The 288358-nt window shown below is 45.9% G+C and overlaps 5 protein-coding genes and 2 long non-coding RNA genes across 15 annotated transcripts; 4 read left to right on the top strand and 3 right to left on the bottom strand.

Moving 5' to 3' along the window:
• Window positions 1-47081: 47081 nt before the first annotated feature.
• Window positions 47082-93189, bottom strand: SLC38A6 (solute carrier family 38 member 6). 3 transcript variants are annotated; one of them, XM_075426807.1, is made up of 16 exons: window positions 93012-93189; window positions 92611-92732; window positions 91800-91873; window positions 87509-87561; window positions 84387-84426; window positions 72842-72920; window positions 68337-68419; window positions 67808-67866; window positions 62945-63010; window positions 62699-62752; window positions 61067-61146; window positions 60285-60385; window positions 55413-55537; window positions 54430-54574; window positions 54195-54289; window positions 47082-53038 (listed from the first exon to the last, which is right to left on the bottom strand). In XM_075426807.1, the coding sequence occupies exons 1-16, from the start codon at window positions 93144-93146 to the stop codon at window positions 52958-52960; spliced, it is 1392 nt and encodes a 463-aa protein (XP_075282922.1). In that variant the 5' UTR covers window positions 93147-93189; the 3' UTR covers window positions 47082-52957. The 3 variants fall into 3 exon arrangements, with proteins under 3 accessions (XP_075282922.1, XP_075282923.1, XP_075282924.1); XM_075426808.1 differs by having other exon boundaries at window positions 93018-93189; XM_075426809.1 differs by lacking the exon at window positions 54430-54574.
• A 63-nt stretch (window positions 93190-93252) lies between these two features.
• On the top strand, window positions 93253-99786 carry TRMT5 (tRNA methyltransferase 5). Of its 6 annotated transcripts, none has more exons than XM_075426948.1 (5): window positions 93253-93327; window positions 95233-95882; window positions 96269-96393; window positions 97922-98576; window positions 99509-99786. In XM_075426948.1, exons 1-5 carry the CDS (start codon window positions 93323-93325, stop codon window positions 99571-99573), a joined length of 1500 nt encoding a protein of 499 aa, XP_075283063.1. In that variant the 5' UTR covers window positions 93253-93322; the 3' UTR covers window positions 99574-99786. The 6 variants fall into 6 exon arrangements, with proteins under 6 accessions (XP_075283063.1, XP_075283066.1, XP_075283067.1 ...); XM_075426951.1 differs by lacking the exons at window positions 93253-93327; window positions 99509-99786 and adding an exon at window positions 93433-94258 and having other exon boundaries at window positions 97922-98218; window positions 98332-98519; XM_075426952.1 differs by lacking the exon at window positions 93253-93327 and adding an exon at window positions 93435-94227 and having other exon boundaries at window positions 95230-95882.
• Window positions 99787-103291: 3505 nt separating this feature from the next.
• Window positions 103292-230301, bottom strand: MNAT1 (MNAT1 component of CDK activating kinase). 2 transcript variants are annotated; one of them, XM_075426798.1, is made up of 9 exons: window positions 230190-230264; window positions 223612-223720; window positions 191839-191991; window positions 190123-190196; window positions 181323-181426; window positions 176937-177077; window positions 171185-171310; window positions 141518-141639; window positions 103292-103784 (listed from the first exon to the last, which is right to left on the bottom strand). In XM_075426798.1, exons 2-9 carry the CDS (start codon window positions 223671-223673, stop codon window positions 103664-103666), a joined length of 903 nt encoding a protein of 300 aa, XP_075282913.1. In that variant the 5' UTR covers window positions 223674-223720; window positions 230190-230264; the 3' UTR covers window positions 103292-103663. The 2 variants fall into 2 exon arrangements, with proteins under 2 accessions (XP_075282913.1, XP_075282912.1); XM_075426797.1 differs by lacking the exon at window positions 223612-223720 and having other exon boundaries at window positions 230190-230301.
• LOC142362094 (uncharacterized) lies at window positions 105981-110319 on the top strand. Its single transcript, XR_012764653.1, has 3 exons — window positions 105981-106110; window positions 106205-106734; window positions 109557-110319. It is a non-coding gene; the product is annotated as an uncharacterized LOC142362094 (long non-coding RNA).
• An 870-nt stretch (window positions 230302-231171) lies between the features above and the next one.
• LOC104331470 (homeobox protein SIX4) lies at window positions 231172-238233 on the top strand. Its single transcript, XM_009936777.2, is given in 4 exon segments — window positions 231172-231351; window positions 231353-232066; window positions 233493-234181; window positions 236673-238233. Coding segments are annotated over 4 exon segments (2346 nt in total). The 5' UTR covers window positions 231172-231205; the 3' UTR covers window positions 237470-238233.
• A 22886-nt stretch (window positions 238234-261119) lies between these two features.
• On the bottom strand, window positions 261120-263218 carry LOC142362001 (uncharacterized). The gene is made up of 2 exons (XR_012764582.1): window positions 263106-263218; window positions 261120-262495 (listed from the first exon to the last, which is right to left on the bottom strand). It is a non-coding gene; the product is annotated as an uncharacterized LOC142362001 (long non-coding RNA).
• Window positions 263219-263584: 366 nt separating this feature from the next.
• Window positions 263585-266555, top strand: SIX1 (SIX homeobox 1). Its single transcript, XM_075425847.1, has 2 exons — window positions 263585-264269; window positions 265278-266555. Exons 1-2 carry the CDS (start codon window positions 263710-263712, stop codon window positions 265564-265566), a joined length of 849 nt encoding a protein of 282 aa, XP_075281962.1. The 5' UTR covers window positions 263585-263709; the 3' UTR covers window positions 265567-266555.
• Window positions 266556-288358: the final 21803 nt, after the last annotated feature.

Raw genomic sequence — 288358 nt, 5'->3', positions numbered from 1 at the left:
CCTCTCTTTTCACTCTTACTTTCCCATGTCTGCCAAAATTCCCTGTCTTTCTTACAACATCTGGTGGAGTTTTTTTATGCATCTATATCTGAGGGCTGAATTAGACACATGACTTTTAAATTGCGTAAAATATTTTGACATATTCCAACCTACTCCTAAATCCTACAGATGGGTCAAATTATCTGCTCTGATCTGCTCAGTGGGTCTCACTCTAGTGTTTTCTTGTCCCTAAATGTGCAAAACAATTACGTGAAAAGGAGTTCCTCCTATCTCAGCTGAAATTTATGGTGCTGAGCTGAGGAGATAAGTTTAGCTGAACATTTTGTCAGCATGTAGCAAACCAAATCTGAATAAGGAATTGATATTCTCCGTACATCTTCTCGGTGTTCTCATATGCATTTATACTTGTGCATCTCAAGAGCCAACATTATAGCAACTCAGATTTTGGGCGTGTACTGAGTATGTGCACACCCTAATATTGATACATTTATAATGGTCTTCATTGGAAAATTCTAGCAAGTACAAATGATTCACTAAGATTTTGTTTAGGTATTCATGTCTGAACCAGAAACTCTCCAGAGGGCCATTTGCTTGTTTGATAAATCAGAAAAGAACACATTTTTATACAAGTATTTTAATACAGGAAATAAGAGTCTAGTCAGTATCTTTCCAAATACATGTGTCTGAGTGGTTTTTGATGTGAAATGCCGCTTAATGTCTTTTAAAATACTATTTAAACAACTTCACATGAGCAACTACCAATCAATATGTCTCCCATTTTCTAACACTAAAAGCCCAATGCTAAATAAATGCTTTTTAAAATCACACATAATGAACAAAACAGAAAGAAAGTAGAAGAGGAGGAAAAGAAAACAGCAACAAGGCTTTATTTAGAATATGTATTACCCCCAAAATATAAATTGTCACCCCTAGTTTGGCTCTCTAATGGAAAAGAAATAACACGAGACTGGGCAGTTACAGACCTTTTGCTGAGGTATGACTCAGCCGGCTGCATTTTGTGAGGGCTGGCAGGAATGGCACTGAGAGGACTGAGCAGCATCCAGGCAGGCCAACAGCGACTGATTTATGACATAAAGAAGGGTGTAGCCAGAGAATGACTCCTACTTCTAACAAATGCATCTGAAAATGAGCCATAAAGAAATGATGGATTGATAGCAAAGAGCAGGCCCCCAGGAAATACTGGGGTTTGAAAGATCCCATTTAACTCTGCTTTAATTCTGTTTTGAGTGGAACCAGCAGAGGGAGAGGAGGCTTTTCCCAGAAACTGTATTTTTATATTGTTAAGTGTAGAGCAGTTCAGACAGAGTCCCAAGCATCTCAACAGAGGAAATGGAAGATGAAGCTGCTTGCCAAACATGCACTAGCTATGTTTGCAGAGCTTTCCTTTCAGAAAAATAAAATCTAAGCCTTTTGGTAGTATGGCTTATCAGAAGGATTTTTGAACAAGGGTCCAATGTGTCTTACATGGGGTGGGAAGCGTGGTCTGTGATACAGTAAGCCACATGAATGGGAGCAGTCACTCAATATTTTGGATGTTGAGGTTTTGTGCACCAAAAATGCTGATCAAGGGCTGGAGAAAATGACGGGTAGACACTTCAACAGCTCGGACTCTTTCACTGATCGGAAGCAAAGAGAAGACTGGCTGACTTAACGACAGGATATAGGTCTCTCCGTCAAAATGCCAAGGACTGAAGCCTCTCTAACGCCAAAAGGAACGGTGTTACAAATACCCATAGATGGAAGAAAGAGTTTTAACTCTTGGAAGGAAATATTGAACAGTTAGAGTAGCTAGCTGCAGGGACTCACTACCAAGGAAAGCGAGAGGCTTTCTGTCTCTTTCCGTGGTCAGATCTGGACACAATGCCTTTCTGGAAGAGAAGTTTCAGCCAAACCAGATTCAGTCATGTGCCAAACTCAAATTACTGGTCTAAAAAGTGAGTTGCCCTTAATAACTGGATTACTCTTTGCTGAACTAGACTAGATAATCTAATGGTCCACTCTGACCCCCTAAATTATCTCAGTCTTTAAGTCTTTATCTGCTCACTTCAATGAGTGTGGATACAAACGGTAATGTTAAATTAACATGCCTATTGAGATTTGTATTAGCGTATGATTTCTGGGTTGGAAAAGCCTCAGTCCTGTTTAAGCGCATATATTAAAGTTCCACTGAATCCACCAGGACCCAATCTCATGCCCTAATGTGCATTCCTGAAGCACGCTGTACAAAATAAAGATAGGCATGTAATGTGAAATACATGATGCTTGGTAACATAGCATCCACATTTTCCACTTTACCAGTATTTTTAGTCCATATACTTGTTATTTTAAAACTTCTTTCTTCCCAAGTACAGGTAGTCCCAAAATAAGAAAAAATTTGCATGATGTTGATGTTAATTGTGGTACATGTGGGACCAATCACACCACCTTTTATTATAATTGCTTAGCATTTGCCATTGTAATGTCCTGATTTTGATTGCTTATAATTTGTGAAAATGCAATTACATACACTGAGATTTCTCATATATTCCAGAAGCATCAAGTTTAACATTTGGGACTTTTTAAAAGATGCATTTATTCAAAAACAAAGGAATTGTCTCTTTCAAGAAAATAGGGTTGGGAGAAACATACCGTTTTATCTATGTTACAACAATCCTAGTGCCTGTTCTGTGAACAGCTGTTGTGCTTCCTGCCTGCTGAGTAAAGAACTCGAGAGCTGGTAAGTTGTTGGAAGGTGACTTTTTCCGTGCCTATGAAAATCTCCCCATACAGTACAAGCAAGAATCTTCTGAAAAACTCACAGTTCCCACATTCTCAGAAAACACTTTTTATATGTCTGCTAAAAAAATATATCTATCTCCCCCCAAAGCCCAAAAAACACAAAACCCACTTTTACTGAGCATATTCAACTGCCTTACAGCTCCCAGTGCTGCTCAGACCGGACTGGGACCTCCCCACAGAGCAGCTATGGATGCCTATGGGTGTTCAGAAGGACTGTCTCTGTAATTATTGCTCTGTCATTTGGGTATGAGGACATGGGCACGGAGAAGAGGTCCTTGTCTCTGCTGTGGCTTCTCCCCTGGTGTTCAACCAGCACAAAGTAGAGAGCAGCCTTATACAAATGTAGAGGGGACGAAAGCTGCCCTGGGCAAGGGCAGAGGAGACAAGATGTGTGGGTTAAGTTTGTGAAAAGGATATACTTGAGTAATTAGACTGTAAAGAACAATAGCACTGAATAAAGAGTGCATAGGCAACCCTGGTTTGGGTAGTTTCTGTGTTTTGTGGACCCCGTTTTGCATCTATGATGTTGTCCCTCCGCTTTATTTTTCTATGAGATGTGCAACACCTCAGCGTGACCAGGATGCAGCAGTGAACTGTCCCGAAGCGGTTTCATTCTGCTGTCCCCAGCGTATAGCGCTCTCTCTTTGGCAGACAAACAGCAGACCGACCTTCCCTGAGTATTTGTCCCCTCTTATTTTACTTTACTTTTTTTTTTCTCTCCAGCAGTTTCCAGTTCTGGTGGTCCTCATTCCCACCTGTATGTATCTTTGTGGCTTTTTCCCCCTTTTGATAGAATTACAGAATTCTTTGCGTCTGTCTCCCTGTACCTTCCACGTGTATTTTGCAGCGCTTCTTACACAGCTTGCCAGTGCGACAGTGAACAGCTGATCCCTGCTCAACCTTTCCTTACCGTTTGCAGTGCTGCAGACCTTTGTCATACTCTCACTCTCAATCTGTCTCTTTTCCAGATTCAATCATTTCTCATATGGAAGTCATTCCAAACCTTTGATCATCCTTTTTGGAACCTTTTCCAGTTTACTATATCCTTTTTTTCAGATGAGGGGACAGAACAACACACATTATTTGAGGTGTGGATGAACCATGGCTGCAGAGAGTGATGAGGTGACTTTTGTTTTGCTTTCAATTCCTTTCCTAATCATCCCTAACATTCAATTTGCTTTTTTTCTGGTGGCTTCTGAGCACTGAGATGATATTTCAAGGTTCACTTCTTAGTGGTAATAGCCAGCTCAGAGTCCATCATCTTATAATGAATCCAGGATTGTTTTCCCCCACATGCATCACTTTATGTTTATATACACTGAATTTCATCTGTCATTTTATTGCCCAGTCACTCAGCCACATAAGAACCTTCTGCAATTCTTCACCCTTCACAGTCCCCACTGTTAAAAACCAACAGGAAGCCTGTGGCTCCTTGTTCTCGGGGAAGGTTAGCGGGGTCCGAGCAATGCAGAGAGACTCATCTTTGTGCAAAGTCATCTGCATGAGCTGCTGTTATGCTTTTCTCAGGACAAACCTGGGCACTCTCCGGGAGGCTGGGCAAGAGCCTGCAGGCAAACAAGAAGACCACCTGGCACACCTCCGTGAACGTGCTGCAGTCTTCGCCTAAACAGGGCCAGAAAGCATGGGTATATAAGCATGGGAAGGAGCAAGGCAGGCTTGCCCTGTGCAGCTGCACATGTTGCTTGGGAGTTAGACTGGCTATGGTACAGCCACACGTCTGCTAATGTCAGCTCATAAAAGAAAAAAAAAAAAAATCGCCTTTGGTTTAAAGTTTGCCCCCTCTGTGCCCCCCTTTTTTTTTCCCCTCTCTGCTTCAAAAGAAAGACAGGTTTGACTCTGACTCTGAAGCACCCTCTGCTACAGTATGTGCCATTTACTTTAGTAAGGCTGATTAAGTCATGCATTTACAAGTAGACCTTCCATCCGAGCTAATTTAAAGCAGATGTTCTGGGTTCCACAGCCAGGGAGGCATCAATCTGAGAATTGCAAGGGTCTCTGTAAGAGCACTGTTTTTACTGCACTTTATAGTGCACTGGGAGGAGGTTAATTGGTGTAAAAGTTTAATTTCAAATAAGGATCCCCTTTTAAAGTTGCATATATGCATATACTTTTTATGGAGCGTTATATTACAAAGTCAAAGCGGGGGAGAAAAATCATCCAAAAACATTTCAGGATCAAAGACACCTAACTTGTCAAATGCTAAGATATTTTTATGAGGAAATAGGACTCACATTTTCTCCAGAAGACGCAGAGAGAAGTAAGGAGTGGAAAAATATTTAACTAGATTCCATGGTATATTAGGAGAAGGAGAAAAAAAACACCCATGCCAATATGTTGGTTTCAGAACCTTCTGGCTTGGCTTCCGCTGCTGAAAATATTGGCAAGAAAATGCTCTGTGCTGGGATTATTTATTAGAAAAGCAACAGATTTGTACAGTTTAACAATAGAGGGAGGATTCAGAAGAGTCCATTTGCTCTGTGTTCTAACTTTCAACTACTTTTGTTTTTCATTTGTGAGCCAGAATAACTATACTTATCCCTTGAAATAATCATCAGCACCAGCTTAACATCATTTTATTATTTAATTAATTGTATTGCCTATGGAGGGGTTATGGCCTGTTTGTTACACTGAAAACTGCACAGGTTAATCCAATGGGAGACCAGTTTTCTTATGAATCTTAGGTCTTATAGATTTACGTTTTATATTTATCAGAATTTATCGGATTTTTGCCTCTAGTAAAGACAGCAGTAAAAGAAACTCTATTTATCTTGAACTTCAGTCTAGTTTTGCAGGTAATACAGACTATGGCAGTATTCCACTCTAGAAAGGCTCTCCCTCCCTCCCTCCCTCTTGAGGGAGAACCTCTTTAAATTTTGCTGCTCTTCCTACCTTGTATTACAAGAGCACCTATGGGCCTTGGCCAAACTTGCTTAGCACTTTCCAAACCATGGCCTTGACAAAGTACCTTGAAGTCTACCAGGGTAAGACAGATAAAGACAGGCCTACAAGCCCTTTCTGCAAATGAGGAATGGGTGCCCTACTCAAGACTGTAGGAAAACTGTGCCTGGAGACCTTATATACACTGTTTACATCCCAGCCTAGAGTCCCAGTCACAGCAGGTTCAGGTTCTCTTCCTGGTGAAGACTTCTCATCAATCAGCAGCAAAGCATGACAGCACAGCTCTCATCTGTTACTTCTCCCTTCCCACCTGTTCAATGCACAGAGTCATTTCAGACTCACGTGACTGAGGGAGATGTTTGCGGAGTTCAGCGTAGAGGATCATTTCAGACTTTCTGGGCTGAGGGCAATTTCTGTAATCTACAGATTGAGCTCAGTCTAGTCTTGTGCCCTGAGTGTAAGACACACACCCCTGGCCCTATCTCATGCTCTTCTTCTCCCCCTTGGCAAGGAATATTTCAGACATCTGTAGTGTTGTGCTGCAGCAAGACCTCCGTGGTGATGTTCAGATTAACTTTTGAATCTGCTACATGGGATCCACATCACATTAGCCAAAGTTCCCATTGAGTTCTTCACCTCTGTCCACCTGTCCATAAGTGGCACTGTCAGCTGCTATGGGGAGGGCACTTTCTGACCAATATGGCGCTCAGGAACAAGGCGTGTGCGGCACCTGGGGAGGGGAAGGGAGGAGTTTACTTTGGAGAATTCCCAACAGGAGCTGAACAATGGGCAAGCTGGAGATGCAGACATGCAGGACATTTCCCAGACAGCAGAACAGTACAGGTGTTGTAACTACACCAGCTGAATGGGCACTTTTATCATGGGCAATGTGGTGAAGCAATTGGCAGGTTTTCATTGTTTTTTAAAAGCTATTTTCCGAAAATTAAGGCTAGCTATGTAGAAGGACTCAATCCTCAGAGCTTTCGTGACTGGGTAGGCCACATCAAACCCATCACTAATGTGTTCTTTCAAAGGGAAACTCTAAAAGGAATTGACATGGTCAGTGAAGTTCCTGTGCAGGGTTTGCACCTATTCTTTATAGTCTAGTTCAGCGGTACACAGAGACCAGAGTGGGCTTTGTGCTTAAGGAAGAATACTATGCTTCAGGAAATATGGAACTAACAATCTCATCATGTATTGGAGTCAAAATAGGCAGAGCACGCTGGGCCAAAGACATCCTGACTGGAAATCCTGTGATTTCAGAAGGCTACAACACAGATGAATTTGACCCAATGCACTCTGAATATAGAATAGATGCCAAGTGGTAACCATTCCATGTGAAAATAGCTAACATATCTCTTGGAAACTGACATGTTCCAACAAAGAGCATGAACTTAAGGATTTTTTTTTTTTTCTTTCCAGGTGAATAGTGCAAGAATAAATTAAAAGCAGGAAATCCTGAGAAGTGCTACAAGGATGTCCATGCTACAAAATCATCAATCCCCATCTTCTGTCTCCCTTTTTCAACGCCTTCTTCTTCTTTAATCTCACTTCTAAAGTTCTGAAACAAGTTGCTGCCAAGCCTGATATCTGGGGCCAGGCCAAGTTTTTATACTACAGCCATTTGGAATATGTATCACAGCTTTGTTAAAATACAGGGAGACTGCCCTAAAAGCAATTACTACTGGGTAGTAGTTAGTTATACAAGTTATACAAGACAACAGTTATACAACAGTGGGCTTCAGATTCTTTACTGTTGTCTTGTCTTTGAAAAATTCACCTCTGAAAAGCTTGCTTCCAAATGCCATGCAGTAATTTTCATCCTCAAAAACACAAAGTGTGAGGTCTTCCAGGTAGCAAATACCAAAATCTGGAGTCAGCTTTTCCAAAAGGTTTTCTGGAGCACAGTAGAGTCCTTCTGACTTTATTAGGGCCTTTTGTTTTAGCCTTTATTGGCATCAGTATATTCCTAGTAACTTGGGATCTCTTTGCCTTTTAAGCCCTGAACTTGCAGTTCTCCAAATATCTCTTTTTCCCAGATAAAATATGAATGTTTACCAAGACTTTTGAGAGATGTGGCAGTTGCATCTAAATCCAAACTTGAGATCCACCAACTGTTCATAAACTTGACACTCTGCAATTGCCTAGGATCCGTAAGTGCCCACCAGCAAGTTCCCTGGACGCCTAAATTCATGCCTCAGATTAGGTACTGCCTCCTCCTTCCAGATGGTGTTAGACATGACCAACATCACCAAAGGAACACAATTTGAACTGGGAACAGTAGACAAAGGAAGGTGCTTCTCTGAAACCAGGCTTAGGGGCTTAATTATCAAATCATATGAGAGATTACTGCTGCAACCTCATCTCAGGTTCTCCTGTTGACCAGTCTACACAATTTCCAGCTTGATAATCTCTGTGCTTTCTGCATGCCATTTGTGGGTTGCCTCGTGAGTTGTCAAGGGAAAGTGGTTAGTAACTAACTATGCTCTGTGGCTTTTTCCATGTACTTTAAAGCCTTGTAACATCAACCTAAGCTTTACTGCCTCCCTGAAATGGAGGAGAAAAACTGACAAATGTTGTTCCATCTTTTAAATATTAATATCATTTTGATAAAGGCCAAAGACAATATTTCCTCTGTTAGATACCTTTGATACGGAATTATTCTGCAGAGGGTATAGATGAGGGTGAGCTAGTACTGTGACTTTCCCAAAAGCACGGAAAAGCGAAGATGGGTGTAAGCCAGATGTTCTCATCTTTATGCTGCAGTGAAGGCTCCACGTTGCCAAGAGTGGGGCAAATCTGCCCAGCTGGAAGATGTCTCCACTAGGGGTGAAAGATGATGTCCTCAGACATGGCTTTCATCCGTGACATTCACTGCTCATTAGGGACAACTTGTGTTTTATCCTAACTTTCAGCTGCTCAAATGTCCATGTGGGACTGAAAACATCTGAACTGGTTGTGTCTAAGCCAAATCTTTAAGATTGGAACGCAAGAGTGGGGCTGACCCTGGAGGTCTAACATCATCGTTTCAGCTTCATCATTTGCCTTTCCTCGTGTACCTGTTACTCTTCTCTAACATTGGAGGGGAACCGCTTGCCTAGAAACACCAGCATGGGCAGCACTTCACAGAGAGCTGGATAATTCCTAAACCACTCAACTTTTATAGTAAGACACGCTGAATAATCAGAAATGCTACCATGCTACAGATGTATGTTTTCATCATTATTTTTTCCTTCCTCTATTCCTAAATACACCGATCATTTTGATGTCCATAAAAACAGGACACAAAATGCAAGACTCTGTCCCTGGATACATATCCATGGATCCTGGCGTCTGGCTGCTGGTGCCAAATGGACTCTGTGCACAGCACCCCATTCAACTCTGCCAACACATTTCTTGCTCCCCGCTAACTTATGATGTCACTTGGAGAAAAACTCATCTCAATATCTTACTTTTATTACGGTAACTGTGTTGCAAATTTGAAAATAAAAGCAGCGGTACCCTGGCTTCTCAGCTGGTATAAAAAGGAGAGCTGCATCGGTTTATGCCAGCTGAGGATGTGATTCAAGCTGTTTGGGGAGTTTGGGTTTGGGGTTTTTTTCCCTGCAAGCTATTTGCTGTAATCTCAAGGACATTAGAAAAATGTTAACATCAGCCAGTCGGGGGCAGGAACGAAAAAAACCTGAAAATTTAATATAGTTGCAGAGCACTTTTTGTTTTTTCCATTAGCTGATATTCTCAGGTTACCAGAAAGGAATTCATTGTACTTCTCCACATTCATTGCTAGTGAAACAAGAGATTGAAAGATTTTAGAATAAATGGCCAGGATGAAAACTAGCGGTGCTGGGGTTTGGGTTAGGGCCTTTACAAATTCAAGGCTGATTAGGCATCTATTTCACAGTCCTCGGCAAGAAGACTAGGAAGTGCAAGAAATTTGTTGTCTTCAGCTTGCCACTGCTGGCTTGCTTCAATAGCTATACATCACACAAAGGGCTGACAAGCTCAAAACGTCCATGTCAATCTGCAGCTGCCTTTAATCATATACAGATTTATGAGACACCCCCCCCCCCCCCCATGCCCCCTGTGGAGATCTCGAAACTGTGCTTTGTTTTGACTTGACATACATTTTTCCATTTAAGCTAAAGAAGTATGAGCCCTATTAGGCTGCACTGCAGCTAGGAAGCAGAAGGGGTAAAGCTCTGTCTGAAATGGAGGAAATGATGATGTAATTTTGAACCCTTAAGGACCAAAAGGATTAAAAGATTTGGAATAGGATTTGGAAAGTCTCTGGTGTTGCGTACAGTAGGGCTATATTGCCTGCCTCACCACCTGGACAGAGAAGGCCTTTTTTCTATTTACCGGTTTGGGGGTTGTTGTTATAGCTGTGCAGATCACGAGCACCACTGCACTTAATACTCCATCATCATTTCCATTATAAACCCTTTTTTCCCTTGAGGGACTACACCGTCAGAGTAAATATTTGCTGCAGGGTAACGTTTGCCACTGAGGTCTTGTCTCAGGCCTAAGAGCAGCAGGGGCATGAGGCAGGATCAGGCTTGGAAGCTTTCCACCTTATAGCAACATTACACTTACCTCATTTTCTAAAATGAACATTTCTAGCCATTATCAACAACCATGGACCAAAGGCTGATGTTCCTTTTCCATGGGTTTGCATGGTTTTCCTTGGTTTCCTGGGATGCATTAGGAGAAGTGTGAGCAGTAGGTCGAGGGAGGTTCTCCTTCCCCTCTACACTGCCCTAGTGAGGCCCCATCTGGAGTACTCTGTCCAATTCTGGTCTCGCCACTTCAAGAAAGATAAGGAGCTACTGGAGAGAGTCCAGCAAAGGGCTACGAGGATGGTGAGGGGACTGGAACATCTCTGCTATGAGGAAAGGCTGAGGGAGCTGGGCTTGTTTAGCCTGAAGAAGAGAAGGCTGAGAGGGGACCTAATATATGCTTATAAATATCTGAAGGGTGGGTGTCAGGAGGATGGGGCCAAGCTCTTTTCAGTGGTGCCCAGTGACAGGACAAGGGGCAATGGGCACAAACTGAAGCACAGGAAGTTCCGTCTGAACATGAGGAAGAGTTTCTTCCCTCTGAGGGTGACGGAGCCCTGGAACAGGTTTCCCAGGGAGGGTTGTGGAGTCTGCTTCTCTGGAGATATTCAAGACCTGTGCGCAGCCTGCTGTAGGAGACCCTGCTTCAGCAGGGGGGTTGGACTAGATGACCCATAGAGGTCCCTTCCAACCCCGAACATTCTGTGATTCTGTGGTTTGGACAGGTTGCTCTCCAGTCCGCACAGGGATTTACAACCTGACCAGTCTGGTGGTAGGACATGTGCCCTGGGTGATCCTGGCCAGCCACATCTCACATGAAGGGGCATGTAAAACCTCGTCAGGCTCAGCAGTGCTGGTGACTCCCTGCAGCTGGCCTCTTCATTCACTTTTGTGCTTTCGGATGCACCAAGCTGGAGCTGTATGAAGAGGGAAGTGGCTGTTTTTCCTCAGCCTCACCTTGGCCATTCTGCTCTTACAGAAGAGGTCCAAGAGAACAGTGATGAAGCCATTGGGTGCTATAGAAATTGCACTGTTGTTCTGAAGTCCTATAGCTGGTCCTTGTAGTGATATCTTCCAGCAGTTCAATAGGATTTGGGATCTCACTAGATGCTTCCATTAAGAGAAGTTCACTTTCTTTTTTTTTTTTAACTTCATAATCAAAACCTCTTTATGAACTCAGATCCTCTTTATTAACCAAATCTAGTTTCTCTGAACAGAGCAGGAATCAAATGAGGTGCTGGGCAACACCTGGTCCTATCGCAAATAACGGCTCACCCATATTCTCTCTCCCTTTCTGTGTTATTTTCTCAAGGTCTGGCTCTAAGCGCACGCCCAGCTGCAGCTCAGGTCCCTTGCTACCTTTTCTGTTTGCGCCCTTGCCCACTCTGCTGCTCCTCTCATGTACAGATACAATCACAGAGCTGTACACTGTCCTGCTTGTATTGTCACAAATGCTTTTGTCAAGTTTTTAATGGAAATTTGAATTTTCCACTTACAGATATGTCCATATGAAGTACTTGACATGGATATCAGGCTAAGAATAAGTTAACAAATGGCAAGGCAATAAATTATTTCTTAGTCTCTAAGAGCAGAAGTGATATTTTGACAAGTGTTCTTGCCAGGCTTTAAAGGATGAACACCACCATCAATACTCTAAACACATGGAAAGTAAGTATGCATGCAAAAAAGTGGGCATATCGCTTAGTAACAATCTGTGTGAGAAACTGCATTGAAAATATATTTTCAAAGCCTGTACTGTAATTACTCTGCTATACGGAAACACAGCATGAATTTGTGGTCTGCTCCTATTGGTTTTAATGACAAAGCAAGCAAATAAAATCAGCCATTTAGACATGCTGAAATAACTTTAAGGGCCTGATAAATTTTCAAGAGCAGTCGCAGTTGCAAATCAGAAGTTATTTAAAAATCAAAGTGCATCAGTCGAATTCAAGAGGCTTCCAAAGACCTGCTCTCTTATCTGCCTCAAAAGTCAGAAAAAATTGAGTGTAATATTCTCTGATAACAACTTTCACAAGTTCCTTATCTGAATAGAAATAGCACAGGGACTGTCTCACTAAGCTGACTGTAAATCAAAAATTAAATAGCAGTTTTAGTGGAGCCTCTGGGATTGATATCAGCTGAAGACCAGGCCATACCATTATAGCATACAAGCTGGCCATAAAGACAGTTAAACGAATCTTAAAAGCTTTAGAAGAGATCCGATTTGCTCTCAGAAATGGTCAGTAATTTACAGGATTCATATGTCTGCATTATTTTTATTATTATCATATTACATAGTTCATCCAGGGTCAACTGAGACTCCAGAGCTCTCCAAACCTGAGCTGTGCCTGTTGCAGTGGCTAATAGAAGACCTCATACTGAGGAAGGGAAGTCACTTCTATCTGTCCCATACCTGGGCATACATTTATGCTGAGCAGTGGGGAGCTGCTTGGTAAGGGAGGAGGGTATAGCACTGTGCTGCAGGCAGACAGGTCTGGGGATAGCTTCTGTAGAGCACAGCAACCTTCATGGGTGCCAACAGGAGCACTGGGATTTCCCAGACAGAACTGTTTGCAGCAGCATAAAACAGTCATAGCAGGTACATCCTGCTTGGTTCCAAGATACTACTCTGTCATAGCAGAAAATCATGCTTTGTAAGCTAGAGGTCAGCTTGTGGATGTCCACACTTCTCCTTGGGTTCATATGAATCTGGTGATCCTCTGCATTAAAAAGAAGGACTGGGTGACACAAGTACACACATGGATATAGTGTTCTTATTTGGAAAGGCCATATAATCATAGTTCCCCAGAAGAAAAATATTAGGCCATATCCAGAAGTCCTCTGTGCTCAAAAATATTCCACAAAGACAAAGAGAGCGTCTGTCGAGGGGTCACAAGCCATATCCCTTAGCAAAGCTGAAATAATATGGCAAAGTAGTTTTATAGGCTGTCCTACTGTATGAAGTTAGGGAATAAACATACATGACTAAAACCAACCTTGCTTGCCAGTGGCTTAGAACCAGAGAAGATACAGTTTTGATTCATTTTTTCTTCTCTTTCTCTCTCTGTACCATCTTCAGAGCAATTACAGATAGCCATCCAGCAGAAGATTTCAATGCTCTGACTGAGTTCTGCAACCTTTTTGCAGATCTTTTGTGCTCATTACAGGTACCAGTAAGAATGGTGGAAAAGTGTCTCAAGATACTTCTGATACTTCGAAAAGTATCTCAAGATACCTTGTAATAAATGATGCTTTCACAATTATAAGCAGTAGTTGACTGGTAGGCTGAAACCAACAACCTATTTTACCCAAATAAAGTTTTTGACACATCCTTGTCACCTGGGTAGCTATACTCCACCATCAGTTAGTCCTTACACCTGGAAAGAGTTTGGTCCCTCCTTCCCTAAGCCCTGCCGGGCAGGTGGAATTTAGCCATCAACCTGGGGGGCAGCTCCCCTTCCATTCCAGGTGCATGAAATTAAATCTGTAAGTTCTGGTCAGTATTGCCATTGCTGGCTTCCACAGGGTTGTTTAAAAGGGCTTTTTCCCATTGTTTTTCCAAGGACCTGCCCAAAACTGTTTCCATCCAAACCACCATCACGCAAGACTCCAGCAGAGGAGCTAAGAACAATAGCACACAAGGTTCCAAGTTCAATAGCAATTTCAATGATTTCAGCTGTCACAGTTAATTAGTGGCAGTTTCTCTCAGGCCTCCTTTGCTTAACCCATAAAGCACAAGGCCTGGAGAACTGCTCATTCAGAGGGCAAAAGAGGTCAAAAGACCAGTTTTGTGGCAGCCAGGAATTGTTAAGAAAGCACAACTGAAAAATGGAATGTGTTGGGAAGTGAAAATTTCAGACAAAAATGAGATTCAACTGCTATTTCCACTTTTGCTAAAGAAAGAGGCTTGAGCCCGAAGGGTGGGGTCCAGAGCCTGGATTTTGGGCAGGGTTATTTTAGAAAGCTGAACACAGTCCAACTGTTGTTCTAGGGCAAGCACTTCCCAAGTTTAGGGTATTTAAAAAAAAAAAATCTGAATCCTGATCTGATATCTGTGGCTTGGGCTTGTTTCTAAACAGTTCTTTTTCTTGCAGAGAAGAAAAGGCATCATATGAAAGCCACTGTAGAAAAATACTGGAGCTCTTCTTGCTTACAGGAAGCTACCTTGGCATGCCTTCCCTAACAGAAGGTGTGGTGTGTTTGCTACATACAAGACTGAAAACCAGAAAAATTGGGAAATGCGATGTTCCTGAACACTGATGCACAAGCCACTTCTAAATGAGACACCGGAACCATACCTGACTCCTGTGTGCAGACCCCTGACATCCTGAGCAAGTACCTCCGCGCAGACCCTGTCAGAGGATGCCGTCCGGGTGCAGCCTCTTCCCTCACAGTGCAGGGAGCCAGTTCTTCCCCAGCAGCTACCAGCCTGCACCATGAGGACTGTTGGCCTCTTATGGTCACCATCACCAAAATAATAAGGCCCAGTGATAAAAATAATAAGACCCTTGCCCCAGTCCATGGCAGGTATTATGACAAGGGGCAATCCCCATCGTGTGGGCTGACACAGGGCAAAACATCACCTGAGCCAGCCCAGGTCTCATCATGAGAGGACCATGGCCCCTCAGTTGGATCAGGTGGTTGGGGGGTTGCCTCTTATTTCAGGTTTTATCACACAGTGCACATGTCAGGATTAAAACTTGTCCCCTTGCTGCAGCCAGGGGATTGTGAGAGCTCCCCAGGCCAGAGATAGAGGGGTCAATGGAGGAAAACACGGCCCAGGGATCTCAACCTGGACTAGGAGAGGGCCCAGATTTTATGGGAGGTTCACAGCCCCGCCGGCCATTGCTTGCTATATGCAGCCCTCTGAGCCAGTTTGTTACTCCTGCAGCAGAGAGATGGGTTAAGCCTGTGGACGGAGTGTGTGAGCAAGTGGCACACAGCGAGACTTGGTGCCTCTGCCTCTCCCAACGCCGAACACAGCCTCTTGCATCATTCAGTCTCCAGACATGCTGCTACCCCTGCCTATGGGCTTGTCCAGCCTCTGCATCTACCAGCAGGACCTGTCCCGCAGCAGCCTCCTCCATGGCTGCCCCCTTTTTTCCCCTACGCTCACACACAGCTCTTGGGCAGAAGCAGCAGCTCAGCTCTGCACAGGGGATCCGCACAATTCTCTGGCACAGCAGGGTTGAAGTCCTGTGTCCTGCTTTGTCCCCAGTCCCCTACCAGGGTGGGATCAGGTGAGTCCCTCTGCCTGAGCAGTGAAACGGGGCACCCTGCCGCTGTCTCACTCTGCTGCTGGTGCAGAGGCAGGACTCCACCGATCCACAGACAGCGCTGTCTCTCCAAGAAGTAGGCTCTTAGCTCACTTTTATCCTGAACACACATAAGGGCAGGGACTGTCCCTTACAACGTGCTTCTGCCATGCTTTCCTGCACCTCACTGGGGACTCAGAACCAGCATTGCCCAGTCTTTGCTGACCCCCCACAACACAGTACTTTGCTCCCTCTGTCCCCTTTTTAATGCATTCATGTCCTGTGAGCAAGAGTGGTGTCACAGATAGGAAGACCGAAATGAGGGGTCATCCTGAAGGACACAGCAAAGGTGGCTCAGTAGAAATCAAGGGCTATTCAGAATAGATACGCTTTGGTGTTACCTGAGATGCAGCATTTGTAGCTGCTGGTGGTATTCCTAAGCCTTCTGTCCATTTTGCAAACAGGAAGAGCTGAAGCTTGGGTAAATGCTCCAGTACACCTCCAGAGAGAACAAGAGGCCCTCACATTCAAGGACAATGCTTGTCACAGTCTCTCTGAGACAGCTCAACGTTTGATATGAATGAAAGGGGGAAGCTGATAGCAGGTGGAGATCTTCAGGCTAATTACCTTGAATAATTTGCCTGCAGATGCTGTGCAGGTGGTCTGAGCCCTTAGGCAACTGACCTAGGAAAAGCGATGGGAATCCTGCATCACCACTGCTCCTGTCTGAGCTGCAGGCCTGAGATGCTGAAAAAATCCAGGTTCCACATTTTAATCCACAGTTAACAGTTTAGGGTTGTTCCCCCAAACTGAAGGGGAGAAAAAGGAGGAGAAAAAGGTTTGATCCTGTGCAAAAGTTTCCTCCGTTCACTTCAGTAGCTTGCTACATGTCAGCTTTAAAATAACCCCAAAGTGGAAGACTTGCTTGCAGATTAGCAGAGCATTCAGCAGCTAAACCTGGCAGGCATTTAAAAAACAAATCAAAACACGCATTCTTTCCTGAGGCTGGCAAGGCAGCTAGTGGGAGTCACACCCTCTTGAGCAACTGCCCTCTGATGTTTGAAGATATTCTGGGGATTTAGTTAGTTAGTGACAAACACTCCGCTTCCTCTTGAGATGTGCTCTAATTCTTCTCCAGAACGCTGATTTGAGGACTACTGCAACTGCATTAAGTTTTATAGCTATTTAACAGCTCTTTATTTTAACCCATTTTCTCAGGGCCTATGAACCTTGAGAGTCACAGTGGTTTCTAAGGTGAAGTAGTAATTTATACCAGTGAGAGCTAAACTCTGGGATTATCAGCAAAATCTTTTTTCTGGAAACAAATAAAAAAGCTGCACCAGTATTCTGTGCTTTGATATACAGCAGTGTGTTATGAAATAACGTTATTAGTTTATGCTACATGCTCTACTGGTTTCTAAAATCAGATACATCATGCATTTTTTGATGTTGCATGTGCAATGCTTGGGTTTTATCTCAAGAAGCAATTAGAAGATTTTCCACGCCCAGGGAACACGTTGGTCAAGACTTAGTGTAGGCTGATCCCAAATTTAACAAGAAACTGAGGGCTTTGCTCACATGCTCAGGGCTGAACTTCTGGGTAGGGGTAGACAAATACTTCCTGGGGAATTCTCATTCAGATTGCAGAAGGTTCCCTTAAACCCAGCATGGACTGGGGATGTGAATGTCCACCCTCGAATTTTAGGGTGGAGAAATTCAAAGTATTCAGAGCCTACTGTGAAATTCACTGTTTTCACAAAAGTTGTCCTCTTGTATCAAAAACTGAAATGCAACAAGGAGGTACAGAACAAGCTCAAAAGAGAGAACTGTTCAAAGAAGGAAAGAGCAGGAGTTCGGCCTATTCCAGGCTTTTCGGCATACCTGGAATTCATGTTCCTCCTTTACAACTGGGAACCTGCACTACCAGAAAATAAACCATTATTTTAGCACCCTCTTTGTGATATAAAGAGGCACCTTGTGCACACAGAGGGCTAAGATTAGACCCAAGAGGCGATGGATTTTTAAATTCTTTGGAGAGGAGCTGAAAGCAAATGGGTTTTGCTTTTGGTGTAGTTACAGGACAATTCTGTAGCATCTGGCTTTTTTAAGAATAAATACTTGGAGACCTGTAACTGCTAGTGTACGTACACGTGGGTGTCTTGTCACCTCCCTTGCCCTGGATGCTTTCAGAGTGTTTCCACGAGGAGAATACATCTGCTGAGATGTAGGCAGATGCCAATCCACTGCCGTTCTGTTTATTTTTAGGAAATGCAAGCTGATCCCCGTGTGCCAGGACATGGTGGGATCAAACAGCAGGAGGCCATTTCTTTGCTCACCCTTTAGGCCTTGTGCTCACCACCACCCTGCCCCAAAGCTTTTGTTCTTTGTTCTTTTTCAGGATGTGCTTTATCCCTTGCTGTTCTTGCCCTCTCTGCTCTATTAAACAGCATCAGCCCCTTTATTATAGGAAACAGAAACGTCCCGGGAATGCCTTGATAGCCCTCTCGCCTCACAGCTCTGTTTTTAACCATTTGCCCTACGTTCTACTCTATTTTTTTTTTCAGCTGCCACTAAGCAAAGGAGCAGTTTCACAGGAGAAGGGAACGCAGAAATTACGCCACCACCACTACCCTGAGACCAAACACACCCTTTGGGAGACTGTTTTCCCAGCGAGCAGCATGCTCTGCCCATCTTCTCCTGCCTCTTGCTGGGTCCACACCAAGCAGAGAAAAGAACTTTGTTCAGATTAGAAATGGCGCAAGCATAATCAGGCAGCCACTAGTTTTTGTCATGATGTTTTCATACCACAAGCTCAGTCTGAGCTCTCTCCTATGCAAACCTCCTGGGGGATTTTTAATCTTCCTGCTTGTTTTTGTTCCATTTGTCTTTTCAGAGAGTCCCTGAAGAATATTTATTCTTTCTCTGGAATCTGCTGTCTCTTTCATAAACTCTTTCTCACTTCTCCTATAAAAACATACCCAGGACAGAACTCCTTCCAGTTTCCAATTTAATTTTATTTCTGGGCAGTTTATACCCAGTTGTTTCCATGCTGCGGTTGTGCCTTGAGTAGCTCTTTTCCATCTCTGGTGTTCTCCTCCACAATGTGTGAAAAGCTAATTATTTCTTTTCAGGACACCTCACATTTCTTCTGGTTTCAGATGGGCTGCCTTGAGCTTATCACAGCCTACTTATAAACAGCTGATGAGTTCCCCTTGAAAGACTGCAGCATGCGTCAGGGTATCGGCTAGATACAACACACTGGACAGAAGGCAGGTACCACACAGCAGCCTCCTAATTAGGAGGTGCATTTTCAGACTGAAAGCCATCTCTTTGAATGAGTACAAGCCTTATCCTGCACTAAGGGCAGGGCTTTTCTTTTCCTGTCTTTTGTATCCACCACTATTTTTCCAGATGCAATAAGGAAAGCCCGGCTGAATCTGCTACAGCATTCTGAGCACCATTCCTTCATGCAAGAAATAGACACCTTTTAAAATCATTGAACTTAACTTGCCAAGGTTCACTCAGAAATTGGTGCTGCCATCTTATTTCACAGTAAGAACTGGATGAGGGCTTGACTGCAGTTTTAATTATGCTTAGTTAACCCATTTTTTGGTAATGTATAAAGTTTTTTCTCTTTGCTTACTAGTAAGTGTTGGAGTGATTGCTTAATGAGCCTGCTTCTGCCAGTCCTGGACCAGTTTTAATACCTATACCTCTGTGAGATCTGGAAAGTGAATCCTAATGCCTTTTCAAAAAGTGGCTTAGACTGTCAGTTTTCCTCATTGGGAGGTACAGCCTTGTGCCGGCACAAGTCCAAGGACAATTGTGAGAATTTGCTTGCACTCCAACTTCCTCTTCAGCCCTTTGCCCCTCCATACACACATCTTTGATAGCCACATTTTGCAGTCATTCTTCATTTTATAATATTCTGCTCTTTAGTAGAGTTGCTCAGTAGGCAAGCAGGAATCCATCGCACTCCACAAAAGCCCAGATTCCCCGAACCTCTGTGCAGATTTCAACCATGCGGCACTTATTCCTCTCTTGGAAACCTGTGACAGGAGGAAGTTGCTGCGATTGTTTCTGTCCCCGGGGACAAAAGGAGTTCTGCACGGCAAAAGAGGTGCATGTGCCTGCCCTCCCAACCCTGAACCACATGCTAAAAAGGGAATTTCCAACAAATTGCTGTGAAGACCTTTCATCACCTGACCTAATGAAATTCAGAGTGGTCAGTAACTCCTGTGTTACCTTGGCTAATCAATCTTTGGGCTCAAACTTCAGAGATTCAGTTTTTAATCCCTGTTTAAGCCCTTTTTGGACATATTCCTCCATCACTTGACACCAATCAGAGACTCAGTTTTGGATCCCTTGTTCTCTGCCTGTTTTCACATGCCTACATCCACTGCCTGTGTGTGCTCCCAACGGTAACGTTCAGTTGCCAGCGCACCTCCTCTCCTGCCATTTGACTGCCATGAGCTAAACATCCACGAGCTGACTCTGCAGCTTTGTGTCACCTCCTTCTCTAGCCCATGTTGGGGGAGCAGCTTGTATTGTGCACTTCTGAAATTCTGTTCTGGATTATTTTGTATGGTTAAAGGCTTTTTCTGCAGCCAGGATTTTTTTTTCTTTAATTGCGCAGTGAAAGACTGTAACAGAACTCCTTTTTATACCAGTGCAATTTTTCTTGCTTCACAGAGACTGAACAATGTTTCAAGTCACGAGCCACCAAGTATCCCCTCTCAGCAGCACCACATTCAGAATGATCTACTTGCATATTCCTCTGTAAAAGTTGCTGCTGCCTCTAATGAATAGCTGCAAAGACCAAGTCATGTTCTGTAAACCATTTCCACAGCCTCTTGGAGTGGCTTTTTCACTTTTGCAGATACTGAATGTCAAAGCCCACTTGTGATTTTATAAATAGATCCATTGCCAATTCATCCTGGGAGACCTCCCTGTGCCAGGAACACACGTTTCCTCTGCTTCTCTACCCTTTCAAGTAGGGCATCTCCTTTCCCTCCACTTCAAGTTTGTGACTCTTCCCAGGCCAGTTTAGATTAGTGGCTGGTGCCAAACTGTATACCAAGGACTTATACAAAGTCTAGGTAATTCAGCTTTTTTTTTTTTTTTCTTCCAATCTGGCAGTAAATCTTGCAGCAGCATCAAAGCTGGGCTACTCAGGTTCATGCTTACAAACCCATCTGTGTTCATCCTTCCCAGTCAGCCTTTTAGTCCATAATGTTGAGCTAAGCTGAAAAACCTTTGAGCAGTCTTCCCCTTCCAGTGCAATTCTGCATTATTTGAGAAAATAAAACCTCCTTTATTCACACTTCTCAGAGTTACTGAGGAGCACAGAAAAGTCCTACAAATGTCTTGTTTTAGCCAAATCCTTTAGCTGGCCCAGCTCCCATGCTGCGAAGGCTGACTTTCACTGTCCTCTCTGACCCTTCTGTCACCTTAGTCAGGCAATTTTTCAGCTCCCAAAAAGCAATTGCAGAATCAGGAATTAATTTGCTGCATCAACATCTTCTGCATCATCAAGCACTATATAACTGGAGGAATATAAGAAAATACATCAGTCTTTTTTTTAGACTATATTTTTAGGCTTTTTCAGGTTACATCAATCTATTTTTAGACTAAATGACTATAACCTCTTCACTCACCGTCTGCTGATTAGTCCTGACAGGAGGAGGATTGCTGAGAGAGATGTATGTAGTCTATGTTGAGAAAGGAGTGTTCAGGGCAGCCTCTTGTTCTCTGTTCCAGCTGCCAGTACTCTTTATGCCAAAGCTGGGCATGGGGAAAGAGCATAAAGGAAAAAAAGTGTATCTGGCTGTAGCAAAGGGAGGAGAGGACCAGCAACCCCCACATTTCCTTCCGCATAAAGTTGAAGTCAGAAATATAGCAGATAGGTGAGTTTCAATGTGTGCTGCTGTTCACTTGTCAAGAAGGCCCACAGTGATTCATCAGAAATGGTAGCTCCCATAATGCGGCATGATCTGAGATGAGACAGAGTTTTGGTTCAAATTTCAAGTCTGGATTTTGGAGAGAAAAAAAACCCACAACACTCTAAAGAAGTCAGTGATCCAGCTTTGTTGTATGATCTAGAATGCCTGAGCAGATGAAGCGATGGCATATTAAATTGTACTTTAACATAGAAAAGCCGTAGTGAGCAGCAGGGACTAGACATGCAAGCTCAGCAAACCCACATGAGCAATTCTGCACACATGTTTAAGTGGGGGTCCTTAATCATTGGAGCAATCCCTGGTAGGGGACAGTTATGTGTTAGGCAAATACAATATAAGATTTATTCAAATGTAAGCTATTTGATTCAGAAAAGAGGTATGTGGATGAAATTTATTATCAAAGACATCAGAGCAGCTGTTAAAGTCCCTCTGGACTTCAGCCTCCCTGAGTCCTTTCTTCATATATAGTCCAGGATTTTACTGGGTTACAGCCAGTTTTTCCAGTGGAGCACCTTGCTTGAAAAACCTTTTGGGTCTTTTATTCCTTTGGGACACAACCCAAACACTGCTTATCTGAACTTGTCCACTTTGTGCTTTTCTTTTTGAGAGCCTGGCAAAGAACATGTCACCCTGTAAAAACATTGAAGGGTTTGGGGGCTCTCCCATTCATGTCACAGATAGCTTATTACATACCACCAAAAAAAAATATCAGTGAAAAGGAGATGAGCACTTTATAATTAAGACCCCTTAAATAGTTTTCCTGGCTCCATTTTACAAAATCTGAGTCACTCTGGATGAAGCTGGGAGGAATCAGTGTTCAAACCTGCAGTGATATTATCTGCCTTTGAAATACTTAAGAAAACTCTCAGCCTCATTTGGAAAAGTGAAATGTGCCAAGATAACCAAGGCCTTGATCTTCCCAGAGGTGAGAGGGGTCCTAAGCACCTTTGCCCTCCAGATTAACTCCTGCTCTGTCTGTGGGGCACCCTGTGGGGCTGCTGGCACTGCAGACATCTCATACCTTTTCCAGAGCACCCCACAACATCCCAGGTGACCTCCCCAAGGGCTAAAGCCCTCTTTCCCCCATTAATGCAAGACCATGGAACACATGGTCCCACATCAGTGATATATGCACAGATGCGCAGCCCTTCTCCCACGCCTCCCCTCCGGGATGCAGGCCACAGTGCTGGGTTCAGGCTGTGGGAGGGAGAGCGGGAACACGGATATTACCCTTTCCAGCCATAGGGTATCACTACCCTATAGCCAGCATTCTCCAATGTCTCCAGCACAGGGGACAGGATGAGAGCTGGACTGGCAGGTCACACGCAGGCACAAAGGACACTTTGGGTCTGCTAGCAGGGACAGGGCTGGAGTAGGGGAGTGTAGCTTCTCCTGGGACACCTTTGACCATAGGTGTTTTGTTGGTGGTAAGACCTCATGCTCCCTAGCAGCACAGTGCCACCACCCTGATCTTTGCTGGGGACGCCAATCACCAGTGGTCCCCCCCCAGCATGAGGTGTCAGCATGATTATAGTGCTGGGCTCATGGGGCAGAACAGACCCCATGGTGCTGTGCTGTGGCAGCAGGAAAGCCACCCAGGGCAGCCGGGGCTGGGAGAGGGGAGCTGGCTGCTCTCGCAAGGGCTGGCGGGCTGTGTGTAATGGTTCTGCACCCAGGAGACCAGCAACATATCACTTACATTTACATAGTCACCAGTAACACAAGACCTGGCAGCTCCTCAAAGACGAGCAGAGGTTTGGAAATCAAAGATAGTTTTCATTCCCAAGCATTTCCATCATACCCACTGGGTGTCTTTGATTGTATTCTGCAAACAGAATAAGGCAACCAGAAGTGTGTAAAAATGGTGGAAAAAACCGCCCTCCTCAATATGATACAAATTTTTTACCATTTACTAGAGGATGGCTACACCTCCCTCAAAATGTGATTTTCCTTCGTTATAGAAAATACTTTTTTTTTCCTTTTAAAAGCCAGTGGAATGTGGACAATGAACAATTTCACATTTAGAAGCCAACTTTTCATCAGGGCTTATCCATTTGATTTGGAAACTGGCTCGTTTAAGCTGGAAAATTCTGTGAATGTTGCAATAAAAGAGGCTCTATTTTTGCATTAGCTAAAATATGCACACACAGAAACCCAAGTGATACAAAAGCAAGCAAACAAAGAAGTGCCCGGCCCGTAAGCTCCAAATTTCTTAAAATTTCTTGTTTGAAGTACAAATGTCACATAGATCCTTGCCATCTCTAATAATAATACAAGCTGCCACCCAACAACAGCAAAACATTTCCACTAGGCAGTGTATTTTTTCCCCTGCAAAACAGAACTTAGTGAATGTGGTGGCTTCAGCTGCCTAAATGCCATCAAAGTCTGTTGCAATCTGCTGTAAACTTTCAAGACACTGGTCATATGTCGTAAACTCACAACAGTTTCTGGATTTGCTTAAGGTCTAAAATGTTCTTTGGCAAAACCAGTTCACTAAGGAAGAAATCCTGTCCTCTGTTTTTTTTCCTGATTCCCTAGAAGTAGCTTCTCACTGGTTTTTTTTCCCTCTTCCTTGCCTACTTCTGTGCATGTCATTTGACTTTATAAATCAGATGCATCCCAGTTCCAGTGGTCACAAATGGGAGTATCTTTCTTTTCTGTTCTGCGAAGTAGAGCAGTAATTGCACATACTGTTAGAGGGAACAAAAAAAACAGGAGAATCCAAATCCAGGATAGGCTTCTGGCCAATGCAGCTCAGATTTTCCATCTCATCTGTAACTGAGACATGAAAAGCACAGGTTAGGACTGGGCTCAGCCTCCAACAGCAGAAGCCCTATTTCAGGCAATCTTCTTTCCCAAGTTTGTGTCTGTGACTGAAGTTACGGCTTTCAGACTAAATACAATAAAACTAGGTACGAGGATATATTCAGACACTGAATCAAAGTTTGAGGGAAGGATAGGTTTCTTTACATTCATATGAAGCTCAGATATACTTGCTGGCAGATATTTATAGAGCATGACTGTATGAACTCTGATCTACAGTCAAGAAGTGGGATAAGTTACATGAATTCAGTGCTGCCAGTTCAACATAATTTCCTTTCAACACCAGGACCAAATTGCCTTGATTTTCGCACCTTTAAAATAGGGATAATACTTATCCCTTTTACAGGGTATAATGTGATAATCATTAGTTAAGTTATTTGGAGAAGCACCGACTTGGTACTGTAAAATAACTTGATCTGTACTGTGTGGTATTAGACAGGAGGAACTGAAATCTAAACCAGGAAAGTGAGGGAGAAAGGAAGCATAATTTCCTGCCAGTATGACGTGCTCTGCAAGTGCGACTAAGAATAAAAAACCAAGGGACCTTACACGACAAGGTTTTTTCAGGCTGCTTCCTCCTTTTCACCATGTTGTGCTCATGCAGTGCCACAGTCCTCGGTAAAGGCATTCCTCATTTACCCAGGGTGTGAGGAGAACCCAGTCCTTTCACCTAAAATCCATTTTCCTGAGATTCCAGAGCAGCTATGGAGCTATGTGCCAGTGACTCTCTCCTGCCTCGCATGCCCGTGCTGTGCGAAGTTGTCCCTCCAGTTGCAGAACAAATTAGAGGAGCCACCACGGTGTGGCTGGGAAAGCAATGGAAAAGGCAGCCGGCCAGGAAGCTTTTTCTTCTTGATTTCTGTGAAGTTCTCCACGTTTGGCAAGCTTTGTAAACTCAGTAGTGGGAACTGAAAAGGAAAAACTGTCACGTACAATTTTTCTGTGGCTTGCAAAAGTGAAATAAATCAAGAGATAAAACAGCAAGGCATCTGTGATACGAGATTTGGTTTGTGAATGTTTAAAGCATTAAATCTCTGTCCCTCTGGCTTCCAGTCCTGGTTGTTGGTACTTTTTTACCTATTTTGTAAGGTAAAATTACTTATATCTCAAGAATTTTCTGGCTGTTTTCCATGTTCCACTTTGCATGACTTGGATAACACTGTCCATCTGTCCCTCTTCTCTGCCGTCTGATTTATCATCTGAAAATTTTCCACGTGACAGCAGCAAAGTCCCCGCTGTCACCAGTGGGGCCAGCCATGTCTCCTTGTTATTTCCACCCCTTTGCTGCCTGGTCTGAGCTAGGCCAGGTGTCACCATCTGACCCACAGCCCCTCTGCAGCCCCCTATCCCCCCATCCAAGGGGCAGGCACGAGGCAAGCTTACCGCTGCCACCACGGTCCCATCCATCCACCCACCCTGCTGCAGCACATCCCCTTTCCCAGCTCTTCACCCGGAGTGATGACGAGTAGCGTCGCTTAGGTTGGCATGGGAGACCTGGGGAGCCACCACAATGCTGGCATGAAGCGGAGACTTTACCAACAGCCCCTGGCCCTGGTAGTGCACACAAAAGAGACAAGCAAAGGGGGAAAGAGGGGTTGGCAAGCAGCCCAGCGTGTATTTGTGAATTGGTGGAAGACCTAAAAATAGACCCTGCTGCCTCACCTTATTCACTCCCACATGGACTCCTCTTCATCCCCAAATTCTAGTTATCCCAGGGGTTGTACAGGGACCCTGCTCCCAGTAGGTCTCTGTCACGCCTGTTGTTAGATCTTAGTTACAGCTGCTTAATTCTCATTAAATAGCCAAGTTTCTTTTAATCTTCTTCTAAAACAAGGAATGTAAGCCTTACAGTATCATGTCCTAGGAACTTTCAGCTCTGCTTTGGGGAGATACTTATTTATATTGAAGGGAGAATTTCTAATAACTCTGTTCTGCTGCCAGGCACCGAGACCAGAGGCAGTGCTGTACGGATCCCTATCATTTCCCAAAGGACTCACACATCCCAGGCTGTGCCCTCTACCTTTAGCTTCCTGTTCCCGTTCCAGCCTGTCTGGCTGAATTCATTCAAAGGTGTAAGAAAAAAAACCTCTTGGGACAGTCTGTCCCACACTGCACCCACTGCCGTAAAACTTTGGCTGCCGTACTACTGGTTCTTATCAGCCATCACACCTTAAAGTATAGAAGGTGTGTCTAATATTAGCCAGGAAACGTCATGGTGAAGACCTGGACTTTTTCAGCTAATCGGTATTAATAACTTCCTATGTTTGAAGACAGCCCATAGGAAATGCGGCCTGACTCATCTACCCTGTAATTAGATGAACTCCTCGAAAAAGTGCAGGTGGCTGCACCACAAAGGCGCATTAGCCAAGGTGCAGAATACGCTTCTGACCAAAGGGCAGATAATAGCAGCAATAATTTCCTTCCATTGATATCATACAAAAAAAAAAGTAGTATTTCTGACAGATCTGGCATCTGGCTGAGGCTGGAAACTCAAGCAATCATATTCTTACTCTCTCTTATCTCACTCAAGGGAAATCTGTAATATGCACAAAGCCTTGATTTATTTTTCACACTCTCCCAAAATTATTCAGTGAAATTTCATTACAAACAGAAGATACTCAGGCATATTTTCTACATAGGTTATACCCAGACTATGATTCTTACCAAAGCTATTTGTTTCCTGTGTTCTTTTTTCCTGCCAAGTTCAGCCATATATCACTTTTATGTATCTGAAGGCCACGGTGTAATGCAATATGAAGCTATGAATGGGATAAAGTTACATATTCTCCATCGATTTTCTATCGTGTCCATTATCTTCAATGCGGGAATGCAGGTTAGTGCGAGGGCCGGAAGCCTCCGCACCTCCACGCTGACTGCTGCCTTATGAAAACCGTCCTCGGGGGGCAGATAAAATCAGCTGCAAGTTGCAGAGAGAAGACAGGAGCCCCCTAAAGTGTCTGGCTTAATGGGGGAAGTGGGTGGCTCGCCCGTCTGTAGGGAAGAGAGAGGGAGAAGGTAGACTCAGGGAGGAGGACATGAGAGGGGCTGGGAGGAAACCAGAGAAGGGCTGGAAGCGAAGACAGGGGAAGGAGAAGAGAGGGGGAGAGGAAGGGCACTTAACAGATGGGCCTCAAGGCTTCTTGGCAGTGTAAGAAAGGAGGAAAAGAGATTTGTGGCCCATGATGCTGCTGTGATGCCGTTGTTCCCCACTGCAAAGTTCCCCAGGCACCACCAGCATCCCTGGGAGAGCAGCAGGGTGCTCAAAAGCCATTGCCCCCCAATCCCGGGTCTTGTGGAAAGCGAGCTGAGGGCTCACTGCCGTTGCTGCTCAGCCCCATGGGTCAGGATGAGCAAGGAGGGTGTTTTCAGGCAGGGCGGGAGCCGGCCACCATAGCAGCTCAGGCCAAAGGCTGAGCATCAGCGCTCGGGAGCGAGGAAGGTGAGTGGGACGGGAGGATGCAACTGCGTGGGGAAAGCAGGACGCCGGGAGGCTTGCTGCCCAGATGGGCCCAATTGCGCTGGGACTAGATGTTAACACTAGCTCTCCAACAAACTTCTCAAATCGCATTCTTTAAGGCTATGTGTTAACACAAAACAACTGTTCAAATTTAGCAAGTTCCAGCACCACTTTCACCCCTGTTATGTCTGAGCCGCAGGAGTAAGAAACACCACTGCCACTTCATTTTTCATTCCTCTTGCAAAGGGTTAGAGTGGTTAGTCATGCAAGTGGTTGCCTTGGATGATCCCATGCAAGAAATCCCACCAGGATTTCTCTGTGTGTGACTAACTGCTCCTCCCGGGAGGCCGGAGCTTCCCATCAGGAAGGCAAAGGATTCCCCATTTTAGTGGCAGAGCTGTCTGTAAGCTTAACTCCGCAGTCACCACTGCTGCCCCTGTATTGTATTTAAGATCAAAATTCTGCAGGACAAGCGATCTGTTTGTCTTCGTCTGGCCTTTACTGCTCTGGCTACTCATGTTGACATCTGTGACTAATCCGCGATCTATGAAACCAAGCTGTGACCAATACAAAATTAAAACCCTGCCAGGTTGATCGGCAGGCGTTTCTCAGGAAGGCGGCTCAAGAAGAGTCGGCTCCGAGCAACTCCCCGCGACGACATTTCTGGAACGAGCATCTCATCCCAGCGTACCCTGAAGCACAGCAGCTTGCAGCTCTGGATGAGCTGCCTTGCTTCACCTGTAACCCTGGGGACAGAGCTTAGGGACCATTGTGCAAATTTTCCCTCACTGACTGGGCCTGGTAGAGAAGAGGGTCAAGCCAACACAGAGCAAAACCTTTCCAGCTAGCACAAGAAAAATCTGGTACCTTGTTTTGCTATTTTAGCAGGGGGAGAGCGCGAGCCAGGCTCCGTCCCACCTACCCCCCTCCCTATATGTGTGTGTACGTGCATGTGCTGCGCAGCAGGACCCCTTTTCTCATTTAAACAGCCAATTAAAGCCTATTTTGGCACTTAGCACATGACATCAACTCGTAGTACTTAAGCTGCCTAGCACAGTGTGAATTTAATTTGATAAAGGGGCAGCTAATAAAGATCTTGGAAGGCTGGTTAAAGTTCATTAAGCTTTTCCTTTCAAGGTACACTTCACTCCGGTGCAAAAGCTTATGCCTTTTTTTTTTTTTTTAAAGCTGTGTTATATCCTGCCACCAGAAAAAGGTGCCCGTGTCACATCCCAACAGGGTATATTTAAAGTCTCACTGTCAAAGTCATGTCAGGTCTTGGTTCTTTGCCCAGACTGTGCAGAAAGAAAAATAAAAACCCCTTTCCCTGAGCGTGGGGCGAGGAGTGCAACACACGTTGGTGCAGGCAGGCTCCTGAGAGGGGAACTGGGCTTCTGTCACACTGAGCTGCATTCATCCTCCTCCTCTTGAGCCATCCGTAATGCCAGATGGCTTTCATAAACAGATGAGGAGGCTCCTCTGAGTTCACTGGTTTAATGAAGCCCGTATGGCTGACTCATGTAATAAGTATTTAATCATGCTGATGAAAATAATTTTTAAAACTTCCACCACACACAGTGCTGTTCCCTGCGCAGCCGTGGAGCTGACAGCACAACATCACAGCCAAGGATCCTCTGTTTTACAGAGCCTCTCCAGGTGCCTGCCTTGACTTTCATCAGGGGGCCATAAACATGCACAAGCTTTTGTGCATTGCCACCCTCTAACAAGGACCCGCTCATCTTTGAAAATACTCATCAAATCACCTACAGAAGTGCCACAAAATGAATTTTTTTTTATGCTTCACATTCCCCATGCAGCTGTTTCAGAGGTCACATAAGGGTTAACAGTTCAGTGTTTATATCTTCTGATTAGTTTCTGTTTGTGTCTCAAATGCCCATGCCTTAAAAATTTGCAGAACTTAAGTGGTCTCCATCTGTAAACAGAGAAATGACACGATACCTTTCAAATATTGAGTCATCTTAGGTGGAAATTGTTCCTCTTGTCAGCAGAAGTTATCGTCAATGTCATGAAGGACATGGACCTTCATCATTTCCAGAGCATGGACCTAAACGAACACATGTAAGTCCATCACGTGGCAACTGGTAGTCCATATAATTTCAATACATTTTAAGCTAGCTCCAAAAAGTCAGTCCACCTCCTCTTCTCCAGAGAATACCCAGAGCTTATGGTCCCTTCAGACCAGGCTGCGTGCAGAGCAGGGTGACCCTCCCTGGGGCACGGCTGGGTGCCTTAGACCTGTTCTCATGTACTGTTGTCACACAAACTGTCCTATGTGGGCTGGAAGACTCAGTGTCACGACTTGAACTTCTTCCTGGGGGGACAAAGTCCATAAATCACTACCTTGGAGGGTCGGGAAGAGCTGGAAAAGTCATTGAGGTCTCAGAATAAGAGAGGCCATCTTGCATGGGCTGTGGCACTGAGAAAGTTCAATGTGCTCTGCCAGCTACTGAGTTTGTTTCCATGAAAGGCTGAAACAAGAAACATTAACTCTAGGGCTGGATTCATGTTGTTGTGTTTGTCCTTACCTTTTCAGCTGGCTCATCATGGTTCAGCAGGTCCAGTCATTGCTTCTGAGAGCTCTGGGAAAAGGAAGACAATGAATCCCACACTGTTCTGCACAGGCTCCTGGCCACAGGCAGACAGAGGTACCCCTGGTTTTATCTACATGGAATTTTGTGGATCTGTCAAAATTTTTCATGGGCAGATATTTTTTATCATCAGCTGAATTAGATTTAATTTTAAGTGGTGGGGGCAAGGCCATTTGAAGAGCTTTGATTTGGAAGATTACCTTTTCCAAATTCTAGAAATGTGGAAAACTGAAGGTGTGTTTGCAGTATGTTGTCAGTTACAAGACTGCTTACATCCTGATGGGGAAAAGGCTTATTTTCTGACATGGGACCGAAAAAAAATCTCCACTTTGTGTCATTAACAGTTACTTCCCTTTCATAAGCAACTTATTCAAATCACTGAAATGTAGCACAGTGTTCATGGCTAAAATAAACCCACTTTCTAAAATTTCCCTCACTTGGTTTTACAATAGACATTTTTTCACTTCTAAACATTCACATCTGTTGAAAAGATACCAGTACAGGCTGAACAGAAAGACGACTGTGATCCTGTCTCATCCACTTATAAACAGAGTGCCCAGGAATTACCCCATGCTTTCTGATTGACCAAGGTGCCCTTTGCGCATAGTAGGTGCTACTATAAATAGTTGTTCCTTGGTGGTTAGTGTTGAAGTCTTCAAGACTGGGAAGTCTTCAAGATTGGGAAGTCTTCTGGTTAACTTCGAATCATATGGCTGTAGCACCTAGATATATGCAGCTCCAAATAACTGGAGTATTATGGTCTTTCAACGTCTTTCAAACAGGCAAAAATGTCCTAACAATGAGCTTGATAATGAATATCTTAATAACAACGAGCTTGATAACAAAATTCAGAATTCATTTCATACAAGTGCTTCATCCTCCCATTCATGAGCTTATGAACTTTGGAGCTGCGGGATCATACTCTGCAAGTGCAGGAGTTCTGCACCTCTGCCTGTATCTCACTTCAGAGCACCTGATTAAGATGTCATTGTGACTTTTCAAAAGATCACCTTGAATAGAAAAACACTGGAACAGTGGAGAGGTCTCAATTTCCTTGGTTATGACTTTAAACTCTGGAGCTAAAGGACACCAAAAAGAGAGCTTTATGCTTATAAATCTTGCAGTGTGTACTGATTCATGACTCAGACAAAGTGCCCAAGCCCCTAAGAGTCAGGAGAACAACCCTTTAAAATACCTTTCCCTACTATCGCTGGAAACTTTAACCCGCTGGCTTCACACTCAGAAGGTTTAAGCTGCAAATGGCAGGAAAGGATTTATGTGTTCCTCTGAATAAAATACGTCAGGGTAGGAAAACTTGACCTGACAGTTTTGAGACATGCCTGCCATAAATAACCAATTGATTGGCTGACTCGCAAAGCCATTAGCAGGCGTGAGGTGCCTGCTGAGATTCAGACACCGCATAAAATGCTGGAGGTGCCAGCAAAATGGACACAGCAATTGGCTATGCAGTCATCTTCCAGCAGACCGCTCAGGAGGGCTCGTGAAAAATGGAGCGGCTTGTGGCTCGCTCGTTTGATGCTCGTTTGACACCGCAACTCTGAAAGGAGATTGTGCGTGGGATCCAGTCTGTCATGGGCAAAGGGGGAAGAAAGGGGAGATAAAATGACCACCTTGTGCTTGAGCAGTAAATCATCTGGAAGAGTAAAAGTATTTCAAATGAAGCTGCAGATCCTGCCTTGACAGTTGCAGATGATGAGTCTTTTCTGCTGTAAATCACCACAGCTGCCAAGTGGCACTGGTAAGTCTGAGCTAATGGGGCTTTCCACCCCCTGGAAAGTGGCAGCAGCAGTTGTAGGAGGAGGGAATTTGATGACTCGGATCACAGGCTGCCAGGTGAGATGAGCAGAGATTATGTTTTAGTACCTGAGAACAGGTCATTTTTATCTTTTCCCTCCAACCCTTTTCCCTCCAAAAGAATGCAGGTGATGCACCCATCTTCACTCTCACTGCTGCAGCCACCCTTTCGGGACTTGGGTTGATCTTTTTGAACTGTCCCACCCTGATGGCAAGCCAAAGGGTGAGAGCAGTGGAAGGCCCCTGGAGCTCTGCCTACCAAGCCTTTCATTCTGGAGAAAGGCAGGCGGTAGGAAGCAGAGCAGACATGATGCTGGTCTACTCCAGACACTCATTTCTACCAATCTGAGACATATGCATCATGCAATTGAGTAGGAATCTGGGTGTAAATGGCTACACAAATGGCAGTGTAATGATGAACCAGAGCCAGGTCCTCAGGGAGGCTGCAGCTTCAGACATTAGCCTCGGACAAGCAAAGACGGGGCCTTGTTCCAGTATCAAACATGAGATGAGAAGTGATGTCTGGGAGATAAAAGGCGAGTAGGAAAAACATGGGTGTGTGAAATTAGATTCAATCTGATCCTGGTCAGAGTCTCAAGTTCTTTCCAGGCTGTTCCTGCTCACGAAGATAATGGGCCAGCTCACAAGGACCTGCTCCATTGGCGGGTATCTCCTCCTGTGTTAGCCAGACTGCATCTTGTACTGGCTTTTAGAGGAGTGAGAAAGTCCTCAGTCCTGGCGTTGCCACCACTCAAACGCATTGGCTCTTTCAGAACCAGAGGATTCCTCCACTACGTAGGACTTGGTTCCCCCAGATAGTTTTTCATTTTATGGATTTATTCAACAGTTTGTTTTGTTTTTTTTTCCTCTCCAGGGAGCAAAGGCTCACAAGGGTAGAATTGGTTCCAAATAATTGCATTTACACAGTATGCAAATATGCACTGGCTGAGTATTGACATGTTGCTGCCCGGGTGGTTTCCTGGTGGTTCCTAAAACATCAGAAATGGTGAGCACCAGCAGAGGATCCATCTGCTTACAGGAATGTGGCCCTGTTCCCATGAACTGCAAGACTGTGCAAGCACGACTGTGCCTAAAGCCTCGCTAGCTAATTTCAGGTTTTATTATAGTACCCTGCTATCCTGGCAACGTCTTTCAAAGAGGCAAAAATATCTTGATCTCCCCACCCAGCTCTAGTCCCCCCATTGTAATGTCACCAAAATACATACTTGCATGCACTGCTGTCAGAAGAAGCATCCACTCGAGAAAACCTTCCAGCAGAGCAATCTGCAGGACAATGAACATCGCTGGAGACCTCATCCATGCTCAGAGCAGGGTCCCCAGGACTCATGGCATCGCTTTAGTCAACATGCTCAAAACACTGAAGGCTGGCATTGCTGGACACTAGTATTCGTGACTCCTTTTCACACTGGTTTCATCTGTGGTCTCCAAAAGTGGAAGCAGAAGGTACAGGTATAGGGAAAAAAGAAATCAGCTAAATATTTCCCATCTCTGGAATATGGAAAGATGAGGGGTTCCCAGGTCGGATGGGGTGTCTCTGCTATCAGGAAGAAAAGGGAAGAGAAGGTCAAGGGAGAGGAACTTTGTGTCTGGAAAACACAGAGGAAACTGCTGCTAAATACTTTGAATTTATTCTCCTTTTTTGTTGTTGTTGTTCTTTTTTTTGAATTGAAATCAGCCTTAGGCAAGGGACTGGAGGCAAGAAGCTGTTGGGATCTTCCTTCTGTTCCGCAGGCAGTAGTTCCTTTGAATTCATGGGCTTTTCATATAAATTAGGGAGACAAGAATGATCATATCTAGTAAGAACAGGAGCTCAGCATCTCACCTCTGACAGTAGTCAGTAATAAACGCTTTGGAAACAAGTATCGGAAAGAGAAGAGCGGTTGTCCTACACCTAGCCAGCTTCCAGCCCACAGTAGTTCAGGGTCTTCTGAAGCCAGATGTTTCATCCGTACAGCTTCTGCAGTGAACGGGCACTGTTTGTGCTGTTTTCCATGAGAGTGTTTAACCCTATCCTTTGAAAGCTTTAGCCAGCAGAACATCACTAGCAAGGCGTTCTGCAGTGCCATGAAGCCTGTTAGAAAAATAGGTCCTTTGGCTTCCTTTAACCTTGCTGTTGCACAATTTCTTTAGGCACCATCTAGTCGTGGTTTGATGGGATAAAGCAAATAACGGCTCCATGTTCACCTCATAAGTACGGAGGGCTCAATCCACGTCCCCTCTGTGCTAGCTTCCTTCCAAGAAGTATCTTACTCTCTTTGAACTGCCCATTTTTTGGAAACAGAACACTATATTTGGTACAAATATTTTGCTACAGGAGAGAAAGTACTTGATTTTGGAAGTGTCTTTTTAATACACACAGTGCAAATGTTTATAAATACATACCTGCACGCAGACACGGCGCTTGTCAAAACACATTCAAAGGATACCTAGGTTCTTTCATGTATTACATACTCGGAGTGAAAATAACCAGCTATATTTAACCAAGGTCCAAGCCCAGACTAAATTATTTTAAAGGTCAATTAAAGAACAGAAAATCGCACTAGCTAAGAGATAAAAAGCTCCCATTCATGTACAATTCCAAGAGCTTTAACAGAACCAAAGCACAGAATGAGAAATTGTAATTAAGGACAATTTCATATAAAAATCATTGACAACTCCAAGTTTCTATACCTGCCAAGACCTGAATTCAGATGACTGCATTTGGCCTACAGCAGTTGATGGAAACTCCATCACTCACTGCGCTGATGTAGTTGTTTGGAAACCAACGGCTCTTGGCAGAGAAAACACATTTCAGCTTCTGTTGAATGACTGCACATATGATGAGCAGAAGAGCAGACAGACCAATAGCCGGTGCTCAAATTTGGATTATGTTTTGGCTGGTGCTTAAAGTTCAGGTCCGAGGCCAAGTGAAGGATAGAGTTTAGCCTGCAATGTAATCCTGCAATCACGTGGACTCTTCTCCTGAGGTATTGGACTCAGGAGCAGAGACCTGGGGGTACTTTCTCCCTCGCGACTGCGAGTCCGGCAGTTTGGCAGGCGCCGCCGTGCTTGCTGCATTCCTGTTCTTTGGCCCTATGTGAGTCAGTTCTGGAAAACTCTTATTTGACCACAACTGGAAAAGAAAGAGAGAGAAAATCCCAAGCCAAAACGCACAGATCAAAATTGTAGGACAGGTTTGAGCCACAGAGTCCAGTTTTCTACCCCGACAGCCTGCATGACCTCAGCTCACAGATGCCGGCGCAGTCACCGCAGCAGCCGCAAGCAGCCGAAGGAAGCTGAGACCCTGTTGCAATCACCCAGCCTGAGCCGGGCAGGCAATAGCAGTCCAGCCAGGAGAGCAAGGAACACAGCGAGCCAAATCCTTGAAGAAACACCGGGATTTTCTCTCTCTGGCTGCTTGGAAAATCTATTTCCAGAACTTAACACCTTCCTTCAGCCTCAGAACACCTCCTTGGGTAAACATAATCACCCTCCAGGTTTGGGCCTTACACAGAAAGAGATCAGTCGACATAGGAATGATATTTAGCACAGGTCACAGTTTAAAATACCATCAAAAATATCTGGAAGGATGTTGATGTTTCAGCTTTGCCATCGGCGCTGAGGTGGGGACACCTCGGTGCGTCTGCTCAGGCTGTGGATTTGTGATATGCACCAGAACATTTGTGCAATAAGCAGAAACGACGGCCCAGCTCCATTTCTTGTGTAGTCTGAGATTTCTTAATGCATCCAGCACACTGGGAACCCATTTGAAAAGCAGTGATGGAAAACTTGGAAAGCAAATGGAAGTGAAGAAAAGCCCTTGGTGTAATTTTACAGCGTGTGAAAGACTTAAAGCACGAAACACAACCAGATGCCACAAAGAAACTACTTTCAATTAGTTCTGCTTTGTGTTACACCTACTGATGAAAAATAAAAACAAATTCATTCTGTCAACAGTTCTATCTATAGCATAATCCTTAAATGAACTCATCTGTCAAACTGGTCTCCTTTGGAAAAACACATTACAATCCCTGTTTCTCAGCTGTGTGAATCAATCATCGGTTTCCCAAACCCATTGGTCAACATCTTAGGAACCCAATATATTTTTATTGTGCTAAACAAGCCAGTTGCAGGGCACCAACTTCACCACACCACCTATGTCCAAAGTGTTCATCTATTGGCAAACTCTGTGATGTCAGGGGAGATATTCCCCCACTGAGGTTACATGGTAAATGCGCCTGACCTGGAATAAAAGCAAACCTCAACCTTCCTGCCCCAGCAGCGTACGTGGGATGTGCTGCTGCTCACAGCTGGACAAAGCAAGACCATCAAAGAACAAACCAGACTGGTTCCTAGGTGGACAATTCAGAAAGGGATTTTTGGAAGGATAGAGACATTTTAGAAGACATAGAGGGATATATATGTGTTTCTAAGACAAAGCCAATGGTCCACATTGAGGCTGCAGCAGCATAACCCCACCAAACAGCACAGACATGGCTGGCAGCATTCGGCAGCATTTGCGATATTTCTCAGGGATGTATGTTCCCCATCCTCGATGCAGGAGGACCTTGAAGAGAAGCGTCCCTTCCCAGGGCTCCGAAGGCTGCTGCAGCCCAAGAGCACACCCTTCTTCAAGCAAAGGGATCCTTTGAGAGGGGGACCTGCTCTCATTCCCATGGACGGGAATATGCAGGCACAGCCATACTCCATCCTGGATGTACAAAGGGATGTAGGTGTGGGGGTTTCCAAGGGTTTCAGTGCCTGAACTCCCATGCCAGGCGAAGAGGCAGAACTGGCCGGGCTGAGGTGGCCTGTGCTGTGCTCTGCATGAGCCACGTCAGGGTGAAGTTGTCAGAGAACACAGTCACCAAGAGCTGAAACGTGCCTCAACAACATCCTCAGAATCCTGTTTCCCAGCAAGACTCACTCGTGCCATGAGTGGACACTCATGCAGTTGGTGCTTCTGGCTTCAGAGAGTGCCTGACAGAAAAAAGAATCTACTAAAAGTGTAATGCAAACCTGGGTGTTTCTTGCAGATGTATTAGCTTAGCCACGCAAACCACAGCAGCAGTTTTACTTGAGGCCACCTCATGAAAGCTTATTACTTAGTTGTATTTAAACCATTAAAATGGCAACTTTTATGAATTTACTGAGAATCCCTCAAAATAATTTATGACACAGATACCAGCACAGACATCTAAGGGATTTTAAGCAAAGCAGATGTGTCAAGGACACCCTGGCCTTACTGTCCCAGCAATGGTACCAGCTATCTTTGGCATTACAGGAGCAGCAATATCCAACCAATTTTTTGCTGGGTCAAGATAAACTTCCACCATCTTCCATGGATTTCAGTTAGCCAGGATGTTTGGGAAATTTTGCTTCTGGGTTTGAAATTTTTTGATGTAAGTCTGTACAAAAAGCCATACCTTGCAGAATGATCTAGGTAACGTTGCCTCGAATCCTGGAGTGCAAGCAGAGCAGCAGAGGACTCTCCCCACCAGCAAGGAGATCTTACAGAGGTCTGTTATGGGTCAGCTTGGATCAACATGAAAAGTCCCCAGAGAAGTACCTCTAAATACACTGCAGGAATACACTATAAGGCTTAAAAAAAAAAAAAAAAAAAAAAGAACACTTCAGCCACATTTTGAACAACAGCAGCAGGTTGGAGAAAAGCAAGATACGCCCACAGCGTGGCAACCTGCCTCTCCCGGGATGGAGCCTGACCACGGCCAAACTCAAGGGATCTGTGTGCCCGCTTCAGCAGGTGCTGAGGCTTTGCTGCAGGGCAACACTGAGGTGGCCCATTGGTGTGTATAGATATCCATAAATTTATCTGCAGAAGGCAGCAAAGGCAACAGGACTCGTAGTTTGGTGTGGATTTTGGCAGCTCAGGCATGCTCTGCCCAGGGCTTCCAGACCCGGGTGGTCTCACAGAATCACAGAATAGTAGGGGTTGGAAGGGACCTCTGTGGGTCATCTAGTCCAACCCCCTGCTGAAGCAGGGTCACCTACAGCAGGCTGCACAGGACCTTGTCCAGGCGGGTCTTGAACATCCCCAGAGAAGGAGAATCCACAACCTCTCTGGGCAAAAGAGACTAGGCACTAGGCCTGGCAGCCCAAGGAGGAGGAGGACGGGAGGAATTCATCTGAGCTGAAACCAAAGTCAGACTTCCCCGAGGAACAAAGCCGCAGCTCCCGGACAGGCGTTCGCCGGGGCAATCTCGGGGCAGACAGGTGCCTGGCCTGCGTCTGCGCACGGGGAATTCTGTCAGTTAAATGTCTCCAGCACCGATACCCTTGGGAGGAATGAAAAGTTGCCAGCAGGGCTGGCTGAAAAACAAAGCAAACAAGGCATGTATGGCTGGAGAGTCAAATAATCCCTGTGGGGTGGACAAAGTCAAGTTTGAGGAATGAAACCTCACTGCTCGCAGGCAGTGGCTGCCGAGGGCATGCGTGCTGCAGAACCAGCCTCTGGAAAGGAAAGTTGGCTGCTATTCATCTTCCCTAAACCCCAAAATAACCACCCCAAATCCCCTGGCATCCCCATGGAGAAGCAGCCTCAGTATCCTTCCTCTGTCAGAGGAGCCACACACACACCGAACGCGCCCGCACGAGCAGCAGAAGGGATGCGCTTGGCTCTGCCCAGAAGCTCGCTCCCCCCTGTCCTGAAGGACCTGCTGCAATTCCCTGCCCTGCACCGCGGGCTGAGGCTGTCTGCCCCTCCCTGGCTCTTCCTTCCCAAGCTTACCCATAAACGAAGCTGAAAGACCTGCTGGAAGAGGGCATCGCCAAACCCCACCATTGAAGCTCCTGGGTCAGCCCCTTGCCCTGCTCATGAGCTGGCGTTGAACACCATGAGGTTTTTGATGATGACACATTGAGCGTGCCTTCAACGTGCTTTCCTTGCCTCAGATCTGCTCTACAGTCGCAAAGATTAAAAGGATTTTTCTTTTCAACGATGAAATGCTGTCTACTGGCACGACCTCTGAGCATAAAGGCTCTGTACAAGTACCAGGTATTGCTAATTCACACCAAAGTGGCAAAAATTCTGCAGTTCTGCTGCTTACCCTGGGACGCCGGAGTCAGATTTTGGTGCAGACATGGGATCATTTGGAAAAAACAAAAAAAACACATCAGTGCCATTAACGAATTATCAAGCAGCTACTTGAACTCTGATGGAGATAAACATAACCTGTTCAAGGAAAGGTGAAAAATACTCCTAATGTTCATAGCATTTTCAGAAAGAAAAAATACTTATTTAGACGAGACAGACACAAGAACTACGATCAAATCCGGTCCCTGTTGGTCACTTCCCAGAATCTCCAGGGGAAGGCAGCGGGTGTCTCGGGGCAGACGTGGGCCTGGCTGTGGGGCTGGGGCTGCTTTGGGATTTTTCCACTGTGAGGGTGCTGGGTGCAAAGGGCAACATTTTCCTACCTCAAAACCACCTTTGTTTTGCTGAGGTTTTTTGGCATAATCAAAGCATCATGAACCAAGGCAGGCGGTGCAATCCTCAAAAAGAGGTCAGATAAAGCAGAGGGCGGCTGCTCGGTGCAGAGCTGTGCTCCTAGCCAGGAGCAGAGCTCCCCGGGGTGCCCAGGGCATGGCAAGCCCAGCCTGAGCCAGATCTAAAAAGCAGAGTCCGATGGACGTTGCCTGTGAAAACAGGTGAGGTTCTGTTGGTCATCTGGCGAATTTAGAAGCTCTCTGTTGTCCCGTGCCAGCCCGGGGGCTTGGAGTGGGGACACAGGGCTTGAGCAGGTGACATGGACGCCCGAGGGTCCGTCCCCTTTTCTGGTGTCATCCTGCTGCTGGAGATGCATTTAGGAGCCCAAATGCTGGAGGCTTTCAGTGAAGCCTGAATCTCCAGGATCCAGCCCCTAAAGAGGGGCTCGGGGCTGCCTTTACTGGGCTCTGGCACAGCTGGGCTGGTCCTGGAGTGGCCGCAGGACCGCTGGAGGTTGCTCCAGCTGCAGAGGGGCCAAGGCTGAAGATCACCAAGGCAAAGAGATTCCCCGGCCCTGCTGTCCCCCTGGGGCAGGAGGAAAGTGGCCAAGAGCCGAGGGGAGGAGGGAGCAAGGGGAGAGGACGGATTTGTTGGGTTGTCTCTTGAAACCACCTTGTTCTGCTGACCCGGAGGCGTGTGGCACTATCCCTGCTGCACAGGGGGTCTGCGGGGCTGGGATGGGGACATCAGCCCCGCTGCTCTGTCAGCCTCCATGCCCCAGCTGCCTGCATCTCCCTGGGATGGTCGCCTGGGCTGCCCTTGCCCCCCACCATGGTCCTATTGTGGTGACCATCTTGTAGCCTCATCCTCCGCCTTCAAGGAAACCGGAGGCGAGCCCGAGGTCAGCGCCTGTCACTCAGCCCCTCCTGAGCTGCCCATAAACACGCTCGCCTGTCCCTGAGGGTCTAAAAAAGCCACAGGGGTGGCTCAGCGGGTGGGAGACGCTCCCGGCGCCAGCGTGGCACCTCCCAGGCTGCTCCATGACCCTCAGCGTTAGCGCTGGGATTATTTAACCACTGTCACTTCTCTGGGGACCAGGCAAAGTTGGCCACCGCAGTGACGGGTGCATTGCGTGGGCGCAGCAGCCATGAGGTTTGTCGCTGCGTCCCAGCAGCTCCAGCCAGTTTGCTCTCAGCTGAGCTTCGCTGAGCCAAAGCTTCAGCGAGTGGCGGTGGGAGCTGCCTCCCGCCCAGCCTTGGCCCTGGGACATCCGCGGGGCTCGGGTGCCGAGAGCACGAGGGACTGGGGCCGGTGCCCAGGACGGCTCTGCAGGCTCTCTGAGGGCGAGAGGTCTTGGAGCAAAGCAAACCATATTTATAACTTTCTTTACTGTGTGGTTAACGTTAGTTGCTGCCGATAGCGATAAGCAAATCTTATCTTCAACTGCGGCTGTTGCAGCGAAGGTTTTGACGCTTCCCGCCCAGGCTGATCTTTTAAAAGACTCATCTTTTCTGGTTTAATTGGAACCACAGAAATGCCCAGGTTGCTGGCAGCATTTTTGAAATGAGCCTAGAAAGCAGTAAGTGCTGCTATCAGGAACTGCTGCGCAAACACCCGGCGTTTAATAGGGTAGCACAACTCTTTTTGCTTCTGTTCTCTGCAAAAAAGGTTGAAACACAAGGAGTGGAGAGATCTGTTTGCTGAACCTGTATTATCTATTTTTACTCCCCTGCTCCATAATGTTCCTAGAATAAATTTTTTAGTGCACAGCAGGGTAGGAAAAAAATAGTGCTGATGGCATCTCTGCTATCCCCATTGTGGTGCGAGGAGGGAGGGCAGCTGCTTTGCTGACCTGTCACTTGCATGAACCCGCATTCCAGGTACAGGGGCCATTTGCTCGTCAGGCTTCGTTTGACGAAACGGCCACCGGGGTTTATATATAGAACCTGCCTCTCCTGCCAAGTTGTCTTAACTTCTTCTAGGTTGAATGAAAGTTGGAAGGCGTGGGAGAGGATCAGCTTGAAAAATTGAGCTGCTAATCTGCCGGTGTCTCTGGGAGAGCCTGCTGGGATGTCCCGTCCCCCTGGGGCCTTGAGCATCCGAGGGCATCCCGCTGGGAAGGGGAAGCAGGTGGTGGCCCAGCGCTGCTCCATGGGATGCTCCACGGGCTGCTCCACGGGCTGCTCCACGGCTGCCACAGCCACCGCCTGGTGCCAGGGCCTTGAACGATGAGGGGAGGGTGAGAGGAATATTTACAGCTTGTCTCAGCGCCGGACCTGGGGGCGAGCGCCGTCCCGGGGGGGTGGAGGGCACACGTGTTCAGGGCAGCCAGGCACAGGCACCCGGAGCACAAATGCCCCGATGGTTAGGGGAAGGGGCTGCAGCGTGGTCCCCCCGCACCTCGCTGGAGCGAGCTTCCAGCCCATCCATCCATGTGCTTTGGGCAGAGCAGGAGGAAACACTGGGGGCTGGGTTGGGGGGACAGCAGGACCGGGGAATCTCTTTGCCTTGGTGATCTTCAGCCTTGGCCCCTCTGCAGCTGGAGCAACCTCCAGCGGTCCTGTGGCCACTCCAGGACCAGCCCAGCTGTGCCAGAGCCCAGCAAAGGCAGCCCCGAGCCCCTCTTTAGGGGCTGGATCCTGGAGATTCAGGCTTCACTGAAAGCCTCCAGCATTTGGGCTCCTAAATGCATCTCCAGCAGCAGGATGACACCAGAAAAGGGGACGGACCCTCGGGCGCCTATGTCACCTGCTCAAGCCCTGTGTCCCCACTCCAAGCCCCCAGGCTGGCACGGGACAACAGAGAGCTTTTAAATTCACCAGATGACCAACAGAACCTCACCTGTTTTCACAGGCAACGTCCATCGGACTCTGCTTTTTAGATCTTCCCAGGCAAGCACGTTCCCTCTGCAGCGCAGAAAGGGACTTCAGTCCTCAGCTTCCCAAGAGCTCCTTTAACAGCAGGCTGTAGGGACTGGTGGGATGACCAGGAATTTTAATAGAAGGCAAATTAAGCACTTTATAACTCGCTTCCAAATTGATTTCTACGGCCAAGGCTGCTCCACTACCCTTTCACAGAGGAAAGATCCCTAAAGCAAACACCTTCAAAGGACCGATCCAACTCTCCTTGAAGCCAGGAGAGGCAAACCCTGCAAGTCAAATCTGGAGCTAAAACTTGCAAAAAAGCCTCAACCCCCCCCAGATCACCATTCGATAGATCGCTGCCGCAGTCCCCTGAATCTGAGGCGTCGGAGCCTAACGGATAATGCTGAGCTATTACAACACTAATGTACGTGGAGTTTCTTTACGCCTAGCGAAACGCTGTGCTTAGCATTATATTTTTAAAAGACTCAATTTCTCAGCATTAGCGTTCTTTTCAAAGCAAGGAAAAATTCACTCGTTCTCTCCCAGGACCCCTAAAGCCCTCGTGTTTGTATTCCACCCCCAGAGAGGTAGCGAGGGCTGGGGAAGTGCTCAAGCCAAGTATTTCCCCCTTTGCAGCGTGCTGGAGAACGTGTGGTGACACCTCCGCTCACAGGGAAAGGCCTTGTTTGGACAAGACGTGGCAAACACGAGGCCCCTGCCCTGGTGGAACGGCTTCAGTAGCTGGGAGAAGGTCAAATAGCAACTTCCAGAATTTGTGAGGAAAAAAAGTCTGTCCATGGTGTCCATGTATCTCCAGCCTGAGGCTTTGCATCCCCTGGGGAAACGTCATTCCTTGGCTCCCGACCCACCAAACTGAACTGTCAGATGAAGGAACGGCAAGACAGACGTCTTTGGCTAACATTTGGCAGCCAGGCCACAACAACGTCTCTCCACCATCACTCGAGTAATCTCCCCTTGGAAAAGGACCAGACGAATGTTCCCGTTCCTCAGATGGTTCCAGAAGAAACAACTTGTAAACAGCGGCGGAAACTGTGCCAGCAAATACCAAAAGGAAAACCGAACCATTTCAACAATTTTGGAGCTGGCTCCAGCAGCGATGCTCTGAGGAGCATTAAAAATGACCGTACCCACGCAGCTCCCTGTCCCGCCGCGGCTGCCAGGGAGCGTCAGGGACCTCGCAGGGCGCTCCCCGTTGTGCAGTGCTGTCCCCCGAGATGGGGACCTTTCTGCCTGATCCCACCCAGTGATCACGCTGTGCAAGAGGCCTGGTTGCCCTCAACGCTGTCCCTGCTCGCGTAGCAGCTGAGGCTGTTCTTGCTCGTCCCCACCTCGAACCCTTTCTGGCCCTCGGGGAGGGGTGTGCCGCAGTAACAGCCGGCAACCCCAAAGTGCCACGGGAATGACTCCGTTTGCACTGCACGGGTCTCAGAGCCCACCAAACCCAAAGCAGCCCACTTCCATGTGACAGAACTTGTGGATAAATATCAACGGGCACAACGAGAGGCCTTTCAGCTCTTCACTCAGCCTTTCCTTACTACCAGTGCCTGGCAAGCCGCGGTCTGCAAGCAGGACCTCGCTCTGCTGCATCGCTCCTGAGAGGAGCACATGTCCAGGAGAGGTGAAAGGATCAATGACCTGAAGGTCAACGTCCTAAAGATCAATGTCAAGGCCAGGCTGGACAGGGCTTTGAGCACCCTGCTCTGGTGGAAGGTGTCCCTGCCTATGGTAGGAGGTTGGAACTGGGTGATCTATAAGGTCCCTTCCAACCCAAACCGTTTTATGATTATGATTCTATGAAGACGCAGCATAAATTGGGGCATAAATTCCACGCATCTTTGTTGAGAGAAATGTGCACAGTGACCCTGTACTCAAACACATAGACAACATCAAAGCGCAGTGAAGGCTATGACCCCCCGCTAGGGCCCGGGCAGAGGGATGGACTATGGAAGTGCTGAGTCTCAGACACTTCAGCTCTCCCTGTCTGAGCAAAGTCACCTCCAGACAGACCTTCCATCTGCATCCCTTACCCACCACGTGTGGTTTCACCCATAGCTCTCCGCACCTCTGAACTCCAGGCCCTGAAGAACTTGGTCAGCACCCGGTCAACCAGCAATAGTGGAAATTCCCCTGCACCCCCACCCAAAGCTCAGGGGTGAGGAGCCCTCCCATGACCATGCAATGACTGGCAATTAAAACGGACCAAGAGGAGGAGAAGGTCAGTGTTACGTCAGGAGTTCGCCCCAAGACCATGCACACAGGGGTTAAGAGGCACCCCCTCGGCACAGCTTCTGCCCAGACCGGCTCTGCGTCCGCATCTGGTACCCACCAACACGAAGCGGATTCAGTCTCACCACTCAGGCTCTCCAAAGCTTAGGCCTGAAGGATCAAATATCGATTTATACATTCGGTGGAAGAGAAGTGGATTGTAGACAATAAAACGCAGGCTTTCAGCCCTTTCTCCCTTTAACAGAGATGGAAGCTGTTTATCGAAATTCCAAAGAAAAAAATCTAAACATGCGTCCCAAGAGCTAAGCTCAGTGCCAGACCTGTACGAAGCTATAAACCACAGGGGCTACTGCAACCCTTCCTGCGGGAGACTCCCAGCCACGAGCTGCACAAACCCAGCTGGGGAAACGCTCCGCTCCAGCCCTGCTTCCGGACTGACGCGAGAAATGAAACAGCAGAGCATGACTGGAGGAGGCGAGAACAGGGCCCGGGACCTCCACAGCCCTCCATTCCAGCCCTATGGGTTCTGCGCCGTCGTAACCGCATCCCAAATCTTTTCTCCATCCCTGCGTGTAAATCCCATCATCAAGTGGAGCTACCTGGGAGGCTGGAGAGAGCCAGCTCCCGGGAACGCCGTCCCGCTCCGGTTGATGGAGCAGTGAGACCGGGCTCCTGAAAGGCAACAGCCTGTAACCACCCCTCCAAGCTTCCAGGGCTCATTAACTCTGCTCTGGCTGGATCCGCGATTTGCTACACAGAGCAGCAATTTCCATCCTCAGTCTCCAGAAAAGTAGTTCTGCAAGCCAGAGCCATTAGCCACCACGCCAGCCTCGCCGCTCGCCGCGTCAATCTGCTGCCTCCAGTTACATCATGCCAGAAAACTGAAATGTGACTCGGATGGCGAAGGCATTAATGGCAGCACCGTTCAAGCTCGACAGCGCAAACCTTCCCAAAATGAACTGTCCTGACCTTCGCCGGGCTGACAATAAACGTGTGACATCACGTGCAAACGAGCTTTAAATCTGAACCAGGTGCGGGGGGCTGCCTGGCATCGCGCGGCTGTTGTATAAACCACGAACGTGCGGGCAGCGGCGCTGGAGGCAAGAGCAATGCCAAGCGTGGACAAGACCCACTCGGCAAAATAACCAGGTACGAGCCGACGGAGCACTGGTACAGGCTGCCCAGGGAGGCTGTGGAGTCTCCTTCTCTGGAGATATTCAAGACCCACCTGTACAAGGTCCTGTGCAGCCTGCTGTAGGTGACCCTGCTTCGGCAGGGGGGGTCGGACTAGATGACCCACAGAGGTCCCTTCCAACCCCAAACATTCGGTGATTCTGTGGTGCGGTGCAAGACCGAATTCTGCAACGTGCTGGGAAAAAGCGGGCTTTGTGCTCGTTGCTAACGGTTCTGGTTGGGGCAAACATCATTAAGTAAACCCACATTTGCCGATACTCCTTTCCACGTGTGTGAGCAGTCGTACAGCTCTGGAATTGAGCCAGCAGCACAATAATGAGGGGGTTTTTTTCCCTATTTTTTCTGCTTCTATTCAGGCCTCCCTTCGACCTCGCCAAGCGCGTGGAGCTGTGCTGGCAGGCTGTCAGCCACCGCTAGCAGAGAGCACCCGGACTCACAGCCAGCAAGCGCGTCCCTGCTCCGGCGCCCTGCCAGGCAGCCCCCAGCCCCTGCTCCCGCCCCGGGACAGCGTGCTCTGCATTCCTGGCTGAGCCTCCCCTGCTGCGCCCCGCAGCCCTTCCCAGCGGGGTCTCCACCAGCACTTTCCCACCGCGCTGCCCGCGGCCAGAGCAGGGCTGGCACGGGCGGCACGCTGCTTTCCAGCGGGGAGCAGAAGAGCGCAGAAGGGGCAGGTTGGCTGTCCATGACACCAATACCTCCGAGGACGTCGGATGCAGTTCTCGCTGGACAAGTTCTTTTCTGCATCCTTTACGTTTTGGAGAACACAGCTCACCCAGTAACATCAAACAGTGCGCTGAGAGTGGACACGGCCGGGAGGAGCAGCTCCTAACAGCCTCCCGGACCACGTCTCGCATCCACGCCAAGCTGGGTGCTGCAGGCCCTCGCCCGCAGAACGGAGCAGGGGTCACACACAACTGCGCAGATGAAGGAGAACACGTGTCAGGGCACAACCGTGCCATCACCACTGGTCCAGGACTGGGTTTTTAGGCCACCCCCCTGCCCTGGCAGTGACACGACTGCCCGAGCTGGGGCCAGCAGTAATGCCACCATGCGTCAGGAACGAATGGCAGAGACGATGACGCTTGGCAATGTCACCACGCAGGCATGCTATGCACAGAGCAAAGATGGCAATCAAATGAGTTTCGCAGAAAATGTTCTTTATTTTCTGTTTCTTCTGGAACATGCCCTGGCTGTTCCACAGGGAATCTGAGAGAGGGACAACTCCAGATAGGAAATTTGTTGTACAACATACAGGTCTGGCATAAGCTACGCAATTTTTACATACAGATAGTCATTAATTTTTTTTTAATAATTCCAATCCCACATAAAGCGTGGTTGAATGATCACTACTGAAACACAAATACAAAAACCACCACCACAAACTGCAGGAATCAGGCAGCACTTTCGTAACACTGAAAATCCTTTGCCACTGGCAGTCATTAGGAAACAGCAGTACGTTTTTCAATACGCAGAGCAACCGCAGCTAATGCTTTCAACAGGAAAGTCAATCGTAGAACAACAACTTCAGGCAAAGTGTTAAATTAAATCTACCTGGGAAAGGAGTTCTACAACACTCCATGTTACTTTAGCTCCCGGACTGATCTGAATAGCAATCTTTAATTAGAGAGCACATTAAGATGCCCACTATAGAAATACTGATTTTCATCTCCCTAAGTAGGGACATTTGGAAACAACTTAATTAATCTTCAAGTATTTGCAGTGATGCATTGGCAATATGTCCATCTCTCTCTATTTTTTACAGAAATATCAGTGTAAGCCACCTGAAGCTGCTGAACTGGCAGGACTCCGAATTCCACACCTCCCTTCAGCTCAGCAAGGGCTCGGAGCCGGCCCGCAAGACAGCTAACGGGGAGACGGTTGGCACTTCTGTCCAGAACAGACTTCTGTCCTTGCCAATCACGTGTAATGCTAATGAAAGGCTGATGCTAATGAAACTGTAGGCTGGTCCTAATGAAAGCATTGCATATTTTTCACTAATCATCCTCAAAATTAATTTTAGGGATTTGGAATGAGACTGGCCATACTGGGTCAGGCAAAATACCCTCACGAGTCCATAACCCTGCTCTCCCTCAGCCAGGGGAGATGCCTACGGAGCCTCACCACAGCCAAGCGTGGACGGACGGCTGCCCTGCGGCCCCGCAGCCTCCATGGACCACAGCAGTGGGAGCACCAACTTCCAGATCTGCAACGGAACGTTGCGTGGCATGAGAAACACCGTAACAAAGCCCAAGCCCATCTTCTCTCTCATGTAAACAACGCTCTCGGGAGCTGCTCAAGGATTTAACATTTGCCCCAGCAGCTCAATGAGAGATCCCATCGCACCACTGTGCTTTCACCCTTGCCAGGAGGACTGCCAGGGTAGGGCATACCTCGAGTAGATCACACATGACATAAATGAATTCAGAACTCCAAACTGGCACAGACTTCCCACGTCACAAAGTTAAGGTGTCTCCATGTTTCAAAAAGGCAAATCCTTACAGGAACAGACAAGACGGGCACACCAAAAAGCTCTGCCCACGTCCAGCACTGACCGTCAGCGGTGAGCAGCGGTGGACACGCAGTGAAAATCAAGCCTGGAGAGCATGGATAAAACGGTGCTTTCCCGAATCCCCACCCTCTCAGCCAGGCTGCAGCCCCGAAGGATCGCTCAGACTGCCCAAGGAACGGCATGCTCCTGCTCAGCGCCGCGGAACCGGTACTGACACCAAACTGAAGCGAAGGGGAAGGCGACAGGAGGGACACAGAGGGGACAGGACAGTTTCACAGTCTCTCAGTTTTCACTACACAGGGACACAAGAGAGAATTTTAAACACAAGAGAGAATTTTAAACAAACTCATTGCCATGAAAATCAATATATTAAGATACAAACCGCCTAGGAACATGTTAATAGAACGCAAGCATTTCCCACACCACCACCAAGGCAGGTTCAGAGCGCTTTTGTTTTGCAGCACTCGTTCCTGCAGTGCTGTTTACAGGAGACACTCTCCACACCCAGCTTACCACAGTCATCTGAAATTGGAGCAGCCGTCAGATGGACAAGGAATGGAAATTGGTGAATGGGAGAAAACAAATCAAAGGCTACCAATCAATTTTCAGCTCTTACATTGCTCTTGTCCAGCTGGGGAAAGGCAGCCTTTCCAAGCCGGTTCAGAATGCTGCTGGCCCCTCCATCCATTCCTGTCAAGTCTTCAGAAAAGAGGACTGGAAAATGCTAACTACAGGTCATACAGCAGAACCACTGGAATTTTATAGATCTGGAAATCCAGGGGAAAAAAATATGTACACAAGAAAAAATATATTTAGCAACATGTGAGTGAGCAGCGAGTTCCAGACTGGAGGCCTGCTTTGCACAAAAAAATCACATTTGTGCACAACTGTGGTGAAACCTTTACACAGACACAACAAACAGCACAGTTTGGGAGATGTAAAGGATAGAAACAGTGTCTTTACTGTCCTTTTTCATTGTGGAAAACACTCATACCTTTATCTAAATTACAAAATAGAAGTTCTTTCTCCTTCTGTGCCCCTCCCTCTCTCTGTATTTTAAGTTATGTATCATAGCAACTTAAAAGTAGCAGTATTTCTAACTCTTTTCCTTTCTTCTTTTCTTCTTTCTTGCTATCTTATGAAAGATAACATACACTCTGTGACCCCCTGTGCTCCTATCCCTTCTGCGCTGCAGCCAAAATGTAACAACAGATCTCCAGCAGAGGTGTGAATTGCTCCCATTCATCCTCCCTGAGTATTAACTTCATACGCTGGTATTCATCATTCCAACCTCTACCTATTAGGACAGCCAGCTAATAGCCAGGCTAGTTAGGATAATACTCCGGGATTAAAAACAATAATGTGGTACCTTCCGCAGCATTACAGGAATCAACTGTAAAATTAACACTGTGTTTCAGGTATTTCCTCAGTCATATTTTTTAAGGTGATGCACACAAACCCAGCAGAGCATCACGGTGCAGGGCAAGACTCGGCTTTTTGAGGGGGATGAGGGAGGAGCAGAAACTTAGCAAAACTTTGCCAACTTTTGGCACCTTCACAGATAAACTAAGTCTTCAGTGTGAAGTCTTGCTGGTGAGAGTTTACAAAATGAAGTGACTGCAGTGATTGTGAGTATTACTCAACAGTATGCTACAAGAGCATACGATAAATGAGAAGCAATCTCCATAAGATTTCTAATAAATACGCCTCCTAAATTCTAGCATCTGAAAAAGCCCTGTAGTTCACTCACATGAATGCCAGGTCTCCCGTTTCCTTAAAAAGTTTTGGTTCAGTCCGATAGAAAATCACTTCCTGACGGGCAGCTGTCCTTGCTTTCTCAAGGTACACTTCTAGCGGGTAAATATTCAGCTTTTTACGCTCCTGCCAGAGCTACCCTGAGCGGCTGAATGCCCACAGCATAACGCAGCCTGGAGCAGGCCGCTCTCGGAGGGCAGCGGCAGGCAGCACGGCAGCTCCAGAGGGCTGGCAGGAGCGAAACAACCTGGGAGAGCTGCAAGAACAGAGGCAGGACGAGGAGCCCCGACCATCAGGACAACACCATGCTGAGAACGCCTGATCGCTCCCTTGACGGACAGAGGCCAGAGACCTCTCGAGTCAGAGGCATCCCCTATGCGCACGCACACACACAACCTGCTGAAGCAAAACCACGGGGCCAAGCGTGAGGTTTTATGAGGAAAATGTGCTATCTAATGCCCGCTGCTGCTCAAAAAGGCGCTCCTGCTCCTGCCCCCCCTCTCACTTTTCCTGTCCCCCAAGCAAGCGCACTCCATTCATCTTTTTTGACAGGTAACGTGTCACATCTCAGAGTGACACTGGCTTTCTGCTACTTACACACACTGACCAGCAGCCACTGCCAGCGCCACAGAAGTAGGTGCGAACTTGGCCAGACATGCTGCTTCTGGTACTGCCAAACCATTGGAGAGCTCACCTTGTGTCGTGAAACCTCTGCTAGAAACTTTATCATGAAAATAACCACGGTCTTTGCCAGGGATCCTTTTCTTTGGGACCCTACCAAAACTTCCGAGTTGGTTCCCTGGCCTCACCACACGTCTATATCTATATTAAACTCCCAAGCAGAAGAATATTCCCCAAAAGGCATTCCTGCAGCAGTACCAAGCTGTACCACCCGGGTGCCTTCAGGCCTCTATCAAAAATGACAAGTGTCTGACAGATGCCAAGAGAGCCCAGTCATCTGTTGGCATCAGAAACCCTACTTTGTCAGCTCAGGAACAGAGGTGGTGATCCCAACTCTGCGATTCGCTGTTCCTCCCTGTTGGACAGGTGAGGACCAAGCACATTCAATGAGGATTATGTTAAAGTTGGCACATCAGTCAGCGTTCTCCAAATCCAATGTGACATAATTTTAAAAGTTAATAACACAGACCCACGGCTAAGAAGTTAGAAACACCAGGCTCTGGAGCGTCTCCCTACCTCAACTGATAAAACGTAAGTCCCCATGTTAATCGAACTGTCTCAGCAGGACTTTCTGGCAACAGCAATTAATTTCCTAACTGTGCACCTTACCGACAAATTTATTTAAATGTCACTTACGAGCTGCTTTCATATTACATAAACGTAGTACTTTGCTATGATTCACTTGTGTCTTATTCCACTTCTCAGATGTAAAAGCACCAAGCTAAATTAAAAGAAATATTGCATCTGGAAATAATGACAAACCTTCCCATTCTCTACATCTTGCTATTCAAGGCTGAAGTCCAAGTTCTTAACTTTACACAAGCTATTTCTGTGGAGTCTTAGCTTCCTCGGGGCACAAAGCCTCTGAAGAGACCAGGCTATGTTAAAGACATCAGATCCCATCCGACAGAAACAAATTTTAGAAACTTTACAATGATATCAGCCACTGCTTTCATTCTGCCAATATGAGGAACTTCTGTGGTGGGCACTCAATACCATATTGAACAGAGCCCAGCTGGTGTTGAAAATTGCATTCACATTTCATTTAGGTTAAAAAAAAAAAAGTAATTACAACACAGTACATGGAAGTTTATAGAGATCTGAGGTAAAATTAGGGTTCCATAAACGTAAAATTCCTTTGTCTTCAACAGAGGCAGAATTTTACCTTTCAAGCCCAGACCTTCTCTGACACACAACAGTACATAAAATATAGGAACACTCTATTTCAAATATGAAACGTTTATAAAAATGGGAATAAGAGAGAAAAAAGAAAAAAGTCTTTCACTGGGAGGAATACTGAGGTACATCAAATAACACTCAAAAGCAGATATTACTTGTAAAATGTCTATCATTAACTGCAAAATGGAACTACCTCCCAATGCCACTAAAGCTATTCTGCTAGATGGGCAAAGCCGTCTAATTTAAAAAATACTTCAGTATGATTCAAATACACCTAGGTATAAAAAATTGTATTTTAAAAAAGCAATTAACAAATACCATGATGTGCCCATTAAACTGGGCTAAGGCAGCTGGTTTCTGGATCCGTGTTAGGATAAACTAGGGTAAACATTTGGAATTAGGAAGTTCTTCATATGAACTGGCTGAAATTTGGGAAATTATTCAAGCATTAGAAGTCTTTCACGGTTTAGGATAATTAATTAGCCTAAATGCACACATCACGATATGCACAACGTGACTGATGTAACACCTATCCATCTCCTTGTCTTTAAAAGAGAAGTTATTTCAAGGTTCTGCTTTTGTTCAGCATGTGCACTAAACCATTCTTACATTGCAGAAATTCTCAAGAGACCTTTTTACCTGTCATGATCACATCATTAAAAAACAGTATTTTAGAATGGCACAGACTAATTGTCCAATAACTGAAGAGAGTGACTCAAGATTAAAGAAGGAACATCACTAATCCAGGGAAAAAGGGCACTACTTCTTCCACAGACAGCTTTGGTCAGGGTTTCCTTTAAGAAGTCCAGCATTCGTTTCAGTAGTTTTGACACGTCTTTGGTTCTTGATGTCCCTCTGAAGTTCTGTTCAGGCAGTGGCAACAGGCTGTTATTGATCAATCCAATTGAAAATTATTAGAACTAAACTGAGAAGGCCAACACCAATGCCAAAAATAACCAAAGCGCATGCCTGTGAAGAAAGAAAAGCAAAAATTGGTGTTTTATTGAGGGAAGCATTTTACATTTCTAAGGCTTATGACTAATGATGAAAAAAACTGTAAGACCAGGTTTAAATAGTGTCTTTCAAAATCATCTTAAGCGTTTCAAATTGCTCAGTCTTCAAACACAAGGTATCTGCTTAGGGGGAAACCGAGCTAAGCCTGCTCTGGGACAGCTCCGTTGGGAGCTCTCAGAGCAGCCTGCTTTGCTTGCTCACACTATCCGTCTGCAATAAAAAAAAAACGACTCATTTGCCCTTTACAACTCTGAATGATTAAGAAACTGCATTTGTGTTTTACCCAAAAATATAATTCAAGTTACAATGGATTCTTTACATTTCTGAACAGCCAGATGATAACAAAACCACAATCCAAGAGGCAAAAGATTGCCGATTCGTAACAAGGCCCCCAGTCTGCTGGAACCAGTCCAGACTTTAACTGGTCAGAGAGCATCATTATTACATTTTCTTTCAGGTTCCCTATTTTGTCAATACAAGAGCAGCTCTATAAATCACATGACTGGCAGAAGGCCTATGTACAAAAAGACTGCCAGTGTTTCAGCTGCTGTCACGAAGTTGCTCTGCTGAGCAGCGGTTAAAACGAAGACAAACGCTTACAGTGCAAAAAGCAGGCCGCTGCACAAATTCCAACTAGAATTTAACCTACCACACCACCAGAGAAACCACAAAGAGGAGAAGGAGGAAAAAAAAAAGGAAGGGGAAAAAAAAGATGTTTTTGAGAAGGCTTACATAGAAAACAAGCGTAAACACTGTTTCACTTAAATGCAGTTTGGCTTTGTCCCAGCTGCCCAGACAACATCAGAGTAATGCGTAAAAACTGAGAAGAAATTGGATTAGAAGTCAACATCTGAAAACTATAGGGAAAAGCATGTACTCAGATCAGCAGCTGGCACAGGGACACACTGCTACTCTAAAACCTCTTCTGAAGAAGGAGTTTCAGAAAGACTAGCTCCATCATGAAGGATAAAAGAAAATGCTCACAGATTTTGTGAACTGCAATGAAAACAAGAACTTTGCCCCTTGGATTAGGTGCTCTGCAATGTATTAAGATGCATCGAAAAGGAGCCTGCTTAAATACCATTAGCACAGATGAAAAAAAAAAGCATACCCCAAGTTTCTGCGGTGATAGAAAGTCCTCTCTGCTAAGTTTAAGATAAAACAGTCCAGGATATACAAACAGCAAACATGTTGATGTGGTTGAACCTTTAAAAAACAGAAAGTAAAATTTTACTTAGAGCAAGATTGAAGTAATGCCGAATCTCAATCATCATAATATTGTCACAATCATAATAATACCAAATTTTTAGAAGTTAGAAAAACCAAAAGCAACCACAACAACTTACCAACTACTCCAAATACATTTTTAATGTCTGGGACGTACATTGCAAACAAAACAACAATGGTATTCAGTGCTAAAGTGACAAGGATATGGCAAATCCAGGACACGGGAAGATGAGAGAAAAATACCATCAATACGGCTTTCCTTGCCTACGTAAGATGAAGAGAAACACTGTATGGGTAAATGTATACATATACAAATATTTTAATCTTATATATACATATATTTTAATCTTATCTCAATTTCACAAACTTAAGAATGACATCATTCCAAATGTGACAATTTTAAGCATCAAAATGCAAAACAGAATAGTTAAATGTCTGGTCTTTCTGTAGCACAGAGTTCACTTTAGTATTAAAGCAGTATTTATCACGTGGTATTACTCTTAAGGAATTATCCCTTTTTTGCAGCGACAAAAGAAGTTCTGGGGGATAACGCTTTGTCTCCCTGAGCACGCCTTGCTGATACGTAATCTATACACTACTTCTATATACATAGTTTTGCACGCACAATTGTTTTTGGTCACAACAACGAATTTTCAGTTCTACCGTGGTATTGACAAACTAAAGTACATTTTTTGGTGAAATAGGTCAATATGTGTTTTTAATTTAAAATTAAATTGAGTTTTCAAGTATGTTTGTGTGTGGGTGAGTGCATGTAGAAAGGAAAAATCAAGTCAGCAAAACTCAATTTAAGGAGGGGGGGAGAATCAAACTAAATAAACTTTAGAAGTTCTGAATTCTCTAAATTAAAAACAATGCTGTGGGCTAGTTTTAATCTGAAATCTGTCTCAACAGCACAAATTAGCTTAGTGGTTAGTTGTTATTTTGAAGCTCTCATGGAACATATGCAAATATGTGGTCTTTGATCAATCGCTTGACAAGTGAATAAGATACACAAGACGAGATGTGACTCCAGCACTGCAGTCTGCAAAGCATTAGCGTTACCAGTGCTTCTGCCAGCTCCAAAACGCCGAGGAGCACTTACTGGGAAATGGATCAGCGGGACTGTCAAAAGCACAGCAAACAGTATGGCTACTTTCACAGTCACGATGACAGTGTCACGCGGCAGGTACCTGCTATAACCTTGCAGCAGTTCAGAGTCCACTTTGTCTGAAAACCAGAAAAATGGATCGCTTTGTTAGAAATTGGAGAACTATGATAATTAGAGCACATTGAGCTGACGTTCAAATTGATCAATCTGCTTGTGACCCATGCAGAGGGGAGGGGGCTGCACAAACGCATTGCTTTGGTGTGACTGATACGCGAGGATACACAACCCAGAGAAAACTGAAAAAACGTGAAGAGGCCCTAAAGGCAAAGCTACCTAGAGAGAAGATACAAATATGGAGGAGATAGGATTAAAAGAAAGATGACCTGACATGAAGCCAAGCATACAGTACTGTAAAACTTGTTCTATGTGTCTGAAACAGGCAACACCAGATTCTTTTGGTTCAAGTAGAAACTAGAAACAAATTAATTTTGCTAAATTGACTGAACGGAATTTCCTTTTTTTTTTTTCCCCAAAAACATTAAGTGATATGCAAGGTAAAATTCCATCATTTGAAAGAAAAACTGCAATTCTAATTTAAAGGAAGAAAGAAATGTTCAGAACCATGCCAGCATGTGTGCTTTTACTGACTGTAGTTAGCAGTATATTGCTGGATGACATGGAGAAGGATAACAGCACCAGCTAACCTCCTAAAACATATTTTGAAAAAAACCAAAACCAAATCCGAAACTATGGACAGCTGAGGCTGGGTTTTCCCCTATGCCAAATGAGCAGCCAAGCGCAGCACAAGGACACCTGAAGGCTGTCAGTCCGGGTTCTTACAGCACCCGGGGAGTGACAGAGGACTGCACCCAAGGCAGCTCTCCAGGCCACACGCTTCCAGATGACGGCTCTGTTTGCTCCAGCGGGAAGAATCTGGCGCGCTCCCCACCACACGCATCCTCGGCTTCGCAAAACCGGCTCTGCTGGGGAATCACTATCGGACCGGACACCACGGATACACCGTCATAACTGTTACTTTTGTACTATTCGAGGCAGAAGTGGGGCACACAATGACAAATCAGCGATGAATCCTTCACCTTTGCCTTTTTAAGGTGAACATTTTCACTACATTAACAGCAGAAGCCAGAGCCCTGAAAGCCGTCTGCTACCCTGACGTGGTTTTTTTTAGCATACCTTGACTCTGTGCTTTTTTTGGACGTCAGAATGGACCAAAATTTCTACCAAAGTCCAGTCGCCGTATGAAGTTTCAAATTCACAGAAAACAGAATAAACCATCTGAACCACAGAAGACGAAGCATGTCTCATTTCAAAGAGGGAACTCTTGTTTTCAATTTAAAAGAAAACATTTTACATTTTCTGGGATGGGTGTTTAATGAACAGGGAACAGATTCTCTCTGTTTAAAGAAAGAAGTTAATGAAACAAGACAATCAAAAAGTGAAAAAATGAGGAAAAGTTTGGCGGGTGGGGGTGGGTGCGTGGGGAATCTCTTACAGACATCCACTATTGGTTCCAGTGTTTTAGGCTCTTGAGTCTAAGAGTTACTAAAAGAAATCAGACTTGCAGAAAAACAGCAATGTTCCCAGTGAAACAGCCTAAAAGATTCTGGTCTTGTCCCAAAGGAATCATGACAGTAACATGGCCTATAACTAGTGGTGTCCCCCAGGGGTCAGTACTTGGCCCAGTCTTCTTCAACTTACTCATCAATGACGTGGATGAAGAGTTAGAATGCACCCTCAGCAAGTTTGCTGATGACATCAAACTGGGAGGAGTGGCTGATACACCGGCAGGCTGTGCTGCCATTCAGCGTGACCTGGACAGGCTGGACAGTTGGGCAGAGAGGAACCTGATGAGGTTCAACAAGGGCAAGTGCAGGGTCCTGCACCTGGGGAGGAACAACCTCATGCACCAGTACAGGCTCGGAGCAGACCTGCTGGAGTGCAGCTCTGTGGAGAGGGACTTGGGAGTGCTGAGGGATGACAAGTTGACCATGAGCCAGCAGTGTGCCCTGGCTGCCAAGAAGGCCAATGGCATCCTGGGGTGCATTAAGAAGAATGCGGCCAGGAGGACGAGGGAGGTTCTCCTTCCCCTCTACTCTGCCCTAGTGAGGCCCCATCTGGAGTACTCTGTCCAGTTCTGGGCTCCCCACTTCAAGAAAGATGAGGAGCTACTGGAGAGAGTCCAGTGGAGGGCTACAAGGATGATGAGGGGACTGGAACATCTCCCCTACGAGGAGAGGCTGAGGGAGGCGGGCTTGTTCAGCCTGAAGAAGAGAAGGCTGAGAGGTGACCTTATGAACGCCTACAAACATCTGCAGGGTGGGTGTCAGGAGGATGGGGCCAGACTCTTCTCAGCGGTGCCCAGCGACAGGACAAGGGGCAACGGGCACAAACTGAAGCTGAGGAAGTTCCAGCTGAACATGAGGAAGAACTTCTTCCCTCTGAGGGTGATGGAGCACTGGAACAGGCTGCCCAGAAGGATTATGGATCCTCCTTCTCTGGAGATATTCAAAACCTGCCTGGACAAGGTCCTCTGCAGCCTGCTGTAGGTGACCCTGCTTTGGCAGGGGGTTTGCACTAGATGACCCACAGAGGGCCCTTCCAAGCCCGAACATTCTGTGATTCTGTGACAGAGAAGGTAACAGGAACTGGGATGGTTTCTAGGTCTAATGCCATTTTACTTTTTTTCCTTTTTTTTTTTCACTTCTTGTTGAGATCTGACCCGGAGACACTCGGTTATCCCGCACTGCCTTGCTGAATCTCTCAGACTCTCAGGTTGGCACTCAAAATTACATTTTCCTACAAACCACACAGCGACAGTCAGGAAACAGTAATAGTGACTTATACTCTATCAGAAGTTTCAAGACTCCTCACACAATTTTTCAAAGGATTGTGAGTGTCAAGGGAACATTTGCAGACAGTGATGGTCAGACACGCATTTACACTTAGGGAAAAAAAGGTGCAAAATTCCCTAGAAATCTGGAATTATTAGCTGCTGAAAGTCAATATTCTTGGTGCTTTGTCAGACACTGTCTCAAACCCATGATCAAAAAAGATAAAACACTCTGAAAGGAGAGGAAATCCTAATCAGAACACTTTTGTCTTACTGCCTTACTGTCCCTTGTAAGAATTATTATTCATTGCAACCAACACAGGTTAGCATGCGAGCATCTCACAAGCTGGGTGAGTCTTCAGAAGACATTAGAAGAATCCTCACAGATGACTGTGATGCGTTTACGCGATGGCATTTGTATGAAACTCCTAGGGAAGACAGATCACCAAGTAGTGATGATTTCAATTCGACAATGCGTGCTACGTGAGCAAAACACACCACAACATCAATTTACAGCAGGATACACAGAGCCAAATGACATTTATTACAAAAGGCTATGACATTATATGACAGGATGCTAAAATTGCTGTATGAAACAGACACCTACTTCTGCCAAGGTTATGACGGACCTTTAACAAAAGGCCACTGTATAGATCAGGGTTCCAAAATCTTTCTATGTACTCGGGAAATGCAAGAATACCAGACAGATGAAGTCATCTGTGTTTAAACTCAAATAAAAAACTGTACCCAGAAGTACTGAAAAGTCCAAATGCAGAGTTATTCAGTGGTACTGAATCACATTGCCACATAAACTCTACAGCAAATTAAAATTAAAGATGTCTGTAGAATTTGGTATGGCAAGAATCACACCCCACCCACTTTTCTGTTTGGTAAATAAAAAGGTATATGTACTTCATCAAGCATTATGTCGACAACACCTCTAAGAAATCTGCATTTCTTGTTTCAGTTCACGCATCGAAAAGATACCATCTCTGGCTCAGGAACTGCACGCAACACAAACTACTGCACATGCTTCTGGGAAGCCCAACTCAAAGCTCATCCTTTTAAACTTCTAAACTTTTAAATCCCTCCCTAGTCTTTTGTCACTGCCCTCCAATGAAGTCAAGACACAAAACTACATGGGTGCTTTCTCCGATTCAGATTTTCTAATTTTCTTATGTTCCTTGATAACATTTTCCGGAGTCCTCTAGTTTGCCTTTACATTATACATAAAAAAAGCTATCATGAGGAAGTTGCTTTGTGCCATCTTTTAAAATAAAGCTCTCCTAAATTGGATGATTCATGGGAAATTCTTTTTCCACTTCCAGCAGATTTCTAGTGAAATGGCTAGTGTTAGTTCCAATTAATTTTTAAAATTACAAAAACAAAACACAGAAGTCACACATGCTTTGTAGCCAAGCTGTATTGGACAGGGAAACCATGCTGCAAACCTTCACGCCTCCCTAACGTCAGGGCAAGCTTGCAGTGGGTGAGTTTCCCCTCACAACAGGCAACAGCCTCAGCCCTACTCAGAGACTACAGATGTGCTGGGGTATCACAGGGTTAGTAAGGGATAAATGTTGCTAGAAGATATAGCCTTAGAACAGACCTTTTGAACTCGCTGGACAAGCAGACTATTATCAGATCTCAAAATCTCTCACAGACCATGATAAACTCATTCCCAGCTTCTTAGTGAAAATATTATACAGTCCAACATATAGTGGCAATCAGTAGTCTAATTACATAGCATTTACGTACAGTTTAGAGACCAGTATCTTGTCCATAGAGCATTACAGGGTATAAACCCTGCAACGTTTAGCTACATTACATGCTGAGAAGTCAAAGAGACTGTAATACTTTGCAGTGTTAGGCATAGTCTTAAGACTTCGCAGGAACAGGCTTTCTGAGGATTCAAGTGTATCGATGCACAAACAAGCCTGAAGTACTCCAGACAGAAAGCATTTATAATTTATCACCAGCCTTCATTCTACAGAATACTTGAAGAATACACTTACCATAAAATGTCAGGTAACCAAACAGAGCAGACACAAAGTAAATCAGGAAACTCAGACCAATTCCTGTGACAGTTATGTTCTGCATTCTACTTTTGGATGGACTAAAACACAAAAAAACCCAGAAAATTAGTGTTACTTAACCTGTACGGTGGACTATTAAACGTAATGCAACCTACATTAAAAAACAGCAGCTTGCCTTTCATAGGAAAGCATCCTCTTAATTTATGGCCACAGAGTGTTTGCTGAGGTCTGTGCTGTCATTTACATTTAGAGTTTTTAAAAATATTTTTAATCTGGTAATCAAAGGGCACTTCTCCTGCAGACAACTAACATTGTCCCCATCTTGTAGGGAATTTGGACATACCAGAGTATTTTTTAACTCAAAATTCTGATTTACACAAAATTATATATATTCAGAGCCAGGAACCGAATTTGGGTCAAAAAACCACTGAATCAGACATGGCCAAATGCAGATTCAGTTACGGCAATAAAAATTAACTAGTAAGAACCTTAGCAAATGACCTTTTTTCTCCAGATTGTCCAGGCCAGGACAATGTACTGGCACTGATGATGGAACCATATTTGCTACTTTCCTGTCCTGTAAGAGAGGAAAAGCCACTACAGACTAAAACTGCACATTTCCCAAAAACATGAAAGCTACTTAGTTTGCATTGTGTGATGGCACTGACTTGAAAATTAGAATTATTCAAGATTAATTTAGGGAAAATATTTCAAAAATACCATCATTGTATTTTAATATTGCATGTGTTTCCACACGTTACCTTTGGAGCTCGCAATAGATGGGTAAGACTGAGGTATGGCAGAGAAAAGAGAAGGCCATAGTTGGTATTGCATAAGCACTCTAGAATAGAAGAAAAACATCTTGTAGTTGTTTCTTATTACAGATGGTTGGAAAAAAATCTGGATGAATTCAGTTCAAGTGTTGGAAGTTAGTGGAAATCTTTCCACATCAATGCTTTGAGATAAATCTCCACAACACAGAGTGGTGTCTCTGAATCATTCCACAAAAAAATGGACCTCTCCAACGAGAGTCTCTTCAAGTGGTGGTCACAGCTCACTGTTCCATAATCAGGAGAGGTCATGGTGGCTGTAAGCCAACAACCGAGAGATTCTTTTTTAGCTCTACTGAGGCCAAGCACTTATATAAAAAAAGTAGGATTGGCCCCAGCCAGCATATCATTCATGAAATTCGCCAAGAAGTTTTCTACATTCTAATATCCATTGCTACCTGTCAAACTACTGATTCCTTCCTCCTGACTTCACCATTGTCTTATTACTTCTTCACAAGAATCTGGAAACAACATCCAGAAAATGTACCATGCTTTGGCATCTGAAGCTTTAAGATAGTTATATAATTAAAGTTGCAGCCACACAATTAGTGGTATATTATTCCAAAAACTTGTAATAGAAGAGATGAATCACCTCGTATAGCTTACTTGAATTGCCAAGTCAAATAAGCTGAACTATAACAAACACTTTCATGCTGACATAGCCAGGTCCATCCTGGTAAAAATATGCCACTTTCTATTGATAAAATTAAAATGAAAAACGAAGTAGAGATGAGTCCCAAGATTCTTCAAAGCACAAAAGGCCAGACAAAAGGCCCAGAATCTCACAGTAGATGTTTCTGGTCAAAGCAAAATTTCTTCTTTGATCTACAGATAACATTTGTCTCCTGTCTGCATTGCCCAAACTTCTTTCCCCTCCCCCACCGCCTTTCTCTTTTTCTTGGGAAGGTGGGGGTGAATTTTGTTTTTTCAGACAAATGCAACCAACTGTGTCCCTCTCAAATTCCACTGCACTACAGGCCTATCCCAGATCTATTCTTCCCTTTTTCCCTTCCTCTTCAGCCCACAGAGAATTCTACACGATACTTCCTCTCCTGCAAGCCTTGATGGGTGGTGACATGATTTAAATGCCACATTAATTAACAAATACCCGAGCTGGCACCCAATGAAATGCACAAGATTGCATTAGGCCTGAAAAATTAGCTTCAGGTAAGGAAAAACTAAGGTTAGGTCCAGGCAGTTTCAGTTCTGCCTCACAAGGAACTAAACGTGTGCACACAGTCAAGTAGCACTGGCTCCCACCTGAGGGCATATTTAGCTGGCTTGATTCAACAGCATCATGAGGCTGACAACCGCTGCATCTGTTCTACTTTACACTTTGGTCATATATGCAAAATGTTTTCATAAATGTGAACTTGGACAGCCAGCCTTCATATAAAACAGAAAGAGTGAGACTGGGTAACACTTGGCAGCAGGTATAGGAAATATTTCAGCAGCCTGTAACCAGTTTTACAGAAGAATAGCTTGCCCTGGATAGAGTTTAAGCCCCAACTCTTTAAAAACCACCATCCCCCTTTAAGTTTGCATACTGTTAATAGAGATTACCTCTTTTGAAAGATGAAAGAGCTTTGCTTTACAATCCCCAGTAGAATTTGAAATCTGTAAGACATACAAGCAAAAAAATGGCATAATGAAAGAATAAGCCCAAACCACAGACATGAAACTTTCTAGCTTCTGTGATGATTAAGAAAAGAAGGAATTTAAATTACAAGTAATTCTGAAAGTGTTAATGTAAAAAAAAGCATTACAGTTACTAATAAAATTAGAAGTTCAAAACAGCATGCACTTTACCTGTAAAGTCTCTATGGCAGCATTTATAGGTAGAGGACAAGGGATCGACCATTTTTTTATCACAATCTGCAAAGACAGCATATTTAATGTATGAATGATACCCTAAAAATCAGTTTAAATTTATATATATGTAGCTAAAACATCAGACTGTTGGTGTACAAAGCAGGGAGCTACGCCCGTAGTAAAATAACAGGCTTGACTGGTAGGTAGTGAGGCCACAAGAAGGAGACTTGACAGAAAAACTTGTCAGTGCCATTCCGTCCAGTCGCTCACGACGCACAGCTGGCAGCCGTATGGTGTGCCTGTCTGGAGGTGGTGGACTGCAATGAGCTCTAACATTAACTGAAATACAACCAGCACTCCGCATCCACTCCCTCCGTGCTCCACACTAACTGCCTCCCGTACAGAATAGCTGCTGTGTTAGCTATCCCAGGCTCTTTCCCTAAGCAGACAAGCGCTTAACAGAGATAGAGCAGGGCCTAGGGCTAATCTTAAAAGGCAGAAACATATGGTTTGGACTAGAAAGCAAAGGAAAAACAATAAATGCAATTATTGTCCCAGAATGTCATTGGGGCTTTAGCTACACCCTGCTGGTTTAGGGACTGCCAAGTAACAGGGCTGAAAATCAAAGGGAAATTAAAGTAAGAAACGCTACCTCCTTTTTCAGGAGCCTAGTTTAACATGATAGTTGCATTGCTTTCCTCACCCTAATTAATTTCCTATTGTAGTTGCCTGGCTTTAGAGGTTATAATTCTTTTGAAGCCTAGAGCAAATAATTAAAAACTTCAATTAAAGACTCAGATTCACGAGAAGAATAACATGGAAGAGCACACTTCTGGCTCAGAGAATTACTTTTTGCTTGCAGCCAAGTGGTGTTTCCCAGAGGGTAAGGATTAGATGCTCCCTCTTGTCACCAGCGCCAGGAGAAGCAGAGAAATGCTACCTCCGGACAAAACGCGGGGAAAGGAACTGCGGGTACATGGCATGCTGAGTCCAGTGTGGCAATGACACTCGCCTTCAGCTGCATGACTAAGAACAACCAACTCACAGCAACTCAAGGTATGGAACTAGGTGGTAGCTTGCTCAACGGCAGTCTGCAAACTTTGTGAAAAAGGATTATGAAAGGAAACCCTTCAGCCATGTTTCTAACACTGAACTGGCCCTGCTTCGTACCAGGAGATCTGTTCCCACCTGCTTATCGACCAGCTGAACTGCCTCCCTCTGCGTGATGTGACCGCGGCCGCACCTGAGGAAAGGTGCCAGAAGGGACAAGAACATGCTGGTAGCACATCTGGAAGTTCAACAGAGGAACGAGCAAGGGAGAAGGAGGAAAGGACCAAACACTAAAATGTAACTTGGGGCTGTATCGTACACGTGCGTGACTCTGTCACACGGGTCACCCCTGCCTCACCTCCTCCTTGCGCACCCAGCAGAAGCTGCGAGCCAAGCCCCAGACGCAGATTGGTGCTGCTGCTGCAGTGCCACCACGACCATGGATGCATGGTTTTGCTATCTCCCCAGGAAGCCCAAGCTGCTCGGCGACCTGAAGACATTGCTGAGGCTGAGCGAGAAGGCAAATACTCTTTTCAAGGAGATTTTTGTGTATTTAAAATCACCCAGATAGGGGAGATAAAGGAGAGGCTTTGACAGCGCCAGAGTAGAAGGCTATGTGGGAGCTCTGGCTAAGGCTGGCACAGGCTTCCTGAGCAATGAGGAGGGGCACGGAGCTGAAGGGCAAGCTTTGGGGAAAGTGAAGTCTGCCTGGCAGCGGTGAGGGCAAGGCTTCCTGCAAGCTAAAGAGCAAAGATATATATATAAACGTTGCGGAGGGAGGGCAAGGCAAGCCAAACCTAAAAAGCTGAAGAATGTTTTTCTAAAATGAAATTAATACAGATTAAGAACTGAACGAAATGGAAATAAAATGAGACAAAATAAAATGCACTAGGTGCAGTTAAAACCAGTAATTATATTTGCCCACCTGCTTAATTACTCAAATCTGTTTGGGTTTCCAGTTGTAGCCTACTCCACATTTCTAATGAGGTCCCCTCCAACAGGAAGAGATTTTTAAATTGGCAGCACAGCCGTGTTAGCTGAGCAGTCATGCTGGCAGCACAATCTTCCTCTGGAACTTTAAGCCTATTTCATATAAACATCGTCTTCTGAGTGTAACAAACATTTGGGTTTAAGTCAAAAAAACCCTAAAACCTAAAGAGAGGTTCTAGTGGAAATAGGGTATTCTAAACCCACACCAAAAACACTGCTAAACAATGAAGTTAGAGGCTCAAAATGTTCTAATATTCTCAGCGAGGTTGCTTTTTCGTATCCTGTGGAGGGAAAACAGGCATCACTTTACTCCAGCAGTACTGACAACACTCAGCAAAGAGGGGCTCTCTGCGCATAACATCATTCGTTACACATGGCAGGTTCCCAATCCGCATCACATTTTGTTCTGGGAACACAAACAAGAAATTTGGAAAAATACCATCAGGAATCATTAACACCTTTGCTGAACAAGCCACCAATAGGGCTGTCTCCACAAAAAAAGAAAAAAAATCTGTCTTTACTCTTCACCCGTATTCAATATAGCAAGAGGGGAGGCAATAAAAAAAAAAAAAAAAATCAACGATCACATTTAATTTCTTTTCACTCAGGATTCAAGTCAGGAAAGTATTCAACAATCAGAAACAGAAGTGCTCAGGACCTCACAGAATCTGGCTTCGAATTAATAGTTACATACATTTGTTCTTCTCCCACATCAGCTCATCTTAGTGTTTTCACTGTTTGCCAAGTGAAGACTATAACCAATATCTTAACTTTAAAGGAAATGACACCGAAGCGCCGAGAGGAGATAAGAGACCTGCCGAAGGCCCACAGCAGAGCACCGAGAACGAAGCGCAGCCTCCAGACCTTCTGCCCAGCACACTCACTCGGTCACGAGGAACAAGACATATGCTGCCTATTGTACCCATCTTTTCTGCAGGCTGGATTAAAACTGCGGCTTGCTGGTAAAAAGCTGAACAGATGGTATGCACTTGAAAATGCACAGAATTATCGTATATGCAAAATATAATTGTATTGCTTCCATATGACTAACACAGTTTTCTTCTGGAACAAATTAAAACATATCTGCCATACAGAAATTAACATTGTGCAAACTAAAACACCATTTCAACAGCACATATCATCCACTTCAAAGCAATTAGATATGAAAACTAAACCCCAGTTATTGCCTTTGCATTTCAGCGCCTAAAGAAGTCAGAGAAAATATCCTGTGAAGAGTATTAGTTTTCTCTAAATATCCGTAACGGCTTTTAAAAATTTGGAACTCAATTAGATTTACTGTGGCTGCTTCTTTGTCACTTAACAACGAGAAGTAAGCATGCAAATTTAACCATTTCATAAGAAATCCAATAGCCTGTGTACTCCTCCATTAGTACTTTCTACCTCCATTTTTTGACAGAGAACCAAAACTAAACCCTAGCTTAACTCATCTCACTTGACCTGTGTGCATGTAAGTCTTGCTTACACACTTGCCTTTTCTAAGCCCAAAATCGTTTTCAAATGCATCCACCCATTACAACAGCTTTCCTCACAGATGCATACACATTCCCACTGAAATCCAGGAGCTGAACTTGTTTTAAAACTCTTGCAACTAGCTTCAGCCAAAGACCTATTTCAGCATTATAGTTCTCGCTTTTTCCTCCCCCCCCCCCCCTTTTTTTTCAGATAAATTTTAGGAGAGAGGTCAAAAGTTAAGGTAATTTATAAATACTACACATGAATTTCCATTAGCTCTGGAGAGGCTGTAACTGCTCCTCGATGCTCAGCGTAGGAAGAATACTTCCCAAGGTCCTACAAACACTGCAATTCTCCAGGGATACCCTAGGGAGATGTTTTGACAGCTTTGAAGTTTGGTTTTATCACATGGTTTAGTTCCTAATGGATTGCCTTGGTCTCCTGGATGGCATGTTTGTTCAACTTGCCTTCAACTCTGTTTATCCCTTTGTAAAACAGGTATTAAATGCAAGTCAATGCAAGCCAGAATGACAGGGGAGAGGGGGAACGTCCTTCCAGGCTCCCAAATAAGATTCTTGTTTCCATACCTAGATGACAGAGTGCGAGTTGCTTCCTTGTACTACTTACTACACATGTGCATTAACATACTTTTTCCCTGTAAAAAGAAAAATAGTGTAACTTAAAGGCACATTTTCCCTCTTAGATCTGCCTAGCAGGTCTCACTTTTGATATTTGGAAACATGTACCTCACAGGGGCCTTGAGAGGGTGAATATCAGGGTCAAAAACCCCCAGATGGCTCAGAGAAAAGAACTTTTCCTTTCAGCGGGAAAGAAGAATAAGGTCATTGACGTATTAATGAATCTTGTAAACTGCCTTAATGAAGTTCTAGTTTTCTTTGCCTTTTTTTGAACTCTGTCACTCTATTATACATGTAAATTGAATTTATTTGGAGTATATTAAATTTTCTTTTGCACCAGTTGCAGAAAGTAATAGTTAGAAGCTAAGAAAACAGAATTCCATTCCGTTACTAGTAGGGAAACCAAAGTATACATGCCAGCTGCCTTCACTGCAAGGTCAGCAAAACAAAAATATTGTCACATTTACCAGTCCAAAATATAATTATTTGAAATCTCTTCCCATGCTTGAAAGTTCATATACATTTCCAAGCCTCAGCAAAGCACATCTAATCCGTCCAAGCAAGCACATACTGAATTTAAGGAAAACTCTACATTTCACACAAAACTTTAGGGGGGGAGGGGAAGACAATTAATTTCAAAATAGGCTTATGAAAACATTCAAGCAACAAGAAAAAAAATAGATAAGCTGCGCAGAGATTTTTAACTTACCACAAGAGCAAAGTACACCATAAAGAAAAATGATAAACTACTTGTGTAGCCAAGAAAGCCTGTAAAATAACAGTAAAAATAAAAGGGAATTTATAAGGAAAGTGATCCTAATGTACAGCTAAAGCTTTACATTTTAGGCATGTTTTCTATTACAGCGCTTGGTATCTGGGGCTTAGGACTTCGAATAACAACATTCCAACTGCCTGTCACAGATCATTTATGTAGTTTTGTAGGGCAGAATTAGAACTGGCTTACCACTAATGGCATGCTGTAAGTAAATGCAGCTCTTTAATGTTCTGCTGTAAAGATTTTATTTTAGTATTGCAGACAAAATACTACTGCAACCCAAGTAATAGGTTAACTAGGCAGGGCTGGAAGGCAGAACACACTACAACCACCTAAGTAATCCTCACCATCACCAGTCCCCTGCCAGCTAAAATAAATAAATAACCCATTAAGGTTTTAAAGTCTTCAACTGTAATTGCTACTAAAGTAGAATAATATTCGCTTCTCTCCTTTAATTACTCACCAATTTTAGGAAGAAGCGCAAGGGGAAAAACAATGCAGACTGAAGTAATCAGTAGCAGCAGTCTCCCATCGAGGTACCAAGACCTGTTGGAAAACGTATTTATGACCAACACAAAGCTCAAGATTCCTAAAAATTATGTTCTACTTTAAAACTGCGATCTTAGACATAATAACCACGAGGACAAGAAAAATAAATGATCTCCAGTCTCACGTGCTATTTACATGAATTTGTATTCCTAGTTTCTATACTGTGACGCAAAATAGTTCCCAGCTAGCGAGGCAGCAGAGCACCATCCCATAATGAACCAGCATCGCAGGCAACATTCCCCAGGCAAGTGTCTGCATGGATCAAGGGTCCGATGCGTGTAAAGTTACTTCTCAGCAGCACAATATGCAAATCACTGCTTTTATTCAAAGCAATGACCAGAGGACAAGGGTATTTCATACTCTACAGTAGATTTCCAATAGAAGCACTTACGTAGCATTCTACACATATCTTGAACTGGATTACACTGAGTTGCATATTTACGTAACTGGAAGAAACAGCAACATTAACTCCCACTTATTGCTGAATCTCCCTGCCAATTTATTACTCCTACACGACCTCCGTCCCTCACCGTTTCCAAGGGATGTGAAACAGAAAGCTAAGCCACCCAACCTACTCGATTGGAAATTCAGTGAGGTTTTCTAAAGACAACAACTCTCTCTTCTGCCCACGTTTCATTACACCTATCATCACAGGGTTCAAATAATAAAAGAAAACAACAAGTAAATCAAGGTTCAGTTAATTTGAAATTCTGTTTGCTGTCCAGAGGTGATGTAAGAAAGAAGAGGACTTTCTTATCTTTAACTTTGCACAAAGTGACCACCCATTCTTTGCACACATTCACACGAAAATTAACAGACAAAAGGGATGGAAATTGTGGTAATGAAATCTGCTACAATTGTTTATACATAAAACTATACATATTAAAAAAAGCCATTGTAGAGGCATACGAAGTCTTCATGCCTTTAAAGATCTATTCAAAGCATCAAAATCTCATCTCCAAACTAAGGAAAGCACAGATGTAGAAGTTGTTAGGAAACAGAAACATCTTGAGGGTGGCTCCCCATAACTTGCTAATAACCGTATCCTGTACTGATAAACATCTTGCACATCAGCCTCTGACTTTACTACCTATAAACACCCTGGCCTTTGACCTTCCAGTTTATTTAGTCCAGGATACGGTTAGCACCTAATAAACAGGCAGCACCTCAAGTTATCATAAGGAAAGCAGCATAACACCTGTGTTAAAAAAAAAGACAATATATTAACTACTGTCATACACTGGGGACAATCACTCCTGTCACTCATTTGAAAAAACACGTAAGGTAAATGAACAGAGAAATTTCAAGGTTAAGGGCATCTTCACCATACCAGAATCAAAGTAACCCTTAAGTAACAATGTCTATTTTAAAAATTACTCAAAATACATCATTCATCAAAACAATGTATTACTAGCCTAGGTCTGCTACTGCTACACTGAAAAAGCAACTTTTCAGTTGCTCAGCTCCCTGCTGTAGTATTCTTGATGTTGTTATCATTTAGCTTTCACTTTTTTTTAAACTTTTGCCGTCTTTCTAGGACAGTGGATGTTCAGATTAGGAGGCACAGTACCATAGCAGCAGGCAAACGTAGAACGAATGCTGCACCATGCATACATGTGGGACCTCTGTTTCAAGCCTCCCGATTCTAAGCTGGCAGCAAATGCAGAGTTGCCATCGTAACTCCCAAGCTCAGCAGGCCAGAGAAAAATTATTTTGGTTACTTTGTGGTAAATGAAAAAACATTTGTGGTGGAGGGGGGAAAAAAAAGAGAGGAAAACTGCAATGAGGTGATAGAAAGGAGAAAAAATAATTTTATAAACTGTTGAATTTTGGAGTACCAATTCTTTTTTTAAAAGTATCTCAACAAACTGAAGAGTGGATCATTTACTGGTTATCAAAAAATGTGTTCATTTTTTCCTCAAAACACTGTTGTAGAAATACACTTATTTTCCAAAGGCAGAATAAGTGTTTTGATATTGCCTTTAAAATCAGTTTGATCTGCAAATTTAATCCTATATGATAAATGCGTTCCAAATATGAAATATGGAATATAAATCCTTGACTCTACTGAAAATGCTTTGGCATGCAGATGTTCCTCCTCCCTCCCCCGTATTTTAACCAAAAGCAGACATTTATAAATCGCTCCAATTTCATTCCTGAATGCAACAGGACAAGAGATTCAGATGTTCTAAATTAGGATCTTACTCTCAGTCCATATCAATTATATAACACACAAGCAAGACAACTTAATTGCATCAATCATATCCTCCTGACAGGGTCATTAAATGTTAACAGAGGGCTCACAAATTACAACTTTTTAACACAACCCGCATTTGAAACTCTGCTCGTGTCATCAAAACTATGCAGAATTCTTGTTGTGCAGACAGACTAAAACATCTCAACTCGCAATTAACAACTGTTTATATTGTATGTTTTTGGTTTTTAATAAAGACACAAAGATGTATTACACACTGGCTCCGAGACTTTCAAACGCAGGCAGACCTCCTAACCTTTATCTATAAACATAATTCAATGTGCAAAACATTCTTTATATGGCTTTCCCAAATGGATGACTTGGGATGGTTTATGCACATAAAATATTTTCACAGATAGTTTAACTGACATTTTTGATACATTCTAACTACAGTTGAAGATAAATTCTGCACCCAGATGAAAGCCTATCAGGTGCTAAAATGACTTAACAAAAGCAGAAGAGTTGTGTAACCCCATCTGGAAACAAGTGGCCCAGCTAAAGAAGTTTAAACAAACTAGTCAATATTTATACCCTTGCATAAATAAGTTGCTACTTAGACTTGATATTTGATTACCTATTTTTGTTGAACAATTTCCCACAATTTAAAAACTCTGTTAGTAAAAAACTACTCTTAACATCTGTGAGTAAATATACAGAAAGTGAAGATTATGAGCTACCATGGCAATCAATACAGCAAAATACAAGAAATATAGATATGGGCATACAGAGAAGCTGTGCACATGTACCTGGAATACTGCTTGACCACTGCACCTGAAACATTTGCTTGGGCAAAGAACAGAGGAGTCAAACATTTATCAGTGGCAGAGCTCCCAATAACAGAGGCAGAAACAGGATGAGACCCGGGCTGACAATCAGCTTACCACTTCAGCTGTGGTTAGTATTCCTACAGACAATTTCAGCTCTTTCCAAATGCAAAATTGAACTTCATCTCCACCTCGAACTGTAATTTCAGCTAAGGAAGAAGTACGGGTGGTGGCAGTGCTGACAGCGCACCAAGAATTACAACGGCTCAGATGATTTGTAGTAACCAGCTCAACCGCTGTAACCTGTGCGCTCACCAGTGTTTGCATCCAGAAGATCTGCACTTGAAAAACCAGCTAAAGCTGGTGGGAGTGTTATCAAACAGGCAGCTTAATAAATAAGTTGCTTATACTGCCTTTTTTAGACAGAACAATCCTCTGAGCAGTATGCACGCACGCAGGACCTCCAGATTCTACCTATTACGAGTTTTCAGAAGCTGTTTGTTTAAAAGTGTATCTTTGCTGGGAAAAGTTACTTTGCAGAAATAGAGCTCACAAAATTAAAAACAGTAGTAAGCGACATGCTAAATTTGGGGACAGACAGGCTGGAACACACATGCAGCAGATATAGTAGCAGGCTCAACGTCACTGTGTATGAAGAGTGGAGTTAAAAGTACGATCTTGAAAGAGAAGCTGATGACTATCACAGCTGGAAAAGATACATTAGATACAATCTAAGACACACTGTTACGAATGACAGCAGCACTGCAACAACTCGAACCAGGTATTTCAGTGCCGAAGCTGCAATGTTTGTCTTAGCACAGGCAGAGATTTCTCGCAATAGCTCTGCCAGAAATCTGAGGGACTCACTCCTTACACGCAGCTTTACAGCCCAACTGCGAAGGATAATTTCTTTACTGGGAGACAAGTTAAGGAATTATAAACCAAGTCTGGAAACCTGGCATTTTTCCCAAGACAAGCCCAATTACTGGAGCAAGACAACAAAACATTTAAATTTAAATGTCTGCCGGTTTTCGTACTGTGGTTTTGAAATGTGTGAAGCGACAACGTGACAGCAGCTTAAATGCTTCTCTTGCTCTCCCTCCTGTCCCCTCCTGCTTCCCCTTTTAAATTTTTACAGAAGGGGGATTTCTGTAGATGGAGTTTTGCCACTGACTTTAAGGTCGCCTGATGGGAAATTGCTGCGAGGACGGAGTCACGCTCCGCGTGTGTGCGTGCTGCAGAAGGCTTGCACATGCCAAACACATTTCATATTCCAAGAACTCCTGTAAATAACTGATTTTTTTAGCATGAGAGAAGTGTCAGTACCCATCTCCTTCAGCAGCCCTGAGCCACTTTCTTCTTTCAAGACAAATACAGAGCGTATGAAGCCTTTTCCCTTACCCACTCTCGTCTCCACCGAGGAACCCCGCAACAGCACCAGGAAGTTCAGACTTCACAATTAAAAGATAAGATGACATAGCTGCGAACAGAAGCAGAACGGATTTAGCAAAGGAATACCAATACCCCTGGTTGTAACAATTCTCGTGGCTTAATCAGAGCGGTTACGACTGGAGCATCTCAGCTACACATTAGACACCACGGCACCAGAACCAGAATTTATTTTCTCATATACTTCCTTTAAAAACAGCTGCAAATCCCCCAGTATTGTACTGATGTTAGCTAACGCCTCCACAGAGACTGTTATGATGTGAGTCTCGAAACAAGCAAAACGTAATCCAAAGGACTAAAAGGCACAACAATATAAAATTCAGGCCTGCCTTTTGTACCTGGGAATACAGACCTACAGGCCAGAGATGGGCTATAAGGCCGCAGCACTTCTCCTTCCTCTTTACTCTCCGTAAGACATCGTTAATGACTGAAGTAAATAATAAGATTTGTGTCTATCAGTACAAGAGGGTTTTTTAAAGACTCAGTTTTTATTGTTGCTCAGCCGCTGTTGCACTAAATAAATCTACGAGAGAAATAAAACGACAAGAATAGGACAGACGGGGTGGTGGAGCCCTCGGAGCTAAGAGGATGTCCAGTGACAGCTCTCCCCTTCGCATGCTAAACCCACCGCCAACCAGATCCCAGCAACAACAGAAAGTGCAAAACCGTACAGGGACTGCGAATCAGAAGAGAAATTGTTAGCTGCTCTTACAGGAGTGACGACTTGAAATTAAGCGTCTGTATTTCTCTTCAGAAGAAAGCGACGATGCATACACATAAATCCAAAGCTACTTCACTCCATCACTTTTCTCCTTTACTATATAAAATGATGAAAGGCATAACTAAGAGGGGGTTTTAAAATTACAACTTATCTGATACCTTCACATAGTGTTCATGTCACTTCTTGCTTTTAAATAAACAGCAAATATTTATACGAATCAAAAACCAGCACAGAATTACTCAGAAAAATCAAGCTTCAGAAACAGCTTCAACGAATATGAAAGCCTACAAGAAACTAATTTCCATCCTTTGGCAGCAAGTAATTTCAGTAACGTGCTGACAAAAGTTTAGTTACATTTAGAGCTTGAAAAAAATTCATCTGTTGTATTCAAATTTTACTGTTCTGTATTTATTAACTCTTTAGAATTTTACCGTGGCTGTATTTATTAATGCTCTAAAATATAAATGTTAAAAAGGTAAACCAGAAAATTTCCATACGCTGATTTTTGAATAATTTTGTGGGTTTTTTTTATAAAGGAACGTTATGAACCTTAAAAAAATGTGTGGACTCAGACACTGCTGTACTACAGCAGTTAACTGTAAATTTTGAAGAAAGGTAATGTGGTCTCTATAAAGAAAGCAAATTCTATTAATACTAAGTGACATCTACCTACCACAAGGTTAAATTAAAACCATTTGGTAGGTCACTGAATAAGGAAATATTCACTACTTCATCATTAAAAGCTCGTGTTTTTCCAATATTCAACTATATTTCCCTGTTGACATGTAGCTGTTGATTGTATCTGGTGAGGTATTTATCTGCTGTCCTGATTTTACGCTCCTGTTTGCATACAACAGAATGTAGGTTCAACTACAGAGATCCTTACACTACGCATATTTCTAAATCACCAGAATTTGTAAGTAAATTAATACAGTTTCTCATGCTAAGCTACAGGCAGATGCATATTTCAGCCTAAGCAAAGACAGATTTTTTAACGGGGGGGAGGATGAGGGGGAATCCTCTAAATTCTAGTTCAACTTTATTTATCTATTAGCCTTCTTTCTTGTATTATACAATACTTTATACACAAGCAAGTCAGAATTTTCATATATTTATGTCCTTCAGAAAGATTTTAAAATTAGTTCTTCTGCAGCCTCAGCTGCAGAAAGCTTCAAATTAATTTCCAGATCAGATTTCCTCCTAATATGCAATCTGTCACTCTTCCCTTGCATTCCTACTAGCCTCTGGCTAATCATTTGATCACTTATCCTTTGTTGTGTGCTTACTCTTTGTTTTTAAAAGAGGAGTCCTATTTCACTGAATTCCACTCCTAAGCAGGGAACCAATCATGCACCAAGAAACTTGCACATGCTAAACATTTGTATGCATCTTTCTTCCTTTCTCTGGGCATATGAGAAACAATCTCATGTAGCAGGATTCCCCCCCCCCCCCAGTTTATATTTCCTTTTGTTCCAGCAGAGAAAAAATAAATACTAAATAGTTTTATTTATATCCCGATGCTTAGGTAAGACAATGAATCTCGTACATAAACCTGAGCAGGACACCCGTGCTAAACACAGTTTTAAAAGTCAAATCCTGCTTTTTCTTCACTTACAAACGCAGTTGTAACTCTGCTCACAAGCAGCAGCTCCTTGTAGCTTTACTCTGCGCGAAAGAAGTAAGAGACACTAACCACCGTATAACTCTCTGAAACTTACTACAAAGTGAGCAAAGACCATAGTTTGTTTGTTTTTTAAGAACTGAAACCAAAACAGCAAAGCATCTTGAAAAACGGCAAAGCAACTTGAAGAAAGGATCTCAAGTAGGAGTAAAGCAAGTAAAACGCGTAAGGTATGGCCGACCAAAAGTCACGTATTCTTTGATCCAAGTAAGAAATTGTACTTAACTTCCCTGACACCCACCACAACCAGACGCATGTCAAGTTATATTGTAAAAATTAAACATCAGCGATCCTTGGCAGTCTTAACGTATCACGGAAGGCAGAGATTACACAGTCACAAGGCTACACTGTGACACAAGAGAGCTCAGCAAAAAAAATACCTTGTGCTTTGATTTATTCCACTTTGAAATACTTACTTCCTCTGTCATTTTGAAAATAATTTTCATGTTTTAATGGCTAACTGCTAAGGTACCTTTTAACACGTACAAAAATAACAATAAATGTACATACATTTTTAGAAGTCAGGCATTCAAAAAAAATTAGCTAAAGTCAGAAGTAACATCCCCTTCATAGTTCACCCCCCTTGCATGCACGGTGTGAGACAGCAGAACTCACTGCTCTTGCAACCCAGTCTCATCCCCTACATTAAAAAAGAACGTTACGTTTTCCTCATGTCACCTTCTCTTTGCAACGTGGTGTGTCTGCCTTTAGCGCTCAGTGAGACAGGTTTCCGGCAGAACGAGTGGTGTACAGTGATGCAGTTTGAGGCTTTAGCAACACGCAGATGCCACAAGTGCTGACCTACAACTATGTGAGCAACCCCCACATAGTCACTTCCTAATTTTTAGGTCATAAATCTAGATATATTCTGTTATGTTTAAATATTATATTTAAATAATTTTCAGTATTATACATTTGCATATATTATGCTATATACAAATAATCTTCACCATGCACCAAGAGGTACTCAATGGAAAACTAAGCAGGTCCAATCGGCCTTGTCACAGAAATGCCATAAAACAGTATTCGGCAGAAAACAAAATTACATTACTCCTTTATTATTCAGTAGGCCTCCCACTGGGTTGAAAGCAGCAAGAAATTACATTCTTAAAATACATACCACTCTGCCGTGTGCTGAAAACTTGGTATTAGCTCTTTAACAGAGAAAAAAAGATGTTCGTAAAATATAAAACAGGCCATTTGCTTTACACTTGCACTATTATTACCTGCAGTGCCACCATAAAGTATGACTCTATACATATACACACCACGCATACAATATTCAGCATGTCATTATTGTGCTGCACACTGAGCACATGTGCCCCTCCCTGAAAAAACATTAGCTGCTGGAAAAAAAGGAAGCCAAGGTTATGGTTCTTTAAAATAGTCCCCAAAAGATCTCTTCTGAGATAGCCCAGTGTTAAAATCAGATACGTGAGTGGCTTTTTGGTGACCAGAAAAGGAAGTGTAACTTTTCCTTATTATCCTACCCAAAAAAGATCAACCGCTGACACCCACAGCAATGATGCAAGAGAATATGTACATTAAACTTACGTGCAAACATGTATTTAATTCCTTCCTCAGAAAATGGTTGGTGATAAATCCCTTCAAATCATTTAACTGAAGGGACTGAATCTAACTCTTCTGGTTAGTTTTTCCTAACCTACTACTGTAGCGGTTCATATTAGAGCGCTATAAAGATGTCTGACATTATTAAGCACCGTGCAGAAATGGAACCAAGCTGCCCTCCAAGCCTCACACGGGAGGAGATGGGGGCTCGGGAAAACCAGGCTGTATGAACAGAGCCAGACCGGCTCGGCAGCTCCTGCTGAAAGACAGAGGGGTGCAGAGCTGGGAGTTGGGACGAGCAGACAGAGCAATCGTGATTCCCACCTGGGGGAACTCCAGGTAAGAGATTCCTCACAAATGCCTACAGATCATTAAGACAGATGAAAATGCTTCTCTCGTCCTCTAAAGAGTTCATTTCCCTATTTTTCCCCAAATACTGAAAAAAGATCAGAGGCTGAAAGACAGAAATAGCAGAATAAACACTACTGGTCGCTGCACAGTCCAGCCCAACCGAGCTGGATCTTCCATAGCAACCGCACGTGACAAACCCCTTTGGGCTTGTGTCTTCCCTTGCTGGTATGGAGACTGTTTAAAATTGAGTCTGTCCTAATCCAAACAACGTGACAAAGTTAAAAAGGAAAGCAGGGAAGGATTTCAAGAAAGAAAGTGAAACTAGAGAGGGTTCTGGGCACGCTCCCATTTTTCCTGTCAGAGAATCAGACTAGAACAGCAATATAGGATGTACTTCAGTATTGCATCAAGCTCCTCGTAATTCAAATTGTGGAAACACCAGGAATGGTGCACAGATGCCACTGAAAACCATCAACTATTTTAGCCCTCGCATCATACGGCCTTAAGAGCATGCTCTTTTGTTTTCATTTTGCAATGAATCCCCCACACACTAGATTTCAGGAAGCCTCACAATTACTTGATGTGTTGCTCTTAATATTTTCTCTCAGTGGAAGCTTAAAAAACAAAAAAAATTTGTTGGGATCATGTTTGTTTTTAAATACAGATGTAGAACGGTGTGTATGAAAGGAGACGTAACGCTTGTTCGCGTGGAGAAGTTCTGAGAGCAGAAACAGGTCGTCAACTTCTTTGCTGGTCTTCATGTTACGGACACTCACCCTGATGAACTTCCACCCCCTGATCTCCTTTCCTTCTAACTTCAGCTTTTATCTGAATTGCTCTGGCACAAAAAAAAAAAAACAAACCCCAAAAAACACACAACCTTCTTGCTCCCCAGGGAGCACATGGGCAGCAGGTTTATTTTGGTAAAACTTCATTAGTTGAATAGCATTTGTACAGTTCCGCTAATAGAACTGGAATGTTTACTACACAGCTCACTGTATATTCCATTCTGAAGTGTAGCTACAGGTTGGGATTCTTCCTGGGTTTTTTATTTAAAGCAGGTTTAATACTCTTTACAGTATCAAACCTTCAACAGCCATCCACTGCAACGCAAGAACACCAGTGCGTGGGTCATCAATTGTTAAATTAGTACAGAAGCTGACAAACCTGCCCTTAATTAAGGCAGCTCTGCCCTGGAAATCCTCACTTTGAATCAGTGGGGATAATGAAGCTTTCAGGTGAAAAGCAAACAGCGCTGGGAAAACAAACAGTCCAGTTGGTTTGGGAACAGAACTGGATTTCCCGCCCTTGGGGAAAGCCCAGCCATTCCCCCAGGTATCCACAACGCAGGTCTCCGCATGCCGCGAGCAGCGTTTTATTCTTCCGTGATGGGCACTGTTCATTTATTTTCGAAGCCTGCACAGTACTGTACTCGGGCTGCAAAAAGGAGGATACTCCCCCCCACCTCCCCACACACAAAATATTCGCTCTATTTAAATTCGAGAAAAATTCTGTAAATACTGTTAGAACTATATTTCACAATGGATGAACCTGGGGGGGGGGGAAATAATAATTTCCCATCCCCCCCGCCCGCCGGTGGGACGCGCCGCGGTTCCCCTGGCACACGTGGCGGGGGTGGAACCAACCCAGGCAGGCGGGGGGGGGGGCTCTCCCCGCTCTCCCGGGCTCCTGCGAGGCCGCGCCGGGCCAGCAGGGGGCGGTGGGAGCCCGCCGCTGCGCCGCCAGCCCGCCGCGCGCCCCCTCAGCGAAAGCGAGGCTTCCGGCGGCGGTCGCACCTCTCGGGTCACCCCCGGCGGCCCGCGGAGCAGCCCCCCCCGCCGGGCCGCCATGGCTGCCGGTGCGGCCCTCCGCGGTAACAGGCACCCCGCCGCAGAACGGCACCTCCCGTCAGAACCGTCCCCGGAACGCCCGCCCGCTGCCCGCGGCGCCTCGGGCAGACGCCGGCATCGAACAACGCTCCGGCGGCACCGAGCCGTCTTTCCTCCTCGTTGCTGCTTCTTACGCTGAGGAAAAACGTGCGCCTTCGAGGACGTGGGAACTTCAGAACACTGGAACAAAAATCTGCACACACCACTGACAGAAATTACACTCCATTAAACCGTATCGATACTAGGAAGCAAATAATGCTTTGTAAAATTAAAACAGCTGCCTGGCAGTCTTAGTTCTCTGAGGCGCAATGGCAGCGCTCACTGGGGTGTGGCTGATCCTCAGCACAATTCCCCCGCGTGCCCCAACTCACTGACAGAAATTGGGAAAAAATGAGGGCTGTTGCAAAAAAAAAAATCCCTATACACATCACCTATGCCACATACTGCACATTCTACTGTTGCAATTAATCCCACCACTAGCAAATTTTAAATAATTAACCTCGCCTTCTGAGCAGTTTCAATCTGTGTTTCTGTGTAGAGCAGCTACCTGCCCCCCCTGCAGCAGGGACCATCGGCTGGTACCAGCCCCCAGCCCAGAGAAGGACGCTGTAAACCCCCCACACGCTTCCAGCCGAACCTCGATGCTGAAGATTTGTTAGTGCTGGCAACAGGCTGCAAGCTGCTCTTGTGCAATACTTCATTGTGTTTGTCTCCATTTTTCCATCAGCCTTGCTAAGATCATTCCTTCTCCAACTTCATCGCTTATGCTTTGAGATTCCTACCGATTTTCTCTTGGACGCAGGACTGCGGACTGCCCTCCTTCTCAGTCCCATCTGCAGAGCGGACAATTCCAGGAGGAGAAATCCTCCTCTTCCTTCCCCGCTTCAGAAAGCATCTGGGAAGCTCGCAGAACCTCCCCGGCAGGAGAGGGGGAAGGGCTGCATGACGCTGAGCCCCAGCTTTGGCCCACGGTGCCTCATCCATCGCTTCCTAGAAGTACAACGCCATTAAAACAATAGCAGGGACTCCGTCCAACGCCGGTGGCTCCTGGGCAGGATTACAGGCAGAGCCAGCAGAGCCACAGAATGCAGTGTCTTCCACAGCAGCCTCCCTCGCTCCCGCTGCACCTCCAGGCATACGGCTTCCCCCAGAGCCCATTCTCATCTTAGAGGGCAGGTGGCAAGGTCAGAAAGCCTTCGAGATCTTCTTGTGCATGGCAGGGAAGAAGCGGACACTTGGAAGGTCACTCCCCGGACAGACCTGGGGTGAGGGAAAGGCTCGGGAGGAGCGGATGGACAGACCAACAGCCCAGCAGCAGGCAATTTCACAGAGTCCTTCGACTCTCTGCTCCACAGCCCCACAGACACACCAACCGGCTCTCCCAGCAACAAGGCAGTTCACGTGTAACTTGTCACTGGTAATTTATGTTAAAGGGCTGCTGTACTGGGCCAAAACACCGGCAAATAGAACAATGTAAAAACGAGTAGCTCTGGCCATCCCACTCAGCCTTTTGGTTTCACTTCATTAATACACACCTATACTGCAAGAACAAGTACATATAGATATAAATAAGTAAAGCTTGGCAAATACTCTCAAAGTTTAACCCCTCTCAGAATTCATACATGTTCTATAAAGTGCTTAAGTCACAGTATTTAAGATGACTTTAATTTACATTTGCATATTGCAAAATTAGCACATTATCCTGCTGCATCCTTACTTAATCCTTTGGATTTTGGTATTTGATTTGTGTTACTTGGATTAACATAACACAAAGTGCTCCAACAGACGGTTAAAAACCTGCAGGGAAGCTGAGCACTCATGTTAGAGGTAACATGTTAAAATTCCAAGCATGTACTTAAAATAAATTTTTTTAACCTTTTAAACTCCAGATTTAACCGACCAGTGCTTTCCTGTGTACAGAAGTCTTTTTTTCTTCTTTGGGTATCCTGCTAGTAGAAAAATCAACTCCCGTATCTACACAAATCCGTAAGCACAAGCAATTACGATGTCAAATTCAAATTCACACGTCAAGTTCTCTTTTTAAAAAAGCACAGATGACAAACTGGAAAGCATAACAATATTAAAATGATTACTAAAAAGCTCTCTCCACCATAAATGAACATAAATCACTTCCGCACCTAGATTATTTTTAGAAGTGATCAGACCGAACTTTAAAAATCCCCAGACCAGATGCTGATAGTGACAATAACCCCAGTAAAGATGCTTATTTTAATCACAAACCATCATTCATTATCTCACGCTCTCTGATCACTTTGAAATACGATACCGTATGATGCAATGCACCCAGGTCTGATGATAGAGGAGGTAACAAAAAACATTTTTATTTTTAGCCTTACTCTGAAATTAAAGATGTTGACAGAGTCTGGATGTCTGCCCAACAGGCACAGTGCTGCTGGTTCCCTCAGACAGACAGATAAACAAAAGGAGAGGAACACCTACCAGAGCACACTGAGGGCACAACCTAAGCTTTACACTTCATTCCAGCATGGCTCCCATTCAGGACAAACTACGCTCCACAGTTTCACCACTCCCATTTAAAATCTGCAGAAGGATCAGAATCATAGAATCATTAAGAGACGTCTAAGATCATCAAGTCCAACCATCCACCCAACACCACCATGCCTACTAAACCATATCCTGAAGTGCCACATCTACACGGTTTTTGAAAACCTCCAGGGATGGGGACTCCACCACCTCCCTGGGCAGATTGACCACTCTTTCAGGAAAGAAATTTTTCCTAATATCCAGTCTAAACCTCCCCTGATGCAACTTGAGGCCATTGCCTCTCATCCTATCACTAGTTACCTGGGAGAACAGACCAACACCTGCCTCACTCCAGCCTCCTTTCAGGTAGTTGTAGAGAGCAAGAAGGTCTCCTCTCAGCCTCCTCTTCTCCAGACTGAACAGCTCCAGCTCCCTCAGCCGCTCCTCAGAAGACTTGTTCTCCAGACCCCTCACCAGCCTCGTTGCCCTTCTCCGGACACGCTCCAGCACCTCAATGTTCTTCCTGTAGTGAGGGCCCAAAACTGAACACAGTACTTGAGGTGTGGCCTCACCAGTGCCAAGTACAGGGGCACAATCACCTCCCTACTCCTGCTGGCCACACTATTCCCAATACAAGCCAGGATGCCATTGGCCTTCTAAAAAAGAAAGACAAGAAAATTCCCTTCCTTTCTACGCATTTCTTCAAGAGTGAAGGCTCTGCAAGAGGTGAAGAGAATTCTTCATGCCTCCGTTTTTTCTGTTTGTTTGTTTCTGGGTTTCTTTAAGAGCCTGTTAGCCTGCAGTATAGTCAAAGATGATCCCTGACACAGCGCTGCTCTGCTGGCTTGGACTGCAGCATCACGGGACTCCACCATAGGCAGCTGTTCCCAAACAGAAACTGAAATACAACCCAGGAGCTGCAACAGCTCCTCGCAATGACAGCACGAAACATCTTCTGTATAGGAAAAGGTGCCAAGGAGGCCTTGGCAAGCCTTGCCAAGCTTGCAACCCATGTTTCCACAGACCATCCTCCCTTCACAGCCTGGGGCGCGTGTTGGTGTTACTAACGGTAACGGACTTAGAGAAGGAAAGCCAGCTTTCTCTCTTCAGTGCATTTGAAACTATGTGACCTCTGCAAGCGAAGGTACCGGATGCAGGAACTACCAGCATTCTCCCACATGAAGGGTACTGCCCTTGGAACCAGAAGAACCAAAACAGAGTTATGAAAGCTTCCATCAAAATGAGGTCACTAAAAATATTTCAAAGAAGAGTTTCAATTTACAAAAAGCCACTTTTTAACTAGTTCAGTGGAAAACCACTTGTTAAATGGAAAACCCAACTTGTTGGCAGAGAAGGCCACTGCAGAAGACAGAGTAAGTGGTTTGATAATACCCAGCAGGCACTAGTTCGGGGCTCTAAAGTTAAGATGAATGTTATTAAAAATTACACAGAGAAGGCTATGAACTGCTATGAGGAAAAAATGAGAGTCATATTTCCTTTGACCACAGAGTCTTGTGCACGATCCTAGAGCCTCCAGAACCTGCACTGGGTATCCCTCCTTCTCTAGCACTGTTTATTTAGAGGTCCACTCAAACGGGAAAGGAAATTCAAAAAATTGTTCATTGCTACAGAACACCCTGTAAAACCTGTATGAATAAATAATCCTTAATCTTGGAATTAATATGGTCACTCCTGCCTGAAGTTAATGCTTGGGGTTTTACAGCCATTTCAGTTAGGCAGTTTTTATCATTGGAGCTTTTAGTATAAGAAAAGATGCCAATTTTATCATAAAAGCAGTTACTTGGTCTAGTTCTAGGTCTCTACAGCGTGACCAAAACCAGCAATCGCTGAATTGCCTGGACTCAACAGGTAATCCTAAAGGGAAGAACAGCAGCTCTGGAATGCCGTTTCCTTTTGTCAATGTATGCAAACGTGTATCTTCTTGGGGGTAGGAGACAGAGAGGAGGGAGCTTTCACATAATTCCCACATCCACATGAAAATATCCAAAACATTTACTGCCAAAAAAAAATTTAAATTGTTCTGTTAAACACTGTCTACTTTCAGACAGTTAATTTCTAAGGGCACTACTACTTAGTAGTCAAGTATCTGAAAGCACCTTAGTAAGAGTTTAAATGCTCTAGGCGATTTTGGTTTTTTTAATACAAAGACAGCTTGAGTTATTTTATTATGTCATGCACCAAGGAAGACAAAATAAGAATAACGCAACTGGACAGCCCAGCATATGGCAACATAAATTACCAGCCCACATGATGAAAGTCAGCAAACTAAACAATCCCCTCCAAAACCAAGGTACTGAACAAAAATAAAAGCTACCATTAATAAAGAACATATGAAACGTCACAGCTAAGTAAACACTCAGTTGTTACACAAATCACTAAAATGCATCAGCAAGTTCCAACAGCAAAAACCAAAACGCATGACATGACAAAATGTAGCAGCCAGATGCAAACATATGGAACAGCACAGAGATTATCCTTCCTCAGCCCCTGCCAATTAGCAAGCCCAGCTATAATGGGGGTGCTCCACGCCCTGTGACGTGGTACCAGGCATACAACCCAACCCTTCAGTCCCCCATCGCCCCCACGCCCCACGCTTCTGCTTCGCACGATCACATAAGGCTTTTCTTTAAGCTTTCTGTCCTTTTAATCACTCTCTTCAAAACACTTTCATTTAATCATTGCCTTTGGTGTTTGTGGAGCTTTGTAGAGCGTAGAGGTTATACTCCACTCGGTTAATATCAAGCATATGAAGTTTCTTACCTCCAATATTCTGGATAATTATTGTAGTTGCAACAAGGACCTATAAAAAAAAAATCGATTTCTTTAGAAACAGTAAGGGTAACTAAAATCGTATGTCTATAGCAGTCATAAAACACATATGTATTATCTTAAACAGACCAGATGCAGAAGCGATAAACTGGTACTGAAAGGAAGAGCATCTTCTCTTTAGTGAAGAGTTTAACACATGGAAACCAATGCAATATAGAATGAATATAGAAGCAAAACATCTCCCTGAAAATATCACATTTTCATTCTGAGATGACAAAAGAAGAGAAGTTACAGAGCGAAGCCCGTTCTGCAGAAGATGAGGTTTTTAAATCACTGAAAACAGGCAAGTGCACCAAAATTGACATCAAGTGAGTAGAAATGAAAACAACCACTCACCTCTGAAAAGTCAGTCAGACAGCAGAGATTTGTACAAGCTACCTCCTCACTCCAAAACCCTGATTATTTTTAACTGTAATGAATGTCATTATTCTTTTAAACTTGTAAACTAGATAGATTTTTCTTTAGCATTTGTGATTATTCATACTGAACTGATATGGAAGTAGAAGTGATCCCAGGCTATTAAAATATCTGTCTGAATCCAAAAAATTAACTTTTAACTGAAAAACCCTAAAAGTGTCTAAAGTTTTCCCAGTGTTTTCGTTGCAGTCTAGTTCTAAAATAGTACGACCATCAAGTACGGTTTTCCTTTTTACCCACTGCTCTTCTTGATGTAGCAGGACCTTCCTACGTGAGTGCTACCATTAAGTCAACTTGGAAAAAATTAATCCACAGTTATGAGAAGAAAAATAATTTTGTAATTTTGAACAACATCTGAAAGCAGAGTTGCAGTTTTTTTCAATAGATCAGCTAGAAAATCATATCAGATTTTAAACAAATTCAAAGTCAGTTCAAAAGTCACCAGGGAAGAAAAAAAAAAAATTTAAAAGTATGGTATCTTGGAATTTGCCATAGATGGAAACAAACACCTCATGCCTTTGGAAAGGGAGAATCAGCAACCTTCCAACAGCAGAAATCTCCATTCTCACAAATCTCAGAGAAATACTTTTGACAGGAAATCACCATAAGCTTGAATAATTGCTCTACGGCAGCTAACCAGCAGTCTGCTGTCAACCTAACATGCCAGTTCAAGCAAGGTCCTACAGCAGCCTGTCTGTATCATCAGCCAATGACTTGGGTGAGGGAAGAGTAAGTACTACTTTAACGAAAAAAAGAAAAAAAAAAAGCCATCTGTGCCTGCCTGAAGCGAGGAGCATTCAGGGACAAGATCAGAATTCAGAACAGTCGTGGTAAAACTAGAAAATTCTAAAAATCAACCAGATCAGTTAAAAGCAGTGCATTCAGGAAGCAGACCTCAAATATATGGCTTAGAGTAATCAGACTGCAAATAGAGAAAATACTCTGAGATAACGCGATCAGTAGCACGAAGCACCCACAGAAACAGCAAATCTTGTTTTGGGATGTAGTACCTGCCATGTTCTGCCTAAAATAGAGGTAATAGTTGCGGTGTTTTCACTGTCAAGTTCTCAGACAGCTTCTTGTGTTCCGTTTTGCAGGGAAGTTTTAAGAGAAGTGTATAAATATCAAGGATACTTCAAGTGAGAAAGTTCAGTGTTCCAGAAAATGCCAGTTCATCAGTAAAGCTTGGTGAACTTTGTTTAATTATTTAATCAAAACAACAGCTTCCCAACCTAGAAATATTCCCACGCTCTCCACACACACTGAAAATAAAAGACCAGATAATTTTTAACATATTTAAACTTAAAATTATGAAAGTTTGTTAGGGAGAATAAAAAAAAAAATTACTGACGTTGACTACATAGTGAAGCTCTGAAATCTTAATTTAAGCTTTTAAATAACAGATTAAACAACATCCACCAAGAATGGTTTATGTATGTTTAGCCCTGCTTCAGAGCAAAGGCAAACTAAGTCACATTTTAATATCTCCTTAAGCTCTACATGTCTATGACTTCTGCATCTAATGGCTTGTGGTTAATGTGTGCAGAACGGCCCCTACAAAAAAAATTTATTTCATACCTTGCTAGTATGAAGGTTTATTATCTGAGGTTGATGGCACCTTAACCTTGATCAATAAATATTGATCATCACAGACTACACTCACATCTGCTTATTAATGCTAATGGAACTCTTCCAAACACCTAATAGCTCAGATTTTATTCTCAGTTAGGTTAAAACAGAAGAAATCAGACTCCTGACTGTTAAGGAGAACTCATTTTAAAAAAAAATTTACATTGTTTCAGTAAACCATTAAAATCGCACTTCTGTGTGGTAAAATCTGCTTTTAGTATCATTTAACTGAAATATAGAGCACAGAAGTCATAATATTAAATGTACAGTATTCACTAGCAGCATTTCCTGTGCACCCAGTATTACTGAACAACATTATCTATTAGGAAAATCAGATTCAGTACACACTACATGGCTTACAGGTCGGTTACTCTCATACCAGAAATGGTTATTTTGCCGGGGGTTTGTTTGGGGATTTTTTTTTTTGTTTGGTTTTGTTTTTTGTTTTTTTTAATTGTGAGATAAAATTAAAATAACACATAAGAAACAGCCATCTGAAGAGTCTATTGAACAAAAGAAAAAAATTAACATGCATTAAACATACTTTTATTTGTTCTTATCGTGGAAAACTACATGAAAGACAAACACTTATCTCGGATCTCTACTAAATGCTAGACCACCAACAGGAAATCGCTTACCAGTCTCTTAACAGTTTACAGCAGAGGTAGAAAGCTGAAACAGACTGCTGAGCCAACCTGACAACAATGCCAGCAAGCATGTATTTGTACATACAACTAAAAAATGAACACACTGATAGGAAAGTAGCACAAAATCTTGCATTTAAGGATTGTGTCTATTTTACAGTTCAGGGAAGTTTGGGCTTCCACAGACCAGACACACAAACTGAAACATTGCAAAAAGTAACAAGACATACCAGATTTTTCAGTATACTAGGACATCAATAATTATACTATGTATTTCCTTTACATCTCTTTACTAGGCAAAGAACAGTTGTGTATCAGAAGCATGAGACCAAGAAGGAAAATACACAGGTAAAAATAACTCACCTTTCCAGTTGATCCAAATGAAAACAGGCCAAGGTCTTCATAAGAAGTGACAGCTGTTAGTAAGGAAAAAAAAACAAACTAAAATATTTCTAACTTCAAAAATCCCTTGAAAGCTCTAGCTTTGCCTTTTTTCCTTTGGAAATGAGCATAATTCAAGACAGAATTAAAAGAATATTTTACAGTATTTTTTATTTATAGGCTCCTTTATATACACCTGTCCTGCAGCTACAAAATACAGCTATATGCTCAACCATTCACAGACTCTCCAGAAACTCAATTTAGTGTTAAAAAAAATATTTTAAAAATACTATTAAAAAATAATAATACTACATTAATGGAAAATTGTCTTCTCCTAAAGATTTTTGCAAATGATACTACAGGCAAAGAATTATATTAGCCTCAACAACTAGATACAAGATATTCCCAAATTTCATTTGTTAAAAGGGTACACTTGGTTGTTTTAAATGAAGACAACAGAGGATCCATTTTCATCTTTCTACGAATATAAACATTAATCACCATCTTGCCAGTTTTTGAAAACCCAGCACTATTTATTGTCAAGAGAGCTGAAAGCATACACCTTCCTTGGTTGAAATCTATTATTAAAAAAAACAAAACAAAACACACCAAAACAAAAACAAAACAAAAATCCTACCCTTACCTGCACCTGACTTACATAACCACATTAAAACAAGCACACACGAAACCACAGGCTTTGTTGAGTTTTAGCTGAAGCTCATTTCTAATATTGCTGGTAACTCAAACCAATCCCTTCTCAGAAAAAAAGGAAGTCACATTAAAGTCTTTCATTGTTGCTATTTTGTTATTAGAAACTTCAGTGATATCAGGAAGATGAAAGTTTTCTGAGAAATACCACTCACTTTCTCCCTACATAATAAAATGGTCCGTAATTGTAAATGCCTCAAGGGGTAAAACTAATCTCAAAACCACATCATTTTATTTTCACAGCACTTGCTTTCCCTTCTTTGGTTCTGCTTGGTGCACTACTGCTTCCACTCCTGTCGCATCTCCATTCCGGGCCCAGCCCTGCTCTTGGAGCTGCTGGGGCCAGACCCTCGCACCTGAGCAAAGTCCCGCTGAAGGACATGAAACACAGCATTGGGAGATGCCGGCGGTTCCCAGAGATCAGATGACAGCACCAGGGCCTCAGACCACCAACTGCCCAAGCTCAGCCCTTTGTATCTCACTGAAGTTCTACACACAATCAGATCAATGCTCCAGAGGAAAATAAACAAAACCGCCAAAAAACCCAACTTCACTCATTTTCTCAAGGACAGTGCTCCACATTCTGCTCTACTACTGACACCAGTATGGTATGACAAAACAAATGAAATTACAAAATTAAATGCGCCAGAGTCAGCTCTCAGCATAAACCTGGACTAATCTCTTACATCTGCTGTTACACTGATACAAGTTATATATAGTTGTAATTAAACAAGAAGTATGCGTTACTAGATTTCACCCTGTATTTTTCTTAGATTGGTATTTATAAAGTTGTTGAACATAAGGAAAAAAACCCAGCATTTTAGAAGGCCATCTCCAATGGCATCAAAAAAAACAGTAAAAATGTTAAACATATTTAGGAAAGACTTGTCTGTACTGCATGGGAACAAATACACAGCACACATGTATGAGGAGTTACCAGCAAAGAGAACTAAATTTTCCACACAAATGCAGAACAGCAATCTGAAACCTTAGAATACTTACTGTAGTAACTGTTTCTGTAATCTGTTTAGTCCTGTGAATAGTGGGAAGCCCTAACACTTAATCACATTAATTTTGTAATTTCTAGAATACGTGAAGCAAAATATTAAGCACAACTCATACAAACAAGCTCTGCCCTTTTGCCTTGATTTCTGTTATGCTCTTCACACTAAATGGAAGTTATCCATTTCAATGCAACGTAACACTGGCAAGTATAGTATGAGCAATACTCATGACTAAGTCATAAATTGAAAAGAAAAAAAAAGCCACGAAACTTCAAAGTATATCCCACTTAAATTCCCGATCCCTCTGCTTTAGAGAGTAAGCTTAGCCTTTGCCAGCCCAAACCCCCAAACAACGCAGGTGGTACTGAACCGACACCAGGAGAAAACATTGACTAAACTCCTTCAAATCTAACACTTGGGAATATTTTTTTTGCTAAGCCTTTCGGTCTACACAAATCATTTCATTTTTTCCAGACCAACATAATTTAAAAATTGAAGACACTTCCTCATTTTTAAACTACAACTAAAATGCCTATGCTTAATAAATCCTGGTGTCCATTTAAAATGGAATTAACATTAGAGCTCCCTTTTCAGAAGATATTTTGTAGGTCAGATCTTTCCTAGGATTCCTTTTACGGTTTGAATATCTGAATGAATAGTTTATAAACACTTTCAAAAGTTTTTCTTCTCTTTAAGTTCTTGTAGCTCATTTTTTTAATATAAAACTATTAAAATTTCTTTCCAATTCCTTACCACGGATTAAGCTTAACACTATAACATTATAAAATCTACGTGCATTTGTGAACAAAGAAAAACGTTCCATTATATACTTTGGAAGCAAATGTACATAGATTTTAATTCGTTGAGGCACAACAGGTCCTATTTCTCACTTTTTAAAGACAATGTTCCAAGGAAAAACTGGGAATGCTATCTAATTACTTAAATAGTTTACAGGAATTACAGTAAATAGAATCTAAGAGAAATCATATTAAAAAAAAAACAAACTAAGAAATTGAAACACAGAAGGCCGTAAATCCAGCAAACTTCTGGTGCTAGTATTATCTGTCAGCATTAGGTGGTAACTCATTATTAACTGTAAAGTGCTAGTTTCAGACAAGAGAAATACTTCATCCTGTTACTTCAGTGCTATTCTTCGCTTTCAGTTGTGTGTATTTAAAAACTGCTTTCTTGCAGTGGAATCTTGCCTTTGGACAGTAACTGAGGAGTTAAACCATTCTTGTACATTAGGTCTCCAGGTTCATAACATGGAAACGTTCTTACTTCAAAAAGCTTAAATCCTTAGTTTTCCCCTCTCCCCAGTAGTTATTTCTCAAGGATCTCTTTCATTATTATTTTAACAGACAACCACATGTTACCACGCAGCGTCTATATAACACAGAACTTGTCAGCTTCAAATAAGAGGTAAAGAAAGATCATAAAAAACTATCTTAATTTCTCCCCTTTTTTTTTTTGCTTATGTATTTTTCTAGCTACTTATTTCAGGTTCTAATTCCTTTCTAATAAGCAGAGCTCCAAGAGGAGAAAAAAACTACCAAAGATTTAGTCCCAAATCATCAAGCAGCCAACAATACCAGCCATAAAAGTAACCCTACCTCTGAAGAGTATTTGTTAAGAATGCATGAAGAAGATCACCCAACAGGTGAAGACAGGAGCAGCAGATCTAAGAAGAATCAGGAAGCAGTCATCTGAGACCAAAGCTAGCTACAGAAAACAAAGCCACTACGGGAAGAAATGCAAGCTTGCTCCCACCACCTTTGAAAAGAGAGGAAAACAGATGAGAGGGAAACAATAACCAGGTGACTGAAAGAGATGGAGACTTCCTGCTAGAACGTTATAGCGTGATCTTTGTGTATGAGAACTCAAGGAACTATTCAGTTGTTTCGCTAAGGAACTAGTTAGTTGTTTCACTAACAATTAAAAGAAGCAAGAATTAAAACATTAGCAGATTAGGTTGTTCAAACAGTAAATTCTACTATCTGCATTCTCAAAGGAGTGTAATTTCTAAAAACTGCAATGCGACTTCTCATTCAGTATCAAAAATGCTGTAAAAACGTGCATCCATAAAGTGCCATGAGAATTATGATTATCCAGGATGACTACAAAACCTGAAAGATACCCATTTCCAACCATAAACAAAATATATATCACAAGTACAAGAATGAAAGTCCGATATTTTATTGCTCTCAAGCCGTCGCTGAAAGCAACAGTACACAGCGAAGTAGTGCAGTCCAGCCAGCACCAAAATAATTTTGCTACAGAAATACAGGATCTATCTTTTTGCAAAGACGAGATGGGCATTTTGAAAAAAAATTAAAACTGAAAATCTAGAAACCATTCAGTTTGGCATTTACTTTTCATAAGTTCCAAAATTGCATTGGTAAGTGGCAAACAGCAATCACTAAAAATGTTAAATATTTCAGTATCACCGAACCAGACACACCTATCTGCTAGCCCACTGTTAGTTATAACGAGTCATGTCTTTGTGATACAGGTGAGGAAGGATTTCGGAGCTCAGTGTCAGATAAGTCCTCTTCACTTACCAGTCTGAGTGCACATACTGAGCAGAAGAAACACAGAGTAAGAAGCAAGACTGGCAACAATCAGCAGCAAGATACTAAAAAACACAAAACAGACACAATTGAAGGACTTTCACAGTACAATGAACTTTCTACCCTCAAGAATGCTATTTCTGCAAGACGTGAGCTACCACGAGACCAGATTTCCTCATTTTATGGCTTGCATCTGCTGACCGTGGTTCACGCAGTCTCTGACCTTCCCCACACTTGCTAAGTTCCACTGCTGCTTATATTGTCCACCAAAGCACATCATGTACTATCCAGGGTAAAGGCCTGATATATGAATTACAAAGAGGACATCACCATAGAAGCATGCACATACATATACACACAAATACGTATCTTCTGACAAATGCTCAGAAAATGGTAAATGTGACAATTCTGGCCACTTTGGCCCCGATGTCCAGAGGTTAGCGTGTACAACAAGCAGAAGCGCAAACAAACGCACAAGCTGATTCCCATTTTTCAGACACAGAGCCCTCCTACTCCAGAGGGCCGCTTCTGGAGCTCAGGGAGACAGCAGCTTTGGAACATAAACACCAATCTATCAGGAGTAATGGCCAAGAAATTGCCACCATGTGGCAATTTAATGCAACGCGTGGGCAGCGCCTGCGTTAGGCCAGATCGCAGTGACTACACCAAAGAGGGAAGATCTTGTCCAACAACGCTGGAAAGCACAAAAGATTTATTTCTTCCTCAGTTTTCGCACGGGAGTCTTAGTAACCAAATTCTGTCCCATTTAAAGCTACGAGCCGACTTTAGAAACGAAACTTACCTAAACCCCAGGATCCCTGTGCTGACCATAGCGTAGGATAAGCCAAGTATCCCACTCCCCATGATGGCGTTCATTAAATTAAACACCGAGAAGCCAAAGGAAGAGCCGCGATTTGGAGGACTCTGCGGAAAAGGACAAAACAGAAGCACGGTTTTTGGCCGCCCCCACCCCGGCCCTGCTCCATCGCTCGGCCCGGCCTCCGCACCCCGCGCTCCCCCGGCTCCTCCTCAAGACCCAGCGCGGCCGCGGGCAGCCGGCCCCGCCGAGCCGCTGTCCGGCAGGCAGGGTAAGGCCAGGCAAAGCCGGCGCCCGCCGCCCCGCCACGGAGCCGGCCCGGGCCGCCCCGCCGCCGCAGCCCCCTCAGGGCGCTGCCCCCCCCCGCCGCCGAGCCGCCCCCTCACACGCACGCTGCCCGGCGGCGGCAGCAGCGGGGCGGACTCCCCGTCCTCCTCCTCCCCCTCCTGCTGCTGGCGGGCGGACAGGTACCAGCCCCGCTCGGCCAGGACCCGCCGGGCCCCCCGCGGCGGCGGCACCATAGCAGCCCGCGCCCCGCCGCCTCGCCTCGCCTCTGAGGGGACCGCCGCCGGGGGGGGCGGGGCCGTCGCCAGGGGGCGGGGCCGCCGCTCCCGCCCCGCCCTCCCCCTCGGCACGGCCACACGGAGCGTCGCGGCGGCGATGACGTCGGGCGGCGGCGCGCGCGGCGGGGCTCGGCATGAGGTGAGGGCGGGGGGAGGGGCCGGGACAGCGGCTCGGCGTGGGCTGCGGCCTGCGGGTCACCCGGCGGGCCTGGCCCCCGCGGCGGGCCTGGGCGGTGGCTGCCGGCGGGGCGGCCTTCGGGGAGGGTCCCTGCCCCGGGCGAGGCCCGGCCCGCGCCTCTCCGCGCCGCCCGGGGCTCTCGGTGCCGCTGGCCCCGCGGGTTGCTCTGAGGGGAGAACGAGGGCAAAACGTCGGCGGGATGCGATTAGCGGGAGGAACGGGGCCTTGCGGGGACCGCGCAGGGGAGGGGGCCGGCTGCAGGGAGCCGCGAGCAGAGCCAGCGTGGGGCTGCGGTGTCTGATACCTGCGGGACGGAGCCCCGCGGCTGAGGAAAGGCTGGGGGAGCTGGGGCTGTTCGGCCTGGGGAAGAGAAGGCTGCGGGGAGACCTTAGAGCAGCTGCCAGTGCCAGGAGGGGCTGCGAGAGAGCTGGAGAGGGGCTTCTGACAAGGGTTTGGGGTGATAGGACAAGGGGGAGTGGCTTTAGACTAAAACCAGATAGATTTACATTAGATATAAGGGAGAAATTCCTCACTCTGAGGGTGGAGAAGCCCTGGCCCAGGTTGTTCAGAGAAGCTGTGGCTGCCCCCTCCCTTGCGATGTTCAAGGCCAGGCTGGACAGGGCTCTGAGCACCCTGCTCTGGTGGAAGCTGTTCCTGCCCATGGCAGGAGGTTGGGACTGGGTGATCTGTGAGGCCCCTCCCAACCCAAACCGTTCTGTGATGTTACGAATACCGAGGAGCCCCTGCGAACCAGGCCAGGAGTTTCCAGCGAGGGAGAAGGGGAATGCCAAAGAAAAACACTGGGATGCTCTGGCCTCTGGATGAGGTCTTTCTTCTCTGTAGCAGACTTGAAGAATGTAATCTTTATTTTTGAGTCAACAAGGAAAAGGAGGTGTGCTTTGCCAAAAAGTTGGCATAGGGAAAAGAGCTGGCTGTGAGATGTAGGGAGTCCCAGCAAGGAGCTGGGATTTGTGGGGGAGGGAGGATGGGAGCAGGGCCAGCTTGGCTAAGGGTCAGGCGCAGCTCCTTTTTTGAAGAAGAGACTGCATGGCTTGTTACCCTGAAGGAAGGCAGCAGCCCTGTACGTCAGGGCATAGATCTCCCAGGCAGGCAAGAGAACCGGTTTCCTTTCACAGCTAGTTTGCATCTCTCCGATCAACCCTTGATCTTTAAACAAACGTCCCAAGAAGTCAGGAGAAACGTGAGCCTTACATGCTACCTAAATCATTGGTGACTGCCTCTGCTGGAGGAAACCATTTAAAGAAGCTACTTTTCAAGTCCCCGTCCTATGGATGAACTGTGGAGAGGGGTTCAGTTGCTTGAGCAGGCATTACTGATGCTTCCCTCTACCTTCAGGGGAATTCTGCACTTAATTTGTGGGCTTTCTGGCATGCAGCACGTGGAGCAGAGACACGGTGGAGTGTCTAACCCCTTAGCACTGGGGTGTGGGAGGCAGAAATGGCTAAAGAGTGATTATGACCTCTATTGTGAATAACTTTTCTAGCAACCACTGCTTGGTAATGAATTTTATCAGAGACAGAAGGGATCCAACAGTAGGATCAAGACAGTGGAAGTTTTTCCATTTGGCTCACTGGGAGTAATATCGTGTTTAGCAGAACAAAGAGAGGTCACTGTTTTTTGGCAGGAGGGGATTATCTCACTGTTAGTTAAAGTCCAAAAATTCATTTGCAAAAGGGCAGAAATCTGTAGTATATAATACATAATAAAGAGCTTTACTTAAACTATTGTGGATTGTTTGGTACAGATGGAAATTCTAGTTTAAGAGAACAGCAAATCCATGTGATTTGCAGCCTTTGTAGTGGAATGATTACATAATGTCTATAAAATGAATAATTTCTCTTCTAGGACTTTATGGAGATTTGGATACTCTGCCAGACTACTGAAAACCAATCATTTTAGGACAGCTGCATCAAATACACCATTTCCAGCAGTTTGGATGCTATTGGCGCAATATTCTGGCAGAATACCTGGGCTCTTTGTAGTAGCAAAAAAAAATAGTTTTTTTACAATGCCTGAAACTGTGGAGGATAAAGCTAATCTGGAACTGTATTCGCCGCATCCTGAAGTGCGTGGGATGACGCTGCTCAACAGAGAAGCTTTTAAAAGGACAGTTGTTGTTCCAGTTCTTAAAGTCAAGAAAGAAATCGTAAATACTTTGCTGAAGTCCCTAAAACATATGGTACTACAGCGTCCCGGTCTGAAGCGAGTGGTTGAGGATCCAGAAGATGAGGATGGTAGACTTGTTATTCTGGATCCTCACAGAATACCAGAATTCTCCTTGGGAGAATCGGAGCAAGAGGTATTGAAGCAGCTTAATGTCTGTCCGGAGGTGTCCAAGTACAACTTGGAGCTGACTTACGAGAATTTCAAGTCAGAGGAGATCCTGCGAGCAGTCCTCCCTGAAGGTCAGGAAGTCACCTCTGGGTTTAGCCGTGTTGGTCACATAGCTCATCTGAATCTCAGAGATCACCAGCTACCGTACAGGCATTTGATTGGTAGGTACACCAACTCTTCACAAAAAAGTAATTCGTATATTTTGTATATTGTTAAAAGGATATTTTAACAGTTATTCTATCAGCAAATTATTACTTCTACAAAGAAGACTTGTGAGTGCTTTTCCTTGCTTTATATGTTGACTTTAGGTAGCCTTGTGCTGATGCTGTAGCTGTGCACAGAAGGCGCAGTTCCCTCCTCTTACAGGAACTGTGGTCTCACTTCCCTGAGCATTGGGTCACTTTAGTCTGTGCCTTACAAAGACGTCACATCTGCAACCCTCAGGCATGAAGAGTTGTTCTAATACATGCGTACTTTTGCTAATTTAACTGTGAACAGGAAGAGGTGGTAGTCCCTTAACCGGAAGATCTTTTGCCCTCTCTTTCAGGCCAGGTTATAATTGACAAGAATCCAGGAATCACCTGTGTAGTGAATAAAACCAGTATTATTGACAGCACGTACAGAAATTTTCAAATGGAAGTGCTCGCTGGAGAGAGCAAACTCATAACCAAGGTACAGGTTTTATTCCCGTTATTTTAAATTCAGTACGCTAAAACCCCAGGACGTCTGCTGGAAAGACGTGATGAAGAGATGCTGTTGAGACCATCCCGTTGCGCAGTGCCCCTCCTGACGCCTGCTCTAGAGCGTCAGGGTTGGCGCTTGCTTCTACATCCATTTGTCCTGCTCTGCCAGGAGCAAACTCACAGCCACAGGGATCAGGAAGACAAGTATTCTTTCCAGGTGACAGCCTAGATTTTCATGGGGTGTAAAAGCAGCTGAAGTGAACGTTTCTTACAGAGACACTCATTACAAACTTGTAGCGAGGGGTATTTCTCACTCTAAAGCCAAAATATTTAGTGGATTTGATCGAAGCAAATGCCGTTTCGTAATTTCACCAAGTCTTGTACCGTGGCTGGTACAGAACATAAGGCCGTGATTTTAAATCTCGCTGGCTTTGCAGCATCTTCGGCAGGATTTTGCCTGTGCCTTTTTCCTTCTCTGTCAGCAGCAAGACAAACCTCATCTTCCCTCTGCTCTGACATTTTTCAGGTGTAAAGCACTAGGTAACTGCCAGGTATTCTTTATGTAGGGTTTCTTGTCTTTAGCTGGAAACCTGGCCACTGGTTTGACCAAAAAATATTTTTCCTAACTGTCAGAAGTTTTGTACTTTTAGAAGATAAAACATTAGATCACCAGTTGAATAGTTTGGTAGAACACCCTGTACATGCACAGAGCAGGCATTTGAATTGTCAGGGGAGAAGCGACAATCAGACACTACGCAGATGGCATTAGCTCACGAAGCGTAATCCAGCACACCGCTGCGCTGCGCGCCGAGGATGCAGCTGCGCTGCAGGGTGTTTCTTGCTGGCGAAGCAAACGGCGCAGCGATTTGGATCCGAAGTTACTTCAGTCACGCAATCCAAGCGTGGTGGTGCAAAGCAAGTGATAGCTTGCATCCCACTCTCATCTGAGTAAATACTGTGTCTTTTTAGGTCTGTTCTTAAGGTAGTGGTCATCCCAAAGTTTGGGTTTGGGTCAAATGCCAGACTCTGTCAGCTTGAGAGGTATCATACAGTCTTTTCGAACTCCCAATGGCTTTGAATTTGGCTGACTGTTGTCATTCTTGTGCTGTGTCATTCTCGGGCCCTTATTTACTACGTGGACTCTGCTGAGGAGGACTTGAGGGATCTTCCCGAGGTCTGCTTTCAATAAAGGAGTTGTCAGCCAGCCACAAAGCTTTTGAAAAGCCTCAGTTGTTTGGGGTTTTTTATGGTCATTTTCAGTTGCTGCTTTATTTCCACCTGGTGATTAAGACATGCATAAGCCGGCCGTCTGGATTGACGGCTGGAGCACTCCTTACGGCTGTTTCTGAGGAGCAGATCGCTTTATACAAGATTCATGTGTCCTACTAATGGGACAGATGTCAGTGTGCGCATTGCCTTTTGATAAAGCACCTTGGTTTTTCGCTTATTTGCTGACAATGCTTGAACATGCCTGGAATTTGAACACAGAGGCTTAAGAAAATGTTTTGGACTTTCAGGTCAAAGAAAATAATATTGCATATGAATTGGACTTTTCTAAAGTCTACTGGAACCCACGTCTTTCCACAGAACACGGCCGCATCGTTGAGCTTTTAAAGCCCGGCGATGTCCTTTTCGATGTCTTTGCTGGGGTTGGCCCTTTTGCTATTCCAGCAGCCAAGAAGAAGTGCCACGTGTTTGCAAACGATCTCAATCCCGACTCCTACAGCTGGCTCCTGCACAACTGCAAGCTCAACAAAGTAGACAACAAAATAAAAGCGTTCAACATGGATGGCAGGGACTTCCTCCTGGGGCCGGTAAGAGAAGAACTGAGTAAAGAGCTCCCGCTTCTGAAAGAAGAACAGAAAACCTCTTTTCATATAGTCATGAACTTGCCAGCTCTGGCTATTGAATTTCTGGATGTTTTCAGGCACCTCTTAGTCGGAGAGCCGTGCAGCGCTGCTGGCCTTCCCATGGTGCACTGCTACGGTTTCTCCAAGCACGCCGACCCCACCAAGGACATTCAGGAGCGAGCTGAAGCTGCACTGGGCACCTCGCTGGATGGACGCTGTTCTACGTACCTGGTCAGAAATGTTGCCCCGAACAAGGAGATGCTGTGCATCAGCTTTCGGGTTCCAGCGGACGTGCTGTACAAGAGGCCGTGCCCCGATGACGGTAAGGACGAGCCTCCCACGCGGCGCTTGGATTTCAGGGTGCGCCTTTTGCGGTCTCAGGCTGGTCCCACCTCGTCAGCGCCGCTTCAGTCGTGCGACAGCGACGCTGCGCTCCGTTGTGAGCGCGGAGCGGCCGGCGGGACGGAGCGCCTGCACGTGTGGTCCGCTCCTCTGCTCCCAGCCTGAGCCTCCGCCGAAGAAACAGTGGGCTGGACAGGATCATCCCGCCGGCTGTAAAGCAGACCTCTGCTTGCGAACTGGGGGAGGGCGGCGTGTCCAACGCCAAGCACGCGTTTCTGTTAGCTAAACACGTGAGAACCGGAGCTCCATTTTCACCCGGGGTGGACTGGCCTACTTCCAAGTGACTGATCCCAGTTCTGCCCTCCCTTATGCTTGCGCAGACTTGGTTTAGGTCTGGAGTCACTACATCAGCGGAATCCGGTTCCGTACAATTTAATTGAGAAATGGATATCCTTGGAGATCTTTAACGCTGAATTTTATTTCAATTTTTTTTTTAATAATTGGTCGTTTGTTTCTTGAAGTGCTTGTAGATGCTAGCTGGTTTGAGTGATCCTGGGCAGTGCACTGGGTGACGAGGGAGGGGAGGGGGGAGGCTTTCAGCCTGCAGTTACCTGAACTGGAGGAAGGGAGGCTTTGCTAAGGCTTTAACGCCACGAAACTCATTTTCATGCTGTTGTTGGGTAGCACTGAGATGTAGGTCAAAATGGAGCTCAGTACAGGTTTTTTGAAAGTCCTTTTTGGCATTTAGCAAAGACCCCCCGTTACTGCTTAACAGTTTTCATTTGTGACTGTTAATCCCAATTTTAACTCCCATCTCTTCCTGCTAAATCCCCGAAGCGTTACATGGCCTGTGGCTTAGTTCGGTCTGTTCACTGTACGTTGAATAACTCCCTTTTTCCAACCTTCTTCCAGCAAAACCAGCCTCTAAACGTCTGTGTACCAGCAAAGATCTTCCTGAAGAAAAGTTACCGAGTTGAAGACTAGAGTTACGGTAACTACCTTAGTAGTTTGCGTGCAGTTTACTGAGCTTCCCTCTGGTTTACCCCTGGATTACTGGAAGCGCACCCCTGTGTGACCTGCCTCAGGGGCTGGGATGTGTAATGCACGTTGCAGCTTTCCTTCCTGAGCCTTGCTTCCTGCCTTTGCCTTTTTTTTAACCGTGGGATCAATAAGCAGATTGAAATTGTTGTTCCTACAAAAAAATAAAACTTCTCTCTTTTGTAATCAGTGTGTGTTGGTACTTTCCTGCTCTCTCTTGTTTCACAGCCCGCGGTAATTCAGCGACACGGGCTGGGAGAGGTTTCTGCTGTGTCATTTCGATCATGTGCGGTTTGTGGCGAAAACAGATTTTTATGTCTCGTCGCACCTAGCGAGATGACGCACGTAACCCTGCACTGGCTCCTCTGGCACGTGGGTTTGGTGTTTGAGGAATACTGGGTTACCATCAGCAGAGGCACAAACAGCTCGTGAGTGAGCCAGACAACCTTCCAAAAATTTCTCCCAAGGTACAGAAGGGCCCAAGCAGCCATATATCCTCGCTCCTCCCCTTCCGAGGAGTAAATGCTTTCTAACACCGAGATTCAGTTAGGGCTCAGTCGCCTCCTTAGCGTTTGCCCACCGTGAAAGCAGGGAGGACTCCAGTGCCGTCTGCGCAGCTGCAGACGAAGTGCGCGCTCATGTTGCAGTGCTAGGCTGAACACCAGCACCCGGCCCAGCCATCCTCCCATCGCGAAGCCGCGTCCTCCTGCGGCTTTCGCGCCCCTGCCGTCGCCCAGCCTCGCCCTGCCACAGTCCCCGGCCGGCGCTGCCTGTGTTCTGCAGGGAGCCCGAACGCCCCTGCCTGTGGTTCCCCGCCCTGACCCACCCCAGCTACTGCCGGGCGCTGTTGCCACGAATGGCTGGTTTGGGCAGAGCACCCAGGTCACCCTCGCCACTTCGGGTGTTTTCCCTCAGCCCGAAACCCTGTCCCTGTCCTGGGTCTCACCCAAACCACCGTCGCGGCCCGTGGGTCGGGTTTGCTCAGTGGTGCTGTGCTACAGCCTCCCCCTTGGCTACGCAGCCAGTGCTTCTGCGCAAGCCCTCACAGCTTGGTCACCGCTTTATCAAACCAGGGGGAACACCAGGCTGTGCTGCCATTCAGCGTGACCTGGACAGGCTGGAAAGCTGGGCAGAGAGGAACCTGATGAGGTTCAACAAGGGCAAGTGCAGGGTCCTGCACCTGGGGAGGAACAACCCCATGCACCAGTACAGGCTTGGGGCGGACCTGCTGGAGTGCAGCTCTGTGGAGAGGTGCTGGTGAATAACAAGTTGACCATGAGCCAGCAGTGTGCCCTGGCTGCCAAGAAGGCCAATGGGATCCTGGGGTACATTAAGAAGAGTGTGGCCAGTAGGTCGAGTGAGGTTCTCCTCCCCCTTTACACTGCCCTGGTGAGGCCCCATCTGGAGTACTGTGTCCAGTTCTGGGCTCCCCAGTTCAAGAAAGATGAAGAGCTACTGGAGAGAGTCCAGTGGAGGGCTACGAGGATGGTGAGGGGACTGGAGCATCTGTCCTGCGAGGAGAGGCTGAGGGAGCTGGGCTTGTTCAGCCTGAAGAAGAGAAGGCTGCGAGGGGACCTAATAAATGCCTGTAAATATCTGAAGGGTGGGTGTCAGGAGGACGGGGCCAGACTCTTCTCAGTGGTGCCCAGCGACAGGACAAGGGGCAATGGGCACAAACTGAAGCAGAGGAAGTTCCGTCTGAACATGAGGAAGAACTTCTTCCCTCTGAGGGTGACGGAGCACTGGAACAGGCTGCCCAGGGAGGCTGTGGGGTCTCCTTCTCTGGAGATATTCCAGACCCGCCTGGATAAGGTCCTGTGCAGCCTGCTGTAGGTGACCCTGCTTCGGCAGGAAGGTTGGACTAGATGACCCACAGAGGTCCCTTCCAACCCCAAACATTCTGTGATTCTGTGACGCGCCCGGCTGCATGGCCAGAGACCGCAGGTCCCTTCGGCTGCGTGTGCCACCTCACCAGCCAAACCCACGTCTCTCGGCACTACGGCACTCGCAGAACCCTGGCTTTGATCACCATTTGCGCATTCAGCAACTGGACGCCATAGCTCTGATCTTCAGGATGTGACTGCAGTATCCCAGAGAAGGAGTTCAGTTCTTCAGAGCTCTGTTCACTCAAGGATTAAATATTATTTGAGCAGCACGACTGCAGCGTGGCTGCCAGTCGGCAGACTGTACGCAGCCACACTGGTAGCCAGAGGTTTTTCCGTCTTTCTGCGCAGTTGCCACTTCCATGTATAACCCTTCCACATGGAACAGCGAACGACAGCCGATGTGCGCCCAGCTGCACGAGTGTCTTTACATGACACACGCTAACACGCACGGGCAGCTCTGCATTCGTTAGGGCAGGGACCCCAGGCTTCACAAAGCAGATCATCGGCGAGGTGAGCCCAGAACGGCGCAGCCTGGCCCTGGCTGCTGCTCCCTCCCCGCAGCACCGCCGCCACCTTGGGTGCCAGAGCAGGAGAGGGGCTGTCAGGCCTGCCAGGGGACAGACGGACGAACCCCCACTGCTTCTGGCTGCCGGGAAAACCATCGGCGAGGCCCAGCGGTGGCAGCAGCCATCAACTGTGAGCGAGGGAATGGGCAAATACAGGGCACATCACTGTGCAGGCCTTGCCGCTGCAAGGAGGGGGAAGGATGGCAGGCGGGAAGCAGCACTCACATCCCCGAGGCAAGATGACAACGCCGGAGCCCGAGTGGTCTCTAACCCACCACTCGCAGCCATTCTGCAAGGCTGGGCCACCTGCCCCCGGCCGCGAGCAGGGCTCCGCAGGCTGCCGCCTCTCCGAACCTTCGCCCTGCGTCCGACGCTACCCGCCGGCAGCCATTCTGGGCACAAACAGCAGCGCTTCAGAGAAAGGGCAACAGAAAGTTTGGTACCTTCCTCCACTTTGCTCAATAAAGGAAGCACCAAGCCCGCAACAGAGCTTATTCTTCTCTTTATTACAACATGGAAAAAACAGGTTCCTGCAGCACGCTCCTCAGAGCGGCATTCCACAGCTATTAACGGATGGCCCATGAGACGCACGTGGTCCAGGCTTTACTCTAGCGGCACCCGCTCTCCGGAGCCGTTCCCAGCCTCCTGCAGTTTACACGCACTGCTGGCGAAGACCAGTGCTGCCCACCTCTGCTGCAATTAAGCTACGTTCCACTGCAAGGAGAGGAGGAGGAACACGTGAAAGCAGTGGATGGAGCAGCAAGGGTCATCCCAAAACCCAGACAAAGGGATGTTCCTGCCAAGAGAAGCTCCCGAACACATGGCAGAGAAGTTGCAAACAGAGCTGAACAGGAAAAAAACGAAACCGATTTTGACTACTTCAGTGACGTAGCCTTGTATCAAGGCTGCTCAGATTGCTTCTAGAGGAGCTCAGCTGCAAGGCGTCCAGCCGGAGACTTGTTTTCCAGACAAAGTTAAGAACCAAGTGACATCAGGAAAGATCCTGCCTAAGAGTTGTGTCAGCACAGTTCAGGGTTTCTCATCTCCTCCAGCTGGCAGGAGGAAAAACCCACTTGCCTGAACTGGGGAAACCAGTTTTATGGGAAGAAAATGTAGGCTCGAATATCGACACTAAACGTTATAATCAAAATGGCATTTAAATGCTTGTGCAAATAAAACCCTGCAATAAGAGTAAAACCACAAACTTTAATAAAAAAGTCTGGCTTTATTTAAAAAAAAATTTACAAGTGTATTTCTTTAAACCTCAAACGTAGACAGCTGAGTTATTCACATCTTCCATTAGATGTGGCTTATTGCTTCAGCCTCCCTCAGCAAAGTGCCACATGACTAACGAGTTTCCCCCTCCACAAAAATGTATCGACCATCTCACAAAGCTCTCGTGCAGACGGGGTTTGGCTTTTTTTCCCCTTTAACACTTAAACACAGCTGGTTTTACACAGAAAAGTGACTGCAGCTTAGCTGTTGTGCAGACGGCAGCAATTTCACCCACCCTTCGCTGGCCTGACCCGCTCCTCGCACCGTTCGGTGTCCCTTCACCACGGGCTGATGTGCGCTGGCTAACTGGGGTGCCAGAAAAGACCGCTGAACGCATCCTGCAAGGCTCGGTGGCAAGCGAGAGAAGAAGTGTAGCCCCCGGCAAGATCCTGCGGGGAGGCAGCTCGTACGTGGTTGAGATACCTAAAACAAAGAGAAGCGGCATTTTAGAGCAGAAATAAACACATCGAAAGACCTGTGTGGTTCACGGTACGGTGAGGGTGAGGCTTCTTTTTGGGAGAACGCAAGGAGACGGAGCTGCCGACTGCATCGCTCTAAAGCTCCCGTTCTGCAAAGCGATGGTGACGCCGACGTGCCCAGCCGGCGCACGGAAAGCCTTGGCCCTTTGCAGAGCGTTGCACAGGGTTAAGTACGCTCCCTGGTCCCTATCTGCTGTGCTCACTCGGGGGGCAGGGCTGCCTTTACCCCCCTCGGGTAGTTCCTGCCAGGACGATGATGGAACACAAGCTTTTCCAGTACTCCCATGGGAATGGGAGGGTTTCAGCTCTGTGCGGCGAGTGCCAGGCGCTCACAGAATCACACAGAATCACAGAATGGCAGGGTTCAGCCTGAAGAAGAGAAGGCTGCGAGGGGACCTAATAAATGTTTATAAATATCTGAAGGGTGGGTGACAGGAGGATGGGGCCAAACTCTTTTCAGTGGTGCCCAGCAACAGGACAAGGGGCAACGGGCACAAACTGAAGCACAGGAAGTTCCAGCTGAACATGAGGAAGAACTTCTTCCCTCTGAGGGTGACAGAGCCCTGGAACAGGCTGCCCAGGGAGATTGTGGAGTCTCCTTCTCTGGAGACACTCAGGACCCGCCTGGACAAGGTCCTGTGCAGCCTGCTGTAGCTGACCCTGCTTCGGCAGAGGGGTTGGACTAGATGACCCACAGAGGTCCCTTCCAGCTGCTCCGCTGACAACAGGGCTGAGCTTTCTGCTCTCGGGCCTGTCCATCTGCAGTACGTCACTGACACCAGGCAGCGAGATCCGTAGCAGGCTGTCATCAGCACCATGGCTAAAGCAGCCTCTAACCTTCACCATTAATTAAGTACCATCACAATAAAGCACCCGTTGCAGAGCCATCTAATTTTACACCAAACCAGCCGACATTGAAACCCACGGCCTGCGCTGGCACTGCCGCCGGCACCTGGTTCCCCTCCGCTCCCTCCAAGGGCTCCCACCCAGCCGTGCCCGCCCAGAGCTCCCATTAAAGCTGGCTGCTCCGCCAGGCTGCACCGGCGTCCTCCAGCGCCGCAACCCCAGAGCGCCTGCACCCCGCGAGACAGACACAAGCCCAGATTCCCCGCTTGGTCAGCACCCAAGCCCAACATGGGCTGCAGCCTGGCACCCTCAGCGCAACGACCGTCTCGGGTTCCGAGCAGCGGGTACGATGCCGCACACGAGAACCGCTCTGCACGGCGGCCGCACGAGCCCCTGAGCCTCGGCTGGCTGTTTCGATTCATCGCTTGGTACGTGTTGCTCCTGGGAAGGTTGAGTCATTCCACCTCTGGCTTGGCAATCCAAGCATAAACTTGCAAAACGCATACAGGCTTTTATAATGTTATCCCGAGAAACCCAAACCAGCTGCACTTCTGGCAGGAAAATGCAGGACCACCAGTAAAATATCCAAAACAGTTGCATCTTTTAATTTATGGCTGTACGCTGTTTCCATAAAGAGTATATAAAAAAGGTCAGATTTTATAGGTAAGACATAATAAACAGTCATACCCATTGATGCCATAAATGTGGAGAAAAAGAGGTTACTTAGAAATGATTCATTACAGTTTGAAAAAATCAATTTCTTGCACCTAATAAGCACAATGCACAGACATGAGCAACGTTTCTGGGTGACTGGTGGCGAGACACTGGAGCAAAGAGACTGAATTGGCCGCCTGTGGCCATGTTCCGGTGAGCTCTGCCCCGACTGGAGATGGAGCCCGGTCCCCGCTGCTGGACGCTGGTTCCCATCAGCATGGGCACAGGCGTCAGGGCACAAACCCTGTTGCCAGCGTTTAGCCCAGAGGGCATCTGCCAACCCAGCAGCAAAGCTGGCCCCGTCTCTTCATTTGCAAGGGAAGATGCTTGCAGAGAGCTCCTGTTTTGTGGGAGAATGCATTTCATAGATTTTTAATTTTTTTATTTTGTTTTTTTAAACATTCTTGTTACTTGTCCCTCAAAAAAATCTCATCCTTCCCAAAGGCCTTTTACAACTGCTGTGGGAAACAGCAGCTCCTTCCCTCAGCCAGTAATGCTGACGGGATACTGACGACGACAAATAATTCCCTTCAAAACGCTGGCGAGAAACCACCTCCACCCTCCAAACCGGAGAGGCTTCTAAAAATAAATTCTCATCTCGGATTTCACTTCTATCATGTTCGTTTCACTGCACAAACTTCATTTTCCACTCATGCACGGAACAGTCCGGAGAAAACAGGGGATTATTTTACATCTCTATATTAACCAAGGTTGGTTGTGTGTTTTTCATTGCTTTTCTAACCTTTTGTTACTTCTAAATCACTCAGAGGAGAGAGGCAGAGCCTATTGTTTCCCTTTTTTTAGGTCATCTGAAACTGGGGCATTCCTTCCGTAAGGCGGCCTGACTTACAGCTATGACAGCATTTACAGTTCATTGGGACGTGATCTCCGAAGCAACACAAAATCCTTGCCAAAGAGGCTCAGACCTGCTTTTACTACGGCAACCTGCATTAATTCTCCTTACTGCTGTGGAACAAGCACGACACGCCGCTGGCTGTCAGCTGAGGTCTTTATTTTCTCGTTAAGTATCTAAACTTCCCACTCTCGAGGCGTTTAATGGCTGCGGTACACCAGGCAACTGCAAAGCCTCTGCCACGCTGAAGCCACACAATGAGAAGCGATCGTTCCACCGGCTTTCCCGCACCCATCCCCATCTGCGCTGCCCGAATCGAGCCGTGCCCTTCGCGGGAGCATCACTCTGAACCGGATTCCTGGGGTTTCTGGCGGAGGTCAGCACATCTTTTCATCTGCACCTTTACAACAGCAGCAGGAAGAAGCGCTTGCCAAGTTTTATTCCCAAAAAGTCAAGCTCCGTTAGGTCTTGGGACCTGGAGGTAATTGCTCTCACTAGTTAGCAAATTCCAGCACACTAGGTCTGTTTTTCATAGGTTTATTTTAAGTACCTGTAAATCTTATAAGCAGAAACCAGGAGAAAGAGGTTTGCTTTTTCTGGTGCAGAGTTTTTTAATGTAACTTGTTTTTACTGAGGGCAGACTAAGCTCTGAAGTTAAAAAAAAGCCTGTGCTATTATTTCTGAGCAGGGCTGAAGGGCTGCGTGTTCTCTGCCCCACGGTTTCACACTTCCCGCTCGCCATCCTGCCTACGCTCGGCTTTCCTTCGCGGCAGCCATTGCATGTTGATCTTCCCCATTAACCTCTCGCGTCAGCTAAAACACGTCGTATTTTGTTCTTCATGAGCCTTCAGGGGGCTCATTCCTGACCTCCAGTTTCTCATCACCATGTGGGGGAAAGAAGAAAAAATAGCAGCCTCCTGTTTTCAAAGAAAGAGAGGTAATTCCCACGTGGTGCAGGGGCTCAGAATCAAGCTGCTCATTCCTGGGGCCGAGTTTCCTTCATGCTCATTCTTTTCCAAAGGCCACGTCTCACCATCCCTTCATCAGGAACGACCAGGACTGCTGGAGCACCATGCAGCGGCGTGATCCCCCCACGCCGTTCCACCCGTGGCCCCAGGTGCCTCAGCACCAGTTGGCATCGCTGCGGGGACGCACCACCGGCTCGGCGGATGGCAGCACCCGAGACTGTCAGCAAACGTCCCCTCGCCGCTCGGCAGGGCTGTCTCCTTTCAGAGACATTCAGGAAAGACTTCAGAAACAATCAGAGCGGATGGAGAAAGAGCACAATCACAGAATGTTCAGGGTTGGAAGGGACCTCTGTGGGTCATCTAGTCCAACCCCCCTGCCGAAGCAGGGTCACCTACAGCAGGCTGCACAGGACCTTGTCCAGGTGGGTCTGGAATATCTCCAGAGAAGGAGACTCCACAGCCTCCCTGGGCAGCCTGTTCCAGTGCTCCGTCACCCTCAGAGGGAAGAAGTTCTTCCTCATGTTCAGATGGAACTTCCTGTGCTTCAGTTTGTGCCCGTTGCCCCTTGTCCTGTTGCTGGGCACCACTGAAAAGAGCCTGGCCCCATCCTCCTGACACCCACCCTGAAGATATTTATAAGCATTTATAAGGTCCCCTCTCAGTCTTCTCTTCTTCAGGCTAAACAAGCACAATCAAAGGCAGCTAAAAAAGCCCAAACCAGCCCAAAACATCCAACCAACAAGCCCAAAAAACCCCCCCAGTACACCACCCCACCCAACTGGAAGCATCAGTGCTTGGGATTACTGCACACAGTCTTCCCCCAAGACAAATGCGGTCCCACTGATGGTTCTGCAGATGGGTTATTGGGGGTGGATGGGGAGTACTGTGGATTTGGCATGCAGATTCTACTTTTTTTTTTTTTTTGATCTATTAGGTATTTTATGAGGGTGAAGAAAAGAAAAATCACTCACAAGTTGTTTGACAAAAAAAAAAAAAAAAAGCAATTCTATTCCACAGAAGAGATTTACTGCTCATCTGATTAGCCACAGTATCCGAGACAGAAAGTAATAGGGCAGACATTAGATCTGGGAAATTTTCCAGATTCATCATTTAAATAATAAATAGTGGTTGCATGAAAGCAAGCAAAATACTCCCGTCTGGAAAACTGTGTAAAGCATTAGTAAGGCAGTAGCATACGCCGCATTCCTGAGCCTTTCTGGAGACAGTATTTCCCTTGGATTTACCCCGTCTCTGAGAGAAGTTATCAATGCACTACTCGGAGTATCCTCGCAGAGACTGGGTCACCTCAGCCAGAGGCACACACGAAACTGGATTTTCTGTGGTCTGCTTTTCGTTGAGGAATGCGTGGTCTGGGTTGCTCCACAGCCCCTGAGCAGGTACGAACCGAGCTCCCCCACGCAGCTCTGCTTTTGTTAGAACCAGCTCCACCACACAGTCTGTCCACCCAGCCAGAGCACAATTTGCTTATAAAATAAGCTGAGCTCATTGCTGTTCTTCATTAAATGGCCCTGGGAAACTCACTTAGGAACACTCTTTGCTAGGTGGTGTTCAAACAGGGTGTCTCCCCCCATCTCGGAGACTGTCATGTCTAAGGCAGGACAAAAACACCGCACAGAGCTGGTAATCAAAGTGGCAGTCCAGAACAGCCGCTCACCCCTCCACAGGCCAGCTACAAGCCTGATTCCAAGTCCTCAGCAGTCAAAAAGCAGTCTTTCTTCTCTTTTAACAGCCACTCTTTGGGCACTATCATCATATTCGGATCTTAAAATTAACAAACCAGCTATTAGTGGTGTCAGAAATTCCTGCTGAACACCAGCCGGGTGCCCAAGGCTGCACTGCCAGCCCCGATGGCGCGACGGCACCCACCCTCAGCCGCTCTGCTCCTCCACCCTCCGGACGGGAAAAATCTGTTTCTCTAGCTGAGCGGGGAAAATTGTTCCCTGGAAAGGAGCAGGGCCACGGCTGCCTAAAGGAATCGAGGTGTCATTTGGTCGATGAATACAGTGTAACAGTTTTAATTACTTTGAATGTGACCAGCAAGTCAATAAAACGGACAACAAACCATCATGGTGTGGGGTCTGCCACAAGCGCCAGCCAACGGGCAGGCAGCCCCCCACTGCAGTGCTGACCGGGGGGGGGTTTGTTTTGGTGGTGGTGTTGGGTTTTCTTAGTGCCTCTCTGTATACAACTGCAGCAATCAGTGTGAATGTCAAAAAACTGCTAAGCATGATGAGGTCTCAACACGACAGATCCCAAGGCAGACGGAAAAAGAATATATTTTTAACCTTTGTTATGTCACCTGTTCGTCTTGCAGCAGGACAAGACCAAACACAGCCCGCAGTGCAGGGGTACAAAGAAGAGCCAACTGTCATACCACCCCACAGTTCTGGCTACGGAAGAATCCTGCCGAAGATGATGAGAGCTACCCCAAAACACCACCCTTGAAACCCCCACGACCCCCCACTGCAGACACCATTTCCACCAGCTCAGATTCAGCTTAGTAAGTTAGTGTCTTTTATTATTAATCACACTGCTTAGCTATGCTAGTTTTCGGAGGGCTTAGCGAGCAGAAATTGCTCACCAAGGTGTCAGACGAGCGCCAGACCCCAGCACAAGGAGGGAATACTACAGACATCGCCTTCTCTTCGCCACGGACCTGCTCGCCCCACGTCACGTACCCCTGCCCCAAGAGACTGCCGCCGAGCTGTCACTTCCTCGTCACGACTCGCAGAGCTGTGCCCGGAGCTCCCCTCGTTCAACCCAGCATGCGATCGGGCGTAGGAGCTCACGGCAGGCTTGCCAAACCGCCGCCTGTGCCTCCAGGGCAGGGGACGTGGCAGCAGTCCCCTTGCTCAGGGCCTGCAGCTGCCAGCACTGACTGCCGAACGCACCGCTGGCGTTAGGAGCAAGCCCTCTGCTTCCAGGTGGCTTTACCTTTGATGGCATTTCCAGGGGCTTGCTTGAGTTGCTTGGAAATCAACATGTCTACACTCAGATGATGTTTGAGTATTCCCCCCCCCCGCCCTTTACTTCACAGGGAAACTTGAACCAGTTTTCCAATAAGGAAAAGTCTTCACGTTGCAATAAATTTTTCAAAATCAGATGGCTACTGACTCTAATGGGTCTCTATTTATTACAACAAAGATTTAAGAAAAAACATCTTACTAGGGAGTTTGAGTTCATGGCTCCTAGAACTTTTACTTTTCAGTTTTAGGTCTTCTAAGTGAAGAACTGTTCTACCAGAAAAAACTTTGCCCAGTCGAAAAGCCAAGCAACCCCCAAGTCACCAAATCAGTGAAAGAAATCTCGGACCTCTGGTGATTCTTTTTAGCCTTGTCCATCTGTTTTTTTCTAAATAGCAATTAGTTTCAAATGCTCTGGGCAGGAGTACATGTCAACTGCGCGTGGTGAAACAAAGTTCTTTAAAATTAAACAGGTCTGCCACAGCACGCCTCAGCGAAGACGGAGCAGCACAGAGGTCTGCTACCAGGCACTGAAGGAGGAGAAAAAGAAAAGGCCCAGAAAAGTAATATTAACTGTGAAACAGCTGTCTCTGATAAAGCCAGTTCTGACTCCAAAGGTAGAAATCAGTGATGAGTTATTCCTTCCTCTTTTCCTCTTCTCCCTCACATCAAACGGAAGCCTTGCAGCCCCCGGCAGCCCACAGCCACACGTGCCCCGCTGGAACCCAACCCGGCAGTGCCTCGGGGCTCAGTGCTCCCGCTCCGAACGCCGCAGCTTCGCTCCTCACCGTTCAGCTGCGGCGGTGACCAGGAAAAGAATCTCCGGAGTGTTTAATACACAAACTAAGGCACTTTTATTTGATGTTTCACATAAACTGTTTCCTCTTTTAATGGTGAAACACATACATCAACCGTAAGATATATCTAACTACCTACATCACAGATTTTATGACAAATTACCTATGACGTTGGTGAGTACAGTTGTGAACCTTGCAGTAGAAAAAAAGTCTTTAAATGCACCAAGTCAAAGCAGCCATCCTTGGTGGGGGGAAGAGAACAGAATCAAATTTTCCCATACTGCTTTCCCTGAAAGCTTCCTCTTTTTGTGATGAAATCCAGACTCCGCAGACCAAACATTTCCACTGCAAAGCGAACACATTGGGGGATGGAATGGAGGGAAATTTTCTTCTGACAGCTATCTCAAAGTACATCTTCAGTGCTCCTAAGTGAATCCATCATAGAAAAACCCCAACTCTTCTACTGGTAAAAAAGAAGCTTAAAGGAAGAAAAGATTTAGAGCGCATCTGGTTCTCCAGCATTTTCCTAGCACTGCAATTCTACTGCTGCTCTCATTTTTAAATAGACATGAGCCCAGAATCAGGTGTGCATGTTTATTTAACATGTGGATAAACATTTGCCTTTGGAGTAACAGAGAAGCCAATGCTATTGCCTAAAGGTAAGATGAAAAAGCACGGAGAAACGCAGATCAAAGAACAAGGAGAAATGCCTTCTGCCCCGCAGAAACTGTCTGATATAATTTTAAAAGAAGTGTAAAGAGAGGAAACAATGATGAAAAAAAGTTTTACAGAATAAAGGAAGCTTTGCATTGCTCTGACCTCATACACATTTTCTCCACTTCCTATGCCGCCGGGAAATGACAGCCCGGGGATACTGCTCTCGGGCTGCGCACGCAGGCTCGCGCAGGTGCTGCCGTAACAACTGTTTTTAGACAACGCCAGTCCCGCTGCAGGGCCCCACCCAAGGCGGCACCAGCCTTGGCACGATGATTTCATGCGGAGAAAGACTACAGACTCAAAGTACCGTGGACTACAGACTTGAAGACTATCCACTTACAGCACCGTAGACGACAGACATAGGACTACAGACTTACAGCACTCTGAAATGGGACACAGACCCCTTCAATGGTGCAAGCTGGCCTATACCCATCTTTGCAGGAGCTGCAAATCCAATTACACCTGTAAACAACAGGTTAAAAATGTTAACAAGTTAAACACGCCGCCTCTTTCCACTGAGAAGTGACACTGGCTAGAGATTTACGTTCAACAAGAATTTATCTGTGTAAATCCAGTGCATGTTTGATAAACACATTTTGCACCTCATATAAGCCCAGAATTCACCATGGGTGCTTACATATTTCCTTTGATACTAATCAAATGCTACATTTAATGAGGTTCTCTCAACATTTGACCAGGCAGCATAAGTTCACACAAGGTGCAACAGTTTCAACTTCAGAAAACACGAACGCTGGTGCAAGGCAGCTGCCATCCCTGTCTTTGCTGTAGATTCAGTGATCCGAACTAACGCAGGAAATCTCAAGTGCCCTTTCCAAAGTTAAAGCAATGACAGAGGTCATATTGTTTTGTTGGGGTTTTTTCAGTTAAAAAAAAAAAAAGAAAAAAGAGAAACTTGAAGCTGCTAGGGTACACCATCATCCCCAAGAGTCAAACTTCAGAGAAAGGAGACGTATTTTAAGCTGGTCTAAGTCAACATGGTTTATAGATTCTTACGCTGTCACATGGCAGATTCGAGACAATGATTATCTGAAAGTCCTCCTCATTTTGGCATGCAATTGCCTGTTTTAAAATAAAAATGGGAAATGGAAAGCAGAACGTGCAAACACTTTAATCCTTTGCAAGCAAAGGAAAACTAAAGGCTACCCAGTTTCTTTTTGTTCACTTATTTCAACTCCATAAAGGATACAATTTCTATGCTGACTCTCTTCAGCTGTTGAGGGGCTTCCTCCTGTCCCACTTTCCCCACAGAAATATATTTAGTCATTTTAATGGCTCCATACACGTCAGACAAGAGCCATCCCTGACTATGCTGTGCAAACAGTTTGCTTCTCACTGCTCACCGCACATCTCAGTGCCACGCATTCCTGCCAGCGTTCCAGACGCCGCCTCCAAAATCTGCGCAACCACTACCATTTGGACGAAATCGGTTTTTTCCTTCAATCTAAAAGGATTTCTGCTTAAACTCTTTCCCTGAATCGCTGCTTGAATTCATTATCCCCGCGTACCGGGCTGGTAACAAAAGGTTAATGTTTATTTCTAGAACCCTCGCTCACAGGAAGCCTTCCCCCAGCGCCAGGGACTTCCGCAGTGGAGGGGCCGGGGGCTCTGGGATGAGCGGGGGCACCTGGTCCCCCATCTGTCATCTTCCCAAGGCCACCCGCCAGCTGCCCGTCCCCTCGCCACCGGCCTCGCCAGCGCCGCGCGGGCACTCTCCCTCGCTCGGGTTTCCAGGTCTGAACTCCCAGATAGAGTAAAGCCATCGGCCACTGCAGGAACTGCTCAAACAACTGCGAGTAAGCTCTTTAACACCCTTGAGCGGCCTCGCCGCGTAGCAAGGACACTGCAGCGCGAGGTGGGACCCAGCAACGCGCTCACTCGGCGTGACAAGTATAGATTACACCTCGGAGGACTGCAGATCTGCAGCTACATTTAGTCTATGACTAAATCAGGCTCCACTCGTACTTGACCCTGAGAAGAATGTCACTGAACACAAGAGCCTTTTCTCAGCTATGATCTTGGGTTTTTTTCCTTGTGGTGGCTAAGACGACCATTAAACCATCATTTTTGTAACGGCAAAGTAGCTCTATTTTTAACACGTTGTGGAAATGTTTTGGCATGGTTTGATCTTCAAATTGCTCATCTTTCCCCCTGCCTTCCGACTCCGCTCCTCCTCCCACAATGCTACATTTAGGACAAAGGTCACCAGAAGAATGTGGGTATGTTTAAAAATTATGATTACTCTGAGGAAGCTAACCATTGTTTTGCAACTTACTACCTGAGCCAGGACTGTTTTCACAGACTTTTTTTTTTTTTTTTTTTTAAAAGGACAGGGTAAATTCAGTCTTAAAGACTTCACTGTATCTTTCCCCATGGCTAGAGGAACTTTTCCTTGGGTTCAAATTGGGAATACAGCATCTCTTCTGTGGGCAAGAAGAGAGAACATAACTTTTATTCTGAAAGACAGTTCTTTTGGATGCACAAATTTTTCTTTTAGAGTAAAAATTCCCTACAGTTCCTCACTCTCTGCCTCTTTCTCCAACTTCCGCACACCCCACGGCATACCATGAATCCCCAGAGCACAGCAAGCAATCCATATTGATGAACTGGGGCTCTGAGCGAGCTACATGAAAGAGATTCCTGCTGGACCAGCTTCCATGTAAATTCTACAGCTGTGAAGCAAAGAGCCCTTCCTGAACAGAGCGCTTGGACGAGGAAGACCTACAGAAAGAGGATGGAGATGCACACAGATTTCCCCCCCACACACACACACATTTTGCTCGATGCACAGTTCTGTGGCAACAACCCCAAGGACGGTCATGGCCGTACCACAGCTGCAGAGCACGGGATGGCCTGCCACAAGAAGAGAGGAGACATTTTTGCCCCAGAAGCTCTGGTAAGGACCTTGACTTTGGGCCCAAGGCTGGATAATGGACTGCCCAGCACGCTTTTAAAGTTTTTTTCCCCCCGCACTGAAGGACCGTGTTTTAGTCCCAGCAGGGAGGACAGAGCCCCTGGGTGCCTCGGGGGTCAGGCACGGCCACAGTCAGGCTGCAAACTGACAGAGGTCAGCAGCCTCCTTACCCCCCCAAGTCTGCCTCCTCCACCTACCTGCCCTGTTCCACAGCTCCGAAATGCCGCTGCAGGGCACTGACCTCAGTACGAGTGGTGAGGCTGGACCCAAGGGGAAAGAAACACCCCCTTGTCAGCATCAAGGACTGAGAGTAGGAAAATAACACCAGAAATGCATTTACCACAGCCACAGGCTTTGCCCCCAAATCACTTCTGATGGAAAAAAACATCATCTGAACAAAGAAAAAGCTGTATATAACCTCGGCTTTCAAAATGCCGTCTTCCCCCAGTCAGGCGGTCTATTCTGCTTTCACTGTGACACAGCATCCTCTGCTCTGACAGAGCAGCAGTGAAATCACATTGTATGGTAATTCCAGCTTCACATGACTCAAAACAGCACAAGACGCACAAGAATTTCTAGTGGGTTTTTAACCTCTGATACTGATCAGATAAGTAAGCCGCCAAACTTAATAATTATCTCAAATGAATAACTACAAGCACAGAGCAAGTTAAAAACTTGCTATTCATTTGAGACAGTAAGAATTCAAAGTTATTTTCTTTAGGCGGTATTTGAAAACCATAATTGTTGAATGCGAAAAGACTGCAGTTTGAATTACACTATTTAAAAAAGATGAGACTGTTCAGGTCAAAACAAGGTGAAAAACACAGCCTGCCTGCTGTCGCAGCCGACTGATGCTCCAACGCATTAGCCCCTCTGCTTCCTCAGGTTCTGGCTGCTGCCGACCAGGTCAGCATCTCAGCCTGGTGCTGAGGATGGAGCATACAGCTCTCTGCCACGCTGGCATTTGCTCCTCCGGAAGGCCTGGAAGAGGTGGGAGGGAGAAGAGAGTGGAGGGCAGGAGCTAGGAGTGAGGGCTTCTCCTCCAAACCATGGCTGGGCTCCGAATTAGCAGCCTCTGCCCAAGCCAGGCGCAGCCTTTCAGCTGAGCTCTCCAGCACCAACCTGCACAGGAACCGTGCGGCCCCGCTCTGCATCGCACAGCGGTCAAAGGCAGCTCACAGAGGCGGAGGAGAAAACAGGAAAGGGTTGCTCTGCTCTCTTCAAAATATTGTTACAGGGGAATGAAGGAGAAAAAAAACAACATTCCTTCAACCCTAAGTAGTTTCCTCCTATCTGTCAACATACGGTAGGAGCTATTATTATTTGGCTTAAATATAAAATGTCATTTTAAGCCTGTTTTTCTATTTTAACAGTTTGACATTTCTGTTGTGAAATCTGAGTGTAATTCTCTGGATTTTATTGTCCTTCTCTGTTGTGCCCTGGTGGAACGACGAGTTAAGTGTCTAAATGGAACTGTTCTTTATTTTAGATACTTTGTTGAATTAATTTTTATTCTCTGCTGCTTTCAGTCTAATACAATTCCCCGAACCAGCAGGAGCACAGATACCACAGCAGCAGTGTGCTGAGTTAGGCAAAAGCCCTCAGTTCCACCTGGGGTAGAACAGCGCCAACCGAGTTGTTACAGAGGAGTGACATTCACAGTTACGGAAATTCTCCAGGGATTATTTCTATAACAACTTGACCCACCTTGCAACCTGCACAAACGTGTGCAGAGAAGTTGTGCCTACTGATGGAACTGGTTCTGAAACCCCCTGGTGCAGGAACTGCATTTTTAAATGGTCACAGAGAGCACCTAGCAATTGGGGGAGGATTATCATTAATAAATAATGACACTTAATAAATTATCTGGTGATACCCTGCTGAGGAGAGGACTCACATTAACACTAGGTGGCAGAAGGCCCTGTCACATTGAAGACACCTGCAAACAGATACACTCCTAGACCTAGACTTAAGCTTGACAGCTAAAGGAAAAACTGCTGAAAGCAAAATAGCTATAAAATACCATTTTCCATCCACTCTTTCAATTCTCCTTCTGGCTCTGACACCTTTAGTGTGCATCATTTCACTCTTTTAAAGATCACTGGCTATCCCCAAGTCTGAATACGCCTTCTAAACTTGAACCTTCAATCACCTCTTCTTCAATTCAGGTGAAATTCTGTATGTGACAGGTGATTCTATTATTGAAGTAAAAGAGGAAACTCCAGTCTGAAGAAATAAATGGCCATTAGGGCAAGTACACAATAAAAACATACGCTGCTAGTTACCTTGAAAGATACTTGAAACTGAGCTTGGAGTGCTACAGCAAGACACTTCTGCAGCAGAAAGAAAACCAACAACCTACAAGCAAAAACGCAGTCAAAACTCCTCAAGGCTCACTGCAGAAGGGATCTCCTAAAAACGGCAGCTGCTCCTTCAGAGATGCATTTTCAGGAGATACTTTTGTAATTATACACAAAATTCCATGGTGTAAACTGGTGTCTTCTAGTTTTACGTATTTAATCTTTTGAAAACTGTTTATGTTTAATTTTCTTCCAGTCCAGCCACTCTGTTTTCAACTACTCTAAGTTTCTCTCTCATCTAGTCTAGATCAAATTAAAATAAGGAAACAAATCGCTTAATTTCCAGTAAAAATGGTAAGAAACATCGGCAATCACAACTCGAAGACCGTATACAAAGAATCACAGAATCACAGAATCACAGAATAGTAGGGGTTGGAAGGGACCTCTGTGGGTCATCTAGTCCAACCCCCCCGCCGAAGCAGGGTCACCTACAGCAGGCTGCACAGGACCTTGTCCAGGCGGGTCTTGAATATCTCCAGAGAAGGAGACTCCACAACCTCCCTGGGCAGCCTGTTCCAGTGCTCCGTCAGAACATACTGTGTGGGCTCTACCAACCCGGACAGAAAAGAAAGCAAACAGCAATGTCAGATGTAAGGAGGAACAGCGAACGACGAGCAATGTCTAGATGCTGAGAAACAAAAGGGAGCGGGGGAAGACCAAGAGGCTGTTTCCTTAGACAAAGAAGTTTGGGTTGACAGCAAAGATTTCTTCTAGATCACTGTGACTCTGCTGCTGTCACACTCGCAGCCAGTAACGTCCCAGATTTACAGCACTGGAGGGTTGGGTTCTACTAGCGTAGCTGGTGCCAGCGAAGAGCTCAGGAGCATTGTGGTGGCTTATTTTGCACCTCTAGACACGGAGGCTCTTTGTGTTTAAATATAGTATATTTTATCATTCACAGTTGTCAGCAGTGGAAATTGTCATCTAAGCAGTAAAAGATGCTGTTGAAGAAACAGGAGGGATTGGTTAGAAAGCAAAAATTATTTTGGCCGTGACAACTCATCTCGCTGCCTGTTTTGAGGGCAAGAGATCAAGCCACCCATCACAAATTGCTGCCCGAGAGTAAAAAAAAAAAAAAAAAAAATCAATAGTAGGTAGGAAAGCCTACTTGCCAAGGCTACAGTCACTGCCAGAAGATTATTAATGCATCTGTCTGCATTCTTTAATGTTTCCTAAGAAGCAACTATGTTAACTGAAAAGGTGCGATGTGTCACCAGCCCTTCTCTTCTCTCCTCTTCATTTTCTCTCTATATTAAAACCTTGGCTACCAAAGAAAACAATCATGTTTCACCTCATCTTTTCCCAGCTTTTCTGAAGTTCAGTTCCTGCTCCATAGCAATATATACAGTCTAAGTACTATCCCTGACAAGCTGTTTGACAGCCCTAAGTTGCACATCTATTTTACTCCCGGAGCTCTGGAGTTGGTAGGGCTTAGATGGGAAATGGAGGCCAATTAAAATAAACACAGACAATATCAATGAATTCTTCAGAAACGCACAAGACAAGCAAAATGAAACACTACTAGCTTTCGCCCACCATTAGAATTCAGCCCATCTTGCAGGCTGAGCGCTCTGGCTGACGTCCAGAAAGACACTTAAGCACACGTCTTATTTTAAGCATGTGAGTAGCCTCATTGATTTTTCACTCGTGCCAGTAAGAATATTCAATGCGCTTAAAGTTAAGCACATTGTTAAGTGCCTTCCTGGATCAAAGCCAGGCTATTTAGCCCTTGCGAGAGTTAGTCTGCAGAATATTTGCCATTCTTTTAACTTCTCAAGACTTTCTTTGATATAAAGTTTTATGGCGCATGGAAATATTTCATTCATCGAGTATCACACGAGCAATGACTGGTTTACAGCAACCTTCAGGGAACCAGTATTCTTCCCCTCCCCACATCTTCTGAAGCAGTAACTGGAAGGATTATCAAGACACATAAGCAAATACACCGACAAAGAAAATCAGTTTTGAAAAGGAACCCAGAAGTCTTACTGATCTGGAAAGCAAAACTAGCCCCATAATGAAAAGCTAACAGACATATCAATTTTCAGTGAAAACTAATAAAGTTTCGCCGATATCCCATTCCAACACCAAGTGCTGTAGAGCAGCTTTGAAAAACAAGCTAATTGTTGTTGTTGACTGAAATGAATTATCACAATAAGTACACATTCAATTCCTCGTTCCTTTTACATCGAATTGAACACAGAATTGAAGGAAAGACCTGCCAGTGCTTCCTCAAGATGACCTCAGCCTAACAGAGCGCTTTATAGAGATCAAAGGCATGGCAAACGCTATTGCTTTTTGCTATAAAGCAAACACCATTTGCATCGCTGCACACAATGTATTAATTCTCTGGTCGGCATTATCCAAGTTCAGTATCGTCCCCCGAATAACAACTAGAGAAAGGCATTTAACAGAAGGAAAGCTGTACCAGGTCAGGCCAATGCTCCCTCCACCCCAGCAGTCCCTCTCCAGGAGCAGACCCAGGAGCGCGCGGGAGCCTGACCACTCCAGCAGGACCAGCAAGACAACATGATAATTTGCTCCTATTTTATGAGCAGATGTAGCTTTTTATTTCAGCACTTATTTCTTCCTGGAAAGTTTAAACTCAGTAGTGAAAGTACATAACTGACAGGGCGATATATGAACAGAAGGACAATTTAAAACTAGATCACCTCTTTGAAACCTCAGGTTGATTCACAGCTGTCTTACTCCTCATGTCTCACACCAACGCAACGCCACGCCACGTTACCAAGCCCACATCTGATGGCGACTCAAGCCACAGCATCTAAGGCACCAGTTTAGAAACTGGTGAACTACCCCACAGACAATCTCTGCGACCTCTCCAAAAGGTAACTAAGATGACAAAGCTAGCCTGCTGACAAACAGTCACTTCCTAGTGGATTCTGGTCTTGAAGTCCTCAACTTCAAAGAAATAATCTCTCTCTTTTTTTATACATAGAGTTATTTTACATATCTTGATGCTGAGATTATTTGAGGAAATCTTCTCACCTCGTCACAGAGTCAGAGCAGACAGACATGAAGGCCATGAAGCAGAGAAGCACTGAGGCTGGAAGACACATCTGGAGACCATCTAGCCCAGCCCTTCTGCTCAAAGCAGGGTCAGCTCAAGCAGGTTGCTCAGGGCCATGTCCAGTCAAAATCTGCAGTATCTGCAAGCAGGAAGGCTTCACAAACTCTCTGGGCAACCTGTTCCAGTGTTTGACCTCACTTGTAGCAAACACACTTTAATGAAATTCCCTGTATTACAATTTGTGCCCACTGCCTCTTGTCCTCCCACTGGGCACCACTGGGAGGAGCCTGGCTCTGTCCCCTTTACACCCTGCCCTCCATCAAGTATTTACACACATCGACAAGATTCTTCTGAGCCTTCCCTTCTCCAGATTAAACAGTTCCAGCTCCCTCAAACTCACCTCACACAACAGACACCCCAGCTCCATGTCCCTTGCTCCGCGGAGCCCAGCACTGGGCCCAGCACTCCAGACGTGTGCCTCACCAGCGCTGAGCAGCAGGGAAGGACCACCTCCCTTGACCTGCTGGTAACGCTCTGCCCAGCACAGCCCAGGAGGTTGCTGGCCGCCTTTCCTACAAGGGCGCATTGCTGGCTCGTGGTCAGTTTGGTGTGCTCCAAGGACACCTGTGCAAAGCCACTTTGGAGCTGGGCAGTCCCCAGCCTGCACTGGTGCATGGGGTTACTGCTCCCCACATGCAGGACCCTGCATTTCTCCATTGAACTTTGTGAGATTGCTGTTGGACCATTTCTCCGGCCTGTTGAGGTCCCTTTGAAGGGCAGCACAACCATCTGGTGCACGAGCTGCTTCTCTGACCTTTGTATCACCTGGAAACTTGCTGAGGTGCACTCCTTCCCACCAGCCAGGCAGTAACGAAGAGGCTAAGCAGTACTAGTCCCAGTATTGACCCCTGGGTACAACACCAGGTGCTGTTTTGCTTTGAAATCCACAACACATATGGGTTATTTATTTATTATATTATTTATATTATATTATATGAATATATTATATTCTATTATATTATTTCTGTTTATTATATTATTATTTATTATATAGTACTCAACTGTATTGATTTAACTAGTTTCCATTTTTAAATTAAGATTGTTAAATGAGAGCAATATTTTAATACGTGCAAGAATCGAGTCTGTTTCTGAACAGCACCTGCTGGCTTAAATCATTCTGAAAAGCGAAATTCCTGGAAGAAAAGTTCAAAACCATCTACGACTTCAGAGGGAAAGAAAGACTTTTTGAAGCACTTTAGCATGTAACTAACCCAAATGACGGACTTCATTAAGAAATCATTTCTGTGGACAAAATTGCACCTTTGTTTGAAGAAATGAGAGCAACAAGAAAGCTGTATTCCTGAACTGGGATTACCTCCAGTTTATGATGGAAAAACATTGAATGTTACAGCATAATTATAATGTTACAGCATTTGCTGCCAGAATTACAAAATTATTCTTAAAATTATGCCCTAAATAGAATGTTGTTTAACTAAACTGAAAGCACATTCCAAGAAATGTGAGAAACCAAACTTACCACGATTCCAAATCTAAATTATGCATACTAAGGGCTTGTTTTAATAAAAGTATATCTAGTGGCTGAATAAAGTTTCTCAAAAAATGATTTTAAAGGTAATGAATGCCTGATGTCCAAAAGAGCGTCATATGCAATTTCATCACTGACTCATGTAAACTTAACCTCAAATTTAACCAAATGCAACTGTGATCAATATTGTGTCAATCTGAAAATATCTGGGTTTTCAGGCAACAAAACCAGAAGCAAGGATGAGTAAGATGCTGGAATCCACAAACTGAATGGAGCTGTTTGCCACTGAAAGGTCTGGAACAGTTATACTGACAGGCAAAAGCCAAAAGAATGAAAAGTTTTGATACTATTGCCACATTTTGCAAGAAGAGAGTCAAGTGCAGGAGAAATAAAAGGGAGCTAGTTTGGTAGTGTTGTGTGTTATTTAATTTTTTTCTTTTAAAGATGGCATCCCTCCACTTTTAGACTGTTTGGGGCATGGACTGTTCCTCCACACACCTATAAATCACTGTACAGTGTCTAGTACAATTGGCTCACATTAGATGTTCTTATGCACTTTTGTAAAGCAAACAACAGCAATAAATAACAAAAAACCCAACCACATAAAATATAAACACTGTCAGATTTCCCAACATACTCTTGAAAAAGCCATAAAAGTTACTGAACAATAAGACACAAAAAGGCCAGCTATATATAGTAGAGCTGTGCTACAAAAGAAAAGGACATTGGAAACAGATTGTACCTTCAGTGGGAGAACAACCTGAAGGCAGGATTGTGTTTTCTCTCATTCGTCTCCCTCCCCCCCCAAATCGCTGATCACCTTCCAGCCTTAATTAACAGCAACCATCCTCCGCCTCCTCATCCAGCGAGAAAGAAACCCATCTAAGTGGACAGGAACCTAACATTTGCCAGCCAGCCAGGCCTTTCTAGCCTGTGAAAACTAACTCCTGCAACAGTTATGTATATATGTGTATATATATATGCATTTGTATATATATATATATTCTTGTTCTGCTGCAACGTGTGACCACCGGCAGTACTTACTGGAGAGGGAACGTGGTCTGGTAACCTGGTTTCTCTGTGGATGAACTTTCATACATCAGAGAGACGGAGACCCTTTTAATCGCAGTACAGATACCCCGTTGGGCATGCTAAGTGCTTGCACAAACTTGTGCATGCACACACACACACGTGCGTGCACTGCTTAGCACTGTGCTCTGTCACGCATCATGATCTCAGAGAAGGTGACAGAGAATAAAAAGTTGCCTACATCGGTCCCTTTTTATTAGCATTTATCATTTCTTGGCAATAATACACGTACCAGAAGTTGCAGTGGAAAAAGCCACAAACTAAAACCAGAAACTGAGCTGAGGGAAGAAAAGGTGTCAGAGTGGAGAAAATGGAGTTTTATTCCTCCAAAGAATAACCCCTACCATGACAGCCTTGCTGGCTCCTTCTCCACTGACAGGAAATTTCTGTAAAAGAATCATGTGGTGCTGGAACACGAAACTGCAGAGCTTCACATACGCGACAGGCTACAGCCCCGACCAGGGATCAACGAACAAAGTAAAGAGCCCGGTCCTCTCTCCTTCGCCTTCCAAATACTAACTTGGAATGTGACAGAAACCTATTGACTTCAACAGGGTTTAAGTTATACCAATACAAAGTCAAAGAAGCAGAACAGCTAAAACCAGAAGAAAAATAAAAAGTTTATGACTTCGTCGCCTCACAGAGTCTCTTGCAAGTTTCTATCTTCACAAAAACAGGCAGAAAATCTTAGAGGACCACGGAAGGGCAACAGATTTATGAAGTTTGAGAATCCCCCAAAAAAGATGCAATTGAGCTAGCTGATTTTATTGTTTTATCCCTGAAAGCTTAAATAAAAATAATAAAGAATAAAAACAAAGCACAGAAAGCACCTACTAGAAAAGCTCTGTCAGTATTGTCCTTCGGGCATGTTTCCCTCCCCACCCCTGAAAAGTTGTCTGGCATTTGAGATAATTGGGAGGAAGAATTTTCTCCGCTGGCGAAGTCAATTAACTTCACTGCATTTGTATCACCTGTCAGAGCTGAAGCTGCTATTCTCTTCGTGTCTGACACAAGCTTCTGCACCTACTTGACAGATCAAACGGGTTTTAAAGAAATTACTGCGCTTTAAAGGGAAGTTCCATGGCTACAACAAGTCAAAAAGCTGCAAGACAAGAGGTGAGTGATTATTATATTAGTACATGATACACTGTATTTTAATATTCTAGGGGAGTGTATCTTTGTACTGAAGTTGAACTCCTTTCATGCAATTTGCTATTTCATTATGAAACTCCTTTAGTCTTCAATCATCATAAACATCTGTAGAAAATTAAAGAAGGTAATTTTCCTGCTTTGTGCTCTTGAACTGCTTAATTTCTCATATTATTAAGATATAATAACTCCTTGCTGTAACAAGAAATTTAAGAAACAGTGTGGGCCACTGCTTTAACATACAGTCATGAACAGGTATACGCATGTTTGTGCACAAACATGCACTGAATGTTATAACCAAGCTTTTATCTTTTTTTAAGACCACATAAAATATTAGTGCTTTATGCAACACTGTACAATGTGATGTCATTAGATTACATGTCATGCCGCTCTCTGGCATCATTAAACCGAGTGCCAGATCTCATCACATTTTATGGTCACTATAACTCAAGTCCAAACTCATTTCCCATTAGCCCCAATTTAATGTTTGTGTGTGTTGTACATCAATGTATAAACCTCCTAATCAAAGGCAGCAGAGCAATGTAACACATACAACGTGCTTAGTCCCATTCTGCAGTTCAAACGTAAATGAATACACAGCAGCATGGTGGGCAACGCAGGTGTTGAGAAAACTTCTACAGAGAAATGCATTTCATTAAAAACAACCAGACCAGCACTCCAGCTCTCCCAGATGGCAGCCCAGAACTGGGAGTACTCACTGGATGCACGACTGGGAAGTGATTTCAGGGTCTCTGTGGACCTATACTCTGTTTTTAAGGCCCTGAGCAGCACGGAAGAGCGTATCACAGAAGAAAAGCAGTCACTTTTATTCGGGCATGGAGCTGTTCTGAAGTAAAATGCTATATTCTACTCACCAAAGGCACTCTGGCATTCTGGTGAGGGAGAGGGTCTGGACAAATAAAATTTCTTTACTCACTAAAATCAAGCTAATAATTTCCAGTGAGTGGGTCAAGCACAGTGCGTCACATCCGACAGGCTGCTGATGTGATTTAAGGGAAGAGAGCAAAGGACCATATTGATTTCTCCCACCAGCAGGACAAGCACCCTAGTAAGGTGACTTTAAAGGAGCTCCATACAAGTCCTGCATTATCTGCCACGCAAGTGCTAAGGAGGTTTCCAAAGACTTCAATAGTACTTCGGCATATGAATCTACTACGGGCTAACGAGATGCCATTCGTGATCAAGAACTTCTTGCACAACAAAGGTTCTACCAGCTGGAGCCACGAAGAGCAAACACCACAAGAGACGCAGGGCCGGCTCTTGGCAGAGCACCTCCGCGCTATTCTGACACACACCGGAGCCCACTCAAGTCCAAGCTGCCCCAGAAGCCATCTCAAACACAGCCCCCACACACCTCACTGAGTGCTGCTTTACACAATTTCCACATAAGTCTTTACTGAGGTTAAAGCTGTATCAATGGAAATTCCTCGCTTTTTGTACAAAAAGTACATTCCATTTTTTTCAAGGAAAAACAGTCAGTAAAATTTCCACAAGAATGCTATAGGTCTTCTTCGTGAGTTAGTTCTCTTTTTGCATCAGAGTTGTTATCCTTTAATCCCACCAGAGTTCAAAAGCTCCCACTATATGCTCTGCCCATTTAATGCAAGGCTGCTGAATATATCCCACATGACCTATGGATTTGTTTAACCAACAGTGGCCTCAAATTTCCTCACCCCAAGAACTAACACATCCCTCAGTGACAAGGAAAGAGCAAGCTCACCTTTAGGTTTATAACAAAAGTAGACAGTAATTTTTTTTCTTAAAGTACTACATTCAAATTAGTTTCATAAGAGCTATAGCAAAAAAATATTTAAGCACAATTTAGACTGATAGATCTCAAGAAATAAGTGTAAATGGGCATTCATCATCCAATGAGGTATTTTCCCTGCAGGGATCTCATTTTATCCCAGCGATACTGAACAACTTTCATCTACATTTCAGAAGAAAATATAAAAGTCACTACTTGTAAAAGGCACTGCTGTCAAAAAATCCAAGGGGGCTGGGAAAATAGATAAATTATTCAGGCTAATCTGTAGCGCTTACTCATACGGACTTCTTCCAACTAGAGACAGCTTAATAGCAAAGGTCATGCAGCTAGAAGCAAAGAACATGGGTCACACAAGACACAGCACTACATAAATTAATTAATACTGGAAACAACATAGAGATAATGGCAGCCAACTTGCAAAACGTGAGCTCTGGTTACTCCTGTAGCTAGGGAGGTGGATACATACATATAGTAATATCAAGCAGGGGAGTAGGGAGGGGGAAGAAGTATTTACAGATAGACTGAAGCCAAACTCCGAAGGTATTTTGGTGCTTAGCTGCCTTTGAGGATTTCAGTTTACCCCGTTTAACAAAGGCTCTAGAGGAATCTGTGACACGATCACATCTGACCCATCTCTCTGCCGGGTCGGTCTCTTCCTCCCCGGCTCTGCAAGCACCCTTCCACGGAGCACCCGCTGCCCCACGTGCCGATATGCCCTTCCACACTAACGCCGTGTCACCAACACCTTTCCTTCCCTACTCTGATTATCCTAAAAGCTAGTATGTGGTTTTAATCATTTCAGAGCCTACAGTTCATCAAAACCAGCAAGACAGACTCTTCATTCAATTAGTTGCTCTAGAAAATGTTACCTTTGTCTATTCAGTATTCAACCCGTTTTTCTGCAGGAAGTTCTCGGCACGTTAGCTTCTCTCTGCTGGGACAACACACCTATCTTCAGATGCAGTTGCTAACACAATCAATGCATTGGCATGCCTACGGAAACACCTAATGATATGACAGCAATAACAACGAGTTACTACACTGTAAATGTAAAATGATATACGAAGATATACGCATATACACATATGCACACACAAACATATCTAGCAATAAAATCACTACAGTAGAAATTACAGCTTTTCTGGGTGCACGGAGCATGCCCCCAAAGCAGTTACTCTTAACGTCCAAAGTCCTACCCTCCTCTTTGAGGAATTAACAGTATCACTGCAGTTTCTTCACCGCTTCGCCAGGAAGCAGAGAGGTTTCAGGAGCTCTCACTCGCCCCTACATTTACCCCCACCACGTGGCAGGTATTCTTCTGGGAGCATCCAAACCTTCTGCCAGAGAAAAGCAAAATTTTTTTAAACAGCTCATTAAGAGAAAATGTAAGCGATGAGTTTATGCGTGGGTTGGAGAAAAGGGGGAAGGAAATCAGGGGAAGGGACTCCAGGAGCACACATGCTTATTTCAATGTCGTTTTCCTAGAAGTTTTGCTAAATATAGCATGTATTCTGAACCTTTTTTGTTTAGTTTGATTTTTTTATTTTACATCAGAAATATATTAAAGCCTCTCCTTTATTTGTATTTCTTGCTTTTCATATTGTTTTTGCTTTCTTAAGGAAACTGGCAGCTGAAATGCTGTTCTAAAAACAAGCCAGAAACATTTCGCAGTGTTGCCATTTCAAACATCGGACTCAGCTAAAACTGCTGCGTGGCAAGACGATGCTGTTTCAGCTGCTGGAGCCCTCAGAAAGGCCAAAAAACGCTGAATAAAACCAAAATATAAGTCATGAGTCAATAAAAACTCTGGGGTTTGTTGCAAATAACCATCCTTCAAAGCAGCCCAAAATAGAGGACGCATCAGTCTTTGAAAACACCAGCAGCCTGCATCATCACCTCCACCCAACCACTGCAGCCTATGTGGTCCTCTCTCTAAGTAGCAAGTACTTCCCAGTGCCTAACCTTGGTGTTTCAAAACAGATAATCCCATTTTACAGATAATGAACCAAATGGGGAAAAAAAAAAAAAAAAAGGAAGAAGAAAAAAACTGAAGCCAGGCCCATAAGGAGCTTGGACGAATAACTACCACAGATGTCAGAAACCTGACCTTAGGAGCCTTCCCAAGCTCAGACAGCAGTGTCATGGGGCAACCAGATCCCTCTCCGGAGGTCTCGACCAGAGCCCGGCTGCGCTCACCTGCCCTCCCTCCGCAGGGCTGCAGGCAGATGCTGAGGCTCACATCAAACTCCACTGCGGCTCCCACGAGAAGGAGAGGGGCCACTTGCACAAGGAAGGCACCAAACAGACCCATATGTAAGTACTGAAATCTCATGTATTCGCTATCCCCATTCACAAAGTATTTTTCTAAAAGGATAAATACAGCATTAAAAGAAAAGATATTGATTTTCTTTTCTGATGTTAAATTCTCAGAGCAGACAGCCTGTAAAACCTGCTGCCGCAGTACATATGGGCAGTCGATCTTCGCAGATAGCTCCAGACGGTTTTTCAGCATTTCTGTTTTGAAATACAGGAAACTCAACTAGTGGCCAGTAGCTCCCAGTAAAGCCAAATCCCTGCTAACTCGGACAAGCTATTGCCCCATCGAACAGCCTGCAGCACACTGCCTCACTGCCGGGGCTCTCTGCCACGCAGGTAGCCGCATTCCTCTGCTCCATCCGCAAACATCCCTGAGCCATTCGCCAACGCTCCTCAGCTATAGGAAAGTGCCTGCGAGCACACACAGCTCATCCGCCGTGCTGCAAAAGCAAGCAGCGTCCACACCCACCGCCCAAGGGTGAGAACATTAAAGGCACTTCTGTAGGCCTGGTTCTGCTCCCACTGCAGCCACTACAAATCCCCTCTGCCAGGACTGGGAGCAGAACTAGACCTATGTTCAGTTTTTATTTATTTTTAAACTTGCCGCCCTCAGCACCCAAGCAAGTTCAACGGGAATTTTTCAGAATAATGTTTTGACACTGCAGCCAAAAACAAGTCAGGGAGCATGTGAACCTCCTACAGCTCTTCGGAGACGGCAGGGAAGGAGTCTGGCAGCGTTAGCTGCGAGCACTGGCTGCGAGACCTCGTGAAAACGGCGAGGAGGGAGGTTATGCTGAATTACCATCGCTGTCATCTCCAGGGCCAGCACCAGCTGTTACAACACTATTGATTGCTCATATGTTTGTAGAATTGGACAACACCAGTTTTATATGCTCTTCTGCTAGTCCACGCTTTTCAAGCACATTTAAGGGCTGGCTAAATCGAGCGAATACAGCAGACCTAAAAACTCTCTAGATCAAATCTGGGTGAGCGAGAACGAAAGAGCAGTTCCACAAACATCGTAACTTCAGTGACCGCTGTTAGATAAAAGTCAAGAGATCAAGAAGAAGGATCCTATGGCCTGGACTGCTCAAGGCAGAGTACTGCTCATTCACAGCAGACTCCTGAAAGCAAACTCCCCACTGTACTCACACCTTCCCAACAATATTTGCTTCTCTTCTGGTGAGGGAAAAAAAAAAGCAGGATGCACCTACATCATGGAATAAGGGGAAAAAAAAAAAAGACAAGATTTTCTTTCCATATTTCAGATTGTTTGCAGACTCTGTATCTGTGGGACTTTTTATTCCAAAGTTAACTGTGTGCTGAAGAGAGTCTGGAACAGCAGGGCCTTTATGCTTCCAAGTTTTGAGATGGCCTCTGAGTGCAGATCTCTCCTCTCTCATTTCTGGAATACTTATTGACAATTAACAGAATCAATGACCACAGGGCAAGAAGCCTGTCCAATCCATCAGCGCCTAAATGTGAAAAGAGGAGGAGGAGAGAGGGAACCTTCTAACAACAGGAAGGGGAGAAGAGGTGTAGATTTTTTTTGGCTTTATTCATGAGCATTTCCTCATGAAGTCTGGAAGAGAGTCAGAAAATAAAGATAGCAGCCAGAACTCACCTTCTGCATCTTTTTAAGGGAGAGCTAGACAAACGCAGCAGTAGCAAATAAAGGAAATACACAAGTAGCCTTCTCTATGCAAGGCAGATGCCACCCCAGTACAGAGAGTTGGCACAAAACCAAGGTGTAGAGGCTGTCTGGGGATTTCTCAACAAATATTAAAAACACAAATATGGCGATATCTGCATTTTTTCCAAAGTTGATGGAAAAATTAAAGTATGGGCTGATGCTCCCGAGAACAGAGGGGTCAGTAAGATTCCCAGGTTTCGGAGAATGACCAAAGAGATGGAGAAGCCATCTGTTAGCTTGAATCTCAATTCATGCCAACAGACTCCAGAGCAGAGAGAAGAGCACCTGCACTGGAGCCAGGACCACAGGGCCTTTTCCGTCTTTCCAGAAAGACTCACCAGACTTTTTGAAACAAGAGTGCAGAGGCACCTGGAGTCTTGTCTAGTGGACTCATGTCAGCATTAGCCAAGACATGGGACCTCCGCTTTCTACAGGGTTCACCCTCTTCTCCTCTCTGTTCCTCGCAGGTATATTCATTGCCACTATCCACCCTACAAGGAGAGAGGAAAAGGCAAGAAAAGAAACTACTTTGTTTTCAACAGAAGGTAGTCCTCATGCTCTGTGGTTATATATATATATAAAACATATATTTCTCTGCAGGGGAATACTGAAGACCAAGTGCACGGCCACCACCTGATCTTAGCAGGGCATTAAGAGCATAGAGAATACGCTCACCTTGAGGAGAAACACCACCTCTCCATGCGGACCGCAGCTGACTGGATCCCTAAGCAAAAAGCCTATCCCTGCAACAAATCTGGATTGATGGGTCATGAAAAACAGTGACTAAAACAGACATTTTTTTTTGGAGGGGGGGGTGCGAAGGGGTTGAAATATTTGAAATATAGAAAAACACAACCACTTCCAGTACAAAAATAACCAAGCATGTAGCAAGTGTATTACATCAACTTAAATAATAAATCTAACCTAGTAATATTTTCAACACTATACTTTGTTCTCTCACACTTTTGAATTACTCTAACACTGTTTTTAAACAAATCTTTTCACTGAAGGAAACATCAATATATCAAAACTATTTTTTAAACTAATGAGTTTCCTCTTTTGCAAAGCAATTATTTTAAGTACTGAAAAGGTTTCCACGGAACCCTCCACTTCCAAATGACAAATATCGGCAATAGCTGGATTTAAAACAAACAAACTGAAACCCCCAATCCAGCAGCGTTTCACTCAAGGAAAAACATTAAATATTTTCAAGCAGAAGAACTGAAAAACTTATTCTTACTTGAAGAAAAAAGTCAGTACGCATACCTGCTGTTCTATCAATCTAAGCAGGAAACCATTTCAGTGCTGCATCATAAGTAGAAGAAAAGTGCTTATTAAAACATTAATCACAGTCCATTATATTCTGACTCCATGCCAGAAGTTCCCATTACATCACTGAAAATATCTATTAACCAAAACCTGATTCTGACAAGTTACAGAAGTGTAGTGTTTAGGATTTAGTAATGTAAAAGTCAGTTTTAGAAGAACAGTTACACAATTGATTTTGCAGTGGCAAGCAAGTATAATTAATTGTTTTTGTGACATTTATTACTGCAATGGGGTTGATTTAACTGGTGTTTCTACTGTAAAATTATTCAGAAATTATTTCAAACTTCATCTACCTTTATTAAACACATTTATTGTGAAGGTATTTAATACCCGGGGCTGGCTAAACAATTTTAAAACGTGCTAGATATACTAGTACATGTAAAACTGTATTGTCTTGTGTAAATATGGGCCTTGTTTAGCACCACATCTCACAGGAAATTATGCCAAATGAAAACCATCTCCCCTTCTCCTCTCCCACTGGAAAGGATTTATGTTTTTACATTTAATACCAGTTAGGTAAGGAAACAAAAACATGGTGGCGTTACCTTCAAGCCTGAGCAACGGTGCATCTGCGAAGTCCAATTACGTTCAAACCCCAATTCAGCTATCAGAAACGTGGCCTGACTGGAATGCCCCGGTTTGAACACAAAGCAGTGAACAACTCTGTTCTGGAAGCCTGGCACTACCTAGCTTGTTTACATAGAATAGTTCTCAACTATTAGCAAGGCTTTCAAACCAAAGCCATGAAAATCTGTTCCTAAATGTGTGTATACAATCTCCAGCCAACCAACTTAATTGTAGGTACTTTTCCTCAACTCCCAAGAAAATACAGAAACTAAAAAACCTAAAACCATCAAAGCTATAGAGCATGATGGGAAACACATATTCTATCCCTAACCCAAGGGAGAAAAAAAAAAAAGCGCACGTTTTAAAAACTGCTGACGTGATGCTCAGCTCCATAGCTGCAGGTTTCGTGCCACCAGCCTTCAGAAGCCCGCAGCTCATCCTGGGGCCGGTCCCCCCGCTCCCAGCTCCGGCACGCTCCGCGGGTGTGTGTGGACAGGTTTACTGGCCTGGCTGTGCCGGCGGAGGCAAAGCGCTGCGCAGACGGCACTGCAAGCCAGCGTCGGCATCGCCAGCGACCTTACCGGGGGTGTCGAGCAACCATGTCACTTCTCACCCCTTTGATACAGAGGCTGATTCGAAAGGAAAGCAGTGGATGCTTATAAAGGACTAGTATTGAGAGAATTCAGGCTCATAAGTGACTACTATTTAGAGAATTCATTGATTATAGCCCCACCCTGCAAATAAGAAACTCTGAATTAAACGCAGCTCATGTCATTGGTGTTCATGATGAATAAAAGAGGTCTGGATCACACAAAGCTAAGAACAGCTATGTTTTGGGGGTTTTGTTTGTTTGTCTGTAAAAGGCTTTGGTTTCTCTTTTGCCCCCTTGACACAACGCACATGAGTCTCTAACTACAAAACACGACTTTTACATGTCCTTGGACATCTTCCCATTTCAAAGATCCCAAGAGCTTCAGTTTTCCTCTCCTTTCTTTTGAAGTAGTGCCACGACACCAGAACTAATGCAGTCTGGCTTCCTACAGCTTGGTCTTACAAGCTCTGACTGAAGCTTCTCTCAAGCAGTTAGGACATCTACGAGGTATCTCGCTCCATGGAGCTTCTCTGGTGGCTAACAAGTTATAAGCTGACCAGGCAGCCTTTTTGTCAGTCAAGGTACTTTTAGGATCCCCCTCCACATCCAACCACTCCTTTTCACGCAGCAGGTAGGGTCTTAGTTACCCCTAAGATCTCTGCTGCTACACCATGTGTGACTGCAACCAGTGAACAGACAAACTGCTGGAATGGAAGGAACTATAAACTCCAATTCTTACAGGTGTGTAAGACATGGATTTTTAATTATTTTTTTAAAGGAAACTAGGAAAAATAAAGAAGAGAACACATGTGATCAGATACTATTCACTCTGAGGAATGTTCTCCAGTTCTGCTTTCCTGAAAAGTTCCTCCACTGTGATCTTATCTGGGGGACATGATGGTCATTATCAAAATATGAAAACAGAGACTACCAGACCAACCCTTAAAACTGTTGCCATCCATCATATCAGATGCGAGATCAGTTATGTACACAGGATCCCATTCATGAACGGAATTAGACTGTGGCAACTGCCATGCCCCTCAAGGAAGAGATCCCTCACTCCTGCCACTTACCTCTCTCCTACAAAACTTCAAACACTGTTGACTACCAATCACTGTGAAAAATACTGCTCATCAAGGGTAAAGCTGCAACAAAGCTATCTGAAGGGCGTTAAAGAATCACGAGCAACAGCTTGAAAAGCCGCATGAGGCTTCAAGCAAGACACCCCCACGCACCCCTCTGCCATTTCAGGAAACTTGTAATTCAATATTCAGCCATGTGACACCTGAACAAACAATTTTCCTTCGGAAGGTTGCTCTACAACTATGCTTATCAGTGTCAGAGTCAAGAAGATGCATCATTTCTGGCTTTCTTTTCCTCTTTAGGGGTCTAGTTTGCTGCCCATCCTACTCAGTCTACATATTTTCACCATATATAACTCCCCCCTCTTGAAACAATAGCATTGAAGGGTCCAGGAATTCTCCCTGTCTTCCTCTTTTCAGACTTCCTTCTCGCATTTCTAGTACAATGGATCTTTACAAATGCCTTAGAAGGCAAATTCAAAAGAGGATATTCCTTACCTTTCTACTTCAACTACATCTAAGACTAAATAATTAATTTAAAAGATTAGCCCATCTGAACAGACCCTTCAGAAAACCACTATAATGTTTGCCTAGACTGCCCCAGAGCAATTCTTGTCATGACATCTCTCTGCCGCTCCTTACAGCCAAGTAGAAAGCATGAGTGATGCTCAGATGCTGACGAAGAGGAGGAGCTCTTCTTCTCAACAGTGGTCCTCAATGAGCTCCCACATTCTCCATGACCATCAGACAGACTTTACCCCTCAGCGCTAAGGTGTTCCTGCCTCTAGCACACTAGGCTTGAAAGCAAGCGTTTGGAGGCTCTGTCCTGGGAAGAACTACAGACGCTGAGGACGCTGAGGCCCCTTCTGTTGCTGAAGTGAAAGATAAGCAGGAAAGATCACTCCCACACACGCAAAACGTATTGTTTTTCTTGTGGCAACTACACAGTTCCCAATGCAATTATACATCTGGTTGAAGAGTCAGAGAAAGACTCAAAAAGGGCAATATGATGGGGTGCAGGAGAAGCAAGGAAGGAAAAAAGTAAAGAAAGAGGAAAAAAACCTACTGACCTCAAACTTTCCATGTAATTTCAGAGAAGCAACTGAAGACCTAAAACTTAACTTCTACATAAATATTTTTTTCTAAGCTGATGGAGGACACCTAAGGACTAAAGTCTGTGGACATACAAAGTTACAGGAGAACCATACGTCAATACTTATCTCAATGCAGGAGATGAAGGGAATAGGATGAAAGCAAAGCAGGGCTTTCAATAACAGGTAAGAACTATCACAGATGATCAGACATTTTTAAGTGGTTGGTAGTAACAAGGCTTTGATTTGGTGAGACACACAGAGTGCAGAAAATGGGGCATTTGGCCCACACAATTGCTGGCTGCCTCCTGCCACATCCTAATCCATCAGCAGACAGCTCTGATGCTATTTCAGCTGCCTGCTTAGCAGCACTGCCTCTACACCTGCAGAGACAATTCAGGGTTTGCCTCCTACGAATTTTCAATAAAGCCAACGCTACCATCCTGATTTTCTGAAGCAATTTTAAATATTTACTGCTTAATCCTGTAGTACAATTTGCCAGTCAGTTCTCCATTTCTTCTGTTAAGACTCTGAATTTTTTTTTCTTCATATTATATGTATTTTAATAAATGCATGATTTAGTATTCTGCAAGCCCACACTGCAAAAAGACTGTTCTGGAATAAATGGTATAATTACATTTCCTACAGCGACCTTGTAATCTCTCGAGTATTTATTCTAGACTAAACAGCCTTACTCAGCTGCCCTGTGTCTGATTGTCGATGAAAGACGCTTGTTTGACAACTGCTTCGAGCAGAAACATATTTTTTCCATGATTGCATGAAAAAGTGAAAAAACATTACCAGACCAGTATTCTGAGTACAGAGACTCATGCTAGATCGATGAGTTAATTTTGAAGCCAAACGCCAACAAAAACAATTACTATGGACATTCTGCTGTCATGGCCAGCTTTTGAGGTTAATTTAGTGGTACATGTGCAACTACAGCCAACTTTACGTATAAGAAACTACATGGTGTATGCAGGCTTCCTTCTTTGTTTCTTTATATATTTTCCATATTGTCTGCTTTTATAACCCTCCTGAGACCTTTTACAGTTACAGAACCCACACCATACCCACAGGTGGGCGGGCAGGAAGCAAAACTCTCCGTTTCATAAGCAGTCCACTTTTAATATATTCAGTTGCTAATGACCTTGACAGAAGAGCTCCATGCAAAACACCATATACTACAGGGTGTCATTTGAAATGTTCATAGCCATTTTTGCCAGAAAGCTGATTTCTTAAACAGTAAGATTTCAGACTTACTAGAGGCTGCGCTCCGTTCCTCGATTTCCATTCGGCTGGAAAAACTGGTGCTAATCTACCTCCTCTCTACTAAATCTGCGTCCTTCCAGAATCCTACCGCGAAACCTGCAGGATTGCTGTAGTACGCTAAAGCTATACAAGAAAGTTTCTACATCAAACCAAATTAACACAGTTTACACACAGTTTTGTTTCCATGTTCCATCCTCTCTTGAAAAAGACAAGACACTTGGCCATAATCACTATTCTAAAAAAGCGTATCCACATAGTACTTCCATCGTCATTCACAGGTTTTTATTCAATTATTTGTGACAAAACGAAGAAAAAGACTTCACCTTAAAAGGCTGCCTGCAAACGTAGCTGTGCCTTCAAAGCAATAATCACTTCTTACCTGCCAATTCGCATTCCTTAGGCGCCCGATTCAAAATGCACTGCAGCCGACAGAAATCTTTCCGCAGAGGATCAGGCCCTGCAACAGAAGACCCTGGGAAATTCAGACCATATGCCCTGGTAGCCAACAGCATTCCTGCGAGGAGGAGCGCAGCCCCCTACATGCTCTCCAAAGCAAGACAAGCTTTCCTTGCTCTTACTCAATCTTTTGACTCTGACTACTGAGCTTATTGAGAAACTGTATTCTATTCAAAAGAGCAGAATGAATTCAGTGTTCAAAATCAATGGGCCAAAGCAGACCAAATAAGCCCTTCATTTGCGGCTTTTCTCCTTTTCCAAGATCCAAGAAATATCGGCATACCCCAACGACAAAGAAAGCAGATGTGAAAAATCACCTGCTATGACTTTTAAAGCCCAGCAGTCCTGTCACCCATTCAAAAATCAATTCTCAGTGCTTTCACTGTCTTGAACCCAACATAGGCACTGATAGGATTTTAGCAAAAACTAATCCGGCCAGAGACCCAATCAACTACGGCTTAAGAATAGTTTGGAGAGCATCCTTAGTATTGCCTCACATTAAAAAAAAAAAGATGACTATGACTGACAGCAAAGAAATTACACGAGTCATTTCTAGATTAAGTGCCAGAACTCTCCATGTGTTTCAAATTACACTACAGCACTGTACAACAAAGAAATATGCAGAAATTTTCCACTTAAAATGAAGGTTAAAAACTAAATGCTAGCAAAGCTCTAACAGATATGAAATCCAACCTCCTCATCTGAATTCAAAATTTAAAATCACTGAGCTGTGCTACGCTAAAAAAAGGAATGAATCAACCCAGTTGTTCCTTATAAAAAGTAGTGGGCTACCACACGGTCATTGTATGAACAGACTTACACAGCACGCTGATTTTGCTTCAGTACTTACCCTCAACTTTTAAAATAACAATTTGCTTAGATTGAACTTTTAATTTATCAAAGTATATTACCCACCCTTATTAGATTAGTGTTCACCACTGAACTTCATTTTTGCATCATATTTAAACAAAACACTAATTAACTGAAGTGCTCCTAACAATGCGGTTATATGTAAAAACAAGTTGATGGATCAAAGGGAAGTCACATTTTTGCCTAAAGAAAAGCAAAGATTGTTGGAGCAAACTCAATTTTTTATATACATATGTATACATTCAGAATGTATCTCTCCAAGAACGTTAAGTAGGCAAACACAATTTAATCTGAAGCAGCCCAGGCTTGACTTGATTAAAAAGTCTGCAAAAAAGTTCTCTCAAGGCAGAGAATTTTTAACTGGAGCGCAAACAGAAATTTTTACTCTTACTTCTAAATTACCTCTATTTTGTGAGGATAGCGAGAATCAGACTGGTGCTGTGTCAAGAGCACGACCCACTTTGGATTACAGGAGACTGTTTCTAAACTTCGAGACCTGAAGTTGACGCATCTTTACCCAAAACATTAATCACATAAGCAGATTTTCCATTTACTGTCAGTTTTTAAATCACTTGTGTAGGGCTCTTCCACAGCGGTAAATACTTGGGGTGAGAACACTGGGTGGCCACTCCTGCTAGCTGTACGTACTTACAATTAACACCAGGAACGTCTTTACATTTTTCAGGACCTCAAACAAACACCATCTTGATCCTCAGGGGTTGTTTTTGTTTTTTAATCAAAACTATATAACAAACATATTTTTAAAACAACAAACTAATTTCCATCCCCATCCTGTTTTGGTCTTTCACTACTTGGCCTGTCAGAGTTTGTTGTATTTTTCATTCCTTTTGTTTTGCAGTAAGAAATCTCCAGACTTCCAACCACACAAATTCATTGTGCTCAGCTGAAATATTGGAGGGAAAAGAAGAAGGGAAAAAAAAGGGGGGGGGGGGGGAGAGCAGAAGACAGCCCTTTTTCGCGCTTCTTAGAAAACCTTAAAGTACAGCAACGGTAGCGAGTGGCCGAGCTCCCAGGCGCTCCTGCTCTCTGCCTCTCTCAGTCGGACCCCTCGTCTCGCCCCGACAGACGCAGCAGGTCACACAGCCTTGCAATGACTTCGGCAGCTCAACAGATTTGGACTGATCCGAACCAAGAGATGACACTCTCCACTTTGGTCAAACTACACCAACGAAACCGCTTCTGGTAACAGCAGCAGTGCCAGCAGGGCCTTTGAGAAGACAGGGCTCTCTAAACACAACTCCCAGCAGCACGTGGCCTTCAACTCCACCCAGAAACCAACCGTTTCCCAACGCATACCACTGAACGCTTCAGGAATTTCCAGCAGTGACCAAGCCACACAGAACCAGGACTGTTAGTCACCACGGAGAGACAGGCAGCGACAGAACCTGCCTCCAGGATGGGTACGTTAGAGTGATCCAAGACCCCACTTTTCTCCAAGGACACACGTTTGGGAGATGCTCTCATATACTACTTCTCCCCTTCTTCATGTCATGTTTACACCTGACAGCTGAGACAGGCGTGAGCTGCCCTCACAGCCTGAACACCCCAAGTGACCTTCACCACCCAGATAACCATCACCAACCCGGCACGTTCAGTGTGTGCTCACGGGACCATCAGCCTCCGAGAGCCCCTTGCAGGACCTCCACAGACACGTAGTAAGGGAACCTCTGTTAGAGGCTGGCTCTGAGGAAGCTGCACTCCCTCTGCCAGGAGGTCAAACACTGCCTACAAATTAGTGCAATACATATTGCTCCCAGCAAGCCACGTAATTCAGGATTATTGCCTGAATTTCATTACTTCAGAAAATTTTCCTTCATTTAAAGGGGGGGGGGGGGGGGGGGGGCAGAGGCTAAAGTACGTAGACCCCTACACATTACACCAATCATTTGTGTTGAAAAAACAACAAAAACATCTAGTTCTTCATTATTCTCAGACTTCCAACACAATAGCAAAAAATGCATCGTAAGGATGTTCATGCTTTTCTGCAGTATACAGAAAAAAGAAATTTTCCTGCCCCAACAGAAAGTGAAAACAAATTTCTAAAAACAGTTTGAACATTAATTTCCTTTTTTGCAGAACATGCAAAAATCTATACACAAGAGCAGTGGGAGGATGCAGAAACAAGTTTATTGGACTGCACGCAAAGTTTTTTGTAAAGCCTAATGAGCAAATAATACGAGTCATCTTAAAAAGCAATTTTTTTTTTAATTATAACAGATCCCTAACAAATGTTCTAAATGATCCCTTAAGGAGTCTCCCTTTTTCTTGCTCTTTCCTTGAAAACCTTGTTGCCAGCTGTCTCCATCACAGCAGTTTACCAAGGAAGAAAAGCAACACTGATGCTGAAACCTAAAGTCTTGCAGCAGGTAAGAGGTTAAGACGTGAATATTCAACAAGCCCACTCTACTGACTGTTTTGAAAATTATGAACTGTATCTTATTAAAAAAAAAAAAGTCAGTAAATTATTCTACCAGAAGTGAATTCAAAGTCTCCAGGTTGGCAGCGTCTCTGCAATAATTCTGGTTCCAGAAACTCCGATGATAAGAGCCTGCACATCTGAGAGACCTATTTAGCAGCAATAAATAGCCAGACTGCAAAATTATGAACAAAAACACGAAAAGAAGGAGAAACAAAAAAAAATAAATAAATTTAGATTTAACCTGTCCTTATATGAGTCCAAATGAAGAGGAAACTAAAAATCTTTAGCCGGATTGGACAGCGCTGTGCCCAGCTCTTCAGCCTCAGCCAGGCAGCTGCACGCAGCTGCCCGGGACAACCCGAAGCAGGGACCAGGCACATTAGTTCAGCATTCATCATCAACAGGAAGCGCGCAGGAGTTCATATAAACACAGAAACACAAATATATAAACGAATAGCCACGCATGGTTTAAGGTATTTCAGACACCCCATGGAATAGGGTTAGAGTTGTACCGGCTGGGAACCCACAGCATCGATGTATTTGTTTTGGAATCGCCAACAGCCTCAGAAGAACTCTTCTGTTGGGCACCACCGACCCACCCACGCACCCCCCCTTGCTACCACAGCCACCCAGCACCCCGGCCGCTCTTAACTCCTTCATCACCGCCACAGCCAACAACCCAGGCTGGCCATGCTCAGTAGAGTAAAATGCCCCACGTATCACAGCATCTCCAAGAAAAGACTGCGAGCATCGTTTGCAAACCCTGCTCCAAATCTGCTTGCACACAGCCGCTGCAAAGCAACTGCAGTATTTAATGGATTTTCTCTGCAAGGTGTTGGGCTGCCTTCGAACCGGTGCCACAGGCGGCCACATGGGATGGACACGGAGGGCACAAGGTTGTGGACACCAGCACTCACCTTACAGAGGCACACGCTAAAGGACAGGGACTGGGAGTCCTCCCTCACAAGTCATCTTTTTTTTGCCCAAGCATTTTCATTTGTGACCAGGCTTAGGGCTGAGAGGGCCTCAAAGCTGAGGTCCCTCACAGCAGTGCTTCATCCAAACAGGTGGAGAAGGCTGAGCCTGGCTCTGCCCAAGTTCAAACTGCTAATTAGTATTTGGACTCAGAAGCTTGATATCAGATAATTACAGGCATCAGGAGGACACAGAAACACTCAAAATAGAGACAACCTCAATTCCAGACAGCCTTGAATTTTCTGAAGCACTGTTAGGTTGCTTATTTACTTCAGAAAGTCTATCTACCTCTATAATTTTCTGGATGAGATACAATTTCTCCTGCGCCAGTGAACTAGATGGGATTCCTGTTTGGATTTCAGTGGTCTCTGAAAATGCACACTAAAGTGTCTCAACTTGGTTCAATACTTGTGGCTTCAGTTTTCCCATGCTGCACAGCCAAACACAAACTGACATTTGTTAAACTCTTTCTTGCCTTGCCAGCCTGCACGCTCATTCTGCCACATAATTTTCCAGCCACCGTGGTGACCCTGAAAGTTAGGCCGTGACGAACTGGGTGACACTCACTACGCCCGCAGCTACGTGTTTTCAGGTGGCGATTCAGCTACGGACACTGCTCTGGAGAGCCAAAGCGTCACTTCTGGACCTCCCAGCCTCCATCACCCGGGCACAGTAGGCTCTCAAACCCCCTTCCAAACGTGACTGCACTCCACGATGCCACCAAGCTGCCGGACCAGCCCTGCATTATATTTTTTGACAAAGTTAAGCTCTGTGCTTCATTTCTCACAAACGCAGTTTGACTGTAGACAGCAGTCGACAAGTAAATCTACCCTTTTCCATGGCAAACAGCCCAACTTTAATATTTTTACTGGCTTACAGCTGGGTAAATTAAGCCCCAGATTTTTATTTATTTATTTTTTAATACCGTGCAACTGAAAATGAACAGCTACTTCACTACAACTGCCAAGGACAACCTTAAAAACACTAATGCAATCCAGTCCAGTTCTCAATAGATCTATAAAGGCTAGAGGACCAAAAATTTCTGCTTATCCACCCAAACAAAATGTTGGTTGGGCAGGAAGTCTAATATTTCATTAAGATCCTTAAAAAATAAAAAAAAGAAAGAAAAAAACAACTGTACATGCTGGAAAACTGAAGATGATAACAGTACCAGCTATAATGCCATGAAATGGGAATTAAAACTTGCTGTGTTACTTACCCCAGCCTTCCCAGCATTTCAAACTCTGGAACTTGTGGTCCATATGTCTCCACTTGCAGAGGCTGATACTCATACAAAGCTTCCTCTAGCTTTTGAATGGGAGCTAATGAAATATGCTGACCCTGTTAAAGAAAGGAAAAAAAAAAGTAAAATATTTCTACATACTGGGTCAAGGTTTTGTTTTGATTTTTTTTGAAATGCAATGCAAGAACAAGCTTATACCATTAACCTGGTCTAGACGAAGACCATCCCATTAAGAACATACTGTCTACTGTAACACTCTTTTCTTCATGATTTGGATTTTTTACTGGGACCTACAATTTTGAAGTAATGTTTCATTAGCTATAACTGTTTGGACAAGGTAGGAAGGAAAGGGGAAAGTTTTATTGACGGCAGGCTTACCATTAGAGAGTGCAGCTGCTTCCACTGCCACTGGTAAAGTTATTATTAGGTAAAAATTTTACTTATCAGAAGTAATATCAAACCAATGTCTCCGAGCAACCCTATTTGATTCTGTAATCAATGATTTCCTGACAGCTCTAATTAGAAAGGGAAGCCACTTTCATTTCTCTCTGCAGCCTTTGTAAGCTCCCAGATATAATGGCTCTCGAGATAGACGTTTACAGTGTAATACTATTAATTCATTCAGCAAATTCCCCCTTGTTTCGTAACTAACAATATAGAAACACACAAACATCAAATTTTCATTCCAGATGGTACTTTTGCAAGCGCTTCAGACCACTGAGAAACAGCTAGACACTTCCACCCCCCCAAGTCCCTATCACTCCGAGCTCTCACAAAACAGGAGACTTGTGGCTGGAAAGGAGGGGTCAGGAGGATGTGAGATAGAGCCAAAGTTAACAGATGTTGCTGCGTGACATTCTACACTGATTTGTTGATCTTTCACACAGTTTCAATTTTCTACTGTATTCTATGGTGCTCACAAAAATTAGCAGCAGCAGCAAAAAGACAGAGCAGTATGAGCTCCCCCAAAACAGCCTGGCTTCCCCTGTAGAAACTGAGCTTCACATCTGCCAAACGCAGGAATTCAGGAAATCGGTAGTATTGTTTTTGTAGACATTTAGTCTGCAACAGGAGATCGGAAGCTTTCCACGGTGTAATGCCGTGTCTAACCCTGGCTCCTACTGGCCATCACTCACCAAGGTTCACTTCCCGGGGGCCACTCATGCAAGCACCTACTCCCTCAATTGGAAACTAACGGCTCCTAATGTGGGGCACTGAGTTAAAATTAACTACAGAGACAAAAAAAAGGTCAGTAGAAAGGGAAAGCTGAAAATTAAATTTGTGGTTGAGGACAGTGACCTTCCTGAATTTGTAGCATGGATATTTTTGTTTAGAGAGTTGCAGAAAATGGGTAAGAAAACTGAAGACGTAAGTCCTTGAGAAGTACTATCATGGATCTAGGCTGATCTCTACAGAAATATCAGCAGCTCAAGTTTTCCGTTGAACCAGCTCTGCGCATGATGAGAACAGATAGTTCTGGCCTCTCTCCGCACTGCCCGGGAGCCTGGCAGGGCTGCAGCTAATGCTATTACGGTGACGGTGTCCTGAAGGCAAAACATGGTGAAGAAAGTTCTCACGTCAGCCAGGAGTCACTCCAACTTTCATAGCTAGCATACTGTTATTTCTGTGCCACAAACTATTGCTGCAACATTAAAACCAGGCAACCACATGTTTTTAAAAAAATAAGAAGTAGGAAAACCAAGGTTAAAAATTCAGCTTTAATCCCACTTCATGCTATTTTAAGATACAAAAGCTTGGTCTTTTTATATTGCTAGAAGTTGTCAATTTACAATCTATTCCAGTTCATAAAAATATTATACTTCATACCTACATTCATGCGGGCATGTTACACCCATTGTAAGAGATTAATGTTTAAATAAGACTTTTAGATTTAAATTTTTAACAATATCTTTGTCTTTAACCAAACCGAAGGGAAAGACATGTCAACATTTTACATGTGTACACCCTCATCTGGTGAGTGAAAAGTTTGTCTTTTCAAATCCAGAGCAATTTTACTCCAGCCATAGAAAAGAAAATTCAGTTTCAGGCAAAGATCAAAACCATGATAAATATATTGGGAAATTACTTGTGTGTGGATAAACAGAGCAGCTTGGATTGCAGGAGCCACATCTCTGGAGGGCACCACCAGAACAGCTGCTCACCGTTAGCAGAGTTGCCACTGGTGCATTCTTAACACTCTTATAATGAGAGTGACTTCTGCTGACATTGGCCAAGAGACACGTGAAGGCTCCCGACAAATGGACCGGGCTCATCACAAGCCTCTTTTCCCACCACCACTTACGCTGCTGCAGAGGCCCATCTCTGTCTGGGAACTCCTCAGAGGATAGGATGAAAGTGTTTCATTTGTCGTCTTCTCTTTGGGGGGTTCCCAAGGTGCCAGAGGTCAGAATGGATCACAATGGCCATTTACTCTCAGATGACCAGCCAGTAACTGCAAGGGAGCTGCCTGTGAATGGTGGGGAGGCTGACTGGTCAGCACGCCAGCTCTGGGATGGGCACTGGCATATGTGTCGTGGGGAAGCCACTGAGCCACACCAGGACCTCTCTGTGACCTAAGACCTGTGCAGTATTGCAAACCCAACACACTGCGGCGGCCCAGAGAGCAGGAGGAGAACATTCTACATTCAACAGGAAGAGCAGCAGCACGTAGAAATCATCCATCCTTAAGCTGGTCTGCTCTCACATCCAGCACAAAGACTGGTAGGTCAGCCAAAGCACCTTCAGATCATCAAGGTCCAGGCACGTCCCCTAGGTAAATTGTTGCAATAGTTAATTACCTTCACCATTAAATATTTCAGCTCATTGCTGGTTCACCAAGATCAGTTTCAAAGCACTGGCTCTCTCCTACACCTTTCTCACCTACATACTGGGCCAAAGTGTCAGTGTTAGGAACCAGCACGTACTTTTGCATGGCAAAACGACTGCCTTGGTTTGTGTCCAGCCAGCAGATCCGCTCCTCAAGGAGAGACTGTGCAGCTGTATGACACAGCTCATTTGTTTTCATTTCCCAAAATCACAACGTTAGCTGATGGGCTTTGGCAACATGGATTACATTCCACTTAGCAACTGGGGGAAAAAGCCACGACCAGCTTTTGGTCCTGCCCTATAGCTGTCTGGCCTTCACCTACAGGCTTTTTCCTATGAACTGGATTTTCATCTGCCTTGATTAGGGAAAGGGTTAGATGGAAGCATAAGTTACAACATACATTGCCACCTGAGAGGAGCTGAAGCCTGGTGAAGCCCTGCGACCACATCAGCTCTGTAGATGTTTTGGATAAGAACAGGCTGTATCCACACCTCCGACTCCCTGCAATGCAAGTACAGCAGTGTGGCCGTGCAAGCTCCCGAGCTCACAGGCTTCCAACTCGCTCAGCTCTGTGCACCAGGGTCACAACACTGGGTACAGCACAGATCGGTGCAAACAGGCTGGGACAGAAACCTATCAAAACTTACCAGGGAAAAGCACTGCCTTTCCTATTTCCACTGATGTTGGGATAAGGCGCATTCATAAAAAATCCTGCTGAAGTGAACACTGGTCAAATTGCACCTTTTGGCTCCGTTAAAAGCCATCTGACCAGCAGCATCTCAGTTACGTCCCTCGGTCCCGAGTGGTCCCTAGCCATTTCACAACAGACTGGCATAAAAGGGAAGCTGTTGTGTAACTTCAGAGGCATCACAAGAGACAATAACTGTTACATAGGACTTACACAGCACTTTCACAGATCCAAAAAACATTTCACGTCAATGAGGTAAGATTTTTACATTTCCTGTATTCCACCTAGACAGCCAGCCTTACCTCTTTCCAGCATTAGGAGGTATTTATCAGCATGATAAAACCAAAATGAAAGCAGCGGGTCCAAGATCCTGCTTTTGCATTGCTTTCTCCTGACAAACCCAAGATCTGACGTTGCGGTCATGGGTAAGTATTTCTAATTCCCCTTGGATGCCGTAATGTTTGTGTAAAAGAAGCTGACGGTATCCAAATGGAGATAGAAAAGGCTTCCAAGAACACAGACAACAGATTTTCCTGCCTCCTCTCCCTCCCACCCCTATCTTTGTGGCATACGAGTTTTTTCTCTGGGATTATTTTAGGCACCGTAGCTGTCCATTACATTTTGGAATGTATGGAACCACAAAACACACTGCTAATTAGAAGGAAGGCATTTGCTTATCCTTGTTACTTTGTTTATGTAAAAGACTGCACAGCAATGGATTTGTGAACAACTGACTTTCCATTCATGTGCCATATGGTGTTGGATGAGAGAAATACAGGATTAAACTGGGAAGGGGGGTGTTAAATAATGTCTTTGCATTACAAATAAAAGTGACTGGCTGATTTGCTTTTCACTATCCTAGATTCACCGTTTGAGACATCTCTCAGTTTAAATAATGAGAAACAAAAGCAGTAGCCAATTTTTGTTTCAGACTGTGATACAACATGGCATTAACAAAAAAAAAAAAAAAAAAAGCGCCGTGGATTACACACAGAGAAGAGTTGCCCTTGCAGTGACACAGAGCTTATTTTAAACAAAAAGCAGTGTCCTCTCAGGAAAAGTCACAGCTATTAGAGCATCACAATTATAGTTTGTCAGTGCACTTTTCACACAGGGGTCGGGTCTCTTGGCAAATTCCAGGTGTATCAGTATTTGCCTACGAGCAGAAAGAGGTTATTTTAGCACACAGAGTCCAGAAATATCAGCTCAAGGTGTAGCATTCCCACTTCTCACCTTGTCATCTCTCCCTTTCTGTGTCTCCAAAATGACATTGCCTTCCTTCACCTCCTTCCCCTGGCAGCAAAAAGAAATAACAACTGACAGGCTTCTCAGAAATCTTTAAGTGCCAAGGAGGAGGAGAAAGGAGACTGACACCAAAAATGCACTAGTAGGGGAAAGAGGAGGAACAGCTATGCCACAAAAACATCCTCAGGCAAGAGACAGAAGCCAGAGATTGGGTCATTAAAACTTGTCCAGACAAAGCATGTTTCTGTACTAGAAGTGGCTGGACTAGATGGTGTAGCCAATCTTTTTGCTTTTTAAATTTCTCTCTGCTTAGGAACTTACTCATGGTCTGCTATCACCATCCTACCAGAACACAGCACACGTCAGATCACAGAAATAGTAATATTTATGTGCTAAGTCTCATTACGTCCATTTGCAGCAATGTTATTTTTCTTTAACTCTTTTCCGAATCGGGTCGCCCTCCCCAGTGCAGGCAGCCTGGCCCAAGGAGCGCGCAGTCAGTGGGAAAGCAACCGAGCACCGCGGGATGCCAGGACTAAAGCACGTCCCAAGCATCGCGTTGACTGTGTGCGGCACCACGGAAAGATTCACACAGACCCTTTTCGATACACCGCCGTTTGAGTGGGTAATTATCCAAATGCTTTCAAGTGAAAGTTAAAACAAAACTATAAATTCCTTGAATTTTTCAGTATAAGCAGTCTTAGGAAACGATTTTACTGTTAAGCTCACAACAGAATTCAGGTTTTGGAATGATTTCACTTTAACAGAATTTCTTACAGAACAATATTAATGTAAACATCCCAGGCAATGTGGTCTGAGACAAAAGCTGGGTTGTGTTTTGGCTTTCTTTTTCTTCAGTTTCCACCCTCCCAATTCACTACTGACAAATCCATGTCAGCAATGCTAATATGGCTTTCTGAGTCTGATTAACTGCTCTCTGACTATAGTTATACTCAGGAAAAAGAGAACGAAACTGATAGATTTGGAAGGCTCAGTTAATATTATTTTAACCTTTAACCTCCCTGTCTTCCACAGCTTTTTTAAATAAACACGAAGAATGTCAAACTAAAATGCATAATTCCATTCCTTAGCCTAAAATTCCTATGCCAGTGAGGTTTTTCCAAAGACTTAAATATCTGAAACCAACTGCCCTTTCTTCTGGTCTTGAAAACCAACAATAAATCTAATTTCTTTACTCAATTATGAAAAGTGCTATGGGGATATCCCAGTAGCAGAACAGAAAGAGAACAAATCATCTAGCAGAACCCAACAAAATCAACGTAAGTTTTCCTGTTGGTCTCAAAAACAGAATCTGACCACACACAGCAGGACAAGAGACGTACGATTCACATCGTCCCTTCTCGTTGGGGCAGATGGCTGCAGATGCCCAGTAACAAGCTGACTAAATTTGGACTTTTTTCCCCCTTCACAGTAACTTGATTTGATTTCTGAATGCCCAAACAGATTTAAAAGATGTGCTTTCTCTAGAAATGGCAGAAATACAGGAGGAGACCAACAGCACCAAAGAGATATTAGCAAAGATGGTCACCGATATGCGATTCGTTACACGCAAACAGGTACCTGGGAAATCAACCACAGAGCAACATGGGCTAAATCACCCCATCAGTTCTACTTGCCTCCAAAATTCTCCTTTACAGCTGACATCAGTAATTACCTGACCAGACCTCTCTTTAAGCTCCTGTCAAAAAGACCCATTTCTCTAATCTCTCAGAAGAAAGCCCGCGTCCATCTAACACATCGAAACGCAGTTCTTCAGGGTCAGCGCCAGTACCAGAATTTAGTGACTCGTCTCTTGACAGAAAAGCCTGGTGCCCTTTCTTCACATCAGGGGATCGCGGTGCCTGTCTGGTGCTGCCCTCTCCAGCGCTGGCTGCGGGAGCCTGGTGGGATTCAGGGGATAGTCTGGATGTTTGCTGCAATGAGTCACCTGCTCTTTTTCAGCGGAGACTCCAGAGTTCTGGCAGGGACTGTCAAGCTTTCCTCAAAATCTCCAGCACTGTTCAAAGGACAGCCCGGTACGCCAGGCAGCATCATTTTTTGAAACAAAGAATGAAAACACAACGGCATTTTCACGTAACTAATAAGCCCACAGGTCACCCCCCTGGTTTTCTGTACTTGCTTCTCAATCTTGCTCCCAACTCAGTCCCAGCTCCCAAGCGCTCACTCGCTCTTGTGCGACCCACCATACTGTACAGAGCAGGTCAGCTGCTTCTGCACCTTTTGCTCTGGTTCCCAGGAGCTCCACCCTGCACACTGTATCTATTTGGCCACTTTCAGCTGGACTGAAGAGCCATGCCATGAACTGGCTGCTGGGTGGTACTCGGACACCCTGCGAGTGCCAATTGCATTTGCAAACTTCACTATCAGCTCACCGTTCTTTTTCCTATTGTGGCTTTCACAGGGCTCCACATGGCCCTTCTCAGGGGCAAGTGCAGGTTCTTCCCATTTCTCAGAGATAAACTTTCGCTACAGGTGACTCCAAGTCGATGTTCAGTTCAGTTTGTGATGCCAGTTCCCGATGTGTTATGTTAGTAACACAGCATTAAGCAGAATTACGCAAACTTCTGTTGCATCTCTACCAACATGAAGCTCCAGACTTCTGGAGCCTCAAGCATTTTGATTTGGCTATCAACAAAGCACAAGCTCTGCAGCAGTCAGTCTAATTACAGCATTAAAGGCATTACTAGAATATTGTTTTAAACACCCACTTTAAGGGCCTAATTTTTTGAGGGCTGTGAAATAGAAATCACTTTGACAAATGACACTTTGCGTATCGTGACACGTAACACTCAGCGCGGGGCAGGCCCACCAGCGGAGGTCAGAGCACAGCGACAGCCGCGCATCGCTCACCGACCAGCGACAGTCATGCCGAGTCCTGGGACAGCTGAATCTGCCGGCGTTCCTATCTTGCTGCAGTGAAGCCAAGTGTTACGCTGATGTGATCCCTCCATTACACTAGAAAATCATTTAGTATTTCCTGGAAGACAGTGGAACCTGCAAAAATTATCTGCTTTATGAGTAGAACAGCAGCTGATAAACAACCACACATCGCTGTGCTCCACTGTCCGCTCCCTCCTAGGAGCCTCCAAAGCAGCTTCCCCCAGCCAGCCAGAGCTAAACAGCATCGTTTTTAAGGAATGTAGAGTCTGATGGATGATTTAAAAAGAAAGACTGCTTAAAATAACAAAACTGACCTCAGTCTGTAGAAAATGAGAAACTTTGAGTGTGTGTGTGTGAGAAAATCAGGGACATAGTCCCTGTTCTGCTGAGCATACATACGGCCTAGACCCAGATAAATGTTGATAAAGATGCAGCACACCACATTCAGCATGGCTTATGTCTGCCTGATAAAGAGAAGAAATGAAGTGAGATTCCTTGAATAGCTAGATTTAAGGAGGGACTGCTAAAGGTTGGTAACTGTCTGGCAAAACAAAGGAGTATTTTATAGCAACGGGGACAAAAAAAGGAATAAAATATGAAGAAAAGGACAATAAAGGCAGATGAAAGGAAAAGCATGAACAGCATAGGAAAAACAGGAAGAGAGAATATCAGAGTGAATTATTAGAAACAGGCAAAAATACAAAAAGGAGGAATTTAGGAAAACTGAAGTTTAAAGTAGAAAAACGAAGCAAGCGTCATCAGGCATGAGCAGTACATGATAGACCTTCACAGTATCTGTGGACACATTTTAAATGAAAACTGAAACCTGCTAGCAATGCATTTAGAAACTACTGCATTTAACATAAAGTGGAAAGTAGTTTATTTCCAGGTTTTTTTCCTCATTCGCATGCAGAGCACGCCACTAGACGTCAGCCGATTATTCCGGGGACAGAAGAGACACACTGCAAACGTAACACGCCGTGCACGGCACTGCTTTGAAAATGCACGTTCATTTTGTCAAACTAAACAAAAAAACTCCCTGGGGCAGAAGTGACTGCATTTTTAATCTGCACAAAACATACTCTTTTGTCCTTCCAGAGAGGTTTAGTTTCTTTCCGTGCAAGTTTCCATCTATGTTTTAAGCAGTTCCATCAAAATGCTGCTTAAATCCAAACCACAGGCACGACAGCTTTCCAAGCACTGTATACTTCCAATGGCACCAGGATTTTAGAGGCACTTTGAACAGGATTCACAGAACCCCACAGGATCAGAAACACCATTTGTAAGCCCCGTCTGATCCCAGGAGCGCTGCAGAAAGAGTCCCTTCATGTACCCAAGAACTGCCATGGCCTACTGCATTCAGTGGCTATGGCTTTGTAGCTCCTCGAAGCACAATAACCAGAAACATCTTTAGATGTTTCCTTAGAACAAGGAAAAAGGAACATTTCCTGCCATGAAAAATCTACACTCTCACTTGGAGAGACAGAAGCTGCCAGCAAAACAGTGATACAAGCACACGGTAATTTCACTTTGTCCCAGAAAATTCCTGTTTCTCAGTTTTTCAAATAAAGAGATGCCTCATCTGTTATCTTGTTCAGTGGCTTCTTTGTGAGCCCTTTTGCTGAAACACTTGTATTCAAATAAAAAAAAAAAAGCAAGTGTCGCCACAGATTCTGAAAGAGGAGACTGCTGTGAAAGCAACTGCAGCACAAACCTCAGGTTTCGAGCAAGCTGGAGAGGCTGCCGCAGCATTTCTGGCCATAGGCTTCTAGCGAGGCAGTTTGGCCTTAAAAACAACGCCGCCATTGTAGAAAGGAAGATTACCGTTTGCTGTAAGTACTGGATGAACCCACATCAGCAGAATGCCCTGAAATTTAATAATGCACAACGCAGGGAAAGAAGCCACTCAAAGGCGGTGTGCTGGAGATCAGGGCTTACACGGCCATCGCATGCCACAGCTACTCACTGCTCCTTGGGAAACAACACCAGCACGCCGTGATCCAAGAAAAAGCAAGCCCCAAGAACAAGTATTAAGAACATTTGTTAATCAAAGGACTAAACATCCAGCCAGGTTTTCATTTCTTTGACTTTCATATACTATTTCCATACAGTAAAATGCGTACTAAGCTCTCCACAGCTGATGCAAATGTCTCACCCTGGCTCAGGGCAGCTGCTGTCCCGAGAAACAAACCAAAAGGAGTCGGTCATTTGAATTCCCTTAAAACTCACAATACTGGGCCAAATAAAGCAAAGTAGAGCTTACTATATGGTTTAACAAGCTATGCCTAACATCTTTGTGCACTTGAAAACTATAATTTAATTAACTGTACCTGTAAACGTGGGGGGAGCGTGAGGGAGAAAAAAAAATAAAAAGAAAATAGAAACCCATTTTTCTGATCAACTCCAAAAATAGTTCGGGGTCCAAATCCCTACACAAGAAGCAATAAAAATAGTTCGGTTTCTGGTAGCAATAACAAAAATGAGGGCAAAATTAATTCTTACACTTTTATGGCAAACAATCTAAAGCAGATGTCTGAGAATAAAAGCGAGATGTCAAAGTAGTTAATAAGAGCTTTTCGAAACCAAACACAACAAGACAACTTGAAGCTTTGTGTGCTTATATAAAACTCTAAATCATCTTAGCCAACTTCCACCCTTAGCCCTTCTCTATTCTATGAAGCTTCACAATTACCAAAACTGTTATATTCAAGTCTGAACCACCACAGATCGGTGTCTCCTGAACGAAAGCACATCCAGGTGAGCTTTGCTCATTAGAGGTCAGCTGCCAAACCAGGGCCCTTGTGAACAGAAATACATGGTTTGAATATCCAGGATCTCTGGAATACAGTCCCTGCTTCTAAGAGACAGGGAGTATTTTAAAGATATCTAAAAAAAGTTCAGAGTGTATTTACATTTCCGCTAGAATACTGTGGTTTCGAGACAGAGATCAAGCTTCACGTTGTAAGGTCAAAACCAACATAAGCATTCCTTAGAATCAGACTTCAAATAGATATTTGAAGTTATCCACACTTTCTTGTTTGCAAGTTCAAAGAATTGCTGATCATAAAGCAAACTTGAAGATATTAAATCTTCTAAGCACAAATTTCACAAAAGACGCTGTGCGCATGCAGGAGAATTGAGTCCTTCCACGTTTAATATGGCAAAAAGTTAAGTAAGGTAACCATCAGCACACCCTTTTCAAACGAAACTAGCTTTTATTGTGAACACGAAAGACACTGTGTTAACTTAAAACACTGTTCACTTAGATGTGCTTTCCAAAAGGCCTTAAGCAGGATTATATTGATTTAAATAAAGTAAAATAGGCAAGTTTTTGCACTCAAGCTTCCCACACAAATAGGATTTGCCAAGCCTTTTGAGTCTAATCAGTGGTACAATCACACAGGTACACAAGAGACTGACTCAGCATGCACACACACTGCCAGACTCACCAGCAAGAGCTGATTTTTGGCTGACCAGAGAGTTGCCTCCTGAGCCGGTCAGCCCAAGTCTGCATCTACCTGGAAGCCACCCATCCAGCGACACTGGGCTACCATGCGTCTGAATCGCTGTTCCACTTGGTTACATGAAACAGAAACCCATCACTACAAGCATCGGGGTAACTGATACCGCACCACTAAAGTCAATGGGAGCAAATCAGAAACTCTAGAGTGCGTAGGAATAATAATAGGTTTCTGTGTTTCCTTTCCCAAGTGCTGACAGTTTGCAGGGGTATTCCTCCCCCCCCTCCACTGCTGGGCTATAATCACATTCATTTCATCGGGCCAAGGCAAGCTGCTCAAGAAGCTTTCACAGCACATTTGGCTTGCTGATCCAGGATGAATTTTTGGGGTTTTGTGTTTTGAACTGTCCAAGAATTGACAAGAAAAACAAAATGAAGGTAAGATGTATAACTTTCAGGAAAATTGTATTTTCAGCAAAAGATGGCAAAGCCGTATCTAAAAGCTTTAACAAACACTCAGACACTTTAAATCACCACCAGCCTGAATAGCTTTGTCCTAGCTCTGGACATAAATTTTTATCAGCCGGCAATAAACTGAGAAAACCATGTTTTCTCCCTTGGTTTCATGTTAATCTGGGTCACGGTTAAAACACAACACTGCACAGCTTTTTTTCCCCGCATCTCCTTTTCGCAGCCACTGCTGTGTCAGCCAAAACATTCACCACTAGGACTGAGCACCGAGAGCCGGCATGTCTAGGAGATCTGCAAGGAAAAAAGCCTGCCAGAACCTAAAAACAGCTCACCTTACGAAATCACCTAAGCCTGGGCATTAGCAAAAGCAGCGAGCTGCAGTGACTGTTTGCTGCTGTCAAGTCAAGGAGATTCATACCCTGTTTCATCTTTCAGAGCTTAGATTTAGACCAACACTAAAAGGCAACCCTCCAGGGCTACACAGAGCGCTCCGTACTTCATACAAGCAGTTGGGTCACAGCAAACCAGCAGCCCAGCCAGGATAACGGACCCCCAAATGTACCCGCATTTGTCTCTGTCCAGGGCTACAGCTCGCTCTTAAGTATTCATAACGCTTTGTAATGTACTTGGATGCACGTATTGTACATACACACAGCAGACTGAGTTTAAAAAAAATAATCAAGTCTCTAATTAAAGAGCTGATTGCAGTGCTCAGATACTGTGTTTTTGCGAGACGCTTTTTGTGCGTATGGGTGTTTCTGTTCTATATTTACTCACAGATACACACACCAAACAACCAAAGGGCGTAAGTTAAACAGCTTTTAACAAACACTGTCATTGAACATTTTGCAAGACCCTATAATGCCCCAATCCTCTGCAGATTTACACACAGGATTCATTTAAAGGCACGCTGTCCTGGTTTTGGCTGGGATAGAGCTAACAAATCTAATTGCTGGCAGGAAGTTTTACCATAGACTTACTTGGGGCTTAGACCCAGACTCAGCAACACTGATTCAGCTTAAAAGCCACCCAGCTTTCAGCACACAAAGAGCCTCGCACAGTCAAAGGAGCAGTCGCATACTGAGTACTTTGTCTGGATTGTGCCCTGCAAGTCCAGTCCAACAAAGCCAAGCAAGCCTAAACCTGATTGCGTAAACTGAGCCCATCCGCTTGGCTGCAATTACTTATGGCAATAAACACAATGGTCTAGGAAGCAGAGGCTTGCAGAAACAGGTCTCCAGAGAAACAACCAGCACCCTGACGACGCCGGTCTCCGCTCCTGCAGACCATTCCAGCAGCTCAGAAGTCGAGCAGCTCACAGCCAGGTATTAGACACCAGCGTCTGCCGTCGCTTGGTCCACAGAGCTGCCACGACACATCGATGGGCCCTAGGGACTGAAATGCAACGAGGACAAAGAGCCGAGAGTTAAGCCAAGAGGTGTACACGCTTGCTTAATTTTAAAGCACATGGTTAGGGGTTTTCTGGGTCAAAGCCAAGATGATCCATATCTTATGATATCAAGCACCTCTACCAGTTTTAGATCAAAAACTTTAATACGACTATTGCAGTGATACCATTAACTAGTCCACAAGGACAGGCGTCTGCTCAATACCCAGGATACACACAGTAAGATGAATTTCACCAGGCTAGCCAAACTGCATGGGCCATTCCTGGAACAAACACCCACTGGTATTGGTGTGAGCTTTCTCACGGATTTAAATGGATGCTTGACCACGCTTCTCTAACTGCAGGTGGGCATGAAGATACTAATACAGTAATATTAAGAGAGATTTTAAGAAGCGTATAGGGCTTCCAAATACTGTCTCAAGAGTAGTTATTTATTACATAAATCATCTTAATTTTATTATCTGGGCCTACACAAATTGAGAAAATAGTCCCACTAGGGGCTACATATAATGGGGTCCATTACTCATACCAAATAGATCAAACATCCTTAGAAAGCTAATTTACAGAAAAAGTTTCCATATTTCTCTAATGACGTATTTAAAACCTTAAAAGGAACACAGTAAACAACTACAAATCATGTAAACATACATACTCAGTAATCTATACAATTTAAAAAAGCAGACTAGAATCCTAAGCAATGGCTTACTGCAATAGCCATTGAATTAATCACATTTACTTCAGTGTCTTTTTCGAATAATTCATATCTCAGCATTCGACAGTACACTTGCTATTTGTCTTCCTAGATAAAAAAAATTGCAAAATGCAATGCAGACAAACCACAATCCTCTATAAACCAATGTTTAGGGGCTTCACTGCTTATTGACAGGGCACACCTAATCACATGGAAACAATAAAAGAAAACTGGCTTTCTTTCCAAATGCACATCAGACTTCTTTAATCTGTGCATTTACTAAACTGCATAAATACCCAACTGGTGGTTTGATGCAATCAGCACAGTGCCATTTAAAGCGTAGCACATCACAGCGCTCCCAAGTCTTTTTGGAAATACCTCTGCTGCTCAGCAGCCCCAGCTTTCCACCAGTTGCTGCTCCACATGCTATTGCCAATCAGCTGCATTTGCTGTAGCGCATTCCAAAGTTTACTAATTAATCTCCGCACTAAACCCCACTGATGGCCGGTTGCCATTTGAAATGATCATCATCTTTTATTTAAAGACACAGTGACCCCATCGTCAAACTCAGACCTCATTTGTAAAAAAAGTGTTCCAAATCTCAGTTAATTAAATCCACTTCAGTATCAATGAAACCGGACAGAGGGGCAATCACTAACAGTTTGAGGGTGTTTATTGGACATACTAAGTTATTTCAATGTTAATTGTCAGGAATCAAGCAAACTTCTGCATTTTGCCCTAGGAGCTACACTCAGCAGAGGGTATGAGATGGAAACTTCTGGAAAGGAGACCACTCGTTTCTTGCAAAACAGCATACACGCTTTGAAGTCATGTGTTTTAACGATTCCAGCTTATTGCTACATTTCATATGAGGTTTTCAATATTGATTTCACCCAGTCCAACCTCTCACACCATTGTCGCAGGCTGCTCTCATTCAGCAGGGCGTACTGGCTCCGTGACCTTCACAATGACCTCTGCTAAAGCAGTTGTGCATTTTACTGTGGTGTAAATCCTCACAGACAAGTCGAACCTGTTCTTTTTGGCATCCAGCCCTTTAGATGAATACTCTGTGGAGATTTATTATGAAAGGGGAATGAAGGGGCATTATTGCACAACATTCATCCCTCACATACGGCTAAGTTCCATCTTTTACAACTTCTGAAGGCTTTTAAATAAACAGATCTTCTTAATTACACAAATCATTCTTGCTTCTCACTAATTTTCTGTAATTAAAACTCACTGCTGTTTATGAAAAGGTAGCCATGCCCAGAAAAAAGCGTGTGTGCAAAGGTGCTTTACATTATTATTAATAAGTAATATTCATACTTCCTGTTACTATACACAAGGGATTAGTGTTTCCTAGCACGCCATTCACTTACAACACTGAAGTATTATTCCACATTGTAGCAACACACACTGCCCTAAAAGGGCCCATTAATTACTTTTGTAATGCCATGAAGTTGCTGCAGGATATTAGACTGTCTCCATAAGAAATACACTCCTGTGGCAAAATGATGAATGATGAAGTTTGCAGGGTTTTAATTAAATTTCAGAACAGTAAGAAAGTACTTACAAAGTTATTTTCTGTGGCCTTAGCTTAATACTTTGTGTGCCCTTACGCAAAGAATTTTAAAAAATTCAAGATTAATTGGATCAAAAAAAACATAAAAGCATAAAAGAATTGTGAAATGGGCAGATTTTATAAATTCAATGAATCTGCCAATGCGGTCAGGGTAGTAACCCTATCATTCACATTATCCACATTCCTTTGGGTTTTCTAATGGATGCTTCAGCAAAATGTGCCCTGCTAGGGAAGGTGGGGAAACCAAAACAAAAACCACCCAAACAAAGTTACATTGACACTCCCATCCAAAAATCATGTTCAAACCGGCTTTATCTGATAGTCGCTGGGTATTAACCGGAACTGAAGCATTCTGATGGAAGCAAACCTTCCCTGATCCAAATCTCTGAATTCCCCTAAAAAGCTCCCTCCCCCCAACATCAGCTGCCACGGACAATTGACGGGGCACGCACACACCCCTCCAACTGCAAAAATAAAGCTCTGCTGTGCGTGTCTCTCCCTGTCACTCACAAGCAGTGCCAGGTATGGGTTCTCTCTCCCCTTCATAAAAGCTGCCCTTTCCCTTGCTTTCCTGCTCCTCCTCTTCCGCCAGCAAAATCAAAGACAACAGAACGCACAACAGCAAAAACTTCCCCATACAAAAATACAACAAAACACACTCTCCTCGGTCCATACTGCACTGTCACAGCTGCAGAGCTGCAGGCAGAGGTTTCCCCAGACAGAATACGCAGCAGAGGTTTTCACCGTCCAAACTCCCTTCCCACCTGCAGCACAGCCCACTCCATTTCTATGCCTGATGCGAGCACTGAGGCGGAGCAGAGATGGGCTGAAGATAACAGCAGGTAAGCCAGCATGGTCACGCAGCCTTGTATTTAACAACAAAGTATTCTGAGGTCTAAAGGGGGGTTCCTCCTACAAAAGAAACATCACATTTTGAAAAGCTGCAGTTGCTGTGTACTTTGCCTCTTCGTAAATAAAAATACACTAAATAATTAAGTAAATGTGCAGCCACATTTATACTTTGTTCTTCATGACAAACAAAATTCAGATACCACCACTATTTTATTCAGGGACCTTTTTTTAAAAAAAAAAACAATAAAATCCAAAGGTTTACAACTGGGAGATAAACAGACTTCATGCCAAAGTTCTACCTGGCACCTCAGCTACAGCTGGAGTTAGTTACACAGGGTTGAAAAGCAGCTAACAGCTAAATGGGTACAGCACTCTTACAGTAACAGAAATATTCTTGAGGAGTGACATACCTGTTTAATTTTGTATTTCCAATTCACTTCACTAACCAGGCACAAAACAGGTTAAAAATCAGCATAAAGCTAATGCTGTACACAACACTATCAATGAAATTAAATTCATACAGCATTAAACTTTAGTATAAAGTGCACCTTAAAGGGGGGGAGGGTGGCCTTATCCCTTATTCCAGATTTTAGAACTGCCTGATTTGAGATAAATTCCTGGCCTAATCCTGTCTAGGCTTCAGATCCTACATAAGTTAAAAAGGAATTCAAGCTCAAGGCATCATGCTATGAAGGGGCAGATTAAGGTGAATAAGTGAAAACTGAATGTGTGGAGATGAAAAAGCACGAAGTTCCCACTGCAATCCCCTCTGCATCCTCCCATCAGCTCTCAAGCCAAGTCCTCTCCCTCGACAGCAAAAGCAAACCCTGATCGTGTTTTACTGGGAACAACCACAAAGGGGAATCCTTGGTGTGCAGGCACAGCCAAGATAGTGCCATCAGACCTTGAGCACCAGGATCTGGATGACGAAGATCTATCCTCTCCCAAGTGGACAACACTGAAGCCCTCCAACTCTATCCATATTAGTTTGGGTGCAGCTGGTGGAAAAACCCACAACAGAACTCCACAGGTTAACCCTTATCTGAACTTGCAGTCATGATCTGGCTCACGTCGCACTCCAAATCAAAGAGAAGAAAACGCTGCCACTCCCAGCATCACTACCACCATACTCTTACAGAAACTCCCACCTTTCTGGAAAGGCAGAAAACTCTTCAAATAGTTACTAATAAACTATTCAGACTTTGCTTGTCTGAGCTCAAAGGGCTTACTGCAGCGAAGCATTACAACCTGGACATCTTTACATATATTATTGGATGGATGTGGCTTTGGTTTTTTTGCACTAGCCATGGACGTATGCCTACAGGTACACAAACACAGGCAGCCCTCAGCCCTGGCGCTGAAGACTGCCTAACGGTGGCGAGGATCAGATGCCTCCATCGATCCCGTTTACATCTGTCAGCACGTTCTACACAGCACAGACCAGCGGCTCTTGTTTACTTGAGCACTGCCTCTGACAGTCTTGCAGAGGATCACATTTCTGTGATTCTCTTTCTATGCTCTGGAGAAGAGAGCAGTGCTGTATTTATTTATGCCTCTCTTTCAAGAGATGAAACAGGAGAATGGACCTCAGACCTAAAAATATATGGTGCTTTCCTCCTGCGCACAGCCCTCAAGAGTTTGAAATTGTTTCTCCCTCCAACCTACTTACCTTTCCACCGCCTTCCAACTCCACACGCACCACCCCTAAACGCACCGTCTGTCTCCTGCAGGATCTACCTCGCCGTCCCACAGCAGTACAGGAATCGTTCTTCTTACACAAACCCATCATCTCATTTTCTACTAATCGCTGCAAATGTTGCAAGTTCCAGTTCCCTGGCTGCCATCCAGCTAATTTAGATCGATGGTTCCACATGTGCTCTCTGTCCCTCCATTTCCTGCCCGCACCACTACACACATTTGTCTCAGTGAGTCAAAGCAGGTTTCTTTCCAGTCTAAATATACTTATGTATTTTGTATTTTTTAAAAACAGCCTGTATAAAATACAACCTATTACCCTGCTATTATCAGCTTTGCAAGATGCAGAGGATATTACTGCTCTGCCACATGTTCTGCAGAGCTACAACATGTCACAAATGACACCTGAGCCTCGCGTTTCCCAAAATACAGAAGAGCTACCTGCATAGCAACTATGCTCAGGCAAAGCAGAACAATCACAGAATGGTAGGGGTTGGAAGGGACCTCTGTGGGTCATCTAGTCCAACCCTCCTGCTGAAGCAGGGTCAGCTACAGCAGGCTGCACAGGACCTTGTCCAGGCGGGTCTTGAATATCTCCAGAGAAGGAGACTCCACAACCTCCCTGGGCAGCCTGTGCCAGTGCTCCGTCACCCTCAGAGTGAGGAAGTTCTTCCTCATGTTCAGATGGAACTTCCTGTGCTTCAGTTTGTGCCCATTGCCCCTTGTCCTGTCGCTGGGCACCACTGAAAAGAGTCTGGCCCCATCCTCCTGACACCCACCCTTCAGATATTTGTAAGTATATATTAGGTCGCCTCACAGCCTTCTCTTCTTCAGGCTGAACAAGCCCAGCTCCCTCAGCCTCCCCTCGTTGGAGAGATGTTCCAGTCCCCTCACCATCCTTGTAGCCCTCCGCTGGACTCTCTCCAGTAGCTCCTCATCTTTCTTGAACTGGGGAGCCCAGAACTGGACAGAGTACAATAAACTAAAACAGTCAATTCTCCACTTTGATATATGGCATTATCCATCTTTTTCTTTTTTAAGAAAACACAAAAACATTTAAGAGGAATAAAGATAAGTCAGACTTTCAGAGTATTAATTATCCTCTTCCTGAGGATAATTTCTCTTTCATTAGTAGCCATTGCTGTCAATATTCCTTTCCAGCAACACCTTGACCGACACACTGAGTCAAGGCTAGGTATATATATGGGGAAATTCACCTTTCAATATCCATTGCTGATTGCCTAAAACAATATTCCTTTCTCCTACCCTTTCCACCTGAACAAACATTCTTGAGGAAAATTACTTTTGAAGTCTCCTTGGTACAGAACACTGTCTCTTTGATCCAAAACACCTTTTGCTGCAAGTACACTAGCACAATACGAGTGCATCCTGGATGAGTACTGACTATTGAAAACTAAGGCCCCCAACAGCTCCTTTGAAATAGATCTTTATTTTTAAATGTATTTTTAATTTACAGATGTGCTCTCAAAGCTCAAAAGTCAATTCCTCTAAGACCCTATAGCAAACACCCATTTATCTGCTGTGTTTATTTAGGCACGAGCTAAGGTGCGGAGAGGTCGTATGCACACAGAGCATGGCCTCAGTCAACACGCTGAAGATTTCTTCCTTGTAGGGAATCAATATATTAGTAAGGCTGGTGTACCTTGTAACAGAGATTAACACAAAACAGAAGATACTGTGGGAAACACAAGTCCTGCACGTACACCCCTGCCAACAGCCAGAACCCCTGTCAAAAAGTGCGGAGGGGTGTCACGTTTGACACCACCCAGCTGTGCCCACACCACCCTCTGTCTTACCCAGGAACCCATCCAGACAGATGAGAACCAGAACACCCAATTCCTCAAACCCTTCCGTCCCAGAGCTCTCCTGTCATTCCCAATCCCACGCAGAAGCCCCTCAGCCCTTCTTCCTAGAAACTCCCGTCCCACTCTCCCACCTTTCTGCCCCATGCTCTCCCCACAGCACCTCATGGCCACATCCCCACCCACCTCACCTGCTGCCCTACGCTTCCCCATCCCTACAACCCCACGCTCCGCCGTGACACCGCTTGCTGCAGCTCCCAGCACTTCAGACCCACCTCCTGCCATGTTTCTGCCAGCCACCGCGGCCATCCCTCTTGCCCTCCTCTTGGCTCCCCTTGCACGACTTTTTAAGTCTGGCAAGAATTTCAGAAAAGCCAGATGTAGGCTGTGCTTACCCAGAGTTTGTCTGAAGCAGGCCAGGAAGAAAATACAGGCAGATGGGAGATTTTTTAACTGTGCTGCAAGGTGAATCTGCTCCGCAACACCGTTAAAGAGATCCTGGCTCATTGAGAAACAGAATAACCAGGAATAAGACTAGCTTGTGAGCTAAGTCTGCACACATGTGCCCGACAGGCAAGTCTCTCGAAACCAGAGACAGACAGACACAACCCATCTGACCGCTGACCCAGAGGAACCCGAGAAACCACCAGCCCAGCTCTGGCAGAAAGATCACACATTCTTCTATGCACCTATACAAATTTACTACGTCAGATTGCCTAAATGGCTTTGAACCCTTCATTGCTCTTACTACAACTCTTTAAATGTTCTTACTGCTCTCTTTCAAAGCATTTTCCTGTCTAAAGAGTCCTCTTCTCAGCTGATAAATGCCGTTCCACATCTAGTCTGCAGAGTGGAGACAGTCTGTCAGCCATTTGCAGAAGAAATCAATGCTTTTATTATTAAGTAACAATTAAGGCACCTAAACTTTTTCTTTAAGATCTAAATTCTAACATATTTAGTTCCGTGAAGTCCTCTTCACACAGTCATCTTCAAGCACGTAAAATGTTCCTCCAAAGAGGCAGTGAACAACCAGCTTTCAGCACATATCTAGGCAGAAAATGAACTTGCATTGAGTCAAGGCAAGGCACAGTTACTGAGCTTCCCCTAAAACATAAAAGCAAGGGCAGTGAGAGCTACCAGAGGCTGCCCAGGAGACTTCCGAGCCTCCATCTCCGGAGTTCTTCAAGGAACGGTCGGACAGGTACCTGTCATGAAGTGCCCCCAACTCTGCCTCTCCACGGGGGGAAGAAGCCCCTGGCCCAGCACTATGATTATACAATTCCACAAACACCCACTCCAATTTTGGCATCAAAGCTTCTCAATTCATTCATTTTTCTTCCCTTACTTAAAATTCCACCCTTACAGAGGAACTTTGTCTGCTCTCCTTTTTTTATATCATCCCTATCAAGACATAATGAGACCACTTATACTCACACTTTTAGACAAGCTATTTATTTCTGTTTCATCCTAGTACTACTTTCTGGTATGTTTACTTTTAAACAGTGCATCAAGCAGCACTATTTAACAACTTCTTGCATTAAAAATGCAGTTCAACTTTGCACTGTTCATTTAGCACAAACTCTAATATTTAACATTTATGATGCTTGCAACTCTTGGCCAAAGCATAGCATGAAAAGAGCATATATGCCCTAAATTGTATCTTGCTATAAAGAACAGCAGCACTGAAAAAACTTATATTAGAACAATCTATAAATGTGTTTACATAATATGAATGATTTGCTGTTCCTTCACAAGGCATGTAGAAGTCAGCACTTCTCAAATGTGTAAAGTATTTCCATGTGCTTAAGGCATGATCTTTCCAAAACAAACAATGATTGAGAAATTTTTTATTATTCTTTATTTCCCTGCCAGCTGTTTTTTTGGACTCTCCTCTCAGCCACCTTCTTTCTTTCAGTCAGATCTCCCCTTATTGCTCACAGTAACACCTACTCAAGCAACAGCATATTGAGAGCTGTAAGACTCAGAAATAGGAAGATCTCAGGCCGATTCCAACGGCACTTTCCTCAGACGACTTTACAACATTTCTCTGTGCTATCCTAGCTAGTGGCAGGTCTGGCTGTTGCTTAGGATGGAATTTGGGCATCCTACATCACGAGCTAGAGCCCAGCTGCTGCTGCTCTGTCCCAGCGCCTGCTGCCACAGGGGCAGGGGAGCAGATGCCAGCAGGACCAAACCCTCCGGTAGCCTCCTCCCAATGAATCTTGTCCTGTGCAGCATCTTTTCACCGGACCGAAACAACACACTGCATGACACACAGATGCACCTCTGAAATTTGATGGTAAAGAGTCAGGCACGTAAGCTCTTGTGCAACTCCATAAATCAGATAGGACATTAAAAAAATTTAAAAATTAAAAAAAACCCAAACCTAAGCACAGTTCCATTCAAAAAAATGAAAGCTAAAGGGTAGATCTGCTCCACTGCTGGCTACAACCACTTTACTAACAAGTACATTTGTCTTGCTGTTCACTCCCGTACAATTAACAGTGTTGGCACTATTTCATTTACTAAATTCCAGTCATTACAGCTGTGCAAACTTATGGGCCTAATTTGTATTTATACTAATATGTGTATATAAACATGTGCTGCTTTAGCCATGTAAAGAAGCCTTAAAGCAAATGAACAAATATTTATTCTAACAGAGCAGTGTAAGAGAGCCCAACCATAAAACAGAATCAGGTTAAGCAGTTCGGATCATGTCTGTCCGCCAAACAGCTTAATTTCGACTGTGGCATCTTTCCTAAGGCATTCCAAACAGAAATCCTGCAAAGAGATATGCAGAGACACAGGACTGCATTTTCAAATCCAGTCTCCTCTTCCAAGGCCAACATTGTGTAAATGAGGGGAGGGGAAATGACAAATGCTATCGTTTACTTTGTTCCCCCCCCCCAAAAAATTTCTTACCTACATTACGAAAAAAATTCATTAAGTCAACATAATATGCTTCATGTTTACACACTTTGATATAACAGTAATTACATAGTAAGGCCAGAACCCCATTAAATATTTTAGACTTCAGTCTGGGGGTTGGAGTGCACAGGAAGCGTTCTGATGATAGATCACTTAAATAAAGTTTATCTGGCACACACTTCAAAACCAGAGTTCAAAAATGTCAAGCACAGTTCTACATGTATGTGCTTGACTCTTAACAAAACATCTCTATTTAAATGGAGGACTAAAGATTTAGTATGACAAATACATTTACTATTGCTAATCATTCTCCACCGCAGTACTCGGAAGTTGCAGGCATGTTGTATATATAATCCTACAAGATTTAAGGGAGCAGTATGTGGATCACAGGACTCTGGATCACTGCTAAAATTCAGCACGCTAGCCCTAAACTGAATACTATCATTCAGCATTCTTGGTGTCCCCTAGTTCATACATGTGAATTCCACACCCACGTACTGTCAGAGATGGAGGTCCAGCAGCTGCAATTTCTTTTTCCTTTTTTCTTTTCAGAAACGAGTATCCTTCTCAGTGGATCAATGCAATGCTCATTGTTAAAAACAAGATAGGGTTATTGATGACAAATTCAAAGCTAAAGCAACATGCAATATATATTCTTACTAGGGGTCATGAGACCCCCTCTCCATAGGCGCACCCCTGTGAATCTCCACTCCAGGGAAGCTGCCTGGCCAGCAGTGCTGGTTCTCTGAGCGTCTTCATCCACAGACCCACTGGAAAGCGCTGAGACCCCCCTCTCACCAGCACGTTTGGGTTTCCCCTGCAACGTGACTGACACCCAGCCCCAGGCGTCCGAGCTGGGACACAGCCTTCACGCATGCCGGCACCACGGCTGCACGGGCAACGCAGCACAGACTTGGCCCGGCTCCTGCCGCAGGCCTAGATAATGCTCTGCGCCACTGAAAATTTTACCTTTACATGCCTGCTCTCCTAAACAAGCACATCTATTCCGAGAGCATCTACACGCCTGAACATACTACTTCCTCTTGAAAACAAGTGTTGAGATTTTGTTGTGATTTTAAACCATGAAGTGTGGTGAAAAGGGAAATATCCCACCCAGCTGCAAAAGAGAAATGTGTGCAGTATGAGCCAAATGAAGATTAAAAACAAAACACCAGGTAAACTCGGCCAGGCATACATCTCAAAGAAATCAATTCCACCTGAAGTGTTTCAGCCTGAAGATAGAACAGCTGAGCTAACACTGAAGGAAGGAAATAGGCTTGATTGATTTATTTATTTTTTAACTTTAGACAAATACTAAAAGCACTTAAAAAAAAAAAAAAAACTAAGACAAAACACCAAAACACACCACACCAAAACCAACAAATAAAACCAACCGAACCAGAGCAGTGCGGACCGGCAAAGCAAGGCTGGAAGGCTGAAACGGCTCCTGGTCACGCAGATGGGGTGGCATCGCGCTCTCGGGAGCTGTGGAACAGTCGTAGCCTACACCGTGGTGCGACACACACTTCACTTACCTCAGAGTACCTGGCATATGTTAAAGCAACTTTGAAGGAGCACAATTGATTAAAAAGGTATTTTGACAGAGTTTCTTGCGTGTGGAACAGAATTTTGGGTAATTGCTCCACAAGCTATAAAAAAAACCAGACTGAAAACCAGGAGCAACCACGGAGCAGTTGTGTGCACAGGAAGCAATAGTGTAGGAAAAGCCAATAATGAAGCACAGTTAATCTGACCCGAGCTGATGAGGTCAACATTTTAAAAGAAATAGTTCCACACATCATAAAATAAGAGCATTATTTCCCATTAGAATAATACTGCAAGTGTAACACCAAGAAATCTATTCCCTGACACTTGTTACGCTCAGCGTAGCAGTAGCGTGCATTCCCAAGGTGTCCTAGCCACCCCGCGTCTGACAGCTCCATTCCTCCGAAACACTGATTCCACGGCTCCCTCCTGCAAGCTTCAGCCTCTGCATTGCTCTCCCTAGCACTCAGCTACTCATAGCCTGAAACTACAAAACTGGAATAAAATCCTGGTAATGCTCAGACGCACAGAGAAATCAAATGTAACACCGCTGCTGTGACTTGGACGGGGCAGCAGCAGTCGAAGCAGATATTTCAGTCTTGATTCCCCACCATTCAGGGCTGCCGTTGACAGGAGATGGAGCTCAGCGGAAGGGACGCCAGGTTAGGAATTTCGTAGGGCTGGATCCTATTCCTCCTTCCGCCGCTGCTCTGCTGCCTAATCCTGGGCGAGTACATCCCCTCCAGGCATCTGGTTCCCCTCCCTCCCCGACACATCTATTTAAACTGCAAATTCAGAGGGGTAGTGTCCATCTCAGTAGTGACAAAGCATGTACAACACCCTGTGCTAATATTTCTAGTCATAAATATTCCCACTGCCATCAAATAACAAAACAAAAACCATGATAGAAATTGAACGGTCAGTGATGTGTTCTGTTAGTTTTGAGGCATTTGGGTATGAAATGTAAATGGCAAATTCTGCCACGTGGTAGCAAGCCAGAGGACATCTATGTTCTCTTCCTGCGTATTTGGGCAATCCAATTAGAGGTAATTGAGTTTTTAACTACATGAAATTACTTCAAGAATACCGTCACTAGAGGCTAAGCCTCCTGGGCAGCTGGGGGAAGGGAGCAAAGAAGCACTAGAAACTGGGAGGAACGTAAGAGGGACAGGGCACAGCCTGAAACGTGCTGAAGAGTACCCGCAGCTGGGCCAGTCTCAGGCATTGCTGTTTTTCACCAACATGTAAATAGCTGGGCTGCAGACACAAAGGTTTGCATGTTCCCAGTTCCCAATGAATTAAAGAGGAGTTAAATACATCCACACTTCTACATCTTTTTAACAGCAATGGTAAAGCACAGATCTACGAGCACCAAAAGGCTCCTACAGTCCTGTAAACACCAGAGACATAAAAAGAAAGCTAAATCACTGCAATGAAATTAATTCCTGCGGCATTTGCAAACTGCCATTCGCGTCCAGTGCATATGAGCACCTCTTTTAGACATTAAAATTAGCTTCACGTTACTTCCAACCAGAAACGGTCACCAAATTTATCAAGAAACAGAAAAACAGTTCTATTGCCAGACCTTAGATTTGTTTTGCACGTCCTGATAAGCCCTAGAAATGCTAGAAACCTCATTCATTTCTGACAACCTGTGCTCTTTTTGATGGCTACTAAAAATCTAAAGTACAAGCATTAGCAGGAAATAATATTTTAAGCACCACCTCAACAACTAAGATTGACACGGTTTCTTTTGTAGCTTCATGCTGATTTGAGATTAGATTTGATAAGACGGTTTTAAATATTCCAATATGCTGAAAGCCTATTTCTTAATACGAACAGCATGATAAGCAGAAAACTCTGAAGCATTTTTTCCCCCCACCTACAGAAGTAAATCAAATCAATTCATTGGGAAGGTATCCTTCATGCACAGAAAATATAATTTAGTGAAATTTAAAAGTTAATAAGCAGACTGCAAAGAAAAAACAGCTTCCCCTTGAAAAGAGAAAAAAAAAATCCCATTTAACAAGAAGAAAAGTGAAGGAGACCCTATCCCCATGAGCTAATTGTCTGTCTTGTGCTATAGGGGATGCTCTTGCTTAGCTTACAAGCTTACAAGACACTCCCTCCTTCCCCTGCAAGCACAGGAGCTCCGCAGCACTAACATGACACCTCCAACCAGCCAACTTCCTTGAGCATTGCCCAGGAGACTAGAATGGGCATGCCTCTTCGTTCAGAAACCCAGAAACATGTCCGATTATCAGTCAGGCTGAAGAACACCTCTGACCAAGACCATCCCAGGAAAAACACTCATATTCAAGCTGTAAAAAACAACCACCATGGATTACCACAGCTGGCATATTTTTATAGCCTTTGTGTAAACACAAGCTCCGGATTAGCCAGCAGCTCAGCTAGCTCTATCTGGATTCCCTTCTTTTGAAAAAAAAAAAAAATTAAGGAAAACACCCACTAGAAAAGGTCAGTGGCCAAACTATTAGGAAAAAATAAAAGCAGAGGGGAAGAACGTACACAGCGATTCATCAAACGTGTGCTGCCGAAACTTTAACAGTTTAACACACCAGAGTTTTCACAGAAACTATACTTAATCTGCAGAACTGTCGAGCCGAGCAGAGTACTATTAGAACTGTATTTTTTAAGAAATTCTCAGTACTCCTCTAGAGCTGCTCCCACCAATTTAAGGGGCATGAACCCCATGGCTTAGAGAGGATTAAAGCTAAAGCAACTACAAAGAGTGCTGCCCTTGACGGGCAACACGACAAAAGCTCTACCTATTCCAAGCGTACACCCATGCAGAACAAAAGGACTGAGCATCTCGGGTTTTCAGAAAAACACTCAGCCTGGAAACATCCACACATCATAAGGTGAGCGCCCAGGTGGGAATTCCCCTTACGCTGTCACTAGAACACAGTCACAGATCATCAGCCACACCAAATCACGTACAACACTAACTCTGGTCTGTCCCTAACAATTTTCATTTGACTACAGTCATTTTCAAAGGCACATCCCAGTCCTAACCTGAAACATCAATAATTAGAGATTTCATTGCATTCCAGAGTCAATTTTAACAGTGAGGCCAATTAACCAGTGGAATATTGTGAACTTTAAGTCTTTTTTGTTCCTTCAGTTCCTATTTAGAACCTATTAGTTTAACTAAGGTTATTGGTGCTGGCTACATCTACATCTGCACTGTTCAGATTTGGCATGTTCTGTGTTAAGGAGGTACTTACTGTAAATTGAGTCATATCTTAACCTTCTCCTAAACGAGAGGCAGAACGCAGTACAAAGCAGATCTTTCTCCCTTTGAATGGACCTTTGTGGCTCCTCTTTGCGTTCTTTCTGATTTTCGCATTCAAAACGCAGTCGGCAGAACTCCTCAGTCCATGAGTCCTCCCAATACGGCATTCAGAAGGAAAAGTCCTTTCCCATTCATTGCTGTACTATTCACATAAACCAAGGCCCCCCCTCACACACATGCTGTGGCTAAGGGTCAAATTGGTTTACTTGCTTAGCCAAACTTCCAAATCCTCTTCACAGAGCCCGTTATTTACTCTTCTATTTATAATTTTGCATGTAGCCGTATTAAAACAGATTTCATTCGAATGAGGCCAGCTTGTCAAAGCGGCCCTGTAAACCGCCAACTCGCATGTCATCCACAGAAACTCCACATCTGCTTCCAAACACTGAACTGTGTCCTAGCAGAACACCCACAGAAATGCTCTCATGCTGTGCTAACCAACAGCTACTTTAGAAATTACAAGTTAGCCAGTTAATTCATTTATTGTGCAGAATCTCAATATTGTTATTATTGCATTATTTCTACCTAATTCTAAACATCAATGTCACATAATGACTAAATCAAGCACTCTATAAAGAAATTATGGAAACATTCATCTTTCTCAACAAAACCTGTAATTTTATCAGCGTAAAATCTGGTTTGCTTCATGTAATCCATTTTCCATAAACAGCAGTCACCAATTTCAAATACTCCCATCTTTAACTTTATTGTTAACTGTACTTATTCCGAATTTTTTTTAAAGTTGTTGTTCTTTACTCTAGGACTAAGGCCAGTCAGGGTGAGGTGTTTTGTTTGTTTGCCTGGGACTGAACAAATTAAATTAGTCAGCCTATTCACGCTTTCTGAACACTGATAAAGTAACAATCAGTTATCTCAAGTATCTTCTATCATTCCAAATGTTAAGATACAAATGTCATGAAGTTTCCCCATCCGAGTCTTTCACCATTTCTGGATGAATTTTACTTGGGGCTGCAGATCCGAAATGTCCATTCCTGCATATCACATTTGATACTCATTTACAAATGTAATAGAAAGTATTTCCATTGTCCTCATCATGTAGAGTAAGCTTAGCTTCTTCCTTTTCCCAGAAGAAAGGCCAACATCTTTAAGAAATTCTGGCAATATATTTTAACAGCAAGAAAAAGTACAGGCATTCAGTTAGAATATTTTTTTAAACAGAACAACAGATATTTTCTGTCCACTAGCTTTTCTACAGGAACAGAAAACTTTTCACAAAGCAAATCGATCTCCCCCAGACTCTTCAATTTAAAAGACAAAGGAAGAAGATACTGTTTATACTACAGGAAAACAAGAAAACGATCTGCACAGCTTTGCAAAAGCTGACACTACTTTTGGGAAAATAAGCTGCAAGTGTTTCTACATTATGAACTCTTCGGGGGATACTGAAGAAGCACAGATATCCCTGACAAAATATACTGATTAACTGATGGGAGACTAGTTTGATACAAAGATTTTTGCTTTGTTGAATTCCTGGTTTGTTGAGGAGGGTGGACAGTGTTGGTTATTTTCAAGACACCGTTTACCATTATCAGTTCTAAAGTTCAAAGTCTAAAAAAAGTGCAGGCATTTAAAACAAAACAGGAAACCAGTAAGGTGCAAAAAAAGATCAGTAACTCATGCTCCCGTCCCTAAACTCCAGCCACCCCCCCCAACTTTACATTTCCACATACAGGCTGATGCGTACTTGTACCATGTCATGATAAAGAACAGGAATGTCAACAGATCTTTAGCTGTCACCGTACCAGTAACACACTTGCAAAAATACTTGTTGCTTCCTAGAGTCCATTAACAATGAAAATAGTGTCCTTAACCACTCAGCATCAATCTCTAAATTGTCTGTCTCGTCCTCACAGATTATTCCAGTGCATAAAGTAAATCTGAACAGAGTGCAGCCTTTTCTTGAACTTTCAAAATTGTTACACAAATGAGACACAAAAATAATTCAGAGTACAGCACAACTTTCCAGGGAAAAAGGTATAGTTTGTTTTTTGACAACTAAGTAATGAAAATATTTCATATATTCCAACTAGCAGAATGATTAAATTCTTAGATTAATTCCTAATTACTTATATAATTGGAAGTGAACAGTCTATTTCATATTAGGCAACTCAGGTTTAAATAACATCTAAATTTCACATGAGGAAATCTTCAGTCTTTTGAAAAGCATTAAAAAAAAGAAGCAAGTCTTACCATTTTGATGCCAGTGGAAAACGTGACTGGTTTGACAGGTTTGGGTTTTTCTAGTTTCATTTCTAGCTGAGTAGATCTGTCCTTATGCTGAGCTAAAAGCAGTGAAGCAGGAAGACTGGAGCTCTCCTGTAAATGAGGAATAAATTTAAATGCTAAAACAAATAGTAATTAATGCCACGTATTCTTCAAAACTGCAAGCTGTGTCTGAAAGGCCATCACCAGCAGAGCGGCGTAATGTTAAGTATCCTCTCTACGAGAAACAGTTTACAGAAAATGATCATTTTCAGTAATAAGAAAAAGCTGCAGCAACCCCATAAATCAGAGTAACCTGCAAACAACTGTTTTTATAGAATCCACATTAAAGACAATATAACAGGCTCCTTATTCCAACTGGCCAATGCAACTATATTTATTAAAATTAAAAAAAAAAAAAGAACTTAATCAGAAAAGAAATAATACCAAGTAGTATAACTTGGATCAGATGTTTATCTAAGACACATTCTTTCTACCAATGAACTCAGACCAGTTTGAAATTGTTTCCCATTAGATTTCACCTGAGGCCGTTTGGAAATGATCCTTGCTCTGCCTTGCACAATGGCACTATTGTAAGTGCAACCAACAGCATATTTATTTTCTCCTTCACCAACTTACTTTTAGGGAAGCCAGCCAATTTTTAAAAAATATATAAAAAGTAATAAAATGAACAGTTACGCAAATGAACTACTTGAACTCTCCACACAGAACAATTCTACAACAGAATGATTATTAACATACATATATGTACTGCATTCTTGGGAGAGTCAGAAAATTATCGGCCAAGTAATTTTCTAATAAACTAACATGACTATCCCCATGCACACCGAAATCGTCAAGACTTCCTAGCTAGAACAACAGCAAAGTGGAGAGCAGGGAAGGACTTCAGGCGGATTCTTCCCCCAACTGCTCTAGTGCAGTATTTTATTCCTAACACCCTTAAACGTCACATATTCTTCTGTTTCACAGAACCAAGCAAATAGTGAACTATGAACCGTATTTGTTATTCACAAAACCAAACAAACTATTTTAATAAACTGTACTGTGATTTTTGACTTGTAACAGTGCAGAGTAAGAAGCTGGAAGTTTTTAATGCCGCGAGATGCCTTGCTGTTCATGATAACCTAGAGACATCTTCTGAAGTGACCATGAAGAACAGCCATGTTGCACATCAACTTTTCACATCACTCTCCAGTCCTCTTTCCTCTCTGTTTTTTGTTACACTTACTTTGTCTTATGACTACACTGGCAAGTGCTAAAAGCAGAAAAATCTCACATGACGAGATCTGGTCCAGAGTCACAAATACAACAACTAAGGCACAGGATCCTACTCACATTTCTGTGATTAACCAGGAGGAGGGGAAGGAAGAGGTTAAAAACCTAAATTGTAATAATAATTACATTAATTAATTAAATTAGTAAGACATCCAATTTTTGTACAACAGGGAGAAAATTTGGACCGCGAATGCTTTAGTTTACAGTCTGCATCTTCAAAGCGCTGGGCATGTCCGTAACCACCACGCAGCAGCATGTGCTGCTAGCTGCCAGCAGAGTTTCAGGATGTTGGATTCTTTTAACCATCACATTTAACGCGCTGCAGGAGAAGGGAAGACTGTAAAGCATTCTCCGATTCATTTTGCCCTCTCATATTCCTTCAACCATCACTGCATTTCTAATACAATAACTAAAGAAGCCAGTTTTTGTACCAGCTTCTCAAGAGCTCGCACAATGACCGGTAACCAGATTACACAACTGTGGGAAACCCACACTATGCCAGCAAGCCACCACCTCCGTGATTGTTTGTCCTTTCTAACATGCACACAGCCCTTCTGTTAACTATTAACACACACAAAAGGTCCAATCCTGTAAGCATTTATTCATACTAGCAATTTTCTGTATGGGAAAACAAACTGTCTAGCAGTATGAACAAAGCTAGTTATAAACAAAGATTTCTAAAAGATTTGTCTTCCAAAACCCTGAGATTCCGGTAAAAGTGGGGATGCTCGATGTCTTTCAGGCACCTTGCCCTTTGCTTGACTCCAAGCTATGCCAAGGCCCAGGGAAAACCTGTCTCTCTGCCACTGCTGCCATGCCATTTTGCTCATGCCTGGGAAGTATGGGCTCTTGCAGAGCTAAGGGCAAGTCCCACAACACAGAAGACATCTCAGAGCAGATCTGCAATCCTCTGTATACAGGTGAGAGAGCACCATACAGTAAATAAAGGAAGTGCTTTGATATTTTACTCAGCTCTGCCTATCCAAGTGTAGAAGGTTAAAACAAAAAAAACAAACCCAAGACAAAACAAACACGCTTCCAATAATGTGTAAAATGCATTTGAGACAACAAGTCTAAATTACAACAAGGTGTTGCACTTTTAAAGTAAGAGGTTTTATTGTAAAAGAGGTCACCTATAATGAAGGTAATCTAAAACCTGCCTAATTCAGTACTGCGAGGCGAAACAGGTAACAGGTCAGGCAAAGCACCTGACTGCTCTTCCAGCAGCCTGCAGAGCCGCAGCCACCGCGCTGCCCTGCTCACCTTCCCAGCAGCGCAGCTGGCCTTCCCCCGCGCCCAGCCCTGGCCAGGTTCGGGCAGCCTTGGCCGCTGCGCTCCCCAGGAACCAAGCCTTTCAAGTACCAAACGTTTCTGTGCCTTTTTCCCTGTCTCTGGACTATCGAAATTATAGGCCCCCTGAAGATGAGACAGTATTCTCATACACTTCCGTGAACAGCTGAGGCCTTTACCCTGTGCGATACCACCATAAATAATACACATAAGAAACGGTGAATCTCCTCAGTCAGAATTTAAGCACCAAAAGGTAAAATTCTTTTCTTGGAAGAGGAAAGACCCGACATCTCTACCCACACCACGCAAGAGATCTGCCTTACGTTATCTCTTGCTGCCCAGTATCAGGAGGAGGAGAGAAATAAAAACCACCTTGAAAACAGTGACCAGAGGCAGGCCGAGTGGGCTGAGGTTCCCAGCAGCAGCTGATGCATCCAAAAGAGACGATTCAAAACCAGCGGGTGAAGCGTCGGCTTCCCACCTTCCTCTATGCTCACAATCCTGCCCAGTCACTGGTTTTGCCACCGGTATCACTGTAGCCAGAACTTCATCCTTGCTGGTTCAGCACAGTACCAGCAACCACAGATAGAAGTTGTTTTTTTTTTTTTAAATGTAATTCTTTACACTGCTACTGCTTATGTTTGCCTTTTGCTGCGTTTCTCAGTTAAGTTTTAGCTATGATCAGCTTCATTTTCAGATTTGCAGCACAGCATTAGAGGGATTTCGGAGACCATAGGAAATGTTTATTTGTTTAACAACTGCTGGTTTTCCAGAGACTTTGTAAGTCATTATACAAACACTTCAGTGCTGGTTTTATAAACCTTTAGCACTACAAAACAAGTTTTGGCTCAAATTTAAGTTGACAGTGACCCATCATAAACAGAGACACAACTTCGAATTGCCCAGTTTCCTTCCTCAGCCTTTAAAAATCACCTTTCTGTTGTTTTTAGAATATTAAGATACGTTTTAATAGCAATACATATGCTATCACAGTTAAAACAACCTATTTTGGTCATGTTTTAAGAATTATTTATAACCATTCTTTGCTTAAGCCATCTGGTGAAGTAGGTTTCCAGTAAAACTAACTGCTTTGTAATAAAAAAAAAAAAAAAAACCACCACCACATCAACCAAAAAACACACCAGTTTCTAGTAAATTAAGAGCGTGCTTTAGAACAGGATTGAAGCAAGTCAGAAACCAGTTAAAAATCCCTATTCCGAGCCATTAAATTCAAGTTCATAGCAGAACTTTTATTAATTAATCCACTACTCAAAGTGGATTATAAGCACTTTCACCTTTAAAGTGGAAAGAGACTGGTGGACACAAAGTTACAGACTTGAGGGATTTTCAAAGAACCTTTCTGCTGATTCCTGCTTTTGCCTACAGAAAAATGGAACACCAGCTCCTTTTGGCAAAGCCAACGAGAGGTTGCCAGGACTCCTGGCTTAGGAAAAGGCAGCTCTTCAGGAGAGCCCCTGAAACTCCTAAATTGCACATCGATGCTCTCTCTTCACATCACTGCCTTCTGCACTGGTTCAGAGAGGAACTCTGCTTTTCCAGGAAAAAGTAGAAGACTATCTGTATCTTGAATAACCACTGGGAATACAAAGCAGGAATTAATGACACATTAATGTGAGATAAACTGAAATAACAAAGAAATTCTGATTTATATCTGCCAAGCAACTTTAAACCACATTGACATAGCTGCACACATGTATGCATGCAAATGTACTTTTCCTTTTTTCTGATTTCCTTCAAGGTTACACAGAGACTGTTCTCCTGAGTGTTACAGCGTGCGAATGTGTGTGCATTCATGTCCGTACACACGCATGTATTAAAAAAACTGAGACGTGAATCTTGTATAAGTAACACATTTACTGAACTTCTCTACACCCACACATCATCATTGCATTTCAGATGCAGAATCAGCAGTAAATTCAGCCAAGACAAGTTTAACACAATTTCCAGAAGTGGCCTGAGTTTTTCTTCAGTTGTCTGTACACCCCTCAAATGAATCCAAGCTTCATCGACTTTAAAAGGACTAACTCACTCACAAAAAGTCTGCAGTAAGAGAACATGACACACTCAAGGCAAGAAACCTTTTAGGTGCTCTGACTCAAAAAGGATGGATTAATGCACAAATAACTCATGAGGTTACTGTCCTCTTCTCCATCATCTCCCCTTTGCAAGGGTGGCTGAGCTCATGAAGTAGCTCCTGATTACCACTTTGCTTCAACACATCAGACTGTCAACCACTGTTCAGGGCTGCTTAACCAGCCAACAGTGGCAAGAGTTCACGTTACAGCTTACCCAGCTTCTAGCTCCTCTCTGTCCCCCTCACAAACTGCACCATCAGCCATGCACCAAGGCACACGCAACTGTCATGAGCTGAAGGCAAAACAAGCAGGCAGTTACATGGCCTCAGACATGACAGAACCCCACCCATCATACACCAGGTTCAAGGTGGAGTAGTCACCATATCAGCTATGCTAATGCAAGCCATCCTTGATCACAGGGAAAGCTTGTGGCTTTCATATAACCAATTAATTAAATAGAAATCTAGACTTACATACACAGTCAAATGTCAACTAATGTGTGAGCTGGTAGGGTAGCTGGACTCACTAAAGCAATTTCCAAAATATACCTGCACATGTCAACTAGCAACAAGAAAAGAGCTTTCAATGGAAGCTCACTAGGAAAGGAATGAACAAAAAACAAAACAAAAAAAAAAACCACACACATGTCAAAACAGGCAGAACCAGGAAAACAGCCTTATTCTAAGTACCCAAAGAAACCTTCTGCATTTTTCTTTGCTGGCATCTTAGCCAGGATTAATTTTGTGTTGAAACAGCCAAGAATGCTTTCCTGGAATTAATTTCTAACCAACACTGGACACTCTGGACAATGAGTCCAATTAAGTCTATGAATCTCAGAAGCACTCTCCCCCAGCCCTTAGCTTACCAAAACCAGAGTTGTTTGTAACACTGAAATGAATGACAGATGAGAGAACAGTAACACAAAACAAGCAAGACAGGCAAACAGAAAGGGGCAGATGTGTTGATTCCACACAGTTAACCATGGTAGAGATGAGTGTCAATGTCCCTGCTTCTTGCTCCACTACTGAGCGTTCAAAGCCTCTGGTTTTGTTACTTACCAGATCATCCAAGAGTGCCTGCTTATTTTTCCTTTTTATCATCTGTTGTAGTTGTTCTTCCTTCTGTATGAACAGTCGTCTTTGTTCGTTTTCCTGTCGCTCTACCTCTAGAGCTTCCTCCAGCTCTTCCTGCTCCCGTGTCTGAAATGAAAATTAGAAATCGACTCGTAGCAATCTTCCTCCTTAGGTGGACAGAGCTTGCCCACAGCTCTGCTGCCTACCAAAGGAACCTAGGACAGACCAAGCAATGGGAAAGCAGCCAAATTCTACCTTTTAAAGTAGAGCTTTACAGTCATTACAGACAATGATTCTACCTCCTCTTGCTGTTCAGCGCAAAGTTAGAACTTCTGCTTCCTTGTTGCTCTCTGCCATAGGAAGTAACCATCTGGATCTTGAATCTTTAAATGTTAGAGAATCACAATGGCTTTTCCTTATACCTTCACTCTAAAATGAACCCCTGTTTGCTCCCACGCACTCTACCTCTCAAGTGATGCAAGCGGGTGACCGAAAATATAATCCCACAATACTGTTCCTGATTGCCCCCCCGATCAGCTGCATCTTGTGTGCCAAGTCCACTGTGTGCTTAACAGCGGTGTAGAAGAAAAATAAGAAATTACAATTCTGTGAATATTAATAAATTATAAGATAAAACATATTTAAGCATGAACTGTAAAACAAAGTCACATTCCCAGAAAATGAGGAATTTTTCCTGTAACTTGGGTTGAATCCATGTGCCATAAGAGAAGAAAAGAAAGAAATAACTTGTACGTAGTGACCAGTTTTGTTTCAGGATTTATTTCTTGAGAAGTCTTTTTTAACCTGTAAACTATTAAGTCATCTGTATTTGAAAATCATAGCAGAAGAAAAAAATAGCAGGGCTCAAAGACAGTTGGAAAAATAGGATCACAGCTAAACAGCCTTATACAGAAGGAGGGAATGAAAAGAATGTCAGTTTGGTGGTAAGAAGGTATAGGACAATAACACACAGAAAACATTCTCCAAAGCTTCCCCAGCAAAAATACTAAAGCAAAGGGAGATTCAGTAAAAACACCGCAATACTTAAATTTTACAAAATTTAAATGTACGATTAATTTATAGAAGCAGTTTTAGCAAGACATTACTGCAGCCAAGAGCTTAGTAAAATCTGTTCTTGTAAAAAAAAAAAAAACCAACAAAAAAAAACAAACCTAAAATTATATTGTAAAGTACAGCAATCTGATATATGCCAGAATATGCTGACAAACATCCCTTTACTAGGCAGATCAAGCCAATGGGTCCCAGTGAGGCCCAGTTACTGGATGCAAGAGCCGACAGATCTCATCAGCCGCCACCGAGCCAACAGAAGCTGCCTTCACTTTGTAACCAGCAGTGACACTGGCAAAGAGCTGCTCACCAATCAGTGACCACCTGAAACTGGATTCTCTTTGCATTTAATGAAAGGAAACAAACAAACAAACAAAATCTCCAAGTTGCTAATCAGGATTATTTCTGAGAATTAAGGGATCTACTTAGTTCGGTCAACTGAAGAGCTCAGGGCCTTTTAAGACATTCCAAGGCTCTTCCACGTTTCTGTCTAAACACTGCCTGGAATTCACACTGAAACAGAAGAAAACTTCTAGGGAAGTGCTGGCAGACCTAGTCTGAAGAACCAGCCCAGAATAGTCAGAAATAAGGAAACTGACATACAAACCTAAACCAGATCAGACCACAGGAAAAAGGAAGAATTCTCACAAGTCATATCAAATTCTTTCTGAAAGGAAGACCAAACAAAACAGTAAACCAGAAGAGAGATGCACCCAATAGGCAGTGAGGGTTGTGTCAAGCTTAAGGGTAACCTAGACACAGTCCCAGCCTCTAAAGAAATAAAGGTCATCGTGGTGAAGCCTGGAGTAAAGTCAAGATAGCAATAGTAAGAAGTGAATAGAAAGTGTAGCATTTCACCCCACTCAAGAAAGGACAACTAAGAAAATTTAAATACATTCTCATCATGGAGTCCAGACAACTATTTCAAGACTGAACAAAGCGGCAAGTGAAACTGAACATCTAGTGACAAAGTACGAAGTAGCGAATTATCATACGACTGGAGAACTGCAGATATTTAAGGTAGAAGGCACATTTGGGAAAACTGTAGCCCACTCAGAGTGCAAGGCTTTATACATATAAAAAGTATATATAAACATATATAGAAAAATCAATTTATAATGACAAGAAAGCCCTTCTCCAAGAGTTCTTCACCATTTTATCCAAATCTGTCTACTTAAACTTTCTGTGCATGGTCCTGCATCAAATCTACACAGCTAATGGATGGGTTGGCACATTAGTAGCAAGGTCATTCGGCACTGGCTACAAAGATGAAGAGTACGGCTTGTATTGACAGAAGAACCACCAGTTATTCAAACCCTGACGTGACTGCTTCAGTAACTTAATATTTGGATTTGTAAGAAAGAATGACATGAGGACAGAAGTAGCAAAAGTGAGATGAACATAACTTAAAAGGCCACAGAGCTGGAGACATTAATTCATCAGTTAGAAACCAAAGAGGAGAAAACATGATGCACTACTTGACCACTACCGCTTTTGAACATCGCCTATGACATGAGAGAAGAACAGTCTTCGGATCACACATGTCAATGTATTCTAGCAGATGATTCTAGCAGATGCGGGAAAGCAGTGTTCTTTATAAGAGGCTGTTAAGATCTTGACTACAATGCTGCATCCAGTTCTAGTCGCCAAACACAAATTTGAACTGGAACATGCAAACAGTAACAAAAACAACAAGAAGGACAGAGAATATCTATATTCCTCAGAAGCAAACTATTACAGTGGACAGAAAAATTTGTCAGTCCAAGAATGAAGGGACAATGAATAGCCATAAGAAGTTTAGTTGAGAAATTAGGACACCTTTTACTATTTCAGAAGAAAAGATGTTCCAAAACCTGACAAAAAGAGCTAGAGGGAGAAAGTACCCTTTCAACTTTCAGGAGAGGGGGAAATTTATGGGCAAGATCCCACAGCTTTTCTAATAGCAACTGCATCAAGTCTATTATTTTGTTTCAATTGTTGAAATGGAAATAAAAAAAGAAACGTCTCCAGATCTCCTGTAAGCCTGGACTCACGCAGGCTTGCCGGCTTCCACCAGACAGCCTCTAGCACAGCAAGACCATAGAGTACAGAAAACAGCAGGCCCACGGGGCCTGGGTGGGTACGGAGAATTACTGTGCTGCTTGATAGGATCACCCAGCTCGAGCACAGGCGGTCTGCGAGTCATGTCCGTGGACGGAAGGTGGGCTGCAGGCAAAGCACACTACTCTCATGGTGACCCCAGAGGTTGCACCTACACTGTAGAATAAGACATGTCACCAAAGATCCGGCAGGCCTCTTCGAGCTCTGCAGCATAGGATATTGCACAGTGTCAGAGACAGGATAACAGATCAGAGATGGACCCCTAGGGAAATTTCCTTGCCTTTAAAAGGAAGAGGTTCAAACAAACATTTTTCAGATTCCAGTCTCCTCCTGTGAAATCCTAGAGCTAAAGAAATCACTGGGAGTTTTGCCACAGACTTCAGGGGAGTGAGGATTTCACCCCTACTGATTTGAAAGCAAGTCCTTAGTGCAACTGGAATACAAACACAAAAACTTGTTATGTCACACACTGGGCAGACATTTTCCTTCAAGAACTGATAACAATGTGTATTTTTATACTGAAAAAATATTTAAGAGATTAAACTCTTCTCACAGAAAGAAACGCTTGCAAGTTTATTTTTAAAGAACAAAATGATTTCCGAGCTGTATTTTAATGAATGAATCTTCAAAGAACCACATGTTTTGCATACAGATCATATATACAATACTCCTGATATTACTGTTATCAGCTCTTGAACAAAAGTTTTAATGTTTGTTTCAACATCTTTCATTTCAAATTTTGCATAAACCAGACCTGTGCTTTCCCTCAATTTTACAGCTCTCTCCTGGGGGCTTCATAATGTCTGCGTCTGGATTCCTTTTTTACTTCGGATGAGAAAGGAATGATTGTCCTGGTATAGGAAAGAACTTGGTCTCTCCTGGATATTGTCCAATGACACTGCCAGCACACACGCAGTGGTGATGTATTAGATGCAGATTTTACTGTCTGTCCCTCTTTTCAACTGCTTGCCAAAATAAAGCATAACTATATTTCAGCTATCAATTCAATCTCTTTAAGCAGCACTAAACGTCAGCATCGCAGAACATTAGGGTATTACGGTTTTTGAATATGAAGTGAAATATGCACAGTGTCTTCAGCTTTGACTTGTTTTTACGACACTACAGAAAGTACACCACTTTGAAAATCCTTTAATTCTTTAACTAATGAATAACAATTGTAGGGGAGAGGAGAAGGTAACTAACCAGTTTTATCTTATTTTTCTGAATGACTTCTTTGTTATCCTTCTGGTACAGCTCCATTTTCCTTTTGGTGTTCTCCAAATCCACATTGTTGGTCAAGTTAAATACTATATAAAAATTAGAAAGATAAAAGGTAAAAGCATTATGTTGGCATGCACGGCTATGACAAAGAAATACTACCTCTATGTTCTCTATCCTTTCTAGCACCAGATATAAACATTGCAATAACAGAATTTATTTACACATGCCCTGTAAAGCAAGACAATCTGCTAAATCACTGCTAACTTCGACAGAAGCCAGCCTTTAGGTCTACACATCCGCAGCAGATGAAGATTTGAGCGCTGCATCCTATTTGGTGATGCTGATGATACATATGAATAAACATAACGCTATTTGTAAAACATTGACAGTTCCAAGTAGCACTTACAGCTAAGAACACAGTGATTCTTGTAAAATTAAATTAGTCTAAATACATACTAAGACAAGGTTAGAAATTAAGTCATTCCATTTCATAAGATTATCTAATATACAAATACTACAGAGACCGCTCAAATTCTCCGGCACGCAAAAAATTTTCATGTTACTTGATAACTTTAAAGGCATCAACGCACAACTACCTTTATTATGAGGAATCTGTAGATGCATCCAGATTAATAGGTTCAACGGCATTCTTTTGATGTCTCTCGATAGTGACAGACTGTATCTCACGTAATTATGAACAAGCAGGGTCAGCCAGCAAGCTCCATAGTTTAGCACAACATTCCCAATTATCTACACATGGCACAGAAGATACCTCAAGAAATTTAACAGTTTCTATAATCAACAGCTTGAAAGATGTAGATGGTTTGGACGATTAGTAATTTGATCCAATGCCTGAGCCTTTCACCTCTAGGTCACCAGTTCAGTTGTGGGTCAAGTGAATTCCAACTGAAAGCCATTATCACCAGGAAGACGCTGGTCATCACCATCCAGAGTTGATGCTGAGCTCATGCCCTCGGCCGTAAAGCTACTGAAGACTGCCAACGTACAGCACTTAAAGCCTCAAAGAGCTTTGTCACGTGGCTACAGTAAATGTACAAGAGCATCAGGGAAACATGCACTGCCATTGACAAATCCTTCACAAGACGACAACAGCACAGCGACTGCACTAAGTCAAACCCTAAGGAAGGGAAGAAGATTCTAGCGGCACAAAACTCTAAAGGTTTCAGTTCAGTTGTCTCTTCCTAGGTTCTCACTGATCGGGCCAAACAAACCGTGGGCACATGCACCACTGCTAAGTCATTTGTACAAGTAAGGCTGCCAGAGAGAAACAGAGGGAAGAAGCAGGAAGCCTGTGTTGTTACTCATCAGAACAGCACCCATCACAGTTCGGTAAAGATTATATCCCTTCTTTCGTCCTCTCCACAGGTAACATGGCAGAAATGAGCTTTTAGGAGGGTTCTCGGTAAGTCAAACCATGAGTAGCCTAGACTGGCAAACCAGATGAGAGCAGCAAAGGAAACAAAGAAATCAAAGCAGGGAGCAAACCGATGGGAGAAGAAAACAGAGAAGGTCCAAACTGCCAGAGTTGTGGGACACAGCTCAGTTCCAACCCAGCTGTACGGCAGCTCACGGCTACCAACAAGAGGCAGTCCTGCTCCTGGGTCCCTCTTCCCAGGCACGGGTCTCACCCCTTCCCCTGCTCTGAGTCCAGGACTCCCTGGATGCTTTGCGGTGCCAACACAAACCCTCCAGTAATCTGAATTGGCTCAGCAAGAGGGCTGGATAAGTGCCAGAGATGGGACAAGGGAAGGAACAGAAATGTACACACAGGAATAGGAATACTCTCCTTCCAGGAGTACTGAACCACCACATCATCTTACTCTTATCAGATTTATTCAATCCTTCCTTGAACTACAACAAAAAGGGCTAGACAAGATACAGCTGAAGAAATTCCTAGCCTTAAACAAACAAACAAAATGCTGTCTTTTTTCCCGTCTTTTCCAAATACCACACAATATCAAAAGGACCAACTTCTTAATTTAGCCTGGCTCCTCAATCAGATGAACTCTTCCACCCCCATGCAATCACCCCCACTTTAGAAGTGATCCGAGATCTAGGCTTGTTTTATGGTTTAAACATTTGATGGGGAATCAAAACCTGGGTCCATTTTCCAACTTTGCTACTGGTCCTGGGCAGATCACTTGGCCTCTATACTGGAGGTCTCCCACTTGTAAGGACCAAGAGGGGGGATATATAGCTTCCTCCTCTCCTATGCACAGACTGCTGACTCTTCTTGCTATAGCTACATGCAGCACCTACCGCTGTCATCTTGATCTCATCTCAGCTGGAACTTCTGGGCACTGCTATAACCCAAACAAGACATTCAAAGTTCAGCGCCTTGGTTTTTGGAAGCAAGCTACCCATTTCAAATTTTTTTTTTTCCTTTCCAAAAGGCATAACAACTTTTTCCAATCTCGTATTGCAACATATACACACTTTCTGGTCACTGCAACATTTCCTTAGTAAAACGCACTATTTTACTCTATATTTTTAGTATTTTAATGGGGATTTGACCTCCAACTTTCCAAGCTGCAGTTCCCAGCTGACAAGTAGCTTAATATTTGAGTATTACAGCAGAGAAGAATTGTCATGTGAAAATGCTGGCATACAATCAGATCAGGGCTCTGCAACAACAGCAGCTGCACGGGAATGTCAGCACTTCCTACAACTTAAATCCACACACCAGCTCCCTGAACTCTTCAATGACGACACAAGAAAGAAATAGCATATGAGACATGCTGTGCTAGCAGGATGCCCAGATGCCACCTTCAGGTGCAAGAGGAGCAGCAGGATGAGATGCCAAATGCCTTTAGGCTCCTGAACATCTTGGGTATTTCTCTAAAAATAGTCTAGCAAATCAGAGGATTTTTTTCCCTTCTTTCTCAGTTTTCTTTAATAGGTTCAACCAGTCACAACCTAAGTTTGTAAAACAAAAACCACAGTATTTAAAACTCTTACTGGGGAAATCACACAAATTTTAGATAGATGTAGATGCCTGCCTTTATTTGGAACTACTTACAAAAGTGGGTTTATTTTGCTACTTGATATGAAGTAACATTTCCATGTAACAGATACGTTTCTGCATCAACATTAAGAAAAAATTTTCAATATCCACCTGCATAGCCACCTTAAATGCCCACTGCTCTGCCTGCAACAAGGTGAAAGATGGTTTATTTCCCCTTCTGTTTTCCTGATGTGGCTGGAACCAAACCACAGGTAAAACCCTCTCAGTCAGACCTGCTCGTACCACGCCGATTCTGCTCTGTCAGCCTTACGCTGCTCTTTCATTTGAAGATATGGTAGGACATCAGCAATCAAAGAGTCATACTTCCAGCACCCTCAAAGAGCAGAGTAGATTTCTCCCACTGAATACTGATTCATAGTGATTGCAGAGCAACATTAACTTGGTCCTAAGAGTCTGCTCCTTAACACTAACTTGTCCACATCTCAACTTAAAACACCGAAGAGCTAAATTTTGTTGCAATGGTGTTAAGACCTGGATGCCTCTGTATCAACATCAGTGTCAACAGTTGTCCTTTAATAATTAAAAACAATTAATAATAATTCCTTCCTACAATGAATACTCAGGAGCAAAATAACACTGTGCTCTTTGACACTGCATGGTTATTAATGGCCAACCAGCCAGCCAAAACATCTTCCAACGTATTTTCTAATATACTTTTCATGAGCTTCAAACGTCTTTTCATCAACATTCAGAGAATACAAATTCTTGCCATTGCATCCTTACAATTACGGCTGACAAGTCCATTTTGTACAGGGTGCTAGGCCACAAAAAAATAATTAAGATATTTTTTCTCTTCTCCCTTGTCCCCTCAACAACTTACCTGGCATTTAAAAACTAACAAGTATCAAATCAAAGAACACAGTCACCTATACTCAACATCTTACCTTTACATAGCTAGGACTATGCAGGTTTGGTTTTTTTTTCATTTGATTTCCTTTTTGTTTTGCCAGAAAATTATTTTAAATATAATTCTTCCAAATGTTCCCTTTTTAAAAAAATACAACAAAAGTTATAAAACTGCAAGAACCAGAAAGAGTTAAAAAAACCCTAACTCATATGCTGAAACAATATTGGTACAGATCTGAATATGACTGGCAAAGCAGATGGCTAGTTTGAAAAGGTTTCAAAGGGAAGCCATTCTTATTTTTTTGTCTATGTTGAAATATAGCATAAGCCGATACAAGAGGTCTGAAACCCTTCAGGGAAAAGAAACAGAAGCTGTTTTGTATGCAACAATTATTTATCTACTTATCCATCTCACATTGGTTGGTTTATAAAATGACTTGCCTTGAGACATCTGTTGAAGTATAACAGGAAGACTATTGTGTTTTTCTGAAACATTTAATTCTATTTAGGTAAAACTCCCTACTTCTGAAATTCAGCCTTTACCAGGAGATTTTTGCTGCTTTTCAAAACAACGTTTATTAAGCAATTCTACAACAAACAGAGAAATATTTTCCTAGTTATAAAAAAGAAAATGAGACAAAAAAAGTTTAATTGTATGGCAAAATAATTTGTCCAGAGACGCAGCAGTACGAATGTCAGTCCACTGCAGGACAAAGTCCATCAAAGTCTCCCTGCTTTAGTCTGAGACGCCGCAAATTTTCTGAGACTTCTCCTCCTAGTTCCTCAAAGGACAGCAATGTTACCACGTAAAAAATATTTACTACTCAAATAGAAGGAACATTCCTTCTCTAGCAAGATCGGAGACCATTACTCTGATGACAGTGTTTGATCTGCTTTGCTGGTATGAGACAGATGAAAATTTAAAAATTAGTAGTATTATTTATTAGTAGTAGTAATATTAGATTAATATCAACAATATTCCCCCCACCCTACTACAAACAACTCCTTAATTATCATCTTCATAAATCGCCAGCTAAAGATTGGGAATGGCAACTGCTTTGGGCAGAGCCCTATGAAGGGAGACACCACCACATCCCAAGTCTGCCCACGGAGTCCAGAGCTACTGTGGCACCTTCTGTTGGCGCTTCCAATGCCTGGCCCCTGTACTATTAAGAGAGGTAGGAGAGGGGTGAGGGGAGAAAAGACAGAACAGATTTTAGCATGTCCCTTGCAAACAACATTCCTACGATCATAACAAAATTATTATCAGAAACAAAAGAAAATCCACAGCTAAGCCAGAAAAATCTAGTTTGTTATTAATAATTATTTGTTTATCCTCAGTTGTCTTTTATTTGGCCAATAAATTTCCAGAAAAATACCCTAGCATAGTAATAACGGATTAGAATCACTCAGCCCCATCGGTCTTTCATGATCATTTTGGCTGGAACAGTGTGGTACTGAAATCTTTGTTTGGAGGAGATGACTGAAATGGATCTTTGATAAAGCTGCCCAGTTTCCAGTTGGGTTATTCCCATAGTCAGGACCAGCAATACCACCCTCATGCAGATACACTGGGTGGGGGTGGGGCGGAGGGGAATCCCACAAACCAGTAAACAACCCAACCCACAAGTGATCATAGATACCAAAATCCTTTCTACCCAAGGATCGCTCACGAGAGAAATGTTCTGAGCAAGACAAGGCACCAGGCAGATGGTATTGCATAAAGTCTTAGAGGAGCAACGAGATACAGGAATCCGCAGGGCACAAACACGGAAGCCTCCTTCCAAGTTGAATGTACTGAATGTTCTTAAAAAGCAATAACTGCTGTTAACAATTGTGTTGCGGCAATGCCTGGAGGCCTCACTCAGGTATCAGGAGAACAGTGCCAGGCAGTGTGCACACACGTGCGAGGAGGCGGGCCCTGCTCTGGAAAGCTTACACACCAGGTTTCGAAGAACTGGCTGCGGAGATGCGCTGAGGAAGAAGAAAACCTTGGGGGAAGAAGAAAACCTTGCAGATAAAGCCAGCAAAATTTGCATGACGTCCACAGACTGTAACTTGTGGCAACACTCTAAGGTTTAACCTTGCCCCTCTCATCACAGGGGCATGGACCTGGCTTACTCCTACTGATGTTGTCCACACCTCTCCCAAAGGCAGGCTTTAACCCTTTCACTTTATTTTCCTTTCTAGTGTTAATGACAACAAACTGTGTTTACAATGTTCTCAAATTGTCCGACTGATTTTTCTTCTGGGGAAAACCCGCTTTAAAATGTGGTTTCTATTTAAAGCCTTGTATAACACATTTTAGCCCAAAGCACTATTTAGTGGCTACATTCTAGACCACTTCAAAAATGTGTTTTTTATAACAGAAATCCTATGGAGGTGACTACCCTAATGTTTGTTTGACCTTCCCCTCTCACACTTTCGCTATACCACCCAACTCTTTTCTTTAAATAGAAAAAGTCTGTAGGTATAACAATCCTGATATGAAGGGGGAAAATGTGTTTCAGGTGAGGTTACATATATCACATCAATGGAACAAGACAGTGCAATTGCTGCAAATGTTGGAGCTGGCCTACCTGAAACATTTTGAAAAAAACTACCAGAATTGTGCCAGGGTCACATCAAGTATACTTATATAGGATATTTACATTTTGCCTCTGCAAGCAACTACTTCATTTAATCCCCCATAACAACTTAGAAAACAAGACACCAACAAAAAGAAAACAGGGTAAAGCTGCACTTTGACCCTCCCACAGGAAAACTGAGCATTTGTGGCAGGTGGAGAAAGGCGAGATCCAGTTCTCCGCTTCCTAGCTTCCTAACCTGGCAGCTTGAACAACCACCACCAGCTACTGCCAACCTGCTGTACATCGGCTCCACAAGACAAAACTTTGCGCTGCGTGACTACACTCTCTCTTTCCCATCTTGCAGACTAGCTTTTCACATGTACAAACAAGCAGAGAATTCACATCCACAAAAAAAAAAATGAAATAAATACTCTCAGTAATGAAACATGAAGTAACCGTACAGAATCGAAGACACCCTTAGCGCACGGTTCAGCCATGTCATACACAACACGCGCAAAGACACTGGAAGCAGTCACGCTATCGCTACGTACCAGACAACTGTCGGGTGCAGAACTCTGCCCAGTAGCGCGAGAGCAAGATGTGCGCAATGAGCTTTGTCACCAGGGAAAGGAGAACAGGGCTTGACTTCTTACTCAAGGTGGTGGTCTTGAATCTAGCCTGTCCTCCAGCTTCTGATCTGCCTGAAGTCAGTAGATCATCGACGACTCCTTTGACAGTGAAAGTTAAGATCCTTCTGACTGCACCCCATCTTTCCTCTCATCACCCTGGCTGCTACGAGAAGAAACCAGGAGGCAGTCGGACTTCCTATTCCTTTCAGTATTTTAGGTGTCCTTTTCAGGCAACTAACTCGAATTCCTAACAACACTTCTCTATCGAGCTTCTTCACTATGCATTTGCAGGGCCACCATAACTATTGACAAACTCTTCTCCACAAGGTGACGAAGACCAGCCATGATTTCTGCTGCTTCTAAACCAAACTACCAGCACAGGCTCTGGAACCATTTGAAATTAAACACTCTAATCTCAAGAGCTGGAGAATCATAACATTCTGCACAAATCGATAAGGTTAAGCAACTTCAGGCAAAACTTCAACTCCCTTATCACAGATGCTGAAAACCCCTGCAACAGCGGCAAGTGGGAAATCTGTATTTAATGCTACTTAAATAAAACACAGTTTTACTTTCCATGAGCACACAGATTCTTCCAGTATCCTCTGGCTAAGATACAACCATTCTTTCTACTCATCCCCTCCTTCCCCCGCACCATCCAAAAAAACATACAAACAGAACTACACCCACATTATCTCCTCCAGATATCTGGACCCATAGGAGTGTGCCTGGTACTTCCCAGCCAGATGAACTGGGTCTCCAGCCTCAGCCTTGTGATGCCAACAAAAATAGGATACACTACTCACAGCAGTAAGCATACTGGATACATTTCTACAAAACACCACAGCACAAAGAGGAGCAAGGGCTCCTTTGAGAAACCAAAGTGGAGTGTCATCTCCACGGTTTCCTTCAAATCACATTCACTGCCCCTCCCACATGTTCTAAGCTACCTCTTCTTCCTCCAGGACAAAAAAAGAAAAGCCTCAGAAGCTCATAAAACCCAAGAAACAAACCATTTAAGAGTGCCGCCTTTGAACACATCCTTGGTTTTCTAAGCAAAATCCATCACTCCACCACAAATCACAAGTGTCCCTAACTAAGAAGAAATAAACTCTGTTGATAACATAGTCCCTTCCCCAAAGGGCAAAGTTCTCCTTCAACTAATCCAAAGAGAAAGAAATCAATGTCTGTTCCTAAACTTTCTCCTTCTGCATAGCAACATAAAATGCTACCACAGTGGTATGTAAGGTCATCAGCTTCAAAGCACCTTCAACTACTGTACTTGCAGCAGCAAAAAGCAATGAAAGACGCCATATGGCTTCTGTCATGGTAGATAAAGCTAATGGACCCACATAACGAAAATTTCAATTTCTCCTCTCTTTGTTTAATCTTCCCCAGTGCAGTACCGACAACCCCCCTGCAAGCCTCTCTTTTTCAGCTATAAAGCACTACTTCCTCTTTGAATCATGTTTTTTCTTTGTCAGGTAACATGTTTTACTTAAAGATGTCCTACAGTTCAGCAAATACGATTAAAAATGTACAGAAAAAAGTAATCAGATAAACATCTGATACTATGATAAATCCAATTACAGAAATTCAACTTAGACATTCTCATAGGCAGCTGAGTCAGAAGATAAAAGCCTACGGTCTCATGAGCACAGCACATCAAAAATGCAAGCATTAAGACTTACCAATTTCTTCTACTTCTTCCAGGAAATCATTATATTCACTCAGACTGGCAAAGTCATCCTCTCTTTTATTGTATCTTTAAGAGAAGGGAAACAAGTATTTATATAACACACAAAGATGCAATTTCAACTCAACAACGCCCTTGCTGTAAGCATATCGACCTAGTTTTATCAGCTGAGTGCTCCATGGCTCCCACAACTGACCACCACACAGAACCTTCACAAGGAGAGCGAAGTGCTGGCTACAAAGCAAAGGAGCCAGCCTGCCATAAATGGGTGCTGTCTTTGCCTACTGTTTGCCGATGCCTTTTCCAGGGTTACAGGTAAACAGGAACACAGAGGCTAGGACAGACTAATTCCAAGCCAGCCCTTCAGCACAAGAAACCTCTTAACAGAGGACAACAGTAACACCCACAAGAAAAGCTTTTCTAGAAGTATCAGGAAAGGGAGCTTGGCTTTCTGCCAACAACAGAAAGCCCATGTCAGCAGTAAACTGAAAATGCTACGTAGTTATCTTATTCCATATCAATAGATCATTCCAAAACTCATTTATCCAACTCTTGATAGCTGGAAAAAGTAAAAAGATGAAGGGACAACTGTCTAGAACATGGACAGCCTCGGAAAGTCAAAATACACAGGCTTTCCTCCCAAGAACACAAAAAACTGAGAATCTGTCTGCTCTGTGGACCAAGATACATGACATCCAGGCCAAACTCAAATTTGGGGACATTTTTTCTGTCTACCAAAAATTAATCTAGCAAATCCACTTGGGCAAAGCATTTTACGTTTTCCATTGTAACTACACTTCATTCCGTTTTCAGTCAACTATGTTGACTTCATTCCAGTTTGACTTATGTTAACTTCAGTAGACTTTATAATCAAACATCAAAATTATTACTACTTTCTACATCAGCATCTTGGTATTCAACAACACAATTTCCCCACATCTCAGCAATGTCATGTGATTCATTTAGTATTGTACTAAGTCTTAGATAAAGGCTGACAAGCTTATAATTTACCTGTACATTCATTTTTGGACACACAACTCTCCAGGTTTGTTACTTTCCATCAGACCTTCTTCTACCAAAACATCAACTGGCTCACTTATTTTCCTTATAAAATGTGGTTTCTTAGCCACAAGGAGTGAGACGCAATTTTAGACCTCATTTATCTTGATTCCACGAGCTCTCAAATCTGTATGGCAGACTAGTAAGCAAGACGTGTAAGGAAGCATTTCCAATAACAATCGCTGTGTGAAGTAGAAAACAATATGAACACAGCTTCTCTTTTGTCCATTTTCATTTTGAAGGGAACTGGCCTTCCACTCTCAGAACAGGTCTCCAGGGAACAAAACAATCAAGGTCCTGTTTCTTTCCCCACTCCCATTTCACCCCCTCCAAGGGAAAGCAGCTGTAGTCCTCACTATCTAATCATCTCCATTTAGGAGGCAAGTCTCTGCCAAAGGAGGCCACACAGAAACACCCAACATTTTCTAATGCTAAGGAATCCCTCAAGGCTGTTGAGAATTCAGTCCTCAGTTGTTGCACAAAATCAGATTCCCTGAAATCTCTCAGTGTTAAATGGAGACAAGTTTTATGGGTTCTTACTTCAAAACAAACAAAAAAACCTCCTCTGTACTATGGAGGTAGAAGTCAATTCTTTTAAAACAGCAATCCATGCAACACGTCCACCTTCTGTTATTTAACTGGTAACACTCACATTTTCAGCACTTTCTTCCGAATTTCCACTTCCTTGTCGACAGCAGGATCCTCGAAGAGCTGTACCCTGAAGTTGCTCTTCCGCAGGGGGGTATCGCACTCCTGGCAGTTTCCAGCCCCTCTCACAAAGAGCAGTTCCACACAGCTCTCACATCTGCGGGAGACAGGAAGGGGTAGAAAGGCAGACACATGTTAAACACTAACTGAAACGCAGCATTGCCCCCGTTTTTGGTTGGTTCCCCACACACACACTAGAAATACACATCGCATCTCCCCTTGATTTCACTATTTCTTCAGCACCCAGCAGTGGCAAGGAGGCAAGGGCTCTCCACCGCGGCTGAAAGAAACTCAGCAGCACAACTGCATTTAATCTCCCTGCCCAAACACCTCAGCCTCTTTGCTGAGACTGAAAGTTAATCTAAAGGCAATGACAGGGGTTGTGTCAATAGGAAGCTTGTTTATCGACACCATCAAACTCATTTTGCGTGGACCAGATTGCAATATCCTTATTTACTCTGAGCGCTGCCTTGCTGCACAAAAAGCCCCGTTTGTTTTCTTGATGCCGTTCACCGTGCAAGGTACTACTCAGCACAAGCAGGGATGCAAATCTTCCTCAGAGCCCTCCAAGTACCTACCAATACTACCATGGAGGAACTGCTGTAACAAACGTGAGCTAAGCTCCAGCCCAACACAGCTAAAGTAACCAAAGTACCTTTTTAACCGGTGATCAGCATTATGCAGCTCTCCTGTGCCTTAATACTTGTAAAACTGCACTTAAAACACACTTTGCAGAGGCTTCACAGAAATAAACCAAATATACCTTTCTGGGTTTATTTCTTTTCTCTTAATGAAGATTTCAGATTTTAACAAGACACTTGCTGACCAGTCAGTTGCTATTTAATGAAGGAAGAACACACAACATGAAAGCCAAATTAAAAAAGTACTTGGGTACTAATAATGGGCAAATTTCTAGCAAAGGACACCACCTGCTGCCATCATTTCCTACTGCTGGGGAGGCAAGGGGGTGCTTATTTATAGCTTCGGTACGTTGAAGCCAGAACAGTTGTACATGAAGGGCGAAGCTGTATTGTACCTTTACAAACTCAGCACAAAAGGTAAACAAGTTAAGAGAAACAATACTGCCATGGTTGCGAAGGATCTTAAACAGAACTTTCACCCCACTGACCTACCCCCAACTAAACTGGTTCCAGTACTTACAGAGGCAGAGCTGGCTAGAGCCAACCAGTTGTACCCAGTTTCTGTTTTCAAGATTAGAACATGCAAAACAAATGCAATTGTGTCTTACAATTAAAAAAAAAATCAGAGCAATTTTTTTTGTTAACACAAGTAGAACTACAGTTTTAAAATGCATTTTGCACAGCAGCTGCCAACACTAAAGAGCAAACCTTGAATTCACTTGGACATTTTCCTGCTCAAGAATCCCCGCAGTTAGAAAACCAACCACTTTTAAATACAATTTATCTGAGAAGAGAAAGATCAAATCATTTACCACACTAGGCCCGAAATTCAGAAAATTACTGGGACATCAACTCAAGAAGTATGCTTCTTTATGAAAATATTTTAGCTCACTACTCTGAGAGAAGCAACGCTTGGTGCACAACAGAAGGCAAGGCAGGGAAAGGGTTTTCTCCTTCCTCCCCCAACCTGTCTGTGCACGCAACAGCCCAGCACATAAGGAAAGTTTTCACTGTCTCCTTCGTTTTGGCAGCTCGTGCTGTTTGTACGTCTCTTTCAACACAGCAACCAAAGCACAGCAAAAAAACCTGCCTCCTCTTCCCTATTTTTAAGTTATAGAAAAGGGAGTGTAAAGCTACAGAACTTGGCAGATGGATCCAAGTGCAGGTGTTTGTATTGTTTTTTTATCTCAGTATTGCCTAAGGACCAACAGAACAGGGTCTCCATGTGCAACATATTACACACAGACAGTAGCACCTGAAACTACTTCACTACTTGTTCTCCCCCCCCTTGCCTAAATCAAATATATTTCAAGTTTACACAGGACTTGACTATGGAGAAAATCCCTCCTTGGAAAATCACTTCATACAAGTGCTTCAATGCCTTCCCCAAATGGGAACCAGTGTTTCTAAGGCTGGAAAATAGCTTTCCACACAAAAAGAGAGATGAGTCAACACCTCACTATGGAAATCCCACATCAGTTGATCAAGCTCTCACTCACTCATGCATGTCCACCCTTATATGTATTCATAGATAATTCCTTCTGAATTCTAAAGGGGTTATACAGGACAAGTCAAGGGCAGACCTGGATTCTGTCCAGATCCCGCCTGCTCTCCACCTCTGGTTAGATTTAATACACACAGTTAGACCCCAAGCTTACTTCCTAGCAGATCTGTCATTCTTGCCCCCAGAAGCCACAGCCACTTTCCCAGCGATGGCAAGTGTGCTTGGTCACACATTTGCACCTCATTCTCGAAGGAAAAAAGCCATCTCACAAACACCTCTCAAAGGAGATCCTTTCAGTTTCACTGCAGACTGCTGAGGTCAGAGCACACGCCAACACCAGGAAGGCAGGTTTCAATAAAGATGGATTTAATAATTTATTTCATATCTTGAAATAAAGACTTCAAAATGTGACTTGTTAAACACTTTTTAAAAATATAGTATGAATTCTTTTTTTTTTTTTTTTTAAAAAAAACACAGATGCAGCAATTTATGCGACCTCACCAAAGGTACCCAACCCACACAACAGCTGGACATCCCAGGCAGCACGTGGGGACACTCAACACCACAGCAGGCATTCCAGAGCTCCAGAGCAGCACACAGAGCACATCCATTCAGGTGATCCCTCCATTGGCTTGCAAGTCCAACTCTTCTCCATTTACCTCAGTGTAAGGACAGTCTGACTATGGAAGCAGGACATCATTCAGTGCATCTTTTCGTTGAATGGGTTGGAAGCAACCTCAAAGATCATCTCATTCCAACCCCCCTGCCACAGGCATGGACTGGCCAACACACCATACATGGCTTTCCCCAAATGAGCAAAGCACCAAAACACCTGCTTAACCTTCAAACCACAGCCAAAACAGGTGGCCACATGTTTTCCTAAATTAGGAGCCTTAAATCAGTGATTTTTAATACGCATACCTGTATTACGTATGCATACATGCTACATCTATAGACTAACGATGACAAATGCTCATGCTCAAAAATCAGGTCTATGCATCTGTTCAAAACAGAATACGTCTGAAGACAACAGCTTCAAGAGGTCTAAACAAACACTCAGGGTGTGATATTGCCAACTCTCCTCTTCACCCTGAGGTTGTACTGCCTCTGTGATCCATGTTTCATTTCACACATTCACTAAAATCTTTCATTACCTTCTGAATGTAAATTTGTATCCTGAGAATAGGTAATCCGGAATAAGACATCCACAGAAAATGCCCAGGGAGTTAGGTATGCATGGATGACAGAAGAAGGCTACTTGTAATGTCACCAACAAAAGCAATCACAACACCTCCAGAAATAATCGTCTCCTGCACCTCCACACCAGAATAATAACCATCAGTACACTCATTTTCATTTCCATGGATACTGGTTTCATCTGTCTTGTTCTTCTCTTTCATCCCCACGAAATATAAAACAAACGGCTCTGTCTCTATTCAGTCTAGAACAACGCCACACTTTTGAGAGAAGCAAGCAGTAAGGCACCTAGATAGTTTGGCACCATCAATGAACAAATAGCACAACATGCCTTCACGTCAGTGTTCAACGAGTTCAGGATCAGGACCATACTAAAAACACTTTTGGTACATTGGAGAAAACAAGGAGAGGTTCCTCTCCATCAAGCTGTTCAGATATTTATCAACTAAATTACACTTACTGGAACTGAGTGTTTGTTTTGGACAAAGTGCCTTCAAAGGATACAAGATTTGTGCCCATTCCTGCATTCCCCACATCTGCACACCCACCCTTCAGGTAGGGATGATGGCAGGTAAGGAACCAAGCCTCTTGGACACTGGACGGATGAAAGTGGCTCACAACATTAGCACAGCTTGATGGTGCTGCTTACTTTCCTAGCTTGGCTGCCAAGAGGGCAAACTAAACAGAATAAAGGAATAGGTATTTTCACAAACAGGAGTACAAGACAGTCTTTCTTTTAAAATTTTAGATTCTGCTGAGCATAGCAAAAATTTGCAGGACGTCACATACGCAGCCATTAATCATTTCAGAGGAAAAGAAAATCTTTATGGCTTTTGCTGTTGACTAGGAATATTACAGAGTGAGTTACTACCCTTCTATACAAAGGCTATTTTTAGTAAATATACTTATTAAACAGTATCAAATATTTAGAATCTCTAAGCCCTTCTTATTCAGCTTTTACAACCAAGATGTTTCTGGTATTTAAAGTAACACACAAAATGAACGATCCTCTCTACTATGGAAAAACCAATTTAGATTAAATAATAATAATAGAGCCTTCTACTTATAGCCAAGACCTGAACCACAAGCAAATGGAATGGAAAGAATCAGTAAAAAAAAATGTGTTTTCACTTGTTCCTCAATTCTGATGTCAGAGGAAATTTAGTTACAGAAATGGAATGAGACTTGATTTACGGTGAGGGAACATTAAAAAGCAATGGAAAAAAGCACACATGAGAAAGCTTACAAAGACATCTAGATTTTCAAATGAAAGACGCTTCTAGAAACATTCACAGGCTTTCTCCTTAGCTTGGGCTAGACAATTTTGTGTTCTTCTACAGAGATTCTTGAACTGAAACAAGAACGACGCAATTTGGAGCGAGCAGCTGTCAGACCTGTTTATTTCGCAACCTTCAGTACATTTAGCAGGTCCTCATAACCCACAGCGGTGCCTGCTACCCAGCCAAGAGTTCAGCGACTATTTGCAGTTGACCACCACAGGTTTATTTTCTAGGCAGACGGACTCATAGGCACAGCCTAGAAGGCAGGTTCTTCCCAGAGTCTACAGCAACGATGATCTCATCCAAAAAGCTAAGGGAACCAACCAAAAGCAATTTTTATCCCTGTGTTATGGGTGAGGGATCAAAATCCAAGGAAAGAGAAAGAAACATGGCTGCAATGACACCAAATGTTTCCAAGAGCCTCAAATAAAGCAGCTTACGAGATCAGTAGCTCCCTGAGGAGTAGCGAGTCGGGGGACACAATTAAGTCTTTTCCTCTAGACACCTCAGCTTCAAGAACTCAAAAATCCTTATTCGAGTACTTGCAGAAGCAGCTGCCTACGTGTTTTGGGCCATCTCTTCCGTGTCCACCAAATACAAGAGGGAGTTGGGAGAAGAAGATACCAACTACTCCTTCCCTCCTCCTCTGTTCAGATCCTGTGAAGTCCTACCAATGGGGATTTTTCTATCCTCATCTTGTAAGGAGACAACTTCAGAATGCTCTCAAAAGCTTGCGTGGCTGAAAAACCCACGATGGGTCTGTCTTCGACTAGTAAATAAATAGGTCTCACAAGCAGCACGCACGCCACGTAGAGATGCAGCTCATTATGGCAATAAGACCCATCTTGGATTTCAAGCAGAAATCACAACTCTGTCAATCAACCAATGAGAATTTTTTTTTTCTAAACACTGTTGATAAGCTCTCTTCAGTTGTCTGCAGCTCTCCTCCGTTCAGCCCACACTAACATGCACTGCAAGACAAAACCTCAGAGATCACTTTGCTAACATTTAACTTTTTTCAAAAGTACCAAGGCTTCACAGAGCTGATCTTAACCCTCCTTTAAACAACAAAGCAAAACCAAAAAAAGACTCCGGTACTCTCCCTATATCTGTATTGTGCCAATTCTCAGCATCGCCTGCCAAGCTACCAAGCATACAATCCCTCTTTCAGACTATTTAGATCTTTTGGGAAAAGGATGCGCACACACGCTTTGGTTTCGTTTCTGTTCTGTCAGATAAGTTCTGCTCCATACTGCAGAAAGGAGGAGGTTAAATCAGCCCAGACATCTCAAAAATGTAGGGGACACTAAGCCCCCGTTAACCCTATTTTCTGAACACCCATACACATAGCCTGCTATACAGACCAGTTCGTCTCAGCTGCACTCAGCAGAAAGCAAGCAGATCAGGTAGTGGTTGAACTACAGCCTTGAATGACTGGCATTTTAAGCAAAAAAAGACATACTGAGTCAATTAATAATAAACAGAAAAACATTTCTACCACCCATTGTGTTTCAACATCTCCATTACAAAACCATTTCAAGTGGCTTGGACCTGACAAGAGAGTTTGCAGAAAGCTAAAACTTAACTCACGTTTATCCAGTATAGATAAGCCTTTTCTTTTTTCCTAGAAAAAATAAAGAACCACCTTCTATGGTATTAACTCTGCATAGTATAGAGAAAATATTTCTTTAACTATTCAAATAAAAGTGGTTCTTTCTGAGATACTGCTGCCTAGTCAATTAAGCATACAACCATAAAAACCATGTCTTACAGCACAATTATGTCAATTTGGTCAAACAACAGGCCAACACTTGACAGGCCAATTCTTGACACTTCAAGAGCAGCTGTGTGGCATTGAGAAATAAGTGTTTTCACAATGACCAGGCATACCAAAATCGACCAAGAATTTACCCAATGTACCAGAACAACTACTTCAAATCCATTACAGTCTACTGGGCAAACACATGCATTAAAATAATAACTTGGCTATGTCAATAACCCTTTTATTATGCTTTTTTCTCTTCGAATAAGAACTTTTGCAAGTTTTCAGGGTTCTGAACAAATATCAGATTGGGTAGCTACCAGATTAGCAGCTGCCCACAGTACACCTGAACTTAAAACACCATTACAAAATTTCCCATGTCTGCCTAAAACACAAACTGCACTTTTTTTAGACATGATCCAGCTGAACACTACCCACTGTCTCACAAGGCAAAATTACTTCTTGTTAACAAGTCTAAGATCTCACACCGAACTCCATACAAGACACACTGCTCCCCTCTCCTTCCGCATCCGTCTGTTACCTTGTGAGCAAGCCCTGCGCCATGGTGTGTGCTGAACTGTCCCCAGAGCTGATGGGTCTTACTAACTCCAGTATTTTGAGCATTCACTTACTCCATCTTACAAAACACCTGCACATGCCAGAACTCACACCGGAAAAAAAAAAACTAGAACACAGATAACAGAAAATAAATGCTTTGGGGACTCATAATAGTCATGACAGATCTTTTACTTGATTCGAAACAAGGCTTCTTCTACCTTCTGTTCTGTACTTTCCACACATTTTACAGTGCGATGATGGCATGTGGAACCAAGACAAGGAAATACGGCTACATGGTAAAAGGGAAAAAAAATAAAATAAAAAGGTATTTGTGGCATAATGGGCTCTCCTGACCACATAACTGAGGGCTTGTCACAAGACACTCCTATATTTCATGTCTAATCTCTGAAAGTAAGAAGATAAAGTTGATAAGACACACATCTGTAAAAGAACCAGGCATGCAACCAAGGTTTTCCATAAAACCAACGGTGGCTTGGGGTCTCAGTGGGAAACACGCAAGTATTTAAAACCCTCCAATATCAAAACCTTTACCAATCTCTTGCAAATGTACCTGTTCAATGACCAGCGTATGTTGGCTTATCTCTCCCACTTTTTGGGAGGAACCAAGCCAAACTTCTGCCAATAGCACAGGTTTGTATTTCACTCCAAGCATAAAAAGCACACAGCCCAGTTGCCTTAAGCTATTCAAATACAGAGAGACAGTGTGGGTGTATGTACACACAACTAAAAACAACGGAAAAAAACAGCCTGTTGGAACAATAACTGCACCGTCCATCTTCTGGATAGCTCTGAAAACACTGTCAGTGCTCAAAAAGCAATGTGCAATGAAGAACTGTCCTCTCTACCACTAAGCTTGCTTGCTTTGAAAAGACTTAAAGAACAATCTGCCATGGCAAAGTGCTACATGGGAGCTCCTGCATAAATCTTGGTTTATGATACCATAAAATCAACTGTTTCTTTTTACCTAATTTGTTAGAAATTAGTGACTAAACTCAAAGATTAAGACACCAACTCCCATTCTCATGAGTAGGAGAAGCCTTAACAACCTTGAGTTTATACATGAAGCCTAGGAGCACCAAAATTGTATTTCTCTGTGTTAAGTCAGCACCAGTGCCAAAGAAGCTGCTGTAATCTGCCTTCGCACTGCCATACACTGTCCCTCCCTTGCTGTCCTCTCCCACAAGCCAGAAAAACATTTGTGCAGCCACACGGCTATTTGCTGGGTTATTTTTCAGCCAGATGAACTCTCCTATTTGGCTCACCGCATAGTTCACAAATGCTTGTGCCAGCACATAGCAAGGGGCAAACTGAAGGTAGGAATGAACAACCAGGGTGAGAAAGCTTCAGTGATATGTTGCCAAATATAAAGTCCCAGGCAAAGCAAGCATATCACACCACTATCATGAAAGTCTTGAAAGTCAGACATGTTTAAGACTCACTCATTAGGGAAGCTGAAGCACAAAGAGAACAAGGATGGTGTTTAGTACCAGACAATGCAGGTAGGTGCCCAGCGGCATGGGTAGGCACTTTTGTAAGCATCACCATATATCTACACAGCTTTGCAGATCTGCTCTGGAAGGAGAACTAGGAGAATCCTCAAGTGAACTCCAGGCTCCAGCAAGTTCAGCAGCCAAACTTCCTGCAGACTTCAGACAGGTTAGGGCATCCTGCAAACAAAGCTCCCATTCAGGCAGCTTCCACCCATGTATTGACATTGAGATGGCTTTGATAAAGGGTGACACCCCAGCTGTCAACAAGCCTGGGACGTGAGCACCAGCGCAGGGGAATAGAACGGCACCAAAGCAGGCAACCTCTGAACAACTTCGGCTGATCTCATAGAACAGTTTGGGTTGGAAGGGACCTTTCCAGGCCATCTAGCCCAACCCCCGGCCTTGAATGTTTCTGGGGATGGGGCATCGACCACCTCTCTGGGCGATCTGTGCCACTGTTTCACCACCCTCACTGTAAAAAACTTCTTCCTTATGTCCAGTCTAAATCCACCCTCCCTTAGTTTAAAGCCATTACTCCTTGTCCTGTCACAACAGGCCCCGCTGAAAATATTTTCCCCATCTTCCTTACAGGCCCCTTCAGGTACTGGAAGGCTGCTCTAAGGTCTCTCCGCAGCGTTCTCTTCCCCAGGCTGAACAGCCCCAACTCTCTCAGTCTTTCCTCACAGCAGAGGGGTTCCAGCCCTCGGATCATTGCTGTGGCTTCCTCTGGCCCCGCTCCAACAGCTCCATGTTCTTCATGTGCTGAGGGCTACAGAGCTGGATGAAGGACTCCCAGTGGGGTCTCAGGAGCATTCAGCACACTCTGTGCAAACTGCGTAGTAATATCCGAGGCAAGACAACCCAACTCTAGGAGAAACACTTGCCCTGGAGAAGGGCTCCTCACCAGTGTTGACAGAAGTAACCACAGTAAATCAAACCTGTGGAGACGCCCAGCATGGCCGGAGACCCCCAGAAAGGTCCTTTCAGTCTGAACAAGACCCCAGAACTAAGTTACCAGGGAGAGTCATTGAGTGTGAGAGCATAAAAAGCTGTTCCTCTCTTCCCAAGCTCCGAATTCAACAGCACCCAACACTGTTTAGTAAAATTTATCCTTCCCTTCTCTTTTACAAAGCTTTTATGGCACATCCACCTATTTTAGCTTGATCCGAAAGTATAAGGAGACAACATGACCCAAAAAGCATCCATCATTATTTCAGGGTACCCTAAAAGCTGCTTGATCAACACACCTTTAGAAAGGTGAGTCAAAGCACAGTTACAACACAAGCAATACAAGAATGGGTGGGGTGGCAGACAGAGGATAAGAAGTGTTTTTTCAGAATTGATAAAAATATAAGAGCCAAAAAGCATGTCACACTATTTCAGATCATTTTAAATAAAGCACAGAAGATTAGTCTACAGGTAAGTTCTTCCACAACAGAAACAGAAGGCAACACAACTGAACAAAACCGATTCACGCATTTGAAACAAGTCACAAAGTCACTGGAAGCTCATCATTTAAAGAGCACCAAGGAGAGGAAGAGACACCCCAATATCAATTAAATCGTAGCTCATGGTCCCTCTGCAATGTGGTGCAGGCACGAAAAGGCACATACAACCCAAGGATGTATCAGCAGAGCTGCTGCTGTCAGAAAGCCAGAATCACCCGTGGGATGTGAGGTGACTTGACCTGAAATGACACGCGCAGTTCTGGTCACTCACTCAAAACAGATGAGCTCACTGTACAAACGCAGAAAAGGGCAACTAGGATGACCACAAAATTGGGGAGATTGGCTTATCAGAGGAGAAACAGCAGAAAAAGCTACTTAAACTAAAACCAAACAGATCAAATCAGTAGATTAAGAATTTATACTGGAAATTGAGAGTTTTCACCAGTCACAGTAGTGAGAGTCTGGAACCACATCCAGTAGAAGACACAGGGAAAAAATTAGTTTCAAAATGAAGTTTTATCAGCTCACAAGGAGGATTTGATGACGTGATTGTCTTCAGCAGGTAACTAGATTTGATAACCAACAAGGTGCCTCCAGTCCTATCTATGGTCCTAGCTACATGCTCTAAATTCTGAAGCCCTGAGATAACAACTCAGGAAGAAACATATAAATGGAGAGAGAAAAGCTAATTTTAGTGAAGATACTGAAATGTTATATGCACCTTTCAATACTAAATCTTTTTTTAAAGGACAATGTGCACAGCACAGATGTTACAGCATCTGCTCCTTCTGCTCATAACAGAAACAACCCTCAACCATCAGTCTAAAGAAGTCTTTCATAAATCACACATCCTTTCATCAATAAACAATTAATTTCTTATCTGGCACAAACCATAATATGTATACGTCTCAGAGATCCAGATTTGATTCACTTGGATCAATTTTTTCACCTGCTGGAAAAAGAGAAGGTAAGATCATACCGTTCTGCTTGTCTTTAATAGCTGATAGAATAGCACAGAAGAAAACTAGAGAGTAAGCATTCTCAGCTTGTCTCATTTCAGATACTACATGTAATTTAATATGTAATTTAACACAGATATATATTCTACTGGCATGTAAAAAATCTGGTAGCAAGCACACATTAGCTGATGCGTACTTCTGTACACCTTGTACTAGGCCATGCCTTAGCTCACAAGTAAAAGAAGTTTGGATGAACGACTTCTGTGCAGCCAAAGGTGATGGTCACGACTCCACAAACCATCATTCCCATGTCTTCATCAGTCCGATAAGGTCTTGGGGAACAAACTGCTTCCCAAGACTGCTGCCTTTTCAGCGAGGCAGACCAAAAGCATCAGTAGCCTTTGAATACTAAGGACTCTGTAGTATTTTTGTTGAGAGTACTCTGTTTTCCCAGATTAGTGTAGGTATTTTTACATCGTATTCCAATTCCCTAACGGAATTTCAATTGATTGGGGCATTCTTATTTCCTGCCCTAAAGCACCATTTAGAATGACTTGCTAAATCTCTGTTGCCTTTACTCTAGCCATTTGAATAGCTGGATGTCAGAGAAGGAAGAATGATCTCTACGCAGTTTTTAAATACCTTAGAGAGCAGAGTCTAAATTATTCTTAACATTAAGTTGCAGAAAATCTCATCAGAAGAAAGAAAAACAAACAAAAAACCCAACCCAGTAACCTTTTATTGCCATCTTGCATTCAAATACAGACTTAATCCTTAAAGAAATAAGCCTAGGCAGCTATCTTTTAAAAAGAAAGAGCAGCATTTTGAAAAAAAAAAAAAAAAAAGAGAAATCCACTTGCAAAGAGTGAAAGGTTAGTGTATTTCTATTTTTGAAAACATGGAAAAAAATATTTATCTTTGAAACACAAGATACATATAGTAATAAAAAAATCTAACAAACCATTCAGGGCTTGCTGAACAAGTCCACTTCAACATAACCACACAGAGAAACAGAGGCACAAGGGACCCCGGGGTCACTCCCTGCCTTTCTACAGCGCCTTGCATCAGAGTGTCTCCAGAGATTTGCAGAACGTTTGCCCCTGAACGTGCCACGGACTGCACAGAGCTCTGCAACCCAGCGTTCAGGTTTTGACAAATCTACTTATTTTGTAACCTTAAAAAATTAAGGGAGATGTAAAGAATGAACCCAAAACCAAGCAAGGCATCTCTTACTGCAATGGATCACTTACTGAGGAGCGTCTGGGCTAGCCTTGTGCCTAACGCTCATTTGCATCGCATCAGTTGCCAGAGCTGGAATTCTGATCCACTAATGATCTTTAGCACCACAAACACCTTATCGCGCTCTGTGGCTGCAGTCTCTGAAACTGTAGCACTAATAAAGGCAACTTAGCAGAGTTACAGGTTTAGTTTCGGTTTCTGTAACTTTTCTTGAAAAAGCTTCTCTATCTCACCAGTCTTCATTTTGACCAGTGTAAGTGCAAAGGAAACACTCATTAGAAAACCCCAACAGTAGCAACTCGAACAGCTTCCTCACCTCCCTAGTCTCATTTGGGAATCTCCTACTTCCTACCAATTTTTAAGGGTCATTCCTCACTCCATTTTCACATAATCCCTAAACAACCATTATCACATCGTTTCTCAGCATGAGATAAAATATTGACTGCGCTTCATAAACAGTGGAGACCTTAAGATTACATTCTTGGTGGGACACAGCATGATAAATGTTTCAGGGATGTCTTGAAATATCCTACAATATACAACATGTGGACAGTGAAACAATCCTAGAAACAAGTATGTTTTGACTCAGTAAAAAAGGAAAGGAAAACCACACCAAAACCTCCTCCCCCCATCCCACGCTGACCATTGAGCAGGTCAGATTGCAATTTCCTTTTTCAGAGTGGCAGAGATTCTGACCTACTTAAAGCCTGGTAGGGAACAACTTTTTGCACTGTAAATTTAATCATTCAAAAAAAAAAAAAAAACAACCAAAAAAAAAAACCAAACCATTTTTTCCTCAAGCTTAAAAATAAACAGCAATTGCTACTTCAGTACATTAAACCAGTCGGTGAACATTACACAAACTTCTTGAAGATAAACTGTCAGTTCACATTCAGTGCAACTGCTTTTAGAGGAAGGCATTAAACAAAAATCACGAGGGCGTGTCAGACCTTCATTAGCTATGCTGGCATCTCGACCATTTCCTACAGATTGTAGGGAATAGAAACCCAGCCCTGTTGCAGGGAAGGTAGCTTCACAGGTTATCAAACAGGACTAAGTAAACAAATACATTACTCACCACACCAAAGAGGTAACACAAGATGTTCTCCCAAAGTTGTAGCTCGTTTCAAACAATTTTATCACGATGAAAATTTGTGATGCACATTCATTCTTTCAATATTTGTTAGTAGGAGAGACGATGAGGAGAATCGGTTACACAACATGGGAGCAAGAAGCAAGACATGTATTAATGGAGGATCAAAAAGACAAAAGCAAAAAAATTATTCTAATTCACCAAAATAAATTATATCCTCATTTATATCAGTACTTGTTATGCCACAAACTGCACAAAACAGAACACCCCGGTGTCGGTACTCAGCAGACACCAGGACAAGAGACTGCAGAGGACACAGGGAGGACGACACACAGCCGTGTGCCCACATCACAGAGCTGATCACAACTGAATTGTTGTCAAATGATTTGAAGTCAGATAAATATCCACAAATCTGTTCTTCATTATGTGGTTCCTCCCACGCATAAACACCAAACTCCAAGCACAGATTTGTTGGGCGTTTGTGCGTGCCTTATTTGTGTGTGGAAATAGCTTGGAAGAGTATTTTTGAATGTCTGTTTTAGCATAAACCCCATTGCTGCACTCTGTAAAACTGGTCTAACTCATTTTGCAGAGCATTTTTGCTCATTCTTCTCTCTGCATAATGTTAACTGAAAAAAACCAAAAGTTCTCAAAATTTCCATTCACTACTTCAGCTGTAAGTATCATGCAGACAGTCAAAACCCACCACTACCCACGGCTACAGCCTTACGCTGTGTGGCACCGTAGCCCACTAGTCCCACTGCTTACTGACAACAACTCAGGAAATGGAAATCTGGCCCGAGAGTCAGATCATCAGTTCCAAACAATATTTGGGCTTATCTGTTTTATCCAAACACCAGCTGAGAAGCATTCAGCAATGCTGCAGGTTCTCTCATAAACACCAGGCTGCTCCGGAATTCGACAGGATCTGCGCGCATATTCAAAGGCGGCGTTTATCTGAGCTCACAACAGCCACTTTAAAGCCATGTGGAAACAACACTGTTCTCGGTCTGAGAAACAGTGAACAGTGTTTTCCTTGTCCATATAAATCACACACCATAAACGCTTGATATTATCTAGCACCACTAAAGCAGTCAAATCAAAACAAATCAAGAGAGTAAACCCTTGAGCACATATTTAAAGGAAGACTGAAAGCCTTTGAACACATAATTTTATCCTTTTTGTATGCTCCTATCCTCATTCAAATAAGATTAGACACGACAGTGACAGGATTTCTTCTTCGTACCCTCCTTCCTCAAAATCAAAATGCCTATCTCACAAGGGAATTTTTGATTCTGTGGACCCCCCAAGAAAGCAATACCCACTAGCAAATTCCCAGATGACCAACAGATTGGGGGACCCAAAAAGCAGAGGATCAGTTTTTCAGAAAGGAATGACCCCTCCAATTGCTGACGTTCTGGAGGCACCCACTTAACACCGACCATCTTCAACCCTCTTGGCCAAAGCAAACTGCATACGCGCAAAAGACAAAATTCTCTCTACTCAAAAATGACTCTCTAAGGAGATCCCTGACTGTGAATTATCTACTCTTACGATTTTATGGGCTTACTTATTACCGGGAATTATTTGGCTCAATCCTGCAAGCTTTATACACAAACTTCCCTCGATACCCAACAGGGATAACCTGGCCAAAGAAGGCTCCTTCCACGAGGGCTTAGGGACTCATTTTCAGAACAGTTCTGTGAAAATTGAATTTTTCCAATTTGAAAGCACGAGCTCAGCACTGTGGCACACATTTGGGTAGGTAGTTACTTGCGTGCTGAGGACCATGACTGTTCTGCAACATGCTTACACAGACAACTTTTCCCATGTCATGGTTCGCTCCCCCCTTTATAGATAGAACTAGCATCTAAAAAAAAAAAATGAAGGTCTTTCTGTGATTGTTTAATTGCTGTTACTCCTGAGTGCAAGAAAGACCTTTTGCCACAGTCCATCCTTGCAAGATAAAGTCCTTCAACTCATCGCCAATACCTATGATTAGCAGTCCATTTAAATCCACACTCCTGCTACTTACTAGAATATTACTAGAATACATTTCTAATAAATTCTCTAAATCTCTTGGATCCCCATGAACTTAAGACACCTCCTTAACTTTGCAACTTGTATCTACAGGGTAATCCAAGCTGCTTCCACCCCCTAAAACGACATGCAACATTTTGGATACAGGTATAAGGTGTTCTACTGTTTACCAGCGTTTTCTCCGAGAAACATTATGATGCTACAGATCATCTCACCTACTTCCACAAAGGACAAAAGCCAACTTCACCAGTCAAAAAATGGGATCCAAAGATAAGAAAGAGATGGATTGTTTGTAGATAGTGACCAGTGCACCGTGGCTATTGCAGCCATCACGCACTCAACAATTAAACCCTGAAACGAATCCAGTTACCGGCACAGGCCATCGTTCATGACTGATGGTGCCATTGCACAACAGAAGCATTTGAAAAGCAGCTACAGCCTTTTGCATTCACAGCTTATCAGCCCAGCCAGGGCAGAAAACACTATAATGGGTGTTTTCCTTGGAAAACCCTGTAAAACAAGTTTGGTGACACACACTGCAGCGTGACCTGAATCCAATGTACAAAGTCAACCAGTCTAACAAAATTCCCCAGTAAAAACCACGCTACAGTTGGTCATGAAAATCACAAAGATCAGCCCACATTCCCAAGATGTCTGAACCCAACATAGAAACACACCTCTATCTGTACTGGTGAAGCAGAACCTGCTGCCCTACCAGTACCATCTTCCCTCAGCAATCTGGTTAACTGGGGCAGAAGGGATGTCAGCCCCAAAACTGGAACCACCACCCTACCCTACTTAGCTTGTCTACAAGGATTGATGGGGTCATTAGAAATAAAGGTGTAAATGAATTCATCAGTCCTAGTGACATACATAAGATTCTCCCTTCTTTTGCCTCCTTTCAGGAGGCCTTTACATGTCCCCTTATGCTTGGTGCCCTATCACCACCACTGCAACATGCCGAGTCTTCAAAACTGTTTTGTATTAAAAATAGAATACATGACTCAGACAGTTTAAAGAAGTATATGCTTACTCAAAAAAATACTCCACCCCAAAATATCACCTCTAATAGCAATTTATATTATAGTTTCCAGCACTGTCAAGTACTTCGCTACAAAACTTTCAAGCAATGGAACTGAGACACCTGTGAAATACTGGGTTTTCTTTAAGAACTGCAGAAATCAGCAGTATTAAACACCCCCAAGGAACTTCTTGCTGATCGGCCCTTATGTAAATTTAATGCACCAAACACCAAGACAATGAATTTTCACCTTTTATCTGAAAGTGGTCTCATGGAAAGAAGACTCTCCCCCACAGAGGGGTATTTCCTCCTGGTCATTCCCTCTCCTCTGGTTGCTGAAGACCTTGGCAACACTGATTTGCACACTCTCACTTCTCAGGGCAGCAGCCCTCAATCACACTCAGCTGCTACCCAGACTGCATAGGTGGAATTAAATCTCAGTCAAATTCTCAGAGGCTTTAAATGATAAAGTGTTAAAACTGTGGGAATGTGTACCGTAGAGGCAGCTTAAACACAATGCAGTTTAACTGCACAAAGATGTGAATGCACTAATAAGATAATAGTATGTTTTGGTTCTGCTAGCTAGGCAGCAATGCTCTGGGCACAAAGTCAAACAGCTCAAACTGTCACCAGCACCTGCATGGTACCCCCACCTACACAGAAAGCAGCTGACAGTGAAAGACAAACCCATGTGATTTCTGCTCAGCAGCTTTTAGCAAAAACAGATTCAAATGAAGCTAAATGGTCCATTAAATGGCCATGCCAAAAGAAGTTATTTGGTTTTGACAATATACAATTAAGTCACTTTTTCCATCCCCAAGATACTCATTTAAGAGGCATGTTAAAACTCAATACTTCACCACAGGTAGGTTAAAAATGTGTGCATCAGCTGTAAACCGTTGCCTAGCCATTCTCAGACATAACATGTCAAAATGTGAATATGTTCAGGACTTTTTCACTACGAAAAAAATCTGGCCTAATCCTTCAGGCAGCTACTACTGGAGAGGCAAGCTGGCTTCATGGCCTTCTGGGAACAGAGCTCTCAAGGAAGGAGGGAAACAAAACCTCAAGATTTGGTGGGCCTCAAGGAGGTCTTGGATTCAGTTTCCATATACTTATTTGAACAGTCCCACGGGAATCACCAGTAAACAAAAACTCCGTTCATTGCTGTGTGCGAGATCAGGCCCCTCAAGACAATGGCCTACTAAAAGCAAACAAAAAAAAAAACACGGAAAGGAGAAAAGAAAATCAAAATACAGATCCAGACACCTGAGAAAACGCTTATTACACACATTGGGTAATTCCCATAGAGCTGGAGTTTTTGCTTTCCCTAGCAACACAACGTGGATCTAGGACTGCCCAACGGTCCCCTCTGCAAGCAGCCCTAGCAGCGAGGCCACACTTGCACCAAATATTGTGGAAAACTCATCGAGAGCTACTTTTCACTTGTTCTTTTCTACAAATACCCTCGAGTCTTTGTTCAAAAACAAAGGCTATAAAGGAGTAATAGATTATTAAAGGTAAACTCAAACGCTCTTTCAGAAAAGTGAAAGCCTAAACTTGACATAGAACTCAGCACAGCAGACTACAACTCTGCCCTGTTTCACTTGGCAGTGCCAGCGAGGATCCTGCTGCCACGAAAAATAAGTTAACTTTTTTCTGTTCCAAAGGAGTGACTTGTCAGCCATCAAATACCCATATAGCAGAACAAGAACCGCATTGCCCAAAGGACTGGTCCAAGACATGGAGCCTGTCATTCCCTGGAGTCAAAAAGTGTACCTGTTTGGGCAAAGCACCAAAAATACAGACACTCACTCCTGGTTGTCCTTCCTGAAGATCACCCTGCTGTAAAGGTCAGACAGCAGAAATGCTTCCTCTGGCTGCTGATGCCACCTGGGGAAAATGCGTCAAGACAGTCACTCCCAGAGCATTAAGGAAAACCGGTTACAAGACAAAGCCTTCCTCAGCTTCTGAGGAGTGTTTACAAACGTGATGAATGCCAGAGTGTGTCCTAGCATGCCAGCCCAAAAAAAATCAGTCAAGCACCTGGCCCTCAGCACAAAAGGCTGACTCACCCATACAGTATCTATTCTCCTTTGAAAAGACCTCAAGTTCAGCACTCCCGGGACACCAAGTACTTTCAGGAGGCTAACAGGAACATGACTCTTCCTTGTCCTTCTCTCCACCTGCACACATTGCAGACCAAAGTTGTGAGACAGCTTCCCAAGCCAGGGGACAAAGATGACTTGCACTCATGCCATAGAATCATAGGCTGGAAAAGACCTCTAAGATCACCAAGTCCAACCATCCACCCAACACCACCATGCCTACTAAACCATATCCTGAAGTGCCACATCTACACGGTTTTTGAAAACGTCCAGGGATGAGGACTCCACCACCTCCCTGGGCAGCCTGTTCCAATGCCCGACCGCTCTTTCAGTAAAGAAATTTTTCCTAATATTCAATCTAAACCTCCCCTGATGCAACCTGAGGCTGTTGCCTCTCATCCTATCGCTAGTTACCTGGGAGAAGAAACAACACCTGCCTCACTACACCCTCCTTTCAGGTAGTTGTAGAGAGCAGTTAAGGTCTCCCCTCAGCCTCCTCTTCTGCATACTGAACAGCCCCAGCTCCCTCAGCAGCTCCTCAGAAGACTTGTTCTCCAGACCCCTCACCAGCCTCGTTGCCCTTCTCTGGACACACTCCAGCAACTCAACGTCCTTCTTGTAGTGCGAGGCCCAAAACTGAACACAGTACTCGAGGTGCGGCCTCACCAGTGCTGAGTACAGGGGCATGATCACCATCACTTTCTGATACGGCACAGACACCCCCTGACACCAGCCCTACTCCGACGGGGGAAAGAAAAACAGCACAGAGGCTGAACCACAAATACAATCCCCGATTGCTTAAACCTATGCTCCATGAAGCTCTAACACCAATGTTACTCGCTATTCCATCCTGCAGCTCCACTGCAAAAAAATGTATAAAACTGAGCAAGCACTTTAATACAAGACACTCTGTATCAGCTAAGGAGGAAATTGTGCTTTTCTTGTTCCCACTATATCTTCACCTGCCCTGTTCAAATTAGTTTGCTTCTTAAACTACAGCTAATTCCACAATTTTTTCCTTGCCCTGCACAGAATTACTAGTTAAGACTCATGAAAGGTCTTCAGTCTACTATCTACGAAAACACTGCTCAAAAAAAAGAGACAAAAAGCAGCTTGGTGATGACAGTTGTGATGCATTCAATAACAAACTTGCTTCACTGTCATTCCCACTACCATCCAAACAGATTTTGCTTTGTATTATCTTCACTTTCATTTACGCAGAGAAGAAAAATAAGCAAAATGAAAGCCACCACTCTTACAAAGTACGTTATTGTGCAGTGATCATCCTCCTGAGTAATATCTCATACCAGCTTTTCATTCACACTGGTGCCAATGCCAGAAGGCCACTGTAAACCAAATCCCCCTGCCCAAGCTTTGCAAGGCCTATGAAAAGATCTGAATGAGATCTGAAAACCCTCCCCACTTCCAGGAGAAACTTGTATCCTCCCCAGCACAGCTCTTTTCAAATTGCAACACTTCCAGTAATCCACAAGTGATCCTTTTATTCTCAGAACATAAACTTTACGTAACACCAAGAGACAGTTCCTTGTGATTTGTTTAAGCTAAATCCAAATCCAAGCTATACGGTGTTTGAGCAGAAGAAAAACGGAGCCTCTGCATACTCAGGCTGTCAAGTAAAACAAACACTAACTCCCACAGAATGTATTGGGGAAATTGCACGGGATCTTCTGAGATCAAAGGGTTTTTCTGCATGGCTGCCACACACCTACGTGGCCACTTTATGCTGTAGGAATGCTACCAAGACAGCCTCTCTCCTGGCACAGCACTGAAGCTATCAACAAAGAAGCATACAAGCACCTAATACGGGCATTTCTTTATTTTTACTGGCATCCCCTATCGCTACTATAATTGCAAGGTAGAGTCTTGTCCTGCAGCAGCTTATCCTATGGACTGCCATAGTTTCCCACTCCACATTCAAGCCCCAGTGCCTGTACAGCACACACACGCCCGGCAGCAGCACAAGGAGCTAATTCAGCTGTTAACTGGTTTAAAACCCCAAAATGGATCACTTACCTGAACCGGCTCACCATTCAGTGCCCAAAAAAAAAAAAAAAAGAGGGAACACGAGGACGGGACAGGCATGTGACATAGGGAACATCTGGACTTCAATTAGCTGGAGTGACCATGGAGATTCACGTGGAAGTCAACTTACACATGTAGCCAGTAATCTGTTGGTGGTTTGTTTGGTTTTTTTTAACCACATCACTGCTCATCTTTTCTTCCTGTCACCTTTATACATAAAAGGTGCAACCAGTGACGTCTGATGTCTCCATGTACAAAGCATAAAAGTATGTGGCCAGCAAGGCCAGTCACAAAGCTCCTATGTGCTAAAAGCAGAGTGCGAGAAGAGTCAAAGTTGGGAGTGTAAGCAATAACAATACCACTGAAAAGGCATGATCACAGGTTCTTGCAAAGTGCAACCCTTCTGTTCATGATTCAGCTTAAAATGCACAGATAAGATCTGCGTGAAGGGGCACAGCTGCCAAAGTGCCTCAGAAAACACAGAGGAGCCACCGAAAAGACACCCAGAGTGGGCAGTTGCACAACAGGTTTTCTCTAGTGGCAAAACAGCCCTTGCTGCTGCCTACCCCCATCTCCTCCCCGTACCTGCACTGGCATCACCGCTCGCTGCCCCTCAGATGCACCGATATAACTGTGTGAGACTCGGCAATAAAGCATAACAGAAAAATGAATCAAGGGGAGGGAAAAAAACAAAGCAAAAAAACACCATGCCCCTCATAACCCCACTCCTTTTGAAACTCTACTGTTTCTTTTTATACCCAGTTTCCTTTCCTCCAGGTCCAAAACTTCTGTTTTCATCTTGCTCAGTAGCACTGCGATGATCCAGTGGATCACCTGCCCAAAACACTAGGTTGCACAACTCACCAGTCATCTATGTGCTCAATGTTGTAACACAAAATGAAACCTCTAAAAAACTCCAAAACTATACTGCAAAGCAAAGCTCAAATGTAATTACCTTAACTAACACAAATACCCTTTTCTGGAAAGGGTACCTGAAATTCATAGGATTGGCACGGTTTAAGTTTAACACTTTTCATTACGAGGCTCTCGGAAGGTTATTTTTGTTTGCTGTGGAAGCAGGCTGTGTGTTTGAAGACAAAGGGTAAATGTGAAAGAATTCCTAACATTCTCTTATAGCACACTTTGCAACATAGAGGTCCCTACAAAATCATGATGATTTTTCTCATCAGTAAGATAGAGGTAGCAACGCTCTTATATCACAAGAGAAAAAACACAGGCATAAAAGGTTTTACATCCAGAGACACTGAGCACTACAGAAAAGGAAGAAATCAGTAATCCTCTTATTCACTACTTATGCTTGATAATGTCCAGAAAATAAGTGATGAAAATACTCTCCGAATGCGGTACAAAACAGATCCTGCAAGACGAAAAACAGCATTCTACATCAATAATAGCACGCTACCGCATCTACAGAGGAACCAAGCTAAGACTGAACAAGGAATCTGGTATTTTGGCCTTTTTCTAACTTCTGGGTGCTGAAGTCCAAAACAAACCTCGGAATGTAGCTTTTACGTGCAATTTATACATACATCACGAGACTTCAGGTAAAAATACTCAAACTGTCTTTAAAGAATCTGAAAAAAAATCTGCAGAAATTAGGAAAGGAAAGTAAACAGAGTTTTATTAAGTAGTCCCTTCAAACTTGCACAAAGAAACACACTCTCATCATGAACTGAGGTTGGACCAGTATATTTATTACAATCTCTAATCAAAAGAGGTCAGTGCTTAAGACTGGCAAGTAAAAGATCTGATGTCACTCAAGGGAAGACAAGGGACAGCTATTTAAGACCTTTGAACTGGTAATATTGAAAGAAAAAAAAAAAAACCACACCACTCCCTCACCTCAACCACCTTCAGCTTCTACTGTAAATAGTCCAAGCCAAACACAAAAAGTATCTGCATTAGCACAAACTCCAAATCTGCTGCTATCAACTTATCTTAAATAAACTGTTTGTCTGCGTTAAGTAAACTATTTGACAGAAAAATGACTGTCAGAAAAACTGATGTATATTTTTTTGAAGTGAAAATAAATAGTATGGGTTTGATCCTAAAAATCATCATCACATGAGGAGTCTCACTGCTTCTATGGGTTACTTGCATGAGTGAGGTTGCGCTGGCACTCGAGCACCTGAGGAACTGAGCTAGTCTTTTGAAACCACAGTCTTGTTAACATGGTTCTTTCATCCGTTCTGCTCTTCTACTGCTCTGCACCCCAAATGGCTAGGAAACAAGAATTTTAGTTAGAAATTTGTATTTTTTTAATTAGCCATTATAAATTCAGTAAATATAGAAATCAGTACACAGGGGAAGTGTCTATCACTGACACATACCTGGCATTGCCCAGCATGAAATGCCTACAACAGTCTGGTACAGCAAATGATTTCACTTTCCCACTTCAGGAGATGTCAGACTTACTTGCCCACATGAGATCTTTTCTAGTAAGGAAGGAGTTTCTGAAAGCCAGGTATGGAAGAATTTGAAGGTAAAAAAGCAGTGCTCTCACAGGGACATGTGCTAGGGACTGGGGAACCATCCAGACCAGGGGATTACAACCCAGCCTGCAGATAGGACTGCATTTGCTGCAGCTTCCCCGGGGCAAGGGCCCAAATCACAGCAGGACAGAGCTGACGAGGAGACAAAAGGCAGATGACTCCTGTCCCATCGTAGCTGGTTGCCTACCACCGCTTGCTCTCACTGACTTCTCGCAAGCCCATGCGGTGGCACTCGGAGGGCTGCACACTGGCAGCTCTCAGGATGTCGGCTCCAAAGCTGCACTTCCCAAGAGATGCCAGTCCGACAACTTCTCTTGGTCTGCTCACAGAGGAGAACATGAAGGTCGAGTGTTCAGTCTTGCTAAATATTTAACAAAATTCTTGGGCTGCTACACATGCCTGAAAGAGTAAGAATACCCATACAGTATGCTCAGCATATAGTGTCCTGATCCATTTGCGAGGCTGCTAAAGTGTGCATAAAAAGTTAGATTAAAAAAATATGTGGGAACACATCCTGATTAGCCCTTGTAATGCTCCAAGTAAATTAATGCAAGAAAACAAGAACAATCAAAAGCAATCAGGATACTAACATGTGCCATGCAAGTGTAGCTTTCTCTTGGTATTATATTAAGATATATTTTCTAAAAACTTAACAGATTAAATAGAAAGCTTCATACTGCCAAGAAAGGAGGCGGAGTGAATACCATTCTCTATGTCACCTTCTGTATTATTACCAAGGCAATACGATGTGTAGTAGAGAATGTTTCACGTTATTAAATTTTATGTTTCTATATTCAATAGCATCACATTATATATATGGCCACCTTCTGCAATTAACCTACAAAACACAAATTAAATATTAATGGTTAAATGTCAATTATGATTATGAGAAACAACAAAAGGACCATAAATTAAACAATACAGATAGAACAATAAAGTATTTTCACATGATCAAAGCAATTTTTCAGTGTTAATGTTTTCTTATTCTAACTGAAAATGTAATTATGTACTTATAGGTATTATTACTGTACAAAATTTAGCAAACAATACCATCTTTTCAGCATTACGATTCACTCCCAGTGAGAAGGAACACGACAAGCCTTGCTGCTTCTTCCAGCCAAGCCTAGCAGTGCAACATTATTTGATGCTTCACAGAAATCTTCAGTTTGAGACTGTCCAGAGTGCAGTAGGATATTTTCACAGTTATTCCTAGACTATTTCCATCTTCTGTTATTAATTACACACAATTCCATATTTTGTTCAGTATTACCAGCTCTCCCGCATATCCAAAATATTTTCCCACTATTGTATTTTTTAACTAAGGAACTAACCTTAGGCTTGCTAAGAATAAATAAAAAACCAACAGCAAAAACCCACAAAACAGAAATAAACAACCATGACTCTCCAACAACCACCTCGTTGCTTTAAGGTCATTGCTTCTGTTTCCTGAGGCTGATTTTTATCGAAAAAAATAATAAAGGTCTGAGACTAAACATTTTTAAGCAACTACCAAATGCATTCAAAAGTTGATTTAAATAGCAGCTACTTGATGTTCAGACATGCAGCTCTTCCCGTGCTTTACTGCGCTGGTCATCAATGACTACTTGACAGATTGTAAATGACACGGGACACACTGTTCACAAACAAATCAGATTTATGGTTATATTCAGTTGTTTCTGTTACCTGACATTAGAATTAGAAGCTCATTAAATATGAATATGTTTCAGAGAATGTAGAGGCACAGCATTATATTGATGAAAGCTTCATTAAATTTTCAATGATATAGCTGCTGCTATATTCGCGAAGGAAGGACACGGAGTTGAAAGAAGTTGGGCCATTCTCCTTCAGGCAACTTTGCGTCTTTCTACCATCTCTAAAAAACATATGGATTTTAACATAAAATGTTGCACTAGTTAGGTGTAAGAGAAAGTGATTGTGGTCCATTATATTAAATGAACAACTACTTTCAGATCAGCATTTGTCTTGTATACGTTTGCCAAATATGCAACTGATGTTCAAGGAAAGGGGAACTGGTAGAAAGCTACAAATGGGGTTCAAATCATCGAGCTCATAAAATGCAGACTCTGTACTGGTTCTGAACTCAATGGCACTGACACCTTTTTGAAATATTCACTTACAAAGTCATAAGAAGAGTACTGGAAATGAAGTCTCACCTACCAAACAATAAGAGATCACTTCTTGTGCAAGCAGAAGTATAAAACTACCCATCAAAGTCATGCAGTAATACAGACTTGTTTTTATTGCAGAGACTGAAACCAAGAGCAAGACCTGTGACAGAAAACAAACAAACTAGACACGAGCCCACCATTCAACTAGAATTCCAGTATTATTATCAGCAAGTCAGACAATTAAAATCTCCACATGTAAAACACCCATAACCCAGCTACATGCAAGAACACAGAATCCAAAATGCAAAAGCGAAAATTCAAGTGGTCTGATCCCTCTTGTGGTCATGCACGACGATATAAGTGTATTCTATATCTCCACATTACGTGAGCCCGGTTCCCTTTGGAAAAAAGGCTTACGCAGTCAGGCTGCTGCTCAGCTCCTCCCCACCCACTCCCCTCCGCAGTCCTCACCTTATGCCAGCCGAGCCAGGCAGCGGGGCAGAGCCCCCAACGTCATGCCACTGCTCTAACCAGCCTGCACAACATACAGCCCAGGCTTTACGTGTTTTCCTTACAGTTAACATATGTGGCCTGCCAGGAACCAAGACGCAGGGCTGCTCTTTCCAACCTGCTCGGACTGCCAGCTCTTTCAGCCCCCCAGAGAGGCGATGCCCAGCTAACGTGCATGCGGACAATGCTGGTTCATCCTCAGACTTTGTTTATTCTGCCCTGTTCAAATCCTGCTTTGACATGTTTACTTTTTCCCCCCCTCCCATTTTCTTTGGCATGCATAGTCAGCATTAAATAACTGACCTTCTCAAATACACCACGCGCTGGTATTATCCCTCCGTTACCAGACAAGGAAGTTAAGCCGCTGTAATTAACGCCTGAAGCATGCCCAAATTTCACATTCCTGATTCGAGAGCGATCGGCATCAGCGCTGCACGGAATTCCCTCTGCCCAAAGCACAGCTCCCGGGGAGCGCGGGAGCAGCCACACGCAGCCTGCGCTGCTGCGGGGAAGGCCCAGGGGCGCAGCCGGGAGCCCCTGAGAAACGTCGGGTGCCAGGATCTTGGCCAGCTCTACCCCAGGGCTGTGTAACGTAACTCCAGCACCCGGGGTGCTGCTCCAGCCCCGTGGGGGAAGGCAAGATACGAGAGTGCCAAGCCCTTCCGTGCCCTTCCTTCTTCCCCAACCAGGACCTGCTGGTCAGGTGCAAACTCCTTGCTCAGCTGGTTGCCATTCCGACATCTACACCCCCCCACCACACACATACTGATGCTCACTGTCCTCACCCCGATCTTCTCACAGCCACTGGCTCCCCATGCATTTGTCCTCCCAGAACCTCATACCTTCCTCTACGGCTCTTTAGCTCCAGTTTTTCCTGTCTTCCCAGATAGTCCTAAAGCCTCCTCTAGCCCCATCATCACTCCTTCTCTCAAGTCTTCATGTAGTCATACTCCCTTCTCCAACCAAGTCCCCATTGTGACCTTTGCTGCTTCATTTACCACCACACAGCAAGGCTGGGAGTCCACCTCCCCTTTCAACTCCACCGCAGCATTTCAGCATTTCCCCAGAGCCACAAGATGTTTCCCAGTCACACGTTCCTTGCAAGACAGAAGGCTCCTTTCCAAAATCCGTCAGTTGGCAGCAAAGGTTCCCACATGAACCCCAGGCAATTTGTGTTCCCTAACCTCATCCCAAGGAACAAATCTCCAAGGGGGGGCTGTTCCACTCACCCATCACCGAGACACTGCCCGCGTGGAGACAGCTAACTCTGACCACACCTGCTGCTCCATCCTGTATAACCTTTCCCCAAAACCAAGCAGATAGAACAGAAATCAAGAATTTGTTTAGCAAAATTGTAGGCCAGGTTTTGTTGCAAGACTGGAAACAAAAAGGTTCAAACAAAGACAGTCATTCTAGACTAAGCTCAACAGAGAAGTATTTCTCCATCTCCTAAATTCCTCCAACCCCGCCCAGCTGACCATATTCACAACAACATCCCATCATCGTGGCATTGCCCTTAGTCCTATTAACTGCCCTCTCTCCCCTTACAGAATACAACCATACCCCAAAACTAAAAATAACTTTTTATTTTTTTCCTGGAACAAGAGGATCTTGGGGATTTAAAGGCAGCCCCCCAGAGCCAATTCACAGCACATCAGCCACAGGCTTATCAAACTGTACAACTGCCACCGACACCCCTTCCTGATGCCATCCAGGGTGTGTAAGGACTATTATTTTTTGGTCTTCTTAAGCCTGCAGACAGATACTCCCGGAAGAACCTGAAGTCTTCTATTTACACAGGGCTATTCGTATACTCATAGATTATCACCTCGTTAGTTACACCTACAGATTGTTCAGATCCTCATCCCCACAAAGGATTGGGTTTTTTTCTTTTGGGGTTTTTTTCTGGTTGGTTTTGCTGTTGTTGGGGGGGGGGTTGGGTTTGGGTTTTTTTTTTTGTTTTACACAAAGCACTCAACACATTACCAGTAAGGATAACAAAGGCATTCAACAGATGTCTGCCTGCACTTGTCCGGGACCAGAGGTCTTCCTTCTTCACCCCAGCTCTGCCAGCAGCTCTTGCGATACACCTAACCCCAGTGCCAAACTTCCCTGCCCCATTAGACCTAACACTTCCAGTCTGGCTCAGCAGTCTGAAGGTGTCAACATTAGCAAAACCACTCCCTTGCCTTTTGCTGTCTAGGAATATCAATCCTTCTTTGCCACCCTGGCAGAGAGACTGGCAGCCTGGCCGTACTGTTTGGCATTAATAAAAGCTTGGGAGCAGAACACTCTTAAGGCTTGGGAATCATAGAATGGTAAGGGTTGGAAGGGACCTTAAAGATCATCTGGTTCCAACCCCCCCGCCATGAGCAGGGACATCTTCCACCAGACCAGGTTGCTCAGAGCTCCATCCAACCTGGCCTTGAACACTGCCAGGGAGGGGGCAGCCACAGCTGCTCTGGGCAACCTGTTCCAGTGTTTCACCACCTTCATGGTGAAGGATTTCTTCCTAATATCTAATCTAAATCTGCCCTCTTAGTTTACAGCCATTCCCCCTCGTCCCATCACTACACACCCTTGTGAAAAGCCCCTCTCCATCCTTCCTGCAGGCCCCTTCAGGTACTGGGAGGCTGCTATAAGGTCCCCCCGGAGCCGTCTCTTCTCCAGGTTGAACAGCCCCAACTCCCTCAGCCTGTCCAACTTTTCTTTAAAAAAAACAGTTGTTCCTCACTCTGCCCCATCCCACTGTCTCCTAACTCTCTGCAGAGCCACTTTTCTTCCTGTGTAACATTAAAGAAGTTGTCATGCTCACTTTACGCCCAGGATTCTGCAAATGCTTGGACATATATTTAATCTTAGTGCCAATCTCTGAGGCAGGACTGTGGGAACAGCAAAAATCATTACCTATATGTTTCCCAATTCGGAGCCAAAATATTTATCAGACCAGACGACTTGCTCATCATTCATTTGCAGGAAAGGCATTCAGTTCTCACTCCTCTGAACTTTCCTGTATTCCGCAAGAAAAAACCTGCAAAAATTTCCTAAGACATTCTCTGCCCCCATATCTCTTACATCCAAAGGAAGAACAACTTGGAGTATCATTTTCAGAGCATCAAAAATGTTCCCGGCTACAGCAATTAGTGTCTAATTTTGTCATACATAGCAGCAGCTCCTGCTAAATTCTTTTCTCAGCTCTGATCTTGTCAAACACAGCTCTTGCAGAACTTTTGTTAAAAAAGAAAAACCAAATAGATGTCATTACAAAATTCAGTTCACTCTAAGGACTAACACTTGTGACTTATTACAGCCAGAGTGGCCTTTCTGTGAAGAAGCACCCACTGCTCCATGCACATCATTGAACCAAAGAGAGAACTGGCAACATGAAATTTCAGCGTCCACAACACAATCTCAGCACTCTGCCTGTCCCTTACCCTGTTACTATCAAGGAAGACTTTTTTTTTCTTGATTTCCTAACCAGATCTGAACACTAGACGACTCAATTCAATTTCTAAAATGCTGACTGAGGTTTTCTTCAAACTTCACCTTCAGTTGTCCTGGGAAAAAAAAAAAACACAACACACCAACCAAAGCCCCAAAGAGCACACACACAAATACAACTTCTGAGTACTCCAAGAGGGCACTTTCAGATCTGCTCTGCAGAGAATTTACAATTACCAAGACACGATTTTTAAAATGACTCAGGAATATATTTGCTTAATTTCATAAATACTACACCTAGGCATATCCCTTCTTAGCATTTGGGAGGTAATGTAGCCACACAGAAGTAAGCCAAGTGTCCTTCGTCCCCAGAAACCAGCAGAATTATTAGCTTGAATCATAACGCAGTAGCTACAATTTAAAAAATGCCTAATATCAAATTGTTTAAAAGGTTACTGTGTTTGCTTTCTTGTTGAGAAGCACTTATTTTAACCATAGAGATTTACCAGACCTGTGTCAGACCATTACCATACCAGACACTTACCATGTTCAACCTTACCGTGGTAAGCATTTACCCAACAAAAAGGTTCAGGCATGGCTGAAGATTTCTCAAGCTGGGCACCCAAACCCATAAGCCATGTTCAGGATCCCAAGCTGCAGATTTAGCCAGGCAATTTTCAGAACCAAGGAAAAAGAATTTACTTTTCAATTGACCGACTGGAGATCCAGGATATAAACAATAGCTTTCCTTTTGCCAAGGTTACATCTCAGAGCAGAACCACGACTTAAATTTCCAAAAAGTACTTATGAGGAATGCAGAGCAGAGCCCTGCAAGCTTTGCTAAGCAGACAAGCAGTATTTCTAAGCAGGCATGCCAACTGATAGCTCAAAGAAAAGAGAAGATTTTCTAAATATGTCAGTTTTAAAATGAAAGAATAATATAACCGAAGCATTAACACCATTGCACCAGGAGTATTAAAACCATGGTTCAGAGCCAAATTTAAAAGCAAATGCTCATTGTCAAAACTGGATGGCAGAAGGAAATAACCTCTTGGGTATTTCAGCAATGATTTAATCACCTCCCATGACTAACTCGGAGAGATTTTGGAAGAGTAATGGGATGGAACGGAGTCCAGAGAGCATCTAATCCCAATTAATAAAACCAGGAATAACTCCAAAACTACAAAGAAGAAAGATGACCTAGATTTTTACTCCCTAATAAGTCAGGAAAAAGCTTTCTTTCTGAGGGAATACATTCCACTCAAAAAAAAAAAAAAGTGATTTTCTTTCTTTCTTCTAGGATGCAGACAGGTATGACTGCGCAACTATTTCAAACAAGCGCCAGTTAACTTCCCATGGTACGTCTGACGAAGGCAAGCAAAAACCTCCCTGATGTGTCTCCCAACTCACCCAGAAAAAACTAAGAACACTCTCTTAGAGACATAAATAGTTGGTAACGAAATACATTACTTCATTGTCGCTATTTATCTCCCCAGAGCAAAGGGCGCATTTTTAGGACCACACAAAGTTCCTGTTCTGGTTGAGATTTTTAGCTCTATGTAGTCCTGATCAGCTTTAGTCCACCAAGAACGCTTACGCTTTTCCTGCAAGTAAGGATCTACCACGCAGGAATCTAATTTGAGATGTGATATGGCCAGAGCAGCAAGAAAACAAGCTTAAGAGACAAAATAGAGTGCTTGCTCTCCTAGATAAGCCAGCTTTTTAAGCATGCAGCTTCACAAAATGGTGCAAGCTAAATTAACATTGTGCCATAGGAAAGTCCTTCCCTCGACCCTCTTCCTACCTTACGTGTGGACGCACGTTCCTACAGGTTGCCCTGCACCACCTCGGATGCCTGTCTAACCACTTTAACTCACTAGTCCTGTACAAACACTGCCACATTAACTTCCTAAAAAACTTTCTCATTTTCTGCCAGGTTAGCAAACTAGAATACCTCCTGCAAGGGCCCAGAAAGTACCAGAGTATGGTGGCTCTTTCCCTTGTGCCTGCTGCCTGCACCCACGTGCACGTTTCTACGGTTCAACCGGCACTACTCGTACTGTTTGCACTCATGAGCCCACACCCCACTTTCATATTCATAAAAATCTGGTGGCCTAAAAATCATATACATCACAGCCAACCTTTACATTACAAATGAGAGCCTTGAATACAATACCATTGTCCTTGTACATCTTGAATTACAGCATTTTCTTTAGGAAAAAAGCTTGCCAAATGAAATTCAAATATGTATTTAAGCACCTAATTCCCACGTGCTCAAATTTAAAGTTACAGGTCTGACAGATCCTCACCGCCTACCTCTAGTCAGACTTCTTCACTCAGAATTCATTTGGCTGAAATACAGTTTTATGTTATTTTCCACAATCTCCAGGGCTTCCCCCCCATCTTAGAAGAAAGGCATTTTCTTGAAACACACTGCAGAGAAGAATGCAGCAGGAAGCCAACCAATCCTTTCCCTTGGAAGGAGTTTAAACAAGAAGATTCCAAACTTTTTTCCAACGACTGCAGCCCCATGCACTGGCATGAGACCCCACTCCCCCAAATTCACCAGGATGTTCCGACTTCCAATTGCAGGGGAATTTGACAGCCGCAAAACTCCAAATGCTCCTAACATTAAAATAAATAAGCAAATAATGAAACCTGTTTCTTCATTTTAGCAGCCGTTAGCACCGCAATTAAGAGTTCTCGGAGGATGCACTTACCCCCTAATGAATCCCTGGAACAGCCATAACAGGGTGCAGGGCAGATTACAGAATCCCCACATCACAACTCGGTGAGTTGATGTCTCCCCTGAGCAACACAAAGCTGGGCCTAGAGACAGTAAGCATTGTTACACTATCTTCATTTTGAAGCATTATTAACAAATTAAATGAGAAATAAACACATCACCCTCTGGGAAAAGGAAAAAAAAAAGAAATTTTAATAAGGAGCCTAGACACCTTTCTGGAAGGCTGCTGTAGACAGGAAAAAGACACCAGAATAGCTTATAATAGAGCAAGTTCATTAACTACCACCTAAGATTGCGGCAGTACACGAACAACCCAAAACCACTACAGTGGCAGCAGCTGAAATCAAGCCTACCAGCTTCCTGTGGACGCCGCTCTGGTACCTGTGCCTCTGCCTCCCAGAGGTGTCAAGCATGGGAAAGTCACTTTGCCGAGACAGCACAAGCTGGTGTGACGCTGGGGAGGAAAGGGAGTTTCTTTGCTTTTGCTGGTCTGCAGTCATCCACGTTTCCTCCTTCTGCAAGTCAGGATGGGTCACAGGTAGCTGGAGCAGCAGGACTGACTCTGAAGAGAGCTTTACATACCAGTTTCCCTCCTCCTCCCTACAGCAGGCAGTGGGACAACAAAGCTGAACCAGCAGCCCCAGTTAACTACCTTTTTTACCTAGACTTTTGCGTCTGATTGCTGGAGACCATATGGTCCAAGTTTACAGCCAACAGTAAATTTCTTTGCCCAGTCCTGTCTGCAGTAACCACCTCAACATTCTTTCAATGCAGTTTTCGGAGGATGCATTTCCTTTCCTTTTTATGTAAGTAAATCAGTGGGATATGCTTAATCTGCCTCCTAGAACAGCACAGGCCACCAAATCCAAGCAGGTAGAGTGAAAGATAATTCATGGTCTCAACTGAAGCCAGGTGGATTACAACTCCATTGGCAAGCACGCACCCAGCATCTGCATGCTCACAAAAGACACAAGGAATCGTCTGAAAAATCAAAAGTTGTCATGCATGCACAAAGGCTTTTCAATACAATTCCTGCAAGTGAACTTTTTACAAGAAGGCAAAGCCACCAGTGCACCTTAGAAACTAACGCATTGCAGAACTTTAATCAAGCATTACTCCATAATTAGACACGCTTTCCCCTGCACAAAAGCATCTTTAAAGCCAAGTATCTGATGCCTTGAACCTCTGCTATACTTCAGAAAATAAACTTAAAAAGACATTCATTATTTCTGAACTGAGCATTTCCATGCTAAGTCCCACCCTAGAACAATTTTTAACTGATAATTTATCACCCTCCCTCCTGGTGACAGGGAAGATTTATAGTGGAAAAGGCTTATTTAACATTACTCTAAATGCCAAAAACACATGGTATCACACTTTTGGCAATATTGGTCAAGAAGCAATAACCAAGGAAAACAAAATACTAAGAAGTAACCCCCCCAAAAAAACATTCCTTGAATTGTAAGGCTTGGCATGGTTCCATTGGAACAAGCTGCAAAGGAAGCCCAACTTGAAGGATGTTTACAGCCGAGAGCCAATGTCTGATTTCGTCCTCTCGCGCTCATCTGCCTACCCCTCATCTCCATCGCAGCACTGCTGTACTGATCAGCACACCGACCCATGCTTACCACAAGTGGACACGAACACATTCCAGAGCCCCACTGCCCACAGGGGAGCTGAACATGGCAAACACGCAGCGTTAGGAGAGAGCCACTGTGAGTTCTTCTAACACAGAGTCAAGTACACTGACACAGGAAGATATGCAAAGGATAAAGGAGGAAAAATGCTATCTGCATATGCTGGTGCTAGATACAGAACGAATCTGTTGGCAGGATCAAGGTCACTGTAAAAAGAGAGATGAGAGGCCAACACAGGTACTCTAACACAGTGTCTACCCCAGAGGAGAAATTTAAATTAATGAAGCGGGGATGAGAAGCATGAACAGCCAACCTTCCTAAGCATAAGACTTCATAGCAAGAGGAACTTGCACTGCAGGAATATGTCAAAAAAAGGAACAGTAAACAGGACATATATTGCCCAACAAGTTCTCAGATACTTTGAGATTAATTTTGTTTATATAGGAGGTAAGAAAAAAGAAAAAAACACAAAACAATAAAAAAACCTCACAGTAAAAGGAAGGCTCTTCTAGTTTCATACTAACCGAAGGGGAAGAACCATCTGAGAACATGAAAGTGGAAACAGCTTAGCTGACAGAAGGCATAAGGCAGCAACTCTCACAATTCTTCAGAAGGGCTAAACAGAGAGCCACAAAATAAAGAAAATGAACTAATGGTAAAACCACAAACTATCTGAAACCCAGAAGAAAGACCTGAAGCTTACTGACAAATCATCTCAGCTAAGTATAAGCTCTTTAATGATTTGAAATTCAAGAGATTTTGCACAAGTGCAAATCAAATCACTGAAGATCACTTAATAAAGCGAACAGCACAGTTAAAATAAGAAAGGTGAAAGCATTAGGAAAGAAACTACTGGGTGGCAACACTGAAGGTAATGTGAAAATATTCCTTCAGAACACCTGCAGCAAAAGAAAGAGCAGTTAAAGTAGGTTAAAGTAGGAGCACATTAACCCCCCATTCAATGGGAAGTAAAACCTCTAACAGACAACGCCAAAGCACTCGGGGCATTTTCTGCATCGATCTTCGTCCACTGAGGCAGATTAACCAGCTAACGTAACTCGCATCGCAGCAGAAGGAGCAAGAACACCAGCTAGAACCAGAAAATGTGTTAGAGCAATTGCTCCAAACCTTCAGAGCCAACAAAGTCAAGGCTCAGTTTCCCATGCATATTTATCGGCAAACTTCAAACAGAAAGCATGATAAAGGCAATATGCTTCTGCAGACAGCTTAACAAGCTTCCATAACTTATGGACATGTAGTCCATAAACCCATGGACTATATACAGCAGTTACAGCATTGAAGGAGTACTTCGAGGTTTTCAAAGGGTAAATATTATGCCTACCAGATTTGAAAACTGTCAAAGGTAGTTAGTTACCAGAGAAGACCTCTGCTCTCTGCATTAAGTTCCAGCAGCCCAAAGAAGGGCAAAAGCACCTGCCTCTAATGAGCAGGAAACTGAGTACAGAGGGAAACACCAACCAGTCAGGGTTACTGTCAGTCCCTGGGAAGATGCTGAAACAAATGATCAGACAAACAACCTATCTCCTGCACGTTTCAAACAACAAAGCCAGTGTGGTCCAACACACAATTCGTTAAGAACAAATCATACCAAGCAAGTATCGTTTCCTCCAATGACACAGTAGCGAAACAGCAACTACAGGCAACATGGTTTTGGTTTAACTGGATTTTTGACACTCTTAAATTGAGATTCCTATAATCTAAACAAATATGGTACACACCGAAGTACTGACAGATTATTAGAAACCCATATCCAGGTATAAGTTCTCATTTCAGTCAGAGAGAAAATAGGTACCAAGCCCACTCACATGACTCTAATCTTGTAGCATTCTCCACTGCTACAAAAAGTAATTTCCAGGGGGTGGAAAAAGGGTATTTAGCAAGGAACTTACTGCAGGCAACTCCGTATTCTGCTCTACCGCAGTTTGATTTCCTATAGTCACAAGCAACAACTTTGAGGATCTCCCAGACAACATCTTGTCCACAAATTACACATTGGAAGAACATCGGGAGAGAAAGGTCATTTTCTTAAATTAACAGGGATCACCTGGGACAGTTACAAGCACTTGGGTAGAGGGACTTGGAATCTAAAGTCACCTGAAGAAACACGCAGTTTGATAGAGCAAAAGGGTAATAACAATCGGCTGCATAACACAACATGGAAGGCAAGGTTCTGCCCAGAGATATGTTGAGTGGTAAAGTGCTAGAGAATCCGGGGTTTATGCTGAACATAAATCACACATGTCATTGCAAAAAATAAAAAATACGTAAAGACTCATCATCCTACTAAGAAGTATGAAATGCAGGTATCATATGAAAAGCACATGAAATAATTTTGACTCTGCCTGTTGTACTAAGGACTCAGACGGAGCACTGTGCCCAGTTTCAGTGTTCCAGAAAACTGCAAACCAAGTGGAAAAAGCCTCAAGAAAAGCCGTGAGATAGCCCACAGGTGTATTTAAAAAAATTTCAAAAAAACACCGAAGAAAGAAGACTAAAGGAATTGTATCTCTTCAGTGTGGAAAACACCAAAGAGCAAGCCCCCCAAACGTGTGACACATTCCAGCAGCAGAGGTGTAATAAAGAGTTCACGAATTGTACAAAACACACATTAAAATTCTTAAATGCTTAAATTGTAGCATATAAATTTAGATTAGAAGTTAGGAGAAGTATTTCCTATTGTAAGAACAGCAACCTGTCAGAATAGATTGCCTAAGAAGAGTAAATCTCTATCAGAAACTTATGTTAGCTCATTTACTTTGAGCACTAGTTAAACGTTCCTTCCTTGTGCCTGGAACGCGGTGAATTTATGAAAGAACAAATGTCAATTACCTCCCCTTTTCCCCCCATACTTCACTGCAGCTTTTAGATCAGTTATTATGAGAATTTATTAACCATTACTAAGAAACGACTTCCAGCATGAAGGCTTTGTAACATCATGTGGAAATAATAATAAAAACACAATCTAAAAGGGGTTATTTGAAGGATATTACAGAGGAAAAGCGACCCACTTGAAACATATCAAGATGGAGAGTCCTTAATTACAACAAAACCAAAGAAATCCTGAGATCCTACTCGCACAGTGACTGCAGCTTTACCCTCACACTCAGATGCTTTAAAGCAGCAGTGCCCAGCTGCAGAGACACCTCTTGCTGGGAAGGCAAAGGAGGGACTAACAGACCTTGCCGGGTCCAGGTAAGGTCAGTCTGGGTGGGTCTGCACAGCCCTCTCCTGGCAAGCACCCTGCAGAGATACCCGGCTGGCTCCGAGGGCCGCATGGACTCAGACTGCTGATCTGGTCTTGATAAAGCACTTGTCTAAATGCAGAAGCACCAACAAGAGCTGGGGGAAGCAGCGGCAATCCTTTTGCAGCTGGGAAGAAACAAGGAAAGCAAGACAGGGACATCAAGCCCGAATAAGGTGTCAGCAGCTGGACCCAGTAAAGCACAAAACATAATCAATTGTCTCAAGTGAAGTTCAGCTACAAAAAAAACTATTTAACAACCAAAGCAGGAGAGCAAACTGAAACATGCTGTCCTCTGCTGGAAGTGGCTCTGGAGGAGCTTGAAAGCAGAAGATGATCAAGACCGCTAGTTCTTTGATCTTCGTGAGAATAGAAGACAGAAACATCATTTTAAAGCTGCACAGTCTTGCTTAAATGTAGCTGTCACCTTCTGAACTCCAGTTGACACCGCAGTTTTGTGTGGCCAGCGCCGCTGTGTTTTGCAGTGACCACTGTCACCAAAGGGGCTCTCCTGCTGCCCGTCTCTCCTACACCACCACTACCAGGAGACCTCCTGCTGCTCTCCCACACACCTTCCCTCGTGGCAGCAGAAGCGCTTGCGTGGCTGCAGAGAACGGGCAGGGAAGAAGATGAAAGCTAATGCTTTTTTCTAAGGAAAAAAAACCACAAAACATAACTCTTTTGTTGCAACCCAATTCCTTCATCCTGTTCACTTACAGCACCACATCAAGTTAAGTAAAGCTTTCAGGGTACATCTTTTGAACATATTTCACCTATAGTTTAAAAATATCAACAGTTCAATATAGACATCACAGGAAAGATGAAAAGACACACAAAAACCCAAACAAACAAACAAAAAAAAGAGAAAGGGTTGCTACTGCAGTATGAGGTTTCTATTATGTGTATCTAGTAACAATTTAGAGCAGAGCCTTTACCACTTCCATGCTAAGGAAGGTCTCCAGATCTGAAAGTGAGTTCACACTATGTATTACTTAAATCAGCTAGAGACAGCAGTGGGAATTAGCTAAGTAAGGGAAAAGAAGAAAAAAAAAAAGTCACAACTCTCGTTGCAAAAAAAATACTGAGTAAACAGCACCATCAACACAGGTTTGGAAGAGGATTTTCTCGTTTAAACAAGCTTCAGGCCTTCAGATAAAGCATTCCTCATTCAGGAGAATTAGCACGACAGAAAATAAAACCAGTCACTTGCCCCCCCCCCCCCCCCTTAATTACCCAAGCACAGTATGAAATGCAAAGGAGAAGTGGTTAAACTCATGAGAAGCGTATTTTCCCCGTTTCACACCCCGAGGCCTCACAGCCCTTCGGGCCAGGAGCCGGCACCGCACACGCCAAGCCCCGCGTCCTCCCCGAGCACCTGATGCCGCAGAAGCAGCCGAACGCAGCGCTTCGGCCCGGCCTGGAACGGCACCGCCGGCTGCAGCAGCGCTGCCGCCGGGAGCGCCAAGCGGGGGAGGCGACGGGCCCGCAGCCGCCTCGCAAACGCCGGCGCGGGTCCGGGGGAGCGACCCGCTCCCCTCAGGCCCCGCCGCCCGGTCCCCCCGCGGAGGGGCAGCCCCGGGCCGGGGCGCCTCTCCCCTCACCGCGCCCGTCTCACACACACACCCCCCCCCCCCCGCCGGTTTCCCCACTCACAGCGTGTGCCCGCAGACGTTGACCATCAGCTTCAGCGAGGGGTTGCGGTACTTGGTGGTCTTGCACCGCGGGCAGCCCTGGTCATCCATGGCCGCGGCCACTACCTCCCCCTCCTCCCTTCTACCCTCCCTCCCTCCGCGCCTTCCGCCTTCCGCCGCGCGGTGCCGCCGCCAAACGCGCCCGCCGCCGCCGCCCGCCGCCCCGCGCGTTCCGCCCGCCGCGGGGGCCCGGCCCGGCCGGCTCCGCACCCCTCCCGGCCCCGACCGCAGCCAGGCAGAGCCAACCGGCGGCGGGGAGGGCCGAGCCGAGCAGGTACGAGCCGCCCCGGGCAGCACCTGCCTGGCGTTGGGGCGGGGGCGCACAGGCAGGGCCGAGAGCTCCGGTTGTAACGTGAAGGGGGAGGGGGGGGCACGAATAACGAGCTCCCTGGCGGGGTTCCCCGCGCCCCGCTCGGTAGAGGAGCCGCACCTCACCCCCAGTAACCGCCGCGGCACCGCCTGGCCCCGGCAGAGATTTAATTCCTCCCTCCCCGCCCGGGGAAAGGCGCTGGGGGGGGCGGCGCAGGTGAAGGGAGCGGGGCCGTCCCCGCGGCGGGCGCCGCGCTCCAGGTGGGGGGGGGGCGGGAGGGAGAGGAGCGGAGCGGGGCCGCCTGATTGACGGTTGCCCTGGAGACGCGGGAGCCCCCGCCCCCCCGGCGCGGCGCAGCCAATGGGCGGGCGCGGCCGGGCCAGCAGGCTGCGGTGCCATATAGTATTGCAGCGGGGCCGGGAGTCACGCTGGGGGGAGCGGCGGAGAGGAGCCCGCGTACACCGCTTCGCTATAGCAGCGATCTTTAATGGTTGTTGCGTGGCCGCGAGGAAACCTGATCGGCTAGAGCCGGCCGGGAGCAGGAGGAGGAGGAGGAGGAGGAGTGGACTTTCCAGAGAGGAAGGGGGGAGAGGAGGAGAAGGGGACGGGGGGAAGGGGAGGAAAGGAAAAGAGAAAAAAAAAAAAAAAAAAGGAAAACAAACCGAAAGATGTCTTCTGCCTCCCCCACGGACGAGATCGCGAGCGCGGTGGAGATCAAGCAGGAAAATGTGATGGAAATCCTCTCCGAAGCCAGCGAGGTGCCCCCCGACGGGGCCGCGGCGGGAGCCCTCAGCCCCGCGCCGCCGCCCCCCCCCCGCCGCCGCCGCCCCGTTCCCCGCCGAGCACCCGGGCTCGGCCGCCGCCGGGGAGGAGGGAGCCGCCGACCAGGTACTGCTCCACACGGAACTGCTGGCCAGGAACCACCACGCTGCCTCCTCTCCCTCCTCTTCTTCCTCCTCCTCCTCCTCCTCGCAGACCCCCCTGGCTTTCTCCCCGGACCACGTCGCCTGCGTCTGCGAGGCGCTGCAGCAAGGTGGGAACCTGGACCGCCTGGCCAGGTTCCTATGGTCTTTGCCCCCGAGCGATCTGCTACGTGGCAACGAGAGCCTGATGAAAGCCCGGGCGCTGGTGGCTTTCCACCAGGGGATCTACGCCGAGCTCTACAGCATCCTGGAGAGCCACAACTTCGACTCCTCCAACCACCCGCTGCTGCAGGAGCTCTGGTACAAGGCTCGTTACACCGAGGCGGAGCGAGCCCGGGGCAGACCCTTGGGGGCGGTGGACAAGTACCGGCTGCGGAGGAAATACCCGCTGCCCCGCACCATCTGGGACGGCGAGGAGACGGTCTACTGCTTCAAGGAGAAGTCCCGCAACGCGCTGAAGGAGCTCTACAAGCAGAACCGGTACCCCTCGCCGGCCGAGAAGCGCAACCTGGCCAAGATCACCGGGCTGTCCCTCACCCAGGTCAGCAACTGGTTCAAGAACCGCAGGCAGCGGGACCGCAACCCCTCCGAGACCCAGTCCAAAAGGTGAGGGGCGAACTTTCCTCCCCGCCCCCCTCTCCCGCCCGCCTTCCCCTCTCCCGCCCGCCTTCCCCTCTCCCGGCTCTTTCTTCCCTTTGCAAACATGGCGCTTACCTTCGGTGCAGCCTCGTCCTCCCCTCCTTCCCCCCCCTCCCCGCTCCCAACGCGCACCCACCCGCCGCGGGGAGACGGCCCGGCCCGGCCCCGCCGCCCGCTCCCCCCACCCGGCCCGGCCCGGGGGAGCCGCCGGGACCCGCGCGGGCTCCGGGGAAGGGACGGGCCGAGCGCGGGGGGAGCTGTTCGTGTTCCCCCCCCCCCCCCGCCTTGTTTTCACTTAATTGCCGCGCCTGACAGAGTTAATCATTGACGGCGGACGCGCGGGGTGCGGGGTCCCGCCGCTCGCTCTGTTTTGAAACCTGACTCGGGAGCGGGCCGGGCTCGGGTTTCAGCCGGGGGAGCGGGGCCGGCCGCGGAGGGCCTCGGCGGCACCGCCACCGCCGGGCTCGACCCCGCCGCAGGGCCTCGCCTCCGGCCCCGCGGGGCGGGAGAGCCTCCCCCCGCCCGGCCCCGCTCCGCCCGGCCCGGCCCGCGGCTCTGCCTCTCCCCCCCGCTCCCGGAGGGGCCGCGGCGGGGGCTCGGCGCCGTGAGGCGGGCAGGTGGAGGTGACCTCCCCGCTCCCGCCCCTCTCCTTCCTCCCGGGGCAGGGACGGGAAGGGAGGGGAGAGGCGGGAGGGAAGGAAGGGAGGGAGGGAGGGAAGGAGGGAAAAGCGCGGCGGCCGGCGGAGGGCCCCAAGGCATTTCTCAACCAAGGGCGCGATTGTGCCGCCGCGGCCCCCTCTCCGCGGGACACATCAAAGGGCGAGGGGGAGGGAGGGGGGGAGCGACCGAAAAATGCGGTCGAGGGCGGATCGGGCAGCAAAAAGAACCCCCCCCGGCGCGGCCCCCTCTGCCTCCCTCCTTCCCTCCGCACCTGGGGGCGGCGCGGGCCCCCCCGGGGGGCCCGGGCGGCGGCTCCCGGCCCCGCTCTCGCCTCCCGCAGCTGCCGCCCAGCCGGTTGCCAAATGGCCGCGGCCGCTGGCAGTGGTGCGGGCACCCCGGGCCGGGGAGGGGGGTCCGGGCAGCCCCCGGGTCGGGTGGACGCCGGGGGGTGGTGGGGGAGTTATTTACACCTCCGTAACCCAGTCTGTAAAGCTTCCCTTCGGCCAGCGGCCGGTTTGATGTGTCCTTTCCTAAGCACCCCCTCTTGGCCTGGAAGTTCGTTTGAAGTAAAGGCAAAACACACACAAAAAAATAACTATTCGGGAAAACTCTCCCAAAGTGTATCAAAGCAAAGAGTCCGTCCGTCCCCTCCGTCGTCCCCCCCCGCCCCCGGCGCAGAGCTCGCTGGCACGCTGCCGTAACGCGGTGTCATCTCTCCCGTCTTCTCCCCCAGCGAGTCAGACGGCAACCCCAGCACGGAGGATGAGTCCAGTAAGGGGCAGGAGGATTTATCTCCCCATCCGCTCTCCAGCTCGTCCGACGGCGTGACCAGCCTCAGCCTCCCCGGCCACATGGAGCCCGTCTACATGCAGCAGCTCGGAAACACTAAAATAGCCTTGAGCTCATCGGGCGTCCTGTTGAACGGAAACCTCGTGCCTGCCAGTACCTCTCCTGTCTTTCTCAATGGTAGCTCTTTTCTCCAGGGACCCAACGGTGTCATTCTCAATGGACTCAGCGTGGGGGCTTCGCAGACGGTGACCTTAAATTCGCCCAAAACCACGTCAAGCGTTGTGAGCAACGGAGTGTCCATTACCGACATACTGTCGTCTTCGTCAGAAGATGTTAAGGACTTCAAACTCCTTCAGGCTTCGGTCCCCAACACCGCAGCAGCCACCTTCAGCCCCAGCAACATCCCGGTCTCGTTCCCAGGGTTGATACCAAGCTCAGAGGTGAAAAGGGAAGGCGTACAAACTGCTTCTTCCCAAGGTGGAGGCTCCGTAGTTACTTTTACTGCCCCTGTCCAAATAAACCAGTATGGCATTGTCCAGATCCCCAATTCAGGAACAAATGGCCAGCTGCTGAACGGAAGCATTGGTTTTTCTTCTCTGCAGCTGCCTCCCGTTTCTGTGGCAGCTTCACAAGGTAAATGTTTTGTCTCTTACAGTAAGAGGTACGAGAAAACGTTGGGATCGAGCACGCTTAGCATTTTGGAAGCTGTGCTACTTTTCCTCCAAGGTACCGCAGTTGTATCTCTGCCCCAGCCACGCGCAGTGCATCAAATAATACCTTTTGCCCTCCTTTATAATGGGTTATGCTCGTGGGCAGACTGTTACGTGAGGCTGAGCTCCTCTGCTAAGACTAGAGGAGATCTGGTATTTTGCACCGCTTTCGTCTCGTGCTCCAAAGTCTGTGATACCGGTCTTCACAAATATCTGTAAATTTTACAAGTTTCAGTGACTCAAAATATTCCCATTTGCCATAGAATTCTTTTAATGAGAAGGTTCACAAAAATGAAAATTGTGGCAGCTGGGGATTGTTAACATTGTTGCTCTTGTGGTGGTTGTTTTGGGGGTTTTTGTTTCTTTAACCAAAGCATTTCATAAAAATAAATTATAAATTACTGTAGACACAAGACCAAGCAGTTATGCTCGTACATTTTCTGTCCTGTAATTACGAAAGATTAAACTGCAGGGAGAGAACAGAAATTTGCAATAGCTTGTAGATATAAAACTCGAGGGTATTTGAATAAAACTGCCCTCAGTCCAAGGGAAATATGTCATCGCAGGTTCACGTGCCAAGTGCGCAGGCTCCTCCCCAGGCTTGCTCTAGAGTTTGTCTTAACATACCATAGACTGCAACTTGCAGGCAGCCAGGAAGAGTCCCCGGGAGCGCAAGCCTAGTGTTAGGTCCTTGTTTTGAAGCAGGTCAGTTATAAAGCACAACTGAACAGCTTTGTTACTCATTAGCCACTCAGTCTTTGGTTATGAAAATTATTAAACTTGAATGAACATCCCTAGTTTCAGGAGCTATGAGTACTGTAATGAAAATCCAGCTGTGCTCATGTTAATTTATGTGAATTAAACCTGTACAGGGAGTGAATTATTCTTGCCGTTAGGGTGACACAGGGAGGAACACTAAAGCTGTACAAACACATTTCGAATGGGCGTAAAATTGCGAGATCCTAAAATGTGGCACTTGCAGTCACTGGAGGTTATTGGTACATAGTTTAACCAAGATGAAAAAGAGGAGACATTTAGTCTGAACACCACCTGTAATTACAAAAGCCTTTTAATCCGCATGCTCCAAGGCATAAACTGATAGCCAGCAAAGGTGAGAAAGTTCTGCCCCTCAACTAGTACGGGACTATTGTGTTTGAAAGTCCTAACGCTCATTATAAGTTCCTCTCTGAATGTTTTCCCTATTGTTAAAAATACCGATTCCCACTGGAGAGTGATCCACCGTATGTCTGGTCTGGTACAGAGAAAAGTCAAGATCCGCATTTGCCGCTTTGGTTTCTCTCTGTTTCTCTTAACACAAGAAGAATGGGTAGCTGGCTGCCTATTCCAAGGGAAGTGTGCTGCAGGCTATTTGAAGTAAGCTGCAGTAAATGGTATCTCATTGCCAGGCAACTTTAAGTTGCCTCGGCTTATTCTTCTAGTTTACACATAGGAGTGACATCTTCCAAAAAAAGCGTCATGGAGTAATGGAAATGAACAGGGAGCTGAAATATTTCTCAGGTGAGAAATGCATCTTCAGTGCTGTTCTAAAAAAATTCAGGTGTCTCCAACTGTTGCCTCTTAAAATTATAATTAAGCTGCTCTTGAGAAAGAAAGGTGTTTGAAGTGGGACCCAGGCCCGAGAGCCAGTATATCTGATTTTAGGAATTATTGTAATGACAGCTTACAGGGCATGTTGAGTAAAACCAACTTCAGGTCGTCTCTGGCCACCTCTTCCCGCTTTGGCTAGGTACGGTGTCACGCGAGCAGCGCCGTGGCTTGCGGTGAGGGTGGGCAGTCGCTGGCTGGCTGTACGCGGCGTGCTGGATGCAGTAGGGTTAGGCTTTTAGAAGTAGGTGATAAAGTGAGGTCGAAGGCGGTACATCTGGGTACTTGGCGGACTACCGAGTTAACCCGATAGAAGTTACTGGGTTTTTTCACGTTTTCTCTGCAGGTTGAGTGAGGTGGGCTCTGCCCAGCCGGCAGTGGATTTCATGTGCTGTGTCTCCAGTTCCCACACACAAGCTGTAGTCTGTCACTGAACTATCTTTAATAGCTTTTCATGCTTCTATTCTTAGATAGAAATTGAGTGGTGGCAACTAGTGAAGGCCAAAGCACATTCATTCTAATCATATGGCTGGGGACTGTTTGCCCCTTAACGAGAGTCTGAAAGACACCTAATATACCAGAACTTTTTTTTCTCTTGTTTCTAGAAGCAGTTTCTATTAACGGCTTTTATTTCTTCATACCAAATTTTCTCTCACCTGTTAAAAAAAAGCTGTTCTGTGTTGTGTGAAATATTAGCATATATGTGTACTGCAAACAGAAAAAAGACCAAAACGTCTTAACAAAATGCCTGCACAACTCTCTGCCAACTATAATCCATGTTTTCCTCTCTTATGCTTCCCTTTCTCTAGGTAATGTTTCGGTAAATCCCAGCACATCCGATGCAGGAACTTTTACGACTGAGTCTTCAACAGTGCAGCAAGGAAAGGTTTTCTTCAGCCCCCTCACTCCGAGTGCAGTTGTTTATACGGTTCCCAATTCAGGCCAGGCAGTAGGCTCTGTCAAGCAAGAAGGACTGGAAAGAAGCCTGGTGTTTTCTCAGTTGATGCCGGTCAGTCAGAACACGCAACTAAATGTAAACATGTCTTCTGAAAATATATCCAGCGGAGGACTCCAGTCCCTGGCCTCCTCGTTAGTGAATGTAACACCCTCGCATAATTTTTCCCTCACGCCACCAACTCTTTTAAATGCTGCAGAACTGAACTCTGGTATCTCGGAGAGCCAGTCCATGTCATCACCCGCGACCAGTACCTCTACCGTGATATCTATCAGCAACACTAACTATGCAACCCTTCAGAACTGCTCTCTCATTACCAGTCAAGATCTGTTGTCCATCTCTACAGCACAGCCCGCACTTGGAGAAATCGTTTCTACAAGCGGGGACCGTGTCAGCCACCCGTCTACACAAGTACATCAAGATTTTGTCAGAGAGAACAGGTTGGTTCTGCAAGCCGTGCCTGACGTCAAAGAGAATTTCTTACCTAATTCTGAGAGTAAGTCAACTGGCAATTTAATGATGCTGGATTCGAAATCCAAGTATGTTATGAGTAACATGGTTGACACGGTTTGCGAAGAACTGGAAACAGACAAAAAAGAACTTGCCAAACTGCAGACAGTTCAGATGGATGAAGATATGCAAGACTTGTAACTTTTTTTTTCCTTGCTTTCTGTTGTAATAGATAAGTCTCCTGTTGAGGCCCTAGCAAGCACCAAGTGGGTGGTGTTTTTTTTTTGTTTGGTGGGTTGTTTTGTTTTGGGTTTTTTTTCATTTAAAAAAAACAGAAGAACATTTAAATGGTCTGAATCAATGTACAGAGGAATCTCTGGCAATGGAATTAGGTTGCCACACTTGGTTTGCATGCAGTATTCTCTTTTAAGCAGATTAAAGGAGAAAGGAAACGCCAGGGCAAGTACCGAGCGAATGGCTACAGGTTTGGCTAAGAGATACTACCCTGATGATTTAACTAGACTCTCCATAGTACAACATACTCTCAACAGTAAGTATACACTCCTGACTTTAGATAGTAAACAAAAATCTCGCTCCAAAAAGGTAGAAACAATGCAGTCGTTTTTGCTGTTTACTTCTAGTCCGTGGGCATTGAGAAATTTTTAAGGAACTCCAGACGATACCTCACAGGCTACTTTTATGTTGTTTGAGGTTAAGAAATGAAACAAAAGCGTAAATAATAATGTTACTGCTGTGTTTGCTTTTTTCCCAGCAGACTTACGTTCAAACCAAAAATCTCACATGAAAACAGTTACAGGTTTCTAAATGCTACAGCTAGCATTTTGTCAGTGCACCAGAAAAACCATCATTTGAAACTCTAATTGTGCAACTCGGAAGCTTTCTCTCCATTATGAATGTAAATATTGTTTCAGTTCTCATAAAGGAGACTTTTTTTTTTTTTTAAATTACTACAATGGATTTTATTTATGGTTTATGTTCCCTTTCACTTTAGACACAGTGCATTGAAAAGGAAAACATTTTCTGGCTGTTTAATTTATTTTTATTGTTTGAGCAGGAAGTAAGCGTAGTTATTTCTGACAAGGTTTTACTTTTTTGTAGTTTTTCAAGCAATAGACTGTAAAAGTAAAATGTTAATCACACTGAAACTAGAAAGTGAACTCCCAGTCTCACAAACCCAGGAGGTCCCTGTCTCTACCCCCTCTGTCTTTGTGTTCAGGGGTTTTTTTTGTTTGTTTTGTTAGTAATTTGCGAATTAGTTGAACCTTTTTGTGTATTTTTTACAGAATTCCACGTGCCTTTCTTCCTAGTGGCCTTATCTTTGTTACTGAAGCACAGTGGCAGGAGGAATAAAAACACTGACTTGCAAATACCAGTCCTCAGGGCCAAATCCTGATGCCTTACTTCTGCAAGTAGACCCGCTGTCTTCGGTGCCCCTACTTGCACGAGTAAGAAGAGTTCTAAGTCTTTTGGTCATCGTGGGTGACATTTACTAGCGGTGCAGAGAGCCAAAGATAGGTCCTTCCACATCACGTCGTCGGCAGGGCAGGAGGAGTCCGGAGAGGGACCATGGGCCGAGCCGTTGTCGTGCCGAGGGAAGGGTCTTGGCTCCGGCCTCGGGCAGATGCGCAGGAGGGGCTGGGTGGGCAGCCAGGGAAGGGAGCCCCGTGTTTACACGGACCCGCTGGCCAAACAGCCCGTGTGGGAGGGCTTCAGCTGCTGTTCAAGCAAGCGGGCCCCCATCCAGGAGTGCACTTAAAACATGTATTTATATATCCTTCCAGAATAAGCAGCGTGGGGGCTGATGGTGGGAACTTGCAGCTGCCTGAAGGGCTCGTGGGAGCAGCCGTGGGCTCTGCCTGGCTGGGGCTGGGTCTCCTCTCCCTTCGCCCCGTTGTGCTGCGCCGGGGACAGCGGAAGCAGGTGGTTTCTGGGCAGGTGGGACAGAGCTTGCCTTTCCTCCAGAGGAGATTCTGTAGCATGGAAAAGCACATCCTTAAGCTTTAAAATAATAAGAATGCAGATGTATAAAAATGACATGCTGTTAATCTTTGTGGTTTTGTTTTGTTATTTTTTTATTCTGATGTGAATATATACAGTAACTAAAGCATGTATTCATCCTCATCAGGAGCCTGGTCCGAAGCCTTTGGAAGGCGATGGGAAATGTTTCCATAAGCTTCTGTGGGCTCCAAATCAGGCTCAGGACAAAACAAGATCACTTGGAAAGAGCAGTAGAGGTAGCACATCCCAGTCTGTTGCTGTCTTGGTTGTTAACTGGTTCTGTGGCAAGCCTTGGAGGGATGAAGGTTTTTTTTCGGCACGCCGTGAGCTTGGTATAGGGATCTTTGCTATTGTTTTGCACGATGTTGGATGCAGCGTGTTTTGCAAGGTGTTGTGTGAACCCTTGAAGCTGACCTCCGTCGGTAAGCACTGGAGTCCACGCTGTGAGCCGGAGTCTCTAGGGCTGCAGGGAGAGGGAAGAGCAAGCGTGCAAGGCGTGCACTTCGCAGCCGTACCAACGCTCTGATCCTCCGCAAGCAGAAGCGGCCCGTAAGCGGGTGGCTGTCCCCACGTGCTCCCAAGAGAGAAGGGTGTTTAAGGCAAGCGCTTTGAAGTGGAGGGTACGTTCCCCTGGCACAGCTTCCCTTGGCATTCAGGGGCTCTCCACACGAGCAGGGAATTGGATAGTCCCGAGTTCTCTCTGTTCTGCTTGTTTTATCTGCTTGCTGGGCTCCAGCATGAGCAATCTGCTTCCCACCTCTTCTTCGCATGTAAAACCAAGATGGTGATGATGAGGACAGTAGCTGTATCTGCCTTGCATGAATTTGTTCAACTGTTTGGAAAATTGGAAGGGCCCTGTATCATTGTCACATTAATGGAGAACACATGCGTGGCTCTGAAGGAGTTTGGGGTTAACATGTCGTCTTGTGAAGCTGAGACTATATTTGGAGGCAAGCTAGAGACTATTTTGGAGCACTCTCACTTGTTGAAGAAATCAGGTCTCCCAACTGAAAAGACTGCGGTGTTACGCCAGTACCTGTTACTTTTTTGTTTTGTTTTGTTTTTCCTCCTTTGCATTTGTTGTGTTACTGAGGCTCTGAATTCCAAGGCTTTGCAGCACAGTTGACGTGAAAACTGTGCATGTTGTTACAGTGGCGCGTATCTTGGAGTGTCTGGTACTTCTAATAGGAGACTTCCCACTCTGCGGTGGGAGCGGAGGGTGTACATAAAAGCAGTGGTTTGGGACAAAGTAAGATTAATCTATTCTAGTCTTCCAGATATCGAGTAACTTATTTTATTACTATTTTTTACTCTTTCTTTCTCCCATTGAAAATAAGTGTCATTCCCTCCAGATAACGTAGTTATAACCTCATGTTTTCTGCAGGTACGTATGCACAATATAAAGAATCATTGCACGGTACAGTGTTTTTAAAGTAGATATTTAAATAGTAGTTTTACTCCTACTGTAAAATAAGGGTCAGTTTTTATTATGTGGCCCTCAAGCAAGCAGGCTAACTGCTCTAAATAGGCAGTACACAAAGTCCCGAAAAGCATCTGGGGCTGGATCTTCGGCTGCTGTAAATAAGGCATAGCTCCACCAATTCCCAAACTGAGGATTTTACACGGTGTTTAGGGGATGTGGGTGCTCGTGTCCCACACAAGTAGATGGCAGTGAGCGTCCGAGCCCCACAGACCATCCTTATTATCCCATTCTGTTGTTTAAATGGAAGGTGTGTCTATCTGGCATACGTATTCCTTCTCCCTCCCTCTCTGTTATGGATGAGAATAAAGGACTGTTTCAACTTCACATATGTTTGTAACTTGGAAGTCCACTGGAAATCTTACAGGAAACATTGCCAAATTCTACTACTTTTCTGGTCCCAGACTCAGCTTTGAAAAATACACTTTAAGCATATTCCTGCAAAGCATGGTGTTAAAAAAACCCCTTTGTTCTTTACTACTTTTAATTAAAGCTGCGTCTGTTTTGCCCAGAGTTTTGCAGAGAATCAGAAATGTGTTAAATTGAATGCTCTGTCTGGACTATTTGCAGCATTATTCCTGTGGTCTTACCTAAAAGAACATTTCAGCCACATAGATCATGGACATCTATCAGCCAGGCCCTCGGCTGGGCTAAACTAGCACAATTCTGTTGACTTTAATGTCCTTTCGCGCCAGCCGAGAGTATGGTCCATTCATTTCACTGGAGTTGGATCAGGGACGGATTTGGCCCAGTCTAGGGCGGCGGTACGAACCAGTGCACAAGGCTGGCGCTCAGACAGTTAGAACCCACCGGTCCCAGTCTGTGGAAGCGTAAAGCATATACCTCTTCCCATGTACGGCTTGACCCTGCCTGTGGATTCAGGAAGACGCATTCAGAGAGCTGCTTCACCCAGAAGTAAGGCTGGAATCGTCTTTATTGTTATTACTATCAATCCGAGATTAATGACAATAATGGACAGATTCTGACTTGAGATCCTGAAAAATCACCTCAATAATGTTTTTTGCAGCAGAATTGGGCCCGGTGTGCACAGGACTGTTTCCCGTGTGTAGATTTCTAGTGCCTGTGCACTTTGCTTAGCAAGGGCAGAGGAACAGCCAAGGGGGTGCATGGCTTCAGCGTCCCGCGAAATACGTACACAGGGCTCCCCGGGGCATGAGTCACCTAGTGCTTGTGGTCAAGAACCGTCTCAAATCATAAAAAGAACAGTAATTTTAGAACTCTGGAAACAAAAGTAGTGACATTTTGCAAGCAAGGAGACCTGAAGTCTTCCTGTATCTCCTAGCAGTTATCTTGAAGGATATTTTATACCTTAACTTGTATGTTTCAATATAATTTAAAACTAGCTTCTTACATTTCTGAACTCAAGGAGGGGGTGAATCTTCTGGCTTTGAGGATTCACGTTCAGAGGATGTTTGTTCTTTTGCTGCATGTACTGTTTGTCCAGAACTAACCAGTTATTTCTGCGATATGGGTTTATTGTGCCTTACAACAAATATGAAACTTAAGCGGAATGTACGCATTAGAGGAGGGAATAATCAGAAGTCTTTACTGCACTGTTAGATGATGCCACCCCGGAGTGTATCATCAAACATATCTGTGCTTAATTACCCAACCAAAGAGATCTAAAGTATGTGTGTTTGTTGTACTGTAATAGGGGTTTGTGCCTGGACAATTAAGTGTTTTATTTGTATTCTGAGATGATGTGAACTTATTTTTCTAAACACTATACTGAATAAACTTTATATTTATACACATCTTGTGTAAACACTTCTGTCTGGAAATAATATGAGGGCTTTGAATTTTGTGTTAGGAAAGCAATCTGAAGTAGAAACTCAGCTTTTAGTGACTCATTGGGAAGGTGATGGCAACTAGGAATGCCTGTGCTCACCAGGGAATTGATCTAAAGCCTACTTAAGCTAGGCTGAGACTTGACTCAACTGGGTTTTGTCAGACCCTAACTTTGCTTCTAAAATACTAAATTAAAAAACATAGATCTCCTGTCTCATGTTGAACCTAGAAATTAAATCTCTGTCTCAAACCAAATTTATACCATAATTAAATAGATACTATTGAAATAAATTTCCACATGCTATTTAGGATGAGTCAGAGTCAGTATTTACTCACAGCTGCCATGACATTGGTATACTTTGTATGTCAGGGTTTCTTTTTGGATAGATAAATTCCTATTTGTTTGATTTCTATTTGTTGACATTTTTCTTCAAAGCATTGCACTTGGTATCAGACCTGGTTTTGGCAGACTTTTGTGAATAGCCTGAAATGTGTTCCCTTGATCCTAAAGGATTTAAACGCGTCACCATATCGTTTTAGATCTGTGCACCGAGTACCAGGATTGCCTAGTTATGGTTTTGATGCCAAAAGGAGTGGCAGTAAGTTCAAGCAGACTAACCTGTACAGGTGAACTAGTTTCTCTCCCTGAAGCTGTATATACATTATAAATAGTTAATAGCCTGCACGTGCCGTCAGGAAAATGCCTTTTCACCCCTGAAATTGTATTTAGGCCATAGGAAATAGGATGAGGTCTGTTGAGGGTAATGTTTTTAAGTAGTCAGATCTAGTTGTGTATATCTATTATGTTTTTAATCACTAAGACATTACCTTTCCTTACCTTTACTCACTATTCCTCCATCTTTCCCACGTGTCGCAGCCGCATCCCACTCACTCCATCCACGCTGCGCTGCTGGCGCTGGCCCCGGTGGCAGAGCGCAGGGAGCTGCCTCCCAGCCCCCAGAGCATCTCTCCCCTCCCTGCCTGGGGCTGAGCAGCTGCCGAAGTAAATCCAGTTACCCGGGAGCAGCCCTGAGGTAGAGAGAGACAGTTGCCTCGTTGCCCAACTCCTGTTCCTTCCCAGAAGCAGCACGCGTGACTCAGTCCTGTTCGCAGCGCTTCCCTGTGCCGTGCGTTGGTTTTGCCGGAGCAGTAGGACTGTGATGATGTTTTCCTGCCCTGCAGATACCAGATTCCCAATCGACTCCTGGACGGCGGCTCTGTCCTAGCTTTGCTTGGAGCAGAGGCTGAGGGCCTAGAGCCATCCTTCAACCTGGCCGCGGGCAGCTTCTCCTCTCGTTTCTGCCCCACGGCGCAGTGAGAGGAGAACCACCGCTGCTGGGTTGGCTCCAGCCGGGGCAGATCCCCTCCGGGAAGGGGTTTCTGGCTGCACAGCCCCCACGCACTCGACCAGACGAAGTACAGGGGGTTCGAGGGCAACCGAGAAGCGGAAAGCCTCAGCGTATGCAAATGTCAAAATTCTCCCTGAGCAGCCACCCATGCGGTATGCAGGATGAATCATGTCCTAACGGAGCGCATTCCTGCTACTTTGGAGGGCTTTGCAGATGTGTTCCAGGTCACCCTGGGCGAGAAAACCACACACAGCCATGGTTACTTCTTCCCTGGCAGCTTGTTCACAGATGGAAAAAAGGGGGACAGAACCTTCGGAAGGGTGGGCTGCCGGCTCCCTGAGCCACTGCCTTTCACACCGGGCCTGGGGATGCTGGAGGGAGGACCAGGGGCTGCCAAGGCAGTAGCTGGGATAAAGCTGATGTTAGGGAGGCTCGGCCAGACAGGCGGTTGCTCTTGATCTAGCAGGGAGACGAGCTGGGAAGGGAGGCAGCGTTTTAAGACAGTGCTTTTTATCCTCTGTTTCTGGCTGGATTTTCGCCAGTGCCAGGTCAGAAGGGAAGTTTCCTGCTCCAAGAGGCAGAGTTTGGGTCAGTAAAACACGATCTTGATATAAACGCTCACGGCTTGGAAAGCGAAGGTCTGCTGTCAGGGCTGCATCCTCCGCTGTGGTGATCTCTGGCTGCAGAAATCTTTGGCCTGGAGTCTTAGGACGGTATATCTCAGTTATGGATACAGATCGCATATTTAATACAAAAATACATTTTAGAAGGAAAATTATTCCCAGAAATGGGAATTCATCTGCCAAACAATGTGCGCATAACTGACTTTACACTTAGAGGTGCCAGAAAGTTCAGGAATGAGACCAACAAGAAAAACCAACACACGTGTGAAGAATCTACTACATTAAAGCCAGATTCAATAAAAATAGCACCTAGTTTATATGCTGCAGAAGCTGGCACACGCCTGCGGAAAGCAAAGGAAGAAGATAAAGTGCTCAGAAGTTGCACGCAGTCCAGGGGAACTGAGCAGCGCTGGAGCAGAGCTGATGGTTACTCAATAGCTCCTGTACAATATTCTCTTGTGTAAGCACTTTAGTTCTTCATGCTGCTACTCATCAGGCAGAAAGACCCAATTTGGAATACTTCAGGCTAATCAATAGGCTTTGGTGTTGCAGCCAAAGTGCTTTGCAATAGATCTGCTCTTACCCAAAAGAACTCCAGAATGTTACACCGCACCATTTTCTTTTCTACCCGGCGAACTGACAGCCAATTATTTTGGTGTGAGCGGCATCCCTTGTACCTCTCGAAGCTGTAGAATGCAGCCCTTCCCCCGAGGAGCTTACAGCACACAGAAATGAAAGCGGTCCAGGCTGGGCGGGGAGAGGAGGGGGATTGCGGGGTGATGCTCGGGGGTGGGGTGGCAGAGGCAGGTTGCAAAGCCAGGTCTCTGCCTCCCCCTGTTGCTTCGCCCACCGGCGCGGGTGCAATGCCCCCAGACAGCAGCAGGAGGACTTGCTGCTTATGCCAAAGCTGAGCTTGCTCCTTCCATTTATTTACAAAGTTTACAGCTGCCTTCTGATGCTGATCAACAGCGCCATAAGCCTCCAGCAAAGCCCTGTCGATAGCTAGACTGGTTCTGAACTGGGGTCACTGAGCCTGCAAACACTCGGGCTCCAGAGAAGCCTCTCCTGCATGAATCATCCCATCAGGGTGACGCACACGCGGGCCCTGAAGGACTCCAAAGCCACCCACTTCCAGATCAAGGCAATCTGAGAAAGGTTGGACTCATCTCCTGCCAAGTCCAGGGAGCTGCGGGAGAGAGATGTTCACGGGAAGTGAGGATGGGTTAGTCTCGAGCCTGAGCTGCACGTGCTCTTGCGTGTCCTAAGCCAGTGGTTTCCTAAAACAGTACATCAAGAGCAAATGACAACTAAAAACCTACCCATGTCCTAGGAAGATGCTGGGGATTTTGCTATTCCCTGCTGCCTGAGCGAACCAGGGCAGGCAGGGGAATCAGAAGGTTGTTCTGGAGGCCCACACTTTCTATACCAACCCTAAAACGTTTGCAACGGACATACAAATATATAGGTTGTCTGCGTCAAAAAAAAATTATCTGTTGTTCTCTATGCATGCAGGTGGAAGTGAGCACTGACCAGATTAACATGCAAAAAAAAAAAAAAAAGAAAATTCTTTATTTGGAGGTTCACTATGAGGTTGCAGAAGAGGCAGCCTCTGCTCGCTCTTGCAGGCAACGTATAACAAAGTCCAGTCCCAAAACTCAGCGAGTGAACCAGGCTGGGGCTCAGGATCCCTCGACGGGTGCAGATCCCAGGCCTGCTGCTGAACAGCACAAGAGCGTGTTGTCCCCTGCTCGGAGCTTGTGGCAGAACAGCAGCCGAGGCAGTGGGGGTTAACTGCCCCGTTAGTGCTGTGTTTGGAGAGAAGCGTGCTGGAGCAAGGTCAGCAAGAGAGCTGCAAACTCCAGGGGCATGATATGGTCTGCACATGGAGTGATTTATGCCATAAGAGCCCTGTGGAGGGAATGACATTAGCATCCTGAAGGCTACTATAGTCCTGCTCCTCCTCTTGCCTATGTAATATTGTTCTTCCCAGAGCTATAAACTGCTTATTTGTTGCGTTGCTGCTTCTTTCATTGCCTGCAGGGCTTGGTCTCCCTCCGATTAGGCAAGAAAGCAGCCAGCACCAGACCAGAGAAGTAAGGCACACTTCTACACACCTGCCCGTGAGGACAAGGGCTGGGTGAAGGACGACGGCAGGTCCAGTCCCCAGGTCTGCGAGCACTCAGGTGCTTCAGCTGAGCCCCCTCGGTGTCTTCCCCATGGCTGCTTTTGCTTGGGACCCCTCAGGACCCCACGGATGAATTCCCAGGGGGATGTTTAGGGGCTGCTCTCATTTGCCATTTTCCCCATAACCCCTCAGCCCAGCAGAGCTCTGCAGTATGAGGGAGGTGGGACCCAGGATTCCCAAAAATCACAGTATTCCCAAAAATCACAGGATTCCCAAAAATCACAGGATTCCCAAAAATCAGCAGCCTGCTTCCAGGTACCACTTTATCAAGAGCCCAGCCTGCTTGGAAGCGCACCTGGGAGCACGGGGCATGCTGCACATGCTGGGCACAGTCACCTTGCACCGGCCAGCAGCACTGCAGGACGCCTGGTCCCAGGGCCGAGGTTGGACCTTGCCAGCCAGCCCTCCCCGGCCTCGGCGGGGGCAAAGCTGGCAGTTTACCGGCCCTTGGAGAGGGGCCAGGCACACATTTGGCAGCTCCTGCTAGGCAGAGCATCAGGGCTGGCGGTCTCAGTAAAGCCCTTCTGGCCTTAGCTTCTAGGAAAGGCTTCTTGGAGCTACTGGGAGTTTTCTTGTGCAAACCAAAGGCAGGGCTGACCTGAGTATCAAGCCAAGAGAGCTTCATCCCATTCCTTGGGAAATGTCTGTCCCAGCGAATGAGACTGCTTGACCAGTTGCTTTTGGTTTATGTTTGCTACCAAGTAATGGCAGCAAGTATTGCTAACACATACATGGCTCAGAAGTGCTCCTGCTCCTTCCAAATTCTGCCACGAAGATCTGGACCTTTACAGGTTAGGTTAAACTAAGCAAGACTTTTTCCTGTGATCAACGCTCACATGAACAAGGAGTAGGCATTGCCTGATGGACAGAACGATTAAACCCTCAGATTAAAGTGCGGTGCAGAGCACATTTCTGTTCATTTCTTAAATACTCTCAATTCGTCAATTGGTAGGATCTGTTTAGAAGCCATAAGAAATTAAATATCCTTGTGAAAGAAGCACCTGCTATTAACATAGACTTACAAGACTGGAAGGCAATAGGAGAGCCGTACCAATACTCCTGCTCGGGTTTTACCACATCCAAGTCCGGCGGAAGAAGTGTCTCCCACCTGGCGAACTCTAGTCCTGCTACAGACACCACAGCCCGTGATTCAGGACCCAGGTCTCCACCCTGTGTAACTCGTGCAGAATCACCAGCTTGTCGTCCGTTTTTTCTCGCCTTGATGTATTTTCTGTATTTAATCAGCACACCTTATGCCAACACCCAAGATGGTCCTGAAAATTCTGACTAACACCAGTGCTGGGTAGAAACCCTGGCTCAAGAGCTTGTGGTATTTTGACCTGGAACCACAAGATAATCACTGTTTCCGAACAATTTCCCACCCATCCTACGGGGGCTTTGCCCAGATCGCGTTTCCTCAGCTCATCAGGGCATGGAACAGCATCAAAAGGCTGACGGATGCCAAGTTGTGTCACATCTAACAGCTCTTCCCTTTCCAAACGGCGTATCATGTCATCAAAGGCAACTAGGCTGGCATGACATAATTTGAGAATCCCACTTTATAGCTGGTAGAAACCGAATCCCAGCAAGTCTGTCAGTAATGATATATTTCAGGTAACACAGGACTGAAATCTCCTGGCCCCAAGTCCCAGCCTTAAACTTAAGCAATGTTCTGATTTGCCAACTTTCACAATTTATGAGCTTCGCAATATTTGGTAGCTGTGGAGAGAGGGGAAGTAGGCAGCAGGGTTATGGCCACAGCTTCCTGCTCAACTTCATTCTTAAGTTCCTGGGTTTTGAAAAAAATAAATAGTTTTGGAAGTGCTGAAGGTCTTCAAACCAGAATACATACAAATATGGGTATATCACATTTATCTATTTTTGAAAAACCTCTGTATAACCCTCTGTTCATTGACCTGAAAACAACCCCCCCAAAACAGCATACAAATGCATTTCTTAAAACCAGCACTTGTAAGACCAGCTTTATTTTTAAGGAATTCAAGCAAATTCTTTTCGCATCCCTGTGTAACTCCGGCAGGAATTCCAGAGCATCCCGTGCCTGGCAGCTCCCATCGAGACTGGCAGCACAAGCAGTCCCGTGCCAGGTCACTCGAGGCCCCGATTCAACACCATGCCTAAATACACATCTGCATACAAACCTGCATTTCAATGTAGCCATAATTATCATAAGCAAATAGCTCCCAGTTGCAACAAATGGTTATCAGAGGAGTTATCACCATTAGCAAAGACAAGACAAACCTCAAGGGCTGTGGGAAAGAAGGCAGGCTGATAGGGAGAGAAACATTCATCGCGTGTTTTGGATTAGCCACCACCTTCAGCCCTGGTCCAGGAAAACTCTGAAGTGTCTGCTCTCCCAGACAAATCAAATTGGCTTCAGGATTTTTATTTGCTGCAACATAACAGGATGCTGCAAGAAGAATAATCACTGGGCTGCTCAGCTCACTCGGAGTTTTGAAGCTTTGACCTAAAACAGTAATTTGAAAGGGTAATGATGTTTTTCCTCTGGCCTTGACTATGATGGGGGTTGAAATATTCCAAATGCTTGTATTTTTGCAAAATAAGAGGGAGCACGAAGAGAAAGACTGGTTATCCTTGATTTTTCAATCCTGACTCAGAGGCGTCATGAACTGTAGCTGTCCCTCAAGATTAGCTGATGTTAACCACTGGGGACCAAAACTCCAGTTCCTAAACATCTGGATTTCCATCTCCCAATCTGCAAGGGCAGTAACAGCACTTCCCTCTTTCGTGGGTCTGCAGTTCACCCTGGCACAGTCAAAACATGAGGGTAGACCCTACTGATGGAACAGATAATATCTATCTAATATATTAAACATATATGTAAATATATATACTGCTTTGTCAGGATACTGTTCAACTTCTCCCTCACACAGATGAGTTCTCAGAATTGTCCCGGGTGCTTGGTCCCCCCATGAGCCGTGCTAATGCCACCCAGCTCCCTATTCCTGCCCACCGCCCACTTCCCACCTCCTGGATGCTGGCACCAGGAGGAGCTTGGGCAGGGCACAGAAATAGCACTCTGTCCTTAGGCCTTCTCCTTCCCACTTCGGTGACGTTTGCCCAACTCCGCTCCTCTCCAGGCCACATACAGGGAAGGGAAAGTTATTTATGACCCTGCTTCTTCACATCTCTCTTCCCCTTTCACTGTAGCTGAGTCAGGAGGACCGCTCTGCACCGGCGGTGATGAAGCCAAGCCTGGACACTGCCTTACTGCCCAGTAGTGTGTTTTAAGAGCCATTGCTTGCACAGACTGTGGTGCTGCTCCTTTTATTGTTTGCCTTACGAATCCACCAGCACGGGTCTGCACCCTACAACATGCTGTCCCCTCCCGGGTTCCCAGCAGGTGTCCCGATGGAGCTGCCATGGCTTTTCTGAGCAGCCACTTCCACCATCAAATAGATCTCACTCACAAATCACAGCCTGGAAAGTCTGCATGGTATGTGGCTTAATTTCCTTTTCCATAATATGAAATCCAATCTGAAATGCACAGATTAGTTTACTAATCTGTGCAAATCCTATTAATAGCACTTACGCTGCTGCACTCCCATTCACATTCTAACAAATCTGTTTAGACTGGGTTGGTTTTCCCTCCTCTCCTGCAAGATCTTCACACCTGGTTACAGTCACGTCTTCACGAAATAGCTGGCCACAAATGGAAACTTATGCTTTACAGTCATCTCTCATATTTTAATTCAAGTCCCGTGGTCCAACATGTTCTGGATCAAAGCATTAGTGCTGTAAATCACCACGGTGCCATCGAAGCTGAAGGGATTATACAAAGGGTCGCACGGCTTTGGTGGGGAAGGGCAGAGCCCGTACTCCTCCTCTCCCCCAGCATCGCTGGCTGCTGTGCCTGCTCCTGCCGCAATGTGCCCCGCACAGCTCCCATTGCGCCGCAGCGAGTCCCTCCTGCCCTCAGCACCTTGCTCAAAACCGAGCCCAAACGTCGGCAACGGACCCGCTTGCAGGAAGGAGGCAGCAGGCAGTCTCTGGAGCCACCGGACGTGTTCACACCAGCCCTACACGCGTCCCCTGTCACCCATGGGCTTAAGGTAGCTTGGCATCAGGGCTTGCGACTGTCAGAAGGAGCAGCCTCACTGGCGGCTGTGTGGGCTACAGTCCCTTCCGAGCTTGGTGTGGCCTTTTAAAGAGAAGGCACCCTCTGTTCTGCTATAGAGTAAACCACTCTCTATTCGAAATGACAATATTTACTTTTCCTATTGTGGACTCCAGCGGCTTCCTACATCACAGTCACTGTGAGAGGGGTCAGCACCAGGAACGGGAGAGGAGGAGAGGGGGCTTGCATGCCTGGCTCTGACTTCCTAATCAAGCTGTGCATTAATTAGCTAATTCCCTTCCACGCTGCTGTCCCCCTACGCTTCATTTCACCGCCGCCCCAGAGTCCTTGTAGCTGAGGACCTTTCCCATCCCACAGTGCGCCGGCTCCATGCCAAGCCGTGTCCGTGCAGCCAGGAACACGCAGTTCCCTCGGGATAAGGAGTCCTCCATCCCTTGGGCCAGGCTGGCGTTCACCAAAACCAGTCCCCGGGAAGGGCTCTGTGCTGCGGTCACTCTCGACCTCCCCTCGCAGGCTTCAGCAGCTGCTAATGCATCCCACCCCGGGTGCCAGGCAGGAGAGGGTGGACGTAGGAGGAAAAGACTCCCCACCAGGCCAGCAGCTCCACAGACTTACAGCCCGAAAGCTTTAATGGAGAGTGGGAGAACGCGGGAATGGTACCCCCCTAAAAAAATCCTCTCAGGTGAGGGAGGGAAAAGAAAAATCTGCTGAGGTGCATAAAGAAGAGCGTGGCCAGCAGATCAAGGGAGGTTCTCCTCCCCCTCTACTCTGCCCTAGTCAGGCCCCATCTGGAGTACTCTGTCCAGTTCTGGGCTCCCCACTTCAAGAAAGATGAGGAGCTACTGGAGAGAGGCCAGCGGAGGGCTACGAGGATGGTGAGGGGACTGGAGCATTTCTCCTACAAGGAAAGGCTGAGGCAGCTGAGCTTGTTGAGCCTGGAGAAGTCTGCAAGGGGACCTAATAAATGCTTATAAATATCTGAAGGGTGGGTGTCAGGAGGACGGGGCCAGACTCAACAGTGGTGCCCAGCGACAGGACAAGGGGTAACGGGCACAAACCGAAGCAGAGGAAGTTCCAGCTGAAGATGAGGAAGAACTTCTTCCCTCTGAGGGTGACGGAGCACTGGAACAGGCTGCCCAGAGCGATTGTGGAGTCTCCTTCTCTGGAGCTGTTTGAAACCCACCTGGACGCGGTCCTGTGCAGCCTGCTGTAGGTGACCCTGCTTCGGCAGGGGGGTTGGACTAGATGGTCCCCAGAAGTCCCTTCCAACCCCTACCACTCTGTGATTCGATGAAATCACTGAAAGGAAGGGGTTTGAGTTAAAATTTCATTTACAGAAGTCCACACTAGGACAAATCCACTCCTGACCTCCCTGCTAAGGGATCCCTGCTCCTTGCACGAGTCTGTTGGCTGGGCAGTCCTGCCCATTCAGCTCTCCCCTCTTCCCAGGGCCAAGCAAGACTGTGAAGTGCTTTCACAAAGCTGAATAAAAAGGCTGAGGTTCTGATGCCAAGCCAGATCCAGCGCAGCCCCAACTCATTTCCAATGTTTTTTCTACTAGGGGGTTAAGTGAATAACATAGAGGATTTGGGGCTCCTCTCTTTCCTTCCCCGTAGCTGAACGGCATCCACTCCCAAACCAAAAGCGTATGGATTTTCTCTCATCGCTGTAGAAACTTTCCGAGGTCAATACAGCTTCAATCTCTCCTAGTTTCTCCTAAAATTGCTAGAAGTCTTTAATTACCTGAATAATTCCTGCTGGTTTGCATGAATGTTAGCTCAGGAATTGTTTGCAGTTCCTCAGTGTTGTGGAAGAAACGTTTTAAAATTATTACCCACACGCAAGAAATTCTCCCCAAATTCTGCTTTACAAGAGCTTCTTACTTGTTACCTGTGTTAAAACCTGCCGGTGAATCAGCCTTTTGTTTTTAGACCTTTAATCTCTTTGTAAAGGTGCCTGTTGTGAGATATTAAACTGCCACAGAGGAAAAAAAAATGTGAAAAAAAGAGAAATTTTTTTAGAGAGCCAACCAGCCAAATATAATATGTGGCCAGATGGAATCAGAAGCGCTGGCTGCAGTACAAACCCAAGAGGCATCAGACAAACCGCCCCAGCCACAACGGTAACAGTTCACCAGCAAAAAGAACTTAGAAAATAAAATGGGGGGAAGACACCCCCCCCTTTTCTCTTCCACCTTTCCCCCAAAAGACTATCTGACACGGCTCATGCCTCCAGCACATTCAGATGTGTGGCTTTGGAAGGGCAAAGAAGGACAAGCCGGCCGGGAAGTTCTGCCTTCGGTGTCGCGCCCGCCTGACCCAGTGCAGGAAGACCTGGTGAGAAGTGATGGCCTGGGTGCTAAGGGTTAGAGCAGGGTGACACCCTACCTCAGCCCTTTTGCATGTGATCGGAGCTCCTTGGTAAAATTAGTGCAGTTTTTGTCACCCTTTTGCTGCAGGGCATCCCGTGTCGATGGCTGGAAACCCTGTTCCAACGTCCAGCTCGCGTTCGTCTGTCCTGCGCCTGTTGTGTCCTTCCCCTCGAATAGCTCTTCCCTCTCAGGGGTGTTTATGGGCGACAGTCTCTGTTCCCCTCTCTCGCCTCTGCCTTTGCTGTGCTCGCTAACCACACCCTGCCAGAGGTTGGCTCGCAAAGGCTTCCTGGAGTCAAAACCTGCACCTCACCCCACCGTGAACTGAGATGTTGCACACCCTGGAAGAGCCCCGCGGGTTTTGTACACCCTGCTGCCCAAGCAGCTCATGAGCCACCTTCTCCTCCCTGTTGCTCGCAGTCCTTGAATGAACACGGAGAGCTCAGCTCACTGTCTGCCAGGAGGCTTCCTTCAAAAGGTGAGCTGAACTCACAGCTGCTCTTCAAACCCTGCCTGAGGACGGACTCACGAGCTCCGGCTGCTCGTGCTCGAGTAGTGTCAGGACTGACTGCCCCTGCCTGTCCCCAGGCTGGAGGCTGCTGCCTTGCTGTGGTCTTGGCAGAAGTAGCAGTGTGTCCCCTCCATGGTCACCACAGAGTACAGCCTACAGCACTAATACATCCTGCAGCAGCTGGTGGTTTCAGCTAGTACGTCAGGTTACAAGTGCGGTTATAGCATCATACAATGGTTTGGGTCGGAAGGGACCTTAAAGATCATCTGGTTCCAACCCCCCCGCCATGAGCAGGGACATCTTCCACCAGACCAGGTTGCTCAGAGCTCCATCCAACCTGGCCTTGAACACTGCCAGGGAGGGGGCAGCCACAACTTCTCTGGGCAACCTGTTCCAGTGTTTCACCACCTTCATGGTGAAGAATTTCTTCCTAATATCTAATATAATTCTGCCCTCTTTTAGTTTAGAGCTGTTCCCCCTTGTCCTGTCGCTACACACCCCTTGTGAAAAGTCCCTCTAGTTTGCTAGACGGACTAAAAGTCCCTCTAGGTTGCTAGAATTCATTCTCATGCCTTAGCTATGGAGGACAACAATCTTTTGGAAGGGTAGAGATGGACAGGTAAATGAAGTCACCTCTTAAGCCTCATGAATGCTAGTGGGGGGGCTAAAAGCCTAGGTCACAGAGTGTTCTGCAGCCTGGCTCATCCCAGCATCTGGCTTCAGAAATTCAGGGTTCAATTTCTCCTGTGACGTTTGGTGTTGATTCCTACAACAACTCACTGCAGCATCTCGTGCTTCCACCCAGCGCTCGGCAGGGAAGTGTGGAGGTGCTTCACGCTCTGGGGACACAGCTTCTGGGCGGTGGAGGTGTCACAGGGAATATCAGCATCGCCTGGTATAGCTGTGCTCTGGGGTTTGTGACAGAGAAATTTCAATTTACTCCACACCAGCCCTGCAAAACCCTTTTTCACCTACCTGGAGTATAAGCTTCCTATCATGGAACAGCGTCTCCTCTGTCTCCAATGCTGAGTTGCACAGGACCCCGTCTTTAGGGGAGCCTCCGCGTGTCACAGGGATAAAACTTGCTTTCAAATGATTTTTAGTAGAAGAATTTTTAAATTTACTCCTGTGTAAAGGACTGCAAGCCCTGGCCCTTGGAAACTCCCCGTCCTCCACGTGGAAAGTGAGCCTGTTAAAAAATAACAATAATAAACCCAGAGCTTTCATGCTGTCCTCTTGCTCAGCCAAAGAGCTTCTCCAGGCACCCATCTACTGCATTTAGTAATAAAGAGAAGCTTCTACTGTCACGACCTTACCTCAAAAAGTGGAATCCCAAGCGGGCTCATAGATGCGATTGGGAGTAACTGGAATTGCCGAAAAGCTCCCAGAATCGAAGGGACTTCAGTTGGTGTGAAAAGAGCTAAAGAAAAGGAGAAGGGAGGAAAACACAGCCAGTAGATTAGACACTGTGAGCTGATCCACTCCAGGCACAAAGGACATTAAACGGAACTGAAACTCAAATTTAATGGAACCCAGAGACACCAAACCTACGTGTAATTAGCCTACAAGATTCGCTGCCACAAAATATCGCGGAGGCCAAGAACTTGCCACCAAAAGTACGGAAATATATACCTATATGCACACATACATAAATGTATACACCTACCGACACGTGCACGTATATATGTATATACTTATGGCCTCTCAAGGCTGGAAAGGACTCGACAACAGGTTTCAGCCTTTTCATCAGCTCCAAGACAGGATCAAATACACACCGGTATTTTCTGACAGATGTTTGTCTAGGCCTGTTTGTAACAGAGAATCTCCCACCTCCCCAGGCAATTTATTCCAACTCTTCCTTTTCTTCTTCACCTGTAGAAGCATACGCACGCGTATGTTTAGCTCAGAAGGTGAGCGGAGCAGTCTCTGGTGGCTTGCACATCAAAAGGCTTGTTAACTCATTTCTTGTGGCAAGATCTTCATTGCGAATGATGTACGAGCCTGAAAGATCCCAACCTGACCTGAGATGACAGGCTGAGCTCAGGGGACCCACAGATGCGGTAAGGGGGGCAAATGGGGAAGGAGAGGGAAATTCATTCCTTTCTTTATTAACCCATCAGATCTGGTCTGCTGATAAAAGAGAGACTAACTTCTGTCTACTCCATTTTTAGACTCCAGCATGAAGTTCCTCTGGTTTCGGTAAAATAAATACACTTTGGGGCTTCCTCAGCAGGCACCTCAGAAGAGATGATGTCCTGTCAAACCTAAGCAAGGCAGAGGAGGGGATGAGGAATGAGGCTGCGCAGCTGGAATATGCAAATGGCAGGACGGAGGGTAGCGCTTCTGCAGCCCGCCCTGGATATCTATTACCTCCGCTTTTGGACTGACAATGCACCAAATGTTTCATCGCCTGGGGCCTTGCAAAGCCGACCGGCTTTTTTAGCTGAAAGCACTAATGTAGAAAGGCAATTGGGAATTAATTATTTAACGCGGCTCTCATTGGCAGAAAGCTTCTACCCCTCCTGCATCTCAGCTACCATTATACATATGCTGCTTTCTGCAGACTACAGTGATGAGACAGCAGCGGAAAATTATGGCCAAATCCTGTTCCCACTTGCAATGAGCTCCTTTTAAGTCGATGGATTTGAACTCAAAAACTAAGAGCGCAGTTTAACCCGGTGCTAGGAGAACATTTTTTGTGACCAAAAACTGTAGACAGGTCTCAGCATCTCCGTTTCTGAGAACAAGCCGTCTCATACCTCCGCTCCCAACCCCTCTCTCTGACTGGCAGCGGAAGGCTAATCCTGTTTAAAAATTAAAATCCGCACAAGTAGCCCTTTTAGTAGGAAATTGGGATGAACCCCTCTTAATGTGGCTGTTTGGATGCCTCTCCGGAGCAAGCCGAAAGGTGTATCCTGAATCCGCACCGCGTGTTGGTTCAGCTCCAGCTTCTCCAGGATTCTCAAGATAAGCATCTATTTCATTCAGTGCCTTTTTACTGATGACCTGCATAGAAGCAAATGTCCTTTTGAAGATTTCACTGCAACAGCTGCATGCCAGAAACTCGCATCCAAGTTACTTTAAGAGCTGAAGAATCAGGCCCCGGGTATTAAAAAAATGAAGTTTGCAAAATAAGCTTCTGCAGCAGGGCTGAGGAGGGGCACGAACTTACGCTGTCAGCTGTCATACATGGGAAAAGGGCCACTTCTTCCCCGCAGCCACCACCTCCAAAACGTCCCGGACGGAGCCCCGCCAGGATCCTACCAAAATTCAGCATAGTGAATTACACCAGGAATTAATTTAACGTAATGTGTCGTATATTTCCAAACACAAAATATATTGGGTTTGCTTTTTTCCATCTCTTCAGATGAAAGAAATACGACTGTACAGATGTGCTTTTCCAGGATCCAGTGGCATGAAACCTGAAATACCCCAGCAAGATTCCGGAGCGAGAAGTTTTAATCACCGTGGAAGCACGACACTTTTGATGGTCTATGAAATCATATACTCAGGTCTGAGAAGGGTAAACCTATCCGTCTGGGCAGATCTGCCGATAAACAGAGACAACTCATTTTCTCCTGGAAAGCTGCATTGTATGTTGTTTGAAAAAACAATCAGTGGTTAGAGACAGGTTTACGCTGGGAAGAGAAAGGAGAAAAAAGAAAAACAACAACAGTGCTGGGAGAGACTTTCTGCAAGGGAAAAGGAAAGGCAGCGTGCAAGTGTTCCCTTCGTTTATGTGATTCCCTGCGAATTTGGGAGGCAGAAGAGAAGGCGGGCCGAGTATCCCTCAGGGCCAGACAGAGCAAGGCTGGCGACAACGGAGGCAGATGGAGACCCACCCAGGGCGCAGACAGAGCGGAGGACCCCCAGACCTCGGCTTACGCAAGGTGACCTTTCCCCTCTCTAAAATTTCAAAGCTGGCGTTGCCGGCGCTGAGCAGACTGTGTGCCATATGTAACATGACCTCAGCTCGGCTCTGCCAAGCCACTGATGGCATCGCTAATGAGAGGTGAAAGGTCCCTTTCCCGCAGCTCGCGCAGAAACCCACCGAGGCAGCGGGCGCGGGACAGGCCCCCTGACCCCTCATCCCCTGCTCCGCCACCCTCCCGAAATCACACCTGCCCTCACCCAAAGGGTTGGCTCTTCCTCGTCCCTTGGCCCAACGGCAACCCGTGCAGTCCCACAGCAACGAAAATATTTGTTCAGTGCCCGAATGCAAAGCGCGTAGGCAAACAGAGCCCCGCATGTAAATCCAGTCCCTGGTCCCTGCGGCCGCCCTGCCAACCCGGGGCAGCACCTGGTTTCGGGAGCGGATCAGGCTGTTCGCGTCCGACAGGTGGGGGAGAAGGATTTGGCTTGAAGACGGCGCAGAATTTTTAAATATTTATTTTTTTTTCCCCCAGCAGCAGCATTTGGCACAAAAACCACTGCAATGTCTCGCAGAAAAAAAAAAAATCAACCACTGCACTCCCCCCACCCCTCTTTTATTTTCATGGTGAAAAGAAGGGGTTTGGGGAGGGGGCTTTCGCGTGTGCGCAGGTGGGTGTCACTGGTGCGTGCGGGTGGGCCCGTGCGCGGAGCGCTGCATTCACGCGGCTCGGTGCGCGTGCACGCGGGTGTCTGTCTACGGGTGGGTGGGTGGGCGTGCAAGGGGGTGGGTGGGTGCCGCAGTGCGGGCACACGGGTGGGCCCCGTCCTCCCCCCGCGGCTCCCAGCTTTGTCCCCCTCCGCCTCGTCCCACGCGGGGCCGGAGATGGCGCGGTGGGTTCGTTTCGGTTTCGCGAGGAGCCGCGCACCCCACGCACCACGATGCTCCCACCGGCGGCCAGACCCCGCGGAGAAGGGGTCTGCCTTTAACCCTCGCGGCTCCGCTGCCGGCGATGAATTTTCACGTCGCATCCCGGAGGGGAGAAATCAAAATATTCGTTTCAAACACCCCCCACACCCGAACACGGTGGGAGCGCGGGCGAAGATGCCCACGCGTGGGGCACATTCCGCTGCCGGGTGTTTTTGTCTCCCACGGGGGAACCTCCGTGTGGAGGGGGAGCGGGGAAGCAGCGGCGGATCCCGCGGCAGCCCAGCCGCAGCCCGACTCGAGCCGCATTAGCTTATTAAAAAAATAGTAATAATAGGCGCGGGGGGAGGGGGGGGGGACGGACAGAAATTGCAGTTAGCGTCGTCTCGGGTTACGGCAAACGCCATAAGGCTGAGAAACGGGAACACAACGGCGCTCGCCTTGCGGTGACACCCCGGGGGTGCGGGGGTGCGCGGGGGCGCCCGGGGGCCGCGTCGCGCCCGCGGACGCGAACACGCTTGGGGGGGGGACACGACGCGACGTTTTTCGGTGGGGGCTGGCAGGCAGGCCGGCAGGCTGCCGTGCGGGAAAGGAGTTCCAGCCCGCCCTTGTCCTCCGGGTTAGGAAAAGGCTCGTCCAGTTCGGGGCCAGATGGTTCAGGGGCCGGCTGCCTTGCTCGCTCCCGCTCTCCCCACGCCGGCCCAAACATCTTGAAGTAATCAGCAGCCGAGGAGGGAGACGTCCCCCTGGCATCTCAGGTTAAAGAAGGAGGTCCAGGAAAATGTGGTAGAGCCATTACAAGAAACCTGAGATGCATTCATCAGAGACTCCAATTGCCATCGCATTAGGATTGATTAGAGACCAGCAGTACCGTAATGACCCGGAAAGAGGGGCATACGGGGATTATTAATATCAGACTTCTTCACCAAAAAAAAAGAAGTAAAAAAAGAGGAGAAGAAGGAAGGAGGAGGGAAAATTTTAAAAACCAAAGCGCATCGCGGGGCTGCTGCTCGTACGGGGACTTACCTGCGGAGCGCCGGCACCAGCCAGCCGCGCAGACGGGAATCTCACTTCTGGGGAAGAAAAAGCAAACAAACATAGAAAAAAAAAACCCAAACCCACCTCTGGACCCCCCGAAATCGCCCGCTGCCACGCAGGGCTCTTACCGACCGCCCCCCCCCCCGCCAGTGCCGCGGCCCCGGGCGGGGGCTCGAGGGGGCCCGGCCAAAAGCAGCCGGTCCCCAGGCCGGCGACAGCGAGGAGAAGTTAAGGAGCCTCCAAGGAGGAGCAAGGAGACCTCGGTGGCTCGTCTCCTCCTCGGTTTCCTGCGCCAAAACAAATCGGCCCCTCCTGGTCTCGGTTTAAATGTAGCTCACTGGATAATTAACTCCATCTTTCCAGCCCTGCTTTAACTGTTTATTTAGTGTCACCCCGCATTACCATCACTAGCACTTTCCTCTGAACAGGAGGAGCTGGAGGGTTTCACCTCCCGAAAGGAAATTCTTCGTAGCTTAAAAGAATATCAGCGTCCAGGCGGTCCGGGGTGGGGCGTGAGGATGGCGGGGTGGGGGGATCCCAGGGGAAAAGAGGGAGAAAATGAGGGTGTGGGGGGACAGGGACAGAAAGACGTCTCAGCCCTCGGAGAGAAAGAAAGAAAGAAAACAAAACACAAACACACACAAAACCCAACGCGTGATCACCTCTAATCCTTTGAAAAATGTCCCGGTAAGTGTGCGAAGAAAGAGCCCTTTGTGCCCTGGGGATCGGCCACGCCGGGAAGGCCTCGTCCCCTCTGTCCCCTCCCGTCCCCTCATGTCCCCTCCTGTCCCCCCCCCGTCCCCTCCCGTCCGGTCCCGGCCCGTCCGGTCCCGTCCCTGCCCCGGCAGCCCCGGCCCGGCCTGACCCGGCTCGGCGCAGGGGGACCCCGGGGTGGGTGTGGGGGGTTGCAGGGGGGGGTGACACGCACGGCAGGGACACGGCCCCCGGCTTTGTTTTTACAGGTGTCTGGAGGCCGAGTTCCTAACGAGTCGTTAAAGGTTGCGGCGGTTCGCGGGCGCGTCGGGCCGAGGGCTCCTGCCGGAGGGGAGAGATGCGCTTGGGAGAGGGGCTCGTCCCTCCTCATTAAAAAAATAGAATAATAAAGGCGGGGGGGGGGGGGGGGGGGGGGGGAGAGAAAACACAAATCCGTTATTGTTCGGGGTGAGGCGGGGAAGCGGGCTGTCGCCCCGCGTTCGGCGGCTCTGGGATCGCGTTGCAGATCCCCGCTCCAGATAACGAAACGCGATCTATTTTTTTTTTTTTTTTTTTTTTTTCAGAAGAGCGAGCGGATGGGAAAAGGAGCCCTCCGCAACACAAACCTCATTGACTTAATGGCTCGGTTTTGGATTTCGCCTCCGAAAGGTTCGGAAAAGCAGGAGCGTTGTGTTACCGCCCGGCCGGCTCCCAGCCCCCGGCCCCGGCTGTCACCGCGCCCAGGCGGGCTCCGGGAAAACAAAAAAAAAAAAAACCCGCAAAACACCGCAGATTTAATTTTGTCGGGCTATCTATTTCCCCCAGACCCTCACACTTAAAGAAAAAAAATAAATTAAATTTATTTTCGGTTGGGGAAGAGCTTTATTTCCAAGCTCGGGGAGGGGAGATGGAAATCGCTCTCGCGTTCGTTCTTTTTCGCTTTTTGTTTTGTGTTTTTTTTTTTTCAGGTGAAACCGAGGAAAACCCCGCAGAGCGCTGCGTGGCACCCGCCTCTGTCCCGGCATCGAATAAATCAGCGGAGAAATTAATTTCCCGCACGAACGGAGCCGGTCGCCTCCCCGGGAAACGGGACGAGGCGCGGAGGCCCCCGCACCGGCCCCGCACCGGCCCCTCGCCCGCCGCTGCCGCCTCTCCGCGGGCGCGGGGGTCCCAGGCCACACCGGGGTGGCTTGGGGAGGTGGGGGGGGTCTAAGCCAAGCGATGTGCCCGAGTGGAAACGGGCTGAGCCCGCCGGGCTGCTCCACCGCTGCCGAAAAATCAACGACGGCGAAGCAGCCGGCGGCAGCTCCGCGCCGTCCTGTGGCTGTTCAGATAGTTAGTTAGTTAGTGAGTTAGTTAGTTAGTCAGTTAGTTAGTCAGTTAGTTAGTCAGTTAGTTATTTACTTGGTTATTTACTTAGTTATGTAGTTATTTGCATCTGCTGTTTTTTCGTTTGTTTGTTGTTTGTGGAGCGGCTCGAAACCGTTTATTCCCCGGGTGGTTTTCAAGGTCTAAACGGGCTGGGGTGGTTCGGGAGGGGGATTCATTCACCTCTCGTCGCCGTTTGAAGCGAAGGGTTTCCAGTTTTTCGGAACCCCCAGCCCGAGCGGCAGCCGGCGTCGGCGCTGCCCGGCTCCCGGCCGCGGTGCGCGGGTCCCGGGGGAAGCCCGGCCAGGCTGTCCCCTCCTCGGGCGGGTTTCGGGGACCCCGCGGAGGAATCAAATCACGGGGAAGCCTCGGCTCTAAGCCCTCTCCCCGCACCCGGCCGCGCCGGGATTATTTGCTTATTCCCAGCGACAGCGGCGTTGGGTTTGCTCGGCCTTTTAGAGGAAACAAAACAAAAATAAAACAAATGAGAGGCGAGAAATGCGAGGGCGAGAGAAAACCACTCTCGTTAGAACGGCAGGGAGCTTCACCATCCCCCTCTGGGCGTTTTTCTCTCCTTCTCATCCCCAAGGTGCAAACCCTCAGGTCCGTGCCTTTTTCCCGAGCTTCTTAGGGAGGAAAAGAAAGAAATCAGCAGTGAATGCCAGCGAGCGGGAGGGATGGGGAGCCCAGGCTGCGAGCCCACGCGTTATAATTCTGCGCACTTGCTCCAGACTTTAGGGTATTAGTCGATTTTCGAGCCGGGTTTAAGGCTCCGTTCCGGTCCCCACACAGCTGCCTTGTCAATAAGGATCTGTTCCAAGCAGACATTCCTTCTGGGAGGACATTGCAGCTCTTTAAGACTTCATCTGCAGCATCAGAAGTACGAAAATAAAACAGCGAGGGGAAAATTACCAGACACGCCGTCACGGGATGCAGCAGCGCCCGGACCCCGGAGCGCCCAGTCCGGTCACTGGGCAGACTGGGCGGCGGGGGCTGGTGTTAAACAGCCCCCGAGACACGAAGCACGGCGAGGAAAACACCACCACGACAATAACAACGAGGCGGGTTTGGGAAAATATCGCGATCTGCCTCCGCCGTATCGTATCGCGGGCGGGGAGCGGAAGCCCCTCTCGGCCCCGGGCGCGGACGGGCTGCTCGGAGCTGGGGGGGGGGGGCTTCGAGTCCCCCCGCCCCAGGCGAGGGCAAAGGGGTTTGGGGAGCCCCGAGACGGGGTTTGGCACCCGAGGAGCTCGCTCGCTCCGGAGTCAAAAGCGTGCTGAAAATACTGGTTTCCACTTATCAAAGATAAACACGGCCGTAAAGACCCCCCGGGCCCCCCCCCTCGCTTTGTCCTCACCTCCCAGCCCGACCCGGCTACCGACGGCAGATCAGCCTTGCTCGGGGAGCCTAATTGCTTTCTAATTTTCTTAAATAATTGCTTTCAAGCGAGGCGTGCGGATAGGAGGACGAGCTCACCGAGGCCCCGCCGGTGGGGGAAGCTTCGCCTTCCTGGGGGGGCTCGGAGGACCCCACCCCCCGCGCGGGTCATTTAGTGCTTCACTAACGCGTTATTTCTTCATCCCCGGCATTAGGGTAATTAAGGGCGGGCTGGCTCGGCGGGGGGGGTGAGCAGGAGTTTGGGAGGGGGGGGAGGAATGGGAGAAAGGACGCGGGGCCGAGCCGGGGGGTGCGGGGCGGCGGGGCTCCCCCCGCAGCCGGGGCCGGGCGGAGGCGGCGGGAAGCGCGTCCGTGTCCGGGGCCGGGTCCCCGCCGCCAGGCCCCGCCCGCCCTGGCCCAGGCTCTGCCCGCCGGGCTGGGCTGGGCCGGGCTGGGCCGGGCCGGGCCCGCAGCGGCGGGGGCCGAGCCGCGGGCGCCCAATCAGCGCGGCGCGGGGGCTCGGTCGCTTTAAGCTCGGCGGCGGCGGAGGAGCGGGGACAAAGTTCCCCCCCCCCGGGCACAGCGACGAAGCATCCCCGGCTCGTCCGTCCCATCGCTCCGGGCTGCCGCCGCGCCTCCGCGCTCCGGGACAGGGCCCGGCGGGCGGGCTCCCCTCCGCCGCCTCCCCGCCCCCCCTCCGGCCATGTCGATGCTGCCGTCGTTTGGCTTCACGCAGGAGCAGGTCGCCTGCGTCTGCGAGGTGCTGCAGCAAGGGGGGAACCTGGAGAGGCTGGGCCGGTTCCTCTGGTCGCTGCCGGCCTGCGACCACCTGCACAAGAACGAGAGCGTCCTGAAGGCCAAGGCGGTGGTGGCCTTCCACCGCGGCAACTTCCGAGAGCTCTACAAGATCCTGGAGAGCCACCAGTTCTCCCCCCACAACCACCCCAAGCTGCAGCAGCTCTGGCTGAAGGCTCACTACGTGGAAGCCGAGAAATTGCGGGGCAGACCTTTGGGAGCCGTCGGCAAATACCGCGTCCGCCGAAAATTCCCCCTGCCCCGCACCATCTGGGACGGCGAGGAGACCAGCTACTGCTTCAAGGAGAAGTCCCGGGGCGTGCTGCGGGAATGGTACGCCCACAACCCCTACCCGTCCCCGCGGGAGAAGCGGGAGCTGGCCGAAGCCACCGGTCTCACCACCACCCAGGTCAGCAACTGGTTCAAGAACCGGCGGCAACGGGACCGAGCGGCGGAGGCGAAGGAAAGGTACGTGTCACCCCCTCCATCCCCTCTGTGTGCCCCCCCTTTTTTCTCCCTGCTCCTTGGGACCGGGGAGCGACCGGGACCGGCAGCGGGCGGGGAGGGAGCAGCCCAAATCCCTCCAGATTTCACTTTTCATGCACCGCCTCGCGTTTTCCCCCTCCGTGGAACCCCCACGTGGGTTTTCCACCCGAGATCCAGCGGATCCCGCTCCCCGCCGCTCGGCCCCACCTGCCCGGAGCGGGGGGGGGGGGGGGGGGCGGAGAACGGCGAGCCGTCACCGGCCTCTCCGGGCGCCTCCGCCGCCTTTGTTTGCCGCCCGCGGCCCCGAATAAACCGGGAGCGACGCGGTCCCGGAATCTCGGGGGAAGAGCTCGGGGTGTCGGGGATTGCCGGGGATCGGGCGGGGTAGCCCCGAAGCCCGGAGGAGGAGAGAAACGCAGCCCCGGGACTGAGAAGGGAGGAAGCGGAGGGAGATCGGGGTGGGGATGCGCTGCCCGGGCCGAGGCGCCCCGCACCGAGACCACCCCGGGAGCCGCCGCCGCGGTGGGCTAGGTGCGGGTCGGCGACTCGGCCCGGCGGTGCAAACCTCGCCCAGCTTTTTGTCTGCTCCGACATTCCCCCCACCGAGTCTGGGAGGGGAAATCCCGCACCCTGCTCGTCCCCGGGCCGCGCTTTCATTTTAATTAAAAACAGAAAAATCGCCTCCCCCCCCTCCCCCGATTTTCTTTTCCTCCTGAACCTAAATTACCGGGCTGTGCGGTGCACATCTATTTCGAGGAGGGTGAAAAGAAATAGGGACGATCCGTTATGAAAATATTAGGTACCTTTTTTTTTTTTTTTTACTTTTTTTTTTTCCCCCGGGGGTGAGGCTTCTGCTCCCCCGCTGAAACCAAACGCAGCGGCTTTACCGGGGGTTTACCGCCCGTTCCCGGCGCTGCCCGCCCGCCGTAACATCCCCGTTGTGGGGGTTTGTTTTTTTCTTTCTTTTTATTTTTTATTTTTTTTCCCCAGGGAGAACACGGAAAACAACAACGCGGCCACCAACAAACCGAACCAACTCTCGCCTCTGGACGGGAGCAAACCCCTCATGTCCAGCTCCGAGGAAGAGTTTTCTCCTCCCCAAAGCCCGGATCAGAACTCGGTCCTGCTTTTGCAGGGAAACCTCAGCCACGCCAGGAGCTCCGGCTACTCCCTGAGCGGCTTAACCGCATCCCAGACCCCGCACAGCCTCCAAGGCCACCAGCTCCAGGACTCGCTGCTGGGACCCCTCACGTCCAGCCTGGTGGATCTGGGATCCTAAAGGCCCGCGGCGGGCGGCCGGAGGATCGGGAGAGGAGGTTTCGCTCGGGGACAGAGGCTCTGGGTTGTGCATAGAGGACAGCACCCGGTTTTACAGCTCACCCGCCGATTCTTGACGGGACCCTCGGCTCTTTTCACACAACCCCACATCGGCTCCTGGTCTGGTTTCCCCCTTCCCCCAGCATCTCCCACTATCACCATGATTTTTATTTTATTGTATTTTTTTTTTTTTTCCACATAGCCAAACGCAGAGACCGGCAGAAACCCTCAGCCCTTCGAGTTCGAACGAGCCGGTCCCAGCGGGAATTACAAAAAAAAAAAAAAAAAAGAACAAAAAAAAAGAAAAAATGAAATTTAAAAAAAAAAAAAAATCCCAACCCCAGCTGGATCCGATTCCACCCAGATAAATGCCAGCTCCGCCGGGGAGGCCGGCTCATCCCTGCTCTGCCCGGCCGGGACGGAGCTGGGACCGGGGCGGAGGGAGCGAGCCGCAGCACCGAGCCCCGGCTTGCAGCGGGAGGAAGGGAGGAGAAGCTACGTTTACATTTTTCGTATTTAGCCTTACCGGAAAGATTTCGATGTATTTCAAATTTAAAAAAAAAAGAAAAGGGGGGGAGCAAAAATATAAAAAGGCGAACGCTGCAGTATTAGAGATTTAACAAGTGCCTGCGCCTTAGCGAGGCAAGGGGCTAGCGGGCTGCGGTGGGCCCGCACCCCCCGCCTTCCTCCTCCTCCTCCTCGGTGGCAAAAAGTTAGGGGAATAATAATGCGAAAAAATAATAATCGACGGCTGTTTGCTCCCGAGCGGGTGTTCCTCGGGCCGCCCCGCCAGCCCCTCGCCGCCTTCCCCCGCCCGTCCTCGCTCACCGCCTTTCCCCCCCACCCCCCCGGTCTCTCTCGGGAATTCGTTACCGAAAAACCGCGTGTGCTTGCAGGTTGATTTTCTATTGTACCTAAAACCGTCTAAATTAAACAGCGCTGATGGCAGAACACCCAGGCTGCGCTTTTCTCTGCGCCCCCCCCCCCCTCCCCCCCCGACGGGCTGCGACCCGGTGCCTCCGCAGCACGGGGGGAGGGGGACCGGGGACCCGTGGGTGCGGCACGCGTGGGGCTGCCCCGTGGGACCCTCCGGTGCCGCTCCCCCCCCACGTGTTGGCGTTTTGCATCATTAAGCGCGTGTTTATTGAAGTCCCCGCCGTGTTTGCTCTCGGGGTCTCGGGCCGTGGAGAAATGTCCCCCTCTGCAGGACAGAGAAATGGCCCCTTCTGCTCCGCCGCCCTCCCGCGCGCTCCCCAACCGACCCCGCCGAGGCACCCCCCGCCCCACCTACCCTCGGCCCGGAGATGGCTGCCCACCCCCCCGCCCCTGCCCCAGCCGCCCCTCGGGGCGTCCAGCCCGGAGCCCACCGGGCCTCCTGCCCCCCCGACCCTTTGGGGTGGGGGGGGGCATGGCCTGGGCAGTGGGGGACCCTTCGCCTCCCTCCCACTCCCCGAGCAGGACCCAAAGCGGCTCCGTGGCAGCAGGGCGCAAATCCCGCGCAGCTGCGTGTTTACGCGCATCCACGCCCGCGGGAGGAGCTGGGGCAAAACCCGACGTGGGGTGGGGGCACGGAGCCCCCCCCTCGCCCCCCCCAGCCCCGCAGCCCGGCCTGGCAGGGACCCTTCGGGGTCGGGACGGGACGAGAGGGTCCACCGCACCCCGGGACCCCCCATCGCCCTTCCGGGGGTCTCCTCCGGCCCTGCCACGAAGCAGCGCGGCCCCTCCAGCCCCTCGGGAAGAAAGGGGGGGAACCCCCACCGCGAAATCCGGGAGATTTTGAAGGGGGAGCAGCCGCCGGCCCTGCGCCCCGAGGGTGGATCAGTTCCAGCTCCGGTTTTTTTTTTATTTCCCAAGCCACCGGCTGGGGGAAGAGGAAGGAGAAATATTGCCCGGGGCTCCGGCCCTGCGCGGCGGGAGAGCCAGGCAGGGACTCGCAAACCAGGGGGAATTTCAAAGCGAACAGCGCAGAGGCACTTCCCGAGCGCAGGCAGCGGCCGGGCTGACCGGGTGGGGGGGAAGCTGTCGGGGGGGGGGGGGGGTTATCTCCCTTGCCCAAACCCGCCCCCGACCCTCCATTTCCCGAACAGGGAGACATGGTGGCGGGGGGGGGTTGGGTGGATGGGGGATGCTGAGGGACCCCCCCCCCGGGAGCAGGGAGGCCCTGGAGCGCAGCCAGGCACAGGTTGCTGAGCTCCCCTCGGTTGGGCTTAACCTCGCAGCAAGCTTTTCACAGCAAAGTCAGCCTGGGGAGAGCCCCGGGGGCTGTTTCTCACCTCGCTCCGCTTTGTGTTTCCACCGGCAAGAAGGAGTTAATTCGGCCCCCCCTTTCCCCCCCTGCGCTCCCGCTCACCCCCCACGACAATTTCACACTGTGTCCAGGTCAGCCAAAAAAGGGGAGGAAATGGAGAACGGCGGAATGATTAATTCTACCTGCTTTTCCCATGAGTGATCACCTGCTTTCGGGGTCATGAATAGCAGGTAGCTCTCCCCGTCTCCAGCTCTGAGAGGCTCATTTGTTTGGTGACAGCTGAGTGACAAGACCTGAAATCCGAGCCCTCAACTTTGCCTGATGTGTGGATAAAACCCTGGATGTTCCCTCAAACATTTCAGGAAATGAAAGTTGTAACGCGATCCCTCGTGCGCCCACATCTCCCCCAGCAACACACAAAAGCTCAAAGGAACCTACTCGGATTAAATTCAGCCTGGAGAGGATGGAAGAAAAATGGAGAGCAGGCTGAGAAAGCTGGAGCTGGCAGGCTTTTCTCCAGTGCTTATTGGAAATGTCTGTCCAAAGCAGGGATTTAGAAAGGTCACCTCTACCGTAAATGCCTCGTCCTCCGGCGGAGCCAGGCGGGCAGCTCTCTTCTCCCCAGCCAACATCCACGTTAGGGGCAGCCCGGAGCGCGGGACTTACTCTTTAAGTTCCCTGAGAAGGAGATTCAGCGTGTAAAAACAAATGCCCAAGGAGAAAGCCACCATCTCCCCTCTCTCCTTGTCTCATTTCCCGGGTCGCGCTGAGCCAGCGTCGTCAGGCGCGTGAGCCGCACACCTGCCCTGCCCCAGCCCCTGCCCGTCTCCCCTTCCCCGCTGCCCCGGCCCTGCAGAGGGGCAGGTACGGCCCCGCTCTCGGCCCCCACAGCGCTGGCAAATGCTCCACGGAGGCCGGTGGCGAAGAGCGGATGCTTGCTCAGCCGAGGGATTTAGACACGACGCTCCCAGGCCTGGCTGCCGAAAGCTCGTGCGTCCCCAGCTACGACGCCCGGATCCCGGAGCAGCGACGAGGTCGGGAGACCTTTGGGCTCGGCATCTTTGCAAACCAGGCCTGCTCAGCCAGACCTTGGAGCTTCGTTTTGAGCACACGCGTTTTGAAACGTCGGCAGATGGAAAAGGGCAGGGCGTGTGGTACGGGCAGGACTGGGCCACGGCATCCGGACCGCTCCCTCCCGGGCTGACGGCTTTATCGAGCCGCCCGTCACTCGGCAGCCAGCGGCTGCCTGCGCTGTTATCCGGCCTGAAGATAAAGCGCTATTTAGCAATTGCTTAACTGTTATTGAAGTGCTTCGGGCTCTGCAGGCCTGTAAAGAAAGCAGCACATGCCCCGAGATAACTCTTCCCCTCTGCGCTGCTCCCTTACTCCTGCTTTTCTCCGGAGAGCGGCTCACAGATGTTGCATGGGCACAGCTGGAAACCTCCCGGTCTGCCCACCGGATCCACTTTGCTGTCGGTGATTTTGCACCTAAGGAAGAGCTCACGACACGGTGACGCTGCCGAGGGCTGGGTCTCTGTACACGCTGCCTTCAGAGGCAGGTGCTTTAACCCACCCCATGTCACCCAGCAGCAGAAGCAGTAAAGGTACGGCCATGTCAGCGCTTGGCCGACCTGGCTGTGGCAATCGGTCTGCAGGGGTGGATATCGCTGTTCGTGGCGGGGCCAAGGCCGTCAGGTTTTCTGAGGGCACCGGGTGCTGTGTGGGAAGAGCAGAGGTGGCAGAGGCTGGATCTACAGGAGCTTTGGTTCAGCTCAAGCATACAAAGTGACCTGAGACACCGTCATCTTTCCCAACTGGATGCAGACACATTTTTAAGTATGGAAACAGGGGGAAAGTTTGCTTTAATCTTCAGGCAGAGAGAAGAAATTACCAGGTTCCCCAGAGATTATCAGCGCTTGCTCCAAGGGCGGCCTGATGCTGGCCGACTGGAGGGTGCCAGGCTGAACCCCCGGCCGTGCCCGCGCCACCCCGTCTTTCCTTCCAGCCGGACTGGTCACCAACTGCCGGGACGTTTCCTCTCTCCCTGGGGTCTGCATTTGATCTCCTAGCATTTGATCCCACCTCCTCAAATTTTAAATGGACGCTGCACTTTCTCTGAAGCACATAATCCCCATGCTAATAATGAGGTTAAAGAGGCAGATTTAGTTCAATTACGATTTCCTGTTTTCACTTGTCCAACGCATCCGGACGATGCCTCCATGGGCAGAGCGGCTCCTTCCTGTCTCCGCCTCAGCTGAGGTGGGTTCCACAGCCTGGTTCCGCAGGGATCGGGGCTGCTTTGACGCCAATGGCTTTCAGCCGTGATAGAAACGGTACAGAAAATCCTCACGCCTGCTTCTCAGGATGGAAGGAAGAGGAAAACCTCATCTTGTTCTGACTCAAGGATGGAAAAGCTTTTAAGCTGGTAGCTGGAGGGTGTATCAGCCCTGTTCTACAGGAGTGGAAACCAAGACCCAAGGAGATGATGGACCTGCTGAAGGTCAGAGGGAGGGCAGATGACGAAGCGGGGAGGGCGGCTGCCCCACGCCAGCGGCTGGTGCTCTGCGTGCCCGAGTTGCATCCCTTTATAGTCCCCATAATAAGTCGCCGCGGCTTATCATTATGTAATATAATATTTCTAATAATACAAGACAAAACCAATTGACTAAAAAACAATGTCAAATGAGGCCTGTGGCTAACACTCCCTGATGAAATTGTCTCTTTTCTAGAATCGAAAAAAAAAGAAACCCCAAGCAAATTAGAAACAATTGAAAAATGAAATCACATCTGCAAACCATCAGGGCGCTTCTCCTGAGCCCTAAAGGACGCCTGTCCCCTCGCTGCCGCTCCCGCTGCCCGCTACGGGGCTGTGGGTGTCGCGGGGACCCGCAGGACTGCTCGTGCGGGCACGGGAGGGATTTTGCGGCAGTGCCAGGGCTGCAGACGGGCATGGCCTTGGCGTGCGTTTCATTCAACAGGAGGGCTGTGTCACGCTAGAATGGAGCGGGGATGTGTTTAGGGAATTAAGATCTTCATATGCCTGATCTCCTGGAACCGGCGGCGAAACAGGGAGAGAAAGAGTGTGAGAGGGAGCACCAGCTTAAAAATGGCTGTTCCCTTCCTGGGAGCCCTCCGGGGCTGGGCAGAGGTGCCGGCACGAAGAAACCGCGGGACTTGCCCAAGCGCTTGGCCACGGGCTGCTCGGTTCTCCGTAGCTGCCTGCCGCCCGCCTCGGCACGGCTTTGCCTGCGTCGCTCCTCTGCAGGAGCCGAACCGAAGGGAGCAGGAGCCTGGAGGCAGGGAGGTGGGAGATTTCCTGGGGGGAACAGCGCAGGCAAAGGACGTGGGGACGCTGGAGCTGTGCTCTCCCTGGGACACACGGTGCCTAATGAACCAGACAGACATATTTGGTGCAATGTGTTGGCCAAGAAGCTGAGGTTGCCCTGGGCTGTACCAGCCCCATGTATTACCTGCATGTCTGGGATCCGCTTCCGAGGCCTCCAGGTCCGAAGGGATCCTGGGATGAGGTTCGGAGAGCCCCCAGGAGGGCAAAGGCAAAGTAGGGCATGGGGAGGGGGGAGCTGCAGGCTGCTTGCTTGAAGACCCCCACCTCCGCTCTGCCCCTGAGCTCCCCACCGACGGGCAGGGCCTGGGATGGAGGAGACCTTCAGCAAAGCGGCTTTGGGGCTTTGCTGCTGGCCCGCTCGGCTGTCACCAGCCCATGGGAACTTGGTACCAGGGTAGTGGGGAACAGTGGTGTGGCCAAAGCCCGTGACAGCAGATGTGATGACCATGGTGGGGACGGTCAACAGCTCATCACCCCACTACCCCACTCTGGCTTGCACCCATTCACGGCCTAATTCAAGCCTAGAAGGGAGGTGTGGGTTTTAGCAGGGAGCAGAATCAACCCCCTACACTGTGATGACTTTCTGGGAGATCTTTAGCAGGCTTGATCTGGACCCATGGCACACCAGGCATCCAAACATCTCATCACAGCGGTCCCTTCTGGTTTAGGGGTGTGTCAAATTTTGTGATCTATCCCAGAGATGGAAAGAAATTATGTTACATGATCCAAAGGCATCAGTACAAGGCAGATTTCTGAAAATTCTCTCGACCAAGAGGAGGAGACAAAAGGGGACCTGGCACCTGAAAGCTGCGAATTGCACCGAGACGCAAGGTTTTCCCGCAGCAAAGGCAATTCGGCATCTAGGGAGTCCAACGTGCACACGATGGCTCCCACACCACTGCAGGGTCAACTTCAAACCCAAAAGCTTTTCCAAAAGGCACACTCAGACTTGCATGCTGACTTTTTGTGCCGGGTCCCACTGACTTCCCAGAGCCCCAGCGTGGAGGTCGCGTGGGTGCATTCGGTCCCTGCTGCCCCGTCCCCTCGGGCGGCACATGTAGGGACTGCCCTGGGAGAGGAGCATCGTGCAGCGCGGGATGGGACCCCTGTGACAGCGCCAGTGGCAGCATGTTCTGTCCCCAAATGCCCGAATCTCTGAGCCCGGACCCCACGGTGCTCCCCTGGGTGACGTTTTGGGGGCTTTGCTCGGGATGCCTCGCCGTCCTCACCCCCCCTCTTCTGCCGGGGTTACGCAGCCACAGCTATTTGCTGATGGCCTCCGCGGAAACCATATATCCTGCCTTTGCAATCGGAGACAAGGTGCCCACGCAGCTGCCAGATTTGAAAGAGGAGCTGGCAGGAGGGGAAGAGGCCAAAATGGGTGCACTGAGGGAGGGGGCAATCACATCCCCCCCAAATCAGGGCCCATCCCAGCCTTGCCCAGAGAAGAACCATAGTGGGATGGGGAAGAAACCCACCCTATTTGCAAGGAATCTCTCAAGGCAACATGCAAGCGGAGGGCTGAGACAGGATTTAAACTGAACCTCCTGCCCAGTCATCCATGAGGAAGGCTCGGCTGCTCAAACAATGAGCGGGGAAAGAAAGCTGCAGTGATGGTCACCAGGAGAACCTGAAACCCGCGGTGGGGAAAACAAATAAATACAAGGAGAGCGGAGCCTTCCCCATCCCAGCTGAGGCAATCTGTGCTTATGCAACCCTACCCGAGGGCTCCCTATCTCTGTGTACAATCTGGGCTGATAAGATTGTTCTCCACTGAAAATCAAAACCACTGGGATTCCAGGCGACTCAGCCGGAGTCAGATTGTCCACCTGAACACCGGGGCACTTTCATGTGGAAAAATAATCGCACGGTTATTTTGCTGAAAGAAGGAGAGAGAGAGAAGGAGAGAGCTCCTGGGCTGGCTTGGAAGGGAGCGCTGCCCCGGCGCTGGATGCGTGCAGCACGACAGGGATGCCAACAAAGGCCACCATTCTGAGGACGAGATGTCCCCATGGGGCAACTATCGCTGCCTGAAGCCCTGCTGTAGAAAAGCAGCGGGCTCTTGCCCAAAGCTGAGAGTTTTTTAGTGAAAACACCTTCTTTTAGGGCCCAGGGACTTTCCACTGGCAGCTCTGGTGCAACAAGCCCGCAAGCAAGAATGAGGTGAGTGATGTTGGAAGCAGTCATCACCAGCGACACACAGGCCACTTTTAACATTGTTTGGGTGGAAGAACATATGATTAATAGCTACACTGAATGCAAGACAGAACACATAAACATATCATATACATATACATGTACATATAGAGATAAATGTGCTTGATAGAGCCACTCTGTAGAACAACTTGCCCGATAAGCCATTCACACGAGCAAGATCTGCCAGATGAGATCTGTGTTTGCAGTTATAAAGTAGACATTGGTCTTTTGTGTCTATTGTAGTTCAAAAAGCTGTGGGTTTGGATATGTGCCTCATTGCCTGGCTGATCAGATGCTCTCTGCTCCGAATATCAGATCAGTCCTTCTCTCAAGACAAAACTTATTACCAAATCCTGATTATTTGGGAAAAAATAGTGACAAGGGACTCTTTGGTGATGCTGGAGGTGGAACCTCCTTCCACTGAGATGGGAATGCAATGGTTTGATCCTGCACTCTGCACAGAAGTAGGAGGGTAAATGCCCACCTGAAACAGCATTTGCATTTATTTGGTGCATTTGGCACCAAGTACTGACTGTCCGTGAGTTTTAAACGCGGCTGAGTGAATATGTATAGCAGAAACATCCCCTGGGGTATAGGATGAGGCAGGCTGGGGAGCTGGGGTCCCAACCCCCTGCCCGGTCCCTAAACCAGGGACAAGCAGAGACTCTAGTGAAAAGCAGTTCTGAGCACCAGGTCTACTACTCAGTTGCTGCAGCTTCACAGCTGGCATTTTTCTGGGGAATCTGAGGCTCATCTGCTGTCTGTCTCTGCTGCAGGAAAAAACCTGTGAGCGAGAAGCGGATTAGCTCAGGTGGGGTCCAGCGGCCTGGGTGGGCTGGGCTGGGCACACGGAGGTGTCACCTCAACAGATCGGCTTGGTTAGAAATGAAGAGTCACTGCTCCCCCTGCTCTAACATCCCTCCCCATCCCTCTGGTCCCTCCAGCTACAGCAATCCTGCTGTCACTTGTGATAATGCCTGACTGAAAAAGAAATCTCTGCAAAACTGTGTTTGCGGGTGGAATATATCACTTGAATCCTGCCGAGGTACCGTGCTCCCACCGCCGTTGTTGGCCCATGGACCGCTCGGCAGGCAACACTGTATTTGTGCGCGCACGCAGACACACACACACAGAGTTATTTGGGTGACCATGACGAGAAACAAAGCCCTCTAGTCCTGCCCATGGGCGATGCATCCCGCAGTGGCCGTCCTTCTCCAGGGCTTGGTGTTCCTGGCAACGCTTATGCGAAACGAAACTGCCTATAATTTTCTAAAATTCCTTAATCCTGCTTGTTTTCTCCATTTCCCCGAGAGATCGGAAGCCGCAGTGGTCTCCTTGAGCCCACCCACTAATTACAAGACATGAGCTCAACCAACTGCCGGCCAGAAACAACATCACGGGACCAAACACCGCTAACCAACGCTGAACACTCACAGCAAACTGCTTGAGGGTAAGTCACAAAGAGCTTGGTAGTGATACCCCAGCCAAATCATAGAAAGGAAGAAGGAAAAAAATATCCTTTTTCTCCTTCTGCCTGCAGCAATCTCGACTTTCCCTGGGCCACCAACCAGCTACGCTGATGTCTGAGCCCCGTTTGTCTCTTTCACCCTGGGATGCTCTTTTAGGTCTCTCTTTTCTGTATTTGGCTGCCGTTTTTTTTCCAGATTTGACCCGGTTATCTTTCAGATTTGCTTGTAAAGATCAACCCCTTCAGCAGCGCTGGGGAGAATGGAAATTTCTAGCAGGAGGGTGGCGTTTAGCAGAAAAATTCTTCTCTCTGGAGAAATCAGATTAGGCAGAGCCCTGAGGAAACAGGGCTAAAAATAAAGCCTGAACTCCCAGAGCAGTTCTAGGATGGGAACGGAGGCTGGGGTGCACCCCCGGTTATATTCTTAGCAGGCGCAACTGGAGAGACTGGTATAAATTTACTGGCATAAATCAGTATCGCTCACAGAAGGATGCTGTTGTTTTGGGGTGGGTTTTTTGTTTGTTTGTTTGTTTTGTTTGTTTGTTTGTTCTTAATTTTTGTGTTCACATTCAAGGTTTTACATCAACTCTTGCTCCTTCCCTAACCCCCCCCCCCCCCAAGTTTGTGGCGGCTGGTGGTTGTACTTTCTCCTGGCTACCTCGACTTCTTGGACTTCTTCCCTCCTCCTGCTTTCACTGTTTGGAAGCAGCAGGGCTGGGCAGCCTCTTGCACCCCAGAAAGTCCCTCTGCCCGCAGAGTGATGGGGGTGGAGGGGGGCTCCCCCGCTGCGGGTGCTATCCCGGCGCCAGACTCCCCCGAGCGCGGGGCTCCCCCGGCCCCCCCGCCCGGCACCAGCGCGGTTTTTGGGGCTGCAGTGCCACCTGCTGTCACCGCCGCCTTCTGCCGGGGACCCCGCGGGCTCCTTGGGCACGGGGGTGGGGGGAGGAAAGTGGCAGGGACCCACCTGTGTCCCTGCCCCCTCCCCGCCCTAAGGATCAGCGCAGAAGTGCTCGGGGAACAAAACTCCAGAAAACGCCGGCGGGAGAAAGGCAGCGGTGGGTCGGGGGGATGGAGGGAGATGCGCCCACGGGGTTGGGCTGCTTGGGCACGGGGATGTCCCTACGCTGTCACCACACTCCAGGTGGGCCCAAGCACCCTGCCGGCATCGTCTCTTGTCTCCTTCTGGACAGTCGGGCATGGTCTCCTGCTTCCTTCTGTGCTTAAGTGCACCCTTCAGGAGCTTTAGCCAGCGTCACCCCAAATCACAGAGTGGTTGGGATTGGAAGGGACCTCTGAGGATCATCTAGTCCAACCCCCTGACAAAGCAGGGTCACCTAGAGCAGGCTGCACAGGACCGTGTCCAGGCAGATTTTGAATATCTCCAGAGAAGGAGACACCACAACCTCTCTGGGCAAATTATCACTGCTCCTCGCTGGGTATGTGAAAAAACCTGGATTTTTCCCCCCATGTCTGTATGCTGATGTGGCCCAGAGCAGGTTGCCCAGTCCCATCTCTCCGATTCAAGCTCTTCTCAGCCAGAAAAGCCAAGTGTCCCTTCCTGGGTCACCCCTCATTCTTATTAACCTCTCAGCGCGAAGGAGAGTCTGCGCCCTGCAGAAAAGCCCAAAGGACATGCAGTCACCTCCGTTTATGTTGAAAAAAGAACAGAAAACTACACAAGAAGTTAAAAAAAAAAAGAGAAGGGAGATCCTAGCTGCTGAAAATTCAGCATTAGGGGAAAAAAATGCTCATGAAAGCCAGATCCAGACCGGCCGGGCAGCTTTCAGAAAAAACAACAAAAGTTTGGAGGAAACCAGATACTCGCCATGAAAATTTGCAATTCTTCGTTGAACAAATGTTTCCATGGAAAAGCTCTGTTTACCCGCCACCCGTCCCGTCGGCTCGGCTCGCCGGGATGCTGTGCAGCTGGGCAGGCAATGCCCAGGGGAGAGGAGGGGAGCGGACGCAGCCCCAGCGAATCTGGATACAGCCGGGAGGCCCTGGGGGAGAGCGGTGAGCCCGTGTTTGTCTTTTAATCCTCTACCTGGGTGGGTTAGTGAATGAAATGATTTGATTTCTCAGGGGCAGCCTGCTCTCGGGAAGGACGGCTGCAAAGGGCCTGATCCTGAGCAGGTTGCAGGGTGATGGGTGCAGCTACAGCAGCGTATGACCGGGGGACCGGGGTGCACAGGAGCTGGTGGAGGAGCCTGACGGGGTTTTGGGGAGAAATCTGTTGGAAAAGCTCAGCAGGTCCAGCCTTGGTGTGGCCGCACGTTCAGAAGCGTGTGGACAGAAGCAGGGGACTCTTGGGAGGAAAAAACCCATCTTCGAAAGCTTGGACTCACGCATTGAAAAACCCGGGTTCCTTTTTCCCCAGCAGACACCCGAAGCAGCGGTGTGTTTCCACCAGTTCTCCACGAGCCCATCCCAGGATCCGTCCGGGATCGCACCGGGTGCAGCATTCGGAGCCGGGGAGGTGCCGGCTGTCTCCAGCTTCACGTTTTCTTACAGTGCCGCTGGGACTGGCAGGGGAGAGCCGCAAAAGGGAACGGCTGGGCTCGAAACCCACCGCTCGGGCCCAGACAAAATGAAACAGGGAAAGTAAAAACAAGGGGAAACTTGGCCGCGGCTGCTCCTTTTCACAGGCTCCTTGTGTCGGGTCGTAAGAAACCAGCCCACAGAGCGGCTGGCACGTTACCGTCTGCCTTGCCGTGTCCTGGGGAGCCGGGGAAAGGGGCCAAGGAGAGAGTGGATCCTGGAAAGCAGCCCATGCTGCCTGCCAGCACACACTGCCAGAGGTGGGAAGCGGGGAAAGCCGCGCGTGGCCTCCTCGGAGTGGGGCAGCCCGGGAGGAGCCAGCGGGCTGCTGTCCTGCTGGGGTGCATGGGGAGCACATGGGCGTCTGCCTGCCCTGCACCCCTGTTCCATCACCCAGCGCTGATCTAGGTGTCTTATTCCTGCACAGGGCTAAGGGGTTTGGGGCCATCACCATCCTTTGAACCTCTGACTCGTGGGGTTGGTGCATGACTCGCTGCTCTTGGCCACATCTCTCTCTTCCTTGCCCCATTGCCATGTGCTCCCCGGCTCGCTGGGAATCCTTTCCAGCCGCTCTGCAGCCCAGCACTTGGGCTTGATGGATTTGGTGGGGACAGTCATTGTTCTGTCGTTCTCCAGCTCTCGTTTTGGTGGGAGCCTGTCTGCAGCAGCCACGGTGTTGTCATTTATGAGGCTGTGCTTACAAACTCCAGCCAAGTCTGTAGGGACGTGCCTTGGTCCTCCCCTGCCACCCACCTTCATGCTTGAGTATTTGGGATTTGACCATCTTCAGGGCCCTGTCTGGTCCTCATCCCTGGCCCCTTCCCTACCTCTCCTTCCTCCCTGAAGACCATAAGTGCCTCTTCAGCGAGCCCCACTCCAGCGTCTCATCTCAACAGGCTAAGCATTCACTTCGTGCCAAACTGGCAAGCAGCTCACTTTCCTGGCACGTGGCCTCCTTGGCTCCCCATCCGGACTGGTTTCTTTTATTTTTATCGTTTCATTTTACCCCATCTTTAAATTTCACCATTGGTTTTAATTAGGTGGCCGTGGACTTGCAGCCCTGCTGAGACCGGAGGGCTTCCAAGAGCAGGAAAGGGGAGGTCTGGTGTGGTGGGTCCGGTGGCAGCAGCACCAGGACCCAGCTCACAGCGACGCAGCTCATCTTCCTTTCAAGACATCGAGAGGAGAACAGCTCTAAGTCAAGGGACAAGAGGCTACCAAAGTGTTTTCACTTATCCCAGCATGCTCCTGGACTTCCTGGGGCTCCTGGAGTTCCACCATCGAAATGCCACCTTGAGGAGCCAGTGCTGGTGCCAGGGTGAGAGGTGTGTTGGTGGCAGATAAAGGCGAAGTGGGCAGGTTTCCAGCCCTGAGAAACGGGTGAAAAATGGGGGAAACCTCAAAGAAAAAGCAAATGTCTCAATGTCCCATGTAGGACCTCTGTCCTGGAGAGGTTTGGATCCTCCTTGGAGAGAAGAGACCTTGCAGAGGAGACCCATGGTCAGCTTGGAGACCGTGGAGGCAGGTTCCAGCCCTGCTGCGGTTTCCTGGGGGTGAAGTTTAAACTCATCTCCAAATGGGCCCATGCCCATCTCCAAAATGTCCTCCCCACAGAGGGTTTGGGCACCCCATGCTCCCTGCTCATACGGGCCAGCCCAGCGCAGAGTCCATCCTGCACAGACTTCCTGTCGTGAGCAGAGTAATTTGAAGCACTAGTTAATTACTTGGGGAAAAAAAGGAAAACCTAAATTATTTCTTTTCTCCTATTGATTCCTCATGACCTAGGCCTAAGGGGCTGAAGTGCTCCAGGGAGTCTGGACTAGCAAAGGATGTCTCAGGGGTTTGATTTGCAATGGTTTTATCTCTGGATGGAAATTTTGGAGCAAGCGAATGGTTCTGGATTGTCAGGGTTTGCAGAGCCATCCCGGGACAGCACCCAGGCTGACCAGGGTTCAGCTCCAGCCAGCACATCGCTGAATCAGGGTCTACAAAAGACACATCTTCTCCCCCAGACCTGGCTTGAGCAGACTTGGTCCCTGCCTCACCGAGCCCCATGGGCCAGCATGACAGTGGGTCAGAGGGAAGAGCAACCTCTGGCAGGAGCTGAGAAGGGTTTTGGACGGGGCATCTGCTCCCGAGACAGCGTCTGCATCCTGCTTCTCACTAGCAAATACGTTTGCCCCCAGGGAGATGCGGCAGGTGTGGGCAGCGGGCTGCTGTCATTGCCACCACCCAAACAGCTCCTGCAGCTCCCAGCCCACTCTCTCCATCCTCCCCACCATCTGGGAGAGATGGCAGTGAGGGGAGAGGTCATCTCTGCCCCAGGGCTGAGCCCCACGACTGCAAGACTGAGCCCTGAAAACCCTACATGCCTTGCCAGTCCCCCGAAACATCTCAGTCCCTCCACCCTGCTGTTCTTTCATTTTATTTTTAGATCTGCTGCTCCTGTTAGCTCTTTTCTGTTTGTTTTTGGTTCTTATTATTCCTGGCTTCTCCCACTGTTTTGGTTTCCCTCCTCAGCCCTCATCCGGATGTTTATTCTTGCCGCTTGTTTTTATACTTTCCCAAGGTGCCTCCTGGTTGTAGCTGGGCAGAGATCTGTGTTTGGACTGGGCAGGCACTCCTGCGTTGCTGGGCTGGGACCAGCTGCTGGGGCATCACCCACAGAAACCCAGCTGGTCCAGGAGAGGAGAAGACCTGGGTGCTGTAGTCTGCTGTACTGCCTGCTTTCTTTTCTGCCTGGGCATTGCCAAAGATGAGCAGAGCGCTTGCCCCATTTTTGAGCACGGCTGATGTATGAAAGTGGCAGCTCTTTTGACAGAAGAGCTAGGAACAGGGTAAAGGAGGTGTGGGGAAAAGGAGTTGGCCATCTCTGAGGAACTCACGGGGACAAACACAGTGATGCACCCAGGGGCACGCAGAGGATCTCTAGCAGCCCAGGGAGCTGCTTTTCCCATGTCTCCATTTGACCTGGTTGCCAGCGTAGTTGTGTCTTGGGGTATCTTGGAAATCAGGCACGGCCATTTTGTGCCGACACCTACTAAAAATTAGAAGGTTTTCTTTTTGCCTCATTTTAGGATAAATACACCCAAGTCCAGCTCTGTTCCTTCCATGCTCGTCACTCTCCCACACGTGTTGTGCCTGGATGTCTCTGTGCATCTTCTTCTCCCTGCTCATTCGGAAATGTTTCTAAAGCTTTTTTGGGGCTCCAGCTAAGGCACATCCCCATGGAGCAGACAGAAAGAGCTGCCACGTTGCTTCATGGACTTGCAGGCGAAGAGCACGTAAGTGACTGAGGTCTTCCATTGCCCTGGTTTTGGAGGCAGGGTCTGGAGGGTGCGTTCGGGCAGAGTGATGAGTGTTAAATGTGCACTCACCTGTGGGAATGAGGCTTTGCTCTCACCGACCCATCAGGGTTACAAGAATTCCAACCCCTCCCCACCCCAGGTTTTGTTCCATTTTGGGAGGAAAAACGAGGCAGTGTGGAAAAGGCACGGCAATATCTCACATTAGAGAGCCGTGGTGGCTCTGGGTACTTTATCGTACCCGTACACATCTCGCATCCCCCACCACAGCGGCTGAGTTTCGGATAAACACAAGCACGCACCTGCATTTGCTGCAAGAGCTGTCCCGGCTTTCCTTGTTAAATTATCTACCCCAGTGCAAGGGCAGAGATTTTTATTTATTTTATTCTTTTAGCTTTCTTCTGTGTTCTTCTTCCCATCCTACAGCGTTTTCACTGGCGAGGTGCCCAGAGCTGCATGACCATGGGCAGGAGCTTGCCCCCGGCAAGGAGATGCTCAAATCCCGAGGATGGGATAAGGCCCTTCTCTGGTCCGTAGGTATTTATTTAGAGAACTGCCCACTCATGAGAGCGACAAAATAGTCTAGGAGTGGCCTTCCACACTTTCAGTACAGTTTCAGTGAAGTTTGCGTTGGAGACGTTAAAGGGCTGGCAGGGAGCTCTGTGCCTGCATATAGGGACTTTTTATTGCTCGACTTCAAAGGGCTTCAATAACGGGAGTGAGCGTTCAGGTAGGGAAAAGCTCTTTCTTCTTTCCATCTGCGAAAGTGTGCCAGAGGACACAAAGGCATCCCTGCACACACGGAGTTACGGCGCTCTGGGGAGAGTTAAAACAGAGCAGGCTGAGGATTTCACATCAAAAATATTATTATTTTTGGATGGAAAAGTCAGCTGACACAACAGCCCAAGCTGTCAGGATCCTTGAGGTTTGGAGGGGAGGGGGGGGATCAAAATGAAAAGCATTTTGGTTTTCTGAAATGAACCAAAACATAGCAATTTTTGGTCAGTTTGAGACCAAAGTCCAGCTGCCTGCAGGGCTTCATGAGAGCTGGGATCTGGGTGCTGTGGACATCAGCTCCTCACGTGAGCTGGGACCAACACCAGGACACGTCTCTGGGCACAGAGCAGCTGTCCTGGGACCATGCACAGGGACAGGGAGCCTCGTCCGAGGGCTGACCACGGCAGGGTCCTCCCCAGTGGGTCTGTCCCCAGGGGCTGGGGCTACCGAGTGCCACACTCCAGTCTGAATTTGGTTCAGCAGAAGACATGTAAACGTTTCACTTCGCAGGCACCATGTCACCTCCCTCCTGCTTGAAAGCTTGGCAGTAAATCGGAGTTCTATGTGTGAGTTTTTTCCGGACTTTTTTATTCCACGGGCAGGACTGATATTTTATTGAGTGCTCCCTCCTTGGGATGAAAGAAAATGTTCGAAAATCATGGGAAAAATTTCATTCATATTTTGATGTGGAGAAATTTGGGTTGTTTGCGTTCAGAAATAGAGCTCAGCCTCCTCCAGGAAATCACATGCAGTGCTGGACATGTCCTGCAAGGTGCTCGTAGGCATCCTTCCCCATCCTTCCTCACAGCAGAAAAGGCCCACTTGTCTTGATTGGGGCGGACCTGCTGGAGAGCATCTCTGCAGAGAGGGACCTGGGTGTCCTGGTGGATGACAAGCTGACCATGAGCCAGCAGTGTGCCCTGGCTACCAAGAAGGCCAATGGGATCCTGGGGTGCATTAAGAGGAGTGTGGCCAGCAGGTCGAGGGAGGTTCTCCTCCCCCTCTGCTCTGCCCTAGTCAGGCCCCATCTGGAGTACTCTGTCCAGTTCTGGGCTCCCCACTTCAAGAAAGATGAGGAGCTACTGGAGAAGAGGCCAGCGGAGGGCTACGAGGATGGTGAGGGGACTGGAGCATCTCTGCTATGAGGAAAGGCTGAGGGAGCTGGGCTTGTTCAGCCTGAAAAAGAGAAGGCTGAGAGGGGACCTAATAAATGCTTATAAATATCTGAAGGGTGGGTGTCAGGAGGATGGGGACAAGCTCTTTTCAGTGGTGCCCAGCGACAGGACAAGGGGCAACAGGCACAAACTGAAGCACAGGAAGTCCCATCTGAACATGAGGAAGAACTTCTTCCCTCTGAGGGTGACGGAGCCCTGGCACAGGCTGCCCAGGGAGGTTGTGGAGTCTCCTTCTCTGGAGATATTCAAGACCCACCCGGACAAGGTCCTGTGCAGCCTGCTGTAGGTGACCCTGCTTTGGCAGGAGGGTTGGACTAGATGACCCACAGAGGTCCCTTCCAACCCCTAATGTTCTGTGATTCTGTGACTGTCTGATTCCCCAGTTTCTCTGCCATCCCTTTTGACTCCATTGCAGACGGGTGCACAGGCGCATGCATACATACATACCAGCGGGATGACTTTGCTCCTATCTCTGCATCAGTAAGCATCGATTGCCACCATTTGTAGCAGCTGAGGGCTACAAATATATGGCCATATGTGCACAAAGGCATGTCTCAGACATCTTCTTCTGTTTGTGGGCCTAACCTCTTCCTCCTCTGATTTCCAGCCCACCCCTGTGGGGTACAACCCCCAAAAGGCCATCCCTGCACACCAGCTCCATGGGCACAGCTCATGCCACTCCAAACGGGTTGAACGTATCCAAGGCTCAAACAAATCTGGCTTTTCTATTAAAATCTGAAGGTGCTCTGAGGTGAGGAGACGTGTGGGTCGAGATGAGGTCGATCCTCGGGTACCACCAAGCTCCTGGGGCTGATGCCCACCTGTGCCCTGCTGCCTCCGTGCACCCGCAGATCCAACAGCATCTCTGCTCCTGGCCACAGCAAGGACACTGGGTCCCCTCCAGTGCCTTTTACAGCTCATGTTTAATTATTTTAAAGAAAAATTTCCAGGAGAAGCTGGTGGGGGAAGGCAGCAGCCCTCCCTCTCTCTGCACTGTTCCATCCTCCACGGCAGCTCCCTCCATAGCTGTTTCCCATCCATGAGTGAGACCCACACCTGCCTCCAGATGCTTCATGGCCATTTCACGGCCGGCCTGCTCTTTCCCATGCTGGGGAGAGCGAGCCAGTGCAGGGCTGAGGGCGATTTCCACTACCCCACAGGCAGCCGTCCCCCTCCCAAGCTATTTCACTAAATGGAAATAAAATAAATACAGCTATTCCTGGAGCCCGGTGCCAGCTGTGTCTGTGGAGTTTGGGAGAGCGACGGGGCAGGGACTGTCTCTTTCTGTAGGCACCGTGAGGCTCTGCTCTGGAAGGGAGCACCCAGGCAATGCCAGCCTCCTCCTAAAAAAAGCAAATGACATCTCTAAGAGGGGTGATAGTGCTGGAAGTGTCCTGGTGGCCCATCCCATGTGCAGTATGGGGAAGATGAATGGAGTTAAAACCCAAGCGTGACTCCACACTTTCCTCTTAATTGTAAAGGGCAAGGTAGGGAAGTTATTACTCCTTATCCGCCCCTACCGTCTCAAGGCTGATGTTTTCCCTGCACCTTTCAATGTTGCCCCATTTCTTCTTCCAGAAGTAGCTGTTTGCTGAGATCTCAGGCTTGTTCACACCCTGTTGTCCCAGTTTTACCTGGATAACGCTCCCTGGAAAGCCATGGGTGGAACTGATTGCCTCCCTAATGCCAGTTTGCTGCAACTCCCCAGCAACTCAGGGCCAAATGGCTGACTCAGGCTCTGCTCTGGGTCCAAATCAGCGCTAAACCCCCTGCCAACCTGCCCCAGTTCAGCGCTGGCTCCAGCCCAGGGGTGCAAAGCTGGACGACCCTTACCTTGGGACTGCCCTTCCGGGGATGCCGCCGGCTTTCCCAGAAGTGGATGGGCATTAGCTGTTCTCCAGCCGGCTGTTTTCAGAGGGGAAGGGGCTGCCAGCCAGCATGGTCACTTGTGCGGGTGTCCGGGCTGTTTCTCTGCCACATCTTGTAAGCAGCACCCCCCACCCCTGTGTTGCTGTTGGGCTGGAGCAGGGGTTTTGGGGGTTTCTTTCGGCTGGGAGGTGTCTGAAGGGTTTCTGGGACCTGTTCCCAGCACGGGGCACGGGTACAGTGCAGGGCACAGCGTGCTGCGGGGCAGCGCTGGCGGCTGGAAGCTGCCTGCAGTGGGCAACGCAGTTGGGCTGAGACATCCCATGACCCAGCCTGAAATGCTCTTGCTGCAGCTTTCTGGGCTGGAGACCCCACGCCGCTGCTGAGAGCTGTACCTCAGGGGTCTCCGCTGACAGCACCAGGAATGGCGGGGGTTGGTGGGGCTGGATGAGGCCAGGTTGATGCCGCCATGCTGGCCAGGTACCGGGGACAACACTGATGAGCTGCAGAGGTTGCACCCAGACCTGGGGGTCTTGCCCTCCAGAGCAGACTGCCAGACAGACTTTTCAGTACATGTTGTTTCAAAACACTGTTTTCTTGTCATTTTCTCTAATATCCTGGTTTCGGCTGTGATAGAGTTAATTTTCTTCCCAGTAGCTGTTGTGTTTTGGGTTTAGTATGAGAAGAATGCTGATAACAGTGATGTTTTTAGTTGTTGCTAAGAAATCAAGGACTTCTTTCAGTTCCCCATGCTCAGCTAATGAGCAGGTGTGCAGGAGCTGGGAGGGAACACAGCCAGACTGATAGCCAAGCTGGCCGGTGGAAATATTCCGTACCAGGGACATGGTGCTCAGCATATAAGTGGGAATTGGCCGGGTGGCAGGAATCCACGAGTTCTGCGAGCTTCTGCGAGGGACAGGCTGTGCAATCGGTCGTTGGGCACTGAGAAAAATTCTACTGTGTATCACTTGTTTCGCATATTCTTTATTATTATTACTGTTATTACTATTATTACTGTTATTCCTTCCTTTGTTGTCTTATTAAACTGTCTTTATCTTAACCTGCAAATTTTACTTTTTGTCCATTCTCATCCCCACCCCGCTGAGGAGGGGGACGTGAAGTGAGTGCATGGCTGTGTGGTGCCTAGTTGCTGGCTGCCATGTTAAACCACACCATGCAGTTATAAACTCTTTTTGGAAAGCCTTTTTTCCAGGGCTGGAGTGGTGCTCAGGTTAAAGAGAGAGGAGTCCCAGAGTCGGTCAACGCAGAGTTGGCCATGGTCATACCTGATGGCACCTAAACCATGGGCCAACAGCTTTGCCTGCAGCGCATGTGCAAACACCCAGCAGCAGCCACAGCACCGGCCGAGATACAGACTTTCTCCTGTGTTCTCTCCTTCCTGTTGTCCTGCCAAGGCTTAGGGCAGCAGGTCTCTGCACTGGATCAGACTGGTGTAGACTGGTGTGGCATCACAGACAGATTTGAGGAGGTCACCTAGAAGGGAGCTGTACAGGACACGCTGACGAGGGACCAGTCACACTTAAATTCCACCACGGGGGAATATTTGCACCCCTGGGGGACAGCCACCACTTGCAGAGGGAACGGCTGCTCTTCTTTTGCTGCTACACAGATGAGACAGGAGGGAGAACATACAGTTCCCCATATCTCTGACAAATCCTTCTTTGACGGATGAGCTCTGACCTACTTTGCAGTGGAGCCAGAAGTTTAAATTTATGAATGCAGACCTGGGAAGGAACATTATATTACCTCCCACCTGCGAGGAGGAGCTAGATTTCACATGAAAATACCATTTGTGGTTCAATCCTAAAGGTTTTTAAGGGAAAGAAAAACATGGGAGCATGCCACGCCTTTTCAAATGTGATCCCAATGTTACAAAACAAGGGATGTGATAACATTTACAGCAAGTGTCAAACTGAGTGCTGCTAGAAAAGAAATCCTAGCCTGATTTTTCAGAGTCACATTTGCGCAGCTTTTGGCTTGGTATTGGTTACGTCTTCTTCCATGGGATTTCAGACTTGTTGGTGTCCAGTACATTGCAGGTTCGTGGTACAGGACAGAAATCAGCAGATATTTCCTCATTCTCTCAATAAATTCCTATTTCAACCATGCAAACGGCAGAGCAGCATCCCTGGGACTTACCTCCCAAAGCAGTGATTGTGCTGCTGGGTTTCCAGTTCTGCATCTGGAAAACAAGGACTATTTTGCTCCTGACCTACGATGTGGGCTGTACTCCTCCAAAGATACACCAGGTGGTAGTACGAGTTTGCAAGAGAACCTGGAAAGAGCCTGTATCATGGAATACAAATTGGATGTAAATCAGTGGGATCCAACTGACTGTATTTCATGTGGGCATCTGATTTATGGTAATTTAATTTGCAGCTTTTGCTGTTCTTGAAGTTACTGAGGTTTCTAAACTGTGAGCCAGACCATGTCAACATAAGGGGAAGAGGAAGTTAAATACAGGAAAACACACAAAAATATATTGCCTTCCTATTTATTTTCAGATTTTAAAGACACTTGTTCGTTGCCCATACTTTCCTAATTAAAAAAACATAAAGATGCTTGCATTGGGTGTCAGAAGACACTGATACGAGCTGAAATACCCAGCTGCATGTCACCAGGGTGTACAGGCTTAAAGCAAGACATTCAGAATGATTTCAGGCAGAGATTGTGCAAATTTTGTAATCTGGGGGATGTCTGATGCTGTGTGGTGGCTGGGAAAAGCTCTGCCTGACTTTCTGAGCAGTGCCCCGCAGGCACTAATCTGTCTGCCAGGTTAGCCGAAGTCTTTGCATGCTGGAGACAGTAAAGCATGAGCCTGGTGAACAAACAGTAGAGGAAAATTCCTGACTTTGCTGTTTTCCAGGTTCAACAGGAGGGAAGATGTTCTCTTCCTATCCTCCAGTATATCCAGTATTCTCCAGCATGTAGCTTGGTGGCAGGGATGCTCTCCTGGGAGGAGGGCGTTTGATGGGCGTTAGGGCTGCAGTGGGTGGGGGTACGCGCAGCTCCTCCTGCTCGGGCTGGCTTTTACAAAGAGAAAGCACCTGTGATTGCGTTTAGTGAGGACCTTGAACCTGGCCATATATTAAAATGCCAGGGGCATCACTGGAGTGATGTGGACCCAAAGGTGAATTACTTGGTGACCCTTCTTCATGAGAGAGGACTCGGCCAGCAGCTTGTTGCTCACCCCAGGCCAGCACAGGCATGTGCAGCAGTGTAAATGTGGAGGATTTTCTGTTCCAGGGAGCGTGGGGAGGAACTTGGGCCTCACTGGCTGGCTGCTGAACTTACAAGGGTTTGCACTGTGGTTTTGGATTTACGTACCTAAAGCCTGTTCAAGGCTCACTCCAGGTCTCTCCATCCTTTCGAGAAGAGCCGCTTTTCTTGCTGCACCACTTGCCACAAGTGGCTCAAGGAGTAGCAGGAGCACAAGCCAGAGCACTTACACACCCGACAGCCTGTTGTTATCCTGAGTATCTATAATTTGATCTAAAATAAGGCTCACAATTCTCTTGCTGCCTCTCGCCGCCGCTCTGAGGACAACACAACTAATGCCAACTGCCAGTGGGGCGTCCTGCGCTCCCCTCGCCCGGCTGCTCGGCCGGGATGGTCCTCATCCCCGCAGAGCAGCTTTTCTGTGCATGCCTAAGCCTGCATGAGCTCAGCTGCACCCAACCCCATCCCAAAATATTCCCCAGCGAGCAGGGTTCCAACCTGCTGCCCGCAGCCCTGTCCCCAAGGTGACGCCGGCGCTGGTGACAGCAGCATAGCTAGGTTTCCACAAGGTGGCATCAAAAGACCCGAGCTTCCC

The sequence above is a fragment of the Opisthocomus hoazin genome, chromosome 7, assembly GCF_030867145.1.
Source record: "Opisthocomus hoazin isolate bOpiHoa1 chromosome 7, bOpiHoa1.hap1, whole genome shotgun sequence".
NCBI classification, from domain to species: domain Eukaryota; kingdom Metazoa; phylum Chordata; class Aves; order Opisthocomiformes; family Opisthocomidae; genus Opisthocomus; species Opisthocomus hoazin.
The sequence above is the reverse complement of the archived record's forward strand: the minus strand, read 5'-3'. Positions and strand labels throughout refer to the sequence as shown.

Excerpts from the sequence above, each read along its gene's own strand:
- SLC38A6 (XM_075426807.1), bottom strand. The coding sequence starts at position 93,146 with ATGGTGCCGCCGCCGCGGGGGGCCCGGCGGGTCCTGGCCGAGCGGGGC. Across the intron at positions 62,753-62,944 it reads CTGCCATAGAGACTTTACAG|ATTTCAAATTCTACTGGGGA; the intron begins GTAAAGTGCATG and ends TATGTCTTACAG. Across the intron at positions 60,386-61,066 it reads ATCTATTGCGAGCTCCAAAG|TCCATCCAAAAGTAGAATGC; the intron begins GTAACGTGTGGA and ends TTTGTGTTTTAG.
- MNAT1 (XM_075426797.1), bottom strand. The coding sequence starts at position 230,278 with ATGGATGACCAGGGCTGCCCGCGGTGCAAGACCACCAAGTACCGCAAC. Across the intron at positions 181,427-190,122 it reads GGAAGAAGTAGAAGAAATTG|TATTTAACTTGACCAACAAT; the intron begins GTAAGTCTTAAT and ends ATTTTTATATAG. Across the intron at positions 141,640-171,184 it reads TTTCCACTGGCATCAAAATG|GGTCAGCATATTTCATTAGC; the intron begins GTAAGACTTGCT and ends TTTCTTTAACAG.
- TRMT5 (XM_075426952.1), top strand. The coding sequence starts at position 94,151 with ATGCCAAAGAAAAACACTGGGATGCTCTGGCCTCTGGATGAGGTCTTT. Across the intron at positions 94,228-95,229 it reads AGCAGACTTGAAGAATGTAA|TAGGACTTTATGGAGATTTG; the intron begins TCTTTATTTTTG and ends TAATTTCTCTTC. Across the intron at positions 98,577-99,508 it reads GAGGCCGTGCCCCGATGACG|CAAAACCAGCCTCTAAACGT; the intron begins GTAAGGACGAGC and ends ACCTTCTTCCAG.
- SIX1 (XM_075425847.1), top strand. The coding sequence starts at position 263,710 with ATGTCGATGCTGCCGTCGTTTGGCTTCACGCAGGAGCAGGTCGCCTGC. Across the intron at positions 264,270-265,277 it reads GCGGCGGAGGCGAAGGAAAG|GGAGAACACGGAAAACAACA; the intron begins GTACGTGTCACC and ends TTTTTTCCCCAG.